The sequence below is a fragment of the Triturus cristatus genome, chromosome 3_1, assembly GCF_964204655.1.
Source record: "Triturus cristatus chromosome 3_1, aTriCri1.1, whole genome shotgun sequence".
Lineage (NCBI taxonomy): Eukaryota > Metazoa > Chordata > Amphibia > Caudata > Salamandridae > Triturus > Triturus cristatus.
Window position 1 is genome coordinate 958031634 of NC_140583.1, and position 288358 is coordinate 958319991.

Consider the following 288358-nt stretch of genomic DNA (forward strand, 5'->3'; position numbering starts at 1 on the left):
TGTGATCATACTTTCCAATATCAGATAGCATCCTGGTCAAAGAGTGAAGAACAGCTTTCATTGGTGCTAAGGAGGTGCACAGCAGGCCTTATTGAATGAAGTTATCAATGTCTAGCAAAGGAAGTACAATGGCCTGTATGGGAGTCTTTGGGTGCAATACTGGTTTGAGATTGTTTGATGACCGATTTGGTGCTTTGCAGAGTGGTCAGTATGATCAATTGTGCAATTCAATGATAAATAATTAACAAATCAAAGACTAAAACTTATAGGTTCAGGGTGGAACCAGCACCATAAGACAAAGATGAGACATTTTTGCTTTAGAGATCTCTAACATTAAGGGAATATGCACACATTCATGCTTCATTGCAAAACTGCAATTTCCTCTACTAACCCTAATAAGTGTATGATGCAGGAATATAATTGATTGCAACCAGTCCAAGTTAGTGCCACAATCATCGCAGCTAGTAGAGATAATTAACACTTTCCAGTTAAACATTACTGACCCAGATAATCGTTATTCTCAAAATAGTTACACTCAGTGACATGATCTTTGATTTAGCAAGATTGGCCTTTAGGACCCCCATATCCATAATTTCAGCATATTTAGAGACCAGTCTTTCCCAAGCCAATTATGGTGTGGGATATGAGAATGGGATTGCCTTCATTAAGGAAAGACAGAAAAGTTAGTGTCCCAACCATTGAAAGGTGCCATAAACAAGCACCACTTTCAGTCTGTTAAAATTCAAAGTGAATAAAAAGTGATCAAGGATACACCCTTGCTGTACATCACTTTCTTAGCTAAAAGGTTAGCTACACTCTCTGTTGCCACAAACATTACTGTGTCCTGAAGATGCATGCATGCCTATTACAGCAGAAGAACCATATCAAAATCTGCAACCATATACATGATCTTCCATAACTTGGACCTGTTCATTTTACAGAAAAAGAGGAAAAGTCCATAAAATCCAAATGAAAGGTTAAATTTGTGCATGTCCTACATTTTCTTATGCAATGACAGTGGTTGGTTCAGACACTGCTTGCTAGTATGTAATCCTTCTTGAATACTTAGTCACACCTCAGAACTATATTTTCCTCCTGGGCCCTTTCTCTAAATTTGCACAGTACCACCCTTCTAGAAGTTGAACAGAAGATTTCAGCAAGAAGAATGGCCTGTAGCAAATTGGGTCGTTCCGATCACCCTTTTTAAAGTGTGGATATTATTATAGTGAGCCAACAGAAAAAAAAAACATTTTAAAGCTTAGTTAAATAGGGAGCCCAGAATTCTAAATTAACCTTTCATAAACCAATTGCAATTCTTACTAGCTGGAAACTCAGCATTTGTATTTATTTTGGTATCTTGATATAGCTAATGACTCACTCCTAGAGGAGTATCTCTGTGCTTTGCTGTTTACGGCAAACAAGGACATTCTAAAACAGCTTAAATTTTAGAGTTCTCCGCAAGATAAAATACTATACTACCAAGCCCTATCAGGTGCTCAGAGAATTGACGCCTCTTAAAGGTACGTGAACCACATAATGCAGGAAAGTAGTCAACCCACTTATGTTCAGGAATTATCACATCTAATGCAGAATCCACAGAACTATTGTGGCCTCGGCTTGAAACCAGGCGTCTTTAAAACTAGATTGTGCTGGTCTTTGACTATCAAAATAGCCTCTACAACTATAAAATCCAAAGATGGATGAAAAATTCAAGAGACATTAATCCTGTTTACCCTCATCGGAATTTAAAATGATGGCTTCAGTTATAGGTGGATTATTTTACTCCATATCACAGTCAAGAATTCAACACTCAATACATTTTGTCCTCCTTCACGACATTGGACCAGAATTCCCTGCCAGTATCCCATGCAGGATATAACCTAGGAACATAGATAAATGGAGAAAGTAACTTGAATTTCCATTAACAAAATAAATATGTAATAGCTGATCAGAAGCATACAGGTACCAGCATTCACTGTAAAAGTGCAACCAAAATATTCCAGAATGTATTGCTACAGAAACCACACAGCAGGGGACCAGTGGCCCTAGTTTCTTGTAAACATATTATGTGGTGTGAGGAAATAAATGAAAGACAATCATGGAGAGATAATTTTGCAGTTATTCTAGCCAAGCTGAGGATAAAAAAGAGAGCTTGCAAAGAGGATCACTTGTAAATGGAAACAGAGCTCTGATATCTGTGTCTAATAGATGGAGAGTTTAATTTATTACAGAAACAAAGTACAAGAAGTGCAGGGGCTAGAATTGTTCTTAGGAGCTCAACATAAGTTTTACTAAATGTTGGTTTGCCAAGTACTAAGGCTGCCTAGTTTTGATTCCAACTCATGCCTCTTTCTTCCTTCCCCTAAACTTCCTTTTTTTCTCACTTCTGCATGTTCTTTTTCTTCACTGCTTGCTCCTTTGTTACCTGTTGTTTTCCTCTTCCATTCCTCATTTCACTCTTGTACTGGGTCAAAGTTGAATATGTCTCTTTGCATCGCAGATGTTACTCCGCGATGCAAACACGGTCGTTTCAACGACTGTGTTGTCACAACGCACTACCATTACAACGTAAGTCGTTACAACGACTTGCGCTAGATGGCACGCTGGATTTAGGAATAGTATGATTTACTATTCCAACTCCAGTGTGTGCAACACTAGGGAAAATGTTGGTATAGTAAATCATACTATTGCTTATCCTAGAGCACCATCTAGTGCACGTCGTTGTAACGACTTGCGTAGTAATGGCACTGCATAGTAAAAACGCGGTCGTTGTAACAACTGCGTTGTGTTTGCACGTGGTGTAAAACCCGCTTTGTAAATGTTGTTTCTCGTCAAAGTTTGATGACGAAAATTAAGTTTCAGTCCCCAAAAGTGAATGCTAGTGCCCACTTCCTGCACATGCCAGCACAAATTACTAGATATCAAGAAACATCTAGAGCGTGTAAATCATGTTAGATGCTGAGCACTGCAGAAACACTTGGAAACAAAATGTGAAAAGGACTATATATAGGAAATATGTGCAAGTTCAATCAGCTTGAAGCAAAGTTCAATGAAATTTCAAGCAGTAATACAAAAAATGAGAAACCTCACCAACTGTGTTTGGTATTGAACAACATACATTTTTGGTAAGAGCAAAACACACCAATTCAAACATCTATTGGGTTTGCTTCTGCTTCTCTGTTAAGCCCTCAGACTCCACAGAGTTGCAGTGAACTTCATTCTTAGAGAGGGCTAACAGAGAAATATTGCTGCTATGAAAGATGGTGAAGGGGGCCCAGTGTATTCAAGTGGTAGGGTCCAACACTGATACTGCAAGAGTAAGCGTCTGAACCCATGTCTTGGGATACTCGCAGTGGCAGCTGGCGCTAAGCAGCTAGAGAGAGGTGAAAAGGGAAAGGTTGCCCATCCAGCAGTCTCTGGGACAGACTTATCAAGACGTTGCACCACTGAAAAGTCATCCAAAGTGATGAAAGGGTATTTATTTTCTATTTCCAAACTTTTTTACACAGTGTCAGTGCATTTTTTCAGCACTAGGCACTACTTTGCTCCACCTTTCTCATCAAGCAGGAGTTGCGTGGCTGGTATTTGGGCATTAAAGAGCAAGCACCCATGTTCTTTGACAGACTAGGCCTTGCATTCAGAAGTACAGCCTCCTTCCAGTACCAAACCTATGGTAGCCAGAATGCACATATCTTTGTACCATGGTGCAAAGGTGTGTGCATGGCACTAAGCAGCCTATTTGTGTGCCAGCCCAGAGGTAAAAAGCAGCAGCAGTCCATATTTATTAAGTGTGACTCTGGGCTGCTCTCCCTCTCTTGCACAAAGCAGCAACTTTGGTTGCTGTGCTGCATTGTGCTATATTTCAGTAAATCTGTCCCCCCATTTCTAAGTTACTCAAGCAAGCTTCTGCTGAATCACCGTGTGCTTTGAGCTACAAGAAACTAATGGGGTCTATTCACAAAGGTAAATGGGGTTGTAAATACATGCCAGGAATTTACAAAGAGATTCTTGGCAGACACAAACCCATTTGTCTGTGCAGAGCTCTCGACCATAATTATCCATATTTGTAAAGTGTGGACATATCACCCCTAAAGGTTTCAAGGTGCTTGGGGTAATCGGGGAGATTAAGTGAGCTATAGCCCAGAGTCACATGGTGCTGAGCTGAGCTGCCGCCCGGGATCGAATAAAGAGACCTGCGTTTGGGAGTCAGCCGCTCTGGCCGCTGAGCAACACCTCTCCCACCATCAATGTAGAGTTCTCTGCGCTCATAAATCCTGCTCAAGGTTTGGGAAAGTGGGCATTTGAATGCATGGTTAGCCTTGAAAATTTGTGAAACCTGGCTGTTTTAGACTCTACTGCCTATTTGGTGTCCCTCTCTCAGGCGTCGAGAGATCCCTCTGGGGATGACTCGCTGCACCATACAAATGAGTTAAATAAATAAATAAAAGTTCACGAACGTGTCTATTTTTGAGCATTCAGAAACTCCTCTCCTTGCCCTTTACAAGGTGGGAAGGGGAACTGCTCACCAGAGACGTTTTAAGGCATGGGCAAAGTGGGCTCTGGCCCAGGGCCCCAGCCTTTCAGGGGGACCCTGATAGAGCCAGCCCTGTTCAGCATTGAGTCTTGCTCTGATGACCTTGACTGACTAATTTTTAAACAGATTTTTTTATCATTGATTTTTAAGGTGTGAGAGTCTCTTAAAGACATTTTTCAGACAAAATGTGTTAATGATTCATGCAACATCTATATGAAAAGTTTCTTAAAGATCTATACAACACCTAACGTATGGGAAATGGGAGGGTGCATTAATACTGGTGAGCTGCTGATGTTACAATATTGAAAACACACATCACTATCCCTGAATATTAGATGTAAGCACACTTAGAATATGACCAAAGAGGGCATAAAAGAGCTGAAACTGGGGCATGAAATCAAAGCTGTTGCGAACAGGGTCCCCCAAAATACATCTGGCCCAGGGCCCCCAAAATCCTTAAAACGTCTCTGCTGCTCACCCCCAGATATACTGGAGGCGTAGGGGAAGGTTTTTTTTGTCCTTTTCTCCAAGGAGAAAAAAAAAGTGTGTTTGCACAGGGATTTTACTACCCCTCTATGGAATTTTTCACAACACAATCTACTTTTTTTATCCCGTTCATTAAGTTCATGGAGCTAGAAGAGTTTTAAAAGACCTTTGTGAAGTAGGATTAGACAATGTTTTGCAATTTCCCTTAACCTTACCTGCTTCACATCAAACGAAAAATGGCAGATTGCTGTCTGCCGGGAGCGCTCTTCTCTCCTTTGTTCCCCTCCTCGTTTACATTTAAAGGAATGTACATTTATTTGTCAGTCAAGGAGGGTAAAGGCACCCTTCCTTCAGTCTCAGACCCTGCATGGTGTTGTGGTCCATATAAAAGTACCATCTTTACAATGTGCACTAAGAATTATCCTGTTGATTTTTTAGGGTTTTAGTTCTCTGACATGAACTTTACAGGGAAAGGTTCTGATATGCAGATGTTCCTGTTCAGTCAAAAGAAGACTGTCCACTGATTTACAATAACAACGTTTTTAAATAATAACAAATTTAGTTCAAGGGAGGAGTTTCAGAAATGTACACAGCCTTTTGACTTTTCAGATCTGTAGTGTTTGCCATCATGTTATGTTATGTTATGTTACTGGGCACTTATAAAGCGCGCAGCTACTCCACAGAGTGTCCCGCGCTCGAGATGTGACCTTCTAGTTGTGTTCCAATATAGAGTTAAGGGCACAAGACATGTAGGCTAGGGTGACCAACCGTCCGTAAATTTCACAGACTGCCCAATATTTGGGCCCCTTGTCTGTTGTCCGTGAGCATTTCTTTCATGGACGTCTGTTGTCCGTAATTTTAAAGATGGCAGCAAGCTGTGCTGTTCCCCTGTGACAATCGGAGCCAACTCACACTTCTCTGAGTCTGCAGCAGCCCCTCCCCGACCTCGCTCAGTCTTTGTACAGACCCATTGTCATTCTGCTGTGGCTGATTATCACCTAAAGAATGGCAATGGACCATAGGTGTAGGGAAGCATGGGGGGAGGGGTGGGGTCAGATAAGTGTTTCATGACCCTTCCTAACTCGCAGATCAGCACAGGACAAAATAACTAACAAATAAATAAAGCAAGAATAATCACTGTGATGCAGCTGTGTTTGTGTGGGGGGGGGGTGCAAAGGGGCAGAGGGTGCTGAAGTAGCCAAAAGCACAGACAGAAAGAGAAATTATGATAATGGTAAATCAAAAAGAAGCAGAAGGCAAATGGAGTGAGTAAGCGGAGGAAGAATAGAATACAAATAATGAAAGAAAGCTGGAAATATAGAGAAAGATTTAGATTTAACAATGGAAGGAAGGACAAGAGGATGATCAAATGGAAAAAAGGAACACAAAATAAATGTTAATGTGGAATATGGAAATATGAAAAGAAAATGAAATATGAATTTAAAGAATAGAGAGAGAATGAGAGACGGAATGAAAGGATGCACAGACAGAAAGATGGAAAGAAAAATAAATGGAGGATGTAAAGAAGAAAGTAAAGAACAAAGGTGGATAGAAAGATGGACATAAGGAAAGAAAGAAGATGAGAAGACGGAAAGAATAAAAGACAACCGTCAATATAGGTAAATGCAGTTTTTGACCAAGTTTCTTTCCTGCTGTCAAAAGCATAATTGTGCATTATTTCTGCAAATTTTCATCAAGGGAACAATTTTCACAGACTTCAAAAGGAAAGACCAGGATAGCTCACTTTGCTACTTTATTTAGTGCCATATAAAGTGGGGTATTTATTTTTCTGGCTACTCCCTTGCAATGGGCCCTTGTGTAGTTACAGCATGTGGCATGCCATCCTCTGCATGGGCCTAGGGCACAGCATGCTGCTTTTGTGGAGTAGCCGTGCTGGAGGACTAAGTTACATTTTGAAATATCTGACAGGATGAAAGGCAAAGACTTTTGAGTGCTTTGGGCGCCTGCAATTTTCGGGCCATAACAAAAATGTCTATTTAACTCTGCTGATTAATGTATCTCTTTAAGAGATCTGAGGTTTTCACTAAACCCGGTTTTGACTCATCATAAAGAAGGTGAGAGGCATCATTTGCCTCTTGTAAAGCACAAAGTGTAACATGCAGACCAAAGTATTCATTTGTATAATAATTGTAAAGACAACCCCAACCACTATGTTGGGGAAGAGGCCAGGGTCGCTCACTCCGTAACACGGGGCTCATGGTTCGATCCCCGGTGCTGGTGGCAGGTTAGGCTAGCACCTTCTGACTCTGGGCAATAGCTTGCTTAATCTTCCCGACGGCAGCCAGTCCCGGGGCACCTCTCCAGAGGTACCTGTGCGCACAAATGCTGGTATTTCATATGTTATGTGTTATATCCTTAGTTTGTATTTCGGGGTCACTGGAATTATGCGATTCTGCGGCTTCAACAGTTGTTGCATGATTATGGATTTGCTGCATGTGCCACATAATGCATCATTAGCTGAAAATATCTGAAGATTCTAATTTAAAAACAGTTTTTACCTCAAATGGTTAAAATAATAACTAAAAAGGCAGTGACGTGTTGCACAGGTCCTTTGTAATGGTTGACTGGTCACCTTCCTTTGCATATTACTATATTTGGGTGTTATACGGGAACTAATGAGGTGCAACCTATGACCAGAAGTGTTAAAATGTACAAACATGAGAAAATAATATGGTAATATGACAACATTTGCAGCATTACGCTTCATAAACTTCTCTTTTCTTGCCAAATAATTTAGTCAACCCTGCACCATAGTTTGGCCCTCCCTTCTGCATAATTCCAGTGGCCCTGCATGTAGTACCTACCAAGTATGTATGCCATGTGACTCCTACACCTTGTAGCCCTCCTTGTCTTAAGTAACATTTCCTATATATTGATTTACATACTAATATGAGTCATTGTCTCTGAACAATAAGTGTGTGAGCTAAAGCGCTCAACACCCTACATTGGGCTGAGCAGCACTGTAAAATAAATGCCATACACATGAGCGAGGGTCTATATAGATATGAGGGGCACCATGGAGGTTGATAGTGAGGGAATCTGTGCAGTGGGAGGTCTTTGGTGAAGGGGTGTAATGAAGGCTGAAGGCCTCTGCATCCCCTGCAGTGCAGTTAGGACAACACTTCAAAGGAACCCCAAACTGTAAACAAAATATCATATGAAATACCACAAAAAGGCCTGCAAGGTTGCTCAAAGCTGTGCACATACTAAAACGGTGAGGTGCACGATTGTCTCAACTTAATATTAACTTATTTTGACGTGTACTTATGTCGGTTGTCTCTTTACTTACTAATACACTATTGTACGACCTCCTCTGATGTGTCTGAAAACGTACCTTTTGTCCCAAATTTCTGTCATGAATTTTGACCTTCTGTCCTGAATTTTTGTCCTGAATTTTGACCCTTTGTCCTAAATTTTTACCCCAACTGTCCTGAATTTGCACCTATGCCAGTTGGTCACCCTAATGTAGGCATCTGTGTGGCTGTGTGCTGAAAGGCCAAGTAAAGCTGTGGAACAATAACAGAGACATGTATGGATTTTTTTCTTGTATAAGTACACTCTGCTACTGCTTTTAATCTTTCAAAAAAACATACATTATTTCAATGGCCGTTTTCGATAGGGGAAAAAAATCGGCTAAGCAGAATAAAGCACAATGGGGCAGATTTATGTTGCACTTGCGCCACTTTTGCGCCGCCGTTGCGTCACTTTTGTGACGCAGCAGCGGCGCAAATCCTGCGCCATGGTGCGGGGTATTTACAACGTGACGCATCTGGGAGATGCGTCACGTTGTAAAGCCCTGCGCCACATGTAGTCGTTCCAGGGCAGGTGGGGGCTTTCCGGCGCAGGAACGCCTCCTAAAAGTGGCTGAGTGAAATCTACAAGATTTCACTCAGTCACTTTGAGGCCCATGCTGCGTCAAAACCCTGCGCCTGCTTGAAGCAGGCGTAAGGATTGACGCAGCATTGTACAGATAGGGCCCCCCAGAACATTGCTGGAGCTGCGTCGCGCTTGCGCCGCAACTCCAGCAATGCGCCACTTTTACGGCACAGATGCGTCACGCATCTGTGCCGTTTTTGCCCCATGGTGCGCCGCATTATAAATGCGGCGCATCCATGGTGGCGCAGCTGTGGCGCATAATAATTGCCGCATCCCTGCTGATATGCAGGGATGCGCCAGTTAACATAAATCTGCCCCAATGGGGCAGATTTATAAGCCCCGTGCGCCACTTTTGCGCCGCCGTTGCGTCACTTTTGTGATGCAGCGGCGGCGCAAAGCCAGCGTCATGCTGCGGGCTATTTACAACGTGACGCATCTAGGGAGATGCGTCACGTTGTAAAGCTTGCGCCACATGTGGGCGTACCTGTGCAGGGGGGGCGTTCCGGCACAGGAACGCCTCCGAAAAGTGGCTGAGTGAAATCTACAAGATTTCACTCAGTCACTTTTGAGCCCATGCTGCATCAAAAAAACCCTGCGCCTGCTTGAAGCAGGCGTAAGGATTGACGCAGCATTGTGACGATAGGGCACCCCCGAGCCTTGCTGGAGCTGCGTGGCGCTTGCGACGCAACTCCAGCAATGCGCCGCCTTACGCCTTCAGATGCGTCACGCATCTGTTTATCCTTGCGCCACGATGCGCTGCATTGTAAATGCAGCGCATCTGTGGTTGCGCAAGGGTAAACTTGCGTGACGCATATTTCCTGGCGCATCCATGCTGATTTGCAGGGATGCGCCAGGGAACATAAATCTGCCCCAATGTGTCTAATTCTAGAAACGCTTTAAATGTGTTAGCCCTTTAAGAGAGGAAAACAGCGCACTGAAAGAAAAAGTAGTTATGTCCTTGTCTACACAGTCGCTCCTCCTTAAGTCTAGTGCTTCAAACAGTTCGCTCTCTGTCTTCTTTATTCCGTGACAGTACTTAAAATGGAACAGCTTTTCCATTCAGAGTTACTGAAGCGCAACATTGCGCCAGAGCTTACATTGTCATTTTTGTTTTATTTTGCAGTAGTCGTTCTTGGCCATAATCGAAATTTGTTCTAGCAATCCTAGCAGCAAAAAAAAAGAACCTATGATAAAACCAGAGCCTTTTCTTTGTCTTGCAGTGTTCGTGGCTCAGTCTTTGGCTCTTTGTGAACGAAGAATACATAAGTCCAGGAATGTTTGCATTCACTCTGACACAGCTCTAATGTCAGATTTCAGTTTTCCAAGAAGACACGGGTAACACAGGGCCCTGCAGCCTTTGCGATATAGGAGGTGAGGGATGGGTGGAATGCAGGGTAGGGGTGTTCAAGGGTTCATGTATACACCCATCAGGGCTCCCCCTTTCAGCCAAAGGACTATCTATTCGACATGTGAGTGGCTGGGACTCCTCTTCACATTGTGCATGGTGAACACATCATTTTGCATTATTTTTTTGCCAGAAGTGGAAGTCAATTACCCCTAAATATTTTAGAAATGAATATGCATATTAAAAATGACAGAACAGGTGTTGGGCATACCATGTCAAGTAGGAAATCAATGTCACAAAGCATCTCTGAAAACCACTTGGGCAGTTTCCATATTTCTACTTGAGAATAATAGATTTTCGCTCTCTACTACGATAATATGACATCTAGATGCTAAAATAGCTCAGCGAGTTGAGTACTTGCTGTTGGCGTCTATGTTTGAGCAACCAATTTCAGGGCCAAATTACAGCAAGACCAACTCAGCATTCCATCATGTGCTGTGAGAAATATGTGATGTGAGCATGGATGTCAGGCGCAAAACACATTTAAGGCCAGAATACGAGTTTTGCAGTTCAGCGCTGGGTCCAGGCCGCCGATGCACTGCCAAACCCGTGGCCGGGCCACCCACTAGATCACAAATGTCTCTAGTGTGTGGTGGGCTTTTTCTCTATGTTCCCACAGTGGTGCCTCTGAAAATGGGCACCGCAATGGGAATGCCAAAAAGAGTTCCTACATGGCATGGACTGTAAAGTCCTTGCAGTGCAGAAACGGGTGTACATACACATGTGCCCCCCCCCCCCTGTGTGCAGCCACATGGCATGTGGCACCAGTGGGCTCTGTATGACCCCCTTTGTTTCCTCTCCACCACAGTTTTCATGGTGGGTGGTGGAACCGCCATTTAAACCGTGGGGGAGAGGAAACTTGTAATATGCTTGCTGGGACCGCGGCGGTCCCGCCAAGCATATCACTGTCTCTACACCACTGCACCACTGCCAGTAAACTGCGGTTCCCTGGTGGCTGCGGCAGGCCAATGGGGTCCTGCCCACCCTAATTATAATAGGGGAGTCAGGAGACAGCCACCACCACGCCCCCGCTAGTCTGGGATTCCGTGGACCACCAGACTTGGAATCAAGCCCTTAGTCGAAAGAATCTGACTTTTTTTCAGACTGATAATTTGTGTTTTTTGTTTTAATCACAAATTCCAGTGAAATACAGGGAACGTTTTACCATTTCAAACTTTGATGATAATTAAAAAAATACAACAATATATTATCATCCTCCCATGCTTTTGTGTTTGGTTTCCAGGAGAAGCCTGAGGCATGATGTAGTTTTAATAACAGGTTCAGAAATATTTTCCGCTGGGCATTCCTGACCTCGTGTCTATCTTTATTTTTATATTTTCCAACTTTTGTAATGACAATTCTTTAGAAATAAAATATTTTGAAATGTGTACTGTATTTGCAAATACAATACATTTCAATTACAATGGCACATAAAAAAGGTATGTAAAAGGATGTAAGAATGGACGAGTGCTGAAGAAGACAACACACAATAATGTGCTTTGCTTATGTAGCTGCAGCACACCCAGATCAAACCTTCTGTTCTCATCACATCATTCTTAAGATTTGTAACTGCATGCCAACAGCACAGTTACTAAAGCATCATCCTGGTGTAGAGATAGGGGCCTGAAGTTGTATAATGGTTGCCATATAATAACTTACGGGCTGATTCAAAAAGAGTAAACTAAAATGTCAGTTATGTGTTACCATAGGATTTCTCTAATGTTTAGAGAAATTTTTGTCTTTTTTGGAATGTGCTAATAATTTCAGGAGTACTTCAGTAAACTTATACCAGTACTAATTTTCCAGAACTCCTTCTCTGTGTGACACCTGCATATGCAGACTGTGAGCCAGGTGTAGAATTCCGATTGCAGAAATGGCACGCAAATGTACATTTACACATTGCAATCCTTTTTATGTCAAGCCTATCAAACTGCAAACTGTCTGGTTGCAAAGGACCTATTGTGGGCTTATCTAAAACGGGGGATTACAGTCACCCATTACTTACAATTTATTAGCTCTTTTGTCACTCTCATTTGCTTGCTTCTTATTTGATGACTTTTCTTGCCCATCTTGTCCCTCCCATGGAGCAGAGCCTATTTATCCAGCCACTTATTAAGTTTAGATAAACAAGAATAGAGAGCTCAGTGTAACATCCATATACAACACCACAGTACTGTACCAGACAAAAATTAGCAGTGTATGAAATTGTTCCCCCATAGAAGTCTTCCACTGTCTTTTTGGTTAATTACTTTATCAGTGTTCAAGCATTGTTTAGCTCTCTCCCTCTTGTGTTTCTCTACCCTCCAAAACACTTGTCCCCTGTGCTCTGTGTTTGATCTCTCTCTCTTTCATGGCTGCTTGCTCTCTCTATCCCATGTACTTCTCCTCATCCACCCCAGCATACTCCACGTTGCCGTCTTCCTTGCATACTGCTTCTCTCGCCCCTGAATTGTTGACACTCTTGCACGTGTCTCCCCAATATCCATGGTAATCTCTCCCTTGTGTGGCCCACCTACTTCCCACTGCACTCTTACCTCCATTGTACTTATTTTTTAAATATATTTTGTTTTACATTTTTTGGAGGGCCATGCAGCAAATGGCTGCTGGTCTGCCACAAAATCACTTTGTGCTCAAGTGTGGACTCACAGTAACTCTCACGAGAGTAATATCACAAACTTCAAGTAAAATGTGAAATTTCTTATAAATGACATACAAGAATTAATATGGCTGACAAGTGTTACTGCCCATCCAGGACTTACTAGGCCTGTGAAGTGAAATACTGGTAATGAGTGGCTGTATCAGTGACTGCGTGGCTGGCTCTATGGATGGGTGAATGGGTGTGTGAGTGGCTATATGGTTTGTTGAGTGGGTGTATGAGTGGCTGGATGGATGAGTGAGTGGGCATTTGTGTGGCTGGTTAAGTGAGTTGGTGTGTGAGGGTTGTTTTGGAGAGTGAGTGTATGTGTGAGTCACTGTATCAATCAATCAATCAATCAATCAGGGAATTGTAGCACACTACTCACCAGTAAGGGTCTCAAAGTGCTGGGGGAAGGGGGTCCGCAGATCCGTTAACCGAAAAGCCAAGTCTTGAGGGCCTTCCTAAAGGTGTCCAGGGAGGGGGCGCGTCTGATGTCCTCTGGTAGTTCATTTCAGGTTTTGGCTGCAATGTGAGAGAAGGATTGTCCACCTGCTCTGGCTCTGTGGATGCGCCGGGATTTAGCCAGCGCAAGGTTGGAGGATCGGAGGTTTCTTTTGGGTATGTGGAAGTTGATTCTGTCGTTGAGGTATTTGGGTCCGCTGTATGGGTGAGTGAGTGAGTGTGTGAGTGGTTGTATGAGTCTATGAATGGGTATGTTAACGGTTGGGTGTGTGAGTGGGTGTGTGAGTAATTGTATGGGGTGTGAGTGGGTGTGTGCATGGTTCTGTGGATGATGTCATCATTGATGTTATTTGAGATGTTGTCAGTGCTGTCATCAGTGATGTCACTGACCATGCCATGAGTGATGTACTATAACTGCTGAATGGTTTTGTACGAGTGAAATCTGAGCCTAGCTATAACATGTGTTTTTTTTCAGTGAATTTGTAAGGTTTTTATAATTCTATTTCCAAACTATAACCTCCCTGTAACCTTTGTTTTTTGCAGTGAATTTCTAAGGATTTTCAAATTCTATTTCTAAAGGAGTATGTCCCTGTAATGTTTAGTTTTTTTTAGTTAATTTGTAGGATTTGCCTCTGACTGACATCTCTGAGTTTGCGGAACTGACCGACCTATGGTCGGCTGTCCCGAAACCGCAATTACGATGCGACCGCACAAGGTCAGAAACCAGCCACAGCACAAGCTCCCATAGAGAAAATGGAGTTTCTGTAAATCCTTCACTGTGCCTGCCACATGGTGTAGAGATTGACAGGGGGGCACCATAGGTGCAGGCCCACAACTGTAGGGCTGTAGGAGAAAGGGGCCCTGCTGGGGCCCTTAAAATCGCTTTCTGACAGGCTTTCCATGTCGGAAAATCTGACATGGAAAGCCTCTCGGAAACCAACTTCATTTTCCCGACAGTGAAGAAAACATCCGTTAGGCATTATGTGTGGCTTCCGACCAGCAGACAGTCTCCTTGAGCCCATCAGAAGTCAGTCGGGTTAACCAGCCGGTTTAAACTCTGTCCGCAGTCTTTGGAATGAGACGTTCAGAGTTTAAACCTTGGATGTCGGTCGGGAAGCCTCCGACCAACATCCAAATCATGCCCTTAGTGTACTGAAATTTATTCAGATTTTAATGTCGTTCTTTTTAACTGCAGACATTCTTTTTTTTATAAACATACTTTATACATGTTTAAAAGCATAAAAATCACATATGTACTTAATGTAAATTATAGTAAGTTTTTATTAATGTAATGAAACAATTAAAAAATATATATATTTTTTGTGTATGGCGGTGTTTTTGCAGGTCCAAAAACATAGACGGGACTACTACTCTATGGTTTTTAATACCGATCATGTGAGTCTGATTTGCTGAAAATGTACAAATTATTTTAAATATGTACACCCCTCCATTGTCATTAATAACATCAGTGTGAACATATTAACAAGTATATATAAGCCAACCTTATATCTGTTATTCAAAAAGGTTACCAAATTTACGAGTTTCATGAATCCACAAAACTATGCACCAGATTTGCGAATTTGCTTGAAACCACATCCCAGCCTTGACTTTTGATTGAATATATGAGGATGCCACCCATGTACATGGAAAACCACACCCAAAAACAGTTAGTTCTCCAGTAAAGTCTAAAAGAGATTGAGAACAAGAGGTGCTCTACTTTTACAGAATGGCTATAGCTATTTCTTCTTTGCAGAATGAATATCCACAACCTGATGAGAAGGAAGATACACCTCCTCGAAGAAAAGAAAGTGAAGTCTGGAAGCATTTTACAAACATTCTGAGGAAAAGAAGGTAACAGCAAAATATGTGCAGTGCCCTATTTGCAGCAAGCAGTTATCCAGAGGCACTGCCAAGAAGGATTTACATTGGACAAGTTCCATGTGGAAGCACTTAAAAACAATTCATGAAAGGGTCTAAAACCAGATGATGTGGGAGAAAGCAGGTGCAGCAGGACAGTCCACCTCTACAGCACCCTTGGGAGAACCATCATCACCTGCAGTGATTCCAATACCAGCTGCCTGAGAATAATTGAGCCAGATGGTTACTCACTGTGTGAAGTGCTACGTGCTTGTTGCTGTAAAAATATCCTTTGTCGCTGCATACTTGAATACAGTGAAGAAGCATCACTGTTAGTTTTCTTTGTGATTCCAGTCACCACGTAATGGTTTTTGAAGACTGAAGCAAGTTTCTTGTTAGAACCACAATCTGGTCAAACAAAGAGTTAACTCTGTGTTTTTAATGTGACAGTGACTGTATCGCTGTGAGAGTAGGTGTGTCAGTGTGGGCAATTATGTGTGCCTGGGTGTATCAGTGTCTACTTTGGTGTGTGCTTGGGTGTGTCAGTCTCTGCACTGGTGTATGCCTAAGTGTATCAGTGTATGCATCAGTGTATGCGTCAATGTGTGCCTAAGTGTGTTATTTGATGCATCAGTGTTTGGCTGGATGTGTCAGTGTCTCCTTTGGTGTATGTCTGGCTGTGTTAGTGTCTGCACTGATGTATGCCTGGGTGTATCAGTGTATGCATTAGTATGTCCCTGGGTGTGTCAGTGTGTGCCTGGGAGTGGTACTGGATGTATTAGAGTCAGGTTAAGTGTGCTAGTGTCTGCTTTGCTGTATGCCTAGGTATGTCAATGTTTGGTTGTTTGGTCTGTGCCTCAGTGTGTCAGTGTATGCATCAGTGTGTGCCTATGTATGTAATTAGATGCATGATTATTTGTCTGGGTGTGTCAGCGTCTGCATTGGTATGTCCATGGGTGTGTCAGTGTATGCATCAGTGTGTGTTATTGGATGCATTAGTGTTAAGCTGGGTGTGTCAGTGTCTGCACTGCTGTATGCCTGGGTGTGTCAGTGTCTGCACTGGTATGTCCCTGGGTGTGTTAGTGTGTGTTTGTGTGTGCCTGGGTGTGTTGTTGGTTGCATTAGTGTTTGGTTGGGTGTGTAAGTGTCTTCTTTGTTGTATGCCTGAGTGTGTCAGTGAATAAACTGGTATGTCGCTGGGAGTGTCAGTGTTAGCATCAGTGTGTGTTTTTGGATGCATTAGTGTTTGCTGGGTGTGTCAATGTCTTCATTTCTGTATGCCTAGGTGTGTCAGTGTTTTCAGTAGTATGTCCCAGGTTGTGTCAGTGTGTGTGTCCGTGTGTTCCTGGATGTGTTATTGGTTGCATTAGTGTTTGGCTGGGTGTGTCAGTGTCTGCTCTGCTGTATGCCTTGGTGTGTCAGTCTATACATTGGTGTATGCCTGGGTGTCAGTTTCTGCATTGGTATGTCCCTGGGTGTGTCAGTGTGTGCGTCAGTATTTGCCTACGAGTGTTATTGGTTGCATTAGTGTTTGGCTGTGTCTGTCAGTGTCTGCTTTGGTGTATGCCTGGCTGTTTCAGTGTCTGCATCACTGTATGCCTGAGTGTGTCTGTGTATGCATCAGTGTGTACCTGGGTGTATTATTTGATACATTAGTGTTTGAGTGATTGTATCAGTGTCTGCCTTGCTGTATGGCTCTGCGTGTCAGTCTATGCATTGGTGTATGCCTGGGTGTGCCAGTGTGTGCATCAGGGCATGCCTGGGTGTGTATTGAATGCATTAGTGCTTGGCTGGATTTGTCAGTGTCTGCTTTTGTGTATGCCTGGCCGTGTCAGTGTCTGATTTGGTATATGCCTTGGTGTGTCAGTGTATACAGTAGAATGTCCCTGGGTGTGTCCGTGTATGCGTCAGTGTGTGCCTGGATGTGTTATTAGATGCAATAGAGTTTAGTTAGGTGTATCAGTGTCTGAATTGCTGTATGCCTGGGTATGTCAATATCTGGTGTGTCCTCATTGTATGTGTCAGTGTATGTCTGGGTGTGTTATTGGATGCATTAGTGTTTGGCTGGATGTATCACTGTCTGCCAGGGTTTGTCAGTCTATGCACCGGTGTATGCCTGGGTTTGTCAGTCTGTGCATCAATCAGTGTGTGCATGAGTGTCTTATTCGATGCATTAATGTTTGGCTGGGTGTGTATGTTTCTGTATTAGTGTGTGGTTGGGTATATCACTGGCTGTATCAGAATATGTCTAGGTGTTTGAGTGGCTGTCTCAGTGTTTGGCTGAATGTCTAAAGGACTGTATTGATATATGACTGGGAGTGTCATTGTCTGTATAGTTATGTGCTTGGATGTGTAATTTTCTGTATAGGAGTGTGGCTGTGTGATCAGTAGTAGGCCTGGGTGGAGTTCGCAGAGTTTCTGCTACACAGAACTCCACAAAGTTGGTATGTTGCCCTGTTCGCAATGATTTTTAGCGCTAGGAGTTTGTCCCATGCTGTAAAATCAGCGTGAACGGTACAACACACAGTGCAAGAGGGCACAGCATCTTCTTGCCCTCGAGGAGATGTTCTACTTGAGTAGCAACTTCCTTAACATTGAGAAATCTCACCGGGAGGTGCTCTAGCATTTGATTTTTCTCGCTCATTCTTGCCAACCTAATGTTGGTGAGCTGAGGGATAGGAAAAACGTGACTTCGCTTAGTTTTCGGAACTCCGTGGACAAAACTCTGCGAACTCCACCAGGAGAGCGGAGTCATCACCCACCCCTAATCAGTAGTTGTATCAATGTGTGTCTCGGTATGCCAGTGGCTGTATCAGTGTGTCCCCAGATGAATCAGAGGTTGTATCAGTGTGAGCCCGGGTCTCTTAGTGGCTGTATCAGTGAGCGCCTGTGCGTGTCAGTAGCTGCATTGGTCTGTGCATGGATGTGACACTCTGTGTGTGATTTTATCAGTGTATGACTGAATATGGGAGTAGTTGTGTTGGCGTATGTGTTTGGGTGTGTGAGTGGGTGTATCAGTGTATAACTGGGTGTATGAGTCACTTATCAGTATGTAGCTTGGTGTGTAAGTGACTTTATGAGTATGTGAGTGGGTGTGTGAAAGGCTGTATGGGTAGATGAGTCTATCTAAGTAGCAGCTTGCATGTGTAAGTGGGTGTGTGATTGACTGCATTGGATTTTAAATGACTGTATGAGTGTATGTATGAGAGTCTCAGTGCCTGTGAAAATAGCTCTATAGATGTGCGATTTCAAAAAAGGTCACAGATAAATATCTGTATTGTAATACTTGCAGCAAGCAGTTATCTAGGAGCACTACAAAAAATTATTTACAATTCTAAAATGGGGCCACAACTAAATGATGCAGCTGGATAGTCCACATGTACAGCACCCTTGGGAGAACCACCATCAGCTGCAGTCATTTTAACCCCACCTACATTCAAAGATTTAAATGAAATGCTTATTCACTATGCAAAATTCCGCAGGCTTGTCACCATAAAAATATGGGTGCATTTTCCCTTTCTTTCTGTTCACGAGTTCTGCACTCATGCACCAAAAGTGATGTAGTGCTGTAAGAATCATCAGTGAACAGCGGGGAAAAAACAATCATAAAAAGTGTACAGAAACTCCCCAAAACTTGGTTGTTAACTCTGAACGGTGCAGAATATATATGGGATAATTTACATAACTGTTTCACACAAACAGTAACATTAAAGACATCAAATTCAAGATACCAGGATAACTTTGCTGTGGCATCTGTCAAATGTTTGCAGGTACTTTAAGCATAGATTTGAATTTATACTGTCATTTATATGTAACCCAAAGAATCCACTTGGAAAAGTTACTGATTTCTTTTCACAAAAAGAGTGACAAGCAAGGGGTGCTTGTCATATTCATATGCTTTTCTTGGTAAAACATGCACCTACATTTGGAACAGACACAGATGAGTCTGTACTTTCTTTCATGGAACAGTATATTACATGTAGCATTACAAAAGACACTTTGGAAAAAAGGATAAAGCAGCAATCACTGTGCTTTCAGTCACATAGATGTGGAAAGTACTGTCAGCAGAAATATTTAATTATTTTCTTTCCTTCTAGCCTTCCTGTTTTTCAAAGTCTGAAACCAGTTTGTTCTTCCCAGTTCTCTTTGAAAAAAATAAGAAAAAGTATAAGACTTTTAGAAAAACCTTTTTGAAAAACAACAGTACTTTTAACAAACATTTCAAAAAACACCCCACAAATTTCTCTGAGGACTGGTGACGTAGCTTCTGACTGCCCCTGTATTTGAACCTGCTCTCCTCTGTGGTGAATTCATACTTACTGACAAGGGCCTCCTTCATGATGGGACACCTCAACCTCTTTCCCTTCCCCAGGGCCAGTAGGGCATCACTTCCATCCTCAGGAATATGACTACAATGGCCAGCTCCCCAACCCTCCGCAGAGATCCTCTGTACCTTTAGAGCTACTTCATATGCCTCGAAACAGCCTGTCTATATCACCCCCTCCTTACATTCAGGCATCAAGTCTCTGGACTCTCTGTTTTGCCCTGGACACAGTAGTTTTGCTCCTACCATTTTTGCCAGAATCTAACAGCTATTTGGCCTTCAGGTCCACCTTCTTGACAGCCAGGCCACGTGCCAACAAGAGCCTTTTTGTCCTTCAAGGCTGTCTCATGCTAAGCTTTTCTCTCCTATGCAGCCAGGTGGGCAAGCTGCAGCCTCAGGTGCCTCTCAGCCTGTCTGACCTTGAACTCTTCAGGGGATTGGGTTTGGGAGGAGACACCACTTCATATATCAAATCCAATAGAGCACCCTCTCTCTTTGGGGGATCCCCTCTCTCCTCTCGAGCCATTTCCCAGTCATTTCTCTGCTCTTTTCCCTCCTTTTCCAAGCTACTACCATTAGGGGCCCTGATTCTAAGGTATTCTACATTAGGATTCTCCCTTCTCAAGAGTGCTGAAGTAGTCCTTTTTAAACTCTTCCTGTGGTGCAGATTGCACTCTGCAGATTTCCTCCCAGGGCTATAAGGCCAATCTAGTACTCAAACATGGACGTACAGGTGAGTAAATGGGTGTGTAAATAGTTTTATGGGTGTGTGACTGCGTGTTGCAGTCACTGTCTGAATTTATGACTGATGGGCATGTAAGTGCTTTTGTGGGATTTTAGCTTGGTGTGTAAGTGCCTGCCTCACTGTGTGAAAATTGCATACTATTAAATCACTTACTATAAACAAGCATCCACATCTATTTATTAACACATTCATTGATATTAGCATAATAAAATTAACATACATTAACTTTACCAATTCCTCTTTCTCTTTTCCTATTTACTGTATTTTTAGTTAATATTATCATCTAAGCACCCTTCTAATTTTCCCTTCTAGTACAGTGGCAGTCGCCAGTAGGTAGTTATAGTTAGGACCTATTTTCCATAGGAAATCCGCAACATTCTATTTGGAATAACGGTGGCGCCGAATGACGAATCTTCGTGAAATTTTCCAAACTTTTGGCCAGCTCCCGTCCGCTCCTATCCTGAAAATTTCACGGTAATTCATCAAGCGGGGCCGAGAAAAAAGGGGGGTCCCAAAACGCGTTTTCCCCATGCATTTTCCCATAGGACCTGCATAGGCCCGAACTGCTGAACGGAATTACACCAAATTTGGCAAAGAGGTAGTCCTCAGTTCAGACTCGTGCCTTTTGCTTAAATGGTGTAAATCCGTTCAGTAGTTCCTGAGAAAGTTAGAGTTAAAAAGATAGATATATCTGGGCGGAGCCTAACCACACATCTCATCGTGAGATCTGATTGGCTGTCAGTACTTCATCCAAGAAGTGTTAGCAGCCATCTTGGGACCAATATACATGATAGCACCTCATTAAAAAGCATTGCAGTTAATAGAAGGTTTTAAGACTTTAGTTACATTATAAATCATTTGTTGATGGTACCATACTCATTTTAGGAATTGTGGTGTGTTCTAAGGTGATTTTACCATGTGAAAAAGCCTTCTGCTGTGATATCATGAATCATGTTTGAGAGAAAACTATTTTCCCATGCTTTTCCCACAGAGGTTTGGAAGGTGATCTATAAGCTAAACTGAGAGCATATTTTCTGTAAATTCACATTATCTTTCTCAGTCATGTGAGAATGAAGTCTGACATTCTCAGTGAAACATGTACATCCAACAAGGGCAGAGACTGTCAGTTGATTCCTTTGTGTTCTACTGCAGCTTCCCAGAGCGTTCTAAAGAACAACTAGAGCGCTAACAGTCCTACTTATGACAAACGTATTGCACACCTGAAGCCATCTTGATTGGAATAAAGTGATAACTTTTAAAACATCTAATTTAAAAAGGAACAAAATGAGGGGGTTCATTTTGCCATAGAAAGTATGATTAGTGCTGCAGAAAGAAAAATTAGGGCACATTTTGAGTGACTTCTCAAATCATCTTCTATTTCATTAAAAAATTCTGACATGCAGACTGAAACATGCACTTTCAATACCAGCAGCAGACTTCCCTGGTGTGCAGTAGCTTTACTACAGTGATCTAATGAACAACTAGAGTGCTAACATTCTGAACTCATGGCAAATGTGTGACACATCTGAATGCCTTCTTGATGGAATCAAAGTAAAAAACTGAAAGTATTTCCTACTGAGGAGACTGTAGTAAATGAGGAAATTAGGAAACTTCATAACAAATAAGTCTCCCAAAATGGCCACCAGAGACAAAAGAGCCCAAATGTAGCACAAATATCACCCAGATGTTGCCCAAGTATAGCCCAATGACAGAATGTCCCAGAGTGTTCTAACGAACAACTAGAGCGCTAACAGTCTTACTTATGACAAAAGTATGGCACACCTGAATCCATCTTGATTGGAATAAAGTGGTAACACTTAAAACATTTAATTTACAATGGAACAAAATGAGGGGGTTCATTTTGCCATAGAAATTATGATTAGTGCTGCAGAAAGAAAAATTAGGGCACATTTTGACTTCTCAAATCCTCTTCTATTTCATAAAAATATTCTGACATGCAGACTGAAACATGCACTTTGAATACCAGCAGCAGACTTCCCTGGTGAGCAGTAGCTTTACTACAGTGATCTAATGAGCAACTAGAGTGCTAACATTCTGAATTCATGGCAAATGTGTGACACATCTGAATGCCTTCTTGATGGAATCAAAGTAAAAAACTGAAAGTATTTCCTACTGAGGAGACTGTAGTAAGTGAGGAAATTAGGAAACTTCACAACAAATAAGTCTCCCAAAATGGCCACCAGAGACAAAAGAGCCCAAATGTAGCACAAATATCACCCAGATGTAGCCCAAGTATAGCCCAATGACAGAATGTCCCAGAGTGTTCTAACGAACAACTAGAGCGCTAACAGTCTTACTTATGACAAAAGTATGGCACACCTGAAGCCATCTTGATTGGAATAAAGTGGTAACACTTAAAACATTTAATTTACAAAGGAACAAAATGAGGGGGTTCATTTTGCCATAGAAATTATTATTAGTGCTGCAGAAAGAAAAATTAGGACACATTTTGACTTCTCAAATCCTCTTCTATTTCATAAAAGTATTCTGACATGCAGACTGAAATATGCACTTTTAATACCAGCAGCAGACTTCCCTGGTGAGCAGTAGCTTTACTACAGTGATCTAATGAGCAACTAGAGTGCTAACATTTAGAATTTATGGCAAATGTGTGACACATCTGAATGCCTTCTTGATGGAACCAAAGTAAAAAACTGAAAGTATTTCCTAGTGAGGAGACTGCAGTAAATGAGGAAATTAGGAAACTTCATAACAAATAAATCTCCCAAGATGGCCACCAAAGACAAAAGAGCCCAAATGCAGCACAAATATCACCCAGATGTAGCCCACATGTAGCCCAATGACAGAAGTGTGCAAAACACTTATTTTTTGTGTATTTGCAGTTTTATATAGTGCAGACTTGTCAGGTATTGGAGTGCTTTACATGAGCATTAGTTACATCACACAAGATCAAATTCATTTTGGTTGTAGTCATGGGAGATTAAGTGATTTGACCAGAATCACAGGATGTTGAGCTGAAGCAGAAACTCCAACCTGGTTCCCCAGTTGCAAAGTCTGCAGCTCTGGAAGTAACACCACATCCTCTCCCCTAAGTGCAACATTTAATCAAGTGGTCAACTGGATAAAAAAACATAAAGATTACAAATAATTTAAAAGTTCTTTGTCGCTATTTGAAAACTCAGAAAATATGTCCTCATTTTAGTTTTTTAGAGCACTAACCATAATTTTGATGCAAATAAGACCCTCTCATATATGTAATTTCTAAAGGAAATACTCTAGGTATTACAGTTTTGATTACATCAAGATGACGTCAGGCGTTCCACACTTTTGTAATAAATATAGAATGTTAGCAATCTAGTTGTTCATTGGGATACTGTTGAGAGGCAGAGGCCAGGGGCACGGACTCTGAAAATTTAAGGCAGGTAGGAGAGTGCAGAGGAAACAATTTGACCACACTGGGCAGGCAGGAAGGGCAGTGGCAGCACAACAGACTATGGAGGGCAGTGGAAAGGGGGGCAGGGGCAACAAACCAACAATACAGGACTGGCAAGAGAGGCTGTGGCAATATAATAGACCATTGTGGGCAGAAGAAAGAGGCAGTGGTAGTACAACCATACATGCCAACAGACCCGTTTCAGCCAGGATTCGTCCAATGTTTTTAAGCTCAAATGGGCTTTATTTGATCTGTCTCCTATCTACAATCTCCTCTTTTTCAATGTAACTCAAAGGGGAAAATCAATACCCCAGTTCTTTTTCAAGTTCAAAATGTTCGCAAGTATGGTACATTGGATCATGGTAGGCAGGAGGAATTGGGGTAGGGACATGGACTTGGCTAACAGAGGACAGGAGGGACATGGAAAGGTGCACCAAACAGACCCTACAGGGCAGGCATCAGGGTTTGCAGCGGCACAATACACCACACAGGGCATGCGGGAAGGGAGTGCAGCACAACAATCCATAGAAAGCAATCAGGAGGGGACAGGACCATGCACATGGACAACAGAGAACAGAGGGGAAAGAGGCAATGGTAGCTAGCTGACCATAATGGACAGACAGGAGAGAAAGCTGCAGCATAACAGACCATAAAGGGCAGGAGGGATGGATCAGGGGCATTACAATGGAAAAGACAAGCCAGAAGGGAGGGAATAGGGGTCTGCACATGGAAACAGAGGGCTGGGGGCAAGGGGGCAGGAGCAGCAAGATGACCATGGAGGTCAGGCAGGATGGGCACTAGAAAGAAGACACACCATGGAGAGCAACAGTGAGACTATGATGGCATACACACAGACCATGGAGGGAAGGTGGGAGGGGGTCAGGGGCAGCTAGCTGACCACACAGGGAAGGTGGGAGGGGCCATGGCAGCACAGAGGACCATGCATGGCAAGCGGGAGGCTTAGTGGCAGCACAATGGCTATGATGGGCAAGAAGGAGGGTGCAGGGGCATGCACAAAGGACCATGGAGGATAGAAGGGAGGGTCAGGACCTGGGCACAGAAAAGAGAGTTCAGGGGAAGGGGCCTCACAACAGACCGCGCGGGGCAGGCAGAAGGAGCAGTTGCAGCACAACAGACCAGGGAGGGCAGAATGGTGTGGCAGTAAAATGGACCATGGAGGATAGGAGGAAGGGTATAGGGGCATGGCATGTGAACAGGCAGGGTGGATGTGGCAGGGACAGGTTACCGTCATCTGACAATGCTAGGCAGGTGGGAGGGGAGTGGCAGCTCAACAGAACACTCAGAGTAGATAGGAGTGGCAGGTCCATTGAACATGGTGGGCAAAAAGGATGGAGCAGGGGCATGCACAAAGACATCGGAGGGCAGGGGGAAGGAGAATAGGGGAAGCAAGCTAAGCACAGAGGCTAAGCAGGAGGTCAATGATGGGCCATAGAATTGGGCAATGGAGGGCAGGAGGAGTGGACTGGTACATCATGCTAAATGGAGGGCAGTGGCAGCACATCAGACCATGCATGGCAGGAGGGAGGAGGCTAGTCCATGGATTCAGACAACAGAGGATAGGGAGGAGGTGGATGGGGCAGCAAGCTAACTGTTCAGAGAAGGTGGGTATTAGGAACTTTATTGTTTTTAAAATGTGTGTCTGTGCGAACTACTTAAAATATGAACAAGTATGCAGCATAATCTCATTTTTATTCAGGAAGAAGAGGACGTTTGGGACTGTGACTCTGGGCTCACTTGGCAGAAACACCCCCTGACCCTCCAACCCCCATCGCAAAATGTAATGTCCGTGAAAAGGGTAGGTGGATGCAGTGTTATATAGAACTTAGTCCTGAGAGCACGATTGAAACTGAAAACTAGATATAGTATATGGTAGAAACTATGCACCAAAAAGTGTGATATAAGATGAACTGGGGCGTGAAATATAATATGCAATACATTGTGCGCAATGACAGATTCATTGGAGAGCGTGAGATAGCACAGGCACTAGCGCGTGCTATGCGATATGCGCCTTGGAGTGTAATATGCACAGGGCAGTGTTGTGTAACCTAACTAGTCTCTAAAGTTGTAATATAAAATATGTGCTGGGGAGTGTAACGTTGCATATGCACTGTGACAAAGCTATGGATCCCAGATTGTAATATGTATGGGATAGCGCTGCATGTTATAACATATGCATCGAGGAAGGCACGTTAGAGGGGGCAATATAACCCGTGCGAAGGCAAGTGTGGCATGACATATTCACGGGGTGGTGTTACAGTGCACATGGGCTAGAGAGTGTCATAGCATACGCACTACCTGGTGGAATACAACACAGAGGTGTGTGGCACTCGGCGGGCACTGGTGGGTGTAACACAGCATTGGGCTCAGCCAGGAGCATGCTGTGACTCTCAAGTGAGGTTCGTCTCCTTTCCAGAGAGTAAAATAAAAAGTATTACACATCCGGCGGTGGATGTGTGTTTTATTAACCGTGAGGGGGGTTTCTTGCATAGTTTGGTCGAATTTTTGCCGAATCCCCTTTGAATGGCTTGGTGTGCGTGTGTATTATATGTGCCCTTCAATAGCTACCCATGTTTGTATAAATAAATGACAAGGGTGTCTACTTGGGGAGTACCCACCGGCGGGGGCGCCGGGATTAGGCACGGTAGGGCGTCAGACACGTCAGAGCTTCACTAGCAGTGTAAATACATTCCACGTGGATTCATTGTATGCATAGTAGCCTTTTAATGAATATCACGCAAATCGTCATGATGATAGGTACATACGGTTTGTCCAGCATGTCCTAGGTGTTTCTATAAATATATATATTTTTAAAATAATAAAAAACAAAGGCCGGCCCCGGGGGATGGGGTCCCCGGGCCATAAGTGGCCTGAAGAGGGGGGCAACCCAGCCCCCCTCCTAAAGAATTTTTAAAAAAAGGCCATGACCCAGGGGTTGGGGTCCCTGTAGCCGATTAAGGCCTTGGGAGGGGGGCAACGCGGCCCCCTTCCAAATTTATTTTTTTCAACAAAAAAAATTAGGGTGCAGGCCCTGGGGGATGGGGTCCCCAGGCCTAATAAATTAGAAAAAGAAGGGGGGCCACACAGCCCTCCTTCTTAAAAAAATGAAAAAAATAAAAGACCGGCATCGCGCCAGAGGCCACGCCCCCTCCTTGCAGCACTCTGCAAACGTGCCCCCTGGCCAGTTGTAAGTTGGGGAATTAATTCCCCTTCAATACTGAGGGTCCCTGAGGGCCAACTAGCCCAACGGGTATCTCCAGTATGTGCCAGGGAGCTGCTTTGCGACAGGTGTTCTGAGGCCACACCCCTTTTTACACCTCTATGCAACGCAGCTCTGTGGCGCTTACTGGAAGTACTTAGTGGGCTAGTTTGACCCTAGGGACCCTTAGGATTCACAGTGGTGAAGGGAGGGGACGGGGCCTGAGGTGACGTGTGCAAACATGCCCTGTGTTGCGTTTTAAGTTGGGGAAATAATTCCCTTTCAATCCTTAAGGACCCTGGGGGCCAACTAGCCCACCAGGTGCTTCCAGTAAGCGCCACTGCTCTGCGTTGCAGAGAGGTGGTGCAGGCCGTTCCCCTTTTTACACCTCTCTGCAATGGCACTTACTGGACGTACCTAGTGGGCTATTTTGCCCCTAGGGACCCTCAGGATTCAAGGGGACTTAATCTCCCAACTTAAAACGGCCACAGAGCGTGTGTACACAGTGGGGAAGGGAGGGGACGCAGCCTGAGGTGACGTGTGCATACACGCCCTCTGGCACGTTTTAAGTTGGCCAAATAATTCCCCTTCAATCCTGAGGGCCCCTGGGGGCTAACTAGCCCACCAGGTGCTTCCAGTAAGCGCCACTGAGCTGCGTTGCAGAGAGGTGGTCCAGGCCGTGCCACTTTTTACCCCTCTCTGCAATGCAGCTCTGTGGCGCTTACTGGAGGAACCTAGTGGTCTAGTTGGACCCTAGGGACCCTCAGGATTCAAGGGGACTTAATCTCCCAACTTAAAATGGCCACAGAGCGTGTTTACACAGTGGGGAAGGGAGGGGACGGGGCCTGAGGTGACGTGTGCAAACACGCCCTGTGGCGTGTTTTAAGAGGTAGTTTTAATCCCCTGCCCTATTATATACTAGGGGCTTACAGAGGAGGTCATGCTAATCACAGGGGGACCCCAACGCATAGTGTTCCCTAGTGTATGTCGGTGTTTTCACTGTATTCTGAGTGTCTTTTAACATAGCACTGACTCTAGGACTGGTTAGTCAGACTCAGTTACCACCAGTATCCGTCTTAAAAAGTTGAGGGTACAGGATGATTTTGCAACAAGGCTTCTTTCTGCTTTTCTGTTTGTTCTTTCTGCACGTGACGTTATCCTTCTTCCTGCACTTTTCTTCGTCTTTGAGGACTTCTGTTGCTTCTTTCTGCATTTCTTTTTTTTCTTTCTGTGCGTTGTTTCTTCTTTCTTCACATGTCCTATCTCTGTAGGCATAGTTAGAAATTAGCATTTAAAAAACCTTTTCAATTCACGTAAAAAAACATAGGTTTCAGGCACGTTATAGTTAGGAATTAGCATTTAAAAAACCTTAGAAATTCACTGAAAAAACCATAGGTTTCAGGGGCGTTATAGTTAGCTGGACTTTTCACTCGTACAAAACCATTGAAATTCCCCCGTTATAATTAGTTCAGCTAACTATAACACGCGCGTCAGCAATGCACTGCTGATGACGTCACATATTACATCACTCATGACATGGTCAGTGACATCACTCATGACATCACTCATGACATCTCAAATGAGTTATAGTTAGCTGAACTAACTATAACGGGGGAATTTTAATGGTTTTTATGAGTGAAAAGTCCAGCTAATTATAACGCCCCTGAAACCTATGTTTTTTTCAGTGAATTTCTAAGGTTTTTTAAATGCTAATTCCTAACTATAACGTGCCTGAAACCTATGGTTTTTTAAGTGAATATATATATACATACATATATATATATTGTTTTTTTTTTTAATTCACGCCGGGTCCATGGATCTGTTGCAGGGTTACACGAGGGGCCGCACTGAGTCTCGCTGTGGGGCCATGGATCTTGCACATGTCAAAAAAAAGTTTGTAGTCACCTTTTTGCCACTCATACCTACTTCTAACATCTATGTAACACAAACTTGGGGTCAGGGAACCTCTACCCTGAACCCTTCATATAAATTGGTGCCTACATTTCAGCCCCAATGACCGTTTCCCAATAAACAAAATGGCGGATCCGCAGAGGGTTCGCAACACTAGATATACAAATTTGTTTTTCCTTTAATACCTCAAATTTACACCAAAGACCAAAAAGGGATCTTTCTGGACCAATAGATACCTTTCTGCCAAACTTGGTGTAATTCCGTCCAGCGGTTCGGGCTGTAGTCGTGTTCAGAATCCCTATTGGAAATTACATGGGGAAAAAGCTTTTTGGAATCTCCCTTTTTCTCAGCCCCCGCTTCGTGAATCACCCCGAAACTTTCAACACAGCAGCTGAACTGAATGGCGTACTAATTTTGAAAATTTTGTGACGAGTCATCAAATGGCGCCAAAGTTAATGGCAAAACAAAAAAAGCTTTTCCTGAAGCAACTAGGCCCTAACTATAACTACCAACAGGCGTCCACTATCATCACTAGGTAGTTATCATTGAGTCTGCTTTTCCATAGAAAGAGTATTTGTGGGTTTGCTAATAACTTTGGCCCTGTTTGACCAATCTTCACAAAACTGTCCCCCAAAAAATGTTTATCAACCCCATCTCCTTCCTGGAAAGTTTTGGGGGTTATCCTTCAAGCAGGGGTCAAGAAAAATGGGGGGCTCCCAAAATGCAAAATCTGCATGCATTTTCCATAACCTTCTTTACACAAGGCTACAGCAAAAAGTGCTGACCAGAATTACACCAGATTCAGCAGAAAGCTAGATCTTGGTCCGTAGATTGGGCTTTTTTTGTGATTTGATGTAAATCCATTCAGTAGTTTTTGAGAAATTTAGGGTCAAAAATAATTTTATATTTTGGCCGTTGGGTCTGCAAGAGTCTTGAGAGACTTCTTGCTGGAGCTCCAATTGAAAACAGAGCATTATGACTGGTGCAGGGAGCTTTAGTTCCCCTGGGCCTTCTCAGTCACACAGGAGTCAGACTTCCGCAGGTGCTCTGATTGGCTGCCAGCAACATGAGAAAGATGTTGCTGGCAGCGATTACAAGACTCAGAGACTTAATCCCCTGTTCAGAAGTTATAAAAAAATAAAGATATATGGGGTCAGGGTAGGGATACCCTAATCAATTAGGCCTCAAGGGGAAGGACCCAGAGGGATCCCCCTGGGTCTAAAAAAGAAAATAAATGTAGCAATCCTGTGAAACTCTCACAGGATCAAAAGGAATGGTGGCATGGTTGCATTTATAAACTATAAGCCTCGGGGAGCCTACACCTGGGGCTATATTCATAATGAGGAACGCCCTGCATGGCCTCCTCCCTAAACCTCTAGAGGCCCCTGGGAGCCTACCTCTGTGGCAGAAAAAATTGGTTATTGAGAGGGGGATGCCGACCCCCTTACCTGGGATTACAGAGGCCCTGGCGAGCACACCCCTGGGGCTGTACATATTCTGTGTGGGAGAGGAAATATGAGGTCCCCCTCCCCAAGGCTCAGGAGGCCCTGGGAACCCACCCCCGGGGCTGAAATCATTAAACAAGGGAAGGAGCACCAATGCAGCCCTCTCTCCAAGCCCCCAAAAGACCACGGGGAGCCCACCCCCAGGGTTATATGTTGTAACACCGAATTCCTCAACAACGACTACCTTAACAATGCGGTCTCTGCTATGACCACGTCTCAACCATGAATTGTTTTACCACGCATTCCTTTACCACAAATTTTTGTGGTAAAGGCATGCATGGTAAATAGCCTTCTAACCCAAACCCCTCACTCCCCCTAAAAACTACCCCAAACCACCCACCCCCTAAACACTAACCTGAATCCCCCTACCCCTAAAAACTAACCCAAATCCCTCCCACCCCCTTAAACCTAAATCGAACCCCTCCCACCCACTAAAAACGAAACCAAACCCCTTCTACCCCCTAAAAACTACCCTGTACCTCCACCCCTAAAAACTAACCTGAATTCCTTAAAACGACCCCAAAACCTCCACCCCCTAAAAACTATTCCATACCAATCCCAGCCCCTAAAAACGACCCAAACCACCCCCTAAAAACTACCCTGTACCCCTCTCACCACCTAAAAACATCCCCCTAAAACCTACACCAAACCCCTCTTCTCTTCCTGTCCGACGCTCCTCTCTTCCCGCCCATCCCGAACACTAAAACGACTAGACTAAGAAGTTGTTGGGGCAAGTCATTGTTTGGTTTGCGTGACTTCAGAACTCGTTGTTCCGGAGTCGTTGTTTCGGATGTTTCCCCAACCCCAGCACCAAAATTTTGTCTCTAATGACCCCGGGAAGCCCACCCCTGAGGGCGATTACTTGAAGGGAATGGGGGCATGCGACCCCACTCCCTGAGTCATTAATAGTCTTAGGACCCCATCCCCTGGAGGAAGCTCAGATGCTATGTCCAGGGGAGCCCACCTAGGGACATAGTGGTGTCCCTGCCTGTAGCAGTGCAGGCCGGGAATCCTGTGTGCTCTTGCTTGGCTGGAGCATTTTCTAAACTCCCGCCAAGTGGGAGCAAACACCAAGTCTGCTTCCAGTGGGCTGGAGCTTCAAAGTTGCTCCTGCCCACTGGAAGCAGATTTTTTATATTTTTCCCTGCCGGCAGTGATGCGGGCAGAGAAATGCATCAAAATATTGTTCCTGCACACCCACAGGGAGCAGCATTAGTAGCTGCTCACGGCGAGCTGGAGCAATGCCAGCTTCTGCTGTATGCAGGGAAACAGTTGGGGCTGCAGGATTGTTGGGGCTCCCCCTGCAGCCTCCAATGAGACTATGGTGAGTGCCCTGGGTGGGCACCAAGGTGCACACCTTTAATTGGTGGGGCCCCGAGAATGGGGTCCTCGAAGCCAATATGGGCCTGGGGGGCTAGTTGTTTCCTCTTCGTAAAAATAACACAAGGCCATGGGGGATGGGTCTCCAGGGCCAAAATCAGCCCGGGGACAGAGCCACGCAAGCCCCCTCCCCCTCATGATAACACTACACTCTGAGGTTGGGTCCCTGGGACTGAAATCGGCCCAGGAATCGGTCCACACACACCTCCTCCCCTCAAAATAACACCCGACCCGGGGGGAGGGGGGGTTCATGGGGCTGAAATCAACCCAGGGTGGGGGCCACATTCACTTCTCAAGCAAAAGAATAACACCCGGCCATGGAGATGGAGATGGGGTCCCCATGACCAATTTCAACCCACAGTGGGGGGGCCTTACACACCACCTTCCAATTAATATAACTCACCCACCTCCATACACAGTCTTGACATCACAATCTCCAGACTACATGAAATATGACTCACCTCTTCTCCATGAACTACCTATACCCTTGCATATTAGATAAGCTATAGCATGTGAAATCTTTGGGTTAAGAAGAACACGTATGACATTTGAAATGACCTGATCTGCCAGAATACAGTGCATGGTATAGTGGTGAATTATTGTTAAGGTAGTGTGAAGAGTGAGGTGACAAGACTTTGTATGAAGGTGGGCAAGTTATATTAATTGGAAGGTGGTGCCTAAATATAAATGTGAGTCATAAGTATCAATTATAGTAATTTGAAAGTGGTGCGTAAGTGATAAATTTAACACATAACTATAATGTTAGAATTTCTAATGTTTGTTTAGTTTTTTTTGGGTTTGTGACAAATAAGAAATAAATAAGTGTGGAAGTGGTGCATAAATCATAAATGCAGGTGATAACTTTCAAATGTCTAATGTTTGTGTCGTTTCAGTTGGATATCTGTACCAAACATAAATAAAGTTTTCCGAACTGTAACTTATCTTTAACCTTTGTTTTGTATTTAAATTTCATTTGTTTTTATAATGTTAATAAAAATGTGTGGCATCAAAATCCTGTGATTCTGGGCATTTCAATTAATCTCCCCATTCCTCCAATTCAGCGCCTTGAGACACTCTCTGTGATTTGTCGCACTTTCCAATTCATGTATTTATTTATTTTACAGTGGAGTGAAGTGTAGTACAGTATAGTATTGGAAAGTCAAATAGCGCACAGTGGAATGGCGGTGATTAGAATGACGTGCAGTGGAGTTCAGCACAGCGGAGTAGTGTACACTGCAGTGGAGAAGAGTTTAATAGGGTACAGTGAAGTGGCATATAGTGAACAAGCATACAGTGGACTGGCATACAGTGCAGTAGCATGTAGTGGAGTAGTGTTGAGTCGAATAACATTCAATGTAGTGGCGTTAAGTCTTAGGATGGACATTGCACTGACATATAGTGGAGTAGCATAAAGTCGAGTATCGTAAAGTAGAGTATCATACAGTGGAATTGGGGTAATTGGAGAAGCATAGAGTGTACTAATGTACAGTGGAGTGTGATGGTGTTTAGTGGAGTGGGTCACAATGTAGTGTTGTAAAGTGTGATACCTTACAATGGATTGTGATAGAGTGCACTGGTGTATATTACAGTTTAGTACAATGGAGGGCTGTAGAGTGTAGTGGAATACAGTGAAATAGCTTAAAGTGGAGCTACTTACAGTGGAACAATATTGATTAGATTGTCGTACAGTTTAGTGGCGTACATTGGAGCGGCATATATTGCAGTTTTGTAAAGTGTAGTGGCATAAACTTAAATATTGTATACTGGAATAGCGTACAGTGCAGTCACATCCAGTGGAGATTGGTACACTGGAGTTGCGTAAACTTAAATAGCGTAGACTGAAGTGGCATAGAATGGAATGGCATACAGCAAAGTGGCGTACAGTTGAGTGGTGTATAGTGTACTTGTGTTGAGTGGAGTGAGGTACAGTGTGGGGGTTAAAGTGAAATACCATGTAGTGTAGTGGCATACAGTGGAGTGCCACACAGCAGAATAGCATACACTAGAGGTGATTAGACTGTAATACTGTATAGTGCAATAGCATACAATAGAGTGGTTTACAGTGGAGTAGCGTATACTGTAGTACTGTTGAGTAGACTAAAGTTCAGTTTGGTGGTGTTAAATGTAGTGACGTTCAGTGGAGTGGCATATAGTGGAGAAGCATAGAGTACAGTGTTGTAAAGTGGAATAGGGTTAACAGTAGAAGTATACAGTGCAGTGATGTACAGTGGAGTGGTGTTTACTGTAGTCGCATGGAATTTACTGCTGTAAAGTGTAATATCATACAGTGGATTGTGGTCGAGTGGAGTGACGTTTCCTCCATCACAGTACAATGGAGAGGTGTATAGTGGAGTGACGTACAGTGGAATAGCGTAGACTACAGTGGTGTACCATAAAGTGTGGCAGAGTTCAACAGCGTAGAGTACAGTAGCGTACCATGGAGTTGTATACAGTGCAACAATGTACAGTTGTACACTGTACAGTGTATGGGGGTAAAGTAAAGTAGCATACACTGGAGGGTAATACAGTAAAGTGGTGAAGAGTATAATAGCGTAGACTAGAGTGGTGTAGAGTTTAGTGACATATAGTGGAATGGGGTGAAGTGACATACAGTGGATTAGCATACAGTGTAGTGGCATATACTGGAGTGTCATGAAGTGAAGTGGTATACAGTAAATAGTGTAGAGTGGAGTGGCATAAAGTAGAGTGTGTAAATGCAATTAAATATACCGTTAAATTATGTTAAAGTATGTCAATCCTATGTAGACAAAATATGTATTGTAATAAGCAAATGTTACTTTTTGGTAGTATATGTGAATAGTGTAAATAATGTTTAAGTTATACGTTGCAAAAAATGATATATTGTGTCACGATATACCACGATACATAAGGGTGAAAAGTGATTATGTGATTAGTTAATGGCTCCATTTACCATGTAGTTTTTATAACAATTTTGCATTGTTCTGTGGTGTGCGATTTGCTGCATTCTGTGTTAGTGTGTTATATAGTGGTAAGTATTTGGTATTTGGTATTAATAATGTTCGCTACCTATTACCACTTGTTTAAAGTGGTAATAGGTTAAAATTGTTGTTTAGAATAGTCTGTGGTGAACTGCGTTTTGCGTTTTGCTTGTAAGAATCACAGTAATTTTTACTAATAAACCCACTGCTGCATACACTTTTTGTGCATACTTAAATATATAAAAAATAGAAAATACACTTTAGCATACTATATTTATAAAATATAATGTCTTACGGTGCAGTTTCAATTTTCATTAAAAAAGCGTTTACCTTTTTTTTTTAGGTACCTTGGTAGTATTGTGGTACTCTGCATTTAAAAATATATATATAGAATCTTACAAATACCAGAAGTAGTGGCTGCACTCCATCCAGTAATTAGTTACCAAATCCAAGATCGATCGGTCAAAGTAGATTTTATTGTAATGCATATAGCCAGAAAAAAACACCCTACGCGTTTCGGTGGAAACCGCCTTGCTCATGGGTAATTTGTTATGAATGCACCAACACATATAAACACACGTAAAACAGTTACGTGCAACGTAGCGTACATAGACACAAACAATGGACTAGCTTTTAAAAAGTGAAAAAGCGGCGGCCATGTTCATACGGTTTTAAACAGTCAATAAAGTTACACAAACACAAATGAAAAACCCATAAGTTCACATAAAATGATAGTGCAGATAGAGCATACTGTGCATGCGTTACTCAATTTCTACAGGTTACACAGTGGCTATCTCTACAAAACGAGTTCTATTCACTCGATTATATCTGTGTTGCCGCAGTATTACAATTCTTAGAGCAATGTCAACAAATCAAAATTGAATCGGTCCGCGCCATGATACGATTGGACCTCAATGTCGTAAATCAATCACGCAATGAATATCACATCTTTTACCAGAATGTTTACATATTATCTCATGTTCACAGAAATCATTACTGACATTACATAAAAAGTTCTCAATAAAGCTGGCATTGTCATCACAACTTGTCACATTGTAACTTCTTCACAATGCCACTGTAGTAAGATCTAAATAATCCCAAGTGGGTTAATACATCGTAGCCCCTATGTTGCATATATCTCACTGTCTATAATCAATTATAAAATATATTTAAATTTATACAAAAAATCTCAAAAATAACCATGTTCTTTTCTTCAAAAATTATGAACACTAACCGAGTTCAATACGTAATTACACCCAAGTGGGCGACATGAATTTCATCTTCCATACACCTCCAATCATCAATATGATCTCTATGACTTCTCCATTTCTGACATCGCCTACAAAGTAAATGAATACAAAGGAGATAAAAAAATGAAAAAATAAGAAAAAGAAAAGAAAAAGAGATGATAGAAAAATTAACAATGTATCAAATAAGGCCTGCCAGACTATTCACAAAATAAGCTACGTTCATATATCAGTGAATTAAAATCAAATAGATACTACAAAGAGTCACATAAGTAGACATTTCAGAAAATCAGTGCCAATTTAAAAAGGGAAAACCCACACATTTCACTAGGTTACATGATGCACAAATAGGCTTCCAAACATAACAAAATAACTCAAGTAACTGCAGGAATCAAACATACTAGGGATTGGCTAATCCCCCAAATGCCACGACATTTCTTCTTCAGAATTCAGACCTCCTGGAACCTTTGTATTGAGGTCTAGAATGTATCTAGATTCCAGTTGACGCAAACTGCGAATCCTGTCTCCACCTCTACTTGTGGATGCCACCCTGTCAATATCAAAAAATCGCAATAAATTGTGATTACTTTTGTGAAATTCTTCAAAGTGTCTTCCAATAGGTGACAGTTTATCTCTGTTTTGAATAGCTCTCATGTGCTCAAGAACACGTTTCTTAGCTGTAAACATCGTGCTTCCTACATATTTTTTAGCACATGGGCAAACCAACACATAGACACAATAGTCTGACAAGCAAGTGAGATGTTTGCCTATCCGTCTCTCTGTTTGACTAATAGGATAATAGACATTTTTGACATTTGTGCTGAATTTACACGCTTTGCATTGCATACAAGTAAAAAATCCTTGTATTTCTATATTAGAACTTTTAGTGCGTGTCACCTCATTGTTACAGAGTCTATCTTTGAGAGAGTCTGCCTTCCTATAGGTGATATTGGGTGAAGCTCCCACAATTTCTTTCAATGTGGGTTCTATTGATAAACTTTTCCAATGTCTGTTGAGGCATTTACGTACCTTCCAAGAGTTTGAATGATAAGTAGTTACAAATCTTATAGCTTTATCACTTTCATCTTCCTCTGTCTTCTCTTTAGGTACCAACAGCTCACTATATTTAAGCTTGCTTGCCTTCAAAAATACTTCCTTGACAATCTTAGGGTTGTAGCCCCTCTCCAAAAATCTTTCTGTCATGCAATCACTTTCAAAAATGAAATCTGATTCAGTGCTACAGTTTCTCCGAGCACGGAGAAACTCCCCATAGGGTATGCTCCGGATCAGTGTCTGGGGATGCCCACTGTCTGCATGTAGCAGAGTGTTACCCGCAGTGGGTTTTCGAGAAAGTTTAGAAGCAAGTTTATTATCAACCACCTCTATACATAAATCCAAAAATTCAATACTTTGGTCACTCATCTTACCCTCAAATCTTAAATTCAGTTCATTGTCATTCAAAATAGAAATAAAATCTCTAGCTTGTCCTTGAGATCCTTCCCAGATGACAAAAAGGTCATCTATATACCGAAGCCATAATTTCACATGGCCGCGGTATAGTTCTTGTGTCCTGGACACCTGATGCTCCCAGCAGCCCATAAAAAGATTGGCAAAGCGATAATGGCTTATTGGTTTTTATGAGTCAGTGTTTATATATTTAACTTATAAACTATAAATAAACTATTATTGAAAATGAAACTGAATATTTCTGGTATTTGCTATTGGAAGCCAAAGTTCAAGTGAACCTGTTCACTTAACTGACCCTTATGCAAAGTTGTGTAAAATATAGAAATGCAAGGCCGAATGTTTGGCGTCACATTTACAGTCAATCAAACATTCAAGGACGATGGATGTTTGGCGTAAAAAATGGGACGAATACAGACATGAATTATTAAATGCTCATTATGGTGAAGTTGGGAACAAAAGCAATGCATATAAAGCATAAATGAAAGATTCCCTTAGTTAATATGTTCAAGGAGGTAAACAAACATTGAATGCATGTTTTAAACACTACAGGCCTCATTTTGGGTTTGGCGATACGGGAGCAGGGTGGTTCACCACCGCCCCACTCCCACACCGCCAAACCTGAACGCTGCCCACCTGCCCGATTACGATACAAATTGCTGTCTGGCGGGCAGGCAGCATGGCAGTCCCGCGGTGGTGCAGTAAAAAGGCTGAATGAGCCTTTAGTGCTGCCCAGCCATGGGACTGCAACAATGCATTCCAGCACGGCATGGACAGTAAAGGCCATGCCGTGCTGGAACTGTGGGGGGGTGCTTGCACACCGGTGGCACAACATTTTCCCCCTTGCATGCACCTACCTGTGTGGGGCAAGGAGGCCCTGTAGGGCCCCCTTTGTTTCCCAACCGTTACATGGCGATGCTGACCACCATGCAAGGCTGGCTGTCAGAAAACTCAAAATATGCATGGTGGTGCCACAGCAGCACTGCCAGCATATTCTAAGCCCCTGACCACCGCGCCACAACCAGAGAATGTGGTTCCCTGGCGGTTGCAGCAGTCAAATGGCGGTCTGACTGCCAAACGTGAAAATTCCTTAAGACTGAAATGAAATGAATTTGGATCACGCATGAAAAATAGCAATGTTCTCCATGCTCAACCAGATTGTTTCAAAATAACTACTCAAAAAAGGTTTCCAAATAACATCTTATTAGAACTAAGCATCGGCATTATTTGCTCATCAAGTAAAAGAGAAGTACAAAGAACTATAATTACAAATGTCTGGATTAAAACAAAGCTGTGTCTTGTAAACTTGCGATATTTTATAAATGAAATGTTTAGCTGTTTATTTATGGAGAGCATATCTCGGGGAATGTTAAAAAAGAGTTTTGCAAGGATGCTTTGTCACAGTGTTTTTCTGAACAATTACACTGTTCAGCGAAATCACAATCAAAACATTAATCCCAGTTATAATAAAACGCCTTTACCGGACATATTCCCCCTCAAATTGCTAAAATGTTATTTGTTCTTTGTTGATGTTTGCGTTCCAGCAATATGAAAATAATTATCATGCTTTTATGTGTTCATTATGCTTGGTATGCTTTTAAAGATCGTATTTTAAGTTATTTGTGCTCTTGTTGCTCTTTGACTGAATTGCTTTTGACTCATAATAATTGGTGTATATTTTTTCTCTCAAAAGGTCACAGAACAGAGTTTGTGCTTTGCATAGATTTCGGGAATCTCCTGCACGTGCACTCTGGGAGTTGAGCCCCCTGGACTGTTAACACTTCTCCACATGCAGCCCCACTGCGGACTGTTCTATCTACTCGTCCTCCTACTGATATGCACAGGTGGGAGAATTGGTACCTCACAAGTCCTCTTACCAGTGGCCTGAGACATGGGATGCATTTTCCTCACTCCTGGATTTACAATTCCAGGGGTGCGGGTAATTCGGGAGGTGGGGAAAATGGGGCGCATTATGAGTTAGACCCAGGGGCCCATTAAAAAACATGAGGAAATGCCAGGGGAATCAGTAATCCCATGTCTCATTCCCATGGTAATTCCTTTTTTTTCCTGCAGATTTAGGCACAGAGATTTTGCCTGTTTTCTGCAGTTGAATAGCATTTCTGATTGTGAAAATGTTATAATTTTGATAGAGCAGTAAACTCTTAAAAGCCCCCTCAGAATTAAGAGTCCATTAGCCAATTTGGGCCAACTGTGTTTGAGGCCTTCAGCAGCAACATGCCTTCTCTAGGCTGGCACGTCACAAGACGCCATGATCTTCGAAAAAGTCCAAGCACATCAGGACCACCACATATTGAAACTTGACTAAAATGGACTGCAAAAGAGAGGGGCTAGAAGTGATGGTCCATCGTATATGGTGACTGCTATGCCACTGCAGGGATCCGCGTCAGTATTCCTAACCAAGCCTTGCAGTGTGCTTCTGTTTGGGTTTGATGTTATTTCCTGGGGCACAACCAATGCTGCATTTCTGAGAAGGGAATCTGTTTTAGAAATCTGCCTCCTCCAAAACAGTGATTCCTGTGTTTCATTCTAGATTCTCGTCTGGATGTCATTTGTGTGTCCTCACCAAATTCCAGAGATTTTATTTAAAAAAAAGAAAAAATATATATATATAACACAAACTTTACCCGAAGGTATCAGAGCGCTTTATATGAGCGCCAGTTGGGTTACAGACTGACACATTCATTTTTGTTAGCCTCTATCAGCCGTGTTCCTTCTGGAAGTTGGCACTGTTAATTCTGCTCATGATACTGCTGAAATTCAATGATAGGAATAGAATTTGGACCCGGATACTATATGGCATCAGACGAGAGAATACATCTGTGATTGCTGTTTGCAAAACAACTGCTTGCTCTTGTTATATGACTGCCTTGGCTAAGATTCACCAGACTTGGCTAGCTTTTTTTACTCCCCAGAGGATCTGCTTGTAAGTTGTTTACCAGATTTGTCTATAATCCATAGAGAGATGCTGATAAATCACAAAACAATGCCTGAAAGATGTAATCCGAATTGAATCCGAATTGAATCTCCAGATATACCATGGTGATCAGAAAGACATGTTGGATGCAGATTAGCAGTTCAGTGTTTTTGGCTCTGCAGTGCCAGAATAGGAAAAGCAGATACTATTTTTATGGGTGGGGCATTCTCACGGGCAGCTTTGATGTTCCCTTTCAGAGCTAGGGTTTGCTTCTTCAGCTCACTTATATCCCATATTTAATTTAGCACCAAATCCCTGAGTATCCATCTCCTCACAAAATTGCAGCTGTGATGAACTTTTAGGCCAAACTCAACAGCCATCTGGTAAGACATTATGTCTACACAACACACAACAGACACAACAAGCAGAAAGGGTCTTTAGGTGAGCCCTCATCAGCCATTCATTTGCATGGGTGATCTCACTTAAGCCATTTGCTGGAAGGGCTGTCAGCCAAGTTTGTGGATGTGTACATTTTCTTTCTAGTTTAAACTGCTGTTGGGGTAAAGGTAATCCATGCTTTCGTTTTGTTTTGCAGCTGCACTGGGAGGCTCAGTTTCTGTATCACTTCTGGCCCAGCCCATCCCTTGCCCAACCTCTACTTCAATTTGGATCATCTAGCAGCTTTTCTGCTGCTTGGTCAGCAACCCATTATCATGCAAAGTGCCCAGCATCCCTTATAGATGCCATTGGAATACTCGATCCTCACTGTCCCAGTGCTGCCTTGCACAGTTCTTTACTACAGCAGGCATTGGACAGTAACTAGCCCAGGGCAACAGGGCCTGGGTGATATGCAGTTCCTTGCTCATGACGTCGTTCTCTCCTCCATATCTCCCCCACCCTTCACCTTCTGCTTAGCCGGTTGCAAATAATCTCAAATTTCTCTGCACAAGAATGTTCAGCTTAGAATATAGGTTGTCAAGGGCATATATTCAATTGAAGAATGATAGCTATGGGGCTGAAGGCACATGACATTCAGCTCCTGTTTCAGTGCCCAGCTTCCAGCACAGGATGAGCACTACTCTACTACACAGCATACAAGTGCTGAAGGAGCTTTTCCTCTACTGTGGTGGCTCAAGCAGCATCTTGCTGGTTATTGCACTGCAGATAGTGGTTGTTAGACCTGGCACCATTGGCGTGGGTCTCCCTTCCATTTTTTGCTGTTGCCTCCTGTGTTTTTGCTATATGTTTTGCTGGTCTAGATGCTTTGGGCACTGTGCCACTGCTATTCAGTACCTCCGTGCCAGTGCTCCCTATTGTAAAGTGTTGTATTGGATTAGTGACTCCATGATTGGTTTATTTGATTTACTTGTCAGACCCTAGTACAGTGCACCATGTGTGCCCAGGGCATGTAAATCAAATGCTTATGGTGGGATTGCAGCACTGGTTGTGCCACCCACAGAAAAGCTTGTAAAGTCCTCAGGCCTGCCATGGCAGAGCCTGTGTGCAGTCTGTGACTGCCATGTATACTTGGCAAGTGCACCCATTTGCCAGTCCCTCAACCTTTCCTTTTCTACATATTAGTCACCCCTAAGGTAGGCCCATGGGCAGGGTGCATTGTACGTAAAAGGTAGGACATGCCCTGATGTGTGTGACATGTCCTGATAGTGAATTACAGCTAATTTAGTTTTTCACTATCGCAAGGCTACCTGTTCCCATAAACCAGAATGGGCAGTTTGATTATAACATCTTATAATCCTAACAGACTCAGGGAACTAGGAAGAAATTTGAGTTTAGTATGCCTGAACTCAAAATGATAAAATACATATTTTAGTGAAGTTGGTTTTAACATTCTGTGTTTGAAAATACCACTTTTAGAAAGTAGGTATTTTTCTTACCTAACCATCCAGCCTGACTCTGCTAGCTTGTGTATTGTGTGTCTGGTTTGTGAGTGACAGGGGCTGGGGGATTCCAGGAGACAGGGTGAGTCAGCACAGGGCTGAATAGACCTATCTGCATGTAGAGTGGTGGGAGGAGTTGCACCTGGGTCTGAATAGGGCTGTGCCTGCCTTCCGCAATGCTGGCTCCACCTCCTGTGGTTCGTCTGATGTCCCTGGCCCACACTGTCAAAGGAAAGAAGGAGTCCTGTAAACAAAGTGCTCCAGGACTGCACAGAACTGGTTTGGACTAGGTACAGGCCCCTCTGCCTTCAGAGGACAAAGGATTTAGTAGTATAAATATGGGGACCCAGACCCCAAGATTTCAGATCACTTTTGGGAATCAAGACGACCCTTTGCCAAGGAGAAGAACCAAGGAAGCTGAAGGAGGAGACTACCCCTGTGCTGTGCTTTTGGGGTTGGCCTGCAGTGGTTACTTTCTTGCCAAGGAAAGGAGAAAAGGAACATTGTGTGTACTTTTGCAATCTTGAAGAAGAATCTCCAAGGGCTTGAACTGAGCTTGCCTCCTGCCTGAAGTCTCAGCTATACAAGATTTCACCACCAGCTCCCCTGAATTCCCTTGCTGTGGAATTCTGCCCGCAGAGAGGTGCATACTGTTGTTTGGGCCCTCTGAGAAGACTGAGAGTTGCTGGGAGCTGGAAGCGCCACGCAACAAGGAGAAGTGTGTCCCCGCCGCAGCAGTTGCTGTTGCATCGCCAAAGAAGCGTGCCACCGCTGCAGCTGTTCGCCGTTGCATCATCGACGAAGTGTGTTGCATCAGCGGAGAAGCGTGTCGCCGCCGCAGAGGTCACCAGCACATCACCGGAGAAGCCTGTTGCAGGGCCTGTCACGGCTCAGAAGTTACAGAGTTCCCCGCACGGCTGTCGGGCGTGCACGCATCACATCCATCGTTGTCGCATCGCATCAAGACGTCATTGTCTCGCATCACACCGGATCGTCGCATCGCATCGAGGCGCCATCTTGTTGCATCACACCGGATCACAGTAAGAAACCGACGTATCACCTCCTCTCCGGTAAGGAACCAATGCATCATCTCCCCTGCGCTGCAGTAAGGAACCGACGCATCACCTCTCCCGAATCAAGGAACCGATGCATCACCTTCCCTTTTATTGTATTGCGTGACTCATCCAAGGTACTTTATTTATTTATTTATAACGTTTTATATAGCGCAAACGTGACCCACGAGGGTATCAGAGCGCTTTACAGTATAAGAACAAAAGTGTTTGAGGTAGTATACATACATTCAAAAGTGTCAATTCGTACAAAAGGAATAGAAGATATATGATTAACAAACATAGAGGACCATGATACTGTAGGACGTAGTACAATATCCATTTAAAGAACCTTAGATGAGTGTGCTAGCAAACATACATATTATAACCATGATCGGATCCCAATGGATAAGAAGTGATAAACCCAAGAGAGGCCCACCACTAGCTAAGCTTTACACTACATACAGTAATTGAACAGTAAGGGTAGTGAAATTCGTCATACAAAATGAGGACTCAACCATTCCACTTGAGGTCGGCAAAAGTATTCCGATCATAAAGATGACTCAGTGACATCATAGAAATCAGACTAATGGTATGTATTTGTTCATTAGTAGTGTTTTTACTTCTTTTTTGAAGGCAGTAAGGGAAGTGATTCCACAAACTGTTGGAGGTAGGGAGTTCCAGGTCCTTGGTGCAATTCCTGAGAAAGCCAGTTCTCTTCCTATGGAAGGATTGGGGTTTCAGAAGGAGGGTGCTCGCACTTCGAAATCGTCTGCAGCCTCCAGACCTTTCCAACTGTAAAGCCAGATAACTAGGTGTATTGTTGTGAATTGCTTTGTGTGACATGCAGGCCACTTTAAGGTGTATTCTTGCCTCGTAGGGCAGCCAATTCAAGGCTTTCAAGGTTGGAGAGATGTGACATTTTCTCTTGGTTCCAGATACCAGTCTAGCAGCAGAATTCAATGCTGCTCTTAGCGGAGCCAGCTTGTATTTAGGAAGACCACAGAGGGTGGTGCTTTCGTAATCTTATCTGGGTAGCACAAGAGCTTATACTGCCATTTTTAGATCAGCCTGAGGGAGGAAGGGTTTGAGTTTCCTTAATATACTCAGCTTGTAATTAGCTCCCTTGGAGGCATTAGAGATATGCGACTGCATATTCAGATGTTTGTCTAAGGTGATTCCTAGTGATTTTGCTGAGTCAAAGATGAGGGGGACGCAGTCAAAGGAGGTTAGGTGTTTTAACCATAAGTCTAGCTTTGGTATGTGGCTCAGTGGCGAGATGAGGATGAATTCTTGAATCTTTGAGTTCTGTTATTCAAGAAAGAGGAGAACCATTGCAGCACTGTGCCCGAGAGGCCCATCCTTCGTTCCAGTAGGGACAGAAGTTTGTCATGCTTGACCGTATCGAAGGCAGAGGACAGATCAAGAAGAATCAGTAGGCATGATTCATTGCAGTCAAGTATTTAAAGGATGTCATCCATAATATGGGTGAGTGCAGATTCTGTGCTGTGCCCTTGGCGGAAGCCCGATTGGTGAATATCTAGGAGGTTCTAGTGTTCAATGTGATTGCATAATTGAATTTGTACACATTTCTCCAATAGTTTTGCCAAAGTAGGGATGTTGGTTATGGGCCGGTAGTTGTTTAGATCAGATGGAGTGGTGTCAGCTTTCTTAAGTATAGGTGTGACCTGCCCTATTTTAAGTCAGTCCGGAATGACACCTTGACTTAGGGAGGCATTTACAATTATAGCCCATAATGGTAGGATAGATGCTTTTAAAAGTTTGAACAAGGCTGGGTGCAGGGGGTCAGAGAAATGATTGGAGGGGTTGATTGCTTGACGAGTGTTGTCTATAATTTGTTGAGAGATTGGTGAGATGGTGTGCCAAGAGGCATTGTTTTTTGTGACTTCCCCTGGATTATCAAAATGTACTTTGAATAAATCGCTACAGTTGGAATCTTTACCCTTAGTTTGCGTAGCGCCAACTTGGATTGTATATCAAGTTTGATGGACTTAGCCTTTTCGCAGAAGAAATTGGCAAGCACATCACAGGTAGGTATGGCCAGGTTGTTTGATTCCATAGAGTTAGTTGTATTGCATGGTTGTTGCTTGACGATTTCAAAGAGTTTTTTTGGCCGGTTGCTAGCTTGGTTCAGCTGAGTTCTGAAAAAGTCTGCCTTTGCCTTAAGAATCTTCCTATTGTAAGAGTTCCTTCATCCTCTCAGGTGTTCAAGATTATCAGTGGTAGGAGCTGATTTCAATAGACGCTCTGCAACTCTTAGGTGTCTACGCTCCGCGTTCAGACTCTCGTTGAACCATGGTTTGGAAATCTTAGGGGATACGTTTTTTTCCTGGAGGGGAGCTGTGGAGTCCAGTATTTCAAGCAACGAGTCATTGTAGAAGGTTGTGAGGTCATGTACATCAGTAATGTCCATCCTGGAGGTCAGGGCGGAGTTACAACGGTTTAACAGGGTGATGGGGTTGATATTTTGTAAGTTCCTTTTCCATTGCCTTGTTTTGGTGGTTGGCCCCTTTTTTGAGTAACTTCGCTAATGATGGAGAAGAGAATGCAATAATGATCAGTCCAATCGCATGATGGATTCTAGTAAGACGATGTTTGGTTTTGCAATGATGAGGTCCAATGTCTCTCCCTTGCTATGAGTCGGGCTGTCACAGAATTGAGATAGCTCCTGTACTGACAGAAACTCTTTAAGACAACCTACAATAGGATTGTTTGCGTTGTTCCAATGGAGGTTAAAGTCACCCAAGAAGATATGATGAACTTGTGAGTTGACATTAGAAGCCATGATCTCCATTATCTCATCAATACAAGTCAAGTTATCCCCAGGTGGGTGGTAGAATATGTGTAGCTTGCTGGCGATGCGCTTAGTATATGAAATATTAATGCAAAGATAATCACAGGAAGATAACCCAATAGAGTCTGCTTGCTTGACTGATATTGAGTTACGATAAATGCAGGCTACCCCTCCCCCTAGTTTCCCAATTCTATCTAATCGTATCAGGTCGTGGGAAGGAGGAACAAGTAAGTCGAGGATGGGTGAGGAGGAACTATTTAACCAGGTTTCTGTGAGGACCATAATATCAAAATCATTTTCTAGAATGAGATTGAATATCTCCGTAGCATGTTTGCTAGCAGATCTGCAATTAATGAGCCCACACTTTAACTTATTAATATAATGTTTTAGGGTAGTCTGTTCTAGGTTGATATTTGTGAGGTTGTCTCTATTTATAGATCTGTTGTTGAGCGTCGGTTCTCTGAGGGGATTGGTTACAATGGTTTGGATGGTGTCACATTGGGACTTACTGGTATAAGAATCTCGGGCATAGGATGAGAGCAGGTCGTCAATGTCACTATCAGATAGTTCATCGGATGACCTCCTAGGACACATAGCTGAGGGTAAACTACCCGGATTAGTATTCTTGGGGAGTGTGACCTTGGGTATGTATCTAGTGTGTTGGATGTTGATTTGGTTATACTGACTACTGTTCTCTGAATGATCCTTCATGGGGGTGGGGTTTCTCATTTGGAGACTGATTTTGTTCACGGTGTAATTGGTGGCTCTGTGTAGGATAAGCAGTTTTTTAGTGATAGTAGAAAGGTTATGCCTTTCATCCATGAGATGGGATAGACCAGTGGCTAGCTCGCTAAGTTGTGTGCTCCAGACTGAATTGGGAAAGTAGGTAGTAGGTGAGGACGTCTGATCAGTTATAGAGGATGAGTGCTCGTAGAGTCATAATGCATGGTCTTCAAATGCTTGTGGCTATCTACATTAGGTCTGGGTGTAAGGCCCGTTATGGAAGGCGAACTTCCAATGTGTTCTGATTGCAAAGACATTTTCTCCATTTGGATTGGGATAGCTTCATTGGATGTCAATGCAGGAGGTTGAGCCAGGATGTTTAATGTGCAATCCACGTCCATGAGTGGAGTGGTATAAAGGCTAGACAACCGGGAGGGAGCATCCACCTGAAAGGTCACTGTATTCAGTAAATGGATGGGCGAGGTGATTGTATCAGGAGAAAGAGTTCCCTCATGTAACGAGGAGGACAGTGGGAGGGAGGAGTCCAAGCAATCTGTTTTGAATGAAGGATCCACATCCCTGGGTGGAGTGTAATAATGGTTAGACAGCCGGGAGGGGGATTCCTCCTGAAATTGGGGAAAGGTCACTGTGTTCAGTGAAAGGATGGGCGGGGTGATAGTGTCGGGTGTAAGAATTCCCTCAAGTAGCGAAGAGGACAGTGGGAACGGGGGGTCTAAGCGATCAGCTAAGAGTGAAGGGGGGAGTGGCGTGCCGTGTTAGTGGCATCTCGTTTGGTGCCATCCCGCGAGAAAGGCAGGGCTAACAATTGTTGCATTTACCATCTACATTGAATTAAGCTATTTTCTACCATTTTAGAGACTATTTTTGATTACAGTATTGTAGATTTTTGTCGTTTGGTCCTGTGTTAAGTCTAGCAAAGATTCCTTATTTTTCTAAACTGGTGTGGTGTCCATTTGTAGTGTTTTCACTGTATTACTGTATGTGTTCACAAATGCATTACACACTGCCTCTGAGATAAGCCTGTCTGCTCGTGCCAAGCTACCAAGGGGGTGAGCAGGGGTTGTTTTATGAGGGTGCCCCCTTACCCTGACTAGAAGCAAGGGTCCCTATTCGGTCAAAGGTACCTACCTCTGCCAACTAGAGACCCCCAGTTTTAACAGTGGTACTCCTATTAAGGATTAATGAGCAGTGGTACAAATCCAAAAATACACTAATTCTTACTGACTGAAGAGGCAATTTCTTGTTTTGTTTTTTCATTGTTTATGCAAAACTTTATTGTTTGGTATATGCCAGGCTCTCATCAGTCTAAAAAAACATTTGCTACAGGCTAAAAAAAAACACATACCTTAACATAGTTCTCCCTGGCACTGAATGAAGCTACTTTGTGTGTGGATATATTCCTTTTGAAAGGGCGGCATGCCCTAGCTCATAGTGAAGTCAGCAAAAGGCTAAAGTGTTCTGATACATTGTCCCTTAATGTATGCAGGAGTGTATGGATGCAAAATATGAATGACACAAAACACAGACTAATGGATGATGTCTGACTGAAACCCCTATAAGTATTGTTATACACATACTCTTAGTAAAATCCAAAAGGTCTTGACTATCACAGACCTAAAAAAGTAAATCAGTCTGGCATTGGCTGCCAGCCTCTTGCCTTCGAGAAAGAAAGAAAGAAAGAAAGAAAGAAAGAAAGAAAGAAAGAGAGAGAGAGAGAGAAAGAAAGAGAGGGAGAAAGAAAGAAAGAAAGAAAGAAAGAAAGAAAGAAAGAAAGAAAGAAAGAAAGAAAGAAAGAAAGAAAGAAAGAAAGAAAAGAAAGAAAAATGATAGGGAGAGAAAGAAAAAATGATAACTCAATACTGAAAAGTTTCAAATGGACACACTCTGATCTAGTGTACTGTGAAATAGCAGCTCTCTGAAAAGCAAAACACTTCAAAAGAAATTTACAACAGAATTGGCTGGAGATGGCATCTAATACAGATGGAATGTGCATCAGAAGCATTCTGCTATCACATCAGGCTCCAAATGCAAAGGCAAAACTAAAGTAATTAAAAAGTAAAAACAAAATACTAGCACTGACTGGAACTAAGTTTGTGTGTGGATGATCACCTTGTGAGAGAACAAAATACAGTCACTCAAAGTGAAGTTAACCAGTGCCTTAAGTGGGTAGACCCCCAACCCATGCTGTATGCTGTGCTGGGCAGAAGCAAATTGTGAATGACACAATAACAGACCAATGGAGGTATAGAGGTGGCTGAAAGCCCCTTTATGTAAGTATATTACAAATATTTTAGTAACAGCAAAAAGTCTTGGCTAACGCCAGACCGAAAAATTCACATTCGACTAAAAATGAAAACTACTAAGGGGCCTATTTATGAAAATATCACTGGGTACAGTGCAGCAAGGTGATAGGGAAAGGGATAAGGATAGGGATAGGGAATGCACCGTATTTGAGGCAATACTGTGCATTCCTGCCTTTTTCCATGAGCTGTCCCCCTTTTGGCAGCCTAGCACCAACGCAGGCACCCTTACACAGAATATGCGATGTTACATCGCATGCGATACATCACATACCATAACAACGCAAGTTGCTACAATGACTTCCTGTAGGGGGCGCTGGATGTTGGAATAGTATAATTTACTATTCCAACATCCGTCTGTGCAACAGTAGGAAATACGTTGGAGTTTAAATCCAACACCTTCTGCCCCCTACAGCAAGTCGTTGTAACAACTTGCGTTGTAATGGTGTGCGATGTAACCACGCGGTCGTTGTAACGACCGTGTTGTAATGGCATATGATGTATCACATGTGATGTAAAGGATGTCTCCCCCTTATACAGGTAGTATTGCATGCAGGATTGGTGTTGTTCAGGAATGGACGCCTTTATGCACACAAACAATCCTGAGACTCACATTCCTCTTTCTATGGGTACTGCAGAATGCAGTACACATAGAGGAAATAACAAGGAGAAATAAAGATATTTCTCCTCATTACGCCTCATTTAAGAAGGTGTATCTTTTTGATGCATTCCCTGGTCTACCAGTTCTGGTAAATCTGGGAATGTGTCAAAATGCCTTCCCAGGGCAGAGTAAGGCAAAGCAGTGATTTGTGCTGTGTTGCCTTACTCTAGATTTATGGAGCCACTCAAGGCCACGCAAAGTGGCCTTAGAACTCGCATGTAAGGTTTGCGTTGTTTTTGCACCACGGTGCATGATGCAAGAGCAACGGAAACCGGGTCATAGATAGGCCCCTAAATATAATTCGCACCAGATAATGCTATCCCCTCTTGATCGATCTGCACAAAATCTGAAATTAAGTCACTAAGGGGCATATCAGCAACAACCAGCGATCATTATCGCTAAGCACACTTAGCGCTAGGATAATTATCGCCAGCTAACGTGGATTTGTATCGCTGAGATAGCGTGCTATTAGCAACCCTTATCTCAAAAGCGATAAAAATCCTAGCGCTAACTGCCAAACGTGAGATTATCGCTGGAAACCCAGCGATAATCTCACGAAGTTTGGCATTAGCTTGATGATAGGGCCTCACGTACTTAGCCATGATATCCACCCTCCATAGGATATCATGGCTAAGTCAGTCCTGAAGCAGGTGTAAGGAAAGTAGCGATAACAGGGGTTATCGCTACTTTTCTTGCCGCTATGCTTCATAGCGTGGGGCTTGATGATAGGAGAAATGTTGCTTAGCGACATTTCTCCAGTCATGTCAGGTCAGGAACGCGCACTTTGCATCTCATTAGAGATGCAAAGCCGGGCGTTAAGAATATGGGCGCTAATGCAAGGTTTCACGCGATAGCGTGACCTTGCTAATTAGGCGATAAAATTATCGCTGCTTTTCGCCCGAAAACAGACGCAAAAGCAGCGATAATTTTATATCGCCTCATTGCTGATATGCCCCCTAATTTGGATGTTCTAATCAACTGTCAAATGTGCACATTAGCCCAAACGCACCGAAGAAATTAGCAAATCAAAAAAGATATGTCTCATGGAAAGTGCATCTTAAACATACCTACATATAAACTTTTAATATCTGTGTAAACACTTGCTGCTAGATTTCTTATTACATTCTAGATGTGACATCAAGGCTCAATTGTTACAAGAAAATGAAGTAGCTATTCTATTGTAACAGCTCAAAACAGATGACTTCTGTCGTTGCAATGCCTGATGCCAATGCCAACATAAAAGTGTGCAGGAATATCGCACATGGATTTTGCAGGTGCTATTACACTATGAGGTATTATTCCAAAACAATAAATCAGTGTATTTAATATACCAGAAAAATATTAAAGGAAACACACAGTTTAGGAGCAATGCTAAACTCTAATTAGGGTTACAGCTGTCCCACTCAGCATAGTGTAGACGGTTTGTGGTATTTTTCGTAAAACGCTGTTAGAAAACCTTTACTCTTCTCTAGTATTATTTTAACTTCGAATATTTGAGGCATCACTTATCTGTACCTTCCGAGAGAAACGTGATATATATCCTCTTGCGCAGAAAATTCATCTGCAGCTCTTGTGAGCGATCTTTGCTAAAACCTGTCAAAAGTCGTATTCAATAGGGCAAAATATTTAGCAGTAGATCAGTGTTGTGTTTATCATAGCGCGCAGCGCAAGTGCAGTATGTTTTTAAATGTAAACTTGTTTGGGCACGGACCCTGGTTAGACTCTATAGATGTTCTAGAGTCTGGTATAATAGAAAGGTTTAATAGAGTACTTAAAGCTGCTATTCAAATGGTTGGTGTTAGTGACAGCAAGTGGGAGTATCAAGTAATGAAGACTATGTGGAAGTAAAGGATTACCCCAAACGACATGACTCAGTGTACTCCATTTGAGATCATGAGAGGTAGACTACCTAGAACTAAGGTCAATCCTGCTTGGCTTATTTCATCCACTAAATGCTGCATTGATCTTGATAAAGTGACAAGGAGGTTGGAAAAATCCCATATTGTAAATAAGCACAGCTTTAACTTTAAGGAAAGAACAAATCCACACTCCAACATAAATGTAGGAACGTTAGTGAAAGTTAAAAAACCATGGAAAGCTTCCAAAGGTGAAAGTCGATTTATGGATCCCTTTGAGGTTAGTGAAGTTTTGAAGAATGCTGTTAGACTTTCTAATGGTAAAGTGTGAAATTTGTACAAAATTGCGGTGCTTAAAGGTGACATGAAATTATATAAGGAGGTTCATTCTTCTCCTACGAGAAGTCAAGTTTTGGAAGACATCTCTGAGGAGATTTCTGGAGTAGATAATTGCATCAATAGCAATATGGATTGCAACCATGATTTATGCCAAAATAATGGTAATGAAGTTGTGTTACCCTGTAACCCTGTCAATTCTAGTGCATGCCAAAAAGATGCAAATTGTCAAGAGACCAAACGTTTGCGTAAAAAACCTGTATGGTTGTCAGATTTTGTAACTCTTATCCAAAAGAAGTTGCATCCATAATTTATTTATCTTTTTTTTTTGTGGGTGTTTTGTTGTTTTGATTTTTTGTTTTTTTTATGTTTTATTGTTTAAGGGAGGAAGATGTGTTGTGTTTATCATAGCGCGCAGAGCAAGTGCAGTATGTTTTTAAATGTAAACTTGTTTGGGCATGGACCCTGGGTAGACTCTATAGATGTTCTAGAGTCTGGGTCCGTGCCGGGGAGAGTTCTTGGGACACAGTTACGAACCTGGCTCCAGTCGTTGGTGGACGTGTTTTCTTGTGGTGCTGTTTCTACAATAAATCTTCGAGTCATACGTCTTGAATGCGAGCTTCATTCATAACAATCAGGCATTAGCACACACGAAGCAACATTATTATCTCCATATTTGGATAATATATCGGTAAATATCATTTCGTATAGTATTATTGAAATAATCTACATTTCTGTGTACAATGCACCACTTTTCTATTGTTTTCTTACATTTGTTTGCTATCCTTTTTGTACAAATGCAAATATTAATGTCTCTGGTGCAGTGAAGGATTTTATCCTTAGTCGGAAAGTATTGCCTCTTATGCTGGCATGTGCACCGGCACATCTTCTTACAAGGCAGCCGTATGACACGTTTTCTCATTCTCCATACTCTTGCGGGTGCTCGAGGCACTTCCTGTCAATCATGCAGGTCAAGGTTCATCACAAACGCAGGACATGTGAACATACGGCAGACACCCGGACTGTTGGCAGGTTATAAATTACTTTGAAGGAAAAAAGCAAATTTAGCCAAAGAGTGTTCCAAGAGGTTTTATTCAGGAGTGAGTGGCAAACATACCGAGACCAGCAATCGGCATGAAAGGGCATACAAAAAGCAGAACGTGACATGCTGAATACTGGTGACAATAGGCAAGAATAGCTCTGTTGTCTATTAAAAACGACAGCCTTGATTGTGTCGGGAGCACATGCACAAATGACAGTATAGCACAATCTTGTCTTTCTTAAGAGGTTAAATCTAGATTTTCCTAGTATTACAAAGGAAAGTCTTACATTTATTAAAGACAAAGAGGTGAGTATTATGCCTTCTTGACTTGCTTTATTTTCAACAGCAGCAGTGAAGAAAAAGATTTTTTTTTTATTACCAGCCCCAAGAGGCTTAGGGACAACAGCCAATAGGGATACAACTGCAGTCCAACATGCCCACCAATCAGGACACAACATAGCCTTTAACACCTATCTTGACTGCTAACAGTCCTCTTTTCTTATGCGAGAATTCATGCAGAAGAATGGAATAACAGAAAAATATAAAAATCAATCAACAAGACAGCCAACACAAGGGTAAACATTACCTGAGTAAAGTCTAAAATCCAGATCTATGTGGGTGAGCTTATGTAGGAATAAGACCATGCCAGGAAAGACTTGGAAAGGAACCAACTGGAAGCATGGAGTCTGAAGGTATAAGAGGCAATTTATGTAGCTGTAGATGTTGAAGCACCAGTAACTGTAGAGTAGGAGAAACTTTGTTAATGAAATGGTGCAGTGGAATAATACTCGCCTCCATGTCTTCTTTAAAAATAAGACTTTCCTTCATAAAACTAGGAACATCTGAATTTTATGGCAAGTCACAGAGGCTCCTATTATGCTTGTTTAAAGCATACTTATCACCAGAGAAGAAACTGTATGTATAGGTTTGCAATAAAAGGTAGAAATAGGCTTATCATTTGACCAATTGGCCGTTCTCATAATGTCCTCCAGACGTGAACCAGTCCCAAAGGCTTTGAATGCCATGGCCCCCCATAGAGGAGTGGGCTCCAAATATGGAGATATCAATCCTGGCTAAGGACATCACCCACTGAACCCAAGGAGCCAGAGTTGGGGTAGAAACCGATCTATGTTTTGTTTTACAGAAATGAGGTGCTGAGTATCGGAGAACATTCTGAGATGATTGATTTGTTGTTCATACACTTATGAACAATTGCCCACACATATTTGAGGGTGGTCAGGAAAGAAAAGATAAAACACAAAAGTTGAACTGGTCTTTGTGCATTTTTATATAATGAAAAGGCCCCCCATAGGATTAAAGTGACAAGAAGAAATGTCTAGAGTTTCACATCAGAAATATGTTTGATAGAAATGAGACATAGCAACACAGCTAGTTTAGCATACAGCATTTTGATCGAGAGAGAAAGATTATCTAGCCAATTTGTAAGCAATTGTACAATCAAATTATCATCCATAACTGACTGCATTTAGGAAGTGGGGTATTACAAAAGTATACTTCCTTTAACACCATTGGATGCTCTTCGATAGGTTTTCCATCAATTCGAGGATGATTGGCTGAGATTGCGGATCTGTACAAATTGACTGTACGATAAGTTTTTCCTCCGCAACCCAAGGAGCCCAAAAAATGTACTACATAGGTGACATCCACTGAAAAGAGATTGACAGATTTTCCCATACACCAGCTTGTCCATGCAGACCAGGCTGACTTATAAGCCTTTATGGTGTCAGGATCCCACGATTTGCCAACATACTCTGCAGTTTCTGCCAAATTGCCTGGATGGGGTTGGACTGTCCTGCTACTTTACAAGCGGACAGTAAGAAGGTATTATGGAGAATGAGAGAATGCCTGGATCTGTTGGGATATAACAGGAGATCTGGAAAGACTGGAAGAAGCATGGGATAATTTATTTACAACTCTAGGAGGCTCGTTAACCAAACCTGAGATTGCCAAAAGGGGACCACTAAAACTAGAATAGCTGCCTGACGTCAGACCTGAGCCAGAACTCTGCTGATCATAATGAAAGGAGGAAAGGCGTAGTTGGTGTTCTGGGACCAATCCTGGAGAAAGGCATCTGTCACCAGCGCTAACAGTTCCAGCCTTCAGCTCAAGAACTGAGGAAGATGTGAGTTGAGTCTGGATGCACACAGGTCTGTCTGTGTGAAGGGGACCCCATTTGTGGTAAAGAGAATGGAAAGTGGAAGGATGTAATTGCCAGTTTCTGGAACCGTGAAGAAAATGTGAGTGCCAGTCTTCGAGGGTTTTGAGAGTACCTGGGAAGTTTTTGCACTTGAACATATTGCGCAGGAGACAAAATTCCCCAAAACATTTTGATAGTTCTGCCAAATGTTTGGACCGACTGCCACCAAGATGATTGATATACTGCACCACAGGAAGATTATCCATTCTTAGAAGGTAGGAATACTTAATTTTGTTTTTGGTGAAGCACAGGGTTGCAAACAACTTATGTGCAGTTTTGACTGCATCAATGACCATGTGCCTCCATTCAAGGTCTGCCCACACCGGGTGCCCCAACCTGTCAAGCTTGTATCATATTTTAATAGAAAATCTGAGGCTCAGGCAAAGATCGTCCTACCGTTTCAAGCTTCTCAATGGTCTCTACCATCCTTGTTGAAGGTGACAGATCTTGGGTCTTTGGAACGCTCGATAATGAAGGGGCCCTGAAAAGATGGCCTGAATTGACGAGGATCGAAGACCTACAATTCTGGCAAGCATCTTGTGAGATATGGAAGGAGTGAGTAAAGTGTGTGAAAATTAAGCTTTGATCTCTCTGATCATGGATGTGGGTAAATGTAGGGTTGCCGACTCAAACTTGACTAGAAACCCCAAGAACTCCATCTGTCGGGAGGGAGCAAGAATCGATTGTTCTAAATTGATTAGAAAGCCTAGCTCTTGCAACAGAGAACAAGTGATTTGAAGCTGGAATTATAAGGGTGACAGACACTGACTCATCAGACAGATGATTAAACTGACCACCTGTACCTGAGAAGGGCTATGACTCGTTTCAGGATCTTTGTAAAGTACCAAGGTGCTGAAGAGAGACCAAAGGAGAGGGAGGTAAACTGATAAGTCTTTCCCTGCCATTGGAATTTAAGATATTTTCTGGAAGAATGAATAGGAACAGTTAAATATCCAATCTTTTTGCAACAAAGAATCTCATAGATGTATGATGGTTTCCATCTTGAAATGTAGATAGACTACAAATTGATTGAACTGTTTGAGCTTGTTGACTGGTCTCATCTTTTTGTTCTTCTTTTGACTCAAAAAGACAGAACTTAGAAATCCCTTTGGATGAAGAATCGACACCTGAATAGCCCTCTTCTGAAGAAGAGAAGAAAACTCTTGTGTTACTAACACAGCCAATTCTAGTGAAAAATGCAGAGGTTCCAGGATCTGTAATTGAAAAGGTTTGGAAAAGAGCTCTATTGAATTGCCCTGGATAGTGTCTTACACCGAGGATTCTGCAATGATGGACTGCCTTTTGAGTAAAAAGAATCTTAGTCGACCCCCCATAGAAATAGGAACAGAAGGAGGACCTACCTGAAGTGTTTGCTGTGCGGATGCTCCTTTTGCACTTTGTTTCGGAATTCCCTATTCCTCGGGAGATAGAAGTGGGGCTGAACTTTTTAGAGTTGTAGTTGTTGAAGCCTCTGAAGTATTGACCTGTGAAGACATGGCTGGCAAGCGGCTTCTTCCTCGGCCGACCCTGGCAAAAACCCGTTGGGCAAAAACATTTTTCAAAGATTGTTGGGCCGTGTCTATGGAGGCAAATGTGGTCACATATTTGCTCAATTATTTTATGAATGAATCGCCGAACAGAAGTACGTCAGCTTTGACTCCAAGATCAAATGATGCCAGATTAGCCAATTTATGATTCAGTTTTAAAAGGAGACCCTTCCTTCTCTCATGTGTGATGAAGGAGTTAGGGTACCTAAGAGACAAATTGCTCCCTGAATCTACATGGATAACTACTGGACATCAATTGCCGAATTGTACAGTGTTGCCGTTACTGCCAGGTCGAAAATACACGATAATGGACTGACTACATCCACCAATTTATATTGACATGTAGACCAAGCCTTCTAGACTCCCTCCCTGGGGTCCTTCCCGAATACAGAGAAAAAGTTTACATATTTCAGTCTATAACTGGGGTAGCATTAATGTTAAGGGGCAAGGCTGGTCTAGGGCATTCAGATTTCAGTTTTGCTCTGTTCTGTTTATCCACAGGCAAGCATAATCTGCCACAAACATACTCTCTCACGTGCTCTGCCGGGAAACATTCGGTGGAATTTGGATGGTGATTAAACTTGGGAACAAATATGGGAACTGCCTCAGAATTTAGTATTGATTTGGAAACAAGAAGATTATATTTAGGGAATTAAACCTTCCTTTTGTTTGTTTAGGCCCCAGCCAAAACTCTGCGTCATCACCTTTATCATCATCCTCATCTGTATTAGGATTAAAGGAATCATCATCCATGCCTTGAATACTTGAAATAAAAGGAGGCCTTTAAGGAACATCATCCTGGACCGCATGTGAGGAAGCCTCACCAACCATAGAAGCACTAATTGGTTTCGTGCAGGACCTTGTTTTCCCTTTGTAAATGGAAACTTTAGGAATTGTAGAAATTTTTGTAGAAATAAATTTGTGTTTTCTGCTTTACCCCACAGTTTGGGCCAGCACACACTTTTACATTAAATTAATTACTGTGCTCTCAATGTTTTTTGTAATTTTTGACATAGAGGAATCCACCACCATTTATACTGATGACTGGATGAAGTCATCTAAATTTTGGCGAAAAAGCTCAGCTTTGCCATTGTCTTGGGCATAAAAAATGGAATCCTCTTGTTCAATTTTAGAAGCTAATGAAAAAGAAATGGAAAAATGAAGAGAAATCACCAGCAGACTGCCAAAAGGTTAACAATGCTGGGAGTATACCAGCTTCAAATCCTCCCAACTGAGAGTGGCCTGCCGTGAGGAGAAAATGGAAGGGGAGTGTCAAAAATGCAGGCCACGCCCTGGGACGCTGAGGGAAACAAGTCGAGGGTATCAACCTTAACGCTCCCAGTGCCAGGAAGACAACCCAGGGAAAAAGGCAGGAAGCCTACAACCAGCCTTCGGTAAAGACCCCTCAAACGCTGGCACAGAAGCAGGAAAAGCACGAGAAACAACTGCTCACGAACATGGCCGTTGGACCGAACCAACACCCGTGAACAGGTGAGTTTGAAGGCGCAAACTCACTCAAATAGAAAAATGCAATAATGTAAAGATAAATTATGCTGAATAACATGCTGGCAACATTGTAACATGAAACCTGCAAATGGCGCAATAAAGAAAAACGATATGGAGATACTTATCTTGTCTGCAAGCAGCAAGAAAAGAGGACTTTTCCCAGTCAAGTTAGGTGTTATAGGCTTTGTTGTGTCCTGATAAGTGGTCATGCTGTACTACAGATTTGTTCCTATTGTCTGATGTCCCTAAACCTCTTGGGACTGGTACTTTTTAAAAATCATTTTCTTGACTGCTGCTGTTGAAAATAAAGCAAGTTCAGAGGGCATAATAGAAGCCTTGGTGACTTGCTATAAAATTCAGCAAAAACTTATACACACTCGTTTTGCAGATTGCAGGAAGAGTAATGCGGGCTTCCAAAGGTCATCGAACATTAGTATTTCATCTAAAATTATTAGATGACATTCTCTCTATAAGGTTTGCATAGGTGTAATCACCCATGGATCACTTGTCAACATTTTCTATTTGCTTATCACTAATAATTTTTTGTGGTAGATATATATTGTAAAAGTTATTTTAGCACTCTACCCCTACCTCTCCAACATATTTGTTAAATGCAGCAAAGGCATGAGCAGGTAAAAAAAAAAATCATGCCATTCCCAACTGGAATTTCAAATACATTGTTACAATAATCACCAAACTTGATTCAGTATCTAGTCCAGTGGACTATGGAAGACATTCAAGCCCATGGAAATGGCAATTAGGTAGGGGTCATGGATACTTTGTGGCATCAGAATAAAACTTGCCTGCATTGAGAGTGTTATACAAAAACTAGAGGCCCAGAGAGCAGGTAGGAAAGATACTGGATATCTTGTGGAGATAAAGACTATCATGGGTAGATATTGAGTCTACTTGTCTGTGAAGTTGCCTTCTTGGATAAATATTCCTTGGCAAGACAATATGAAGAGGGGCAACGAGATGGTAGTTTTTTCCACTAAAAAGGGACAGTGTAGTTTGAATACTTTGAATATACAGTAGTAGTGGCTCATGACTGATAGCAAAAATATATTAGCTGAGTTCTGCAAGTGTTACACTGACCTAAACCTAACAGTAGGATATATCTCCTTCCCAAATTAAACAGTATCCCAATGAAGTAACCATGGGATAGATTGAGAATCACCATCGTCAGATTTTGGGTGAACCTATTTAAACCAAAGGAACTGTTCTACAGAGCATGGATTAAGAAGGGGGACCTGGGGATGGACAGCCTAACTGCAGAATTCTAGAAAACCTGTAACATCTATTGGCCCCATGACTTCTAAAGCTACGTAATAAGGTCCTAGAGGAAATGAACTACCACAGATGCTTCCTGAGACCTTTATAACAGTAATCTCGAAACCGGTGAAAGAACCCACCAAATGTGAGTTTTATAGCCCCTTACACCTTTTATATGTAAACAATATGATCCTTGCAAAAGTAACAGCATACTGACTAACTCCACTGATGATGGGGATGAAGGATGGTGAATTTTGCCCTCACTAAACCTACACAGTCACTAAGTGATTGCACAGCACAGCTGGCTAAACTTAGAGCTCTAATTCTGGTACTTGAGAATACGGATCCCAGATTCCCCACACTTATTGTACATGATTCGTATTATTGTGTCCAATCTTACAACAATTACTTACACTATTGGATCGAGAGCGGATTCAGAGATTGCAAAGGGTATACCATTAAGCACAAGCTGCTTTGGGGACAGGTGGAAAAACTCAAAGAGTGTTTGCCACAGACTCAAAACATACACACACTGAGTCATCAGCGTGTAGGAATAAATATTGTAGGGAACTCAATGGCTGACGAAGTCAAAAAAGCAACAGTGCAAACTGCTGCAGTTGCTGCAATTACTCATTCTAGCATGAGGATAGATGTAGACACCATGGTTAGAGGCCAACACTGCACGCAAGGGCTCCCACCTGCCGAAAGGCTTTGCAACAAAATACTCCTACTGCACAAAACATTCCGTTTCCTCAGATTCCTGGGATAGGGGATCGAGTAATACCTAATTCAGATCGCAGGTTAAGTTTAATCCTAGCAGCACATGAGGGCCTAGCATCTGCTCAAGCAGCGGTGGCAGCTACAATTTCATGTTTGCAGCTACGCCATTGGTGGCCAGATCCAAACAAACAGACCAAGAACTTTGTCCTTCAATACAACATCTACCAGCAGATGAAGGGTCCGACCATAGCGCATCCACCACAGACTCCTCTATTGATCTCAGAAAAGACTCTTGCTTGTGTTTACCTGGACTACCCTGACCCTTTACAATCTGATGGGGCTTACAAATACATCTTGGTAGCAGTGGATTCCTGCTCTGGAGTCCTATGGGTTTGGCCACAGCGATTAACTGATGCTCGAACTGTTATAAAAGATCTGCAAGCCTTTATCAGGACATACACAGTAGCCACATTCCATTTCAACAAGGGTCCGGCATTTGCCTCCAGGACTTACACAGACAACATAGGAAAATTGGGTGTGACTGTGCGGTACTCCTTCCCCTACCATCCCGAGGGAAACGCGGTAGTGGAAAGGAAGAATCGGGACTTAACGCAGTCTTTATCATCGAGGATATCAGGTTCAGGTAGTAGTTGAGTTCATCTCCTGTGCGGGGTCCAGAGAACCCTAAACAATCTGCCTAGAAAATCTTTGGGTGGTCGTACCCCCTAAAAGATCCTATTTGGGGTGAAGATGTGGGTCCCAGACCTCAACAGACCCAGTGCAGTGGTAGCTGAAACACCATTTGACATTAATGAATGTTTGGCTGTTTTACAGGCCCTGAATGACATCCGGGACACTCACAGTAAAGTCCAGCTGGAACATACCACCACTGGAGAATGGAAGGAAGCACCAGCAACTCCTAGTTGGATTCCCTAGATCGATGATCTAGTCTGGGAAAAGGGTATGGACAAGAAGAAATTCGGGCCATGTTACAGATCGCCTGTACCTGTCCTGGCCTTTGACGGTACGAGAACTGTACTTCTACCAAATCTTGCTGGTTACAAAAACAAGAGATGTGCCTCAATAGATCTCATCAAACCACATTATGTGGCCGGTTCTACACAGTAGGCAAAGAGGGTTCCTAGGTAGTTACCTACCTCCTATCACTATCGTACAGGAAGTCTCTATGGAAGCTTTGATCAGTGATGAAGCTTCTTCACCCCTACAGGGGACAGCTAACACTGAAGTATCACTTCTTTTTGTTACATCAACAAATTCCTTATAAACATTATGCAAAGAAGCACAGGTTTCAATTGAGCAAAAAGACAAAAATAATGTCTACCACAGCGTACCACTATTGGAGTCAACTGCCAGCTCTACACAGTCTACAGAGCTGCCAAAGATAGATCGAACAGCCTCCGGCTACTTCATGACTTAGGTGACTTCTCTTCGGATTCATCTGACCCACCACCACTACCGCCCGAGGTAGACTGTGTGTATTCTATATTTGGCTGAAAAAGATATACTTTATCCCTCCATGGAGATACATTTGGATTACAATTTTTTTACTTTTCCTCTTCATTTGGATTGGTTTTGTGACAATCTTTTTCCTGATTTTGAATGGACACTATCTCCCAGGACGCTCTGGTGTTGAACTGGTGAATTTGGTTTTCACACCCCATTCTTCATCACACAAAGTGTGAAGAGACCTTACCCTGATAAACATTTTTGCTGTTCTGGTTTCTGATGGGTTCATTTGGGATTAGGTATCCTATGATATGTTTGGACCCACTGAATTAATTCAAATACTATATATATTCAAAATGTCTTTGCATGATATTATCACTCCTAGTACTGTCTCTGTTGATTGGGACGCTGATATAGTGCATGAAATGTTAGTTGATCTACAGCATTAAACAGTTTTTAACAATGATAAAATGTATGATGGCACAGCTAATTATAATGAAATGTTTGGTTTTCACCATTATGGTCACCATTTCCTGCAAAAAGCAAGTGCTCCATGTGCAGTATTTAATTACACACAATGGGAACACAGCCCTACACCACCAAGGGGCAGCTCAAAAGCATTTGCACAGAAGTTTGAATAATTTTCTGGTCACAATACAGCAGACTCAGAGTCACACCCTCATGGGATACCAAAACCATGCTCACTGACACTGTCTGTACAAGGGTTTGACTTTTGTAAAGATAATGTTGATTTGAAATCCATTTGGGGAACTGAAGATCGTCAGGTTCAGGGAAAAAAGGCTTTGTTTAGAGCATGAATACTGGCAAACATTTTTACAGGGGTCACAATGTATGGTTAGTGATGTGTCCGAGGGCCGCACTGATGCCTGCAGGGTGGTGATTGGGGATGGGGGGGGGGGGTCTGGCAGTAAGTTGGGTATAGGGGAAGCAAAGCATATACATCTGGCTGAACTGCACAACTTAAAACCAGAAAACCTGGGATTAATCCCAGCTTTCCCACTTAACCAAATTGTGTGGTCCTAGGCAATTGTTTTATTTCACTTTTCCTCCTCTTTCTTCATAATCTCATGTAAGAGAACCTTGAAATACATGACTTCAAGATGTGTTCTGTATAAAGGTTTCCCCAGTGTTTCATTTAATAAACTATTATGTATATGTATGTAAAATATTTAATGTATAATAGGAACACAGGCCACCCAAAGAGTGCACTTACAACTGATTTACCTCTTAGTTCACTTTTGGCATTGTTGTCAGGGTTGGATGGAGTGGAAAAATGAATGTTACCACTTTATCAAACTTTTGCACTTATGCTGCTAGAGGTCTTTAAAAATATTGGTGTTTCTAAAGTTACACGGTGCAGGACGCCACAGTTACTTCCTTTCTTTAACTTTAATAATCTTCAAATACAGGTTTGCCTATTTATTGAACATCTTTTTAATGTCACTGCTGCGTTGAGTTAACAGCTGCTGTTGATCAGGGGGGGGTGGGACTGGTTAAAGTTAAGGAGGGGGTGCATGTGGCCCCCGGGCTGTCTTTTGAGTATCACTGCTTTAGAGCATGCATTTATATCTTTAGAGCAAGATATAAATGCACCAAACATTCCAACATTTGCACGGTTTGCGAACTGGCAACAATTCAAAATTACATGGAGGAAACATTAGACATCATGCTTCGCAGTGGCTCATACAATTATTCAAGTCCCATTCAAGAGGGATGGTTAGTGTGGCTTTTAAACACTAACAGATGTTAGGCACATTTTCTTGACAAAACCAAAGGGTTTAGGATCAATAGGCCTGACCCACGTTGCGTATAGACACAACACTCAGAGGTGGTAATAAGTTGCAGTGTCATGAAGCTGCACCTTGCATGGCTTAAAAAATCCACACTGTCTCTGGTGAAACAACACTTGTCCCTTCTTTATGATGACATAGGATTGAAGGTCTTTTTGCTAGGTCCTAGAGAACAATGTCAAAAGCACTTTCTGTATGCAATATACAATGAAGTGTGGAAAATTTCATGGCAGGAAGGTACTGAGGAACTGCGTGAAATTGACAGTGCAAATTTAGGCAGGGCTCTGGCAGTGGTAGATAATGGTAGGACTACTCTATCCACCAGGAATTTCTCACTGCGTAACATTGTGTCATCTGCAATCGACATCATACAAAGTGATATGTCTTCTTTACAACATGAGCAGTCGCAGCTTAGGGCTATATTGTTTCAACTATATAATTCACAAAACAACAAACCACCATGGCAAAAAGGACACAGCATATACCATGTTATATAACGAGAAATTAGAGAAACTACCATTCACTGTTGCAGAAACACTTTCCTCAGACTGGATAATTCACTGATTTATTTCCCTGCCACTTTCAACATTTCACTTTCAATACTGCTTACAACACCATCTAGTGAGCAGATATGAGGTCCTAGTAGAGAGGTATGTACACGAGTCATGGATCTTACCTTTCAATTTACGATGTTGGAATAGCGAAACAGAGGTTTTTCTTAGTGGGACTGACTGCCTGAGTACCTTGGGACATGCCTTAGTGTGCAGGGAAGTTTTGTTTACATGGTGCATGTAATGCATCTAAGGCAAACTTATCATGTTATTTGAAGGGTTCTCTGGCTGCTGTGATCCGTCCAGCATTCAGTATACTTTCGAATGAAAGTTACTTGATGCTGAATGATTAAGGCTGCTGTGAGATTTAACCCACATCTCTTGACTGGGGGTGAGTGTTTGATTTATTCAGCTTTCCGTCCATCATTTGTGGTGCAGCAATTTTTGCCCTAAGTGGAATGGGTATGCCCAGACATGGGTCCCTTGCTTGCTGTGCCACTGGATTCAAAGTAGCCTGGCTGGTAAGGGGTGATACCCTGAAACCGGTCCAGGGATGCTTGTTTCGGGTCAAGGGAGTACGCGGCTTGGCAGTTCAGGCTGGACTGTTCCCATGAGGAGCAGGGTCAAGACTGATTTGCATATGGCTGGGTTCAAACTGGATTGGCATAGTGAGCAAAGTAACAATGGATTTAACCAAGATTTCTTAACTGGAGGAGAGTTTTTGATTTATTCAGCATTCTGTCCATCATTTGTTGCAGCAGCAAGTGGAATGAGACCAGGCCTTGCCTATCTGGTTATGTGGTTGTGACCTGTTATACCCAAGTACTGTTTCCACCTTCCCTCATAGTTAGGGATGCAACGCTTTGGCCATCAATAAGGCTTACAAATGTGCGCTTTGATGGTTTAAGCAGACTGAAAGCCTTATTGTTCCAGAAAGAGGTGGCCTTCACATCTGCAAGGGAGACGTTCGATCTTCAAGTTGCACAGTCCTCTTCTGAGATACGGTTGCTACTCTGCACTCATTTTCCACATCACTTTGGAGAGCTTGTGAACCTAATTTTTAACATGTCTACTACTGCAGGGGTAGCGCACATTTTGAAGACAATTGGCTCCGGGGTGATTAGCACCTTCAAGATGGTCTGTGGATTTATTCATTTCTTCATAGGCTGCATGCTTGAAAACATTTTTTAAGGCTTACTGCTTATCCTGTTCCTAGTTGGAACTGTGCTTTTATTTTTTCTGCTCCGCAATCCAATTTCCCTCATGAGGCCACATGGGTATAGCACTAAAACACGTGCTGCTGAGTCGTGAACCCATGATAGAGTGCTTTGGCGCACTCTTACTTCATGACCTAATGACTATTGGTTATTGTCTTTTTGGCCTGACTGGCCATACTGTGTGCAGCCTTTTTTCGCTTCCTGCTGTGCATTTTTGATTGTGATCTGGACATATGCTTGGGAAGACAACTGCTTCAATCTCCGGACATTGTCCTACTGGTGGGTCCCCTAGCTGCTCAATTGTACCATTGTCCTTTGTGCTTGTCATTGCTCCTAAATGTATAGTATGAGTCCTCCTGGGATGCTTCAGCTCCTGGTGATCTTGATCCTGGCTCATCTTCTGCGGAATCAGCACTGGCTGTTCCTCCCATGACAGACGCTAAGGGGGAAGGATTGTTCTATGGACTTGATGTGTTCTGTGCCTCTGGGGACATAGTCTGTGGTTCCTGGGAACAGCAATGTTTCATCTACTGCTCTAAACACATAAACAATCTATCAGTTTCGATTTGTGGGAATGGTTAATTTGTACATGTTTTTAACTTCCACATTTTTTTTAATTGCACCGCTTTCAACCTACTTTTAACTTTACTTCTATATTTTTTGAATTTTTGACTTTATGAATTCTTTTCCTACAAAATAGCATAGTGCCTTTGTATTTTTTTTTTTAGGTTTATGCTTTTACATATATGGCTAGCATTCTTTTAAGATGTTTTTTTTTAGACATCTCACGTCCAAGGAGTGGGTGTCATGTAGTTACATTTGGCCCAGATAGAAACGCCATTTTACATGCTCACATTCTTATGTTGCCTTCTCTTCCTAAACACAATGACATTTGACACACATTCATGTGTGTGCACATACAGGATAATATTCCTTGAACTCAGGGGTACTTAGGCTACCACTTCATAGGCACACTATCCACCACCTTAAAGATTTTGTACAAGGGCTACGTTCATCACGCACAATGTTGTTATTTGTTTTGGCCTCTCAGCAACAGAACTACCACAATACAATAAACAATACCAGCCTGACTGGGGTTTCAGCACTTATTTCTCCTGAGGCACAGCCGGGAGCAACGATCTCTTGCTAATTTTTAAAATTGTACCTGTTTGTGTTTTTAAAATTGCTCACCTACCTATCCTTGGCGCATCTAATCTTCCTCGGCCATAGACACCCCCGCACAGCGGATTCAGCGCTGCAGCGGGTGAGGTGTTTGGTGTTATCTTTGCCGCCATTTCCGCGTTCAGCAGGAGACGCCCACCTGCGTTGGCCACGCCCCCTTCCAACCCCCTCCTCTACCTGTATATAGTATGTGTCCCCACCGGAAGCGCAGCGGACGAGCGCAGCGGGCGCGACGATTGCACGCCGAAGGCGCGCCTAAGGCAAGCCCGTCTGCGCCCGTCCGCGGCCGGCCGGGGCCTGGGGCCCGTCACCCTGCCCAATATACATCTTTTGCCCCTAGGGACTTGATCGCTCTACACACATTCTGGCCGCTGGAATCCACTAGCTACTTAAAATTACAACAACTAGGCATTTTCCAAGCCCGCAGTACTTTTCCAGAGTTCCGGACCCTCCCGTCCTCCCTTATCCCCGAGCACACAGTCACCCCCCCTCCTTCTAAACTCCTGTCCGCTCAGGCACCTGCTAATATGGAACTAGCAATCACATACCTTAACACCCGGTCGTTAGTCAGCCACCAACTTGACATATGCCACCTCCTGGATTCAGACCGACCCGACATTCTACTCTTAACGGAGACTTGGCTGAATGAGGATTCCCCCCTGACATTTTGGCAGCCATTCCACCTGGGTATTATATTCTCCAAGCCAACCGGCCAGCTGGGAAACCTGGTGGTGGCGTTGCCGCCATTATCAAACTCTCCCTCAGGTTCACTTCCCTCTCCCTACTCACCATTCCACAGGTTGATTGCCTAGCAATCAGATTCGAATCCTCGGTGTCCCCCCTCACCTGTGTCCTGGTATACCGTCCTCCCCAACCCATGCCCATCTTCCCCTCGCTCTTTGGCGACCTACTCTCTCAGCTCGCAATCAATAACTCCAAACTCCTGGTCTTGGGAGACTTTAACTATTGGCCGTCAGACGAACACGAAAGCTCCCACTCCTTGGCTTTTACCGACCTATTAAGCGGGCTCAATGGCCTTCAACACATCCATACGGCCACTCATTCCAAGGGCCACATCCTAGACCAGGTTTGGACCTACAATCTTGAAATCAAGTCCCTTGCGATCTCACCTTGCCACTGGTCGGACCACTTCTTAATCTCCTTTCTTCTCCTGGTCCCTCCATCGCCCCCCCCCGTAACCGAGGCCCTAGCCTCCTGGCCCGTAACTGGAACAAAGCAGACCTCGATCTATTTCTCACCTCTTTAACTTCTTCGATTCTGCCCAGCCACGGTTCCATAGACTCCCAGGAAGCTGCACTTGTCAAATGGCTAGAGTCCGCTAGCGACAAGGTCGCCCCCCTTAAGTTAATCAGAACTAAGCGTCCCCATGACGTACACCGATGGTTTTCAGATAGCCTTAAATCTTTAAAACTGGGACTCCGCCAAGCCGAGCGTCGCTGGCGTAGAAACTATGACCCCTCAGAAAAATTACAATTCTTAAAACTATCTGGAGAATACAAACAGGCAATCTCAGTCGCCAAAACTGCTTACTTCTCTACAAAAATTCTTAATTCTGCGCAAAAATCTAAAGAAATCTTTGCCATTGTGGAGGAGCTCTCACACCCGGACAGGGTGACCATCAAACCCCTCCCATCTCAGGCACTATGTGATTCCCTTAACCAATTCTTCACAGATAAAATCAGCAAAATCAAAAACAGTATTTCCTCTGGATCCCCTGTGACGTTACTCACAGAGGTTACTCCCTTTTTTAACCTCCACTCCCTGACCCAGCTTCCCCCCATACTAGAAGGAGATTTTCTCTCTTTGCTTAATAAAGTCTCATCTGGCTCCCCCACGGATTGTTGCCCTCCTGTGATTCTCCGTGCTGCCTTTTCGGCTTGCCCTGCCCCTCCGCTGGCCCTCCTGAACAATTCCCTCCTGCTCGGTGAGGTCCCCAGCCAGTTTAAGAACGCTGAGGTGGTTCCCATACTAAAAAAACCCAACGCTGACCCCGCGGTTATGGGTAACTTCCGTCCCATCTCCCTTCTCCCTTACCTGAGTAAGGTACTTGAAACACATGTAACCAGCGTCCTCAGTTCTTTTATTGAAGATTCCAACTTCCTAGACTCCCAGCAAGCAGGGTTTAGACCTGCCCATTCTACGGAGGCGGTCATCCTCTCTGTCATGGAGGAACTCCGTAGAGGTGCCGACTCCAATATTAGTCAAGCCCTGATCCTCCTGGATCTATCGGCGGCCTTTGACACGGTCGACCACACCATCTTAGTCGACCGTGTCAAGGAGGCGGGCATCAGTGGTACGGCCCTTAGCTGGGTCTGCTCCTTCCTGATGAACCGCCACCAATCTGTCCGACTCTCCCAGTTCTCGGCTGACAGGATGAAGCTCACCTGCGGCGTCCCGCAGGGTTCGTCCTTGTCACCACTCCTATTCAACTTGTACCTCACCCCCCTGATCCGCTCCCTCCGGGGAAGGAATGTCACTGCATTTAACTATGCAGATGACATTCAGCTTGTCTTCAACCTCGATTCCTCGGACGAAGCGGCCCAAGACTTTCAGTCTACCATTTGCCACATCAGTAATTGGATGGGTGCTCACCATCTTAAACTTAACCACGACAAGACTGAGCTTGTTCTTGTCGGAGGCCCATCCAACCCCTGGAACTCCACCTTCTGGCCCCTTTCCCTTGGCCCCCCTCCCTGCCCCGCGGACAAGGTGAAAAGCTTCGGAGTTTACATCTCCCATGATCTCTCAATGAAGCATCAGGTCAGTGCCACTGTGTCCTCCTGTTTTTTCCAGCTAAGGAAGATCCGGAAAATAGCTCATTTCCTGACCACCGAAGCCCTCACTTTGGCACTGCTGGCATTAGTCATCTCCCGGATTGACTATGCCAACTCCCTGTATGCAGGCATTCCACAATATCAAATCAAAAGACTACAGCTGGTACAGAACCAGGCAGCCCGCCTGATCTATCATCAACCCAAACACCACCACGTCCGCCCCCTGCTTAAAGCCCTTCACTGGCTCCCTGTATCGGAGCGCTGCAAGTTCAAACTAGGCTGTTTGACCCACAAATCTCTGGCCGGCATCGGCCCTTCCTTCATCTCCTCTCTTCTGCATCCTTACGTCCCCTCCAGGCACCTCCGATCCTCTCACCATGCGCTCCTCCAGACGCCTAGGTTTCGCCGCAAAAAAAACGGAGGTCTCAGATTTTCTTTCCTGGCTCCCTCATTCTGGAACTCACTCCCGTTGGAACTCAGACTCTCTCTCTCCTACCCTCACTTTAGGTCCCTCCTCAAAACTCACCTCTTCCGCAGCATCTACACATAAGCACTCATCACCTTCCCTTTATGCCATCTTCCCCAAATAAGTGAACAGCGCCAAGAAACCGTCCGGTGTAAGCTGCGCTTTACAAGAATTTTTTACATTACATTACATTACATATGGATAATGTTATTATATATACAACATTAGCCCTTTCTTTAGATGGAGGGGCATTTCAATAGCATTGAGAGGTTGACCCATGCCCTAATTACAGCCCAGCTGATTCCTGTTAACCTCATGCGAGGGATGCTGTCCAGCTCTCCACCAAGATGGGCAGCTTGATGACACTTACCCACAGGTAACGGGGAGTTAGATCACCCTTCAGGGATTTGATATATTCACTCACCCTTGACATGATAGGTTAGGATGCACTAGGTAGGAGTACAATATATTACAGTACTTGTATGCAAGCAAATATTCTCTCTAATAAACAAAACGGTTGAACTGTTTATCTTTTTCACTATTTTAGTAATGCTAATCACATTATTCTCTTTCTATCTATTGATCATTGCATCACAGGTATTTTACACAAGAATCACAATGCTTCAATAAATATTGAAATGCTTTACAGTTTATTTCTAGTGTATCTCTTTATGGTATGCATAGGTAACTAAGCGAAAGGGTTCTAGATCTGTTATCACGATTTCCTTGGGGAGTAAGATTGTCATGTTCTGAGGTTGCACACCTGTATGATTAGGGGGACTAATGGTGCCCCGTGAGCAAGCTGAGCTTAGCCCAACATTTCCAGATAGTGTGTTTGGAGTCAGTCTCACACAGTTCTGAAGGTTATGTTGTCCAATAAATGCACAATTTTTCTTTGGAAACTATGTGCTGTATGACAGAATAACATGCAGGAATCGGCATAGAAACTCTGATACCCTGCATGTCGTTCCCCATTTTACTTGCAATATTTGTTATGGACTGACACGGGCAGAAATACCATATGTTAACGGTTATACCATACTCTTTATTGTCATGCCCCAAGTCTGGTTGCAGGAATTTTCATCTGGATGGGCCAAGGGTATGTTCAGGTGGAGCAATATGGGCCCAATATTTTTCAATTCTGGAGGTAGCCTACTAGCCCAGGATTTATATTATATCTTCTTCCAAAGAGGCATAGTGTGATCTAGAGAGTTATTTGAGAGTAAAAGCTGATGTCTATACTCAACACGCCCAATCCTTATATTTTCAAGCAGGCCAGGGTTCACCACAAGCACCTGGATTGCAAACAGATTGTAATCATATTTCAAGGTTAAGGAGGTCCCTTTTACCACACCTAAGCCTTGACAGTTCGCACTAGAAAGACTGGCTACCTACTCCTTGCAATTTTCTCAACACCAATTTCTATGCATACAATGAACTTTGTGACTGTTTTTTTCATGTCATTCTTTTGTGGAATACTTTCATTGATATGAAAGTTTAAAAACCAGCAAAACACATTTGGAAAAAAAGAAAGCAGTATTGTTGACAACAAAGAGCAGTTGTTATGCTTGACAAGTGTAAAACCAGTAATTGCAGTCAAACAGATAACCTTCTGTGGCCGTATTACAAAGAATGCCCGGTTACAGAAGGGGCTGTAGATGCTTGTGCAGCCCCTTCTGTAATACTGATAGCACTGACAAGCATGTATAACCAGTGCTATATTCAGAGGACATCCACTCATTTGCATTGGGCATGACCCCCATGAAAACGAGGGAATCATTTTGCCTCCTAGCCCCCCATATTATAGATGTGGGTGCAGAGACAAAAAGGCACACAACATGGGAAACAAAAGCAATCATCCAGACTAACAGAATACTCCAGCATGGCTGAGTTTTGTACCAGTCTGAACTGAACGCTCTATAAAGTGCATTTGCTTCTCTCGGGTCATATCATGTAATATGATGTTGGTATGTAGAGTGCACTCACACCTAGGAGGGTACCCTGTCTCTGAACAGGCGTGAGATTAGCTTATCCTAGAATATAATGTGGTTACTCAAAATGCCAAGTCTTCAGCTTCTTGTGGAATACAATAAGTAAGGGGAGGCCTGGATGTCTAACAGCACCTCATTTCAAGTAGGAGTAGACTCAACTGCCGGATCTGGTTTTCCATATGCAAAGGGTGTGTGCAAATAGGAGTCATACCAAGCTGAGGTGCCTGGAAGGTTTGTGAAAGTAATATGGTATTGTTGAGGTATGGTGTGCTAGAGTGCAATGACAGTTTGGGTGAGGAGTTTGAAATGTGCTCATTTGGTTCTGGATAGCAAGTGTGGCTACTTGAGGTGAAGTGAGATGTGCGAGTGTTGTCACAGGTTAGGATTGATTCTGGCTGACGAGTTCTGGATGTTCTGCATTCCCTGATAAGACGCTTGTTTGTCCTGGCACAAAGGGTGTTATTATAGTTTAGGATACTGGTGGCAAGAGTGTGGGTGATGATTTTCCACGTATTGACTTGGAGCCATTGAAAATCTTCCTCAGCATCTTTAGAATATAGAAGCATAAGGCAATGATGGCATTGACTTGGGCTGTGATGTTGAGTTTTGCAGTCAAGGATGTTCAGAAAGTTCTTGGCTTGGGTTATTTACTTCTGAGGTAAGTCTAGATAACTAGCATTAATGTCACAGTGTGTACATCCTCCCACACTGCATAACCCATGGCAGCCCTTTATTGAACTGAATTATGACCAGCCCATTGCGAGTAGATTGTCATTAGACAAAGAGTATCACCAGGGCCACTGAATTTATGCAGTAGGGTAGGGCCAAATTATGCGTCAGTAGTGACTAAATTAGGCAGCAAGAAAAGGCATAATGTGGTGTAATGTGGCACCAAGGGTCTTCAACTGTGTTGCAACATGTATTGCAGTATTTGTTAGTACCTTTTGATCCTTTTGTGGTAGAATATTTTTCAGTTATGCAGATTATGCAGCCGATGATAGACTATGTGGCAAGCGCATCAAATCCATAATTTTATGGAAAACACCGCAGCGATAAAATTGTATAATTCCAGTGTTGCTGACTATAACCTGGGAATGTGTAATGTACTGTAACACGATATCAGAAAAAAAAAGCTCACATTTGTAACTGGTATACTTGTGAGAACAAATCCAACCCAACACAATATCCTACCTGAGATAAAAAAAATTGTTTTTAATTTGTTTATCAAGTTTTTACAATAGTACACAGTCAGTATCATGGTATAGAGACTGTAAAAAGCAAGAATATCTGTGTTTCGAGCGTGTGAATATAATAAATGTGATACAGAAATACAGAACAAAAAGAATAAACCTTAACAAAAACAGACAGGAGGCATTATATATATCATACAGTATGTAGATAATCACATAAGACAACGGGCTAGTTCGCCAGTAAACTGCAGCATAGCAATACCATTTGCAGGAATAATTAACGGTGGGTCCACCTTGGGAGGGCATCCAATGTCATATCAAAACAACGGCCCAAGAAAGTCAGAACAAGGAGGGCATGTGTGTAGCTATGTTTCCGATGACTGTGAATCATGATCAGCAGCACAGTTAGGGGGAACGGAGTTATCCTCCTGAAGTGTTTGTAACCAATCTAAAAAGGGGGCCCATATATCCTTCGGTCTTGAGGCTGTGGGCATTCACTCCCAATAAGTTGATAATTGTAAGTGAGTGAAAGTCACATCCTCGATCCAGGCCCTGGTTGTGGGTGCTTTCTTATCACCCCAATGAATGGACAGTTTTCGCTTGGCAAGCAAGAAGAGCAATGCATGTAGTTTGCGGATTTCGGCCTTAGTGTACTTCACATACCCCAGCAAACCTATAAGTTCGTTCGGTACCCCTAGTATAACATTAATTTTGTTAAAGATGTCAGTCCAAAAGGCAGCTATAGGTGGACAAAGCCAGGACATGTGTAGTAACATGGCAGGAGACAACCCACACCTCCAGCATTTCTCGTCAGGCCGTACTCCCATGCGATGTAGTTGAGAGGGGGTTCTGTAGAACCTATGTAAGTATTTAAAATTAATTAGCCTTAGTCTGTAATTAGGTGAAATCAACTGAAGTTGGCCACAACAAAAGGTCCATACTTCATCAGTCACCTGCCCGCCAAGGTCCGCATTCCAACCGTGTTGGGCCTTGGGTGTAGTCAGTGGTGCTGCATTTTGCATGGAACAATATCATCTTGTTATTAACCTGTGGGGGACGGCAGTGGCTATCATCTGCTCGAGTGCTGATAGCTGAGGAGGGGGGCCAGGAAAAGTAGAGTGTAGTTTTCTGCTTGTGGCCCCAATCTTAAAATATAGAAAAAGCTTGGAGAAGTACCTTGAACCCCCAGCCATGGGTGCTGGTGGGGCACAGAAGGTATCCTCCGGGTAGAGATCCGTGAAGGATTCCAGACCCATCGCCGCAGCTAGGTTCACATTCCCGCCATCAGCTAAAGCTGGGATCTGTGGGTTCCATGGTAAAGGAATAGAGGGGGAATATACAATTTCCAGGTGGGCTCTGGTGCGTAGTCGATCCCAAGCCCATCCAAGGGTCTCAACTGTATCTATCCTGTCTCTTGGCTTTTGGTATTTTTGGTATATGGCCACTTGAAGTGAAATTGGAGCTGCTATGTCTGTCTCGACAGCAACATAGGGCTGGGGTGGGATGCATCCAAAAATGCAAAAATTGAGCATGTGCGCAATACGCATTTAAGGACATGCCTGGGGCCCCCAGCCCGACCTGAGTGAGAGGAATTGTGAGCAATTCCCAGGCTACACGTACCTGCCGCTCCGCCCAGACTAGGGAAATCATGAGAGATCAGAGAGTTTTGAAGAAAGCTTGAGTGAGAGGAATCGGAATGTTAACAAATAAATATCAAAATTTAGACAGTACGACCATTTTAGCAACGGCGATTCTGCCAGCGTGAGAGATCAGAAATTTGGCCCAGATCTTGATCTTCTCTTCCAGCCAATATATAGCACAACCGTAGTTGAGATTCCATAGCCCGGCTTAACCAAAGTATTTTACCGGGCCTTCTGCCCACTTCAGCGGGTGTTCTAGGTCAAAAAGCTTAGTGGCAGCAGTAAGGGGGAATAAGGTGGATTTGGACCAATTTATAAAAATGCCTGACAAACCGCCAAATCTCGTGAGCTCCCTAAGTAAAGAGCTTAAATTCACCTCTGGATCAGTGATATATAACGTCATATCGTCAGCATACAACAAAATTAGGAGCCCTCTGGTGCTAAATCCTAGCCCTCTTGTCGCGTGGTGCTGGGGAATTCTGGCTTCTATCGGTTCCATCGATATGGCGAACAAGAGAGGGGAAAGGAGTCAACACTGTCTGGTTCCACCGGATATAGCAAATGGGTCTGAGATAATGCCATTCATGTGCAATCGTGCCGAGGGAGCTGTGTACAGCAATTTGATTTGTGCAATAAACTGCGGGCTAAAGCAGAGCGTCCCCAGTATGGCAAACAAATATGGCCATTCCAGTGCATCAAACGCTTTGGTAGCATCAAGAAATGCTACGAGTGCCTTCACATCTGGGTTCAAATAATGTATCACTGTGAAAAAGGTATGAAGATTACGAGTTGTGGATCTTCCGGGGATAAATCCGGACTGGTCGGGCCTCTCTATCAAGGGGAGAAGAGGCTGCTACCTATTGGCTAGCAATTTGGCATAGATTTTTGCATCTATATTTATTAAAGAGAGTGGCCGATACAAATCCATCTCCTGGCTTGGTTTTCCAGGTTTTAAAAGCATATGAACAAGCGCCTCATGCATTGATATACCAGTAGTCTGGCCCTCTTCAAAAACTTCTAGTAATCTGGGCGCCAGCAGGTCAGCATAGGCCTTGTAAAAAGCAGTTGTTAGCTCATCAGAGCCTGGCGCTTTGTTTGTCGGTAGACTGCTAATGACCTGCAGGACATCATGGGATGTGAAGGGCACATCCAGGTATTCTCTGTGCACCCTCCCCAGCCACAGTAGTTCGATATAATCCAAAAAGGGTTGGAGATCCTCTGGCTCTACTCGATGCGTCGCCGTGTAACGCTTGGAGCAAAAAGTGGCAAAAAGCTCCCCTCTAATTCCAGCGCCTGGATGGCACGCCGCTTATCTTGGGGCAGTAACGGGATGGTCTCAGTTGCAGGTCATTGGGGGGAGAATAGGGGTTTGAGTTGGCAGGCATCAGAGGCAGGGTGGGTCCCTGCAGCACACTGGAGATGGTCCCCTGGGTTGCACCCCTCACCAGGCAAGATCAGCAGGCAGGCAGAGTCCCTCATCTAACTCGGGTACAGCAGGGCCTAGACTCAGTCAGTCCCAGTAGTGTAGGTTTCTTCCCTAGGCCCAACCGCCTACGCTCTGGCAGAGGTTCCCCCAGGTCCAGTGGTGCCCCAACTAACTAGTCAGGTTTCCCTCCTTTCCTCTTATACCCCCAGGTCAGGTGACCCTCCTGCAAAGGCGGCAAAGCATAATCCCTCCCAGGGCTGGAAGGTTCCAGGAGCTTCCACATAATAGTCTATGGGACAAAAAGGCGGGATGGGAAAAGATACTGTATCAGAATGTCCCAGCCTGCTCCTAGCCACTAGTATGTGTGTGCAATGGCCACTCCGCAGTAGCAGGGGCCTGTGGCAGCCATGTTGGTAGGAGAGAGCACCTGCACCTCAGCACTGTTTAGCAGTGGTAAGGTGCCCAGATACCTAGGGCCAACAAAAAGATGGCAGAAAAAATGAGGCAACAAGGGCAAAAAAACGGGTAGACCACCCTAGGGCTGACAGGTCTAACACATGCCCACCAGATGGTTATGTCCATGGTGAATTTGAGTGGCTTGAATAAAGGCAAGAATGTGATAAGTGTTGCGCGTGGTGCCCTTTGGAGATTAACCCTACCTCGCAGCACCCAGCTAAGGTTTATTGGCACGCAGCAGTAGTCGTCAGTGCATAAATGGATACTCGTTGCTCCCCTGTCTAACTCCCCAACTACAATATCTCCTCCCCACCCCCACCCACACCAATCCCCCCCAATTAGGTTGTGCAGAACTACCTCCCTTGCAAAACAAACTCAACAACATGCCCCAGGCCAGGGCCTGGTAGCAGAATTTGGGAGCTCTCCCCAGAGGCATGGGGCCATAGGCATACAGCCCTGCCCGGAGGCGGGGTGGCCGAGAAGGAAGCAGTGTACCAACTAGGAATAAATTACATGAAACATTCAGTTCCCATGAACTACGTGAGATAGATAAAACTAGAACTTTGGCAAATGTCTAAGCACTGTATGTCTCTGAATCAACATAAATTCGATGGCATTCAGCTTTAGAGAACACAGAGATCAGCAGCGGCTTTTGGCAATCATTCATTGTCACTAAGGTTGTTGTCGGGACTTAGGTTATCTTTAGATTTAGCAGTTCGTCTTCTTCTGCCCACATGTTTGGCAAATTTCATCACTGACTTTGCATCGGTAAAAAAGTGAATGGTGCCGTTGTGCGTGACTTTCAATTTGACAGGATACAATAGAGAGTACGGCACTTCTGCAGATAGGAGTAGATGTTTGACTGGCACAAATAAACGCTGCGCAGCCTGAACAGCGGGAGTAAAATCTGGAAAAAATGAGATGGTATTACCTTTATGCTGAATGGACCCACGTTCCCTGGCCAGGCACAGGACAGCATCCCAGTCCCGGTAATTCAGCAGCTGGGCTAGGATTGGGCAAGGCGTGGATCCCACTGGTGGCCTATGCCCTAACGTGCGATGTGCTCGCTCAACAATGAAAGTCGCCGATAGGTCAGGCCCAAACAGATCTCTCAAGAAGTCCTCCACATAAGTTTCCTTTTTAGAAATGGCAGTCGTTTCCGGAATGCCCATTATACGAATGTTATTGCGCCGTGATCTGGTTTCCAAATCATCATTTTTAGCCCTTATCAGAGTTAAGACTTTGTCCATTTGCAATAGCTGTTCTTTGGTCTCTACCTGGAAGTCTTGCGCATCCGAGGAACAATTTTCAAGTTGCTACAGCCTTGTTTCATGTGTATCCACCTGTTTCCTAACCTGGTCGAGCTGAGAGGTAAGTTTGTCTAGCTTGTTATCAAAGGTCTTGAGCCTGGACCTCATTTCCAGCAAGAGGGCGCAGAGGTCCTCTCCTCCATCATCCAGGGGGCCGTGGAGGGATTGTCACCCTCCCCCTCAGTTTCAGAGTCCGTCTGCCTTGTGAGCCTTTTATTTTCAAATGATAATTTAGATTGTTTAGTATCGGTTTTACCCATGTCTGTAGATGCCTGTGGCGCTTGTCAATATCTGGATTGTGCGGCTTGGAGCATAGGGCGCAATACTGTCAATAGACCCAACCTAAACAGTTCATACAACAGTAACAGTAAGCCTCCCCTCTGGGTGGAAAGACACTCCTACTGGAATGTGGCACCAGGTGCCCAGGATAACAGAGGCAGCTAATAGCAAGGGGGGTTGATAGGCACAATAGGGATTCAGCCACCAGGCAGATGATCAGGGAACCTTGTCTTTGCCAGCAGATGTACACAGTAGTGATGGCAGCTACTTCCACTTTCACTAGCTAGAACAGTTCAAGGAATCCTCTTGCAGCCAGTGCTAACATGCAGATCTTCCAAGTGACAATGAGGGCAAGGACTGCTATTACAAAACAGGTTGCCAAGCACGTGGGATTCACAGGAGTGTAACAATCACCACTGTCCTGCGCCCGGCGTTTGCCCCCCGCCCGGGGCTCCAGTGATCTCGCAGTTGCCTCAAGGGCCCAAATTGGTGCAGGACATAGAGAGCCAAGTGCGCACTTCAAATGCCTCATCGGCAGCTATCACATACCATGCTGCCTGGGTCAGCCCGGGGGAGAGGTCTGAGCCTGCCATGGATTACACTGCCGGCGCATCCTGAACCTCCCGACCTTCCCCCGTACCTTCTCGCAGCGTGAAGTCCCGATCCCGGGCGGAGATGCACCGGCTGCTGCAGGCAGTATAACTGCCAGATCATCAACCGCTTCACTGCTGGCCGGCCCAACTTCTGACGCACTGCCTCTCATGCGACAGCACACAACTCGTCGCAGCAATGTTCTGGCCGGATACCCAACGCGGCTTGGAGGAATCAAAGTGAATGCATCGCTTACGGTCTTTACAGATTGGGTTAAGATATGGTAGTTATGTCGACATTGGGTTGAGGACTAGCACCCATTCCCATATTGAACATACTCGTTTAATATGGCGGCTGTATTACGGTCGGTGCCGCGGCACCCTCAGAAAGAAAGTGAAATCATCACGCATTGACGTTGCGTGCTGACGTATGTAAATAGGAGCCCGTTAGGGGAGCTCCATTCACTCGGAAATATGGAGACTTGACAGATGCTACCTCATACTGCGATTTCAAGTGAGTTTGGTGATTGGTTACGGATCGGCGGACCTTTGATATGTATGATAATGCCCTTTAAGATTAACGGAGCGTTCATTGAGATACGGGGAGCTTCTCTCCCCTCTTTTTATTTCATAGACGAGTCATTACTATATCGGGGAAAAGGGGAGGGACAATGTGTAAATATTGTTGGCTGGAAGGTTCGCGTGGGATGGCTTCTCGATGGCATTAATTTTTATTCACTGAGTTGGGTCGGGTGCACGTGCTGACCCGTGAATGGGCTATCCGTATCGATGTACTATGCTTGTACACTGACCGTTTGAATGGTTCAATGTTATACAAATATATAAGGGTGTCAATAGTATTATGGATATACCTATAGAAATACCGCTGGTTTGAATATCGTACGACATTAGGTCGATGTTTAAGGCTAGTATGCATGCATGATTTTTTTTGGTATTCTCAACCCCCTCTTCTATTCTCCATATAGGGATATCAAATTGGGTGGATAATTCCCATCCACACGTGTTTGCCAATATTTGAACTCACACATTGGCCACTGTTCTGTGGTCACCATACCGGACCACTCTGGGATCTATACATACCGGCCCATTGGCAAAATCGGAATTAAACTGGCTAGAAGATTTAAGAGGACCTAATAAGAGGCATTGGATGAGGTAGGCATTCTCCCTTATTGGTGTTTATATTGGCTCATCCATGTGCATGAGCACTGTGACTTATTGAATGGGTCTCTTGGCTCTATTTTCAGAAACCGGTTGACAATTTTTACCGACGAATTGATTTACAACTTATTCGCATCCTGAGATCGCGGGCGCTATGTGGAATCAGTTTTGATATGTCTCATTGTTTTCCCTTACCTTGGGGGATGACACACTTGGGAGGAAATCTATATTTTCCGTTTCCAATGTCTCATGTTGGTACAGGATTTTAAGTAGCCTTCTTTTCTTTTTCTTCTCGCTTCTCTCTTTTAAAAAAAATGCTAATTTTACATCAGCTACTTTGGTTCTTCTTTTTTTTATCTGCTCTTCCTTTCTTCTGGATTCCGATAAAAGAAAAAAACGTTTTGGTGATGGAAATTGCATCAGGAATTATTTTTGTGGCAGTTGCATGGCAATTAGGGTATGATTGTTGAAGTGAATTCTTTGTATTATATTTATATATTTATATGATACTGTGTATGTGTTTTTTCTTTTAAATGTATTATGTAGGTATATGTTTGTCAATATTTAAACATTGCTGTGTATGTATTGAGTCTTGTAAAGGTTTTGTACATGTTTTTAAATTTTCAGCCCTGAAAAAGTCCTACTCAAATAGGACGAAACGCGTTGGCTGATGGCTTTCTATATATGGATTGAAAATAAAGAGAATATCCACACCTGACAGGATAATGAACTCTTTTCATACAATTTGATCCTAGTGGATGTTATGGACACCGCTGGTTATCTGCATGCACGGATCATGAAAGGATTAAATCTCGACCAGCAGTGCGCACTCAAAGAGCAGCCATCTTGCTGCTCGGCGAGACCACGCCCTACTTGAGATAACACATTGATTTACTTCACCACGGCATCTGACAGAAAACAGCCTGGCATCCTTCGTTCCTGATTCACAAAGGTAAACCCACACTTTTGTGTAAGTTTACTATTTTTTTTGGTATTCATACACTACAAGTTTATTTTTGCGAAAAGTAATTTTATGAATGTGGAGACTCTGCACTTGCTGTTACACTTCTCTGTTGCACTTACTGTTAGTAAAAATAAGCTCATAGTTAATGAATACTCCATTCAGCATTGTAATACCACATTAATTATTTGGGGACGTTCATGATTTCCTCACCCTGATAGCTGCTCAGCCAATGGGGCATGCACTGCTACTATCTGAATAGAATGCATACCCCATCTTACAGTATATTACTGCGTGCATCTTACACAAACTAAAATGCATAACCACTCTCAGAATCTCCACACATACCATAATTGAAGCGCAGAGGGCCGTTCAGAGGCCTAGGCTCTGGTGTCACTGTATCTGTTGCATCATTGGCAGGTACATCTTTGTCCACACTCTCCCAACTAGAAATGGGGGAGTCACTGAAAGCTCAATTTGGGCTTGAGCCTCAAGCCTGACTCTGTCTCAGATTGCGCTCCTGTCGGAACTTTAAGTCCGTAACGAGCCAAACTTCTATGTACCTTCTTCCTTCCACACTCAATCTAGCCAGGATACGGCATTTTGGCGAAAGCCTCCAACTTTAGAGCTGCTCAAGCTAGGTTTCAGTCTTGGTGTTGGCTCAACATCCGGTAATTCTGGGCAAATCTTCAATGCCTAAAAAAAATGAATGGGACCTTGTTTTTTTATGTGTTTTTTTATACCTACCCAAAAGTGTCAGAGCACTTTACATTAGAACCAGTTACATTACATAAGGACTTCAGAGTACATGAATTACATAAAACATACAAGCAGATAAACTCTAAATTCACATAAGAATTGTAGTACGTACAGAAGTCTACTACAGATATTAGTGGTTAGAGTTACATATATACAAGTTGCAAATTCACTCAAGGTTACATTTTAAGAAAAGTTAAAGCAATTAGGGTTGAACATATGTAACTTACATATTTACACAGCATGATCTTCTTGGCATTGCTGGGGTTCTTGCTTTTAGCCCGGTCTTCAGGGTGTTGTTGCATTCATGGGCGGTGATCATGGGCCTGAGTGATCACCTAGCTGGTGATGGCCAGATGTCCTCCACACATACATAGGGGGAGCAAGCCAGGCTATAGTTAATGTGTCCGAGGCGGGACAACCTTCCCGGTTGCTCCCGGCATTGCACCAGGCATTGTTGTCGCAGGCTGGGCCAAACTGAATCGCTGAGGTGAGGAGCGACGGTCTCCTCACCTCCAATATGGCCACCATACTATATACTAAAAGCATCAGGGGATCGCCGCTGCAGTCACCTGCACAGGACGGGCCCTCCAGGTGCATTTAAGGGACAGGACGGGATCCATAGCAGGGGAGTTAAAGTAGAGGGAGCCAGTCCAGATGAGCGAGGCAAGTTGTGGGACACCTTTAATGTGAGGGATCAGCTGGCTCGCCGCAGAGAGTGCTGTTGACACACCCCTCTACACTCCGTTCACTGCTCGCCTGCGACTAGTGCTGCGAGGAAGGAGTGAGGGAGTCTGTGGGACATCTGAGAGCAAGGGTTTTAGGACTCCATACAGGGAAGACTGCCACCTCTTTCTTCCCTGCCACAGTGGTAAACCAGTCTGACGTGCCACTCAGCGCTGGTGCTGCGGGGCGTGGTTGAGCAACATCGGCCACGGGGTAGTCGGGAGTGAGGAGGCAGTGAGACACCTCGCAACCAGTAACCCCCAGATTGAAAGCTTGGCTCACCTGGTCGTGGTAGTCCCTGGGTCCCAGGCGTCACCTGCCTGTAATGGATCGTGGGGTGCTCTGCAGCTTTGGTGCCCTGGGTCGCTGCTGATGGGCAGGGGTCTAGAAGGGGGGGTCCCCTCGTGGGATTTACGCCATATGGAGATCCCTAGCCCGGGAGCTCCCCGGCTGGAGCTCCTAACAGTCGACCATCTTATCTAGTACTGTCTAATGTAATGTACATGGTGTTCATGTAAAGCAATTCAATACCTTCAGGTCGAGTTCACACTCTATAAAAACTGAAGAAAAGTGCACAGAGGTAAAAACAAAGCTTCAACATAAAAAAGAGAGACAAATAGATAGCCATTTAGTGGCTGATTTGTACAAAGTGAAAACAAAACCTGGAGAAATTGCAGCTTCCCTACATAAATTGTATGATCTTGGGCAAATATTTTTGTTCACCACAACTTGTTTTTGTTCATATTTGCACATGATGGCATGTTCAAATACATGAATCAGAAAACTAACTATGCAAAAACCTATTGTTTATTTAACAGACTAATGCTGCTCTATAATAATCTGGTACTGTGGGGAGCGCAGTGACGCTCCACTCCCAGATGCACTGCTGAAATGGATACAAGATCCTGCTAGTGATTCTACTTAATCCTTTCTCCATAAGAATCCATGATAGTCCACGACATTTATTCAAGAATTGTGATGCTTTCCTTTTAAAATCCACATGTATGGCGTCTTGCATTTTAGTTACTTCCCATATTCAAGTGGGCCCATCCGAACCTCTTCAAAAACACGGAAAAAATGCAAAGAATCGTTCGAAGCAGCATTTCTTTTATTCAGCCCAATGCATTTTGGGCTTTTCCGAGCCCTTCATCAGGGGTAACCGTAAGTTAACACATCAAGAAAAACACCGTAACTACGTTTTCCTCTGCATAGCATAACAAATGCAGCTTGTTAAAACATTGTTTCTCCTATAAACTTATACATTCTTGTGCATATAATTCCAGACAACCTTCCCTTATCCACATTCGCCTCACTGGTATGAATATAGGAAGTTGTGAATGCATGGACGAGAGCGGTGAGGTGTTGTTGTGAATATAGGAAGTTGTGAGGGAGCCAAAATCTACGAGTGAATAGTGTTGCGGACGGGCATTTGTGAATGTGGTGAGCACGAGAGGCAGATAGACTGTTTGAGTAAGAGTGGGGTGAATGTGGATAAGGGAAGGTTGGCTGAAAGGGAGGAGTTATATAATTGTTGGAAATGGGGAAAGACACATTGTTTGTTAATCACGGCACAATTTTTTTGGGTTGGTAGGGATAATGGTTTGTTAAGTGGGGGAGCATGTTATTTTTAGTAAGAGTTTTGTTGGGGAATCATATGCACAGGAATTTATAAGTTTATAGGAGAAACAATGTTTTAACAAGCTGAATTTTTTATGCTATGCAGAGGAAAACGTAGTTATGGTGTTTCTCTTGATGTGTTAACTTACAGTTACCCCTGATGAAGGGCTCGTATAAGCCCGAAATGCATTGGGTTGAATAAAATAAATGCTGCTTCGAATGATTCTTTGCGTTTTTGTCCTTTTTTTGAAGAGTTCCGATGGGCACACTTGAATATGTGAAGTAACTAAAATGAAAGACGCCTACATGCAGATTATAAAATGAAAGCATCACAATTCTTGAATAAATATCATGAACTATCATGGATTCATATGGAGAAAGGATTAAGTTGAATCACTAGCAGGATCTTGTATCCATTTCAGCAGTGCGTCTGGGAGTGGAGCGTCACCGCGCTCCCCACTGTATCAGTTTATCATGAGGTGCCATAGGCAAGGCATACGCCCAGTTCCGCACGCAACTTGGCATAGTTTGGAAATATGGAGTAATTTAGAGAAATAACGGTGTGCACCCCTTTCACTATAATAATCTGGGACACATACATGGTGCACGTCACAACTGCCTTGCATGTTTGTTCACTAATGGCACTGTCACCGGTGTGAGGGTATGGGCAGGAATAACACCAAGACCATGTTTAAAAACTATCACTTTTAATAAGTACTTCTCAGTGCAGTGCTATATTGTTACACATTAATGTCAAAGCTTCCATGTGTTAAAGAAATACACTTTTTTCAATGTTGAACAGACTTTATCGTATTTTATATGATGTTTGTTCTATGTTTTACATAGTAAACATGCTCAGTGCGTGACAAAAGTCAAGCCAGACCCTTACCTCGGCTGTGGCTTTGCTCTCTCTGTTAATTTGTTGGCTCACCTACCACTACCCTCAACACACACCACACAAATGCAGTTTAAAAGACAGCAAAAAAAAAAGATTATAACGTTCCGACCTTGAGATGGAGGAAACACTTCACAGGTGCCTTCTCCATGGGCTCTTCTTCTGTGACTGGGTTGGCCAAAGGTCATGTTTGGGTGGGATCTGGCCCACCTACTTGAACCGGGCCTGCGCGGCCCTCTGTAGCATGCCACTCTTAGGGGCAGATTTATGTTCCCTGGCGCATCCCTGCAAATCAGCATGGATGCGCCAGGGAAGATGCATCACGCAAGTTCGCCCTTGCGCCACCGCAGATGCGCCGCATTTACAATGCGGTGCATCATGGCGCAAGGACAAGCAGATAAGGGAGGCATCTGCCTGCGTAAGGTTGGCGCAGTGCTGAAGTTGCATCGCAAGTGCGACGCAACTCCAGCACTGTTCCAACCTTTCCTATCCCTAACATGGTGCGTCAAGCCTTACGCCTGCTTCAAGCAGGCGCAGGGTTGTGACGCATCAGCGTTGGGAAAGTGACTCAGTGAAATCTTATAGATTTCACTGAGTCACTTTTCAGGGGCGTTCCTGCGACGGAACGCCCCCCCCTGAGTAGAAACGCCCACATGAAACCTGGCGCAGGGCTTTACACCGTGACGCATCTCCATAGATGCGTCACGATGTAAATGGGGCGCAACATGGCGCAGGGTTTACGCCGCCACTGCGTCACAAAAGTGACGCAACGGCGGCGTAAAAGTGGCGCAAGTCTGATATAAATCTGCCCCTTAGTCCCTCTCGTAGCCTCTAATTCTTCAACGTCTAAGTGCTGGCTGCACTTCCTCTTGAGGGTAGTTTGTCATGGCTGGGTTTGCTGATCGCTGAAGTCACCTTGAGGACAATTTGCCGCATCAATCAATATGATCACCCTGCTTGGTCGAGCACTCCTTTTTTGGTAATTGGTGGTGTTTGAAAACGTGTGGAAACTACCGATGGGTTTTATGGGATCTACCCGTGTAGAATCTTCTCCAAAAAATCTCAAGTTAAAAAGAATAGGCGTGCCTGCTTGTGGCAGAAAATGTTGTGCAACAGCAATGCGTCATGCTCATCCAGCTTGCTTAAATTGAATGGTTGCATGTGCCTTCCTTTTGTTTCCGTTCTGATTCATTCATTTCAAAAAATTGTTTTGTGTTCCTTTGTCGCTTCCTGGAAACTGACCTAAAATATCTGCACAAGCATTAGCTCATTGATGAAAGAATTGCTTCTGATGTATGGTGCACTTTTATTTGTAATGGTGTACGTGAGTCACTCCACCAGAGAGGTCTGCAGAACACGTGCATTGTGAAAAAACATTTTAAGCAAAAACGATTTTCTAGAGGAGAAAAAAATATGAACTTCAAGGTTTTTTCCCCAGGTTTAATTAAATAGCCTTAATTGCCAAATCCACGCTGAATGGCTGCATCTACATCTCTCGTTAAAAAACTGTAAACGTGTACGTTACAATTGTGAAATAAGCTTTGTGTTTTTAGTTGCTAAACATTTTGCTGAGATAGAAAAAAGGGATAATTGTTCTAGCAGAGAGGCTAACAGGAACAGCACATATAGCCTTAGGTGCCAACATCATTCGTGTGCAGAATGGACACTGGATGGAACATGTTATCTTCAAATTGTAAAGACTTTCTCAGACAGTACTTTTCACACAGTTTTCTGAACACTTCAAGACTGGCTATTAACTCTGCGTTGTTAGCTCACATCTGTTCTTTGCTAGCAAGAAATCATGTTTAATAACAAGCAAATTTACTTCCCCCGAATCCCTGATGGTGAGAGTCAGCCTGAACAAAGGGCCCCACTCCTACTGATTTCCATAACAGATGTAGTATCCGAAGCATGACAGATAGCAGTGTTGTGCTTCAGCCTATTCCCTGCACATCCTGCTAAAGCAGCAGGAAACGCTTATTTTATTTTGTCAATTGTGTTGCAAAACTACATGTTGTTGTGTTAAGGAATTTCAGAATTGTATGGATCGCTGATTGGAAATATTAGCATGTTCCCCTTTTCATAAACACGTAACTAAAAGCCAAGGGACAGATGTAAAAAGCATTTTTAAGGTCCCACAAAATCAGGCATCAGGCTGTTTGCGACCAGGAAAATGTTTTTTCATACGACAAAATGTCAAATGTGATTCACTAACTTGTTACCGAATCAAATTTTGCATGTACTATTCTGTATTTTTAAGGGGCGTGTTAAGTGCGTCCCTTCCAAATACTTAATCGGTATGGTATGTATGACTGTTTTGAAACCAAAGTCCAGTTGCAAAACTGTAAATCTTCACCACCAGTTTAAATCTGGTGGTGACCCATTCACAAATGGAAAGGGTTCCGAAGAGCTATTTATTTAATAGAATTAAAACGTATTTGGAGAATGTGATAAGCTGTAGCCAAAAACAGCTTACCACCAAGAGGGTGATACACTAAAGAGGAAAGAATAAGATAATGTGTTTTTGCACAAGATTTAGAAAATCATGTGGTGTCTATCAAGTGTCAGTGTTGTGTTAGTATGACTGTTTCCTGCACAACGCTTTTCACCACTGATACTCAGCGTGGTTGAGAATTCAAAGAACTGGATTTAGAATCTGTTTAAAGAAAACAAAAATAGTGGAATGTAGGAAATAGTATGAAGATAGCAAAATCTAGAAGAAGCTCATCACAAAAGAGGCGCAAGCAGCTAGCCACTGCCAGTGCGATACATGGGCTTGGTAGGAGTGAATAGATTTGTAAAGAAGAAAGAGCGCCCTCCTTCAGGCTTATGACCTGTCAATCAGATAAAGTAAGCATATGTCACATTGGAATAAAGATATGGCTTCTTACAAAGCATTCCTGAATGAGGCCTGAATGACATTCTAATGGGGGAAGTTTGAAAAGAAGTGTTGTATGTTAAATGTGGAAGGCTGCATAGTTATTCCCATCGGAACGGAACCTTATTCAAGTTTCTGACTTATTTTCAAAGCAGTAAATGGTCTATCTCCACAATACCTCTATGAGATCTTAGCCAGATGCACATTTACCCTATTTTATAATCCTCTAACCACAATCTCCTGGTGACTCTGAAAACCCTGTGCACTGTCTTCCACCTTACGTCTTTGTCCCTTGTATGCCTTCTGTACAGGGATTTCCGCAGTAACAAAATTGGAGTCACTCCCTCTTTTAAGAGTGCAAAACAACTGAGATGTAATTTTTTGCAACCTTTTTGCAAGGGGGATTACTACTCTATACCAACATAAATATTAGGTCAGGGCGGAAAACTCTGCTGTACTTGCGGAGATTTTGGAATTCAGGCAGGGCATACAGTTCTTCGATTCTGTTTTCTGTTGCAAAGTGGAGTTTCTGTTTCCATTTGCGCTCGAGATTTGGTCTTGGGGCTCACTTGCGTCATGATTTTCTCGGGCCATTAGCTAACGAGTACCAGATTTCATGCCTGCTTGCACGTCTTCCTACCACGACGGTGCCAATACAGTGCTGGTTGCGAACACACCTCGAATAGCTTTTCTGCTTGAAAAATTGATTAAAAAAGAGGTTCTCGAGTAAATTTTCTGCTCCAACAGACAGGACCATTCAAGTTGTTTTTAGTGCGAGAAGACTTTTCTTTTTTTTAAACTTTTTTTTTGCCAACAGGAAGGAAGTGTCGGAGGGGTATCAACATTCTGTTCCTGTCCAGCAGGCCCCTCTCAGTGCTTTGTCCATCTCCTGGTCACTTTTTATTTGGATTTGCAGCTAGAAGGAACACTCTCATTGTCTGCTGCATACATACCATTGGATCGAAGGACTTCAAAAACTCTTGTATAAGGGTGTTGTTTGTTTGATAGAGGCCATGCACCAGTATCTATTTATAGTTTTATTTGATTTTTCACATTTATTGTGGCAGGTGGTCTGCATTTTCAGCAGGGGTAAAGTCCAGTGTAAGATGCAAAGGCAGAAGAGGCTGAGCAAGTGGCAGCACGAATTACCATTCAGAGGATGTTCCAGGAGTATCTGGATGACCCAAAAAGAGGTCTATGTAGATCAAAATCCATTGATGCATTGCTATGAGAAGATCCAAAAAATGGCCAGAGATCGGCAGGCTGGCAATAAAGTATCTGGCTTATCTTATAGCCAGGGCGTCTGCTGAGTGTGTGTGCAGTGCAGTTGGTGCAGTTGTTACAGTGAAAAGGACCAGTCTCTTACCTCAAAACGTGGACAGACTGACCATGATAAAAATGAACCAACATTTCATACCACATGATTACACCGTTTCTGAAACAGCACACGTGGAGGAGGAGGATGATTGGTCAGAATCAAGTGTGTTAGCTGACCAACTTCTGGGTGAACCACCTGAGTCTGAGGACGAACTCTACTTCCCAGAGTGAGTATGCCAGTGTTAGCATAGAACTTTTTAATTATTTCTCATTAAACTTCTTATTTTTTTTTTTTAAAAAGTAGCTAGTGGAACATTGTTTGTGTCAGATTTATGCTGCCCTACCAATTTTCAGTCACATATATGGTCAGATTGGACTTGGACCGGTGTGCAGTGAAGAAGGTTCTACACTTCCTTTATGACATTGGAAACAATGCCTGCCTCCCTCGCATGCCTATCCTTGTTTTCCATGACTTATAGCAAGGCTGCCCCAGAAGGTTACTCATTTACAAGAGTGCCAATATCAAATTCCAATGCGTTGCCTGCATCAAAGATGAAATTGTGTACCTACTATCTAACCTATCCGTGCTTTGATTGGAAGAGGTAACTATAACTAACTAATGCAACACTGAGTGAGTGATTGTGAGTGATGATTGATTATTCATGCGGTGGGAGAGAATGAAGGAGGGTTTTAAATTATTAGTAAACTTGATTTTGTTGAATTGCAATATTTGGTGCCTGATGGGTGATCATTTTTCCTTAAGGTGATTGGCCTTTACAAACGTATTCAGAAAATATTTACCTGTACAGTCCACTCATTTTTTTGGGTTCTTCAGAGACCACCATACCAGTCACTTTAGTTAACCAACACAAATCTATACAAAATTATGTTACTCTACTTGTTCTTCAACAGCAGTGTACAACACGTCTATCTTGCTGGGGTCGGGACTGCGACGGAGTTACTCAGATTCAGGAGAAGGATGGAAGGACTACCTCATCAATAGTTAGAAGAAGGGAGTTATCGACTTCAAAGGTAAACTATGAATCTGAGGCCAGTACTCAGCTACATTGAATGGAAAGAGGTGAGTTGATTTTGGAAATGCGGCTGAGTGTGTTGCACTGGCAGCAAAAGTCTGTGAAACTCCAAGTCCTCTTGTGTTTTGATTTGCCTCTGATTTCTAGGTACACTCCTCATGAAGCTTGCCTTCCTTCTGTCCTTTTCCTTGACTCTGCAATACAGTTTCTGTTTAACAATCCACATGCCTTCTCCTCTCCTCTAAGAATGAAAGGCGAAAGCTGAGCTCACAACACCTGCTTACCTACCTGACCACATCAGACAGGCACCCAAATGTGACAGACATTCCCAAGGACAATGCAGATGCGCCTCCCAATTTGGCAATGCAGTATCATTTTTCTTTTAACAATCATATTTTTAGAACTGGGTGGGTTCAATTCACTCTTCCATAATTTGATTTTTTTCAAATCTAGAAGACAGAACATTAAGATATCGAATGACATGGGTCTCTGGGGCAGAAGGACTGTTTGCAATACATTTAACTAAACTGTGTCATACTCATTCCTTTGTTTCCTTCCATAACAAGTTGATGATGATGATGATGTGCCGCTCAACACTCTGATGGATAGTGTTCTTGTGTTGTGTTTGTCTTTGTCACACCTTTATCTAAATCCCCTTTTCCATCCATGCATCAAACCCCTAACCCTCATCCCCTGGGCTGTATGATTGTTTTTGGGAGGTGTCTTAATTTACACCCAATAGATCACACACTTGGTGGGGCAGCTATGGTTAAATGCAACAACCCCAACTCACTGCAGGATCTTCTATTACCTAAGCAGTAACCCACACCAGCTCCAATTACCCAACCGCGCATAAGTAAGAACGTCATTCCTCAACGTCAACAGCATCATTCAGGACTTTATTATGTGTAAAATAAAACTATTAACTTTGTCGACTACAGAGTACAGACTTTGAGTATATTTTTCGTGACTTGAGGATTTCATAACTTTGGTTTTCAAATTCCATGCTCACCATTGGCTATGATAATTTACTATTGCTAATTTTTGTTATAATATGCAGTAGTATTTGATGTGTCATGGAGGTAGTCGTCTGTCCTCAGTCTTTCTGGAGCTATAATAGAAATGTATATGTATAAGCTACTAACTATTGTTTTTTATTTCAATTTAGTTGCCTGTGATCCTTTTGATTAATCCTACAGTTGGAGATCACCTAGGTGGAAGTGGTACCTCACTGTGATGCCTTCCCTGTTAGAGCACTACCACAACCATAAAGAAGGCATCTTGTGAAACCCTCCAGTAAGGTGTTGAAAGATTGACAGAGGGAGCAACCACCAGCCATCACTTTATCTATTTTGATAAAATAACTATTGTTGGACTTGGCCCTTTTTGCAGGGTCATCCCTGAAATGTTTGCCTTCCTCCTAGCCTTTTTTATGACATGGTGTTTTTGGTTTTAGGACTCTGGGCACTTTAGCACTGCTGTCCAGTGTAAAGTGCATGTGCTCTCTGTGATAAACATGGTAAGATTGGCCTACACCTGTTTGGCATATTTAATTTACCAGTAAGTCCCTTGTAAAATGGTATCTCAGATGCCAAGGGCCAGTAAATTAAATGCTACTGTCGGGCTTGCAGCTCTGATTGCACCACCCACCAAAATAGCCCTTCAAACCTGTCTCAGGCCTCTGCCATTGCAGGGCCTGTGTGCACAGTGGTATGCTCCTCTGAGCGGGAGCCCACCCCGCATTAGTATTTATTATACGGCGGGAGCCCAACCCGCACTTGGCCACGAAACAGAGAAGCCGACGCTGAGAGCGCACAAGCAGGAAGCCAGGCACCCGTGCCTGACTGTGGGCGGGGCCTGCTCAGTTGGCCGAGAGGTGCCTTGCAGGCTCCCTTTCCATCTTCCCCCCTGCCGCGGACCGGAGTGGGGAAAGGCAGCCGGTGCAGAGAGGAAGCCAGGCGTGACGGTGCCTACCTGTGGCAGGAGCACCCTGCTGTAGCCGGTTTAAAGAAGCAGAGAACGGAGAGGCGGGCCGTGTCCCGGCCACGAAGAAAGCGCTGCCCCCCCCAGGTGAGAGGTCATGGGAGAGGTGGGGGTAGTGAAGCTCCATTCCCCCGCAGTAGCAGCTGCCCCGGATAGTAGTGGACAGCTGCCTTGAGTAATTCCACAACACCATGATGCCGAGTTGGTGCCAATTGCTACAGCTGCACCGCGAGAGAGAGCGGGCAGCTACAACGTGGGGCACATCAGTTTTAGGGTCCCAGTGGGGGCTCAGGAGGCACAGTGGTGCCAGGTATAATTGCTACAGCTGCACCACGAGAGAGAGCGGGCAGCTGCAACTTGGGGCATTTTTCCTTTCTAATAATGAAGGCGTGAGATACACTCCTCTGCCCCAGCGCATTCCGCACCTTGGCTTTGCTGCTTTGGCAGCCGGAGGGCTACTTGAGAAGCCCTATCTGTGTGCCCTGACATTCTGGACACAGGGCTTCTTTGAGCCCCAGAGAGAAGGCCAGTTGGCCTGGGGTCAGTTTTATGTTGGTAGGGCGCAAGGCCCTTATATGATGCCTAATGTCTATGCTTATGATGCCTATTGCATAATGTGTTTATGCCTATGATTTTGATGCCTAATGTGATGCAGACATAATGCGTTTATGCTGTAGGTGCTACTGCTAAGTACCGTATTTTACCAGTAGTTACTGGCTGTGTTTCATTTGCGTTACTAGTGCTTTGTAAAAGTTCTGACAGTGGCCCAATTGGCCCAGTCCTGTGTATATAATACCCTGTAAATATTGCCTAGTGCCAGTTGGCACAGTGTTTATGCATGATTATGATTCTAATGTGTTTTGGATAATACAAAGGCTATTTTTTATCTAACCTTGTGTGGGGTTTCTTTTGTAGTGTGCCTAGGGTGTTGCTGCTGTGTGTGTGTTGCGCAAGCGCTTTACACATTGCCTCTGGGAAAAGCCTGACTGCTTGTGCCAAGCTACCAAGGGGGTGAGCAGGGTTTATCTTCAGCATGTATATCCCTTTCCCTGACTAGAGTGGTGGTTTCTGCCTGGCTTAGGCGCGAGCCCTAGCCAACCAGAAATTCCATTTCTAACATTGGTTGTCAGCGGTGAGGGTAGGACTTGCGTTTGTGCAGTACCACAGCGACCACTGATTGCACTACAAACTCTGCATTTGGAGAATCACAAGTTTGGGGATTATTTTTCCTGAGTTTTATTTCTCCTTAAAAGTGTCAATTTGGAATTGTTTACCTGTGTATTTGGTGCCTTGCCAAAATGGAACCCGCCTTTATTATAACAGATCTGTGCAGATACAGTATGTTGGTGTTGAGGGGGTTCTGTGAGGAGAGAGACATAGCAGTGAGTGGGTGGAGATCCCAGCTAGACCTCCAGGAAACCCTACTTTAGCACTTATTTGCACCACATTCTGTGTATTTTTCAGTGCACCATGTGCAAACAAGTATCAGCACCACTTAAATCTTTTGTCAGATTTTGAGCCTGAATGAGTATAATGATATTTGTTTTAAATATATATAAAAACTCTTGTTTTGCACACAGGTGCTGCTCAACAATTTCCAGTATCTATTAACTAGATTCTGAACCATTTATTATGTTGGTAATAATTGTATTTATTTTATTCATCGACAATCAAATCCAAGTGAGCTGCTGTTTCTTTTTCAGAAATCTATGCAACAGAGTTTTCCTTCAGGAATACAGGGCAAATCCGAAATATTTTTTACATGCCACTTCTTTAAAAGAAGTTTGCATCCAAAGAAACAATCAATGGGGAACTAGTTACTATTGGTACATCTCACGCAGTGGCATCGGGGCACAGTGTTCTGAGGGCCCATTGAATCCTGAGAGTACTGTATTCTACTACCCCAACAGCTGTCAAAGGGGGCATTTTCCCTGCTCACGCCAGGGCCCATGGCGTCCCTACTAAACTAAATAAACTCATGATCTGTGTAGAGCAATATGCTTCTCATCATTATAAAGTTACATTTAAACAGAACACAGTAAGGTAATGGGAATAAAAAGAATTTAGGGGCATATTAACAAGGAATGGGGCAAATTAACGCTAAGGGTGCTTAGCGTTAATTTTTTTAACGCCCGCTAACGCTGGATAATATCGCCTGGTTATCGCGTTATTAACAACGCTAACCGCCTAGGTGATAAAAAATCCAGCGATAGCGGCATTTTGGAAGGTTATCACTGGCAATGCAGCGATAAAACTACAAGGATAGGGATATCCTTGTTGATAGCCCATGGTGGATTTAACCATGTAATCCACCTCCCATTGGATTACATGGCTAAATCTGAAAATTAGCAGACGTAAAAAAGCAGCGTTAACCATGGTTAGCGCTGCTTTTTTTGTCTCTAACAGGGTTAGCGTGAAGCTTGATAATAGGAGAAATGATGCTTAGTGACATTTCTCCTATTATTTTGCTCTGGAACGCCCACTTTGCATCTCATTAGAGATGCAAAGGGAAGCGTAGTGAAAAAGGGTGCTAATATGCGATTTTGCATGTTAGCACCCTGTTGTTGATAGGGCGATATTTTTATCTCCGCTTCTTTGGCTTTTAAAGCCAAAAAAGCGGAGATAAAGCCCTTGTTAATATGCCCCCAAATAATGATCTACACCAAAAAATGTTTCGCAATTTTTAGATTAGCAAATGTTTTGGGGTGTACAGTAATGTGCAGTGCCTCCTTTTTTTGATTATGTTTGCTTCAGTGCTTTTTTTCTCTCGCACTTTACTTGTCATTGTAAGATCACAAGAACTGGCAATTTGCATTGTGAAATAAAATCCTCAAAAGCTATGTCTTTTATTATAAATCTGAAATCCTTCATTTGTCTGAAGGGAATGATAGATTATAAGATACTAGCATCTCGCATGCCCAGGCTAGTATTTATACAAAATACATTCTGACATGTGTGGCGCTTTAATGTCAAGCAGCCTCCCGCCCTTGAGCTCTTATTGTGTCATTCAAAGGCCATTATACCCAGCCAGGAAGTCCTGGATGCGTTTAGTGTAAACATAGTTTGAAACCAGCGAAAGTGTTAAATGACTGGGAACTCAAAGGCTGTATGCCCGCCACAAAGACGTGCTTGATGAGAAAAAATGCTATTCATTCTTTCTCAAAAACTGTTACGCTCCTATTTTTCAGTCTAACAAAGGGGATCTGTGCTGACAATGAGTCAACATCAGGCAGATTCAAGGTTTCTTCTGTTGAGTACAGGAGACCAAAAATCGACTGTATAATGGAAAGGCTTATTTTGAATTCTTTGCCAGGGTAAAAGGAAATTGCGGTTCCTCCCCCGACGCACAAAGAACGGAGCGCGAGACTCAGGGAAGAAAAATGGACCCTGCAAATGATAGATTCGCACTGCTCTAACAAATCCTACATGAATAGCAATGGATTTTTTTTTGCAACTTCACCCGAGCAAGTGATTTCAGCTCCTCTTCGCCGAATGCCAATTCAAGAATTGTATTAAAGAAAATTCAAAGCCTGTCTGTCTGTTTGCATATCTGTCTGGAGCGTTAGATTACCTGTTTGCATGCAAATAGCACTGGCTGCAAGTGAAGAGTGACATTGAACTTCACACATGACCTGGAACCATTGCGCCTGTATTCAAGGGTCCTAATATTGCAATGTTTTTTATTTAGCAGGGTTGGTGAGGGAGGATCCAGAGTAGGCTGGCATCAGTAGTTTGAAATCATAGGGGTCCCAAGCAGAATATTTCCTATACAGCAGCTTGTTAGGGACATCAATGATTTTCTTTAACATGTCAGTAGTAATATACTATTTGAAGTCATAAGCAGAGCATGACAGGGGCACAAGTTATAAAGTAAACTATAACTGGTAAATGTCAGTGTTTTTTAGTTTAAAATTGTTCTTTTTTAATTTCCATCTAACTATAACCTCATTCTTTATCCTTTACATTTTTTAGTTCATTTTAATCATAAAGTAAGATATTGTTACCGGAAACTAACTACAACTTCACTTGATCCTTTGTTTTTCCAGTGAATTTCTAGTTTTTTTCGCATACAGTAAAACATTACTAACATACCTAGCTGTACATAGTAGGCCCTTCTCTTTATAAAGAGGCTTGAGTACGTGGAAGGAGTGAGCTCTTCGTTAAGAACTACACAGAGGGACAGCTCTTTCTAGTAGTGGCTTGCCCTCCTAATTTGCCTTGAGTGTTTGGAGGGAGTTGGTTCTCCATGAAGAGTGCATGCTATGTGTAGTATGAGCTTGTCCTAAGGGGACTTGGGTGCCAGGAGGGAGCAAGTTCTATGTATAGTCTGTTCACTGAGCACAGACTCTGCATAGTAGGGGCTTCCCACCTAATGTGGCTTGGATCCCTAAAACGAGTGGGCTCTATGTAACTCTGCACATCAAGTCCAATCTGTGAGTAGAATGTAAAAAATGTAAATGTGTGTGTACTTGTAAAGCGCACTATCACTCCTGTCGGAGTATCCTGGCGCTGAAGACCGCTGGGGAAGCCGTCCTGGTTTTCCCTGTGAGATGGTCCCTTATTGGGTATCTCCAAGGTGAAACCAGGCATCCCCGGCGTCTGTGGGGGGCCGTTGTAGAGATGAGGCAAGCTTAATGCCCAGAGTTGCCAAGTGTGTTCCTGGTTAGAGTAGGTACCGAGGCGAGAATTATCAAGTCTGTTTTGACCCTGGTCCACGACCCTGCCGCGTCAGGAATTGAACCCTGGTCCCTGGCCGATTCTCTGCTTACGGGTCTGCCGCCTCTAACCAGTGAGCCACACCTCTCCACAAGGGGCTTCCTCAAACAATGGGGCTTGGGTCTCTGGAGGGAGTGTGCTCTCCACACAATCTGCATACTGAGCACAGGCTGTGCGTAGAAGGAGCTTGCCCACCTAATGGAACTTGTGTGTTTTTTTAAGAGAATGTGCTATATGCACAATCTGCGAACTGAGCGCAGACTGTATGTAATAGGGGCTTGCCACAAAACAAACAGAGCAGCCCCTCTGAACCAAGGGGACAGGGTGTTAATTGACACTAAACCAAGATGGTTCACGTTAGATGGTTCCCCCATGCATGCGCGGGGCGCACCCTAGCATTTGACTTCCCTTAAATTCAGCTCTGCCTAAGGGTCTTCTTTTATAGCATGCTGCCAGTTCATCTGTGGTTTCCTGGTATCTTTGCCGGACTGATAATATTTTCCAGTGGGCTGCTCGAACACATGAACGATTGTCGATGAGTTCTGACCCCTTCTCACCATGCCTCGCGCCACGGCAACTATTTTGCCATACCCACTGATTTTAAATACGGTATTCATATCCTTGGTTTATTTGCAGTTACATTGGTCATCTACTCATATTTCCATTACTACCCTGGGTATAGGAGCCCTTCGAGATGCAGTGGCAACAACTATCCGTTACACCCGGTGAGTTCTATGAATGTTCCCGCACAATTTGGCTAGCAGACACCATGTCATACTTCCTTTAATAATCATGTATATTTGCTATTTAAAGCCCTCTCCAGAGTACCACATCGGCCCTTAGTCAATCTACGGACCATGCGATATTTCTGAATGTAATACAGAACACGTTTTAAAATGTAGGTAGTCAGACTAGAGTATCTATACCTACACTATGCACCAATCCCATGTTTTTTATGACTGAATATTTATACTGTCTATTCCCTATGCTTTAGAATGGTGGTACACTGCATACCTCAAATTCAACTGCTGACTTACCTGTTACCCCTAACATATGATTTTCTTTTAAAACATATACCAAAACGCAGGTTGGTTTAATCTTGTTGTCCTCCATTTAGATCAATCTCGGTTATTAGTCACTATTCATAGACATTTTGAATCTGGAGCACTATTCATTGACTTTTCTATAGGTTTCACACAATGTGGTTCTTTTTTTCTGTCTTGGCGTTCCTTTCTGTCTTATGGCACTAAGTATGAATTAAGACTCTTCACTGAATTGTGTATCTTTTCGCTGTGGTCCCTTTCAAAGTGATGGTTCAAGGTCAGTGGTTACAAATCATGCTATTAATTCCACTTTTTAGTTATGCTTTTGGTTGTTTTTTGTTGAGGGCAATATTTTTTGTGATATGTATGTGCAGTAACCTTTGATTGTTATTAGCACATAGCTATCCTGAAGAAGGCAGTATGCTTAAAAGGCGTGTAGATAATTGAATACAAGCCACAGGAACATTTGCCCCAAAAAAATTTACTGAGTGAAATATTGATTGCCCAATCAACTAATTATGAAACAAAATATCATTCTCTGTATGACATTTCACTGCTATATATAGCTCCTATGTACTCTTTTATGTGTGGGTGGTTTCTGAATGAATGCAGAGGCAAAACTAGTATATGTGCCCAGTAAACATCTTTGGTTTTATCAAGTATATATTACCTTAAAAGTCTTTTTATGTTAGTATTCCTGGTATATTGATTTATGAAAAATTGTATGTCAAATAATAATATATTTGGTGTTACATACCCTTTCTAAAATGTTCTTTTTGCACTCTTGGATCTTTTTCCTCATCAATAATAGATTGCAAATATTGTAGTTGACTAAGGTTTCTGTACATTGATGTTATTTTCCCTGCCTTAGGAACTTGAAGTATTAGATGAGGGTCCCCCTTTTCCTTACATCATCCACAAGAACACCATCAGTTGCTCCACATCCATGGACACATCATCCTCCAACATAGAACACCTGTAGGTCAAGCTCCATGTCACAGCCACCTTCACTCTTATTATCTACAGACCACCAGGACCATGCACCAACTTCACTGACATCAGCACAGACTTCGTCACACCACTTACTCTTGATCTCAGCAATTATATCCTATTTAAAGACATGAACTTCCACTTCGAAAACTGCACCAACACCAACTCAAGAACACTCATTCAAGATCTTGGATAGCTGTGCCTCACCCAAAGAGTAAAGGGACCTACCAACTTCACCGGATACCTCCTGGACCCTATTTGTATCAACTTCAGCATCATCTGAGTTGATGAACCCACACCAGTCCTCACTGACAAGGACTGGACGCCTCTGAACACCCATTGACCCAAACACAGCAGCAGCCGCCCCAAATTCATTAAGAATTTCAACGATTGGATCACCTCATGCACTAACTCCCTAGCTTCTCTAAAACACAGCAATACAACAAGATCCAGAGTCCAGGCCAATAGTTACATGGAGCAACTCAGCACTGCAAGCACTAAAGCAGCACTGCAAACAACTGGAGAATGAGCCTAGACAATGCAGACAGGAGCATGTTCAAATCTTCCCCAAGTTGCTACCACCAAATGATCCGGACCACCAAACGGGCTCATCTTGCAGGCCGCATTGATGCCAGCACCAACAGAAGCAAAGAAATCTTTGCCATTGTGAAAGATTTCACCTCACCATTGGCTGTCTCCAGCTATATCACCCCCTTGCAGGATGTCTGCAATAATCATTCTCAATTCTTAAGCAATAAAATCACTGCCATTTACAGCAACTTCAACCCACTACTGAACCTGACAGACCTCTCCAAACACATACCAAAAACCAAAGCTAACCACTTTGCCCATCATCACCTCAGAATAAAACGTTGCCACCATGAAGTCCATCCACACAGGAGCCCTATCAGACCCTTGCCCCACCACATCTACTCCAGAAGACTGCAACCCATCAATGCCATACTCATACCCATTCTAAATGCCTCCATATCTTCCACAACCTTCTCGGATTCTTGGAAACATGCAACTGTCCTCCCATTGCTGAAGAAACCCTTCAACGGTCTCCAAGGACAGACCGATCTCCATTCTACCATTCCCAGATGAGGTCTTTGAGAAAATCACCAACAGACACTTTATCGAATACCACAGTGACCACTAACTACGTGAATCCAGTCAGTCTGATTTCATATCCAACCACAGCATGGAAATCGCCCTCATTGTTTCCATGGATGACATACTCCTGACTCTGGGCAGAAGAGACACGGCGACACTCATCCTCCTGGACTTCACCACACATTTGACACAGTCTCCCACCCCATTCTCATCCAATGCCTACATGACATTGGAATCCAAGGAAAAACACTCCGTTGGATTTACTCCTTCCTGACTGATAGCACCCTTTCAATAAGTCTGGCACCGTACACTTTGGATGTCTGTGACCTTGTCTGCTGAATTCCGCAAGGATTCTCCTTGAGTCCCACTCACTTCAGCGCCTATATGATCCCTAAATCCAACATCATCCGCTCTCGCAATATCAACATCCTCTCCTATGATGACGAAACTCAACTAATTCTCTCTCTCATGGACAAAACACCCAGTACACAGGTCAATGTCAATGCCTCCATGACTGAAATCATCCATTGGATGAAAAACACCTGTCTAAAGCTGAACACCAACAAGACCTTCTTTGGGAAGAGCACATGTCCATGGGACTGCAAATGGTGGCCAATAGGATTAGAACTGACACCCACCCCAACACCCATGCCATGATCCGCAGGATCATTATCGACAACAAACTTGGAATGCCCCCCAAGTCCATGCCATCACTGCTTCATGCTTCCATTAGCCTGAGATGATGAGGAAGATTTTGAAAAGGCCCCCAATCATCACCTTGAATACTGTTACACAAGCCCTGGTCATAAGCAAGCTGGACTATGGGAACACCCTCTATGCCAAGAATAACAAGAAACTCAATGGAAGGCTGCAGACCATTTAGATCTCAGTACCCAGAATCACTCTCAACCTCCCACAACATGCTCATATCACAACACACTTGAAGGAGCTCCATCGGCTCCCTATTCACAAATGAACACAATTCAAACTCCTCACCTACACTTTCAAAGCTCTACATAATGCTGGCCCTGGATACCCCAGCAATCACATCTCCTTTCACAAACCTTCCAGTCACCTCTGCTCGACTGGACTCCTACTTGCGCAAATCCTATGCATATAGAAAACCAAATCTGGAGGTCGAGCCTTCTTCTACATCACTCAGAAAGCATTAGATGATCTGCCTTTACACATAAGAGCTCCTCCTCACTTCTTGAATTCCACAAGAAGCTGAAAACATGGCTTTTCAAGTAGTGCCATTATGTTCTAGATGTGCCTAGACTCACACCGGTTCAATGCCAGGATACCCTCCTGGGTGATAGAGCCCTCTACAAATCTGCAGAACATAATCTAACAAGTGTAGTAAAGTGCCCTTTTTGACATGGTCACCCCACCTTCTGCTCACTGGTACTGATGTTGTTGATTGGTAAGTGTACTGGAACCCTGCTAACAAGGCCCAGTGCCAGATCTCTTTCCCTAAAAACAAGACACATGTTCAATTGTAGCCCAATTGGCAAAGACTTTAGCACCCTGGTAAGTCCCTGGTAAATGGTACCTACGGTTCTCAGCACAGGGGTACTAATGAATTTATCTTAACAGCATTTATTGGGCACTGGCCACTATGACTTACCCGGCTACATGACGGCTTTCCTGAAACCTATGATGTTTAATATCAAACATCTTGTCTTGATAAATCCGTACTGATGCTAGTATCAGATTTATGAAGACATGCACCCAGAGGGCACCTTAGAGGTACCCCATGAATCCTACTAGGCTTCTAGTGTGCTTGCTGACTGGTACCATCCAGCCTGCCATCCCAGATGAGTTTATGAACCCTTTGAGGTGAGAGCCCACTCTCTCAGAGGCTAGAAACAATGCCTGCCCTAGAAAAATGGTTCACACTTCCTCCAGCAGGATGGCTAGTGATTTAATATATCTATCAAAAAGAAGGAGGGGCTAGGAGCTAGATGAAGGTCCAGAATCCATGCTCCTTTCAAACTGGTACTTGAATACAAAGAAGAGGTATCTGTTCATATAGAAGGAAGAGGAGATGTTTACTGTGACGTATAGGTGTAGATTGGACAGCTAAGGGGATAGTCTTCCTAAATGGAAGATAGAGCCCTCACATACCCAGATGGGTGTCATACTTTATCATAGGGCTTTGTCTCCTCATGGGGCAGGCACTGCAATGCCCCGTGGGCCCCGCTAGAAGGCTCTTTGGCTGAGATCTTCTCTTTTAGCTGTAAGGGTGAGTGACGGGCTGAGATTAAAGGGTAGAGTGGGTGTGGCAAGGATGGTGGGTAAAACTACCTAAGGAGTGCCAAAACACAGTTTTAATCTGTGACCTTGGCAGGGTTAAAAGATGTGAAATGGGAAGAGGCTGTCACTGGTGTATAATGGACCGTGACAGTTTTCACATGTGAAGTGTACTTAAAAGGTCGACATGTTTCAAACCTTTTGGTCCAGAAGGGATCCGTGGTATTTCTTTAGGACGGAAAAAACAATATATAATTACTTCTATTGTGCTTAAGTGTGGGCATATATAATGACAAGCATTTTTCAATGCAATAGGTCTTGCATTTTGTTGCGTTAGAGCTGTTGTCGTTGTAAATGGTAATGTTTTATATGTGAGTGTTTTGTTTTTTAGTGTAGTGTCTGTATGTGTTGTGTAGTGGAAATATGTTTTTTATTTGTTAGTAGTGTATTTGTGTGTGGTATGGACTGTATTTGTGTAATGTAATTATGTGGTAGGTTATTTATTGGAAAAGGGTTATGGTATTAGGAGATAGTGGTAGTTAAAGAAAGTATGAATGGCTAAAGTAAAGTGAGACTGAACTTAAGGAATGTGTAGTTAGATCATTGAAGCTTGTGGAAGAGTTGTGTTACATGGAGTGTTGTGCAGCACCATGGAGAGTAGCGGCATTGCATGAGTGATGTTGTATGGAGTGGAGTAATGCTGCATAGAGTGGCGTTGCGTGGAGCAGAGTGGCATGAAGTGGTGTGAAATGGAGTGCCATTGCGTGGAGTGTTTGTGCTTGGAGTGGGTTGCGTTGAGTGGTGCTGTGTAGAGTGGCATTGCATGGAGTGGGGTGTGGTGTGCAGTTGTGTGTAGTACAGCGGCATGGAGTGTTGTTGCATGGAGTGGCGTTGTGTGGAATGGTGCTGTGTAGAGTGCCTTTGTGTGGAGTGGAGGTGCATTGTGTGGAATCGCGTTGCTAGGAGTGGCGCTGTGTAGAATGGTGTTGAACTGAGAGCCACTGGGTGGCGGTATGTGGAAAGGCATTGCATGGAGTGGCGTTGCATGGAGTGGAGCTGCATGGAGTGGCGCTGCATGGAGTGGTGATGCTTGGAGTGGGGTTACATTGAGTGGTGCTGTGTAGAGTGGTGTTGCATGTAATTGGGTGTGGTTGTATGGAATGGCGTTGCATGGAGTGGCACTGCATAGATTGGCATCGCCATGAGTGCCATGAGTGTCACTGCTTGGAGTAGCATTACATGGGGTGGCACTGTGTACAGTGGTGCTGCGTAGAGTGGCACTGTGTAGAGTCGTGTTGCTGTGAGTGCCACTGCTTGGAGTGGCACTGCGTGGAGTGGCGCTGTGTAGAGTGGCATTGAGTGGAGTGGCATGTGGCCGGCAGGTGTGTGGAGTGCCGCAGCTTGGCATTGCTTGGAGTGGAATTGCATGGAGTGACATTGCGTAGAGTACACTGGCAACACGTGGTGTGGCATTTCGTGCAGCGGAGTGGCACTGCGTAAAGGGGCATTGCATGGAGTGGAATTGCATTGTGAGGAGTGAGGTTGGGTGGAGCAGAGTGGCACTGCATAGGGTGGCATTGCCTTGAGTGTCATTGCGTGGCGCTGCATAGAATGGAGTGATTTGGGCAGAGTGAAGTGCAGTTGTATGGAGTACATTTGATTGAGTGAATTAGATTTGTGTGGAGTGGCACTGCATAAAATAGAGTGGCGCTGCATAGAGCAGAGTGGCGTTGCATAGAGCGGGGTGGCGTGGCATTGTCTGAAGTGGCATTGTACTGAGTAGCGGTGACTTGAGTGTCACTGCCTGGAGTGGCATTACATGGGGTGGCACTGTGTATAGTGGTTCTGCGTAGAGTGGCACTGTGTAGCGTGGTGTTGCTGTGAGTGCCACTGCTTGGAGTGGCATTGTGTGGAGTGGCATGTGGTGTACAGTTGTGTGGAGTGCAGTGGCGTGGAGTGGCATTCCCTGTAGTGGTGTTGCCTGAAGTGGCATTGTGTAGAGTACATTGGCGACGTGCAGAGTGGCATTCTGTGGATAGGAGTGGCGATGCGTAGAGTGGCATTTCATGGAGTGGAGTGGCATTGTGTGGAGTGGTGTTGTGTAGAGTGGCATTGTGTAGAGCAGGGCAGCATTGTGTAGAGCGGGTGGCGTGTGGCTTTGCATGGAGTGACATTGTAATGCGTGGCATTGCCTTGAGTGTCTCTCCTTGAAGTGGCATTGTGTGAAGTTGAGTGGCACTGCGTAGAGTGGCGTTGCATGGAGCAGGGTGTGGTGTGCAGTTGTGTGGAGTGCAGCAGGGTGGAGTGGCATTGCATGGAGTTGAGTGGCACTACATAGAGTAGCATAGTGTGGAGTGGTGTGAAGTAGCATTGCTTGGAGTTGCGTTGTGTGGATCAGAGGGGTTCTGCATAGAGTGGTGCTGTCTTTAGTGTCACTGTTTGGGGTGGTGTTGTGTGGAGTGGTGCTGCATAGAGCTGCATAGTGTGGAGTGGCGTTGAATGAAGTTGTGTGCAGTGGAGTGGCGTTGTATCGAGCAGAGTGGTGTTGCATGGAGCAGAGTGGAGCAGTGTAGAGTGGCGGTACCTTGAGTGTTGCTACTTGGAGTGGTGCTGTGTAGTGTGGCATTGCCTTGAGTGTTACTGCTTCTAATGGCGTTGTGTAGAGCGGAGTGGTGCTGCATGGAGTAAAGTGTTGTTGTGTGGAGTGGCACTGCATGAAGTGGCGTGCAGTGTGCAGTTGTGTGGAGTGCAGTGGCATTGCGTGGAGTTATGTGTAGAGCAGAGTGGTGCTGCGTAGAATGGCGCTGCATAGAGTGGAGTGACATTGCGTGAAGTGGTGCTGCTGGCGTTGCATGGAGTGGCATGCAGCATGCAGTTGTGTGGAGTAGCGTAGTGTAGAGTGATGACAGGTGGTGTGACGTTGCGTGCAGTGGCGTGGCACTGCGTAGAGTGTCAGTGCATGGAGTGGAGTGTCGTTGAAAGGAATGGGGTTGTGAAGAGCATCATGGCGTCGAGCGGTATGGCACTGCTTGGAGTGGAGCTGCATAGAGTGGAGTGGGTTGAGTAGAGTGAAGTGCAGTTGTATGGTGTACAGTTGGGTAGAGTGAATTAGGTTTGAGTGGCGCTGCATAAAATGGAGTGACATTGCATAGAGCAGGGTGACGTTGCATGGAGTCGAGTGACATGGTGTTGTCTGGAGTGACATTGCACTGAGTGGCTTTGCCTTAAGAGTCACTGCTTTGAGTGGCGTTGTGTGTAGTGGCACTGTGTAGAGTGGCACTGCGTAGAGTGGCATTGCCATAAATGCCCCTGCTTGGAGTGGCATTGCATTGCTTGGCGCTGTGTAGAGTGGCGTGGAGTGGCGTGCGACGTGCAGTTGTGTGGAGTGCAGCAGCATGGGGTGGCATTGCATGTACTGGCATTGCCTGGAGTGGTATTGCTTAGAGAACTTGGAAATGCTTGGAGTGGTGTTGCATGGGGTGGTGTTGTGTGGAGTGAACTGGTATTGTGTGGAGTGGTGTGGAGATGCATAAAGTGGCATTGCATGGAGCGGAGTGGCATTGTGTGGAGCGGTGTTCTGTAGAGCGGCATTGTGTGGAGCAGAGTGGCACTGTGTAGAGTGGTGTTGCCTTGAGTGTCACTGCTCGGAGTGGCACTGCATAGAGTGCAGTGGGTTGGGTAGAATGAAGTGCAGTTGTATGGAATAGATTTGCGTAGAGTGAATTTGTGTTGCATTGTGTGGTGTTGTGTTAAATAGAGTGGTGTTGCATAGAGTGGGGTGGTGTTGTTTAGAGCGGATGGGCGTGGTGTTCTATGGAGTCACATTGTACTGCATGGCATTGCCTTGAGTGTCACTCCTTGGAGCGGGGTTACATAGAGCGGATTGGTACTGCATAGAGTGGCGTTGCATGGAGTGGGGTGCAGAGTGCAGTTGTGTGAAGTGCAGCAGGGTGGAGAGGTGTTGCGTGGAGCAGCCCAGCACTGTGTGGAGTAGTGTTGTGTTGAGTGGAGTGGCGAGAAGTGGCATTGCGTGGAGTGGTGCTGCATAGGGTGGTGTTGCCTTTAGTGTCACTATTTAAAGTGGCGTCGCATGGAGTGGCGCTGCATACAGTTGTGTTGTGTGGAGTGGCATTGCGTGGAGTGATGTGCAGTGGAGTGGCATTGCATGGAGCAGAGTGGTGCTGCATAGAGTGGCATTACCTTGAGTGTCTCTGCTTGGAGTGGTGCTGTGTAGAGTGGCGTTGCCTTGAGTGTCACTGCTTTCAATGGCATTGCATAGAGGGAAGTGGTGCTGCATGGAGTGGAGTGGTGTTGCATGGAGTGGCACTGTGTGGAGTGACATGTGGTGTGCAGTTGTGTGGAGTGCAGTGGAGCAGAGTGGAGTTGTGTGGCATTGAGTTGCATGAAATGACGCTGTGTAGAGTCGCGTTGCCATGAGTGTCACTATTTAAAGTGGTGTTGCACGGAGTGGCGCTGCATAGAGTTGAGTTGTGTGGAGTGGTGTTGCATGGAGTGATGTGCAGTGGAGTGGCATTGAGTGGAGCGGAGTGGCGCTGTGTAGAGTGGCACTACCTTGAGTGTCTATGCTTGAAGTGGTGCTGTGTAGAGTGGTGTTGCCTTGAGTGTCACTGCTTTCAATGGTGTTGCATAGAGCGGAGTGGTGCTGCATGGAGTGGAGTGGTGTTGCATGGAGTGGCGCTGCGTGGAGTGGCTCTGCGTGGAGTGGCATGTGGTGTGCAGTTATGTGGAGTGCAGGGGAGTGAAGTAGAGTTGTGTGGCATTGCATTGCACGGAGTGGCACTGTGTAGAGTCGTGTTGCCTTAAGCATAGCTGTTTGGAGTGGTGCTGCATGGAGTGGTGCTGCATGGAGTAGGGTGGTGCTGCATAGAGTGGCATTGCCTTGAGTGTCACTGTTTGGCATAGCATTGTGTGGAATGGTGTTGCATGAAGTGGTGCTACATGGAGAAGCGTTGTTGAGTGGCGTTGCATGGAGTGGTGTGAAGTTTAGTTGCATTGTGTGGCATAGAGTGGCATTGCATGGAATGGATTTTTGCTGCATAGAGTGGAGTTGCACTGCGTAGAGTGGCATTACCTTGAGTGTCAATGCTTCGAGTGGTGTTGCCTTGAGTGTCACTGCAACCAGTGGCGTTACATAGAGCAGTGTGGTGCTGCATTGAGTGGTGTTGTGTGGACTTTCTCTGCATGGAGTGGCGATGTGCACTTGTAAGATGAATAACAATGGGGGTTATCAAAGAAGAAGGACGGCGAGGATGAGGACGAGGAAGGAGAGTGGCAATGGCAAGGAGTAGGCAGCCACGGCAGGTCAATGCCTTTTTTCTCACTTTATAATAACTTTGGAAGGGTGGAGGGGCCGGCTAACTATGCTCTGCCACAGAGTCGTAATTTTGCCTAAGCTCCACGTTCACAATGGAACACAGAGTATGCAAAACTACATAAACTCCGCTGGTGGTGCGTAGTTACCCACCAAAGCTTAGTTCTTCACTCACACATATCAGATACAGCATGCCTCATAGAGCAGCGCATGTGTGCTGTGCTAGGTTCGACCTGAAAAAGGAAGAGCCCTGGAAAAGGGTATTCCTTATGTATCTTAGAGGACCATTCTTGGTCATCTCTACCTAATAGTGTGGTCCCTATTGGGGATGCAAAGTTCAAACCAATAGTAGGTTTTTCCAGACCCCATGGATAGGTACAGAGTGCTGCATCTTCGCTGAAGTAAAATAATAATCTGACGTGGGATCCGCGTTCAGGACCTACACCTCTCTGTCTGTCCGAAGGTTTTTTAATATATCAGAGCCAGAGTCTTTAAAGCCACTGCTGCCTTTGATATGTGACTCTGGCTACCCCAGTCCTGGGGAACGCCACACCCTGTCCTGAGGCCCATTTGGCATCAGAGCGCATGGAAAAATGAGCTAATCAGAAGGAGAGTCACACTTACAAGCTGGGAACACCCCTAAGGTGGGCCCCATGAAATGGACAGTTGAGGAAGGGTTTTATCGTGTTTTTGTGAAACTAGGAACTCTGGGTCAGGATTATTCTCACTCTCCTCAGGAAGTGATTACATGGGGGGGTGTTGTCTCCCCGACGTAAGGAACCCACTGGCTACTACCCTACACTCCCAGACTTACTGGTGTAGTTGGATTTTACATTTATATTTAGAAATGTCACTTTTAGAAAGTGCAAAAAGAGCAATTAATGGAAGTAACGCTAAACAACTTCAAAACTTCACCCACAGTTCAGAGATATGGGCCTAAATCTATTGTTTTTTTGCTCACCGCATCATTCCAGTTTGAACTTGGCCATATGGAAATCAGTCTTGACCCTGCTCCCCATGGGAACAGTCCAGCCAGAACTGCAAGGCCAGGTCCTCCCTGGACCAGAAACAAGCATCCTGGGACTGGTTCCTGGGTATCACCCTTCACCAGCCAGGCTAGCTTGACTCCAGTGGCACGGGACCCACGTCTGGGCATAATCGTCCCTCTCAAGGACCAAGGACTTTTGGTCTCAGTTAAACTTAAGACCAAAACCTAAATTTGACTGAGACAAAAGTCTAACTTTTCTACTCGTAAATGCCCTTTGTAATATCGAGAGCCGTAAAATTAGACTTTCGTCTCAGTTTACCTTTGTGAATCGGGCCCTTCATGTCCAAGCACTCAACCGTAATACATACATCATAATCATAATCAAATACAGGCAAATGCCATTTCCAGTCAACTAGAGAATAGCACCAAATTTCCAACTAAGGTACAGCACTGGTGCATTGCTGGAGATATTATGCAGCATTTAACACAGTGAACTGATTGTGGCTTCTTGTTTTTCAGTGTATCAAATGGGAGCCATCTCCAATCATGGCACGTACCAAGGTCACACTTCTGTACTACTTGCATACACTTCTGAGAAGGATTTTTAAGGGTACCAAAAAGTTTTAATTTAATAAACAGCATGCAAAATGTAAAGAAAAGTTTAACCTCTTCCATGCTCATTATGTCTCCAGGCCGTCATGAGTCACAATGGGCGTGTGCGGACGACGGCCGGGAGACGTCATGACCGCGCCCGTGATTGGAATGTCCAGCATTGCGGTGGAATTTGCGCCGCAGTGAAGAGGTTAAACTTTAAACTCAATAATACCAAACTCAAAATCGACACTCATATCAGTCACTTTAACTTCATCCACACACCAAACCCACCCAAACAGGGTGAACACTCTATTACATACTTAAATTAATGACCCACTCCTAAATCATCTTCTTCGTCTCTAATGACCTAACAACTGCTTAACTATTTCATCATCATACTTGGAGGCCAAAATATTACGTATTACATTATCTCTGTTACATGGAGAAATAGATCTGGTATGGGAATCAATGGAAGCCTGGAAAAGTAAACTGTTTCTTAATGAATTGACACGAAACAACTGCCAATACGACAAATGTGTTTTTTTGACCCATGAGACTTCATAGTTCATGATGTGACAGCTCACTTCACTGTGATGATGGAAGTGCATAACCAATCAACCATAATTCAATATCATGGTGGAACGTAGTCAAAAAGACCATACCATTGACTGGTTGGAAACTGTCACCCTGTATCTTGTAAAACTAACATATTTGTGTCATTAGCAGTGGTTCTACCTTTATTCACTGGGTACCACATTTATGTACATGTTGCGTCACTTATACACCTCGCAATGGAGTGCATGTAAGACTCAAACCTTAAATGAAATTTATCAAGCCACAAAAGGCCCCCTTGTGTTGCCTTGAGTGGCTTGATAAATTCAGAGTAATGAAACGTAGCACAAATAACTATGTTGTATTACTCTGCCCCAGATAGGCGTTCCATGGGTGGTGCCTGGGTCTTCGCAAGCAACACCAATGGATTTTGATGCATTACCTGGCTGGACTGTTCCCATGAGGCACAGGGTCAAGACTGATTTGCATATAACTGTGTCTGAACTGGGGTGGTGAAGTGAGCTAAAGAACGATGATAAATTCAACCCAGATCTGTGACTGGGGGTGAGTGTCTGAAAAGTTTCAGCGCTTCATCCATCATCTCCTTGTGTTTGCTTTGCTCGCCCTAAGTTGTCAGGTTATGCCAAGACGTGGGTCCCTTGCTCACTTTGCCACTGGATTCAAGCTAGCCTCGCTAAGGAGGGCTGTTAGCCTGAAACCGGTCCCAGGATGCTTGTGTCCGGTCCAGAGAAGACATGGCTTGGTGGTTCGGGCTGGACTGTTCCCATTAGGCACAGGGTCAAGACTAATTTGCATACAGCTGTGTCTCAACTGGGGTGGCGAAGTGAGCTAAAGAAGGATGATGGATTCAACCCAGATCTGTGACTGGGGGTGAGTTTGAGTGTCTGAAAAGTTTTAGCTCTCCGTCCATCATCTCCTTGTCTTTGCTTTGTTCACCCTAAGTTGGCAGGGTATGCCTAGACATGGGTCCCTTGCTCACTTTGCCACTGGATTCAAGCTAGCCTGGCTGATGATGGCTGATTAGCCTGAAACCGGTCCCAGGATGCTTGTTTCCGGTCCAGGGAAGACATGGCTTGGAGGTTCGGGCTGGACTATTTCCATGAGGCACAGGGTCAAGACTGATTTGCATATAGCTGTGTCTGAACTGGTGTGGCGAAGCGAGCTGAAGTACGATGATCGATTCATCCCAGATCTGTGACTGGGGGTGAGTGTCTGAAAAGTTTCAGCGCTCCGTCCATCATCTCCTTGTGTTTGCTTTGTTTGCCCTAAGTTGGCACGGTATGACCTGACGTGGGTCTCTTGCTCACTTTGCCACTGGATTCAAACTAACCTGGCAGATGAGGGCTGTTAGCCTGAAACTGGTCCCAGGATGCTTGCTCCCGGTTCAGGGAAGCCATGGCTTGGTGGATCGGGCTGGACTGTTCCCATGAGGCACAGGGTCAAGACTGATTTGCGTATAGCTGTGTCTGAACTTGGGTGGCGAAGTGAGCTAAAGAACGATGATGGATTCAACCCAGATCTGTGACTGGGGGTGAGTGTCTGAAAAGTTTTAGCGCTCCGTCCACCATCACCGGTAGACGTTGGAATGTGTCAACATGCTACACCTTCGTAGGGGAGGCATAATGAAGGGAAATGTTTGTTTCTCCTCTTTTTTTTCTCGCCCTATATGTGCTGGATTCTGCAGCACACATATAAAGAGGACATAGCCTCAGGTGATTGTTTTTGTGCTGGAAGGTGTCCCTTCCTGCACAAAAACAATCCTGCTTACAACCCAGGCACCCTTGCACCATGGTGCAAGAGTGCCTGAGTTGGCTCTAGGCAGCACGCTGTGCGCCAGTGGTTGGAAAAGGCAGGAAAGCACCGTATATTTTTAAATACCATGCATTCTTGCCCTTTCTCTGTCATGCAGTGCACTGTAGCAAGGTGACTTGCTGCGCTGCATGACATATTGATAAATATGTCCCTAAGAAAACATTTTTCTTCCTGGCTGAGTTTGATTCTCAACCTTGATTAACCAAACTTGTTTCACAAGGCATTTTCTGTGAGCAGTTGGATCTTACACCAGACTTAGGTGTGACATACTTATGTATATTTTCTTTCAGCAAGTAAATAAAATTGTGACACACATATAATCCTCAAGTAGGACATAAATACTCACAGAAAAGGTTTTGTGAATATTGTCCTATCCAGTCTTTCCATATGCCATGTATAAAGCACAGTTTATATATGAAATAAGATTTACTACAAACTATTGTCAGTTTGGAACAATAAAATTACAAAATGAAATATTTTTGTAGAAATAATTATTAATGCATTGACTCTTTCTAGTTGTACCTAAGAGTTTGTCGTTCACACTCAACAAAATGGTGAAAATGTCTTTGGCCTGTGTTAGTGCCTAATAGGATTGACCAAATGGTATTTAAGACTAAACACCCCAACTTATAGATTTACCTGTTTGGAAATCCAGGTGGCGCTTAATAGGTCAGATGAACCTTTTCCACCGTGATACGAATGAACTGGAACAAAACACAAGTCATGCTTATATCATCAACTTGCAGATCCTTAATGTTCAGTCAATGATGATATGTTGAAGAAGTTTTCAAAACCTTTATTTATCTTAATGGATTAGTATGGTTTTGCCATCTTTATTCAGGTTAATTCAGTTTACATAATTATAGAATAAAAGGTTCATTAGTGACAGCATAAATCAATACAGTGTGTTCCATAGAGAAAATTGTCACTGAACTAGCTAAAAGACCTGATCTACCCTACATAGAGAAACCCATGAAGAGTTCCTTCCAGACAAAAGCAAGATTTCGGAGCATAGTTAGCGACTAGGATTCCCCATTAAGAGTTGTTCTGGAAACTCTACTCTACAATGGCAACTGTTAAAATATCAGTGATAAAAGAATGACCGTTGCCATAGAATTGATCAGAGAAATCTGAATATAGAATAAAGTCACCTTTAGCAATACCTGTCGGTAACAAAGGGCCAGGATAGAAAGGGACTCTCCTGTAGCAGTTAGTCCCATAGGTCAGAAAGCAAGAACTCTCCTAACTCGCTGGGAGCACTCATTAATATAAAATCATACAATAATGTAACGAAAATTAGTAGGAGTCCAATTCTCTCGTGCAATAGAAATGGCTCATTCGATGGTTTTGTCAAAATCTATTGCTTCTCCGCCCACTTCCCATGGTAAACATTCACACTAGTACATAGTTAAACACTGTAGCCATTGCTAGAAACATGGAGTAAAGTTCTCACGGGAACCTTCTTACCTAAGCTAAAGCTGTGTTCAGTGTCCATTGTGAATACTAAGGCTACTCAGATGCGCTGAAAGAAATATATCAATGATGTTCTAGTTAAGCCGAAATAAAGTATATCTAAATTATTGTTCATTCTAGCAGTCTATTCATTATGAATTCACAGCAAGGTTCATTGTTATGTGAAAATCATATATTATATGGTATGATGAAGCTAAAGAAACATAATCTTGAATTCAGCACATTCTTTAGCATGATGCTGGTGCTAGGCAAAATGTCCTAAATAAATGTCTATTTAGGTATGAGCAAGAGTCGAAAGAAAAGGTTTGGGCCTAAGAGAAGGGGCACGTTCAAACATGATAGTCTAGTACACAATATTTTTCTTCACATTCTCTCTCCGGAGCCGAAACGCGCAATGGCTGGTTTACCGAGGGGTGTATAAACCGATTCTATGCACCAAAGTTGTGGTCCGTGCTCCATTCTTCACCATTTGAAGCGCCAGCAGCAGCAGTGGAGTTTTTGAAATATATATATATATATATTTTCACTGAAAAAAACATAGGTTTTACAGACGTGATAGTTAGGAATTAGCATTTAAAAAACCTTTGAAATTCACTGAAAAACCATAGGTTTCAGGGACGTTATAGTTAGTTGGACATTTGACTCATATAAAACCATAGAAATTCCCCTGTTATAGTTAGTTGAGCTAACCATAACTCGCGCGCCCACAATGCACTGCTGATGATGTCACATATTACAGCACTCATGACATGGTCAGTGACATCACTGATGACATCCCTGATGACATCTCAAATGACTCACTGCTGATCCTCCCTCCATCCAAGCACATTCACATGTGTGCACTTCGTGATAGCAACACTTTCAATAATACCACACACCATTGACATGCGTGTCTGCGCATATCCACAAGCTTGACAACGACAAGTGATGTTGGCCATTCAATGTTTTCGGACAGCATCTCATTACCGATAGTTGCCGCCCTCCCGGTACATGCTACATTAATGTAAATTGCGGATTGTTCGACGTCAAAACTGCAACAGGGACAGTACACTTCCTGGCCAGGCAGGAACTGAACAACGCCCAGGTCCCCGGAATAATTATTCACACCCCTACGCTGGCCTGGCGTACGCAAGCCCAGCCCACTTTGCGTATGTATAAATAGGATAACGACGACGCCACATGTCCCAGTTCTTACACTGCCTCAGGTGATATGGCCACATCCACCTCGCATATCACAATGCGCAATAAAAAAAAGGCATCCATGAGGTGTACACCATCCTTGCAATCAAAACTCCATTTGAATTGTGAACCCTGCTGGCCGTCGTGTTTGGACACACAATGACAGCAGGTGAGCAGTGGGGCCTGGGTGCACAGGGCCTGCAATTGAGCGCGGTGCTGCAGGAGGGGTGGGGTGCATCAGCCTGGGTGCGCAGGTGCGAACAAGCGGTGTTGCCATGCGTAATGATGTGATCTCTGACCTCATTCAGTCACATCTCTGTCTCATTTTAAGGACCTGCTGGACCGTACTGTAGGCCTGAGCCAGCGGGCTGCGCTGCCCTACAGACAGATGGTGTTGGCTTTTGGGGCACTGTAATGAGCTGATTACTAAGTGTGCATGCACACAGGCTTGCGCCACTGCATTACATGCGCACATTATGCTTCTAGCATGCGCTCTGTTCCTTTGTATGTGAACATTGGCATAACATATTATGATTTAACCTTGTGTATTCTCGTACACTCCAACTCCTCTTTAAACCACAATTACCACTAACAGTTGGTAGATCGTACTTCAAGAAGGATGGATGCACTCAACTGGTGTTCTCTATTAAGATTGAAATAAACCTTCATTTACCTCAAGACGTTTTCAGCATTATATTATTTCTCCCTTTTCAGACAGTGAGTTAGTTGCACCAAAATGCGCGCAGGTGGTGCTCAGCCCGTGATGATGCCCTGGGCATTCTGACACCTTCCATTGTGGTATCAAAACACCTTCCCAGACGGGAGACCTGCTGTGCCACCCTGAGAGAGGCAACCCGGAGTCGGAGCTCGCACCGGCACGTCGTTGGACACACCGGTGGTGGCAGGTGAGCAGTGAAGCCTCAGTGCGCAGGAGCTGCAATTGAGCACAGTGTGGGGGAAGGGGCTGGGGTGCAGCAGCCTGGGTGCACAGGTGCAGGCAAGCGATGTTGCCGTAGATAATAATGTATTCTCTGGCCTAATTCATTTCATTTTAAGGACTTGCTGGACCGCACTCTTTCTCGCGGACCCCAGCGTCCCAGATACACGGGTGCCAGGAGGTGAACAGTGAGGGCTCGGTGCAGTAGGCCAACGCTCTGTCTCCTCCTCTCTCTGTTCTTTTGACTCTCCCTCCCCTTCTCCCTTCCACCCAATGCTCTCTGTCCCATTCTCACTTTCTTCCTTTCTTTCTGACTACCTTTCTTTTTCTCTTGGACATGGCACACATACTTATGTTTCTTTTTTGTATTGCAGGTTTTGTACGCTGCTTCCGGAGGAGTCCCACCCACTTATTTCATGTTATACTGTTGTTTCTTCGAATAAAGTTGCGTTTCCATTTATTTGTCTTGTTTTAATAAAGGTTATTTTTTTTTACCAATAAATAAGTGAGTGTATGGGTCTTCTTTTTCTGACAACACTTGTCTGTAGTTTATTGTGAAAATCGGCGGTTGATAGGAGGTTATGAGGGAAAACATTTGTAATTTTCCGGTGCACCTACCAAATATAAACCAGCAGACTATTACATAAATGAAGCCTGGGTAATTCTACAACTGCAAGGGTTCTATGAGTGTATCACTTTATAACACCATGAGTACTGCCCGTGTGATCACAGAACCAATAAGGCACTGCCTAGGGCCATCGAGGCTTCAGGGACTGCCGAGGCCCACTCTGCATATTTAAGTAAATCCCCGGAGGTTGCCGATCCCCGGACTTGAGTTGGCCTCGAAGCCCCCTGAACCATTAGTTAACAATACCCGGGGAGGTGGCGATCACCCAGGCTGCGAAACGTCTCTGTGCTTTCCTGCGCCTAATTTACATGTGAGAATAAGGTCAGCAGTGCTGCAGAGACCCCGCAATATAATAATAGGATTGGCCCCGGCACATTACCCACCAGGGGGCTCATTTAAATGAATGGGTGAGACCCCACTTCATTTTTTTTCCTCCATTTTTACCATCCGCTTTATTGAAGCGATAAGAGGTTTTCCTCCTCTTGCTTTAACGAGGCAAACAAGGATTTGCTATCACAGGGTGGAAGCCAAGCTCCCGCCTTGTAATAGCAAACATAAATGTCCCGCGGATGCACACCCCGGGACATTGTATGAGCTGCGCCTGGGAGGTGGCGCTCCATAGGGCCATGATGCATTGGTTACTGCATAACTACAGAATTAGTATAAACGCATACTAACGCTACTTGCACACGTGTAGTACAGCAACCAGAGTGTAGTGAAGAGGCAGAGGAAGCCCAAAATCTAAAAATATAAATCCTACCAGAGGTAGGATCACATAGTTCGATGAGCCGACGACTCTGGGATGAGTAGAAACAGCTTCATGAAGAAAACGGGTCTTCAGCAGAACACAAGTATGCTCGAAATATTGGTGAGTGCTGCCTTCTTTTTATCTTCTCCCGCTCCTCGCCAAATTTATGTAGTGAAGAGGCAGACAGCAGTGGATCCTATAAGTATATTCATTACAGGAAAAGAAGACAGCTTAAACAGCCACCAACAGGAGCAGATAGCAAGGCAACCGTCTTCTCCAGCACTGTGTACAAACTCCCCAAGATTCCCCTCATGACAGCCCTACATTCTAACATTACATACTTACATTCTAGTAGCATTACATACTAACATTCTACTATGACTTACATTGGAATACTACACAGAGAACATGGCTTTACAGCAATGAGCTTATGGTTTCATCCATGAGTCTTGAGACTGGTAGGGGTGAGTAGTTCGCTTCCCACTCCCTGCATTGTATAAATGAAAACTAACACTACTTCCACAGGTATGCTACAGCGCCCAGAGCGCATCACTTTACAGCAATGAGCTCATGGTTTAGGCTCACGGTTTAATCCCCGAGTCTTCAGACCAGTAGGGGTGAGTAGTTTGCTTCCCACTCCCTGTATAGTATAAACGCATACTAACACTACTTACACAGTTATAGTACAGTGGCCAGTATGCTACAGTGCCCAGAGCACATCCCTTTTCAGCAATCAGCTCGGTTTGATCCCCGAGTCTTCACACCGGTAGGCGTGAGTACTTCGCTTCCCACTTCCGGTATAGTATAAACGCATGGTAGGGTTCAGTAGTTCGCTTCCCACTCCCTGTGTGGTATAAACGCCTACTAACACTACTTGCACAGGTCTGCTACAAAGACCAGAGCACATCACTTTACAGCAATGAGCTCACGGTTTAGGCTCTTGGTTTCATACCCAAGTGTAGCAGCATCTCATCTCAGCACCATGTCACTCTGAGCAACACCGCACTATCAGACCGGTAGGAGTGAGTACTTCACTTCGCACTTCCCCACAGAGGTTACAGTGCTTCTATCCTCCTGTTTCCTACTCTTTTCGCCCTTTTTTCCCCTTACTCATTTCAACAGAATCACAAAATGGCTGCCAACACTTCCTAGTTGCAGCAGCTCGCAGCCAATAAGCAGCAAGCTCGTGCTCGTAACGCCTCAGCCAATCAGATGGCAGAATTCCCAAATATCGATATCTGTAAATTTCGATATTTCTCCAAAACTACTGAACGGATTTACACCGAATAAAAAAAGTGTGCTTTCTAGACCAAGACCCTTCTCCCTGCCAAATTTAGGATAATTCTGTTCACCCGTTCAACCTGTAGCCTTGTCTAAAGTTTCCTCTGGAAATTGCATGGAGAAAACATGTTTTGGGACCCCCCTTTTTTCTCAGCCCCCCCTTGACGAATCACCCCCAAACTTTCAACATAGGAGATGATTTGAACAAAGAATTAGTTTGGAAAATTTCATGAAGATTCATCAAACGACTCCAACGTTATAAGCAAAACAAAAAAGGCTCTTCCTATGGAAATTGGTCCTAACTATAACTACCTATTGGCGACTGCCAGTAGGTAATATATATATATATATATATATATATATATATATGCTACACACGTTTCTCCTGAACAGTCAAAACAGACCCAGATGTCAGTGCAAGTATTTTTGTTTATTTGTCACCCAGCACTGTCTCCATTACGCGTTTCGGCATTCCAGAGGCCTTGATCACATGGCAAGCACATTTTCCTTACGTGTGATTTACTACGTTTTCCTTAAGCGGAATAACGTTTAAAGCACACACATTTTTCCCACGTGTTATTTTTCTATGTGAAAACCTTTAAAGCATATTCTAAAGTGCAAGTCTAACATTGTCTGTAAGTCAAAATTTGTTTTTTAAAGTTCATACCTTATATGTGTTAGTAAGGCTTCATAATGAGCAGTGGACTAAGTGGAGTGAAATCTAACAATTATTTTATGTAATCCATTTTATGAAAATTGGAGATCAGTAGCAGTGATACATTCTGAATACCTTCGCATGATCAGTTTGTATCACCTGGACACTTGATGATTGAAGGGCAGATTTGCCTTTTTGGATATTTTCTGTTTATTTGTTGTATGTTGTGTTAACTGTATCTGCTGCTTAGCTATAACGGAGCTGTTGAAATTCAGCTAAATAAATTCAAGGTGAGATTGTGGCATTGTGAGGACACATTAGCACAATAATCTGTTGTATATGTTTTATATTTTGTTAAATAAATGAAACTACATAAGATCCATCTTTGTATTTATAGCAACGCAAGATTAGAATTAGTAAAGAAACAGTGGATTTTATTAGAATAATTTGGTTAGGTATAACCTTTGTTTCAGGTAATATAAAAGCAAAATACTAATCCTAAGAATCTCATTTCCTTTCTTTAATGCTAATCTGACAAATTAACTCTAACTTTCCTGATAACCTCTTCAAAATACCCAATATGCAGTCAAATAGTTTAAAATCAAAATCTATTTTAGGTACTGTTTTATGAGCCTACACAAAACCACAAACACTTTTGCCCTTATAAAGCAGTAGGATTTAAACAAGTTAATTTTCTGATTGAGTACAAGGAGCATTACTGGATCCTGATTAACCAAATGCCAACCATAAATCAGTATATTAAGTTTGAGTCTAACGAGTCCTAATTAAACTCTGAACTAATAGGATCTATTTAGTAGTATAGTGAAACAATCCAAATTTCAATTTATTTTAGTATTTTATTTTATTACTTCTAAGTTTGGTTACTTTTTTTATTTAATTCAGTTCTCGTCCTTTTTTACACGATTGTGGAATACATTTAAACACATCTAATTGTATTTATTGCACTGGACAATCTCTGTTGGAACCATTCTGACAGTTCTCTTCTGAAATTTCTACTTGAAATCTTTTCTTGGCTACATAAACCACTTTCTAAACCTTCGGCCCACTCCTTTGCACACACAAAAGCGACCTTCGAATATTTTTTGTATTTTTTGTTCAAGGCTTTGAATGATACCTACTATTAAACCACAGTTTATATATAAATCGCCTTTGAACAACGGCGTGCCAGAGATGTGTGTTAAACTGAATGCTCGACTCTAAAGGGCAGCTTTGTCATCATATAGAATGTATTACCTTTTTTTTCACCATTTGTGAAACTTTCTCTCCAGCCATATCTTTTGCTTTGAGAGAATGTTTGCTAAAGCTGACCGTGTGATGTTTAAAGAGCTCAGGTGTTACCTCAGCAGTTAAACGCTTCTGCCAACATTAATAGCGCCCATCATTTGGTCGCACAGATAACATCATCGCACGGTCCCTCAGAGCAGCGCTTTAATAGTCTATTGATTTTCCAGGGGAAAGTCCGGGCTCGCGATGTGTTTTGGCATGTCCTGATTTTATTCCTTCAGCATTGAGGCCTAAGAAAAATAATGAAATCAAGCCTGTTTAAATTGCAAGGGAGCACAATGAGCCTTTCAGCATTCCGTAGCAGACACATAATGCGGATTGATTTGAAAAAAACAAGGCCCCAGTTCTGCTATCTGAGCATCTCTCGGGACACATCCCTCCCGTACCACGAGCCGCTCGCGCTCGGCCTGAGCGCGGCCACTAATCTTTTGTCAGAGTGAAGACCAGAGATAAGTGAAGTCGTTCCTCATTAAATCACTGGGCAGTAAATGCCATCAGTCATTGTACACTGAGAGACATTAGATTGGTGCGTTGCAAGAGACTATTCGTATTGCTTTCCCTTGTCCATTATTTAATCAGTATTATGTTGTTTCTGTATATTGGTATTGAAAACGGACGAGTATCTTTCACTACATTACCCACAGTCTTAAGATGGCGGATCTGTTACATTAGCCCTGTACTATTGGGGGAAAAAGTTATATAAACAGACAGACAGACAGAGACACATAGACAGTATTTTTTGCATAATTGCAGTGCCAAAGCTATATAAACAAATCTCACTAGATTTTTTTTGTTTCTGTAAGTTTAATTGTCATTTTAACATTCCAAAGCAACAATGATAGACAACTTTTCTCGATTAACTAGCATGGCCATTAAACAAATGTTTCCCCACACCATGCCTCTCCACTAATTAAAAAAAAAAAAAATACTATTCAATCTACATTTCTTTAATGAGTGTCTCATTTAACCTTCGCTGTATTTATTGTTATTATTAGTTTGTTTTCTGAAATGTTATAGTTGTATGGTTTTAATCAACCAAATTAACTTGCATTTAAAATATAAGGGGCATATTTATAATAACTGACGCATCCCTGCATATCAGCAGGGATGCGCCAGTTATTTTGCGCCCCAGCTCCGCCATCATGGATGCGCCGCATTTATAATGCGGCACACCATGGGGCAAAAACGGCACAGATGCGTCACGCATCTGTGCCGTAAAAGTGGCGCATTGCTGGAGTTGCGTCGCAAGCGCGACGCAGCTTCAGCAATGCTCTGGGGGGCCCTATCTGCACAATGCTGCGTCAATCCTTACGCCTGCTTCAAGCAGGCGCAGAGTTTTGGAGCAGCATGGGCTCAAAAGTGACTGAGTGAAATCTTGTAGATTTCACTCAGCCACTTTTAGGAGGCGTTCCTGCGCCGGAACGCCCCCACCTGCCCTGGAACGCCTACATGTGGCGCAGGGCTTTACAACGTGACGCATCTCCCAGATGCGTCACGTTGTAAATACCCCGCACCATGGCGCAGGATTTGCGCCGCTGCTGCGTCACAAAAGTGACGCAACGGCGGCGTAAATGAGGCGCAAGTCAAACATAAATCTGCCCCAAGGTTTTTGAAAACTACGAAAGTGCGCTTTCCATCTTAAATATCTGCCGTACTGCTATTCCTGAGGAAACTCTTTTGAACAAAAGAGAGTGAGTGAACGCACAACACGATTTTGTATTCAAACCCTTATACAACACCTCCCCCGCCCCACCAGGGGTCTCAGACAGCGTGATAGCAAGTGAACAGAAAATGGACATAGAAAATGTTCTGATCCATGAGGCTTGTTCCTCCCTTCCTCTCTTCACTGTCATAAAGTTTCTTCCTCATCCGGTGGGTATTGGTTTTCAGAAAGCACAGTAACGCTTTCTTTATGCTAATGTTTGGAATGGATAATAAATCTGTTTTACAGTATTGCATAAAATGCCCTGTGGTGCACTGGCCATGGATGCCTGCTTTCTTCCTAAATGGGGCACTTTGATATTGCAAAAGGGGCTGCAGAGTCGGGCGTTGCCCCTATTATAACACAGATCATGTTGGCTGTCTCACATACAGTGCTGACACCATACCCCCATTTGCATATGTTCCATGCAAATGAAGGAAACATTTAGCTTCTGCACCTGAGCTCTATAATGGGTCTAGGCGCTGAGTTAAAGAGTCCCGCAGAAGATGCACTTAGTGCACCACAAAGAGGTTGTGCATAGTCAATATGTCCCCCTGGACGCTCCCTAAAAGGAGATCCCATGCAGCCCCCAGACATCCCTGGTTAGATGGGTACAGGGACTCACTGCACCCACGTACAGGGCGGATCTCACTCTCTACTTGAAAAGCAGCCCCCATGCCCCATGAACTGTGAAAGAGGGAGGGGCTGCTTCACACAGCCTTGCCGCCTTAATGCTCTGCCCCCAGGATAGCCGCAAGTTCACATCTGACCTAGAGACAGTACGTTACCTCTGATAGGGGGCACTGTTCCTGGTTATGCCGGATGCACCCACTTAAAGGTGCACCATGGTACAAACAGGGACATTGCACCCCATACATAAAGCCCCTAAAGACCCCAACCAGAAACAACTGTGAAAATAATGCATCGCAAACATCATGTCCAGTAGATGGGCAGTGTTAAAAACACGTGGGGGATCTGGTGAGCAGAGGCATGCCACAAATACAAGCTAAAATGATACAGTATTCTCTGTGACTACTCATACGAGCTTACGGATGTGACCTTACTTTTTGCAATGCATGTTCATGCAAAGAATACCGCATACTTCAATTTAAATCGGACATTTCACGTGGTTTGTAAGATTTAGCATCATTAGACTACTTTCCTTAACTCGAAATCGCAAGGTGCAAGGCACTAGGAATACTCAGACAGGAATTGCCATTTTTTTGCTGGAACTCCTGCACCCATCCAATGGAAATCAGAGTTTGGATGGCCAGAATTTGCTCATTAATTGAAATGTGAAATTACCATGTGCTTTTCCACTTGCTTATTACCGGATCCTAAGTGTTTTCATTCACATTCCTCTTACTTTGAACAGGAGCCAATTCTGTACAGAAACAGAGAGACACCAGGTGTGAGTCTGCACACATTTACGGGGCATATTCACACGGACTTGCACATCCCTGCATATTAGCAGGGATGCGCCAGTACTGTTGCGACACACTATTCTACCCTTGCGCCACCACGGATGCGTCGCATTTACAATGTGGCGCACTGTGGCGCATGAATAGACAGATGTGTATCGCATCTGATGGCGTAAGGGCGGCGCATTGCTGGAGTCGTGTCGCAAGCGTGACGCAACTCCAGCAATGTTCAGGTACCGCCCATCCCTAACTTGCTGCACCACTCCTTACGCCTGCTTCAAGCAGGCGTAAGGTTTCGTCACAACAGCCTCTGAAAAGTGACTCAGTGAAATCTTGTAGATTTCACAATGTCACTTTTACAAGGCTTTTTCCGACGGAACGCCCACCCTGCATACATGAAACCTGACAAAGGTTTAATGTGGCGCAGGGCTTTACAACGTAACACATCTCCGTAGATGCGTCACATTGTAAATAAGTTGCAACGTGGCGCATGGTTTACGCCGCCGCTGCGTCACAGAAGTGACGCAACGGTGGCGTAAATGTGTCGCAAGGGGCTTGTAAATCTGCCCCATAGTTCCGAAGTCGGTGGGACAATATCTCCTACAGAGATATGACTCCACCTGACTCAGATTAACAAGAGCATTGTACAAGATAAAAAATGCAATTATCTTCATTTTGTTTGTACAAAGCATTTTTAATCTTTACTTCTGTCAAAGTAACAATTTCTTTTCAAAATATACATTGGGGTACCTCTATATGTCTGAAGGATTTCATGTAGTACATAGTCATTCAACAGTGACCATATAGTTCAGGTCAAATATAACAATCATGCAAAATGCAATTTCCGATATGCAACTATTACCAAAATATGATACATGTTGCAAATAATGTAGGCCATACTGATTGTGTATCTTAAATGTGGTATATGTGTTCACTGTAGAACTGAACAAGGGAAAGAACTTTTCGAACATCCAATCATCTAAACGAAACCAAACACCTCTTTGGAGCAAATTGCACAATTTTAAATTAAATACATAAATATGCAAACCTTATCTCCTATTTGCAAATATATGTATATAAAATGGGTGGTACAAAAAGTTTTTAACGATCATCGAACAATCCACATTCCTCACATGATAAGAGTTGTCCAACATTATCAGAGAAAGACAAGAGAAGGACTCCACCCTCTATATTGAGAAGGTGACAAAAGATAGAACTTCCTTACAGACCTTAGGAAATCCCAAAACTACAATACCACCCGACAAATAGCTAAGATCATGTGGTCCTCCTTCAAAGAAAGTCACCCTGATAAAATAGTATAATAGAAAATACCATGTTTACACATTCTTAACATTTCACTTTACTTTTTCCTGGCAATTTCTTTCTCTTAAATCATTTAAAATTCAAATCTCCCATTCCCCTATTGTATTTTTGTTATCATCATCATCAAACTTTATTTCAAAGTACAGACTTGACATTTAAAACATACATATGAAGACCAAGATCCATAAAAAAGTTTTCAATTACAAATTACTAAAATGCAAATTCCTTAATAGTATGCTAATTCATATGTAACCATTTTATCCCATAACTTCATCCCCATTTGATTTTCCCTACTAATAGTAAACCATGTATACACATCATTATATCGAATACAACTTCAAGAGCGCCAAATAACCTATTTTTATAAGTCAATAATGCAACATTGAGAATTAGTGAATAAACACTCACAGTGCGACAGCTAGCATTAAACTAACTTTTCATCTCAAATACCCACATCGCAGCTCTGATATAACAGCCTACGTTTTAGAGAAGCCCACAGAAATGTTGCTAATGCAAAGCACACCAATGGGTCCTCAGGCTGTTGGATATATAATAGTGCTGGCCGACATTGAGTAAAACTGAATTTGCACAAAAGAGGGATTATGAAGCTTTTCTGTTGGGAGGAATAAAGTGTACAGAAAAATAAAATATGCAAATTTGACTGAGTGGATGTATCATCACAAGGACAAGGGGACAACTCATTCATAGAGTGGGAGTTAGCGAGAAAACCCAATATGAATGGAATGCAATTTAAACAAAACCATGTCAAGATAAAACGATGCTGGGGATTTTGTACAGAGCCGGATACGACTGCACACCGTGCTTTACAGGGGGAAGCATATGAATAAAGCAACAGTACTTTTATTTTTATTCTGCTCCCACCTATTCGCAGCAGCCTTTCTTAGAAAAATCTCTTTGATGCTAGCATTGGGAAAACTAAGGCACTTGGATGGAGAGTTGAATAAGACTCGTAGACCCACAGCTGTCAAAGTGGATTTTACATACATTCAGCCATTGATTCCTATTAGCATGATCCCATTTTAAACAGTCCCTTGACAACATTTTGTTCAATTTTGCACTCTCCCTTTTCCACATTGAGTGCCATAATAGTAATGGATCCAGTCGAATCGTATCACCAATATACGGCAGACATAGCTCACTCTGACAAACATAGTTTGCACAGTTACACGGCAATGAAAGCACTCTTTTACCAAAGCGTCCTCCGTATGTTGCAGTGGTTCTATCTCTGACATGCCCCAAACTGCTGCCCTATATGTGGCAATAGCCTTAGCCTTGGCTCCATAAATATTTAAAATGTATATAATTTATACCCTTGTTTCCCAATTTCTTTGAGGAAATGGATATTGCTGCAATACTTCTTTCTAAGAGGATGGCTCTATTTGAAATCATATCTTTCCCCAAAAATTTCCATCCAATAAGATCCCAAGGTATGAGAATGCATCTACCACCTCTATCCTCCAATGAGCTATGTGGAATACAGGGAGTTCCTTTGGGCATGTCCCTGCAATGAGAACATACGATTTTGCTTACTTCACATGTAAATCTAGACCATCCATGAACTTAGTATATTCCTCTATGAGTGTCTATATTCCTCTGGGGAGTCTGCGCAAGAATCACTGCATTGTCTGCATAGAGGAGTATTGGTAAAGGGACATCCTCAATATCGGGAACATCCTTGACACTCCCCGCCAAGACTGTGTCCACCCTATTGGTATAAAGGGAAAACATAAATGGTGTGAGGATGCACCCCTGCCTCATGCCCCTCTCAATGTCAAAAGGTCTTGTACACTCCACCTCTCTGTCGTAATGAACACAAGTAGTCACCCCTCAGTAAAGCTGTCCTATAAATGTAATGATAAGTGGGTCAACTCCCATGCTTTCCATAATTGCCAATAGTTTACTGTGGACCACGCAGTCGAATACAGCACAGAGGCCCATAAAGGCCATTAAAAGTAGGCCTTTCTAATCCACTTGGTAATCTCAATACTCAAATTGAGGCACTGGTTAATGGTCCCTTTACTCTTTCTAAAACCATACTGTACTTTGGTTAGCACTTTCTTGTCCCCTAACCATTCCTCCAGTCTATTTAAGAATTACGGTCCCATCAACTTAGCCGCACTGTCCATTAGAGAGATTGGCCTATAAGTTTTTCGGGTTTGCCTTATCTCCCTTTCTGTAATGGGACTGATTATTGAGTGCTTCAATGTTTTCAATGGGCTTGTTGTGGCGATAGAATTAAAAACAATTAGTCAATAATGGAACCCATAAGTCCTTAGTCTGCAGGGAACTAGAATGAGTTATTGCGCACTCTATTTCTTTCACCTCAAAGACTAAATAGACCTTATTTCTCCCCTCACAATGATTTAGTCTATGACTTGTGTTCCCTTTGGTGTTTTTGATATTTTTTTTTAAATAAGCCACCCAGCCATCTTCCTCAATATCTACATCTAATGAAGGATCCTCAGCCTCTTTTTAAAATGGAGCATTCACCACCTTCCAAAACCCTCTACCATCTTTCATTTTAGTTGCTTGTCTGAGGTTCGCCCAAGCTTCCTCCCTTGAAGTATTCCTCCTCATCCTTCTCACCTCCCTGTAGCTAGTGCACAAACCTCGTACAAGGGAAGCATCTCCGGAAGCCATGCGCAATGCATGGTACAAATTTGATAAAGCCTTAGTACAATCTGAATCAAACCATCGCTCGGGAGGGCACTTTATGGTCGCAAATGGAGGAGTCAACTATACTCTGATCTCACTCTGTATCTCCTCAAATGCAGTGGTTATCTGTTCAGGAATAGCACAAGCGTCCAAGCAAGTCATAATCTTGAGATATTTACTTGCAAGCACCATTGGCAAAAGATTTGCTTTATCCTCTTTATCCCATTTTGATACATATCTGTTGTTTCTGGCTAAAACTGGTTTAGGAATTTCCCCCACATTCTTTTTAAAATAACCCTCTCATTTCAATTCATAGGCTAGTTAAGTGTGGTCACTAAAGCCAGAGAAGCTTACATGCATATTAAGTAGGCTATCATTCAGAGTTTCTGAAGCTATTATATTAACAATTGTGGGGCCTTTGTCTCTGCTTTCAAGGGTCCCATCCATGGACTCTGTAAGTGGCTTTATCCTGTTTAATATCAACAGGTCCCATGCAATCAACAATCTGTTTAGAGCATTCCCATAATTACTATGGTGAAAGTTGGTAATGGGACCCTCTCCGCAATCCATTATCCCACAAACTGGTTTCTCTACTTTTTTGCAACTTCTGGCATTAAAATCTCCCATCCGGACAAACCTTAGGGACTCGGGATGATGGGTGTTCATATCATTAATCACCTTCTCCAATTCGCCTGCCACTTGTGACATATTGCCATCAAAGTTGTTATTATAATAATTTATGATTGTCAGGTCCCAGTCTCTTGGCCCCTCACACATCAAATAATAAAAGCAGGGTGATGCCTTAAAGAACTTGAGAATTCTGATGTTGAGAGTATTGCCTATTAACCTCAGCATTTCCGCTTTTGCTCTAACAGCCCTGGATGGTATTGCCAGGGTTTGGTAGGAGCAGAAGCCATCCAGGAAAATTGGACCTACTTCTCATGTTTCCCGGAGGGATATAATGTTGTGTTTTATTATCTCTCCTATCCAATCCCTGTCATCCTTCTTTCTTCTAAACCCACTATATTCCAGGTTAATGTCTAAATTATTTCTGATTCCTGATATTAACCAGTCAATCACATTCCTCTCATTTCTCCAATAGGGTGAACCTATTTCTGGTTAAGATCCCAGCACTTCACGTAAAAGGATTACTGCAAGAACTGGCGGGGAACTACACTATTGAATCTCCCTCCCTATATCCTGAGAATATCTTGAAGTTTATAAAAGAAACCAAAAGGGAGTGCATATATCTGAGAGCCTAAAGTCTGAGTACACCACACCACACATCAATGCCTGTGGTCCAGTAGACTTGACACATAATCATGACTATACCAGTAAATGTAAGTGATAAAATGTGGGCAGGACATTTCCTGGGCCATGCAGCATGCAGTCCTACATTGTTCTCCTGATTGAAATAACAAACAAAAAACCCTAAAGCTAGCATGCAGTGTTGGCAAGAGAAGCTCCTAAATATACACAGAAAGAGAGAGATTACACAAAAACAACATCTGCATGTGTATCTCATTTAAGGGTATAAAAAATGTACTTAAATCACAACTATAAAGCTACCCTATACTCCAAATAGTGAGACAATTGTAAAGACACCTCACAGGAATGCTAGGAGTGAGGAGCTGAGAAACAGTTTTGAGTGCCTCTTTGGCTTTTCACCATCGGCGATTCCAGCACTGGCAAGGGGCAAGAAAGGGGGCTTTTTTAATGTTAGCTCCTGCCATTGTCCATACCTATAAAAAGGTAGTGTGTAGCCTAATACTCTTACTGCTGTCTAACATTCCCATGCATTCCATCTTTCCTTGAATTTACTGTGTCCAGGGCAACCGCAAACACAGGCATAGGGAACACAGGCATGGGGAGAACATAATTTGCCTATGTTCCAACTCGCTATGGAACTGGCTACAAGATTCCAATTATATTAAGAATCATAAAAAATCTTTGTTAATTTTGGAGTGTCTGAGAATAAATTATTGATAGTGAAATATGTCAATGCTCACATATAAGGTAACACAAGTGAAAATCAATTTTAATAGTGCCGGCACTTGTGAAACAAAATCATGTGGTGCAGATGGACCCCTTGTTAGTTTTGAATATAATACCCTTTTTCACTCATTCAGTGACACTCCTCGCAATGCATAGGAATGTTAGACAGCAGTAGGCTGGTTGTATAATGTCCATTCTATGGCCTGCTTCCTTGCCACTCCTGGTAAGATTCTTCAGAGTTATAGCATGGCTGAATAGCTGTATGTTGATTTCTATGGTTTACTCCTCTGCTGCTCCTGAATTAACTACTCAGAACACATATCATGCCTCTTTACATAATATCCATGGTTGAATGATGAAATGACACCAACAAAATAATATTGGCGACAAATATGCTGCCAAAACAATATAGTGGGACGCAAATATCAACTTAACATATTCTGTATGTAAAGTTAAAATATCAATTACAAAAACAAAGCCCACAATTTCGTCAAAAAAATAGGTATGTATATCAAAGTGTAACTATTGTACATTATATTAACATTAAAAATTAAAATATATATTCACTTTAAAAAAGATTACACTTAAAAACACAGTAAACTCTGGCATACTGCCAACCGGAGTTGAGTACATGAATAAATAAATAAAACAAATGACATTGCATGTGCTGCAACCGCCAAATCGGCGATGCAGGGCGCAATGTAATTCGTTTTATTTATTTATTTATGTACTCAACTCCGGTCGGCAGTATGCCGGAGTTTACTACCCCCACCCCCCCCCCCCCCGAGCCTCGGGGTCGCGTCCACATCCTGCGATTTTGTGCAAATCACTTTATCTTCCCGTGCCTGAATGTGTAATGTAAATACGGGGCTCGTGTAAAGCGCTCCAATACCTTCCGGTCGAGTTCGCGCTATAAAAAAAATGCAACATAAAAAAATAAAAATGGCAAGACAACTTTGTTCATTGTGCGCTTTGTGGGCTGTGCAAAGCTGTTTCACCACCGTCATGCCACTCTTGTGGTGTCAGCACTTTTAAATATTTGGATGCTATTCACAGCCCAACATCTCAGCTTACTTCCTCCTTCCGGTGCTTCCGCTTTCCCTTTTGCCTAGTTCAGTGTGTGCCAGTAACACACATGACAGGGAGAACTTCAGTTCAAAGGAAGCTCAGGATGGGTCACTCATGGCCACAATGCAGACACTGCATACAATAAATGTGCACAGGTCCTTATGAAATGCTGCAATGTAACAAGGCCACACTAGGGACATTTCTGCCTCAGACAAGAGGCTGTCAGGCAGAGCCCTGAAACCAGATCGGTTGAGGCATCACAGAATGGCCCCACTGGCGGTTTCAGTTCACACCAGAATACACATGGAATTGTCGTATTTGATTTAAATGTCAAAATAACAAATCACAACATATAGATTAAAAAAAAACGCAGCCTGTATTATTGGCCTACCCAATAATTTATTTTATCATCACTTTGCTTTTCCCTGCCTGTTTTCAGTCGCTGATGCTCTGAATGCAGCTGGAGCAGAGCTTACTTTGGGTCAGTGTTAGCCAGGGGCCAGCCCTGGCACCTGTTTCACAGACCAGGGGGGCCAGGACCCTGTATGGCCCTTGCAATAAAGTGACTGACGAATTTGTCAGACAATACTGTCTGTGCACCACTCAAGACAGTTTGTTACCCCGGATTCTATAAGCACTAGTCCCAGGCTGAGGGATGCTGTGTGTTGCATCAGGTACCACTGTAGTGTCAGGTAACACAGATCATCATTATGTCCTGGTGAGGTCATGTCACATGAATCGAATGATGTCATCCGCATTGGGTGGTGACAGCATGCCCCTAAGGCAGGCGAAAGGGTCAGAGTCTCCCTCCTCATTCCACTGCTGCAGCGACCTGCCCTATCCACACCCATCGAATTGGCTGATTTGAGTTATTGTGTTTAGCATGGGTGGGCAGCTTGGTTCTGACAAGGGTGGTGTACAGATTTCTCTCTACTATTCCTGCCAAGTCCTGCCCAGGATGCTGCCCACTTGCAGAAGTGTGATGTCCACGTCAGTCTCCCACCTGAGCCTGGTGCCCCCAAAGTCGAGAGCTGAAGCATCTGCCTGTCTCCTGCCCACACCATGCCCAGCAGGCACTAGCACGGGGATGGGGGAGGGCACAGCTGCAGTGATGGTTCAGTGAATTGGAGGCACACGCGATGGCAGCGCCATCTGATTCTCTAACGCTGCAGGTGGCAGCTGACTGTGATCCCAAAGCTATTAGTAGTCCAGGAACTCTTTGTGGCTGAGGAGCAAACAACTGTAGGTGGTGCCTCATTGTGACCAGCCACCTAGAGACCTTACCCAACAATCCATCCAATGTATGGCTGGCTTGCCCAATATGGAGAAAACACATTCTTGGAACTGTTTTTTATGATTTTTGATGAACCTGTGGAGGTGATCGACTACAGTGGACAAAGCAGCATCATTCTTCATTTAAAGACCTTCACTTCTGTATTATTGCACACGATGAGCATTAACTGCTGGCACTGTCCCTGCAATGTCTGAGGAGGGAAATTAGGAGTTGCAAAAATATGTACTGATAATAAGTAGATGGCAGAGGGAGTGGACACTGCACTCCTAAAAAGAAATTGGACCCAAGAACTCATGTTTTGTTTTTACCAGTAAAGCACCTGCAAGGCCTCTTGTAAATGTTTTTGTCGTGGGTTCCCGGCAGAACCAGAGGACTGTGTAACCACAGTGCATTCAGCAACTTTTCTGCCTCTTTCAGACCAGGTCCTTACGGGAAACTCCAGCTACAAAAATAGCCCACATCAAAGGGAGATTTCAGATCTCCGGGTTAGTGGGTTTCTATCCAGTCATGCTGAGATTTACGGATACAAATCTGTTTCACAAGGGTCTCAGGAATGCTGTAAGCAAAGACACTATGGGGCATATTATCAAGACAGGCGATAAAAGTATCGCCGCTTTAGCGGCAGAAAACTGCCGCTAAAGCGGCGATAACGGGCTTGATAATATAATCTATGGAATTCTAATTGAAGCCCATGTTAGATGTCCTTCACATCTAACATGGGCTTCAATTTTATCGCCTGTCTTGATAATATGCCCCTATTTTTGTAAAATTTTCTCTGTGCATGCCTGTGCTAACCTAGACTGCAACTGCTGATATTCTACACTGTGGAAATTCAGCATTTGCACTTTTGTGAAATATTACAATTTATTTCGATTTCATTTGGTTGTTCAGTAAGCTCTCTGAGTGCATTTTTGACAAGGTGTTGCGTGTAATTTAAGCTATCTGGGGCCACATTGCACTTAAAGCTTTCATTATTTGCGCCAGCATAAACAATGAAAAGTGCCCTATTATGATGAATGTGCTAACCCCAGGGCAGCAGCGAACTTGATTGCCCTGGGGGCAGCGCGTTCAGGTGAAAAATGGAGCGGCTGCTTTACAGTTGCTCCGTGTTTTTACAGTGTAGGTGGCAACCCGCCAGCACTTTTGAAGGGTATTAGAGATCCTCTGCACCTGCCTGCAAGGGGATGTCTGGGGGTCCACTGTCAGTGCGCCTCCTGAGGGTTTCTTTTCTTCTGCATCCACGTCTGTAATATGAAGTGATGCAGAGGCACACAGATTCCCTCATCTGCATGGGGCACGGCCCCTTGAAGACAGCGCTGGCACTTTATATGCGACAGCGCTGTTGGTATTACAGCAGGGGATGCGTAAGCATCCGCGGCCCCTTCTGTAATACTAAAGTGCCCAGGGGAGCGCAAAGCGGGCGCAAGCACCTATTGCACCCCCAGGGCACTTTATGTAATTCGGCCCATGGTGGTTGTGTGACTAGGCAGTGAATTTCAAAAATGTGTGAAAAGATCTGTCGGAGACCGATCATATAGGTAAGAGATTTATTTCAGCATAAGTGAACTGGGAGGGAGACTTTCACCAACTCCCAACTGTCACGTTCTCGGCTGGTGTCTTTTCGTGGTAACCTTTTTGTGCACGAGAGCACCACTCATGGCATTCTAGTGCACAAGAACACCACAATGTGCTTCAAAAATGTTGCAGCAAACAACACAGCATATAAGCAGAAGGTGTTGCAGAGATTCAGAAAATAGAAGCTGTCACAGGTACCTAACATTCTAGGAGCGGTCACTACTCTAAGGGGGATATACTCAAAACCTGTGATAACCATCGCAAATTTAGCTCAACCCAACTCTGCATTTCGTAGTCCATCACGAGAAAATAACACCGTCTTAATTTCCAATTCCCAACCCGGCAGCACCATGCGATAACAGCACGACATCGCGCCAAATGACCACATAAAAACCAACGTTACAAACCAAAAATGCGAAACAGGAATGCCCAAAAAGTTGCAATGCCCCAAAGCGCGATACCAAAATCAGCGAAAACCAGCGACAGGCCTGCAATTCCCACGCATCATGCGTGAAAATGCACTATAAAAGCTAAAAATAAAAACACCAAAACCAATTCGAACTGCATAGCACCATGGATGCACCCGGAACGAGTGCAGAGGACAACCCGAACTCCACAAGCCCCACGGAGGACCAGCCCTTCCCCGTGTTCGGGGAAGGGCAAGGAGAAGAGGAAGAGAAAGACGGGATTCAGTCCTCAGGAAGACCGGATCATTGTCACGGAGGTGATAGAACACCATCAACAATTGTTCGTCACCTCCACTGCGGCACTGGCAACCCAAACGGAAATATGGCAGTCCATCGTCACCAACGTCAATGCAGTCGGAGTGTCGAGTAGGTCAATGGAGGAGGTCAAGAGGCGCTGGCATGAAGTGCACAGCCAAACCAAGGAGAAGCTCACCGCCAACAGGAAGGCAGCAATGGCGACTGGAGGTAGGAGTCCTGCGCCGCTGGATGAGCTGGAGGAAATGGTGGCCACAGTCATCAGCGTGGAGAGGGTAGCAGGAGTTGGGGCCATCGACACAGCTCGATATGACCTGACCCAACAGCAACAGGGTGAGTAACGACCAGGGACTGGGGGGACGGGGGAGATGGGCACAATGGCACACATGTACAATCATGTGTAGCACACTGCACACGCACAGTGACTGTGGAACATGTCCCTCATCCCCGTGGCACACTGCAGCACAAACACATAGCAATAACAGCACATCCGACGACAATGTGGTACAAAGTGCAACACCTACACTGCAGAACAGAGGACACAACAGGTTCCACTTGTGCGTAGTAACTGTCCACTCACATCTGGCATTGCCTGACACTGTGTGATGATAATGTACGGGTACTACCACACATCCATCATGTAGTCGAAAATTCCACTGTTTGCCATCAAATAGCCAGCTCTACCAAAACAGTCACAATGTGCCTTGTCATGCAGTCTGTATGTAAACATCTGCTAAGCGTCAACATACATGGGAATCTCTGTTAACCTGCATCTCCCGTTAACATTCCAGACAGACAATCAACACTTACTGCAGAGCAGACCACAAACCCCATCATTGATGATGAAGAGGACAACCTGCAATATGTCAAGACACCCTCCAACAGATAATGGACACCCCAAGGAGCAGGGCAGGCCAGCTGCCTCGAGGTGACCCCCACCTGCACAGACCCCAAAGCAGGAAACACACACCACCACGGCTGTCTCCCAGGTGCTCCCTGAACAATACATGGAAATCCAATGCCGTGTGTTGGATTGCCAGGCGGAGTTGGCAGACCAGCTGCGGGTGGGTTTCGAGCTCGTGGCAGCCAAACTCGATGCCATATGTGGGTGTCTGAGTCCCATCAGGGACCACGTACAGTCCCTAACGGACACCCCCTGTCCGCACCATGCTCACCGACAATCCTTGGCTGACCTTGCTGGGGACATTACTTGGATACAGGAACTGTCTAGTCAGACAGGCACCAGCGATGACAGCACCGAGTTGGCACAGATACGGAGTGCAATGGAGACCATGGAGCAGTTGCAGGCTGGAAGTACGGCTGCCACGGCTGAACACCAGAATGTACGAGATGTACCTGGAATCTTCCATGCCCTGCAGTTCATCATCTTGCCATTGCTGCCACTGAGCCAGTCCCAGATAACTGCAGCGGGAACTTCGACACTCATATCTCCGACTCCTGATGTGTCAGTGGCACACAGTGATGCAGCCCCATCACCCTCGCACCCTGCTGTGTCAGGAGCACACAGTGATGCAGCCATCACACCGCCACACACACCGGACACACCGGACACAGAAGAAGTATCAGAGGAGCAAGACGTGGATGGTAATTGCTGTGTGAGGAAGGAGGTAGTAGCATCCATCAACGCCAGATGGCCTGTCCCCGTATGGTTCTGCCCTATGCATCATGCCCTGGAACAACACCTTGCACTGTCCGCCGGAACACTCTGCGACATCCACCTGGACCCCGACATGGACTGCCATAGCTTCACTGCTTGACAATTACACAGCGATCCTGCTGCCGACTACACTCTCCCTCTTCCAAATCACCTTTCAATCCCCAAAGGACTCTGGTTGGCCCACCACTGGGCTTCCATGTTATGTGGGCTTGGATGGCTATGTACTGCTCCAGCTCCGTCATTCACCAGAATGTGAATAAAACATTCGAAATCACACAGATGTGTCATTACTATGTTCACTCACGTATGAAAGTATGGCTGGATGTAGGGACAATTATTGCACAAGAAGGTACGCCCTGGTGAATGACATCAATGCGCATATTTATCCCTGAGACACATGGCCAATTGGATGACTGTGAAGGTGAGTGCTAGCTGTGTCCCCATTGCACATTAACAACAATCTCACAATCCCCCAACATAGGCACACGTCCATGAATTGAATAGGGCTGTGTGTAGGAATGACCAAATCGGTATCAGGCCAGGAGTCGTGTCCTACATCACATGTGACAACGGAACTTCACGTCGCATACCTACTCACATACTTCTGTGTCGAAACATTCTGTCATGATTTATGACATTGCTCCACATGGTCAGAGGTTGGACACCACTGTAAGATAAGGTACCCTCTATTTAATTGTGTGTTGTAGAGGAGGGGGAAGAAACTAAAACTGTGAAAAGGCCTCTAAACTAACCCATTTCATTTAGCTACTGGCTAGAAACTCTTAAAAGAAGACATTTCCCCAAAGCGGAAAGTACATACCTACAAACTGGTTAATTCATTCAAAGGCATTTTATTATTTATTACAAGACAATTTAAACAGACCTCTTTACACACAAAGGAATCCTATCAGAGACATAAAACGACAAAACAATTGGATGGAACACGATTACAGAAAGAAACCAATTCTACTGTCTCTGTCAAAAGGAAATAGGATCCAATATATGTGCTAAAATTTCTTTTTTTTTCTGTGTGATATTGTTCATGTTGTGTGAATGGCAGTGTGACTATAATATTTATGAGAGGTGTGAATGCAGTTTGATGGGTGTTTTTGTGGGGTCACAAACAACTGTTTAAATTGTCTTTTAAGTCAATGTTAACACTTACATTTTTAATATACGTATTTTTATTTAAAAGTGTGATAACACAAACATATATGTGAAAAAAGTCATATGTATATAAAAAAAGATAAAGAAACAAAAGAAATATGTATTTTTATAGATAATAAAATACCTTTTTATGAATTAACCAGTTTGTAGGTATGTACTTTCCGCTTTGGGGAAATGTCTTCTTATGAGAGTTTCTAGCCAGTAGCTAAATGAAGTGGGTTAGTTTAGAGGTCTTTTCACAGAGGTTGGACATCATACTCAAATTGTTGAAGACACTTAAGTGCACATGTCTACCAGCAACTATCCCAAAACAATGTTTGGCTCACAGAGGTGGAGCTGTCAAAAGGGACCCAACCCCATTGTACATGCGTCAGTCAAACCCTCCCTGTGTAGGGACGATGCTCATTGTGGCACACAAGTGGTCAATCTAATCAACACTCATCACAGTTAGACACCAGTGAAGTTGTGTAGACTTTATTGGTATGTGCGTGTCAGTACGGACAAGGCAACGGCCACAACGTGAAGGGACATGCTTAAGACACTTACACGCAGCATGGGAACGTGTCTAGGTGCAGGAAATAGGGAGGCAGATTTGAACACCAATCATTAGGGATGACAACGGTCTCAGCCCACCTTGCCTTGCTGGACGAGTCATGTGTTGTTTGGTGTCTGCCCATTGCCCCGTGTGAGGGGGCATGACTCACAGCCCATCGGGTCTGCATAGAGCTCTGCCACAGAACTGCGCCAACTGTCTGCTCTGCTGACAGTGATCAGGTGAAAGGGTCCGACAAGGTCACATGTCGTGTTACGTTGCCATGTGTGTGCTCTCCCCCAGCAGTGTGTCCGAATTGGTAATGTTGCCAAACGAAGCTGTGCTGCGCCGGCCACAGAACTGCATCACCTTGCACAGGTGTGTGTACACACGCGTAACTCCACGCACATACGTTCAGAGTCCAGACGAAGGCAGACATGTCCTCTGTTGTGGTGGGATATGTGAGCATTCCCCACGATGCAACAAGGTGTTGGGACCTTTGCTGTGGGTGACAATCCGATGTGGCTGCAGGAACGTAGTTACTCGTCCATGCATGCCAGCGCAGCTTCATGTACAATGTGTTCCAATAGTACATCGTTCTCGGGTTCTAGGAACACCAGGGTGAGCCAATCCATTAACTGGTCCAGGCAGATGTGCTCAGTCCACGTCGTTTCCCCAATCCGCAACACAGCCCAATTCGGGGAGCACCTCAATGTGGTCACTGCACACAAGGAGTTGTGCAATCTCCCATGTGCAACAGTCAGCACACACGCCAAAGATCAGTGCATCCCATGCACGGCTATCCCGGTGACACTCCTGTTCGTGGGCCAACAGGGGGTGCACTGTCAGGTCATAATGCAATTCAGTTATCATTGCCTTGGATAGGCAGACCTCCATGGGCCACTCGAATGTGCATGATCAACAGTGGAACCAGGGCTGGACGCAGGTGACGTAGGCAAGACGGAAACTGAGATGGAAACTGATTCGCAACACTGCCAGTGGCAGTGATCCCAACAGATGCAGCATTCATGCACGGTACAGTTCCACGTGACAGGGGTTGTGCATGTGCCCGGGAATGCCTGCCATTGCGTTTGTTGAGCTCGTGGCACCGGCACTCCTCAGACCGGCAGAAGCTCAGTGGACGATATGTCACAGCTCTGGGCAATGAGTCATATGTGTGTGCAACGTTTGGCCGTATGGGTAGTATATAGCTAATGTGTCAAGGGCATCCCTTGCAGGTGTAGGTCGTGCAGGGACAAGTGTGTGGAGTGTTGGCACATTGGTGTTTTATTAGCGCAGTCCGTGGTGTGGGAGTCATCGGAGGCTGGTATGGTATCTCACGCAGGGTCTGCCAGCCGCATTCAGGACCAAGGTCGGGGGTTCGGTTGGCCTTCAGCCTTGTGTGTTGAGACAAAGGGGCTTTCATTCCTGATTTCAGTTGGCTACTGCTTGCATTTCCTAAATGTGATGTGGACTTTGCGCTGACTTTTATGCCAGGCCTGTGATTTGGGGTGCACAGATTTCGAGACACACGCAGCTGCTGACATGTTTGCATAGGCCAAGGGCCCGATTGGCCTTGCGCTCCTTGTTCAGTCTCTCTCTTTCTCTCTCTCCCTGTCCTTTGATGAGTGCCTGACACACCTTCTTATCTTGGATATTGTCTTGCAGGCTGTGAGTCACAGATTGTCCAGGGTTGCCCCGCCATGACTCTTCAAAATAGTTGTTTGGTGACAAATTAGGATGTGACATTTGGTTTGGTCTTTCAATGATGAATATGTGAATCAGGGTTTAAGTGCTCACATGTATGTTGATTGTTGCAATTGTGCGACATCAGGCGGGTGCTTTTGTTCATGTTTTCATGCCGTTGATGTGCAGTGTCTTGGTCCGGATGAGTTGAGGGGTGCCCGGGGTGGTGCCTGGGGGGTGTGGTCCCGGGGGTGGTGGCGGTGGGTGTTGTGGCCTTCTTGGGTGTCCGGCATGCATGTTCAGTATCTTCATGGCATCTGTTGTTCTTCAGGTGTGGCTCTGGGCTGGACTCCCTTTTGTGGTGCGAGCTGCCGTCCGACTTTGTACCAGGTCACAGCAGGTGTTAATTTTCTGCAGCTAACGTGCCTTATTGCATGTTTTGTGATCTTATTGACGATCTGGCTGGTCGTTGAGAATGTTGCAGAGTGGTGTTGTCGCTGCTTTTTGCACGGGAACGCCTACTCTGCATCTCATTAGCAATAGTTGCCGGGGTCATCTGTGGCGATGTTTTTTGCGGCTGCTATCGCAGGTAAACTGGTGTTATGGGTTGTTAGCACCAGCTTGTGAATAGGATGTTAAATGTATCGTGACTTTGGCTGCGATAAAGTGACGCTAACTCGGCAATTGATCCTTGGAAATATGCCCCTAAATTTAATAAATTAACAATCTTGGACATACTATTCTATAAAACAAGAGATAATATGGCCTGGGTTAATAATTTGTATATATTAGCCACGCAATAAATCAACTAACAAGTCATGATTATAAATCAAATCTTAGGTGGGTTTGATTCCTGCCATGGTGATCAATGATATGACTATTTTGAAAGTCAGAGCAATATAATAGTTTCAGAAATCAGGGGGTTATATACAAGCCCCTTGCACTTCCTTGTAGCTCTTGACTCTCAAAGGGTAGCGTTGCAGAGCAGTCTTAGGCTTACTCAAGGGAGGTGGTGTGTGCTAGTAATCGCCATTTACAGGTACACAGAAATAACACTCAAAAATGTACTGTCCAGTCTGTATTTTTCTTCATGAAAAGGGAGAGTACATTTACTACACACACACAACTCAATACTTTGCATTAATTTACAAATATACATAAGGTGATGGAACTACTGCCTGACATTGAGTAAACATTCCCACCCCTCCCGCAGGAGGGGGGGTCTAGTACCACCACTCACATGTATGAACATCATCTTGCCCCCAAATGCAATGGGTTAACCATAACCTAGAGTGAGAGCCCTTCCCACTTGCACCAACCCAGTGGCGGCCCACCCCATTATTTCAACAAGCATTTATAATGGGAACACCTGCCATAGTGACCCATAACCCGGACTGAGAGCACCTCATACTGACCATACAGTATAGACACTTAAATCACAGTGGCTGACAGTCTGGGTATTCAACTAACCCAGTTGCAAAAATACATGTCTGAGCATCACTTGGAATGATGGGTTCTTATCATATCCGTTAGACATGAACAATGCAAGTCAATCACAGCCCCTAAAAGGCATCACATTTATAATCACATGGCTATGCAATTACAACCAGGCACCCTGGTTAGAATGCTGGCTACATATTTCCATTTCACTTCTAACATCACATAATACATGTGACTTCCAGTCCCCCAAAGAAATAACATCACATAGATGCACCTCTTCTGCAATTACACCGACTCACCCCTAGGGGATGTCTCCACAAAGACAATACATATTTAGTCTCTCACAAATCAGTGTAGTCTTAAACATCAGCTCCCTGCTGAAGAACGAAAGTTCCAGCATTAGGTAGGCTTGAAAACATGGATGAACCCTTAAGGGGTTATTTCCTTTAAGTCACCAGAGATTTAGGATGGGGACTTTCCACTTTTGTGCTGGGGAAGTCTGCCCTGCTTCTGCAGATTCCCCTGAACCTTGGCATTCAAATGGTGGTGACCCCATCTTCCTGGGGTCACCCTACGCTGAAAACAAGCTGTTTTTCTTAGCAGCATAACCATGCCCTGCAGGGATTTATGGGACACTTTCCCCTGCACGCGTATATCTGAGCAGCGGCTCTCCCGCTGCTCCGGGGAGAGCCACACTGCCTGTGATTGCGGCCTCATGCCTTTCAACACTTCTTTGGGGGCCCGGTCCCACCCAGGCCGCCCACAGGCATGTATGTTGGAGAGCAGCTTAGGGAGCTCACCCACGGCTGCTCTCTCTGGCTCCCCGCCTGGCCAGCACCATCGTGTGCTGTTGCAGGAGACGGCCTTTCATTCAGGTCGACCTGCTCCTGCGGGCAGACACAGACTTAACAGCCAGCTGGGCTGGGCCTTGGGGGAGTGCGATGGCACTCCCACCTCCTTTTTCCCTCTGCAGGGGAGTGCGACGGCACTCCCCCCTCTGTTTTCTGGCCCCCAGGGCCCAGGAATGAGGTCCTGGGGCCCCACCCACCTTCACAGGAAGTGCGACGGCGCTCCCCGACTTCCTCTTCAGCGAGGCCCGCAGGTGGGATCCCCGGCCCCTGAAACCTCTTCATGGGGGTGCAACAGCACTCCGCAGCTTCCCCTTTGGAAGGGCCCGAAAATGGGGTCCTGGGCCCCTGAGATCTCTTCACGGGGCGCACAACAGCACTCCCTGTCTTCATTATTTGTCAGGCCCAGGGTGGACTCCTAGGCCCCTGGGGGTCATTTTACGGGGGTAGCAACGGTGCTCCCTGACTTTACTTTGCGGGGCCAGAGTTGGGAACCTGGGTCCCGTAGGCACCTTCACAGGGGGTGCAATGGCGCTCCCTGACATCCCCTTCTTCTGGGGGCAGCCCCTGGGACATGACCCACCCCGGAGGCACATCTGTGACTGGCAGCGGAGCCCCACGTGCTTTGTCGTCAATCACATTAGAGGTCAAAGGTCACCTACATTCTTGAGGGGCATATCTTGGCCCCCTTGGGGCCTATTTCGACAATATTTGCATCTTTCTGCTCCTGGTGGCCAGCCCTAGCCATCTGGAGCCGTTTTCGCTGCCTCCAGGCCTCTAAGAGGGTGCACTAAACAAGGAGCTGTTTTCACTGGCTCCCTGCACCATAGATTCACCTGTCTCTCCTTCTGGGCACCCCTTCTCCTTGCGGAAAAGCACAGACTTCCTCTCACTGGCTCTGGACTCCCTCAAAGGCACAGTCCAGAGTCCTGGGGTAGTCAGGGGGTTCCTCCTTCCAACTGCCCATGGCGCCAGTCTCCAGCACCAGTCTTTCTCAGCAAGACCACACCCCAGAGAGTGCTCCTCTTCCTGTGCAAGACCTTTTAAGAAAAATTGGAGTGGTTTGGCAGGAAGGCACTTTTGCCCTATCCTGCAATGACACATCACCTCTCTGTCCCTGATCCCTCCGTCCTGTACAGGCCTCTGGGATACTTCAAGAGGGCGTCGTCCAGGGGTCTCATGCCACATGGTCTCTGAAAATCCCCCTTCCCCCACTGGCTGAGTTCATGGCCCGGGCCGGAGCAAGCCTGGTGCCTGGCACTGGGTGACAGCTGCTGATTTATGCCCTGCAGCTTTACCTCATCTCTCTCTCTTGGAGAGAAGACCTTCACCCTTGGGAATCCTTGCAGTGAAGGACTCGGCCTCTGATGCTACAGCTTGGGGAGGAAGGTAATTCATCCAGCCTGGCAGGTTCACATCCGGCCGAGCTCTGGTTCAGAGCTGAGTCAGAGGAATATGACATTTCTGGATAACCCATAAGCAGTACAGATATGGCTTTGGACATAACAGAATGGTTCTTTTCACACAACTTACAGTGTACCGTGGTGCGTGTCTGGAGTTTGTAGGCCTTAGGTAACTGAAACTACCCCATGTGGAGAATAATGTAGTGTTCCTACAGTAAAACATTAAAGCACACTGACCATCCCTTAGATATTTCTCTCCACATTATAAGGCCTATTCCATGTTACTACCCAACTCTGCATAGTCCCTTCCACACTATTCTATCTGTACCCTGCTCCTGGGCTGCTTTCAACAGGGATCTCCCCCGCCCACATGGGTGCACACATGTGAGTGCACATGTCAACATGTAATCAGTCCGGTGCCCCTTACATTGATTGCCGCGCAGCGGCCTTATCTCACAAGGTGGACACCGGTTGAACCCACATGCAGTCCATTTTATCATGAGTTTACCGTGGGTGAGTCCCAGCATACGAGGCTCTCCCACAGTAAAAGCTCCAAAATCAGGTGTTCAAAAAGTGAAAAATCCAGGTGGCTCAGATGGTCAGAGCCACCTTCTCACAAGAGTGAACAAAAGTATGACAATTACCATACGAGAAAAATAATCACTTTTTTAAACAAACGTCATCGTTTCTGCATAGGAAGTAATGTAGGAGAAAAAGAAGAATCATAATCTACATTTCAACCTATTCTTCATTATATTATAAAACTAAATTGTATTTATTTAAAAAGATAAAATATACTTCTGAAAAGAACGATATTGTATTTTTGTGATAGACTGTCTTTGATGTCTACTGACATGATGTTGAAAATCTTCTGGTAACCACTACATGGTCCAGCGTTTGGTGGGCATTTTGAAAGCACTATTTAAAGTGACTCAAGATAGCTCTAAAACTATTATAGAGAGCCCATTACGAGGTCACACCATACTAAGATCGAGTTGCTGGTAAATCCTAAATAGAGAATGCTAAAAATAGATAATTTCTATGGGGCCGATTCACCTAACTAATCTGAGACAAAGTCCTAAACTTACTACTTTTGGTATTAACAGAAGGCATTTAGTAGTAGCAAAGTTAGGATTTTGTCTTAAGTTTGACTTAAGTTTGACTTAAGACAGATTTAAGACAAACTTAAGGCAGACTCAGGACAGACTTAAGACAGACTTAAGACAGACTTAAGACAAAATCCTAACTTTACTACTACTAAATGCCTTCTGTGAATATCAAAAGTAGTAAGTTTAGGATTTTGTCTCGGATTACTTATGTGAATCGGGCCCTATATTAAGGTATATGTTCAGAACTGAAAACTTGAGTTTAAACATTTGGAATATCCAGCATGTCTTAAAATATTTAGAAACATATTGAAGGCCACATGTGCTTTATTTCAGATGCCATTATTGGGGTGACTAAAATAATCTATTAAAATTGCAAATCATTATCGTATTCTAAAAATTGAAAGGCATTTAAGTTATTGATTTTATATAAAGATGAAGTTTGATTAAAAACCATGAGGAAGTAATAAATAATATCGCTGTTAGACCTGGCATATTTGCCGTGGTTTCCCCTGACTTTTTTCCTCTACCTCCTGTATTTTTGATGCTATGTTGGATTTCATTATTGCTGGCTTAGATGCTTTGGGTACTTTGCCACTTCTGATCAGTGTCAAAGTGCAAGTGCTCCCTGTGTAAATTGTTATTAACATTGGGTCTCCCTGATTGGCATATTTGATTTTCTAGTAGGTCCCTAGTAAAGTGCACTAAGTGTAAATCAAATGCTACTCGTGGGCCTGCAGCACTGATTTTGCAACTCACATGAGTAGCCCTGAGAAGATGTCTCAGGCCTGCCACTGCGGTGCCTGCATGCAGTTTGTTAACTGCCATGCCGACTTGGCAAGTGCACCCACTTGCCAGGCCCTAAACCTTCCCTTTTCATACAGATCAGTCACCCCTAAGGTAGACCTAAGGTACCCCTGTAGGGAGGGTTTAGTGTATGCGAAAGGTAGGACATGCCCTGGTGTGTGTGGCATGTCCTGATAGTGAAACACTGCCAAATTCGTTTTACCCTATTGCAAGGCTATCTGTTCTTATAGGATAGAATGGCGAGTTTGCTTAAAACATTTTATAAACATAACTAGCCCTGGGAACAAGATAGCAAAATAAAGTTTGATATGCATGCACTCAGAATGTTAAGATGCATCTTTTAGTGGGGGTGATTTTCACATTCTGTGAAATGTCTTGAAAATACCACTTTTAGAAAGTAGGTATATTCTTGCTTAGCCATCAAGTGTGCCTCTGGTAGGATGTGTATTGTCTGTCTGGCTTTAGGGTGACAGGGGCTGGGGAGGTGCAGTGGCTCCAGAGAGACTTAATGAGTCAGGGCTGGGCTGAATAGATCTAGGCTGCATTTAGAGTAGGGAGAGGAGATTTCCTTTCATCTGAATGGGCCTGGTCTGCCTTCCACAACGCTGTCTCCACCCCCTGCCAGGAATCTGCACAAGAGAGGACAGACCTGATTTTGACTGAGCACAGGGCTTCTCTGCCACCAGAGAACAAAGGATTTTGTAGTATAAATATTGGGGCCCTGACCCCTGAACTTTAGAATTCAAGTGAATCCTTTGCCATGGAGAAGAGCTGGAGAGACTGAGTAGAAGTACTGCCCCTTTGCTGTGTGCTGTGTGGGGTTGAACTGCAGTTGCTGTTTCTTCTGAGGAAAGGAGAAGGACTTTGCTGTGTGCTGTGTCCCCTGCTTGAAGGAGATCTCCAAGGGTCTGTGTGTGCTGGCCTCCTGTTCTGAAGTCTCAGGAACACAAAGACTTCACCCCCAGCTCCCCCAGCTCCCCTAAACTCTGCTGCTGTGAGTTTTGACCTGCCAGGAAGTGCCTGTGCCAGTGTTGGACCTCTGGAGGCTGTTGCTGCTGTTTGGGAGCTGGAAGAGAGAAGGAACTTGAAGAACTACAAAAACGACGCATCGCTCTTCTTGCAGCTGTTTTTCTGATGCATCTCCACGGTGCAAGAAGAATTTCCACGCATCGCCGTGCCACTAGGAAAACCGACGCAGCGCCTCTCGCTGCTGCAAGAATCGACGTATCACGGCTGAAGAAAATCACCACTGCATTGTTTACCGGCGCGTCCCGGATTTCCACGCATCGCACCTGTGCGGCAAGTGCATCACCCACAGACCGGAACCGTCACGAAGAATCGATGCATCACTTCCCCCTACAGATCGGATTTGACGCATCACTTCTCCTGTGTGCAGCAGAATTGTTGCATCGCCTCCCCAGGGTCTCAGGAACTGACGCATCTCTGTTTTCAATGCTTCTTCACTCTGCGGCTGTTTAGCCTTATGAATTTTGACGCAACCTCAGGAAACTTGTGTAAAAGTCATGCATCCATAGTTTTCTCTTGTACAAGTTCTTGAAACCTTTTGAAAGTCATATTTTTAACTGTGTATGTTGGATTTTTGTTGTTTTGGTCTTGTTTAGTTTAGATAAAGCTATTTTATTTTTGTAAATTGGCGTGGTGTCCATTTGTTGTGTTTTCACTGTGTTACTGTGAGTGTTCCTACAAATACCTTACACGTTGTCTTTGGGATAAGCTTGTCTGCTCGTGCCAAGCTACTAAGGGTGTGAGCAGGGATTATCTAAATTGTGTATACCCCTTACCCTGACAAGGGCCCCTATTTGGACAAAGGTACCTACCTCTGCCAACTAGAGACCCCCATTTCTAACAATCGTCTATGAGCATATGAGACCATAGTGTGTTGATATGATAATATGACAATCATATATAAAAAAATTGGTGAATGTGTATACAAGATTTATTGGGAATTATATTTAGAGCTGGTAAACTGAAAATAGGATTGAGGATAACAAATAAATATATGAGGTAAAGAAGGTATAAGGATGAAATACATGAAATTTATTTAAACTGCATTAGAGTTTTTGGACAAATGTGTGGAATCAGAATATCTGAGCTTTGAAAAAGTTCATAAATCATGAAGATATATAGAAAGAGATCAGTATGTTGCATGAAAATATATGCACATACAGTATCACCAGTGGGATCAAATGTGTAAAAACAAGATATGTAAAATCTAGAAGTAATAGCCTTATGGAGTATATAAATTGATCATATTGAGAGAAAGTGTGTCTGTTAATTTCTCACCTCTCTACATTTCTTTCCTTCGTTTTTTCTCTATTTTCATTTTTCTTTCTGTCTTTTTTCTTTCTATCTGGTTTTGTTGGGAACCATGCAAAAGCTAAATATGGGAATCTTTATGGTCAGTTCAATGAGGGAATGAGAAACAGTGAACATCAAGATACGCACTTATTTTTTATAATTAACTGTAAGATGGAATGAAGTAGGGAAATAATATACAGTATGATGTAAATCATAAAGTGAGAACTTCAATTAGATTTTAATGTAGATGCTGTATTTTATTATATTGTATATTCCAGTGTATTACTTGAAGCCTTCAGAGAGGGTTTTTTCCTTTCAAACAAGTGTTGTCTGTGTTCATTTGATGTCATTCGAAAAAAGGATTTTTGTATTGAATAAAACTACATAGACTGCTGTGGTCTTACAAGGACAAAAATTAAAACAGCACTAAGAGAAGAGGTAATTAATACAATCCACGAATAGGTGGACCTCCTATTCAAATACTGCAAAACTCTAAAGTATCCTGCCATAGATTGTGTGTAGATTAGGCTCATTCATGTTTCTTGCCCTGAACTGCGCCCTGAGGGCAGCAGTGGGTGTGGTAGACACTGGAAGGTCAACATTACTATTCTATTTCCAGTAGTAGAATATTTGGGGAAAGAGCAACTTTCTCCAAAATATTGCAGGAGGCTTATTTACTATTCCAACTCCAGTCCTGGAATAATTTGGGGAAAGATATAAATTTCCCGAGTATTTTTAGGAATGCTTGAAAAGTAATAAATAGAATCCACCGGAGTATATGCTGCATTGTGTCCACCAAATGGTGACAGAGGCCTTACCCCATAACAGTACTCTTAAGCACCCGAATTATATTTCCGTCTGAGCTACAACTACCAGTGAGAGAGGCCAACGCCCCTGAAGATACTGTACAACAGTTAGGTTGTATAAAAGGGGTGGTTCACAAGTCACAGAGCACAAACACCACCTTTAGAAATTGTTAAGGGGCCAGACTGTAAACCAAAAGGAGGCCAACACCTTGGAAGCAATTTAAGGTAGACAGGCTATATTTCATGTGGGGTCCACAGAGACTGAAAAAGATACAACATGCCTGGAAGCATTAATTGTTAAGCGCCTAAGGTACATATGTGTACCATATGGGTTATATACCTATCTAAGAGAACCTGTGATGTAGCCGACATGGACAGGTGTTACAAGGAAACCAACATTAGTCTTTCTCCATTAGCGAACCTGTAGGAAGGATGTGGCTAGATAGAGAGGCTAAGGTTGGAAGTGCCCGTGGTGCAATGCAGACGTTGTGGTGGAGCAACCCAATGAAATAATAAAATCAAAATAAAAGTCGCATATGGATCCATCTAGAATTGGTGATGGTGTAACCTAAGAAAGCCAGTATACAACAAAGTAAGTGGTCTGTGAGGTTTGCCTAGAAGTTACGGTGGTATAACAGACACCACATTGTAGTAGGCCTGTGGAGCTTACACTGAAACAGTGATGTCATCACTCAAGGAAGTCAAAGTCACCATAGAAGTATGTCAGCTGGCTACACGAAGAGGTAACCCAGAAGCAGTGACAGTGTATCTCAGAAGTGGAGACAGCACAATCCAACAGAATTAAGACACCAAGTAGTTTATGGGATCCAATAAGATCCAATAAGAAGCAGCAACACCACAACCGATGGGAAGAAAAAATATCACTGAAGTAGGACTGTCAGGTTTACCAAGAGGCATAAATGGCATAACCCAGAAGCTGCAATGGAAAAATCTATGAGCAATACTTTCATATCACAGGGAATTAGATACAATCATATTACCATACCGATGGAGTTCAACCAGAGCAAGGGATGGTATAACCTAGGAGCAGTGGCATTGCAACCCAAATTTGGTGATAGTGCAATTCAAGGGAATTAGGACACTACAGTAGCAGATCTATGAGATTCACACAGAGACAGGGTTAGCATAACTCAGAAGCAGTGATGGAGGAACCCAGAGGCATTGTTTGCACATCCCAAGGAACTCACAGGCTAACATTGTAGTATATTTATGGGGTATAGCCATGGGTAAGAATGTTGTAACACAGAAGAGGCAACAACTTTGTCCAAAGAACACCATAATAACAAGACAATGGTGTCCACCTGGAACCAGTCATGGAGCAGCTCACAAATGGGTGCACCTAGGGAACAGCATGAAGAAGTGATGAATAGTAGTCCTGTGAGTTCTGAGGTGAGGCAACAGAACAGGTAAGGGGACAAAAAAAAACATAAGGGGAGCAGGGCTTCTGGTCATAAGCTTTTACAGAACCGTCCTACAATGCCCAAAAAAGGACCTTCCAGGTCCTTCCCTTGACAGCCACTTATGATGCCACATACCATATCTATCCTTTACCTAGACAGCCCAGGCTGGACAACCTGGGAGGATTTAAATAGGGATTTACTGAAAAGTGAAGTGGTTTGCTGTCTGAGGTCATGTGATAAGAGGGCAAGTGGGAAAGTGAGAACTGCCTTATAGTGAAAGGGATAGATTCAATGTGCTGCGTTGGGTGCACAAGAGTAGAGCCACAAAAGTAGAAGGCAGGTGTACCAGGAATGGCAACAAATAGGTATCATGACAGAACACAAATACAAATAGACACATTTACAGACTAGTCATCACATAAATAGAATGGTTAATGTCCCCGGTTTTTCTTTTCACTGATCGTTACAAATAAATACAGAAAGAAAGCTAATTTTCTGTCTGCATTTACTTTTACGTATGGTAGTATGGTAATAAAAACACGAAAATAGATATTCTTTTCTGTAGTTCTTGCCTCTGTAAATCACGACTGCCAGGTGAGTAGCTGCGCAGACTGACAGATAGGAGAGTTGAAAAAGGAAAAGGTTTCCTATTGAAGCCTATGTGGCTGCAGATGTACAACTATTCAAGTTGTTATACGATAGTAATATTTTCAGATAATGAGTTAGATTTTATATGGCTAAACAATGAGTTGGGTTTTATATGGCTAAAACCAGCTAAGCATTCAAGCGTGGGTGCACAATTATTGGCTAAATAAATGCAGAAATATAGTCATTGCAGTTCAATGTTGTTCACATAATAAAAAAATAGTTTAATGGAGATAAAATGAGTTTAAAGTAAATATGGATAAACAGAGACAGAAATGTCAAAAAAGGAAGTACCTTAAAACTTGGAGCTCTCATTGTAGCGGGTCCTCTTTCCATAATCTCGTTTGTACAAGATTCATAAATGTTCCCTTTTAAATTCAGAGCTATATAACCAAGCTGAATTAAAACAACTATTATGTTACAAATGTTTGTCTTCCTTTATTCCTATTTTGATAAATAGTCTGACTCACTCTGTTCAATCTCAAAAACATGTTGTTTAATTTACACTGCAGAATAAATCGCTGAGTCATCACCTGAAAAATGGCGTACCTGCTTTTAGAACTAAAAGATCAACACCTAACAGATTGAATCCTTGTTTAAAATTCTTCAAACATGACATCGCCTCGGAGGACAGCAGTGTACTGGAGAAAGGTCTGCGCAATTAGGGACCGTCCAATGTTTATTCTGAGAACTGTTAGGGAAAAGAATGATTGTTGCCTGGCTAGTTTTTTTTTTCTTTTGTACAGTAGTTATGTTAAATAGTGCTGTAAGCCTGCAATAAATATTTATAAAGAATCTTGCACGAATGCTGAATGATTCATCCAGCATAAGTCTACATAACAAATTTAGATTTCTTGATGTTAAATGTTTGAACATGGACATACATGGAAGCCATATGCACACTTGAGTGCACATTTTTTAATTCTCTGAAACTTTGTCAATTTCTGGGATAGATTGTGTGCTCAGTAATTGTCATACACATAATCCAGCGCTTAATTTGTGAAGGTGGTTTGAGGCGATGGGCACCGGCACTCATTTAAGGAGACCAAAACTTAATTTTTATCATCAGGCTTTGATACAGAAAAGCGAGAGAAGGTAAGAAAAGAGAAAAAGAAGAAGAGAGAGAATGATAGTAAAACAGTTGCAAAGGAAAAGACGAGGATGAGTTATAGTTACTTTAGGGCATGAGTTATAGTAAAGTGAGATCACTATCACTGGGTAATTTCTGTGGTTTTTTTAGTTTAAAATGATATGTTGTCACTGAAAGTTTCCCCTAACTACAACGTTACTGTAACCTTTAGGAGACATTCTTTATTAGACGGGGATGGAGGACAAATTGAAGTCTATCTAATCAAGAAGGGAGAGGAGAAAGGAGCTGTGATCCATTCAGCTTCCTGTTGTAATCCAACATATCAATGGGGAATGGATCACTTGTACCAGAGTCACCAGGGTTCAATGTTCTTGACGTCTTTCATAAAAAACCCTCAGTCACGTATTCAGGCCCTGGGCTGTATATCTTGATGATCCACCTTATTAAAAAATGTGACAGCATCATCATAGCGTTTCTTTTTTGTATATGCTGTCCGCCGCCAGGAGGAGAAACCACTCGTTATTGCAGTAGTGATCTGATATGAAAAAGTGCTCAAGTGCCGTGAATATTTGGCACAAGCAACCCCAAATTAACCTGCCCTCCGCCCCTCAGTACCTTGGCACAGGGCAGTCACGCTTAACTTAGAGGCAATGTCTAAAGTATTTATGCAACACTTTAAACAGTAAAACAGTGACAACACCACACAATAGTATCCCACACCAGGTTAGAAAGATAGAGCTTAATTTAATAAATAAAACAAGACCAAAACGACAAAATCCCAATTAGTAAAACCAGAGATATTGGATTTTAATTTTTTTAGAGAAAATAGCACCAACTGTGGATATTTGGTCGCACTGGACCAGGACAAAATCTCAAGTTCAGGCATGCCACAATGGAGGTTCGCAATTAGGCCCTCCGAACAAAAGAACTTTAAATTCTGGGTTGCAGAGCATTGCATGGATCCACCTCGAAGATGCGCTGTACAGCCAAAGTGAAGCATTGGTTCTGAGATGTGACAAGGCTGCGGTGTGAGGGCCTGGATCGTCATCGAGGATCCAATCAACTGGGCCTGCGATGCAATGTCCGGCATTGAGGATGCAGCACGCAGTCAGGGGGATGCATTAGTTCTAAAGAGCTGTGATGCTGCGATGCAGAGCCTGGCGTTGTCATTGAGGCTGCCATCGACGAGAGTTGCAAGGGCCTATGCCGAGAACGTGATGCATTCTGATGGCATCTCCAGTTGCGGCAGTGATGCGGGTCTTTGCGCAGGGTCCAATTAATGCAGCAGCAGAGATGTGCCAGTTCTGCTTGGGGTTGCGCCATGCAGCAGAGGAGATTCATTGGTTCTGTTGCATCCACAGAAGCTGGTAAAGCACCTAAAGCCCACTTTCAAGGGACCAGAAATGAGGTGGCACCACTTGGGAGGGTAGACTCACAGATGGCAGAATACAGGTACAAGGTTGTTGGAAGCCTGTTATGGCCCTGAGGCTACGGATGAGGAGGCCAGCCACTGGGTTCAAGAGATGCAGGTTCAGACCTTCTCACCCATGCAAGGGAACAGCTCAGCACAGCAAAGCAGGTGTCGAGCAGAGTGCAGTCGAGTAGTGTGCCGGTCCTTCAGCAGCATGGCAGTTATGTTATGTTATGTTATTGTTAGACTTGGCTCTTTTATCGGGTTCACCCCCAGATGTTTTGGATTTTGGCCTCCTGTTTTTTACCTCGTGTTTTGTTGGTTTTAGGACTCTGGGCACTTTGACCCTTGCTATTCAGGGCTAAAGTGCATATGCTGTCCAGGTATAATTGTGCTACTGATTGGTAGATCCATGATCTGTGTATTTGGTTTACTGATAAGTCCCTAGTAATGTCCACAGGTGTGCCCACAGCCTGTAAATCAAATGCTACTAGTGGGCCTGCAGCACTGATTGTGCCACCCGCAGAAGTAGCCTGTCAAAGGTGTCTCAGACCTGCCACTACAGTGTCTGTGCGCAGTTTTTACTGCCATGTTTACCTGGCAAGTGCACCCATTTTCCAGGCCCAAACCTTCCCTTTTCGTACATGTAAGGCACCCCTCAGGTAGGCCCAAGGTACCACCCTGGGCAGGGTTAGAGCATGTGAAAGGTAGCACATGTACTGGTGTGTTTTACATGTCCTGTTAGTGAAAGACTGTCAATTTAGATTTTCACTATTGAAAGGCTTTGAGTCGCATCGGTGAACATGGGAGTTGCCTTGTAACATTTTCAAAAGTTAAACTTTCCATTGGGATAAGATAGAGACATGGAGTTTAGTATGCCTTAACTCAGAATGTAAAGATATCACTTTTAGTAAAGATGATTTTTACATTGTGGATTTGAAAATGACACTTTTCGAAAGTGGGTATTTTCTTTCTTAACCATCCAGTATGCATCTGCCTTCGGTGTATTCCCTGTATGGGTTTAGAGTGACAGGAGCATTGGATGTGTATTCACACTAAACAGACAAAACGGGGGTTGAGATGTGTCCTGCCTTTCCTGGGTGACTCATAGCCAGGCTGAATAGACCTGGCTGCATTTAGAGTAGTGGGGCGAGTTGTTGCTTGCACCTGAATGGACTGTGGCTGCTGCTCACAAAGATGTCTCCACCTCCTGGAGTGAATCTGGCCTGGGCCAGGTGAAACTGGTTTATGTATGCTAGGGGAACTTGGTTGGCACCAACCTCAAAGGGAAATGGAGTATAAATATTGGGCAATGACCCCACAACTTTAGATAACGGCTAGAATAAGGAACCTACCAGTAGGAGCTGGAAGAGCTGTGAGGAGAGACTGCCACTTTGCTGTGTGCTTTGCTGGGTTGACCTTCAGATGCTGCTTCAGTCTTGGGCAGGGAAAGCACTGGGCTATGCTTTCTACATTCTAAGTATCTCCAAGGGCTTGATTTAGATCTCGCCACCTGTTGGAAGTCTCATGGAAATCAAGGACTTTAACATCTTCTGGGTACTAGCTTCTAGAACTGGATGTTCAGTTGCCAGAGAGGAGAAAAGGTAACCCGACACCATCAACGATGCTGCTACTGGCTTCATGACCTGAAGGCACCACAGAGGGCACCGCTGCACTTCACACCGCAACCCTGATCTCACTGACGATGACATCCCACGTGGGCACCGAGCCGGTGCTTGCACCCTGACCTGTGGTCACAGCTCCTGGAGAACACAGAACACTGTCCAACTTTTCACCGTACCCTGGTCTCACTGACAACCCCACTCAAAGCTAACATCGACGCTGCTGCCTGCACTGTGGTTCTGGGGCACTGCTCGTTGGTTACTCAACAAAGCGCCCCTTCCCACTTCGCAGCCTTGGCCCACTGACACCAGCGCCATGGACTCCAGATCATAAACTGATGCTGCTGTATGTGGGCCCCGCACCCTGCATTACACCATCTCGCACCACAGCCTTGGGTCTACCGACGACAGGGCTTCAGCAACAATGACTCCGCTGCCTCCACCATGACCTGTCAGCACCACAACGAGCAATGCCTGGCTTCACACTGCAGCCCTGGTCTTACCGCTGCAGTAGGACAACCCTCACTGAGCCGATGCATGCAATGCAACCTGAGGGCACCACATTTTGCACTGCTCCCCTTCAAACCGTAGCCCCAATGCCTTTTGACGCGCTGCTCATGACTTCAAACTTACGGAGTCGGACCAGCAATGCGTGTGACTTCTAGGGCCAGCCGACTCTTGCACCAACATCTGGAACTGACACCTGCTGACGCTGCTCCTCCGGAGCATGCAAGGTCTGACGCCCTTCATCTCCAAAGGTACTAAAGCTGGTCCTCGACCCAGCAGTTGACCAGATCAGATGGATTTGTTTGCTCATTATGCCATGATAGCCTGGACGGAGCTATCGACTTCAAGGAACTGTATATAAAGTATATTTTTTCTTTATTGGTTTTGTAGATTACTATATCCTGGATTTTTATCGCTTTGTTATTGTTTTACACAGATAAATATTGGATATTTTTCTAAAACTGGTGTGGTGTCCTTTTGTAGTGTTTTCACTGTATTAATGTTTGTTATGTGCAAATGCTTTGCACATTGACTCTGCGATAAGCCTGACTGTTCGTGCAAAGCTCCCAAGGGGGTGAGCAGGGGATACTTCAGAAGTGTAATCCCCTTCTCCTGACTAGAGTGGTGGATTCTGCTTGGCTTAGGTGCAAACCCTAGCCAATCAGAAAACCCAGTTCTAACACTTATGTTATTTTCTACTTGGTATAGCACAACAAATCATACTTGGAGGTATATCTTGGCACAGATAAAGCACAGAAACACCACAACATCTGGAAGATTTTTTAAACTTCGTAAAGTCCAAGCAACAATGCAGATGGAACGGAAGTTGGTTCCAGGCCGAAGGGGCAAGAAAAGAAAAAGCTCTACCATACACCACCCAGTCTGGTGGCACAAAAGCAGGGAACAGTCAGGAGTGCCTTATCACTTGATCTGAGCATTCTTGCAGGATACTAGTAGCCCAGTTTGTCCTTAAGAGAGGAGGGGGCTTCCCCCATCAAAGCCTTATGAATAATGCAGCAGATCTTGAAATTAATGTGCTTTTGGACCGGAAGCCAATGCAAAGATTTCAAAGTAGGTGCTGATGGGGAACCTGTTGGCAGATTGAAGACCTGGCAAGCGACTATATTCTGGAACCAGCCTGAAGTTTGGCCAATAATGTTTCATTAATGGCCCTAAGCGAGGCTTTACCATAGTCAAGACAACTTATAACCAGGGCCTGAGCCAGAGTTTTTCTTGAAATGGATGGTAGCCAGGGGAAGACTTTTTTGCAGTAGTCGCATGTTAGAAAAGCGGGTGCCACAGATTGCAGAGACATGATCTTTCATGGACAGTGCCTGGTCTAATCTGACTCCTACATTTTTCACTGTCAGCTTGGGAGAAGGGGCTGTCCTATGTTCAGGAGGCCACTACTCAGAGGACCAAAAACTCTGGGCTTTTCCAAATAGCAGTATATATCTGTCATATCACTATTCAGTTGCAGACAGTCTGCTGACATCCATGCTGCAATTTTTCTTATACGGTCCAGAAGAAGAGGTTAACTCCATCATACCTCCATCATAATCTTGTCCAAACAAGATAACCAGCTGGGTGTCATCTGTGTATGAGATGACATCAAAGCCACAGGATTTAACAATCTGGGTAAGGGGGGCTACGTAAATGTTGAACAAAGTCGGGCTCGGGGATGAGCCCTAAGGCAACCACCAATCCTAAGTATTCACAGGTCAAGAAGTGTACTGAAGAGTTGGTGTCTGAGGCCCTTCCTTTATTTTCTGGTGACCTGGTTCTGGAAGGTAGGAAGGTAGTGGAAGTTCCTAGAGAGTGGCTTTGAAGTGCCCAGGCATCCTGCCTTCTCTGTCATGGCTCCAGACTAACTACAGGGGGTATGCAGACCTTTGTGTGGAGGCCCATTTAAGTGTAAGTAGGACTGTGTGTAGCTCCTCCCTAACATCCTTCCAGTGATGACCCACCCAGGCCCACCTAAGATCTATATTGTGTATGGCTGTCCTTGAGGAATACACACCCAGTCATGTGACCAGAGATAGGCTATTAATACTAAATGGCTAAGGCAGGAAAATGGCAACCTTCTAAAATAGCATTTTCAGAATTGCAATTTAAAATCCTACTTCCCCATAAGTTGGGATTTTAAATTCTGATTCCAGAGACACCAAACATGAGCTGGTCATCTTTCCCATTTGGAAATTACACTTATAAAATGTAATAAGGCAACTACAATGTTATCCTTGGGGAGAGACAGGCCTTGCAGTATTTTCTCACTACCAGGACATGTAAAATGACAAGTACATGTCCTACTTTTTAAATGCATTGCACCCTGCCCTCTGGGTTGGCCAGGGCCTACCCCAGTGGTGACTTATATGCATTAAAAAGGAAGGTTTGGGCCTGGCAAAACACTACATTTAGTACCACTTTACTAGGAACTTATAAGTAAATTCAATATGCCAACTGGGGATAAGCCAATATTACTGAGTTTAGAGGAGAGCACAAGCACTTTAGCACTAGTTAGCAATGGTAAAGGGCACAGAGTCCTTAGGCCATCAAAATGAGATCAGCTCACAAATGGAGGAGGAAGGCAAAAGGTTGGGGCAAATACCACACTAAGGCTGACAGAAGGCAGTTTGTTCATGTCTAGATTTAATTCCTCAGGGATCTAAACACTGACAAGAATGTATCTCACTGATTTTATGAGTGCCACAGAGACTCTAAGGATGAAAGCTAGTCTAAAATGTAGAAAATGTTATATCCCGGTATGTAAAAGTTCATAAGAGAAAATCTTAAATTGGTACCATCGCCTGACCAATCTGACAGATGTTCTTGATATAAATTAGTGCATTTGAAACATCTAACTTCATGGCCAAATGCCTTTTCCAATGCTATGATATTGGTGTTGGTAATTACGTTGAATTCATGCACACTTGTTGTGTATCTACATGTGGCAAACTACAAAAATGGGATTCCAGTGCCACTTTGTTCTTTTGGTTTCCTGTATACTCAGAAAAAAGGGAAACTGGTCAGCGTATGCGTTTCAAGCCAAATCTATATTAGAATCAATTAAGGTGAGACAAACAGTAACTGAAAAAACAGATCCATCATTTTCATACACATCAATCTGATTCATTGGTAGCTCCTTGCCTTTCTTCTCCAAAGCTTAAAAACCACGGGGCATATTAACAAGGCGGCAATAAAAAAGTATCACCGCTTTTGCACCCGTTTTCAGCCAAAAAGAGGCGATAATTTTATCGCTATATCAGCAAGGTCACGCTATCGCTTGAATCCTTGCCTTAGTGCCCTTTCCCGTAACGCCCACCTTTGCATCTCTTATGAGATGCAAAGTGGGCGTTCCAGCTCAAAATAACTGGAGAAATGTCGCCAACCGACATTTCTCCAATTATCAATGGGCACGCTAACAAGCATAGCGATAAGAAAAGTAGCGCTAACCTTGGTTATCGCTACTTTCCTTACGCCTGCTTTTAGTTTGACTTAGCTATGATATCCAATGGAAGGTGGATGTCATGGCTGAGTCTGCCCTGCCCTATCAGCAAGGTATCACCAAACGTTGTGCGAATATCGCTGTATTCCCAGCGATAATCACACAATTGGCAGCTTGCGCCTTGAATTTTATCGCTTTTGAGATAAGCGTTGCTAAAAGCACGCTAACTCAGCGATAAAATTCGGCGATAGCCGGCGATAATTATCCTAGCGCTAAGTGCGCTTAGCGATAATTATCGCCGGTTGTTGCTGATATGCCCCCACTACAGCTATCAAGGGGCCACTATGATGGCAAGTTCAATGGCCTTAGATAGAGAAAAAAAGGGGCTTACCCACAGCAGACAATAAGAAAAGCAATTGATCTTGTGGACAGCTTTTGCCTCCAACAGGAAGATGATTTGTGTTTTGTTAAACGAATATGTTTAATAGAAGACCAGAGCAAATTAGATTTAATCTTAGAGACATAGGGTTTTAAATATGTGTTACTTAAAACTCACATTGGACCATTCCTGATGACTAGAACAACATGCAGCCTTACCTTACTAAACACACCACAAAGATATGGGATCTGCTTCACAACCACGCTCCAGACCTTCTCTCCCTCATGGAAACAGTGCTAACCCAATTTCAGCACAGGGCATCGCTACAACCATCCCTGTTTGCTACAAGATTGCTGGGCAAGACTGTCAGCACAAGCCCGGAGGTGGAATCACCATCATATTCAAAGATACCATCAGCTGCACCACTTACACAGACACCCCCAGCAGCTACATGGAACATCTCATGTTCAAGGTAAGCACCACAACCAACTTCTCCCTGCATGAAACCCTCATATACAAACCACCAGGAACCCACACCAGTTTCTCCAGTGACATCACAAACGTTATCATACTCTTCATCATTAACGTCAGTACCTCCACCCTCCTCTGAGACTTAACTTCTACCTGTAAGTCTGCATTGACCCAAACTCTACAGCCCTTCTAGAAAACCTCACAACCCTTAGCCTCACCCAGCATGTTAACAAACCCAACCATAACGCCGGACACCTATTGAACCTGATTTTCTCCTCAATCAGCAACATCACAGTTGAAACCCTGAAAGAATGGCCCAGACAGACTTTCCCTTGTCAGCAAACCAGCAACTTGCTAAGTGCCATCAAGAACCTCATTAGCTGGATCACCTCATGAGCCATCATCTTGGCTGTCCTCAAACACAACTCAACAGCAAGAGCCTGATCAGAAATCAGTTGACACACAGATAAATAGTGACTGACAAAACGCCACTGCAAGCAACTGGAGCACAAAATGGAGAACAAGTCAAAGACACCATAGATAAAGACATCTTCAAATCTGTCCTAAGACACTTCCATCAGCAGATATGAAACACCAAGCGCACAGCTCTTGCGGATCACATCAAAGCCACACTAACAGCAGCAAATACATTTTCACCATCATCCATTTCACTGCACCTCCTCTCTCCTCCATCAGTGCCAACCCTTCACAAGACTTTGCAATAAGCTCTTGGAAGAACAAATCCTGACCGCATGACCCTTTATCACCACCATCAAAATATCTGCTACCATAAAAACCATCCACTTGAGGCCCCATCAGACCCTTGACCCAACTTTGCCTTCACCAAAGCAATCCTATCACTAAGCAAAGCACTAACACCCATCCTTAACGCCTCCATGGACTCACCCACCTTCCTGACACCTGAAAACATGCCATCTTCATGCCACTGCATAAGAAGCCATCCAATGACCCAGCCACGCTTTCCAACTAGAGACCCATCTTTCTCCTTCCATGGCCGGCAAATCTCTCACCTATCACCTTAGCACCCACCAACTACACAATGCCACGCAGTCTGAAATTCAAGCCCAATCACAATACAGACATAGCACTCATCACCACCAAAGATGACATTTTCTTGATCCTTGACATGGTAGCCCTCATTCTCCTGGACCTCTCAGCAGCATGTGACATGGTCTCACACCCCATCCTCATCATGCCTACGAGCGATTGACATCCAAGGGCCCACTCTCTACTGGATCTGCTTCTTCGTCATGGATAAAACACAAACTGTCACTTTCACAACTAGCATGCCTGAAGTCACTAATTGAATGAAAGCCAACTGTCTCAAACTCAACACCAACAAGACAGAAGTAATGATCTTCCGCAAGAAGACCACACCATGGGTCTCCACTGGTAGTAGGCCAAACTTGGGCCAACACCCATGACCAGCACCCACTCCAGGAACCTCAGAATAATAATCAACAGCAAACTGGACATGACTTCACAAGCCAGAGCTATCACTACATCCTGCAGATCCTGAGGAAGATCCTTAAATGACTCAATAGAAACTCAAGAAAAACTGTGACTTATGCCCTAGTCAACAGCATATTGGACTACAGTAACACCCTTAAAGCCAAAATCACCAAGCAACTCACTAGAAGACTACAAACCATCCAGAACTCTGCAGCCAGACTCATCCTTAACCTTCCACACAGAACTTACATCACATCAAACCTTAGGGAGATCCGCTGTCTCCCAATACACAAACATGTTAATTTCAAACTCCTCACACACACATTCAAGGCACTACACAACTTAAGTCCCACCAACCTGAACAGCTGCTTCTCCTTCCACCAACCAACCAGAAACCTGGGCTCTGCAGGATTCCTACTCATCCCATGCATGCACAGAATCAGGTCAGAGGGATACGCATTCTCTTATATTGCTCCTAAAGCAAGGAATGGCCTCCCACTTCACATCAGAGCCTCCTCCAATCTTCTTAAATTCCTCAAGAAGCTGTAGAGCTGGCCTTTCCATCAACCAACCTGCCGTATGAAGGGCTAGGCACACACACCTGCTCAGCACAAGCATAACCTTGCAGGTGATAGTGCGCTTTACAAATACACATAACATAATCTGCCTTTGACTCTCTTCATTTCTCCTTTTGTTTACTAAATATGTGATCATAGAAACAAAACAATGAGCTAGCGTAGACTCTGAGATTGTTCAGAGGACCCCTTTCATTAATATAATGTGATTCCTCACTAACATTATACAGTTGTGTCATTAAAACACAGGTCCATAGCTGACATAACTGCTACCATTACGTTAAAGGGCCTAATTTATGGAAGTAAATATTTTCACTCATGTACATATTCCTCTGCACATGTGTAAATGTTTAATATTGTGGAATTCACAAACTTTTTGAGTAGTTCACCTGGAAAGTTGATCAGCCAGAGCTTTCAAAGCGCTCTAACAAGAGTGTCATGTGACATCTGCTGTTAACCCAAGCAGGGTCAAACACAGTCTACAAGCTTGCACTGGGCAACAGTAGCTTGATGTGCAAATGCAATTTTTCCATTTCTCCTTTTTTTCTCCTTAAAGAAAATATTTTATTCTGTGGAAAATCCCCTGTCCCGTACACCGTCATGAAGATTGAAGACGTTCATTCCCTTTCCAGCCATCTAAGGGGGGTTATTCCAAACCTTTGTTTGAGTAAACCTCCGACCATTTCCAAGATGAGAAAGAGTTAGATAGGAGCTTGTGAATGCCAACTAACTCCCAAATTTAGTGTTGCTCATAAAGTCTCAAAGTAAATCACACCTTGGTCCACCCATTTCCCATCCTGTGCATGGGCTTTACTACTGCATAACTGTATATGGTAATTTCATACATTCAGGCAGTTGTTACATCATTTACTTTTGCCAGGTATCATGTTATATTAATGGGGCAATTGCGTTGTCAATCTGGCCATGTGTCATCACTTACAATATCAGGTCATGTAATTTTACACGAGAAGTTAAAACATAAAAAGCAAATCGATCTTTAAAAGCCTTTCATTTTAAAGCCTGAATCTCAAATATAAATGCAACACTGCTAACCCAAAAAATGAATGGTAATGTTGATCAATAGACACCATGTGGTCAGAATCCTAATATTAAATGGGTGCAGTACAATTATGCTCCTTGTGCACAGATCAGTTGTTGAAAATGCCAGTGCAAAGTGGCGCTATGGTGGTGTCAATGTATGGCGGGCGTATAGCCCTTGCCTTCAGTGTGCATAATTGGTAGTTCACAAACACAATCGACCAAAATGAGCTGTTAAGTAAAGATAACAACCGGTTTGTAGCTCCATATACTCCTGTTTACCTGCATTATGAAAGGATTGCATTATTTGAAAAGGTATCACTGTTTGCATATCTATGGTCTACATAAGTATTACAGATGTATTTCACATTTTCTATTCTCTCAGCCCTTCCTCCAGACGGAAGGTCATTCTCAATTACTGAGTAATCAACCAAGTCATGCACATAGTCCAGGGTTAACCGAGCATGAACCATTCCAACTTCCTGATAAAATGAAGACAATTTTCAGATGAATAAAGATAATTTAATTCCATTTAACAGCACGGGTGCACATTAAGCTTTATTCAGCAAGATCCAAATCTCTCTCAAACACACTAACTGTATAATATACTTTACTCTGTCAAATACTTTTGTATAGATAAATGATAGTATCATATATTTATGCTGCTATCGTCATGTGCTTTACTAGCAACACAGATGTCCCAAGCTAGCCATAGGCCTGAACTCAGTCTGGCGGTGATCGTTCATATTATGCAGCGCAACGAAAGTGCGTGAGCACTCACCCGTTTACAACTTCTCTGATTCTCACCTACATCATTAGTGCTAATGCCTCCTTTGCTCTCTATACAGCATCTTGCATGCTAAGCAGTGCATTGTTCTCTTTAGCACCCACCCTACATATATATATATCTATAAATATATACATATGTACAAATGTGTACATATATATGTATATTATCTACTGGCGGTCGCCAGTAGATAGTTATAGTTAGGATCGTGTTTCCATAGGAAATCCGCAACATTTAATTGGAATAACTTTGGCGCCGATTGACAAATTCTCGCAAAATTTTCAAAATAGGTGGGGCGCTCCGCTCCGCTCCTTCCCTGAAAGTCTCGGGGGGATTCGTCAAGCGGGGGCTGAGAAAAAGGGGGGGTCCCAAAACGCGTTTTCCTCATGCATTTTTCCATAGGACCTTTAGTCCAAGCTACAGCCCGAACGGCTGAACAGAATTACTTAAAATTTGGCAGAGAGGTAGTCCTCAGGTCAGGGTTGTGCCTTTTGCAGGTCTGGTGTAAATCTGTTCAGTATTTCCTGAGAAAATAGCATTTAAAAGCATATATATATATCTATAAGCGCGCACCGTGCGCGTACGGTAAAACTTACCGTACGCGCACGCTGCCGTGCGCGAGCGCGTTTCTGATTGGTTATTAGATCTTAGTAAACATTCGAATCGGTCGAAACCAGGAAGTGTCGGCCGCCATTTTGTCTCTCGCAGTCTGAGGGGGTGAAAAACAAAGGTGGAGAACATGAAAAGGGGGCAGGGTGGACAATTCCTGACCCCCTAGCCTTTGCCAGGGGGTCCCAGAAGGACCCCCAAGGGCCAAAATTTCTTTTAATTTTGTTACGAAAATTCGCGGAGTGCGCGTTGCGTGCGCGTACGGTAGAAACGGAAAAATTCCGCGAACTGCGTAACGTGGGCGTGCGGTGCGCTAAGCGCACTGCGCGCCCTCAGCGCGCGCATGGTGCGCGAAGCGCCCCGTGCGCGTACGGTACGCGCACGGTGAAAAACCTTAAAAAAAATAAATAAATACATAACTTAGCATTTAAAGAACCGTACAAATTCACTGAAAACACCATATGTTTCACACACGTTATAGTTAGGAATTAGCATTTAAAAAACCTTGCAAATTCACTTAAAAAACCATAGGTTTCACACATGTTATAGTTAGCTGGACATTTCACTCGTGAAAAACCATTGATGACTGATGACATATGTGTCTTTCTGCAAAAAAAATATTTGTAATATATGTATAGCTAAAAATTAATGGAAGAAGACATGGGTAAATAAGTGTCTAAATACAGTGATGTAATATCTGACGTCATCAGCAGAGGATTGCGGTCGCGTGAGTTATAGTTGCCTGCACTAACTATAACGGGGGAATTTCAATGGTTTTTCATGAGTGAAATGTCCAGCTAACTATAACATGTGTAAAACCTATGGTTTTTTAAGTGAATATATATATATGTATATATATATATACATATATATATATATATATATATATATATATATATGTGTGTGTGTGTATATATATATGTGTATAGGTAGGTATAGTTAGGACCTATTATCCATAGGAAATCTGCAACATTCTATTTGGAATAACTTTGGCGCCGGTTGACGAATCTTCGTAACATTTTCAAAACTGGTGAGGCGCTCCGGTCCGCTCTTATCCTGAAAGTCTCGAGGTGATTCGTCAAGCGGGGGCCGAGACAAAAGGGGGTCCCAAAACGTGTTTTCCCCATGCAATTTTCCATAGAAATCGTTAATCGCAGCTGCAGCCCAAACTGCTGAACGGAATTACACGAAATTTGACAAAGAGGTAGCCCTTGGTTCACACTTGTGCCTTTTGGTTAAATGGTGTAAAATCCGTTCAGTAGTTGCTGAGAAAATCAGAAGTATAATCATAGATATATCTGGGCGGAGCCTAACCACACATCTCATCGTGAGATCTGATTGGCTGTCAGTACTTCATCCAGGAAGTGTTGGCAGCCATCTTGGGACCAATATACATGATAGCACCTCATTAAAAAGCATTGCAGTTAATAGAAGGTTTTAAGACTTTAGTTACATTATAAATCATTTGTTGATGGTACCATACTCATTTTAGGAATTGTGGTATGTTCTAAGGTGATTTTACCATGTGAAAAAGCCTTCTGCTGGGATATCATGAATCATGTTTGAGAGAAAACTATGTTCTCATGCTTTTCCCACAGAGGTTTGGAAGGTGATCTATAAGCTAAACTGAGAGTATATTTTCTATAAATTCACATTATCTTTCTCAGTCATGTGAGAATGAAGTCTGACATTCTCAGTAAAACATGTACATCCAACAAGGGCAGAGACTGTCAGTTGATTCCTTTGTGTTCTACTGCAGCTTCCCAGAGTGTTCTACAGAACAACTAGAGCGCTAACAGTCCTACTTATGACAAACGTATGGCACACCTGAAGCCATCTTGATTGGAATAAAGTAATAACTCTTAAAACATTTAATTTGAAAAGGAACAAAATGAGGGGGTTCATTTTGCCATAGAAAGTATGATTAGTGCTGCAGAAAGAAAAATTAGGGCACATTTTGAGTGACTTCTCAAATCCTCTTCTATTTCATTAAAAAACTCTGACATGCAGACTGAAACATGCACTTTCAATACCAGCAGCATACTTCCCTGGTGAGCAGTAGCTTTACTACAGTGATCTAATGAGCAACTAGAGTGCAAACATTCTGAATTTATGGCAAATGTGTGACACATCTGAATGCCTTCTTGATGGAATCAAAGTAAAAAACTGAAAGTATTTCCTACTGAGGAGACTGTAGTAAATGAGGAAATAAGGAACCTTCATATAACAAACAAGTCTCCCAAGATGGCCACCAGAGACAAAAGAGCCCAAATGTAGCACAAATATCACCCAGTTGTAGCCCAAGTTTAGCCCAATGACAGAATGTCCCAGAGTGTTCTAAAGAACAACTAGAGCGCTAACAGTCTTACTTATGACAAAAGTGTGGCACACCTGAAGCCATCTTGATTGGAATAAAGTGGTAACACTTAAAACATTTAATTTGCAAAGGAACAAAATGAGGGGGTTAATTTTGCCCTAGAAATTATGATTAGTGCTGCAGAAAGAAAAATTAGGGCACATTTTGACTTCTCAAATCCTCTTCTATTTCATTAAAAAATTCTGACATGCAGACTGAAACATGCCCTTTCAATACCAGCAGCAGACTTCCCTGGTGAGCAGTAGCTTTACTACAGTGATCTAATGAGCAACTAGAGTGCTAACATTCTGAATTCATGGCAAATGTGTGACACATCTGAATGCCTTCTTGATGGAACCACAGTAAACAAGCATTGAAAATTCAATAGGTCTCGCCCTCGTTTAAGTTAAAGCAATTCTGTTTGTAATTAGGTGGCTTTTTAGCTTTGCTTGTATTAGTGTTTTTCAAACTTTCATGTACATAACATGCATATGTATGGATATATGTATATGTATATGTATGCATGCATTTATATTTGTATTTATATAGATTTGCAGATTATACATGTTTATATATGTATGTATATATATAAATACACATACATATATATAAATGCATATGCATATATATACATATATATATATATATATATATATGTGTGCATATGTGTGCGTGTAGAGAGAGGTAGAGAGGTAGCGGTGTAGAGGTGTAGAGGTAGAGAGGTAGAGGTAGAGAGGTAGAGGTAGAGAGGTAGAGGTGTAGAGAGGTAGAGGTGTAGAGAGGTAGAGAGTAGTAGAGAGAGGTAGAGAGGTAGAGAGTAGAGAGTGAGTAGTAGAGAGTAGTAGAGTAGTAGAGAGAGTAGCAGAGAGTGAGTAGTAGAGAGTAGTAGAGTGAGTAGTAGAGAGTGAGTAGTAGAGAGTAGTTGAGAGTGTGTAGTAGAGAGTAGTAGAGAGTGAGTAGTAGAGAGTGAGGAGCAGAGAGAGAGTTGTGGAGAGTAGTAGAGAGTGAATAGTAGAGTGAGTAGTAGAGAGTAGTAGAGAGAGAGTAGTAGAGAGTAGGAGAGAGTGAGTAGTACAGAGTGAGTAGTAGTGTGAGTAGTAGAGAGTGAGTAGTAGAGAGTAGTGGAGAGAGAGTAGTAGAGAGTGAGTAGTAGAGAGTAGTAGAGAGTGAGTAGTAGAGAGTTGTAGAGAGTGAGTTGTAGAGAGTGAGTAGTAGAGAGAGAATAGTAGAGAGTGAGTAGTAGAGAGTAGTAGAGAGTGAGTAGTAGGGAGTGAGTAGTAGAGAGTGAGTAGTAGAGAGTGAGTAGTAGAGAGAGAGTAGTAGAGAGTAGTAGAGTAGTAGAGAATGAGTAGTAGAGAGTGAGTAGTAGAGAAATGTGGAGTAGTAGAGAGTGAGTAGTAGAGAGTAATAGAGAGCAAGTAGTAGAGAGTGAGTAGTAGAGAGTGAGTTGTAGAGAGTGAGTAGTAGAGAGTGAGTAGTAGAGAGAAGTAGGGAGAGAGTAGTAGAGAAAGAGTAGTAGAGAGTGAGTAGTAGAGAGTAGTAGAGTGAGTAGTAGACAGTGAGTAGTAGAGAGAGAGTAGCAGAGACTGAGTAGTAGAGTAGTAGTACGTGAGTAGTGGAGAGTGAGTAGTAGAGAGTAGTAGAGAGCAAGTAGTAGAGAGGAGAGTGAGTAGTAGAGAGTGAGTAGTAGAGAGTAGTAGAGTGAGCAGTTGAGAGTGAGTAGAGAGTGAGTAGTAGAGAGTAGTAGAGAGAGAGTAGTAGAGAGAGAGTAGTAGAGAGTGAGTAGTAGAGAGTAGTAGAGAGTGAGTAGTAGAGAGTTGTAGAGAGTGAGTTGTAGAGAGTGAGTAGTAGAGAGGGAATAGTTGAGAGTGAGCAGTAGAGAGTAGTAGACAGTGAGTAGTAGAGAGTAGGAGAGAGTGAGTAGTAAAGAGTGAGTAGTAGAGAGAGAGTAGTAGAGAGTAGTAGAGTAGTAGAGAGTGAGTAGTAGAGAGTGAGTAGTAGAGAGTAGTGGAGTAGTAGAGAGTGAGTAGTAGAGAGTAGTAGAGAGTGAGTAGTAGAGTAAGTAGTAGAGAGTAGTAGAGATCGAGTAGTAAAGAGCAAGTAGTAGAGAGTGTGTAGTAGAGAGTGAGTAGTAGAGAGTAGTAGAGAGTGAGAAGTAGAGAGAGTAGTAGAGTGTAGTAGAGTAGTAAAGAGTGAGTAGTAGAGTGAGTAGTAGAGAGTAGTTGAGAGTGAGTAGTAGAGAGTGAGTAGTGGAGAGTGAGTAGTAGAGAGTAGTAGAGAGCAAGTAGTAGAGAGTGAGTGGTAGAGAGTGAGTAGTAGAGAGAAGTAGAGAGAGAGTAGTAGAGAAAGAGTAGTAGAGAGTGAGTAGTAGAGAGTGAGTAGTAGAGAGAGAGTAGTAGAGAATGAGTAGTAGAGTAGTAGAAAGTGAGTAGTGGAGAGTGAGTAGTAGAGAGTAGTAGAACGCGAGTAGTAGAGAGTGAGTAGTAGAGAGTGAGTAGTAGAGAGTGAATAGTAGAGAGTGAGTAGTAGAGAGAGAGTAGTAGAGAAGTAGTAGAGTGAGTAGTAGAGAGTGAGTAGTAGAAAGAGAGTAGTAGAAAGTAGTAGAGAGTGAGTAGTAGAGAGTAGAAGCGAGTGAGTAGTAGAGAGTGAGTAGTAGAGAGGAGTAGTAGAGAGTAGTAGTAGAGAGTAGTAGAGAGTGAGTAGTAGAGAGTAGAAGCGAGTGAGTAGTAGAGAGTGAGTAGTAGAGAGAGAGTAGTGGAGAGTAGTAGAGAGTGAGTAGTAGAGAGTGAATAGTAGAGCGTAGTAGAGAGTGAGTAGTAGAGAGTAGTAGAGTAGTAGAGAGTGAGTAGTGGAGAGTAGTAGAGAGTGAGTAGTAGAGAGAGAGTAGTAGAGAGTAGTAGAGAGTGAGTAGTAGAGTAGTAGAGTAGTCAGTCAGTGTCAGTCAGTCAGTCAGTGTCAGTCAGTCAGTGTCAGTGTCAGTCAGTCAGTGTCAGTCAGCCAGTCAGTGTCAGTCAATCAGTGTCATACAGTGTCAGTCAGTCAGTCAGTGTCAGTCAATCAGTGTCAGTCAGTCAGTGTCAGTCAGTCAGTGTCAGCCAGAGCAGCTCTGCTGTCCTGGTTCTCTGGCTCTAAAGCAGCTCTGCTGACCTGGTTCTCTCCCTCTAAAGCAGCTCTGCTGACCTGGTTTCTCTGGCTCTACAGCAGCTCTGCTGACCTGGAGAGTAGTAGAGAATGAGTAGTAGAGAGTGAGTAGTAGAGAGAGAGTAGTAGAGAGTAGTAGAGAGTGAGTAGTAGAGTAGTAGAGGAGTCAGTCAGTGTCAGTCAGTGTCAGTCAGTCAGTCAGTGTCAGTCAGTCAGTGTCAGTGTCAGTCAGTCAGTGTCAGTCAGCCAGTCAGTGTCTGTCAATCAGTGTCAGTCAGTCAGTGTCAGTCAATCAGTGTCAGTCAGTGTCAGTCAGTCAGTCAGTGTCAGTCAATCAGTGTCAGTCAGTCAGTGTCAGTCAGTCAGTGTCAGCCAGAGCAGCTCTGCTGGCCTGGTTCTCTGGCTCTAAAGCAGCTCTACTGACCTGGTTCTCTCCCTCTAAAGCAGCTCTGCTGACCTGGTTTCTCTGGCTCTACAGCAGCTCTGCTGACCTGGTTCTCTGGCTCTAGAGTAAGCCTGGGCAAAGCACTACGCTATGCTTGCGTAGTTTGCGAAGTTTGCGCTACTTCGCACTACGCAAATTGCACGTAGCACAGTGCAAACATGCGTAGCGTAGCGTTGCGTAGTGCAGTGGTCATTTTTTGCTTGTTCGCGGTCCTCAACATCAAGTTGGTGACCGCGAGCAAGCAAAATGACATCCCGGCGAGACTTTTTCCTTGTTCGCAATCAGCAACATCGATTTGCCGATCGCGAGCGTGAAAAATAAACATCCCGGCAAGATTCTCAACGCGAGGAGGTCATTTCTCTCATTGCGAGTGGTCGCGTATGCTCGCGACCGCTCGCGATGAGAAACTACCAGTCCACGTTGAGAAAGCTGCCGCTCGAGTAAAAATCTACTTGAGGGGCAGAAAACTACAGCTCGCACTGTGCAAGATGCCGTTTTCAATGATTGCACAGTGCCGGATGCTTGTCCACACTGTGCAATCATTGAAAACGGCATCTTGCACAGTGCGAATAGGGTACTACACAGTTCGCGAAGTGCTACGCGTAGTGCGAAGTGCACTTTGCGTAGCTTCGCGTAGTGCTACTTCATGAACTACGCCCAGGGTTACTCTAGAGCAGCTCTGCTGACCTAGTTCTAAGGCTCTAGAGCAGCTCTGCTGACCTGTTTCTAAGGCTCTGGAGCAGCTCTGCTGACCTGGTTCTCTGGCTCTACAACAGCTCTGCTGACCTGGTTCTCTGGCTCTAAAGCAGCTCTGCTGACCCGGTTTTATGGCTCTGATGCAGTTCTGCTGACCTGGTTCCCTGGCTCTAGAGCAGCTCTGCTGACCTGGTCCCTTGGCTCTAAAGCAGCTCTGCTGACCTGGTTCTCTCGCTCTAAAGCAGCTCTACTGACCTGGTTTCTATGGCTCTACAGCAGCTCTGCTGACCTGGTTCTCTGGCTCTAAAGCAGCTCTGCTGACCTAGTTCTCTCCCTCTAAAGCAGCTCTACTGACCTGGTTCTCTCGCTCTATAGCAGCTCTACTGACCTGGTTTCTATGGCTCTACAGCAGCTCTGCTGACCTGGTTCTCTGGCTCTAAAGCAGCTCTGTGACCTGGTTCTTATATTGCTCCTAAAGCAAGGAATGGCCTCCCACTTCACATCAGAGCCTCCTCCTCTCTTCTTAAATTCCTCAAGAAGCTGTAGAGCTGGCCTTTCCATCAACCAACCTGCCGTATGAAGGGCTAGGCACACACACCTGCTCAGCACAAGCATAACCTTGCAGGTGATAGTGCGCTTTACAAATACACATAACATAATCTGCCTTTGACTCTCTTCATTTCTCCTTTTGTTTACTAAATATGTGATTATAGAAACAAAACAATGGGCTGTGTAGACTCTGAGATTGTTGAGAGGACCCCTTTCATTAATATAATGTGATTCCTCACTAGCATTATTCAGTTGTGTCATTAAAACACAGGTCCATAGCTGACATAACTGCTACCATTATGTTAAAGGGCCTAATTTATGAAAATAAATGTCTGATATTTTCACTAATGTACATATTCCTATGCACATGTGTAAATGTTTAATATTAGAGAATTCAAAAACATTTTGAGTAGTTCACCTGGAAAGTTGATCAGCCAGAGCTTTCATGTGACATCTGCTGTTTACCCAAGCAGGGTCAAACACAGTCTACAAGCTTGCACTGGGCAACAGTAGCTTGATGTGCAAATGCAATTTTTTCATTTCTCCTTTTTTTTTCCTTGAAGAAAATATTTTATTCTGTGGAAAATCCCCTGTCCCGTACACCGTCATGAAGAATGAAGACGTTCATTCCCTTTCCAGCCCTCTAAGGGGGTTATTCCAAACCTTTGTTTGAGTAAACCTCCGACCATTTCCAAGAAGAGTTAGAAAGGAGCTTGTGAATGCCAACTAACTCTCAAATTTAGTGTTGCTCATAAAGTCTCAAAGCAAATCACACCTTGGTCCACCCATTTCCCATCCTGTGCATGGGCTTTACTACTGCATAACTGTATATGGTAATTTCATACATTCAGGCAGTAGTTACATCATTTACTTTTGCCAGGTATCATGTTATATTAATGGGGCAATTGCCTTGTCAATCTGGCCATGTGCCATCACTTACAATATCAGGTGATGTAATTTTAAACGAGAAGTTAAAACAAAAAAACAAATCGGTCTTTAAAAGCCTTTCCTTTCAAAGCCTGAATCTCAAATATAAATGAAACACTGTTAACCCAAAAAATGAATGTTAATGTTGGTCAATAGACACCATGTGGCCAGATTCCTAATATTAAATGGGTGCAGTACAATTATGCCCCTTGTGCACAGGTCAGTTGTTGAAAATGCCAGTGCAAAGTGGCACTATGGTGGTGTCAATGTATGGCGAGCGTATAGCCCTTGTCTTCAGTGTGCATAATTGGTAGTTCACAAACACAACCGACCGAAATGAGCTGTTAAGTAAAGATAGTAGAGTAGTAGAGAAAGAGTAGTAGAGAGTGAGTAGTAGAGAGTAGTAGAGTGAGTAGTAGAGAGTAGTAGAGTGAGTAGTAGAGAGTGAGTAGTAGAGAGAGAGTAGTAGAGAGTGAGTGGTAGAGTAGTATAAAGTGAGTAGTGGAGAGTGAGTAGTAGAGAGTAGTAGAGAGCGAGTAGTAGAGAGTGAGTAGTAGAGAGTGAATAGTAGAGAGTGAGTAGTAGAGAGAGAGTAGTAGAAAGTATTAGCGAGTGAGTGGTAGAGAGTAGTAGAGTGAGTAGTAGAGAGTGAGGACTAGAGAGTGAGTAGTAGAGAGTAGTAGTAGAGAGTAGTAGAGAGTGGGTAGTAGAGAGTGAGTAGTAGAGAGTAGTAGCGATTGAATAGTAGAGAGTGAGTAGTAGAGACTAGTAGAGAGTGAGTAGTAGAGAGTGAATAGCAGAGAGTAGTAGAGAGTGAGTAGTAGAGAGTGAGTAGAGAGTGAGTAGTAGAGAGTGAGTAGTAGAGAGTGAGTAGTAGAGAGTGAATAGCAGAGAGTAGTAGAGAATGATTAGTAGAGAGTGAGTAGTAGAGAGTGAGTAGTAGAGAGTGAGTAGAGTAGTAGAGAGTGAGTAGTAGAGAGTAGTAGAGAGTGAGTAGTAGAGAGTGAGTAGTAGAGAGTAGTAGAGAGTAGTAGAGTGAGTAGTAGCGAGAGAGTAGTAGAGAGAGAGAGTAGTAGAGAGTGAGTCATTGAGAGTGAATAGTAGAGAGTAGTAGAGAGCAGTAGATACTAGTAGAGAGTGAGTAGCAGAGAGTAGTAGAGAGTGAGTAGTAGAGAGTGAGTAGTAGAGAGTAGTAGAGTAGTAGAGAGTGAGTAGTAGAGAGTAGTAGAGAGTGAGTAGTAGAGAGTAGTCAGTCAGTGTCAGTCAGTCAGTCAGTGTCAGTGTCAGTCAGTCAGTGTCAGTCAGTCAGTCAGTCAGTGTCAGTCAATCAGTGTCAGTTAGTGTCAGTCAATCAGTGTCAGTCAGTCAGTGTCAGTCAATCAGTGTCAGTCAGTCAGTCAGTGTCAGTCAGTCAGTGTCAGTCAATCAGTGCCAGTCAGTGTCAGTCAATCAGTGTCAGTCAGTGTCAATCAGTCAGTGTCAGTCAGTCAGTGTCAGTCAGTCAGTGTCAGCTAGAGCAGCTCTGCTGGCCTGGTTCTCTGGTTCTAAAGCAGCTCTGCTGACCTGATTCTCTCCCTCTAAAGTGTGGAAATATGGATTTTTCTGATCAGTTATGTCCCCTATCTTGGACCCCAACGGTTTCATGTATGAATCACAAGTACATGTATGCTCCCTCCAGTTCCAGTCATGAAGACGCAAACACATGTGCGTCCACCGTCAACATGTCCTCTTTTAGATCCGCCATGAATAGGCCGGATATTCCATTCCTAAGTATGAAAGGCCACCGGCTTTATATGGTTCACTTATGCCATTTTACAGTCCAGGCAAGTAGGCCCTGATTCTGTCATCAAGCTCTTCTTGCTTTCTGCCTCTGAAGCTCCAGTCTGAGCCTGCATCTGTGACCATGAACTTTGTCTCATTCCCTGCGCGGCTCACGAAGCCTGACATCAGCCTGTTGCCTGCCAAGAAACTGTATTTTACCTTCGAAATTATCTGCTCCGTTCCCTATCCAATGCATTCCTGTCTAGTAGTTTCAGTAAACATTCTTCCAGCTACCGAGCAAAGGCCCGGCTTCTCTGTTTTTATACAAGTAATTCATAGCCCTATTACTATGGAAGATTTCCACCCTCGCATCTAGTGTAGACACTTAGACGCTTGTACACGCACTAACAGTCAGTATAGTCAGTATAGAATAAGATTCTACTCTAAGAAGACCTCTCTTTTGGATAACATGGTTCTTTAAACATAGGATGTTAGATATGATTTGGGGATTAGGTTGACTTGACCCTCCAGACTTCTGTCGCCACATGTAGAGCTAAATGTCAAGTCCCCTTCACCCCCTAGTCGCACGTCAACCATACGTCATGCTGCTGCGCGCGCATCTCTGCCAAGTATTTCTGCTGACATTGCGAAATTATTTTATAGGTCCACCCATATGTGACATCATAACCAATGACGTTTTCCTTGTTACACCCAATTACGCCTCCTTCAGCTACGCATGTGAAATGTTATCTTTGCTACCAATTGTTACGCCTCTTGCATTGGCCTCACTGTAATGCCTATTGTATAAAAGTGAATAATTATCAACAATGTATGTACTTCACTTCCTGAACCTTCGAGGTGATGGAACCTGGAGCAACCGATTATAATCGACCATTGGAATAAAGCCCATTCCGAACCTCTAATACCACGGATTCTGCCTCTTATTTACTGAGCTATTTTATTATGTTTCTGTATCAAATTAAGTCCCGGTAATTAAATTATTTACCACATGAATGGCGCCCGAACAGGGACACTTTCTCATCTCACGCGCCGGTGGTGCGTTGCAGGCCCGGTCTCCTGCCACAGCTGGATGGACAACAACGCGTACCAGCAGGATTTCCTGTATCTCCCTCCGGTCAAGCGGGGGCGACTGAGGCTGCGATCAACACCCAGACGAGGCGGTGAGAAGTGCGAAGTATCCCGACCAGAGCCTAGCTGAGAGAGCAAGATCCGAGGTATACAGAGGCCCACCAGTTTCCGAAGTCCTGAGTCGAGTCCAGTTTCCGAAGTGTTCGAGTCGAGTCCAGTCCGGTTCAAGTTCAGTTCAGTTTCCGAGGCCTTCCGTTCCGAGCTACCCGGTGAGTACCATTACTGGGGAGGCGTTCTGGCGTGCACATAAGTTGTGCCGGTCCAGACGGGTTTGGGTACACAAATCCGGTCTGCACTGTTTCAGCAGTGTATCTGTACTGTTTAGCAGTATATCTAGTATATCTAGTATATAAATTCAGAATAACTCAGTTAATGCCGAGTATTATGTTCAGTGATTAAGTTTTCCTTAGATCGTTATCATCATTGTTTGCTCATTTAAATGTTAAATGTTAAATGTGTTAATACGTTCTGCATATTGTGGTATGAATGACTGTTCATTATCGTGTTTATTGTATTAAGTTTGTTCAAAATCAAGTATCAGATCAGTTCTCAAAATGCCGCTCTTTTCGAAATTAAGACAGATCACAACTAGAAAAGGGGTACTCGAAGAAGCTGTTCCTATTCCTCCTAGGGACACTCCAGGGTACTTCATGTATCATAAACACGGCTTAGACGCTATATTATTTCTTGATTTATGGGTAGACTACACTAAGGAATTACCAGAAAGTCAGAGGTGGCCCGCGGCTGGGACCTGGGATGCAGAGTGCATCGTGAAAGTAGAGGAAGAATTATGGAAAAAGAAAGCTAGACAATCACAGAAAGACGCCATTGAATTATGGCGTAAAGAATCGTATAGACGTACAGAAAAAGCACGTAGACAGGAAGAGAAGAGTAAAGAGAATTCAAATGAAGTCCGAGAAAATCTATTAATTGAAGAAGGTGCACGAGTGAAATCAGAACAAGTAGACAGACAAAGACATGCCCTTATGAAGGGTATGTATCCCCTTCTGGCCGAGGGATTACCTAAGGCTACTGCGGGGATACCAAAAGACTTGCCACCCCCATTATTTCCAATAAAGGTACATCCCAAGGGGCATCCTAGAACCGCAGAAGATGTTTTTCTTTCCTCATATTTAGATGACGCAGCTCCCGAGTACGCTAATTCCGCCCCACATAGACCACCTGCCAGGGAGGTTCAACATCGAGATCCAGTATCTGTATCTCTACAGCAACAAATTCCGACACAAGTTCCGGCAAGCACATCTGTTTCCACATCTGTTCCTACAGCTACTTCTATAGCTGTGTCCACACCTATAGTTGCTGTATCGCGTTCAACGAATCCTTTCACGCCCGATACCCCAGATGGGGCTACGGGAGGTGCTACCAACATTTTTTCTACGCCACCCAGAATAAATAAACTTACCTTTCAAGAATCTGCACATTCACGTACCCCCAAACTCATAAATGCCCGTACGCTTAAGGAACTTCTTATAGATTGTAGATATGACCCTGTGCCCGGAAAAGAGGACGAAATGACCCTGGCATCATTACGTATCAGACGAGCTGCGGTGTATTTAGGGAAGTTACCAGGAATGACTATGCATCTAGATAATATATACCATTTTGTCCAAACAGGGCGAGATTCTGAATGTATTAACAGAGCTATGGAATACCAGAAAGTGGAAATACAGGGGGAACTGTTACGTTTCCTCATAAATTGTGTGATCAGAAATCAAGACCGACCGGGGGTAGACCCGGAAGCAATGCAAATTCTTACCAGATGGAGCCAGAACATATCAGAAGGGAGACATGATAAGCAAAACTGTATAATAGCCATGTGCCGAAAGATCCGTAAAGAAATAGAACGCCTACACGAAGAGAGATTAGCGGTAGACCAGTTTGAACAAAATGAGGAGGAGGAAGGATCAGGACTGCCCACAGGACAGTCAGAAACCATAGCCTATGTAGGTAGAGGAAGATCTTGTAATAGTACTAGATGTTTTACTGACCCGATACGTCTAGAAAATAACAGGAATTTTCAAACACCTATAATAAATATAAGGTCCCCCGAGCATTCGTTCCAAGCCGCTGACAAATTACTGCGAGAACGAAGGGGTTATCATTTTCTCGATTCTATGGATGAACAAGAATTAGCCAGGTCAGCCGTTCATTGGGTTGACAGTCCCGGAAAGTATGATGATGATACAGTAGCACACACATTTTTGAATCTCACCCCAGATGAACAGCGTTTAGCTGGGATTTATATGATTCAACAACTTCTTATACTATATAAAAGCCAACATTCAGATCCTGGTCCCTTACCTGATATATTGACTGAATTACTCACGAATAGATGGAGAGGTTCAGGTACTAAGCTAATTAAAGAAATACTAGAATCAAGAAAGCAGTACATTCTTTTCGTATGTCCAGAACATGTCTCACTGCCCATCAAGGAAAGACCGATGTATTACATGGACAGACAGAATCCCTTACGAGAAGTACACCCAATAAAAGGCGAGGACAATGAGTTTAAACGTGTATTTGTATATACGCCCATATCGAAAATAGAATTGTTAGAAATGAAGAAAGTGGTACCCAGTCATGACAAAGACCCAGCGGGTTTCCACCGAGAAATTAAAGACATGTTACTCATGGGAGAGTATACCTATCCCGACATTATGACGATATTAAAGGTATTAATGCCTGCTGGCATTTATGAAAAACTCAAGGAGAAAGAGTGGGAGGTGGGAGACCAAAAGATAGACTGGACAGCATTAGAAAATGAAGAAAAGGCCCGAGGTCCAGGTTCGGGGCTTGGGGACAAAACTAAAGCACTACCAGGTTTACTAGTACAGGTACTGCCACGTTTATTAACCACGAAAAAGGAAGACTGGGGTGCAATTTCAGCCTGTAAACAAAAGCAAGACGAAGACACTAGTGATTTCTATGCACGATTTGAAAAATGTTTTGGTATAAATAGTGGCATAAAAGCAAGTAGCGAATCATACCCACATCTGTTTGTGACAAAATTAGTTGAAAATTCCTTGCCCCAAGTGAAGAATAGAGTATTAAAATTCGAGAGTACCTGGCAAGGTAACACCCCATCACAAATGTTACAAATGTTACAGTATCATCACAATAGAATTAGAGAGGAACAAGATCATGAACAAAGACGCATGAAAGACACGAAAATGAAAATGCTAGTCTCCCAGACAGTTCCAGCTGAAGGACATAAAAAGGGTACAGCACATTCCGGTGATTCAGCAGGACCTGTAAAAGGGACATGCAACTATTGTAAACAACCAGGTCATTATGTGCACGATTGTCCAGTCCTGAAGCGTAATATCGCCACAGGTATTACAAAAGAAAGACCACGGCCATTTAGACAGGATCAGAATGAACAAGGAGCCTCGCAGCATGCACAGTCCATGCCAGCTCCACAACAGTCTATACAGTTTGTGCCAGCTGCACCTGCGCTGCCTGTTGCTGCCACACAAACCACGACACGACAGCTGTACCAGACCGCACAGTATGACTATCCTGATTATCAACGATATGCATGAAACAGCCTAGAGAGGGAAGTTGACTTACCCCTTATCGAGATCCCTGTAGACCAAGAAGGACCTTATGTACATAGTGAATTATTAGGTCAAGACAGAACATTTTTACTCGATACAGGGGCAAGTCGAACAACCATAAAACGTAGTGAAGTTCCAGGGGCACCCCTCTCAGGCTCACAGAATATTTCCCTTGGTTTTTCAGGAAAACCTATTGTTAATGAAGTATCACAGCCTCTTCCACTTACGATAGGACCTTTGACCCGAACTACAGATTTATTGCTTACTAAATCATGTCCAGAAAACTTGTTAGGTATAAAAACACTGAAAGCTCTAGGAGCTATAATATGTTGTTCTCCGGAAGGAGTAAGATTGTTTTTGCGTGATTTCAAGGGTCACTATGTGTCTAGAGACATGGATCCCCGACTACAGACTTTACCTACACATCTATGGGCACAAGGCCCTACTGATGTTGGTTGCATGAATATTACACCATATCGAGTTACACTAAAGGCAGGAGTGGTACTACCACGAATGCGGCAATACAAGTTACCACCAGATGCTGTAGTGGCTTTACTACAAATCATTGACGAGCTCATTGCCCAAGGAGTGGTTGTAGAAACAGACTCCAATGTATGTAATTCACCGGTAATTCCGATTCTTAAACGAACAGATCCTAAGGCCCCGCCAGTATATCGATTGGTTATTGATTTGCGCGAATTGAACAAATGCATTGTGCCACAATTTCCTGTGGTCCCAGATATCTCGTCATTACTGACAGCTATTGATTCCGAAGCAACATTCTTTACTGTAATTGATCTCAAAAATGCCTTTTTCAGCGTCCCAATAGATCCGGAAAGCCAATATTTGTTCGGATTTAGTTTAAATGGACGTAGCTTCAAATTCTCACGCGCACCTCAAGGATTTACAGAAAGCCCCAGCATCTATAGCCAAGCACTGAAACGAGAACTCGACAGTATCCACATGCCAGTTAACACTGCCTTGCTTCAATATGTCGATGATCTGCTGATCACCGCCAGAAGCGAACCTGAATGTGAGAAAGCATCACTGACAGTTTTACAATTTCTAGCCGAAAAGGGGCACAAGGTGTCCCCTTCTAAGCTGCAATTCTGTGTCCAGCGAGTTGTTTATCTTGGACACTCGCTGTCCAAGGAGGGAAGGCAGCTTACACCCGACCGCATTCAGTTAATAGCTAACATGCCAATACCCAAGACACAAAAGGAGGTACGGGCTTTCATAGGCCTCACTTCATATTGTAGACAATGGATCCCTCAGTATGCATTTCTAGCAAAACCACTCATTCAGTTGACAACACAGGAGGCAGCCACATCGACTGTTCTCCCTTGGACTCAGGAACATACACAAGCTTTTGAAAGCTTAAAGAAAGCTTTATGTCAAGCACCGGTTTTAGCAACACCATGTTACAATAAACAGTTTACACTTTTTGTTACAGAACGCGAAGGTACTGCCTTGTCAGTACTCACACAGGAACAAGCAGGAGCACACAAACCATGTGCTTATTTTTCTAGTACATTAGATCCAGTAGCTCAGGCTTTGCCTGCATGCCTAAAATCAGTGACAGCAACCGCTTTAGCAATCAGACAAAGCGATGCTATAGTGTTAGGACACCCATTGACAGTTCAAGTACCACATGCAGTAGAGGTTCTTGTGAATCGAACGCAAACACAACATTTGACTATAGCACGACTTACAGGGTATGAACTAACATTGTTTCAGCCACATATAGAAATCAGACGTTGTAACACATTGAATCCTGCCACACTTTTACCTGTAATCGGAACAGACCCACTAGCCCATGACTGTATTGAAGTTATTACAATCACGACGAAACCCAGACAAGACTTAACCGATGTCCCATTGTCAGACCCAGACCTGACGTTGTATGTAGATGGTTCATGTATGAGAAAAGGTACAGGAGAACTAGTGGCCGCTTACGCAGTCACAACAGACACTGAAATCATTGAAACAAATTGCATAAATACCTTGTCCGCTCAAGCAGCAGAGCTCGTCGCTCTGACACAAGCCTGTATTCAAGCCACAAATAAAAAAGTCAACATATACACTGATTCACGTTATGCATTCGGAGTTGTACATGACTTCGGCGTGCTGTGGCGAGAGAGAGGTTATTTAACTTCTCACGGTGCCCACATTCAGCACGGACCCCTCATTCATGCTTTATTAGATGCAATACATCTACCCACTGCAATATCAATTATGAAATGTAAAGCTCATACGAAAGTTACTGATATCATTTCTCAAGGCAATGATTTAGCTGACAGAACAGCTAAACAGACTGCTCAAACTCAAACATCCGACATGACAAAGACAATAGTCCCGACGCCAACACATTGTATGACGGTTAAAGATCCTACTCTTGACGTAATTGATATACAGACACATGCTACACCAGACGAAATAAAGAAATGGATTGAATTAGGAGGGATCCAAACGGATCAAGGATGGTTGATGAAGGAAAAGTCTGTGTGGTTCCTTCCTGATTCAATGGTCCAGGTTATAATTAACACTGTACATAGTCCAGCACATCTAGGAGAAAAAGCTATGCTAGACAGCATTCAACACATTTGGTTCAATAAACATTTACGAGCTGCAGCCAAACAAAAAGTTCGTACCTGTATGATCTGTTGTCAGTTCAACCCAGGAAAAAGCGTTCCCGTAGAACAGGGTGGATTTCAGCCTCCTGATCACCCTTTTGAAGTCCTCCAGATGGATTATATCCAGATGGAACGATGTCGAGGATTCAAATATGTTCTCGTAGTTGTTTGTGCTCTTTCCCGTTGGACGGAGGCATACCCGGTTTCAGATTACACGGCCCCGACTACTGCCAAACAGTTGGTTCGAGAATTCTTCCCACGATACGGTTTACCACGTGTTGTTCACTCAGATAACGGCCAGCCGTTCTCATCCGAATTAATGAAACACGTTTCACTTTTGTTAGGCTATCAGTGGAAATTCCACTGTGTCCGACACCCCGAAGCAGCAGGTCTTGTAGAAAGACATAATCAGACCCTGAAAATTAGATTGTCCAAAATATGCAGACAGAAAGGTGTCGACTGGGTAGTAGCGTTACCAGTTGCACTCTTTTACACAAGAATGGTAGCACACTCTCGAACAGGGCTATCCCCGTATGAAGTGATCTTCGGCAGACCACCAAATATGTGGGGGACGCCTATACCTCGCAAAATAACTGATGTTGACTGTAATATGCTGACAGATTATTTGGCTTCCTTGATGTCTGCACTACAATCTTGTCGTTCACAGGTAGCTGCAGCCTTTCCCGACAACACTGAGGTGAAACCCCATGACGTAATTCCGGGGGATCTCGTTTTAGTGAGGAACTTTGATCGAAAGACTCAGCTGGATCCTAGGTGGAAGTCACCGAAATTGGTCTTGCTCACCACAAGGACAGCCGTGAAGATCGAGGGCAGAAAAGGCTGGATACATTCAAGTCATATCAAGAAATTTCATGGACTACCATCGGACGTAAACACCACACCTTGTGTGTCTTCACCCATTGACTCAAAACTTCCTTTTGTTGAAAGGAGTAATTCCGAACTTTATAAACTAAAACTCAGGTCCAATCAGTCAAGCAATTTGATTGTTTAAGTCCTCTCCGAGGTGAAGCGGTTGAATTGTCTCTGACATGTATCCCTTGGACCTGAATAGAGAATACACCCGAAAAATGTTGAAACGACAGGCGTACTGTAAATCACTGCGTAGTCATTGTACAGTGACGTTATTAATTTTGTTTTCCTTAAGTCTTTTAATAATTACTGCAAGTATATTGTTGCATATATATTATCCTATTTTTAGACACGTTTATAATGTTACTGCTGAACATTCTTTTTGTGAATTACCTCCGCTTGAGTTGTCTTATAGATTTGCGCTGCGCAATAACACGTTTATTAGTATGTTACATCATTCCCATCAGGTTAGCAATGCTACAAATTGTTGGATATGTGGCCGACTCCCTCCCTATCAGAATTATAAAGAAATTCTACCTCTCTTTCCATACCCGTTCACACACAACGGTTCCTGTGGAGCATGGTTTAGCTTAATCAATTCCCTAGATTCAAATTCTGCAGTTTATCAAGATAACTGGGTATGGGGAAATTTGAATTTAGTTTTATTTAAGGTCTGCCATCCTAACAAGGAGGGATTTCCCCAGAGAACAGGAACTGATCTAGAAAATGAAGTGTATGGATTAGGTAATTTTACGCTTAATCTTATGATCCTAAATGTCGAATCCGAAGCTACTCCAATTTTGCCCTCTATGTCAATATTTCCAGTCAAAGGTGAATTATGTGTAAGAAAGAATGGTTCCATACATATGGGCCATAGTAGATGCACCACTGTAGTAGAATTTAGTGATCAAGGCAAGTCTACATTTAGAGCTTTCCGCCATTCCTATTTCATATGGGGTCAGACGGCATATGTACGTTTGCCTCTAGATTGGGATGGTACTTGCTACATTGGATTTCTTTTGCCGCCTGTTTTTCTAGCTCCTCCTGATTATCACAGAAATACTCATTTAGTATATACTAGAGTAAGGAGAGATCTCCCGATAGTCGATTACACTGAAACAGCATGGGAAAAATACACAGATTTCAATAAAGGTCTCTTTCCCTATATAGGTACAGTTACTAATAGTAAGCTGATACGTAGATTAACCAGAACCCTTGAAGCAGTAGTGAACGAAACTATTTCCGCCTTAGGCAATTTAACAGAAGAGCAGTCTGCTATGCGGATTGTTGTGCTTCAAAATCGTCTTGTCCTTGACGTCATCCTGGCCGATAGGGGCGGAGCTTGTAGGGTCATCGGATCAAGTTGTTGCATTTTCATACCAGAAAATTCGCCCTCTGTATATAAAGCCATAACTCGCCTTCATAAGATTGTAAGCCAGATACACCAGAATCCAGGCACCTGGACTTGGTCCGGTTGGTTTTGGAATGTATTATCTACCTTTGGATGGAAGGTCCTATCCTTCCTAGGTATTGGCTTTCTCATACTATTCAGTTGCTGTCTATGCCTACAATGTGGACCAGCGATTTGTGGTCTGTGTGCCACATCGTGTGTCCCATCACCAAGATTTCATTCGTCCCAGAAGAAAAAAGAAGAACAAATGATGCTATATGAACAGATCAATGGATTGATGAAGATTGATATCTCTTGACGGGCAAGTAGGGGACAAGGAGGGAATGTGGAAATATGGATTTTTCTGATCAGTTATGTCCCCTATCTTGGACCCCAACGGTTTCATGTATGAATCACAAGTACATGTATGCTCCCTCCAGTTCCAGTCATGAAGACGCAAACACATGTGCGTCCACCGTCAACATGTCCTCTTTTAGATCCGCCATGAATAGGCCGGATATTCCATTCCTAAGTATGAAAGGCCACCGGCTTTATATGGTTCACTTATGCCATTTTACAGTCCAGGCAAGTAGGCCCTGATTCTGTCATCAAGCTCTTCTTGCTTTCTGCCTCTGAAGCTCCAGTCTGAGCCTGCATCTGTGACCATGAACTTTGTCTCATTCCCTGCGCGGCTCACGAAGCCTGACATCAGCCTGTTGCCTGCCAAGAAACTGTATTTTACCTTCGAAATTATCTGCTCCGTTCCCTATCCAATGCATTCCTGTCTAGTAGTTTCAGTAAACATTCTTCCAGCTACCGAGCAAAGGCCCGGCTTCTCTGTTTTTATACAAGTAATTCATAGCCCTATTACTATGGAAGATTTCCACCCTCGCATCTAGTGTAGACACTTAGACGCTTGTACACGCACTAACAGTCAGTATAGTCAGTATAGAATAAGATTCTACTCTAAGAAGACCTCTCTTTTGGATAACATGGTTCTTTAAACATAGGATGTTAGATATGATTTGGGGATTAGGTTGACTTGACCCTCCAGACTTCTGTCGCCACATGTAGAGCTAAATGTCAAGTCCCCTTCACCCCCTAGTCGCACGTCAACCATACGTCATGCTGCTGCGCGCGCATCTCTGCCAAGTATTTCTGCTGACATTGCGAAATTATTTTATAGGTCCACCCATATGTGACATCATAACCAATGACGTTTTCCTTGTTACACCCAATTACGCCTCCTTCAGCTACGCATGTGAAATGTTATCTTTGCTACCAATTGTTACGCCTCTTGCATTGGCCTCACTGTAATGCCTATTGTATAAAAGTGAATAATTATCAACAATGTATGTACTTCACTTCCTGAACCTTCGAGGTGATGGAACCTGGAGCAACCGATTATAATCGACCATTGGAATAAAGCCCATTCCGAACCTCTAATACCACGGATTCTGCCTCTTATTTACTGAGCTATTTTATTATGTTTCTGTATCAAATTAAGTCCCGGTAATTAAATTATTTACCACAAAAGCAGCTCTGCTGACCTGGTTCTCTGGCTCTAGAGCAGCTCTGCTGACCTAGTTCTAAGGCTCTAGAGCAGCTCAGCTGACCTGGTTCTCTGGCTCTACAACAGCTCTGCAGACCTGGTTCTCTGGCTCTAATGCAGCTTACTGACCCGGTTCTATGGCTCTAAAGCAGTTCTGCTGACCTGGTTCTCTGGCTCTAGAGCAGCTCTGCCGACCTGGTCCCTTGGCTCTAAAGCAGCTCTGCTGACCTGGTTCTCTCCCTCTAAAGCAGCTCTGCTGACCTAGTTCTCTCGCTCTAAAGCAGCTCTACTGACCTGGTTTATCTGGCTCTACAGAAGCTCTGCCGACCTGGTTCTCTGGCTCTACAGCAGCTCTGCTGACCTGGTTCTTAGGCTCTAGAGCAGCTCTGCTGACCTTTTTCTCTGGCTCTAACGCAGCTCTACTGACCTGGTTCTATGGCTCTAAAGCAGCTCTGCCGACCTGGTTTCTATGGCTCTACAGCAGCTCTGCTGACCTGGTTCTCTGGCTCTAAAGCAGCTCTGCTGACCTGGTTCTCTCCCTCTAAAGCAGCTCTGCTGACCTGGTTCTCTGCCTCTAGAGCAGCTCAGCTGACCTGGTTCTCTGGCTCTAAAGTAGCTCTGCTGACCTGCTTCTATGGCTCTAAAGCAGCTCTGCTGACCTGATTCTCTGGCTCTAGAGCAGCTCTGCTGGCCTGGTTCTCTGGCTCTAAAGCAGCTCTGCTCACCTGGTTCTCTTCCTCTAAAGAGCTCTGCTCACCTGGTTCTCTGGCTCTAAAGCAGTTCTGCTGAACTGGTTCTCTGCCTCTAGAGCAGCTCTGCTGACCTGGTTCTATTGCTCTAAAGCAGCTCTGCTGACCTGGTTCTCTGGCTCTACAGCAGCTCTGCTGACCTGGTTCTCTGAGCTCATGATGCACCCACCCGAGTTCGCGAAAATATATTTAAAAATAATATAAGTTTACTATAAGTACAAATATATTATTTTTATGTATATCTTAGATAAACTCTTGCCCTAATATGTATAATAAAGACACATACATATAATTTTGGAACATACATTTTTTGTGGGAGTCGCGCACCCAGCGCGCCCCAGCATGTATATGATGTCACGCGGGACCTGCCACTGCGCAAGCATCTTGTACCGTAATGCACATGTGTCGTGAATGCATGGGAGCAGGAGTCACAGACTGGTCGCATACCAATCGTGCACATCATGTAATATTAAATGTATATTATGTAACTGAAAAACACTCAGCCATCGCACACCGTACGCGGATCCTTCACAACTTTTTCAAAATGGCGGCAAGAATCCGCGCACCCACCGTGATGTGTACGCTTTGAGTGTGCGACTCCGAAAAAAAATATTTAATTTTTCTTTTAAAGAAAATAATATAAATATATTAAAATAAAATATGAAATCCAAAACATTAATCAATATTTCAGTTTGAATGTTTTTAAAAAATGTTGTTTTTGCAATTTTCAGAAAAATATATAATGTTATTTAATGAATAAAATATTTATAAATAAACGGTTAAAAAACTGTAGAAAATCAGTACAAAATAATAGGTATAACTACTATCACACTTAAAAATTAGCATTTAAAAAACCTTTGAAATTCACTGAAAAAAAACATAGGTTTCAGAGACGTTATAGTTAGAAATTAGCATTTAAAATAGCTTTGAATTTCACTGAAAAAACCATAGGTTTCAGAGACGATATAGTTAGAAATTAGCATTTAAAAAATCTTAGAAATTCACAGAAAAAAACATAGGTTTCAGGGGTGTTATAGTTAGCTGGCCATTTCACTCATACAAAACCATAGAAATTCCTCTGTTATAGTTAGTTCTGCTAACTTTAACTTGTGCGCCCGCAATGCACTGCTGATGATGTCACATATTGCATCATTCATGACATGTACGAGTGAAATGGCCAGCTAACTATAACACCCCTAAAACCTATGTTTTTTTCTGTGAATTTCTAAGGTTTTTTAAATGCTTATTTCTAACTATAACGTCTCTGAAACCTATGTTTTTTTTCAGTGAATTTCAAAGCTTTTTTAAATGCTAATTTCTAACTATAACGTCTCTGAAACCTATGTTTTTTTCAGTGAAGATATATTAATACGAACTGTATGAATCTACACTTCACATCGCACATTAGCTATTCTAAAGTAGAATTTTTAGATGTAAACGTGTTCATTAATGAAGGAAAACTAGTCACTACTGCCTATAGAAAACCAACGGCAGGGAACACAATATTACACGCAACCAGCTCGCATCCAAAGCACCTTATTAGTAATATCCCCTATGGGGAACTCTTAAGACTAAAACGTATTTGCAGTACACCAGCTGATTATGAAAGCTGCAAAGAAGAAACTTTAACTCGTTTAAGAAAAAGAGGATACAATAATAAAATATTGACAGAAGCTGTGAATAAAGCTGAAAATCGATCAAGAGAATCACTGCTTCCACAGAATAACGAGAATGACATTACTCCTGCAGATACAACCAATGACACACCTAGACTTATAACAGCATATAGTCGACAAGAGAGGAGAATAAGATCAATAATTAATAAAAATTGGCCCATAATCCTCACTGACAGTATTTTAAGTTCGAGACTTCCGAATAAACCAGTGATTACTTTCAGAAAGACACAATCCATGGGATCAAAATTATCCAAAAATAGTCCAGAATTGAACATCAACAAATCCTGGTTAAAACCTAGACAGGGCTTTTTCAAGTGCACATCGTGCAGAGCCTGTAAATTCGGAGTAAATACAACACAATATAAAACGCCCTTTAGAGAAAATGAAGTAATCATAAAGGGCAGCTACAATTGCCGTACTGATCACGCAATATATGTTCTCACGTGCACTTGTGGGCTTAGGTACGTGAGAAGTACGAAGCTCCAAGTGCACGTGAGAATATTGCAACATTTGCGAGCAATCATCAATAGTGATCCGGCATATCCCGTTGCCCGCCATTTTAAGGAAGCACACAATAATGATGTTAAATGTTTATCCTATTTTGTGACAGATTCCATTCCAGCCCTACGTAGGGGAGGAAACCGGGAAAAATTACTATGACAGCGGGTAACGAAAACCATTTTAGAACTTGATAGTAAATTCCCGAATGGATTAAACAATACGGAGGACCTACATACTTTTTTATAATTGGGTTCCTGTACCTCGTATGTGCTTCCTTATAAATAGGTTTCCATAAAAATGATGATATACTTTTTAAGTTACATCTTATTAAAGGGCATCAAATAATGTAAATAAGTGTAGTTGTTTTACATTACCCATGGTAACTTTCGATGGCAGTGACAAATATGATGAAGTCTCCTAAATCTACTAGCGTTCACTCTATTTAGATATCGAACATTTAAACATCATCTATGAACACTTCTCGCTCTTTTAAAGAAACACTAAAAATCAACTGAATTTTATATGGTTTATGATTATATTTTTCCCTGGTGTTATTTATTTTTATATTTAATTGATATGCATGAAGCACTTTAGAAATTTTAAATAACACTTAGGAATTATTTGCACAGAATTGCACGAGGCACTTTCTTTTCTTGTGTAAATACGTGCTTTGAAAATTAGTATTATGCTGATATTAACAAAATCAAATTGGAAGAATAAAACGCATTTAAGCAGTTATATGTTTCCAAAAGCAGACGTTTGCACACGATTTCGCTATTTTTACATTTGTTGGAGTGTGATAATGTGTATATTTTAAATTATTTATACATGTTTTATTTAATTTTGAAACTCTATTGTTTTTCTAAATATTTAATATCTCTTAAAATATTTATTGAAAATACGCGCCACAACAAATGCGAATGGTAATGTTCATCAGGTGTGCGATCAAATGATTTGAGGTCTGTCTTTCTGCTATTTGAGGCATTTTGCAATGATTTGTAGCATGTAACAAAAGGAAGTGTTTCTTCACTGTTTATGATTATAGAGGTGTGTTCCTTTTCACAAAGCATATATAAAAAAGATGGCGTACTGAAAGCTCCTTATGTGATCAAGGGCACTTGATGCCCGAAACGCGTCATAAGATGAGGAAGAAAGAGCAATAAAAGAACCTTGCCATTGACTTGTCCTGGTGGTCCGTTTCTGTCAGTTCGCCGGAAGGAAGTACTGAGAGTGGTCTGAGTGCATGTATATATATATCTATATTCACTGAAAAAACCATAGGTTTCAGACATGTTATAGTTAGCGGAAATTTTACTGATAAAAAACCAATGAAATTCCCCCGTTATAGTTAGTGCAGGCAACTATAACTCACGCGACCGCAATCCTCTGCTGATGCTAATACTGTATTTAGACACTTATTTGCCCATGTCTTCTTCCATAAATTTTTAGCTATACATATATTAGAAATATTTTTTTTTCATAAAGACACATATGTCATCAGCAGAAGATTGCGGTCGCGTGAGTTATAGTTGCCTGCACTAACTATAACGGGGGAATTTCATTGGTTTTTTATCAGTAAAATTTCCGCTAACTATAACATGTCTGAAACCTATGGTTTTTTCAGTGAATTTGCAAGGTTTTTTAAATGCTAATTCCTAACTATAACGTGTGTGAAACCTATGGTTTTTTCAGTGAATTTGTACGGTTTTTTAAATGCTAAGTTACTTTACGCCATTCGTGGCGTGCACGCCCACTTAACGCAGTTCGTTCCGTGCGCGCACGGTGAGCACGCGGTGCGCTTCGCGCACCGCGCGCCCACTTTACGCAGTTAGTGCCGTACACGCAAGGTGGGCACGCAGTGCGCTACGCGCACCGCGTGCCCACGTTACGCACCGTGCGCACATGGAGGACATATTATGCGCTTCCTTGTGATAGGTAATCTGTTAAATTTAATTTGTAAGTGATGACAATAATATGCCATGCACAGAGAGTTTTTTTTTTTTTATTAAAATTTTTAGCGTAAGCGCACCGTACGCGTACGGTAAGCGTAATCGGCGAAATTTTCAAAAAATAAAAATTTACCGTTTTTGGCCTTTGAGGACTCAACTAACATGGCTATGTGCATGGGCGCTGTCTAAACAGCCCCTTTATATGTTTTTTGCCTTTATTTACAGCCCCCCCTCAGAGTGCGAGAGAGAAAATGGCGGCCGCCGCTTCCTGGTTTCGGCCGATTCAAATGTTTACTTAGATGTAACAGCCAATCAGAATCGCGCTCGCGCACGCCACCGTACGCGTACGGTAAGCGTACCGTAAGCGTACCGTAAGCGTACCGTAAGCTGGCTCAGATATATATATTGATTTAAAGGCTATTTTCTCAGAATCTACTGAACAGATTTACACCAAACCTACAAAAGGCACTTCCTTGACCTGAGGACTACCTCTCTGCCAAATTTCTAGTAATTCTGTTCAGCCGTTCGGGCTGTAGCCCTGTCTAAAGGTCCTATGGAAAAATGCATGGGAAAAACGCGTTTTGGGACCCCCCTTTTATCTCAGCCCCCGCTTGACGAATCCCCCCGAGACTTTCAGGGTAGGAGCGGAGCGTAGCGCCCCACCTATTTTGAGAAATTTGCGAGGATTCGTCGACCGGCGCCAAAGTTATTCAAAATAGAATGTTGCGGATTTCCTATGGAAAAGGGGTCCTAACTATAACTACCTACTGGCAACCGCCAGTAGGTAATATCTATATATATATATTTATATATATATATATATATATATATATATATATATATATATATATATATATATATATATATATGTGTGTGTGTGTATATATATTTAAGGCATAGAGTGACGCATAAATTATGCAAAAAAAGAAGCCGAGAACTCTGGGTAGTTTTCAAGTTTAGGTGGAAAGCAGTTCCAGTATAGAGCACTCTCAACACCAGCGACACTCTAAATGTTCTCACCTCAAATGTCTGCTTTTGCATCAAAGTCTTTAAGCGTAGGATAAGCGCAGTGACATCCACGCTGAGGTAGAAAAGGACAAAGGGCCAGATTCACAGAAGTAATCTGAGACAAAATCCTAAACATACTACTTTTGGTATTCACAGAAGGCATTTAGTAGTAGTAAAGTGAGGATTTTGTCTCAAGTCTGTCTAAACTCTGTCTTCTGTGAATACCAAAAGTAGTAAGTTTAGGATTTTGTCTCAGATTAGTTCTGTGAATCGGCCCCATTGTATTTTACCACTTTCACAGCAAAGTCTTTAAGCATAGGATTAGCACAGTGCTATCCATGCCGAGCTGTGAAATGGCCAAAGCCTTTTACCACTGCAGGCACAGTATTACAGCTTGGGATTGGCAAAATACCATCCAAGCCAACCTGCAACGAATAAAAGCAACTCCTGACATGTGTATCGCACTCATTAGAGCTCTTCAGAGAGCTATAGCTTTGTCCAGACACAAGGGAGCACCCTGTATAAGTAAAAAAAATACCCTTTAAGGCATAGAGAGACACATTATTTACACAAAAAAAGAAGCAGAGAACTCTGAGTAGTTTTATTTTTAAGTTTGCTATTCGGTAGCATTTGTGACAGCGATTGTACGGCGGAATGCATTATTGTATAACAGAGTGTATGTATAGATATGTAAATATTTAATTGTATATGTTATTGAATTTGTTTTAATATTTTTTTTTGTAATTTAGTTGAATAGTTTAAGTGTTTCAGTAATAAGTTTAGATGTTTTAAAGGAACATTGTATTGTTGGTTGTGTACAGTTTAAAAAAAAATACGGTTCGCATACCGGGCACAAAATCCCTGCGTACAGTGCACAACTCCAGTGTAGTGTAGCTATTAAAATTATATATGTATAATAACGTTTTCAAATTAGTTTTAAGTGAGACGATTATTAATATAGTAAATGCTAACATATAGGATGCAACAAGTATTAAAGTTTTGACGTTTATCCCCAATTTTGAAACGTCGCAATTGTGTTGCATACCATTTTTGGGAAACATGTTGGGTACGCGATTCCAACAAAGTTTTGACAATATTAATACAGATATACATATGTATTTATGTTCTTCATTTTTAGCGATTTTTTAAAAGTATTAATACGTATTTTTAATGATGTTTTTAGTTTACAATAAACTAGGAGATATACTTTTAAGAATTTAGAATGGTGTATTTTTTAAAGAAAAGTACATTAAATGTAATACGTTTTTACAGATTTGCTTAGAGGTGCGAGGGGGGTGTGCATCCCATATGACATTAAATTAAAAGATTTTCATTGGTTAAAGAGCTTTCCATCATATATAGAGAGGGAAATCCCAACCATTTTCTTTTTCATTTGGGTGTGGTACTGAACAGTATCATTTGTAAAGAAAGCAACCATTTTGAATGTTCTTTGGTGTTTTTGTCTTGTGTTTAAGAGAAGATGGCATCCACTTTTGATTTGCAGCATGAGGAGGAAGATAACATGAAGGAAGAAGAAGAGGAACCACCAAAGAAAAGGAAAGAAAATGTGGTATGGGAATTTTTTACAATTCCTGAAGGGGAGAAAAAGGTGAACGTTTGCAAGGTAACTTGCAATATCTGCAGCAAAGTACTGTCTCGTAGATCTGAGAGGAAGTACTCTTGTGGTACTTCCTTTATATAAACATTTCAAGACCATGCACAGTGCTCAGCTGGCTAGAGCAGAACTATGCATTGTGAAAGAGCAGGAAGCAGAACAACGTGCTGAAAGTGTTCTGGCTGGCCCATCATCTGCACAAGGCCAAGTTTTAACGATGCCAGTTACTTTGCCTGAGTTTGCCAATGCTACACTTTTCTGCCTTAAGTGCTCAACTGTGCTTAGCCTCAGATAGCAAATAGTTTCCAAGATGCTTGAAACAATAAAAAATCATTGTTGTTAATTTGTTTCCCCCTGCTGAAGCACACCTTTTTTTGTACCTTTTTTTGTTAATTTTGAACAAAAATAATAAACACCCAAAAAACAAATGGTTAAAAAGGAAAAGGGTAGAGGGGATGGAAGGAGTGAAAATAGATCCCAAGCTGAAGAGTCAGTGCTCTGTGCCTAAAAAACCCAGAAAAGAGCCTGTAATGGGAAGTGCCAACAGGGCAAGAGGTGGCCTGAGGAGGGTAGCTACGCTAGAGCCACTGGATATTTTCTCCCTTACCAAAATAAATCAAATTATAGTAGAGGCCCTGAAGCCTATCTATGAAAGTTTGAGTCACATAGAAGATCAGCTTTGTTGTTTGGTGAGGAACTTTAAAAATGAAAAAATTAAACATCTAACAGCCAGGCAAGGGTGTCGACAACTCACAATGATAACCATGACCCCGCAACCACTGAGAGAGGCGTCCCCTTGACTACCACATATGACCCCACTTTGAATGCAGCTGATGCTAATAAGCCTACCTTCCTGACTAACCATGACCCCTGGGTAACAGTCCCACCTAGGAGAACACAGGAGGTGTGTTAAGGGGGTGGCACTTCTGGTCAGACTGGGCGAACAAATAGGGAATTGTATTGTGCAAACAAAAATTGCCTATCACTTCCTCCCACTGACAGGGGTAGGGAAGGTTTGCAAGATATTTTAAATCTACCGCCTGACTGTACACCCTACACTTTGGTACTAGCGGGTGTCCCACCATTGCAATCTGGGTCATATGAAGATTGTCAAAACCTTATAAACAAATCGGCCCATTGGTGGTGCATAAAAATAAACTGCCAGTCTAAGCTGCTAGATAGTATCATTATGGCACGAGGGGTGGGTTGAGTAGGCTATACATCAAATCTATGGGGGGAGATTGTGTGGTCCTTACCTTCAGGGACCCAATATGTATGCTTTTTGTGTTGCAGCGCATTAAGGATGTGTTGGTGGAGAATGGACCTATAAGGGTATACCCATTAGGATTCTTTTATCTGCCCCAAAGTGGCTTATACATGCGAGCTAGGCAAAACCATTCCAGACCTAATCAAGGCAATTTTGGTAACTCCCAGCCTACTTCCAATGCTAAATTGCTATGAAGTGTTATCTGATATAACAGGTATCGATTGACTGCAGGATTTGTCCTGTCAACCAGTCGATTTGGGATGTTTGGCTAGCTGAGTTAAAAATCTGCAGCGCTGACACATGAGGAGGCATATGTCTTTTTAGAAGAGGCTACTCCAGTTGATGATACGTTTGAGGTCCCTACCAGATCACACCAGAGTCATGCTCAGCAAGTAGTTGCAACCCTGGGAAACTTTAAAACATTATCATGGAACATAGCAGGCATTCGCTCCAAACTGGGGTATGGGGATTGGGTGGATTTTATTAAGGGTTTTGTCTGCAAGAAACTTGGTGCCTAGATGATATCTTTATTGATGGCTATCGCTCCTACTGTGTTCCCTCAACTCAATGCTCATTAGGGAGAGCTAAGGGTGGCATTATGGTACTCATTGCGGTCAAATATGGGTCTATAGTAGCCAAATGTATAAGTGTTTCCCCTTGGTTCCAACTGATAATTATTTCGGGACGGTGGTTAAAATATTATTGGTAAATTGGTACCATGATATTTTTGATAAAAGAAACTGCCAAGCCATAGACTTTTTGCAAGTAGAAATTATGAAAGCAACCCTGAAATGGCAAAAATTATGTCTTTTATGGGTGGGGGATTTACATTGCACAATTTGCTAGTTAGTTCTCAGGGTGTGTATGGGCTAGAAGACATGGAGGGGCAGCCCCGACTCATTTTACTCATTCTACCCTGGGCAATGCATTAAATTATTTTCTTATGGCCAATGATCTAAGTTTCTTAAATAACCATGGTTCCAAGCCTTCTTTGGTTCAACCACCTTTCATTGGTGGAGGAAGGGCTAGTTCGATTGACTTTATGTTATTGTCAAAGTACTTCACCAATTCTGCCCACGATTTTAACATTGAGCCAAATTGTGCGAGTTACCATTACCCTATTATTGCTTCCTTTGATTTACAACTAAAAAGAGGATGTAGCGATAATTGGCCAATATATTTTAACCCTAACAAAGGTTGTAGGCTAAACTGGGGACACTAAACCTGGTAAAATTTGAGGAAGATACCGTCAGAACTAATTTTAACTTAATAGATAGATGTCTACAGTTTGATTCTTCCCCGGCAGAAGAGGTTAAGTAGTTTGAGATGTTTTGCTTTAATGTAGCTCAGAGGTTGACTAGGAAGGTTACCCAAAAGCAACCTGTTGGTTTAATACAGAATGCTCCAAAGGTCAAGAGGAACTTAGAAATGCTTTACGCAATACCCCCTTGACAGGGAGCAAATCAAAGCCACAATGAATACATACAAAAGGGTGATTGAAGATAGGAAAAGGAAATTAAGGAAGATGGCATGGGAGGACCTGGAACAGCCTGGCTCATTTAAAGATTAAAAAAAAAATTGGGAAATCATGAACCACCCATTGTTTACTCAAGAGGTGATTCATTGATCCTACAAGAAACATGGTAATCCCATTTCACAGGCATTTTTAATCCATTACAAAAGAGGCTAGAGGATAAAATAGAAGAAATAGCTACTGATCTCACTTTAGCCACAGAATTAAGTTTATCCATTACTGTGGACGACATGGAGGTTGCACTATCACAGGGTATTTGTTTGAAGGCCCCCCTCCCTAATGGGATGCCCCCTGATCTCTTTAAAAATAATCCTAGGCCCTGGGCTCCTCTGTTTATGATCATCTTTAAAGCAGCCATAACTGGCCCTTTGCCTGAATCATGGAAGGAAGCAATAGCGGTCCCAGTCTTCAAGAAAGGTGCAAGAAGAGATACAGCATGTTATCGGCCTATTTCATTGATAAATGCAACTGCCAAAGTTCTGGGCAGGGTTCTCCTCATACGCTTGGAAAATTGGGCATTCAGAAAATGGGATTATGGGTAATACCCAATATGGCTTTAGGAGAGGGTGGGGCACAACTGAACAATGTCTTAATTTATCCCTAATTATCAATAAGTACGTAAGGTCCATGTCGAGCTCTAGCAATCTGGCCTTCATGCACCTATCTGGTGCTTGTGACACTGTCAATCAAGATAAATTATGGGCTATGATTGAAGGCACGGGTGTGGAACAAGCATTAGTCACCCTATTGCGCAGGCTCCACTCTGGTACTTCAGTCAAAATACGGTATGGCACTAAAGGGAAAAAACACGCTCCGTTATGTTGACGGAAGGAGTTAGGCAAGGACACATCCATGCCCCCTTCATGTTTTTAATTTATAATTAATTTTATTAAATCATATGCAATGATATGCAGACCCAAAACCACTAAAACAAACATTTTTACTGTGCAGGAAAAGAGGGTTGAAAAGGTTAATAACTTCTCATATTTGGGCAATCTCCTGGACAGCCAGTTGAGATGAGACCCACTCACAACTCTAAGAGCACAGCAGACAAGCAGAACAATGGACACTTTATTCCGCTTTGCATGTAAATTGGGGCACAAGCCCGTGAAGGAACTAATTACCCTTTATAGAGACAAATGCCTTTCTATTGCCACATATGGAGCTGGGGTTTGGGGCTACGCCAAAAGCCAACAGCTTGTTTTAATCAAAAATAAATTCATGAAGAGATTACTGATGCTCCCGACAAGTGCTTCTACCCTTTTCTGCCACACTGAACATGGTCTAGAATTTATAGAGGATCGCACAGGCAGTGCTCCTTTGCTCTTATGGGCTAAGACATGGACCTCTGAGAACATAATGTTCTCATGTGAAGTGATGAAAGACTGCATAAATTTGGACAATGTTTTAAAGATTCCATGGTTTCAATATGTTAGGAGGAAGCTCAATGAGACTGGCTTGGAACACTTTTTTGAAAACCCTCAAGGAATTCCTCTGAATGCCAAAAGTATAATTTGAAGAAGGCGTACTGTGCTAGGGGAAATGGCTTACTATGGACAAATACAATGATATGTGACAACCCCTTTTGCTTCCACCTCCTGCAGAATTGAATCTTTCTTTTTCCATTAAGTCTCAGTTTCAGTTTTATCGAACTTAGTTCCGTTTACGTACTGTGCACTTTCTGCTGGTATTCCTCCACCAAGGAGGCTGGTCAAACAAGCTTACGCAGTGTCTATCTGATAATGCCCCTGTTCAAAGCACTATGCACTTTACATTATTTTGCACACTGTATAAATCGAAGAGAACTAGATTTCTGCTTCCATTATTAAGGAATATTCGCCCGTGTTTGTATATTGATGGTTTTAACTTTTTACAGTCCCATGCTATGGCTGAAATCAGTATTGCAGTAGCTAACTACATAAGAGGCTCTCTTGTGATTAAAACGTCTTATGAGTAAAATCTGAATAGAGTTTTAGCCTTCTATTGTGAATCATGTATGTATTGTATTTTAAATTTTTTGACCTGTAAACCTTGTTATGGCTCCCTGAGTTGAAATAAAGTTATTGTTGAGTTGACTTGAGTGAGAGGCATATTTACAAGGGCATTGCACCACAGAAACTTCACTTTTAATGATATTCTTGTGTTGCAATGTCCTGCTCCAAATTTTCAAGGTAGCTTTAAGCTAGTTAATGTGGCTTAATGCCACCTTGTAAATATGATCTTTACTACATGATCCTGCTGTGGCTAAGGGGCAGGCAATGGGTGTTGCTGTTGTAGTGCAACACCCATTGCTTTTTGGCATTCTCCCTATTTGCAAGGTTGGTGTAGATATGGGGCAATGCCAAAAATAAGACCAGGAAAAACCAGAGGCCTCATTTATGACCACTTTTGCACCACAGGAAAGTCAATTTGTTCACATTCCAGTGGTGCAATGTGCCACGGCATATTTACAAGGCCACGCAAAGCAACTTTATGTGACTTTTCATGGCCTCGTAAAAATGTGCCCTTTTCACAGAGAACAGTTTGTGAAAGGGGCATTCCATCAATGTTGCTGTGGGTGTTCTCACCCAACACCGATGGAATCTGAAGCATTTACAGATTTCCAAGAAATTATAAACCTGGGAATGAGTCAGTATCTAATGCCACCCAAGGGGTGGCATTAGGGAGGCACAACAAAGGTGGGCAGGGGAGGGTAGAGGAGGCACGGACAATGGAAGTGCAAGGGGGTGAAGGTAAGGGCAGTAAGAGAACCTCATTAAAGAAAATAGTGCTCACAATCTAAATAACACATACCGTGCAACACTCAAAGTAAAGGGGCCAGTAGCAATGGAAGGATTAAAATGATGACATGGCCGTAACATAAGGAGGGACTAACAAGCCTATAAACCAATTGGAAGGCAGCATTTAGGAAGGACAAAGACACAAGCCAATGAAAAAAATGTGGGCGGCGGAGTGGGCGGGGCTTCCCTAATGTACTGAACTACCCCAGATCTTCCCTAGAGCAGCGCTTGCGTGCTGACTCTAGACCCGACCTAAAAAGGGAATTGCCTGAATTCATTGATTTCATGCAGGAATGTGTCCTTTCCTGCACAAAATCAATCACCCTGCAACGCAGGCACTCTTGCACTATGGTTTAACCTCTTCGATGCCGATGACGGAACGGTTCCGTCATGCACGCCGGTTGGGCTGTGCTTATGACGGAACCGTTCCGTCATGGCCCCGCCCGCGCTCAGATCTTTCAGCACTGCGCGGGAATCCGCGCAGCGCTGAAGAGGTTAAGGATGCCAGCATTCGCACATGGCAGCTCATTGTGCGCCAGTGCAGGGGAAACAACAGGAATGCACCGTATCTCATAGATGTAGTGTATTTTTGCTCTTTTGTTTTGAAGTAGGGCAGCACTGCAAGATTCCTTGCGGTGCTGCCCTATGTCAAAATCTCATAAATTAGACCTTTGGTGTTAAATAGGTGCAACAAAGAGAAATTATTCATTTCTTCTTGTTTTTGCTGTATCTGTGTGGGCTGCATTTTGCAATATATAAAGAAACAGCAAATTGCCATTAGTGACTGTTCAGGTGGTGAATTGGATTTTTCCCTGGACATCAACAATCATTCCATGCAATGCATGCACCCTTGTACTATGTTGCAAAGGTGTCTGTATTCTCACTAGGCAGCTAGATTTAGCACCAGCGCTAAGGGGAAGAGATAAGATAGAGCAGGTAAAGTAGCCTCTAGGTAGTAGACTACCTCTGTTTCTGAAAATATGCTCTGTAAATGTGTGTAAAAGAAGCTGCATGGTTAACTTTCTGATTATTATTAAGCCTGGGCGGACAGCTACGCTACCCTCGCGTAGTTTGTGCTACTTCGCACTTAGCGTAGTTGGCATTTTTTGCTCGCTCGCGGTCCTACATCAAGTTGGCGACCGCGAGTGAGCAAAATGACATCCCGGCGAGACTTTTTCCTTGCTCACCATCAGCAACATCAAGGTGCCGATCGCGAGCGTGGAAAATAAATCTCCCAGTTTCTCATTGCGAGTGGTCGCGTATGCTCGCGACCGCTCGCGATGAGAAACTACAAGTCCGCGTTGAGAAAGCTGCCGCTCGAGTAAAAATCTACTCGAGCGCCAGAAAATGACAGCTCGCACTGTGCAAGATGCCGTTTTCAATGATTGCACAGTGCAGACAAGCATCCGGCACTGTGAAATCATCGCGAACAGCGCACTACGCAGTTTGCATAGTGCTACGCGTATCTCGCATAGTGCAAAGTGCACTTTGCGTAGCTACACGTAGCGCTACTACGCGAACTATGCCCAGGGTTAATTAATATATGGGGCAGCAGGGTATGAAGCTGTGTGTTCAAGTGCTTCCATGAGGCCTGCGTAGCAAACAGATCTGTGTTTCTAGGACTAAAAGGTGAAATAGTTCTCACAATATTTGTCCAAGGGTATGATAGAACGTATAGTTTTTAAGTTAGGGTCAGCAGCTGCACCATGCATGTCAGACTGCATGTAGATATTCAAAATTGACAGCATACGCTACCAGTTTCAAGCACACACATCATTATCTATGTCCTATTTGCAGTGTACCTTTGCAGAGAATTATATGGACTAGGATAGAGTTTAATACGATTTGCATCATATTTTAAATCCCACATTACTCTACCCCTTTCTTTAAAGCGAGATGCCAGTGTGCCAGGTCTACCGTAAAATTAAAGGGCAAGTCCTGTCATGTCACTCATATTACTGTCAGCATCTTCCTTGAGACTTCAATGAGAGTGTCTGTGCCTTTTATAGGTAAGATGACACATGTAAAGTAGGGTATATGCACTAGACCACCTTTGTTTCACGTCACATGCTCTGTAAATGTGTGTGGAAGAACCTGCATGGATCATGTTCTACTTATTAGACAGGGCAGCTGGGTTTGAAGCTCAGTGTTCCAGTGCTTCCATGAGTCCTGCCTAGCAAACAGATCTGTGCTTGTGGGACTGAAACAAGAAGAATTTTAATGTATCACAAAACACATGCAATATTTACACCTGAGTATGCTTTCACAAGCTGTTTACCAGCTCGGCATGCTGAAAAAACAAAGAGGCCTTTTGCTCAGGTGCAGCACATTTGAACACTGTGGGTTTTAAAGGTACATCATGTTCGTATCACTCGTCAAATATCTCAAAAGGCACCAATGTTCAAAAATGCAACAAATGTTTTTAGGTCTAGTGTTAGCCAAGACTTTTTATTTTACAAAATTAATATGCATAAATTACTCACTTGTAGGGTTTTCCAGACACTGCATCTGTCACTGGTCTGTTGTTGTATCATTTATATTTTTGTTCTGCCTATGACAGCATCCAACATAGGGCAATCTGCTCATTCACAAAGAGCACGTCCACACACAAAGTACTTCCCTCCAGTGCAAGGGACTGCTATGGCAATGCGTGCATTTTCATGCCAAAGATATATTTTGAGGTTTTAGTAATTGCCCCATCAATATTACCGTGATAAAACAAGAGCATTGACAAAGCCAAACGGCTAAGCACCAATTCAAGAGCTAGTGGGCTTGTCAACGTGTGCTTCATTACTACTTTAAGTTTAAATCATTGACGTGTTTGTACCATTGCTTTTGTTGCTGATTGCAATTGACACTCTTGCCTGGTCCACAGCACGCTACACACAACAGAAGGAACATGCTTTGGTGTGGGGCACATTAGCACTTCATGGAAGTGCCCCTTCCACAATGAGCACAAAATACACACTTCAGACATGGTTTAGTCACTCTGTGCGTGTGTGGATACATTCTGCAACTGGGTCAAAAATTCAAGCATACATTTTAGTGAGTGCTTGCAATGTTCAACACTCCGTCCATCATTCCCTTTGGTATTGCTTTGTTCGCCATAAGTTGGCAGGGTATGCTCGGACGTGAGTCCCTTGCTCACTTTGCCACTGGATTCAAGCAAGCCTGGCTGAAGACGGCTGAAATGCCAGAAACCGGTCCTAGGAAGCTTGTTTCCGGTCCAGGGAAGACATGGCTTGGCAGTTCGGGCTGGACTGTTCCCATGAGGCACAGGGTCAGACTGATTTGCATATGGCCATGTCTGAACTGGGGTGGCAGAGTGGGCTAAAGAACGGTGATGGATTAAACCCAGATCAGTTGACTGGGGGTGACTGCTTGCAATGTTCAACACTCTGTCTATCATTCCCTTTGGTAGTGCTTTGTTCGCCATAAGTTGGCAGGGTATGCTAAGACGTGAATCCCTTGCTCACTTTGCCACTGGATTCAAGCAAGCCTGGCTGAAGACGGCTGAAATGCCAGAAACCGGTCCTAGGAAGCTTGTTTCTGGTCCAGGGAAGACATGGCTTGGCAGTTCGGGCTGGACTGTTCCCATGAGGCACAGGGTCAGACTGATTTGCATATGGCCATGTCTGAACTGGGGTGGCAGAGTGGGCTAAAGAACAGTGATGGATTAAACCCAGATCAGTTGACTGGGGGTGAGTGCTTGCAATGTTAAGCACTCCGTCCATCATTCCCTTTGGTATTGCTTTGTTCGCCATAAGTTGGCAGGGTATGCTCAGACGTGAGTCCCTTGCTCACTTTGCCACTGGATTCAAGCAAGCCTGGCTGAAGACGGCTGAAATGCCAGAAACCGGTCCTAGGAAGCTTGTTTCCGGTCCAGGGAAGACATGGCTTGGCAGTTTGGGCTGGACTGTTCCCATGAGGCACAGGGTCAGACTGATTTGCATATGGCCATGTCTGAACTGGGGTGGCAGAGTGGGCTAAAGAACGGTGATGGATTAAACCCAGATCAGTTGACTGGGTGTGAGTGCTTGCAATGTTCAACACTCCGTCCATCATTCCCTTTGGTATTGCTATACATTTTAGGCACAGCACACTGCACACAACAAAAGGAACAGGCTTCGGTGTGGGGTACATTAGCAAATCATTCACAATCCATCACCAGTGTGGTTTACTGCACACAACAAGTCACTTTGGCACTCTTTGCAGCTAGCTGTCGTAGTTGTGCACCTATATAACCCCTACCAGATTCCTCAATTACATTTTCCATTACTAATTCAAAGGTAGTTTTTGAGATAGCAGGGTAACATCCCTAAACAAACCTTGTGTTTTTTGTGCAGACATAATTAAACAACAAACCACAGAATTGTACTCAACAGCACAATTACATAATACACCACATACATTCTATCCACACCACATAATTCAACATCATACCTAAAATTCAACAGCACATCACATAATTAATCTCTACTACATAACATTCCACAACACAAAATAACCATTCCACATATTTGCACTCCATGGTGCACAATCCCACTCCACATAATTACAATACAATCAATACCACATATTTGCTATCCAAATAATTCCACAGAAAACCATACCACATAATTCCACTGCACAAATCCACTCCACACCACAAAATTCCACACCTAACCATTCCAAACCAATACGCATTATTCTACTACACATCATCATCATCATCAGTCATGCAACCATACCACATAATTCAACATCACACCACAAAATCACAACAGCACACCACATAATTAAACTCCAATACATAACGGTGGACAGCACAAAAAACTCTCCATAAACACAATCCCATTCCACAGAATTCCTATACACTAAATACAACATTTCTATCCACATAATTCAACTGCTCAACATACCACATAATTATATTACACACCAAATGCATCCACTTCACTCGAAAACACACAAAGAAAAACAATTACATTTACAACGCCAATAGCTCCAACTATTGCAAATGAGAGACCTATTGCATTGCAAATGCTTGTTTAAGTAGTAGTCACATTTACAGAGTGGTGGAGAAAGAAGGACTAGGCCTCCAACCAGCTCTTAGGAATCCCGCTGTGTAGGACTTACGGGAGGTACCAGGAGGGTGTCTTGATACTCAAGGTACCTCAGGAGTAAAGTGGCCTTCATCCCTCAACCAGTAGTGCACCATGAGCCACGATTGCAGAGTGGTGGAGAAAGGGATGTGGTCTCCGAAGACCTCTTAGCAATCCTGCTGTGTGGGACTTATTGGGGATAACAGGTGGGGTAGTTGGCCTCCAAGGACATTCTGATAGCAGGCCACACCTTCTTTCTCCACCACTCTGCAAATTAGCCTCCTGGCACACTACTAGTAGGGGGATAAAGTCCCCTTGCCATTGAGGGTCTTGGGGGCCAACCACCTCTCCTGTCAGTGGGCTTGCTGAGAGGTTTTCAGGGCCATACCCCCTTTCTCCTCCACTCTGCAACTACAGCTCCTGGCACACTACTAGTTGGGGGATGAAGTCCCCTTGGCTTTTGAGGGTCCTTGAGGGCCAACTAGCCCTCCTGTTACCTCCAGTAAGGCCCACTCAGATGGATTGCTGAGAAGCAGTCAGAGGCCACGTCCCATTTCTCAACCACTCTGCAAATGGATCTCCTGGTGCACTGCTGGTGGTGGAATGAATTCCTCTTTATTCCTGAGACCCTTAGGCTAAATTATATGCAGAGACTCAGATCAGCGGCAAAATAAAAAATAAAATGCTTTTTTATCCCCAACAGGGTCCCTCAGGGATCCCCCCAACATATATTCATACCCTTCCCCCTTTTCTTTTTTTAAACTTTTTATCTGGGACTTGGGTTGAAGATGACTGCTGAGATCGCTGCCAACACTTCCTGGTTGAAGTTTTGGCAGCCAATCAAACTTTAGTAGGATTCGCGAGTCCACTGCAAGGACTCGCGTCCCAATTTTCTATATTTTTTAAAGATAGATATCTGAAAAGCTACTGAACGGATTTACACCAAATCACAGAAAACACACTTTCTGGACCGACATCTAGTTTTCTGCCAAATTTGGTGTAATTCCGTTCTGCAGTCCGGGCTGTATTCGTGTTCAAGAAATGAAAAATCCTCATAAACTTAACATTGGAAAAATGCGTTTTGGGACCACCCTTTTTTCTCAGCCCCTGCTTGACAGATCACCAAGAAACTTTCAACACAGTGGCTGGACCAAAAAGAAGAAGGTTTGGGAAAATGTCATGGAGATTCGTCAGGCAGCGCCAAAGTTATTGGCAAAACAAAAAATGCTTTTCCTATGTAAAGTGTGGTCCTAACTATAACTACCTACTGGCAACTGCCTATACTCTTTCAAGCATAGAGTGCTGCATAAATTAATAAATTATTTTAAAAAGAAGCGGAGAACTCTGGGTAGTTCCCAAATTTAGGTAGAAGGCAGCTCTGGTGTGGAACATCCTACAACACTAGCAGCAATCTAAATTTGGTCCTCTCAAATGTCTGCTTTTCTATTAGACATTTGAGGTATTTCCCATAAAAGTGTCAAAGTAGGTTTCTTTGTGTCATGGGAAGTTTGGGGGTGATCCGTGCAGTGAGGACTGAGAAATAGGCATGCAAAAAAAGGGAGAGGTTGTAATGTTCATTTCCATAGGAACACGTTGTCGAACCTACAGCTCGAAGCTCTAGATAGAATTACACCAAATTTGGCAGAAAGGTAGATGTTGTTACACAGGTTGTGCTTTTTGTTATTTGGTCCAAATCCGTCCATTAGTTTTTGAGAACTGTAAGCCAAAAATGATAGCTGTGTCTCTGGCTGCAGATATTTCACAGTGGTTTATGGATTAATCGTGAATGTGTGCGCCAACAAGAATACTCTGATTGGCTGGACGCAACCGGAATAAAAAGTTGCAGCCACCATTTTATCCTCCGGGAATGGTTTCCAGGGCTGAATATTTGTGTGAAAGCTAACATAAGGGGTCAGGTGGATATACTCTGAATTCATGTTTGAGAAATGAGTGTATTAATGACACAAGTTATATGTACAAATAGATTTTTTTAATCAGGCGTGATATTCTTAACGACGCTATGATCGCCAGCTCGGGCCCCCATGCACTGTCATAGGGATATCACGACTTTGTGAATATTGGTAAAAATATAAAAAAATATATCAGTGACATGGAGATTCTGATAAATGATTTCATAGAGATATTTAGATAGTGATTTATCTAGTGTGATGGTTAGAATTAATTATATAGTTCTAATTTTTTTATGTGGTAGTGGCTATTGAATTCCTGCTTTAGATTTCTGCTTTCATGCCGTATCCACAGGGATTGTGATTACCGACATCACTGTGATCTCTGGCCTCACCGCGAAAATGGAAAAGAGGTTTTAGAGATGCACTAGAAAAACATGAGTTTGAAGTGTACAGTAGAAAACCCCTAGTGTGTAAACCAGTGTTATATGTGTGCAGTTATGTCTTTTTCACTTTATGTAAAAGGAGGGCTCGTCGTGTTTAAGGGCGTCTACCTGAGTATCCGCGGAACCGGAAGATAGGTCTTAAAGATGGATTTGAAAGAAACTGAGTACAGAAACATGAGTTTAAACATTTGTTTAAAGAAGCATGTACATAGTAATATGTGTAGCGCAATGTTTAGAATAGATTTTTTTACTTATTATTTTTGGATATGCAGGTGGCCGTTGAATGTCTGCTTTTGTTTTCAGTTTTCACAATGTATTTCTTACCATAGCAAAGTCATCGCGAAGATACCCCAAAAAAAAAAAAAAGATCTTTTTTCAAGAAAATTTACAATATGCCAGATACTAGGGTGGCTTTGACAAGAGCCTTTGTGTTGATTGTGTGTATATGACAGCTACACATAAGACCAGATGCAGAGTTTCAGGTTGCTTAGAAACACCCTGTTGCCTGTGTCTGTAAAGTGCACTCCATCAATTATAGAAATTCCATGAACATCAAACGCAGATTGTTGTTATAGATACAGCCCATGCAATGGTCTCTGAGGAATGCAGAAACAGTTTTATTAACATGTTTCCTGGCTTTGTCAGTCTGTGGACAGAATTGGTTTGACCACTTCCATTTCTGTCTTTGGCATCTATTAGAGTACACCAAGACAGAGTGAGGGAAATGCAACATCAGTTCTGCAAATGTATCTTTCATTAAGATTTCCAGCCCTACCCCAGTCAATATGCCTAGTTTATTGCCACCACAGTGCACTCTCATGAGGTGAGGAGCTCGGCAAACCACAATGGATTTAACCAAAGCCAGCAAATGATGAAACTTTCACCTTCTCTGGCCGAACCAAGTAATCTCCACATTTGGCAAACCCAAGTCACTGTCAATACCTCTGTTTTTTGCAGCCTCTTTAGCCTAATAGACATAGCTATGGCCCACAATCCGCACTCTAAGCATCCTGAAGTGAAGGAGCAATAGCAGTCGGGATAAGGCTTGAGCTGAATGAGCTATTTTTCCAAATGAAAAGCAGTTAAAATGGAGGTGTTTTAAAAAAAGATATTTTTCATTTGATGCTGTCAGCATGGAAATTAATCAAATTAGGTAGCGTGTTGGATGCCTTAGCAACAATTTCTATTATTGGATGTTATTTAAAAAAGAAATGTAATACAGACATAGATATGCTTTTGAATCTGTGGAGTGAACCACACCTGCTGTATCTTATTTGGAAGTAGCATGTTCCTTCTAAAATGTGCTGTGAACTTGTAACCTACTGGTCAACTGGGTTGCTAGGTACACTGAGCTAAGAGTGTATTGGGGTAAAGGGAGTTAAAAAGACAGAACTTTTTTTTTTTAAGTTGAGGAGTTATAATAGAACTTAAGTAATGGCAACCGTTAATTTCCAACTCAGGACTATGTAATAAGCTCTTGTTCAGTATTTAAATTTAAAATAACTGAAGCTAAATATAGGTTTGGACACCCATTTACTATCACGATTATTCTGTGATAATCATGAAAACATCGTGAATTCGGGGCAGCAGGAACCTAGTTTTGAAAGAGACTGAAAGGGTTAACAGATGCTAGCCATTTGCAAGTGGAGATACAGTAGTCTAAAATGAAAGACATGATTTTATTTGGAGCCTTTTTCATGATCATAGAGTGGAAAGTTGAAGAGGTTGCCATTTTATAGTTGCTTTCTATGAGAGTGGTGTACTATTCTTGTGCTTAGTATGTTCAACTCTTAACATTGTAAAATCTATCCAGAAAGAGCTAAAACAACAATATAATATGCGAACTCAATTCACTGATATGTATATAACTTTTTCATTATTTAAAAAATATACATTAGAAATGAAGATGCTCAGAGCAAGATGGCGGTCGGCATGTCGGCTGAATGAGCAAGCTCCAGTACTTCCCCGAGTAACACCCCCCCTCTCTATGTTCCTTTGCGGTACGAGGTGATGAGAGAAGTAAAATACCTGGACTCTTGTGGACTCTTGTGGGCATGATTTGGCGCTCGTTGCTGTGGCATCTCGAGTTACCTGCACCTTCGTGCCTGGCTCCACTGAATCCTTTATTTCGGGCAGTCGTGCAGGTGTCCTGGCTTCATCAAATTATTCCGATGGCTCCGAAGGCAACCGGGAAGGGAGCCAAGCCCCAGGGCAGTCCCGCAAAGTCAGCAGAAGACTCGGAAAAAACCCGAGTGGCATCTGGTAAAGCAAGCACCCGGCTGGGAGATGGCGGAGCAGCAGATAGGGCGAGCGGAGGTGAAGTATCTGCTCGCTCCAGGTAGACAGTTTCTTCAATGTTTAAAGCTCAGCACCAGAAATAAAAAAATACAGAAGATGCTAAATTGATGGCCAATTCCTCGGGGATAACTATGGCACCCACAGCATTGTTTACAACGAATGAAAACTACAAAGCTCCGGAGGTGGAGACGCAAGGTACCGTATCCACAGTGGTAGACCCTGGTGTGAGTAGCAATGGTCTAATACAATACATACCGGTTGGTGATATAGAGCCTGCTTGCCCTGATGCTAGATATAATGCGCTCATAACTCTTGTTGAGGGCGTGTCCGGTGGGATTACTGAAGCCATTGGACCACAGGAACAATGCCCTATGGGTAATGTAGTCTGTTTAAACATTACATAGAATGACTAACCTGGAATATTAAATTCAAATTCAAATGTAAAGGCTATACAACATCATATTCAGCCTCCTATTGGCTCACAAGACTCAGAGTCGGGTGCTTTTTGTGCTGGAATAGATGGAGACGCCATGGATAAATTTTATTCAATGTCTGACCCATCTATTTCCCCAGGGGATGAGAGCCCTGGGGGGGTGGGGGGAAGATGAAAGTGATTTTAGCAGCCCCGGCCTGGATCATGAAGAGGCGGAGCTTGCCTCTCAATTGGGGGCAACAGTTCGAAAGAAAAAACATGGCCTTTACTCTCTGGATAAAGTTTCTGACCAAGGCGGATCAATGGTCTGGGACTACTCCTTTACTCCAAACCTGAGTGAAAGCAGAGTGGCAGTACTAGGAGATCAAAATCAAAGCCAAAGTCAAAGTATACCTGGCGAAATAACTCTTGCCACTATCCACCAAAGCATTTTAGCTCACAGGGAGGAAACCCAGGACGAGAGCGCACAAATCCAGGGAGGTTATCGAAAAGTGCAACAACGCAATTCGAAGGGTGGCCAAGACATGCTCAGACTTCGCCATTAGAATGGGAGAAGTAGAAACGAGAATATCTGCAGTAGAGGATGAATTAGTTGTACAAAAGGCCCGCACTCAATCCCTAGAAGCCCAAAGGTTGGATACAACATGGAAACTGATGGATTTGGAGAACCGGGCAAGGAGAAATAACTTACGAATGCTGGGCATTCCGGAAGGCAAGGAAGGCAAAGATGCTTATCAGTTTGTTGTGGAATTGTTCAACAAGGCATTCCTGGATTTGAAACAATGGGATTGGAAAGTGGAGCTCCAGAGGGTCCACCGTTTCCCCTTCAATCAGCACAAGAAAAACAGTCAAGCTGAGGAAAAGCCCCGTGCCATCCTGATCTGCCTCAATAACTTCTTAGATCGAGAAGCCTTATCCGATCTTGCACGGCTGGATAGGAAACGGAAGGGAAAAGGGTGCGATTTCTTTGTAAGACCTGATTACTGTCAAGGAACAGTAGAGAAAAGATGGCAGCTCCGCCAATTAATTCCATCTTTTCAAGAGAAAGGGGCTCACGTGTTTTTGCTTAATCCAGCATAGTTGAACGTGGTTGTTAATGGGGCGGCTAAATTCTTTACATCAGAAGTACAGGCAAAAGAATTTCTGCTCACATTGAAGGGAAGCTAGTAATATAGCTATGGTTAGCTGTGCTGATGCTCTGCTGGTTTATTTGTTTTTTTCTTTCTTGGTTTTCTTCCCTCTGTGGAAAAAGGGAGGGGGCTTACTTGGGGGAGTGGGAGGGGGTGTAGCTTGCTCTCCATCACTGAGGGCCAATTGTCCTTAGGCTTCATGAGGTGGGTGGAAGGGGAGGGTTTGGTTGGGGGGTAGGGGTGCTGGCATGTTTGGGGGGAGAAGAGGGGGGAGGGCTTTGTTTTGTTTTCTTCGACATATTTTATAGGGCTGGAATACGGATTTGGGAAGGTGAAGCATTTCTCTTTGACATGGATAAAGCTTTTTGTTTTCTGTGTGATATGGATTGCTGAGACTTTTGATTACAAGGATGACGGGTAGGTTACGAATTTGCTCAGTCAACATCTGTGGTCTCAATGATAGAAGAAAACGGGGAATGTTGGCAAAACAACTTTGGTTTATGCATATAGATGTGTTATACCTTCAGGAGACACATATACAGTGGAATAATTATAGATGGCTGGGGGATTTTGGCTTCGAGGTGCTAACTTGTACCCGGCAAAGTATAAATATTAGTGGGGTGGCTATATTAGCTAGGAATGGAATATGCTCATGCAAACGGAGCAAGGCAGACAATATGGGTCGCTGGGCGATTGCAGAAATTACAGTAAATAATTTACCCCAGACTTTGTGTTCCATCTACGGGGCTAATTTAGATGATCCGAAGGTATTGAATTTTTTAAGTGTAGAACTTGCCTTATGGCCATGCCCCTTAATATTGTGTGGGGATTTTAATATCCATTTAGATAGCCAATATGATCTACATGATTCCTCCATATACCAAGGCAAGAAAGTCAGAGTTTTTAGAACCCCTCAAGGGCTGGAAATTGAACATGGACTATCTGACATTTGGAATAAACTTAAATCACCTGATCCAGGATTTACTTTTTACTCTGCCCCACATAATAAACATGTCCGGCTAGATTTTTTTTTCTTTCAAGTCAACTAGTAGGCACAAGCAATATCGAGATATTCCCCAGAGTGATATCTGATCATAACCCACTAAAAATCAAGATCCCTATGCAGGGGGTTGGTAAGGTACGGAGGCCCTGGACTTTTGAAAGGAAACTCCTGCTGGACGAGGCATATTGCTCTCACATGGCCAAATGGATTGTGGAGTTTTTTTCTGTCAATTAGAACACAGCATCAGTCTGCACAGTGTGGGATGCATTCAAGGCAGCTGTTCGAGGTGAAACCATGAGCTTTTCTATTGCACGCCAAAAGAAATTACAGGGGGAGATAAAAAATTGGGTGGAACTATTAAGGAAAGAAGAATGTGAATTAATGAGTAAAATTCTGCAGGGCGCTAGTATCGAGGATTGCCAGCAACAGATTGCTATATTAAAATCCAAAATCCATGGGCATATCAGCATGGAGATTGCAGCTAGATATACTCAGCAGAAGGCAAAGGCATATGAGCTGGGTGAAAACACTGGTAGAGTCTTGGCCAAGCGAATCCAACAACGGGAGGTCGCCAATTGAATTCTTAAAATCCACGAACATGAAGGGCAGGTTCAGGATACCCCAGCAGGAATTTTAAGGGTTTTTCAAAATTTCTATAGGCAACTATATGCACAGGACTCCGCCGCGACCGGAGAGTGACTCCCCGCAAGAATTCTTAAGTGAGATAGAAACATTAAAAGTGACTCAGGATCAAAAGGAGTTATTGGAAACTCAATTTACATGGGAAGAAATTGAGCTGGCTCTGGCATCTCTAGCTTCAGGGAAAGCGGTAGGTCCTGATGGCATCGCGCTGGAATTTTATAGAGTATTTCGGCAAGAGCTTAAGCATGACATCACATATCTACTCGAACAGGCACGCAACAACTATCATACTCCCGACTCTTGGCGGAAGACCACCATTATTGTTTTTAAGAAAAAGGGGAAATCTGAGTTAAACCCTGCCTCTTATAGGCCAATAACGCTTATTAATAGTGACAGTAAAATCTATTCGAAATTACTGGCAACTAGGTTAGGAAGAGTAATAACCCCTTTGGTCTACCAATACCAAGACGGATTTATTCCAGGAAGGGGCACGAAGGATCATGTCCGCCGGGTAATTGCCCTTCTCAATTGGGCTTATGCCACGAGGTCTCTGCTGGGAGATCTTCTCTTGGACGCCGAAAAAGCATTCGACAGGGTCTCCTGGCAGTTCCTCTGGTCTGTTTTAAGCTGGAAGGGGTATAGGTTTCGTATAAGTGGTTAAGGTGATGTATACATACCCCGAAGCGGTGATCCGGATTGCAGGACAGGAATCAGCAACATTTATCATTAATAAAGGCACAAGACAGGGGTGCCCCTGCTCACCCCTTCTTTTTGCCCTATATATTGACCCCTTTTTAAGGAAACTAGAGATTAACACTTACATTAAAGCAATTGAGACTGGGTAGGCAAAATATAGAGCACTGGCATATGCCGATGACATTGTGGTCCTCATGAGCGATGCTGCTTCTGCCTTCCCAGCCGTAAAAGATTTAGCAGATCAGTTTGGTGTCTTTTCAGGGTACAAATTAAACGTTGACAAAACCCAAATTTTATGTTCAGGCATGATATGCCCTCCCGATTTCCCAGTTGTGACAGAGGCTATCTATTTGGGTATCACAATTACCGCGCGGATAGATAAAATTCCTGATTTGAACTTGTGCCCATTAATTGACTCTACTAATAAGAAACTGGAGAGGTTGGATCATCTACACTTATCCCTGACTGAGCAGAGTAACGTTTTAAAGATGCTGATATTACCAAAGTTTTTATATCTATTTAGGACTATACCACTTGAGTTTTCTTCTTTTTTTTGAAAATAGAAAGGGTATGCTCTAGGTTCCTATGGGGATATCGTAGGTCTACAAGAGCGGCCAAATGGCTGATTCTTCCCAAACAATGTGGGGGCTTGGCCATTCCGAATTTCTTACTCTATTACTGGGCTGCAATTCTCCAACATATGGCTATATTACTTGTTGGTTCCAAAGCTGATATACCAATGGCGTGCCGCCCATCTATTTATGAATTTGGATTGGGGAATCAAGCTAAGTGGTGCTTTGTGTGAATTTTCGAACCCAGCTATTATAAAAAGACAAGATTTAAAAGTGTGAAAGCAGCATTTAAGGTGTGGAGACATGTCCAACGAAAACTAAAGATCTTGAACCTTAATGCTTATACCCCATTGGTGACTACACCGTTCTTACCACAAATTTTTCGGGATCAGGTTACATCTGAGTGGGGCAGCAAGGGTATTCATACATTGGGAGATCTTTATCGTGATGGACAAATGGCATCTTTTGCAATTCTACAGGAAGAGTATGGGTTCAGTAGGGGTGATTTTGTTTAATATTTGCAAATCCGGAGCTTTTTGGGGAAAGGATCCCATCGAGAGGCTTCTAATTTTGAAAAAATACCCCTGGCCAAACTGGTGCGAAAAAGGGCCCGGCTTGGAAAGCTATATATCACATTGCTTGATTCCTTCCCAGATGATTTACTGATCCAAACAGAAAAGTGGGCCAATAAGTTGGGGGAGGAAGAAATGAATATCAAAGACTCCATGTCCTTAGCAAACCAGATTTTGACTACGGGAAGTGTAAGGAGCCAACATTTTATGTCAATATTTGATTTATTTTATACTCCCGCGAAGATTGCTAAATGGGGGGGACAAGGGGTGGAAAGTGTAATAGATGTAATCTCCAGGCAGCAGACGCTGTTCACATGTTTTACTCATGCCCAAAATTCAAATTATTTATATACGGCATGGAAACCTTCCTATCTATGACCTTGGGGATTTTAGTACTAATCAATCCTGCTCTTCTCATCTCTGGAATTAGCAATAATGTAACAGGCTGCTGGGCAAGACCAAAGACAGAGTTATTGTTTATTGCTATGGCTATTGCCCGCTTGTGTATAACCTCTCAATGGATTAGTGCTGATCCCCCGACCTTCTCCAATTGGCGAGCCCATTTATTTGCGGCATATAATATCGAGTTATCAATCTATAAACTAAAAGGACGTAAGAAGAGAGAGAGGGGGCTACGAATTTTGGCACCAATCGCAAATCTTGTCAATAAAATAACGGGGAATTTCACTGTCTTTCTCTTATGCAATGAAGTTTTTTCCTATTATCTAGTCTCTCCGTTGTAATGTACTAAATTGAATAGTGTTTAATTTCAACTCCTCCCCTTTAGTATTTTTTTAAGTATGGGTTGAAAGAATATTATTTGCCTGGATTTTCCAAAATGCTTTGAAGATATGTATGTTTGCAAAATGTTTTATTCATAAATCGGAGAAAATGCTTAATCAGTCAAGCTGGGGAGACTTTAAGCTGCTTTGATTTTTTTTGTTGTTTATCAATTTTTGTCGAAGAATAATACAAATATTAAAATACAAAAAAAGAAAAAAGAAATGAAGATGCATATTTGAGTTTGATTAAAAGGAGTATCATAATGATATGAAAAAAAAATATCAGATAAACTGTATCTGGTAGAGGGTATGTGTTTAAGATGTTAGTACTGTTTAAAATTACCACGAGCAATGCCTTTAAAAATGACAATGTTTTAAATGTCTAAGTATCATGTGTAGAACACAGATATCAACGTTATTTACATTCTGGGAACTGCAGTACTTCTAGTCATATTATTCAATAGAAAATGTGCTGTTCCTGTATATAAATTATAAAGTAGTAATACATGTTAGGTATGTATTAGGAAGTGTTTGTCAATGTGCTTTTTAACTTATATGACCTGTTGGCATATGTTTAGATGGTGAGATATGTTTTTTTGGTTGCAGATAGTTATATGTACGATGAGACTCTTGAGTTTACTTAAAGATGCAGAAAACTATATATTTTGCAAAGATGGCCTGAAGGTGTATATCTTTTATGAAATCACATATATGTTTACATCATGATCTATGTTCTTGAAGTCTTTTGTGTATATGGTGATGGTGATGTATTTCTTTAAACATGCTATGTTTAAATTGAGGAGGGATAATAGTACTGACTGTCTCTTGAGAGTTCTTGTGCTAGCTTCACTTGGTGTGTAACATTTGTTTGAGAAATGCTGAATATATGTTTTAAAGACAAGAAATATTTGTGAAATGATATAGGTATTCTATTAAGAAATGGTTTTGTGCTTTGAAAAAGTGAGAATTGTTGTTTTCAGTTTTAGAAACCTACTGATGCATGTGCACGTTGTCTAACAGAGCAATATATGCTCTTAGATAGCCATGTATGCAATTATATATCAAGTGTGATATATAGACTTATTCAATCACTTAGGCACTACAGATGCACTCTTCCAATCACACAGGCACTAATTATGTATTAATTGAACTACGCAGACACCCATGCATTCATTAAATCACCCAGATAGTAGCAATATAGTCATGTGAATACGCAGGCCCTAACTATGCAGATATGGAAACGCCAATGTAGTTCCTACATACTCAGAGAATCATTCAGGCACTACTTATATTCTGAGGGAATCACCTATGCACTATCTATGCACTCATTCAATTATCCAGGGAGCAGTCAGGAATGTGTACTCTTTTAGGACCATCTGTGAATCATATATGTAACCTTTCACACGCTGTTTGCATGCACTCAGAAAAATGAGTGAGCTATATGCTGAGACAGATTAGTGTGCAGATTTTTGGTATGCAGTGTTTCTCAAAATTTAAATCTGACACATCTAAGTAGAAAAGTATTGAAACACTAAATGTACCAGTGGCACAGTGGAAGAGAGGCACAGAAATAGCTCTTATGTTATGTTTTTGGATTTACATTATTGAGACACTGTATGTACTTTTATTCTTTGGTTGATGTATATTTTAAAATTGAGAACATAAGCGATAAAGTGGTCTTTTACTGTGTATCAGTGAGAACTGAGATATGATGCAGCTGTGTTGTAGAAGAGGGCGCCATGATATTAAAAGAGATTAATAATTTAAGTCTTGTGTTTGGTTTGGGTTTGGTACATTGAAGTAAGTGCTTGTAGTTATGTAAGTATGTTGATTTATAGATTTGAAACTTCAACATAACATAAAAACTGTTTTTGTATCAGCCAGTATTAAAGTACTTGGTACATTGGCTATAAAAACTATTCAAATATAGATTTTTTTTTGACAGAACAATATCTGCATAATTACAGACAGATTGCCTACAGAAGCTTGGAGGAAAAAAAGAACAGAAGCAACTACAGTATCTATGCAGAAGTGAGACTCAAAAGAAGCAAAATGAAGAAAAAGTGGTGAACGAAAAAAGAGCTAGTGGAAAAAGGGCAGTCATTTCTGAAAAATATATCTGGACATTTTCAAAGATTACGACATAATGAAAATAAAATTCAAACTATGATAAAGATTAACATTAGACAAAATCTATCTAACAAGAACAGGAAAGAATGTAACAAAGACGGATACACCTTAACCGGGAGGTAGAAGCAGTTTAAGGAAATCAGAGCCAGGATGTTTCGTAGTAGAGTAGTTATAAATCTACTGAGAAATATAAAGAAGGATAGAAGAAGGAGATTTGCAGTGAAACAGAAAGAATGAGCTGAGAGAGTAGTTGATAAGGCCTTTAGCTTTGAAAGTGAATCTTTTTATTTTGATTATAAATAGAATGAACCTCTGGACAAAATAGTATTTTGGATGAGGAGACAAAACAAAAAAAGAATAGTGAATAGAAGTAACTTTTGTACAGTTTTTAGTGGAGTACAGTCTTTCTTTAATGAAGAAAGCTATATCCAAGATAATAGATTAGTTCATGCTATTGATTACAGAGGACAATGTTATTAAATGAAGAATGGCACTCTTATAGCGAAAGAGGTGATGGTACCTACAAATGTAGAACAATTTATGACAGAACAGGTTCAAGGAAGGCGGAGTCAGGCACCTGTATAGAAATGGAATTGTAGTAGTGTTTGTAGTATTCATCAGTAATCCATTAATATGTTAAGGACATTTCTACATATCTTTCCAAGGCGAAGGTTTTAACAGTAAATAAGTATTTTACAGGGATTAAATACTTGCAAGATTAGAAAACATACAAATTTGCTGGGACACTCACTAGCTTGTTTATTAAACAAAGTGTGCCAAAGCACTTTTCAGGATGTTAGTTGTACACCCCTCAACAATGCGAACTTTAGTTAGGAGGGTGCACTATGTGAAAACTCCTGCTTTATATTTAAGAGTAATGAATATAGTTCTTTTGCATGGTACTGTGGCAGAGGTAGAAAACGTTTGTGGTGATGTGCAGTTTCATTTCTCTGGTCCTGAGCAGGATTCTAGGGAAAATGAAGAGTTGTTAAGAGGAAATGTTACAGAACAGGACACAAATATTAAAGTTGATAGTTTTGAAGAAGAGATTACAAAAGTTAACACAGTGTGGTCTAAAAAACAGATTATGTTTGCATATTTTGTCAATGCACACACTAGAAGATTTAAACACAGACTGTTGACTTATATTATAAAAGTTTAAAAGTAAATAATGATAACTGGCAAGAGTTAGTTGGATATTAATTTGTAGAGGAACGCTTTGATTTGTCCTTACGGCAAGTTATATTTAAGTAGTATTACAATATATTAGAAGATAATAAAATGAACAACACATGTATATTAGATACCTGTTTTGTTAAATAAATAAAATGCCTGCTAATGTAGAAAAACTATGAAGGGGCATTTTTTTATAAAAGTGTATGATTACAGCATTGCGAAGGGCCATTATGGACTATTCTCCAGTAATCACTACAACTCCACAATCCATGCAATATGATGCCATTGCAGAAAACTGTGAGCCAAATCTTGAAGTTGAGATTGAGCCTCTGAAGGGACTCTCTGCCCCGGTGCTATTGTGGCTTCTATTGAAGTTGAGAGTCATTCAGCCTTGCCTTGCCTTCTTGCTGCTTTTACACTATTGCTTTGGTATGTTTTTAGATGGTAAAGCATGGATGTAGGCCTGCAAGAATATTATTTATTTGTATGCCTTGACAATGTTTTGTGACATAGTGTGTATTGTGCTAATCTGCTCACTATGAACTCCTATTAAAGTATGTTCAAAATAGATAAATGGGTGTGTTCATCTTATTGTTTTAGTTGAAAAGTGAATTATCCAATGATATTCCTTTATTTCCTGGTAACATGATTTTCTGTTTTGTTTTTGATTTTTTTTGTTTTTTAGTGGTTTTGTCCAGTTGTAAAATTGTTTCGTTCTTTTTTATGGTAACACAAATGGGAACGGGGACAGGAGAAATTCAGAAAATGTGCACAAAAAATGTGCAAAAAATGTAAAAGGGTATTAAAAACGTAGCATGTATGCTTTTTTACAACATTGTGAGTAGCTGTAATACACTGCTCATCAAAAGTTATAACAACACTACAGGCCACGCTATACATGGCCATTCATGAAATTTCTGGAACCATATCTGTTGTAGTAGTCTGCACCTCTGAGGGACATTCTGGCTGAGAATTGTTGTTGCTGCCACTGATGTAGATGGCCCTCCAGCTTCCCTCTGCTTGATTGCCAGTTAGAAATATTTTCTATGTTGGTTTTTAAGATGATAGAACATGGAAGTCTTCCCACATGAATATTTTTTGTTCGTCCCTCTAGAAAGGGTCTTGTCACAGATTGTGCATTGCACTAGTTTTGCAGCAGTTTTTGATTCCCATGAGTTTGGGTAACAAATTAACAATGGGTAGTTTGATGGGTGTTTGGTATTTATGTTCTATTCGTGAGTTCAGATTTTGAAAGTCATTTTTTGAAATTGTTGTTTTTGTCAAATGTGTTCTTACAATAATCTTAAACAATTATGTTACTAAACAGCGAGACTCAAACTTGATGTAAAATATGTTTATATATCAGTTTTACACTTTGCCATTTGTATTCATAACTACCGATGTCATTGCAATCTCCAGTGTTGCTGTGAAGAAGGAAAATGCATTTTTGATGTAGTTATTTCGACAAATGAATACAAAAGGGAAAATTAAATTGGTATCTTACTAAATAGCTACACTGAACCTTTGGTAAAATATGTCTATATATGTGTTTTATACTTTGTCAAAAATACCCATATTCGCAGTGTGTCCTTGGCAATTGCACTCATAGAATCACGCAGGCACTACCTGTACAATCACCAAGGACGTCATTCCTCCACCACTCTCCAAATGCACATCCTGGCACACTACTAGTTGAGGGTTGAGCTCCCCTTGGCTATTGAGGGTTGTTGGGGGCCAACTAGTCTCTCCTGTTACCTCCTGCAAGTCCAACATGTGAGTTTGCTAAGAGGTCTTCAAGCGGCCATGCCCCATTTCTCCACCACTCTGCAAACTTGTCTCCTGGCCAGGGAATGAAGTTCTCTTGGATGCTAAGGGACCTTGGGGACTAAGAAGCCCTGCTGGAACGTTCTGTAAGTCCTACACAGCAGGATTCCTGAGATCTGGTCAGAAGCCCTGCTTCTTTACCCACCACTCAGCAAACACCATTGTTACTTAAAAAACATACAATTCACTCAAACATACCAAAGGTTACTGGGCTGTTATAGTTTGGAAATATAATTTAAAAAGCCTTAGAACGTCACTGAAAAAAACCAAAGGTTACAGGGCCGTTATAGTTAGGAAATATAATTTAAAAAAGCTTAGAAATCCACAAAAAAAACAAAGGTTAAAGGGATGTTATATTTAGACTGACCGCACTGCTCCCGCCATGCCATAGCAAACTCTGCTTTGCTTCAGGGAAGAGAGAGCAAGAAAAATGCCAGATCCCTCTGCCCAAAAGCAATGCTGGCTCCCGCAGGAGGTGGGGAGCCAGCAGGGACCATGGGTGCCTTTCAGCTCCCCCTGCAGTCCTAAAGAACGTGGCCATGCCCCAGGGGATGGGGTCCCCGGGGCCACCAATTTTTATTTTTGTAAATAAATAATGGATGATGTCATTTGATATATCATCAGTGATGTCATCAGTAATGTCACTGACCATGTCATGAGTAATGTAATATGTGACGTCATCAGCAGTGCATTGCTGGGGTGCGAGTTATTGTTAGTTCAGTAAAAATTACATTAGTTACCTATAACTTATGCCCCGCAATGCACTGCTTACAACCTCACATATTACATCACTCATGACATGGTCAGTGACATCACTCAAGACATCACTGATAACATCTCAAATGACATCACTTATGACATCATCCACAGAACCACTCACACACCCACTCAAACTCCCATACAATCTCTTGTATGTCCACTCACATACCCACACAGTGACTCTGAAACCCATTCATAAACCCATACCAGTTCTCACAAACCCACCCACTCCTTCATACAGCTACTCACACAACCATTCACTCACCCATACAGCCCCTCATACTACCAGTCACTCACCCATGTAGTCAGTCACATCGCTACACACTCACCCTACAGCTACTCACACAACCACTTATTTACCTGCACAGTCATTCACACACCCACTTGCTTACCCATACAGCCTCTCAACATAATAGGATATGGGGAGCCAGCAGCCAAAGCAAACTGCAATGTCCTAGGGTGGGCACCTAGGGAAATTACAACAGCCTGCCCTGGGAGGTGGTGGTTCCCAGGGCCCTTATTGGCCCCCCTCCATTGTTTGATTAAGCCTCATGGAGGTGGTGATCACCGGGGCTATGGGGGGGGGGGTGTGTGACCCCCAGCATTCTTTATGGGTAAAGTTCCGGGGAGGTGGCAGTCCCTTGGCCTGCGTGGTGCTCTGCACGGCCACCACATTATTTAAATGTAAATCCCCCTGGAAGTGCCGGCCCCTGTGGCTGTGGGATGGTCCACACGGCACCCCTGCTTACTTGGCACATAAAGCCCCGGGGAGGTGGTGGTCCGCAGGGCTGAAGGGCCCAAGAGGACCCCATTTATAAAAATAGAAGCCCCAGAAGGAGATGGTGCTCCACGGGGCTGTGGGGGATGTCATACGGGCTCCCTGCATGAATGATTAAAAAAGCCCTGGGGCGGTGGTGTTCCCCAGGGCATAATAAGCCCCAGATAGGCGGGCCTGTGCACCCCCTCCTGTTTTTGCATAATGCCCACGAGACCTACCCCACCAGGGGGCAATAATTCATGAATCGATTTAAAAAAATAATAATAATTGTTGGGATTGTGGATCCATCCAATTCGTTTTTTTAAATGCTTTTCAGGGCCTGAGGGGCTCTGTGGGGCCAACCCAAAGAGGCCTAGGAGGGTCAGGGTGTTTCTAACCGGGCCGCTTTTCTTTTTTTAGTTTTTTTTTCTTGCAACTCAGTTTAACTGAATCACAAGATGGCTGCCAACACTTCCTGGTTGGCAGCCAATCAAATTTTAGTAGGGTTCTTGTAGGCTCCCAGATATCTATATTTATTAAACTTAAATACCTCTAGAACTACTGAATGGATTTACACCAAATCACAAACATTACGCTTTCTGGACCAACATCCAGTTTTGTGCCAAATTCGGTGTCATTCTGTTTAACAATTTGGCTGTGGTCATGTTCAAAAAATTAAAAATCCAAATTGACATAACATGGGGAAAACGCGTTTTGGGGCCACCCTTTTTTCTCAGCCCCTGCGTCTTGGGTGACGCCGAAACTTTTAACACAGTAATATTTGTGAAGATTCGTAAAGGTATTATATACATGTAGATACATATAAGGGGTTTCACTTACCTGATATATATTTGCATTTTCTTTGTGACGGCATGTATTTTACTAGCCATCATGATCATGTCAACACTATTCAGGCTGCACTCATTAATGCTCGTTCCCTGGTAAAACATGCCCCATATATATACGATTTGCTTTCGGATTCTGGCCTGGATCTTTTATTCATCACCGAGACTTGGCTGAATGAGTCGTGTGCCCCTACGATCAAACTTTCTATCCCGCCTGGGTTTAAAATTGCCAGACTCGATAGATCGTCTGGGAGAGGAGGTGGTATCGCCGTAGTCCTCAGAGACATCTGGTCATTTTCCTGTGAAGCCTCGGCTGGGCTTGTAGACGCAGAGGCCCTTGATTTTTCCATTGCCTTGTCCCCCCATTTCACCTTGGGTGGTACCTTGGTCTATCGGCCCCCGGGCTCGCCTGGTGGCTTTCTCAAGGCCTTGGATAATGTAATTATCCCGCGTGCCTTGCGTTTCCCAAGGTTTCTTCTCCTTGGGGATTTCAATATACATCTCGATTGCCCTGATGCGCCAGGTTCCATGGAGCTAAATGATCTGTGTGTCTTGGCTCATTTGACTCAATGGATTAAATCTCCGACCCACCATGGGGGGCATCTGATCGATTTGATCTTCTCCAATTTTGACATTTCTACTCTGGACCCTCTTCCGGTCTCATGGTCGGACCACTATTTGGTCCATTTTTCATGGTCTATTGGTAAATTCCTGCCCAGTGCCCGCCCTGTCCATTATTTACAGCCCCGCAGGATCGATATTCCGGCTCTTGCAAAGATTTTGGCTCGGTCGGAACCCTCACCTTCTTGCATTTTGGAGAATGAGTGTGCTGACCTCACTTCATGGATCGCCCACAGCGTGAAATCTGTGTCCAAAGCCCCACGCGTGTGCAGGCCTAGGGCCATTCCTCCTAAACCTTGGTACTCGCCCCCGCTTAGAGCTCTTAAACTGTCTTGCAAATCGCTGGAGCGCATCTGGCACCGGGACTACTGTCCTCTTGCCAAGGCTACTTTGCGGAAGGCCCAACACGATTACTACACAGCCATTAGCGCAGCCAAGAGTAGCTTCTTTGTTGCCCGTATTGCTAATGCCAAAAACAACAGCAAAGAGATCTTCTCGATAGTTAAAAGTTTCCTATCCCCTGCCGCGGAACAAATTCCCTTTCCAGCCTCTTTAGAGCGTTGTGAGGAACTGTCCTCTTTTTTTATCGAAAAAATTTAATTGATCCAAGATAGCCTTGTTTGTGATTCTTTCCCCCTGACTGACCCCTCCTCTCTGCCGACCTCCCAGACCTGCTCCTCTTCTTTTTCCATGTTCTCGCATGTTGAGGAATGTGATACATTGGCTATTCTAAAATCTCTCAAATCAGGGTCTCTGTCCGACCCCGCTCCGGCAAGAGTGCTGGCTGGTATTGCTGAGGTGATCTCTCTGAAGGTCAACAGAATTATTAATCTTTCTCTGCAGACTTCTACGGTCCCTATCAGTTGGAAGCAGGCCAAACTCCTTGCTCTCCTAAAAAAACCCTCACTCGACCCTGCACTTCCTACTAGCTTTCGCCCTATTTCTCTTCTCCCCGCCATGGCCAAAATCTGTGAGAAGGTTGTTTTTCGTCAACTGGAAGTCTTCGTGGAATCCTCCAACCTACTACACCCAGCACAGTCTGGTTTTCGGTCCGCCTACAGTACCGAAACTGCACTGGTGGAGGTTGCAGGAGCCATTCGGGGGTGCCTTGATGCGGGCGGCAGAGCAGCTTTGGTGCTTCTTGATCTCTCTGCCGCCTTCGATACGGTCCCCCATCAGCTCCTCCTCTCTCGCCTGGCTAATATTGGTGTTGGTGGCCACGTGTGGAATTGGCTAAAATCTTTTCTAGAGGATCGGACTCAGTAGGTGTGGACGCCACCTTTCTCCTCGACAGTGAGGAAGGTGGCTACTGGCGTCCCACAGGGATCCACCCTGAGCCCCTTGCTTTTCAATATTTATCTTACTCCTTTGATTTTGGTGCAAAAATAATGGCCTACGCGGATGATACCCAACTTCTTTTTACTTGGAAGGATTCTGATTTGTCTACCGCGTCCGCCCAGAACTGCCTTTCGGCTGTTTTTCAGTGGCTGGCCGCTGCACATTTAAAATGTAATGAGGACAAGTCTGAAGTTCTCCTGTATGGACATTTTCCTCCTGACTTTAGATCATCTCTATGGCCCTCTAATCTCCCATGCCCACACTCTGTGGGCTCTCCAGCAAAAAAATCTTGGGATCTGGTTCTCGGAGGACTTACGGTTCACCTATCAAATCAACAAACTGGTTGGCCAGTGTTTTGGCACTCTTAAGGTATTGAGAAGATTTCTCCCGCTGTTACCTCAGTCTGCCAAGGAAGCTGTTATTCGTGCCCTTATTCTTTCTCGGCTCGACAACGCCAACGCTCTGTATTTGGGTATCCCAAGATACCTAATTAACAAACTACAGACTATACAGAATGCCGCGGCTAGACTCCTGTTTAACATCTCAGGACGGTCTAGCGTCAAAAAACATCTCTGCGACTTACACTGGCTGCCAGTCCTCCAAAGAGTGCAATTCAAATCCCTGATTTTGGCCCATCGGGCTCTGCATCAGACTGGCCCTCTCTACATCCAAAAGCGGTTCGCCTTCTATACTCCTAACAGACTGCTGCGCTCCGCCACCTTGCGCCTAGTGACGGTATCACGCTTCCATAGGGCCCGTCTGGGTGGCCAATCTTTTTCAGTGAAAACAGCCATGGCCTGGAATGCCTTACCTTTGAAACTGCGCGTCATCCAAGATCTTAGGCTCTTTAAAAAACGACTGAAAACTTTTCTTTTCTCTGGGGCACTCTAATGTCTTCTCCTCAAGGTTCCGCATGCAGCATTCGCGCCAGGACACTTTTTAAGTATTTGTGCGCGTTAGAAGTACTATATAACATAACATAAAGGCGCATTAGTGGTACAGATTTGTGTGGTAAAGGGCACATGGCAAAGGCATATGTGGTAAAGGCATGTATTGTAATGACATACATCTATGAAAACTGACCACCAAAAGCTCCCAAGGTGAAGAGGTCAGTGCTTTTTTCATTTAAAAAACTAAAATTGATGAAACTTTCAATGCATTTACAGGAACCTCGATGACAGGGGTACTTGTCAGTATAAGTGAAGTCCGCTGGCCCGGCGGGTTAGTCTCACTATGACAGAAGTAAAGCCATGGAGATGGTACATAATCTTTCCGCCAAACTCTAAATTAGGCTCTAAATTTTGATTCAGCAATTCGAGCAGTGCTTTTACCTTTGTTAAGTGGAATAAATATCATATGATGCTATTACCAGTCTAATAACACTCAATTTACTATCCAGCCATATGCAAATCAGCCTTGATCCTGTTCCAGTAGGAACTGATAGCCCTACCTGCCTAACCAGCTCCTGTCTGAACTGGAATACAAGAAACCCAAGACCAGTTTTGTTCTGGTCGGCTCTCTTCAGTCAGGTGCACCTTGGTTCTAGTGGCACAGTGAGCACGGGACTCACATCTGGGCATACCCTTGGTCACTTAGTCACGGGTGATTGTCAGTAGTTAAATTAATTGCAAACAATCCTATTGTTATTGTTTGTGTATTTGGCACATGTATGAATCTCATGCACCTCACCAAACATCCTCGCATAGAGGTCATAATACATTAATACATTAAGGCCTCTAAAACGTTGCCGTCCGACAGGACACACAGAAACCTGATGCAAGAAATCTAATGCCGGTCAAAGCATTCAGTGACCTCATCAGGAACATGAATTTCTTTGTAAATGCCATAATGAATGCATAACAATATGATACAACAAATGGGTGCCAACTAAAAACTTAATGTTTTACATATGATAACTACCAACCAGTAAGACCTGGGTGAAATTTTATATATGACGGTGTAATTGTGTCATTTTACAATCCCTTGTTGCATCAAGTTCCTGAATTGACACCATAACACCATGACATGTAATTACGTACCATTTGCAGAAAATATTGACTGCAAACGCACATGAGAAATGGAACACAAATGTTTGCTGTTCGCGATTCCTTTATTTTTGCACAATAACTCAAATTGTGGTCTTGTATAAAAATTTGATATGAGGACGCATTTCACACTAAAACATAATGCTAATTAACAGATTTGCATTTTACATATTTACTGTAATTTCTTGTAATTTTGCTGATATTTCACAGAATTCGCTCTGACAGTACCTCTGATCTTAGTAATCACTCATGGCCATCTATGTCATACCTATAGTTGACCACCTCTATATCCTGTCCTTTATGAGATCCCATCTTACAGACATCTTTAGCTGTCAGTTGTCTAGCTCAGTTTCCAACTCTAATTCGATGTATCCTTATTTCTGTGTTTGACCCTGTCAGCAGCATTTCAGTCACACAGTGTCTTGACTGGCTGAGTTCAATTCAATTCAATTCAATTCAAAATAAACTTTATTCGATTATTGAGATAATCATAAAAGCACAAAGCAAAAAAAAATTTCATTAGATAATAAAAAGGAACACAGTTCAGAATTTGAGAGAGAAAAAGTTAATCAGCCAACGAACATGAAAATTAAAAAAACATACTTTTTCTAGCAACAATAGATTTTAAAATAAATGTAGCAGTAAAAAAGCATAAATCCATCTCATTTAAAGTGAACAACAGGCTCAAAGCAGATTTCAAAGTTCGACACCCGTATTTAAAAAAAAGAGGTTTTAGATAGACAATGCGCAAATACATATATAAATCACATGTAAGGAGAAAATATGCGGCACTCTGTTTGGTAACTCCATCACATGGACAAGGAGCAGTAGGGTATTTATTTATAGATGGAAAAGCCACCAAATGGTGGACAATACCTAATCTCAATCGAGTCAATACGAACCGATGTGAGGGTCTGGTAACCTTAGATAGGTATTGTTGAAACCCTACAATGAACTCCTGAGAATAATAAAAAGCTACGGTTGCTAGCTGCTTATTCTTTGGATGGCGACGTTGGGTTTTTTCCCTTAAAAAAATATGTTTAAATTCTGACTTTGGGAGATTGGTTGCATAATTCGGGTTATCCAGGATATTCACCTGGAAAACATTCATAAAAGTGGAAACCACATATTTTAACCATGGGATTCGTAGGCAATTGTCCAGGCAGAGGCAATCCTTTATAATGCTTCTATTAAACTTGGTCTCTTTCTTCATCCAGATCGATCTCCATATCATCAAGGGTCTCAGCCCTATCAGATTGGTTAAATAGGTCAGCCCCACCTCGTTGTGAATTAAAACAGTAGGGGCGGATGGAGGTAAGCATAGTAATGTTTTTAAGGAAAGCATTCTCCTCAACCTGGAGCTCAACATGAGGGGAATAACCCCAAACCCCTGCTCCATAGAGCGCCACCGAGACACATTTATTTCTATAAATGTGTAACATATCAGATATGCGACGGTCCCCCAACTTTATAGCAAATTTAAAAATGCCGTAGGCACATTTTGCCATTTTGGCCTTAACATTAAGAATCTCATCATGCCACATGCCGTTACTCGAGAACATGATGCCAAGATAGCAAAGCTTATCAACCAAGAGAATTTTCTGGTTCTCAATATGGAAGGATCTCAAATTCCTGATTTTACGTCTGCATGGTAAAATAAAGGTTTTGGAGTTGTTAAGTTTTAATTTCCTTTCTTTTATAAAATCAGAGAACCGATTCATAAGTTTTTGCAAGCCGATAGGGGTTTTCGAAAGGAGAACTGTATCATCGGCATAAAGCAGTACAGGTACATCCTGTCCCTCAATTTGTGGGGCATCACATATAACCTTTTTAAGATCGGCATCTAAAGCATTAATAAAAAGAGAGAAAAGTAAGGGTGCCAACACACAGCCTTGTCTAATGCCAAGATTCACAGTAATTTGGCTGGTACATTCTCCTGCTTGGCCATAACATATTCTAGCAGATAACTTGGCATAAAGTCGTGCCAGAAAATAGATTATTGCCTGGGGCGCACCTAAATCCAATAGAGTTCTCCATAGTAGACCATGATCTACCAGGTCAAACGCGCTACTAAGATCAGCAAAGCAGAGGAAAAGAGATCCCTACTTAGCGCGTGTATACTTCCCAATGAGGAGATCTAAATTAATGCATTGTTCCAGGGTCCCTAGCCCTTTCCTGAACCCATATTGGGATTGGGCCAGAATCCCGTTATCCTCTACCCATTCTTCTAGTCTGAACAGTAGGACCCGACTCATAATTTTCAATGAGGAGTCCAAAAGGGATATAGGGCGATAATTTTTAGCTTCGGATCTAAGGCACTTTTTATATATTGGTATTATTATAGATTGCCCCCAGGTCGATGGAATCATTTCCTCAACTGCCGCGTTAAAAACATTAGATAAGACATGGGCCCATAACGTAGTATCAGCTTTATAAAGGTCGATTGGCACGCCATCTGGGCCAGGAGCTTTTCCACCTTTGCTACATCTTAGGGCTATTGCTACAAAGGTGGCTTAATACTAAGGGGAATAATAGACCACATAACAATGGGTGGACTAAACACACGATTGGCAACACTACAGTCAAAGATGGAAGAGAAGTGAAGAACCCAGCTTTCCTTGCTAACTTGACAGGTGATAGTAGGTACATCATCGTTCCTTAAAAACGACTATTGACAGTGTCCCAGAAGAGCTTAGTATTAGATAGCTCAACTGCAGCTGTCAATTTATCCCACGCTTCAACCTGAAGTTCACGTTTCCTACGTTTTAACTGTTCCTTGTAGGCTGTTCTCAGATTGATGATAGTGGACCTGTCCCGAGGATTACATAAAAGAGCTTTCTTTAGCTGTTGTAAAGCCTTGGTACAGGCTATATCGAACCATCCGCAGTTCTGTTTATGTCGCTTTATGTTGGAGGAGGTCAAAACTTTATTAACATTTTCATTAATTTTGTTAAAACATTGTAAGATGCATAAGTGACCAACAGTGGCATCCAGACACGTATTAATCTCAGGTAAACAGAGAGTGACAATTCTGTTCAAGTACCAAGTACGAGTCTGAGTTAGTAACAGTCCACTTGATCCTATGACCATTGGGTCTACTTAAAACAACGTCATTGACAATATTTTCGTTCACCTGCTTCTAAGAAACCCATAAGGACAAACAAAACATGATACAATTATGATCACTAACGGATAGGTCCACGGTCTCTGGGGTTCCACAAAAGACATGAATACTTGCCGAAATAATCAAGTGATCAATTACAGTCATGGCGCCCCTCCCGGTAAAAGTAGGGAGAATGTTACCACAATCATCTTTTACACTCTGTAGAACTTTTAAATCAAATTTAGCCATAGCAGAGTTCAGTGACTCTACATAGGAGTTATGTGGAAAGTGCACCTCGGCATCGGTGCTACCTATAGTGTGCCCACAGGCCTCAGTAAGGGATAAAGGGCAAAGAGGGGTATTAAAATCGCCCAACCAAATAAAATCAAAATTAATAGGGTTGTCGGAACACAGTTTGTCAAGAGCACCCATTAATTCCATGACCGCAAGTGAACGCGTCTGGTTAAATAGATTGTTATAATAATTAATAATCAAAACATTGCGGCCATTCTCATGCTGTAACCACAACACTTGGGCGTGGTGACCAATAGTTTCGTAGACTGGCTGAGTTGTAATCTTCTACTGATGATGTTTCTTATATTTAGAGAATTACTTTTTTCTTTTTCTGTCAGCATTCCATGGGAGCACATGTAGTTTTTGCTCTCTCCAGTGTGCTGCTTCCCACTCACATAAGCATCCTGCCCTTGCTCTCTCCCTGTTGCTTACCACCAGCTTGTCCATTGCTTCCCTTCCACCTCCCATATCACTTGGCTTTTTTTTAATAGACCCCCATCTCTTGTTGTTGCTTCCACATCCTTCCCTTCTTGTTGGTGGCTGATACACATCGACTGTCAAAGAGTAACCAGCATTAAAAGGTGCATCTGATAGCTATGAATAGGTAGACAACATGTCACTTTGCCTTTTTATGCTTATGTATGGCTTAGCTCAATTTAGGATGGAACCAGAGACCTGTAAAGATGGACTCATCACAGACCACATCACTTTAATGGCACCATAGTTATACCGTTGAGTTCATAGCCTGATAAGTCATTTCTCCATATTTGCATGTGTGGTTGAACTCTGAAGCTGGAGGTGTGCCGACAGATAGGAGGTACTTGGAGCTACTTTAAGTGGATGGACGAAGAAAACGGATAACTCTTTGTGTGTGGAAATCTGAGAAGTTGAGCTAAGAGACTTCTCCCTATTTCTATGTCTGCTGCTGGTAGCAAGGGAGAGGGGCTCTCACTGCAGTGAAGCTGTAAGTTTTTTGTCATAGAGCTGCCACTTCCATGCCTTCATGCCCACATGAACCACAACAACCAAGTATCTCAAACATCTGGAGGAGAAACTACTGATAGGTAAAGGGGAAAAGGGTACCCCGTATACCTCTGTGAACAGCATTACAGGACCATGATACATAGGATGTACATGGTGTTGTTCAGAAGTATTGAAGGTAGAGTGTTGGGACTGCTAGGCACACTCTATGCTTGCTATGAAGAGGTGTGCAAGGCAGGTGATAAAATAGGAGTCACAAATGGACAATTGAGCTGTTGGGAGGATGTAGATGAATGGGTTGCACTTGCCTCTATGAGCCACCACATGTAAAACATGATATGGATAACACCGTATGTCACACATTATCAGATCCCTACACATGATCAACCAGTTAAGAGCCAATATCAGACCATGGCGGGACAGGCAAGTTGTAAACCCTTCCACTGACTGCACAATCTCCATTAAGGGATGTGAAAGCACACTAGGACATTGGCAGCAGCCACATAACGCTATTTATTTTGAAGGGGGAGTGTGATGAGGTAGGGTACAGTAGTGTCTTCTCTGCGTGAGCCCCGCCTCCTCCTCACACTGTGAATTGTTTGGAAGTTGCCAGGTCTGAGGCGCAGATTTAAACTCTGTAACCCAGCTAAATTGGGGTAGCACAAAGTCAAAACACACAAGTAATTGCATGTTAATGTGTCTTGTTGACAAGTTCCCACCCTCAGTATGGAATGTGATTAGGAATATCTGATGCAGGGCAAAGATAAATATTGGCATTGTACTGTTTAAAACAATGTTAATATGCAGAAGGGTTATAATGGGTGTACATAAAGCTCCCTAAAAGTACTTCTGTGCCACTATAAAACTACAAAGAGCTGCTATAATGCGTTTCTCTTCTGCTCTAAACATACAGTGCTATACTGGTACAGGAAAATTCAAAGGCACTTTGCAACATACCCTTTTCAATGTGCAATATGAGATTGCATTCCTGTTCTGTTACACAAGAAGAGCTTTCAAGGGGAGATATGGCCAGCTGGCGAGGAAGATGGCCATGCACTAAGGGAGCTCCAGCAGCCACCTCAGAAAACCCACAAAATCTATCCAAAAGATCCGATACAGTGGTACCAAAAATGCGACATGTGGTGCCTGACACTCACCTGTGACCTCCAGCATGGCAGAGGGGGCCGGGGAGACCTATGGAGCGAGAGACGCAGAGCATGGTGCAGCCGGAGACTAAATTTAACAGAGCCCATCCCATTGAGCATCCAAAACTGCTGCCTTGATGGAACCGAGTATGGGCCTCGCCACAGAGTGACGAGCACGGAATCCGGCCAATCCCTGTAGGGGACCTAGGTCATGACCAGCGGCGGCAACAGTTCCGCAAAGACCCGTGAAGAGTGGGGAGGTCACAGCTTTGGCTGGAGCACCGGTGATGATGTGCTGCTGCTACCACCGGTGAGGGCTGGGGCAAGCTGGGAGTGTCTCCGAGAAAGTAAAGGAGGGCAGGTGGAATAGTCAGGATCCGAGAGGCCCAGGATGGTGAGGCCTGAAGAAGGGATACAGGCACGCAGACTGGAATACCAGAGGCCTGTGATGTGAGTGTGTGCGTGCAGGCCCCCGAACACATTGCAGCATGGCTCTGTCTGCTGAGGGGGCTTTCTCCCTTCTCCCTCCACCCGCTCCCCTTACATGCCCTCAACACAGTGGCAACTCACGGCTTCGGTGCTAAGCGGACTAAACCACAGTACTTCAAGGCACCCAGGGAGATAACTGAGGCACCTGCAGAGCTCTGGCACAAGTAATAGGAAGAACCCAATGAACAATGCGAAGTGACCTGGGTGACACAGGAGTTTGGGCTCAGTTACACTGCACCGCCAAAAAAGACCCATAGGGAAGACATAGGCCAAAGTGGTCATTCCAGGTGGCATTTCATAGTGTACTTCAGGCAACAAGAAAATCCACCAATGCAACAGACCACGTCATCAGGGTGAAGACAATCTGCTTGTGGCCCTGCACAGGAGGATAAGTACAAAGATAGTCTGATTTAACTGGGGGAACACTGACAGGCCGCATGGGGTGTTGGAGTGCCTGCAGGCAGGCGTTGGTGAAATAACCCAGTGAATAGACCACCCCAGGCGACTCGCCTGAACATTACTTTTGCCCACTGCACACCATGATGGGAGGAAAAGGTGTACGCAATTCCCGTCAAACCAAACTGGATCCATTTTCATGGCAAAAGAGTCAAGAGGCAACAGGGAGTTCTCAGGATTTACTACAATTGCTCACGCAGCTAATACCTGCAAATGAGGACCGCACACTTTGTGATATAATGCCTGCTATCAACGGAGTACATAACTCCTTGGAAATGGGAATAGTCATGGTTACAGCAGAAGTCTCCCTCATCAGGGCAGACCTTCGCAATATGAGTGTGAGAGTCAAGGAGTAGAGGAGAAGACGGTAACTCTACAGTCAGACACAGCAGCACTCAAAAGGCAAGCCAATTAACTTCAGATAACAAGTAAGCTCCTAGAGGCCAAGCTTGGCGACTATGAGGGAAGGTCTTGAAGCAACAACGTCAGCATTATTGGCGTGCCAGAGCACGCAGAGGGACCTGCAGCTGATCTCTTTGTAGAGATCTTTGTAATTGATCCTTAATCACCTGCAACCTCAAGGACTCTCTAAATACTTCTCTGTACAGAGGGTGCACCGGGTACCTGGTGACAGACCAAAACCTGTAGCCCCTCCAAGACCTATCCTGGCTCACATTTTCACCTTTCAGGATAGAGAAATCCTACTGCAAACTGCCCGCAGAGCCTCATTGGTGGAGTATGAAAATAGTACAATCACTTTTTTTCCAGACTTCACCATCAAAGGCCAGAGACGAGGGAGAAGTTTCGTAGAAGTTAAAAAAGGCGATGCAGGAAAAGGAAGTGAAGTTCGCCACTCTTTTCCCAGCAAAGCTGTGGGTGGAAGCAGAAGGAAATACCCCGTTTTTCTGCCACCCTAACGAGGCATGGGACTAGCTGGATGGATGGTGACGAGTGGGGAACTTTAGTCCGAATACAAATAGATAAATGAGCGAGAAAACCGCCAAAACACCGACATGGCTGCATGGGGAGAAGACCAGGCTGGGAGTGAGTTGCTGGGGGGTAGTAATGAGCCTCAGAGATACATCAAGGATGGCTGAGAAGGAACCCCAATTAGAGCAGAGAAATGGAGTCACAGTGGCATATGACACCTCACTGTGACTGGTTAGTCGTCCATCAGAATAGACTGCTGAGCTTCGGTCCCATCAGGGGTGAAGAATGATATGCATCCTAGCCCTAAAGGGCACTGCTGGGACTGATCGGCTGAGGCCACCAACAAGCTCCCACAGACTTGGTACCACTCACAATATTGCATTGGGGCGGAATGGGGGGTCAAACAGCTAGGTCATAGTCCTCTACGTTTAGGGTGGGTGGGGGCAACAGGCACTCTGCAGTGTTGGGGATGCTGGTAGTTCTGAGTCTGTCTTGCAGGGAGGCAGGGTGGGGGTGGGGCTTTTTCACATTTTATTAATAAGGTGCTTTATTTGATTCAGAAAAGAGCACAGGAGACAGAAGATGGCGATGACCCCTCTCAGGCTCCGCCTTCCACATCGGATACCGCATCGGACAGACTCATATTCTGTACCGAACATAATGACAAATCAGTAAACAACCTTGAGCACATTCCCGTAGTTGACTCATATCCCTCCATGGAGGGAAAAGGGGAGGGTTGGAAATATCCCTCCACCAACCCATGGCTGCTGTAATACACATTCCTACACTCGGGTTGTTGTCATGGAATGTAAATGGCCTATGGGATAAAATAAAGCATGGTATAGTGTTACAATACATTAAACACCATTAACCTGACGTGGTCCTGCTACAGGAAAATTAACTAGTATGCAACACGTTTAGAGCCCTTGACAGGTGGGAATATAAACCAATATCAAACGTGGGTTTCCCCTCGGGATCACGAGGTGCAGGAATACTCTTAAGGAAAAACTCCCCTTCACGGTGGGACGAACCTGGGCTGATGCACAGGGCAGATTTACTGCAGTATCTGGCACATGGGAAGGGAAACCTGTTATAGTGTAACTGTATATACCACCATCACTACATGGCATAGTATTGCCAAAGTTGAGTAAATTGCTACTGGACTTACAAGATGGAGAGCTTCTCATTGTGGGAGACTTTAATGCAACGTTGTGTGATGTAGTGGACCGCAATTCCTCTAGATGCTCACTGCACTGCCCTTCTCGATTATCGGGCTTTCTGACAGCCTTGGGATTGATCGATGTCGGGAGGACACACAACCCATTAACAAAATAATACACGTTCTATTCAGGAGCACACAATAGCCATTCATGAAAAGATTTCATCTTTACACTGGATGACAAAGCACTCAACTTCAGAGAGGTGCGACACCTAGCACGAGGCATCTCCGACCACGCACCACTGTGTGTGACCTATGTAATGGGCACAGCATGCACCAAAAAAACCAATCTCACTACACCCCTTGTATTTGAAAATTCTGCATGTTAGAGCAGGGCTGGTGCAGGTGATGAACAGTTATTTCAAAGATAACAAATCCTCGGTTGACTTCCCACAGACTCTTTGGGAAGCCTTTAAAACAGTGATTAAGGGACAGGCGCTCGCGCTCTTGGTGGGTCACACAAGAGATAAAAGGACAGCAATAGAAACACTGAAAAGTGAAATATTAGGCCTGGAAACTAAACGGGTAGAACACAACATTGAGGCCACGATAACCTTAGATCTTAAGAGGCACGAGTATCGCAATCTAGTCAGTGGTGCAGTGAAAATCAGACACTCGGCTATGCAATAAAAAATCAATGAATTAGGAGACAAACCCACACAATTGCTGGCCTGGTTTGACAGACGCGATCGAGTGAGCCGCTGGGTCACCGCCATTAATAATGAGACAGGGGAGACGTTGAGGGACCCTCAAGATATTGCTGAGGCCTTTGTGGCATATTACCGACACCTGTGCTCTCCCAAGATCACGGCCACAACTGCTCAGATTAGGGATCTATTGGCTGAACTCCCCTCCCCAGGATTCTTTCTGAGGTCTTGGGGTTGTTGGAGAGTGAACTCACAGAAGAGGAGGTGGTAAATGCAGTTCATAGCATCAAATCAGGAAATGCAATGGGGCTGAATGGCTTCCCGATAGATTTCTATAAACTAAATGCCTCCCGCAAAGTGCCCTATCTCCTTCAGATGTAGCTAGAGAGCAGACAGAAGGCTATATTACCCACAGACCAGTGGCTCGCCTCCTTAGTGGTGATCTACAAGGAAGGGAAACCGGCAGAGCAATGCACCTCCTACCGCCCTATTTCACTGCTGAACACTGAAGTCAAGATCCTAGCTAATTTCTAGTGTCGGTTAGTTCAAACTATACCCAAACTTGTCCACCCAGACTAATGCAGCTTTAAGCTGGGATGAAATACTGTGTTTATTCTATGCTGGTTGCATGGGGTACTTGCCAGGGTAGATACGATATGGGAAGATGCGGCAGTACTGTCTCTGGATGCCTGCATGGCCTGTGACAGCATAAAATGGCTATATCTATTTGCGGTCCTGGATGTCCTAATTTCCTGGCGTGGCTTTGACTGCTATATGCAGACCCACTGGCGCAACTGATGGTAAATGGACTGGCTTCACAATCATTCCTTCTCCATCAAGGTACGAGGTAAGGCTGCTCCTGTCACCAATAATCTTCGCATTAATCCTCAAACCACTGGCGACATGGGTTAGAGGAGACCTGTTGTTTCAGGGACTCCGGTGGACTGCTGACTGGGAGGACAGAATATCTCTGTATGCTGACAACGTGTTATTATATGTTGTAGGACCTCGTTCCTCCATTCACAGAATTATTAATATTTTCACAAACTTTGATAATTACTCCAGTTATTAGATCAACTGGTCCAAATCCACAGTTTACATACTGCAAGGTTCGACCCCAGTTCTGCCATCAGAATTTTAGGCAGCGGTAGTGACGGAGGGTTTTAAATACCTCGGCATACATGTAACTGCTAACCCGGATCTCTTCCACAAACATAATCTTCTGGACCCCTTGCAGTGACTTCAAAGAGACGTGATTCATTGGAGATCATTGCCACTCTTTTTGTTGGGACAAGCAAAGAGCAAATCTTGGCAACTATGGGGATGATGGTCGCTAAACGTAACATAGCCTGGAGATGGGGGAGGGGGCATTGACAGCACCAACACGAATAGAATGGAAGAAAGGCATGGACAGGTGCATGGTGGCTGAGAAAGTTATCTATGAAGGCGTATGATGGTGTAAGAAATGGGAGAATATCTGGGGACAATGGAACACTTACTGGGGAAACATACGCATCCCCATCCACCATCCTAGGTGGTGTTGCTCCAAGACTGGCCGACCATGAGGAACTGGATAGTTAGACCTAAAAAGGGTTGTGATGTTAAGGGAAGGACAATCGCAATGCTTGGTCGTGAAACTTTATGTGTGAATGGCTGCTCAGATATGCTTTCTGCTGTACGCTCTGTTGTTTGTTTTTTCAAAAATTAGAAATCAAAATTCGGAGCCTCAAGTGAGCAAGTCAGGTTTGCAGGATGGGAGTAGACTTGACGAAGGTTTGACTGCAGCCGTCAACTCCTCGAAGGACTCATGAGGGCAGTGAAGTTCTCCAATCATGATTTCTGAGATTTAAAACAGACTAATTAGGTGCTGTATACATTTTGATTTCTAATTTTAGTTTACCACTTTAATTAAGTTGAATAGAATATTAGGAGGGGGAGCATTAGTTCTCCTTTGAGGTCCTGAAGAAAAGCCTTGTGGTAGGGCTTGAAACTAGTCGACCAACCAGGGAAACAGCAGGTAATTACACCTCGAGCATTTACCGTCTTGTCACCAGATTTTAGCATATCAACTAGGGGAAGAAAATTATGTGTTTTTGTCCCACTATCTTGATATTTTTAATGTTCCTTCCACATAGTTTAAAACCCACTCCATCTCTTAAACCCACATAGGTGTATAGGTGTACAGGAACACTCCTATTTTCTTTAAGTGCTCCCGCGACTCCATAGGTAGCAGCTAGCCCCTGTCCATAGAGGGCAGGGATGGACCATATGATGAAGCATGCCACCAAGGGGACACCCGGGTGGGTGAGGGTTATTTGAAAGGAAAAGCTTTTCTTTCCTTTCAGTCCTAGCAAGAGGTTTGTTTTTTCCTTCTTTGTTAGAAGGGACACTCTTTTTGGTTATTTGATAATGTTTTACCCACCAGCATGCATTTGGTAGCTCTCCTCACCATCCTTTCAACCAGAATAATTTCCCCACACTCTGTTTAGTCGTGAACATACTTTAAACACTATCATCCAACTGTTACACAATTCTATCATTCAGCACCTTAGTAGGAACAATTCTATCACTCCTACATATCATGTTATTAATCATTGTTAATTTGTTGTTGTTGAATAACTTTTTTGGTTATTTTCTTAAAACCATCAAAGTATACAAATACAAGTACAAGCAAGACTTAAGTTTTAAGACAATTGAACAAGATTAAAAGTCATCAGACATAACTAAAACAGATAAAAAAAGGGCATAGATAAAATTCTAAAAGCAGTTGTCAACTAATAACATGTAAATCGGCATGCATTTAAGAAGCATGAAACTAAGGTAACAATGATAAAAAGTGTTTTTTTACAGCGTACAATTCATTTGTGCCGATAAATCAATTTTCGGAATCACAAGGGTTTAATTTTGATATTAACGATCGGCTCCAGCTATGTGCAGGAGCTTTTCTCATTTGATCCAGAATGAGAATAGGAAACGACTGACTGCATAAACTATTGGTCCTGTGTAATCAATTTTCAGGATTCTGTAGGCAACATCTGTGTTGCCTGGCTCCAATGTTTAAGCAAGTCGGTAGTATCCATCTCCTACGGATCTTTTGCTATTTTATGCAGAAGAAGAAGATGTGCTCTTCTGTCTCCAAAGTTTTGGCACATGCGGGACAAAGTTCTAGAGATAGTCCTGCGGTCCGGTTGCTAGGAAACCATAGTAGGAGGTTACCATACCTAAATCTAATGTATAAACATTTTGCAAGTGGTGACGTGATTTGATCCAGGAAGGGTTCAAAGGAAGGGCATGGCTTAGCACATGAAATTGTGAAGTTAGTTGGCCATTTGCTGACATAGTTGCATAACGTTCTTCCACGACTGCCCAATACCTAATCTTCAACTTTGGACAATCTTCTCTATTTGCCTTCTATGGGTGTTCCCATGATTCTGGCATACCGAGAGTTGTAAACCAACTCGCAACATGCTTAAACCAAGGGAAGCTTTTAGCACCACTAATCTTCAAAACCTCCTTTAGGGAGTTGCAATAATCAGAAAGCTGTGTGTTGTCCACAGTCACAGCCAGTACAGTAAAGATTTCAGTGACGCTATATCACCGATTCTTTTCTTCCCAAAGTTGAAAAACAGTGGAATTAGTGGAGTGGTAATAGGTACTGAGATGAGTGTCCTAGCAAAGATATTTTCAGATGTCATCAGTTTGTTTGTGTTGATATACCCCCATATCTAGCTCCATACAAAGCACTACTCTGAGCTTTTGCTCAATACTCTTCAAGGGCTGGAGTCAGTGATCTAGACCTTCTAGTCCCCCCAGACTACAACATCATTAGACTAGACAGAACTCACAAAATAGGCAGAGGCTTAGTCTGCATACATCGCTCTGACATCACCATCATGAAGTTTCACGCGGAACTCCTGGACTCTTGTGAAATAATTTCTGTTAAATCATCTAGCATCCACTCCCACAAACTACATATACTCTACCATCCTCTAGGTTCGAACACGGAGTTCACAGGACATCTTATGGAAATCATTACTTCTAACTCTTCCCCTCACTCCAATGACATATTCCTTGGCGATTGCAATCTCCATTGGAAAAACCCCTTGGACAGCAGGTTAACGCCCTCAAAACCTTCCTAGCAGACCACTCCCTGATCCAAGCCATCTCAAAGCCGACCCACACAAAGGGTGTTACTCTGGACTGGATCATTTCTAAACAAAACACGATTGATTCGCTCTCGGTTACCTCATGTGACTGGTCAGACCACCACATTATCACCTTCCAAATTGCCTCAACTAACAAGAAAACTTTCGCGAAACAAGTCAAGGCAAAACAATGGATAAGAGACACAAAAAACATCGATTGGAACGACCTAGCCTCCCACTGTGAGAATGTTCTCACTCCCCCTAATAACATGTCAGACGTCAATGACCTCACAGCTCACTATAACTCCTCGATGACCAAAGTCTTCGACCAAGCCTCGCCACCAAAACTAAAAATAATTCCGGACAAAGACAAAAACCCATGGTTCAGAGGAGCCTTGAACGAAGAGAGACGCAAACTTAGATCAACGGAACGGAAATGGAGGCAACATCCTTTCCCCCACCATCTTAAACTTCTCCGGAAATCTAGAAACTCCTACAATAAAAACATTCTACAATCAAAAAAATACTTTTTCAGATCAGAACTATACAAGGCTAAAAATAGACCAAAGAGACTCTTTGCAATTCTGAAACAACAATCTAACAAATTCGCCAAATCCTCACTCCTAACATCGAAATCACAGCTGAGCAGTGAAGAATTTTCCTCATTTGTCACAACTAAAATGAACTCCCTCCAACTCGAGCTTTATGCCGGGGCAAGTAACTCAGTCACCCCAAAGAGCATGCAAGACGATAACTCTGCACTACATGAGCTACCACTGCCCAAGCATAACTCTCACTTGTCTACTTTCAAACTATACGATCATAATGACATCACCAATATTCTAGCAACTACCAAACTCAACAACCACTTCAATAACCCTGTCCCCTCAAATTGCCTACCCCACCTCTACCATACCATCGCACCTCTCTGGACCAAAATCATCAATGCCTCGCTAGCACAAGGTCACATCCCGGATTGCCTGAAGACAGGACAAGTCACCCCTATCCTAAAATAACCTACAGCTGAAACACACCCGACCCCAGCAACTTCCGACCAATAACCCCATGCTAGCTAAAGTCTTAGTAAAATGTGTTCAACAACAACTGAACCAACACATCTCGAACTTCAATCTACTGAACATCCACCAATCGTGTTTCAGACCTGATCATAGCACAGAAACAGCCATCCTGCACATAGTAAATGACGCCCTTCAAGCTCTTGACCACAACGAAACCTGCCTGCTAGTCCTACTCGACCTCTCATCAGCCTTTGATACGGTCAATCACAACAAACTTCTAAGAAGACTAGAATACAGGATTGGTTTATCTGGGAAAGTCATTCAATGGTTCAAATTCTTCCTGGAAAACAGAACACAATCGTACATGGTCAACAAAAATCTTTCCGCTGTCTCACCTAACCTACTAGGAGTTCCACAAGGCTCTAGCCTATCCCGCACACTATTCAACCTTTATGTCGAACCACCTACCGATCTACTACAGCAGGCGAACATCTCCTTCCACATTTGCGCAGACGACACCCAACTGTACATCAAGATCTCCTCTATCGAAGAGATAAAGACAATGAATCTAGCTCTCGAAAAGACCGTCCAATGGCTAACAACCAACTTCATCAAGCTAAACTCACAAAAAACAGAATTTCTTCTCATCTCCCGAGCTAATGACTCCACGGTAACAAATGAGTGAGCCAAAAGGATGACTGCTCTGAACTGCAAGCCGACTCTGGTGAACTCCACCATATCACTAGGAATTACACTGGATAAGAACCTTAACATGCAAAGTCATTTCAACTTGTTGGCTAAAAACGCCTGCTTCCACCTCAGCTACCTCAGAAAAATGAAACCATTCGTCGAGATCTCGGACCTCAAAACTGCAGTTCAGTCCTTAGTTATCTCGAGGCTGGAATACGGATGTACCACCCTCTCAGGACTTGCCAAAATATCAACCGCCCCTCTAAAAGTCTGTCTCAATGCTGCAGCAAGACTCATAACAGGATCCAGGAAATACAACCACATATCACCACACCTGAAGGTACTCAACTGGCTACCCTATGAAGCTAGAATCCACCTAAAGATGGCCTGTATCACTTACAAGGCGCCACACCACAACACCCCCCCAGTACCTATCCCAAAAACGTACCTTATCGGGAGGAAACAGACACTGTAGGAGCGCAGACAATCTAATTCTGAAACCCTCACGTTTCAACAAGACCAAAACCTCCAACAGAGCTTTCTCCGGAACAGCGCCAAGAATATGGAACTCGCTTCCGCCATACATCAGAATAATCTCCTCTACACCTCTCTTCAAAATGGAAGCAAAATCATTCTTGATGAGCAAATTCCTACCTTAAATCTGCACAATCACACCCCAGCTATACAACCTCCTAAATACCTCTACACTCAATGAGACCGCGAAGCTAAGACCTACATGAACTCGAACTTTCTTTTATTGCTCAGAACAATGCTCAATGCTGCTATCCACCCGAACCCTTTTACTGTATGCTGTTACTTTTATGCTTTGTTTTGGTATACAATGTGTTTTGACTAATTGTTTTCACGTTGCTCTGTATGTAAAGCGCTCTGATACCCTACCCTGGGTTTGGTTTGCGCTATAGAAAACTCCAAAAAGAAAAAAAAAAGAAAAGTGATCGAGTATAAGACTGCCTATAGTGTCTCAGTATTGATTTTGACCTATGAACAAGAGTTAAATGGCTCTTTTCCAATTGTTGCTCCCAGCCTCGTGTATCGCTCAATCTTATCCCCAAATAGTCAAAGCTTTTCACCCGATCTAAAGGTTCCAGTGCGATCCTAACTTCTCTTGATTTACCCTTGGTTTTCTCGAACACCATAAATTTGGTTTTGGCAACGTTTAATTAGTTCTTTACATCACAAAATAGCCACACATGTACCTCAAGCATATACTTCTTTGACCAGCTACACTGCGTGATTTCCATCATCTTTTGTAACATAGAATCCTCTCCATATTCAGACATCTATGACACATCTTTAATTGCAGGAATACCATTGTTATGCACTAAACATATTTGATATTCTTGCAACAAAGCTATATGATAGTCCTCCCACTCATTGTGCATACACTCTTTCATTTTCGTAGACATTGTTAACAGGAAACCCGTGACAATTTGTTTCATGGTTCATCAATCCCATTGTCATAAAAATCCTCTAACTGCCTTGACATCATTGTGATTCTTGCAGTTACATTCATAATTCCTTTCATTGACAAATGTTTAATCAAGTGTTTAAGGTCTCATCGTATTATGAACTGTTTTTTCCAAACAAAATATTCAAGTGTTCAAAAGACTATTCATAAGCCAGAGTGTTTTTCTTCATTTGGAGAAAGCGATCTTGATGCGTAACCTATCATTACCTTCTTAGCATCATTTTCAATTTGGGTCAAAACTGCACCTAACTCTTTATTGCTTGCATCTGTACTTACAATTCTCTCCATACTAGGGTGAAAACCTTGCAAAGCGGAGAGTTTAGGATAGAATTTGTTAGCAAAGTAAAACCACTTTGACATTCCCCAAACCATCAACACTTAACCTTATTCTTTAAAATCAGTTTAGTGTGGAAGAATAAAATTCTGACAAGCATATAAATGACTGATCTTCAGCCTTACACCATGGTAAGGGTGCATTCTTAATTGCATCTGCTAAACCAAAATTTGGTCTCATATCCCAGTTATAAATATAGTATGCTGTGCCTTCAAGCTTTTCTTTTCCAATATTCACAAAACTTTTTCCAATATCGCAACATATTCTTTTTCATTCTTACCCAAAATCAATATTTCATCTGGAAAAATGTAATACTCTTTATCTTCCCAAATCATGAAATAGTGATCTCTGTCAAATAGCAGCAGAGGATGCGAATCCAAACAGCTTAAATTATAAGCAACCATCTGACGCAATACAAGTTCTAAACCTTTTGCTCTCCATCTAGAAAGGAATTTGGTGATATGCATATGAAAATTCTACAGTAGAAAAACATTTTGCATCTTTAACCATAGCCAGCATTTCCAATATTTTAGCATTACAATAGTCTCTCTAATATAACCTACTGGATTAATATTCGTCCACACATCTTCTTCAAAAATAGTGTAGGTTGGCCCCAAATCAAGGAAAACTTCAATACTATTCCCTCCAAAATTTACATGAAATAAGTTTTTTTCCCATTCTCACCACCAAGGTTCAAAACACCGTTTTATCTTAAACTCATAACAATTTACCTAGAATATTGCTCTTCTTTTCCAGAAGAGGGATCTTCATCTTCTTCTATACACTTAACTTTTTCACCTTCCTTCAAGATGCCTTTTGCAAACTGTCCAACAAACCTACAAGAACTTCAATTTTGTTTGACAGTATCGCAGAATTTACTGTAAGGAAGATGGTTGCTGCTGACACACATGTATCACGCTGGACCTTTCCCACTCCTATAGTTCCCTTGTTTGTTCCACATACTCCTTTTAGAACTTTTCTATCCAACCCCTGCTTATTATTTATTTTTTCTACAACATCGCCCTCAGTGATACCTGAAGCAGTTTTAATAACCTTAGCAGGTCTCCAAGACATCTCAGCTTACATACAAAGTCCAAAATATCTTTCTGATCCAAATCTTCATTAAAGACTAACAGTTCTTGCATAGAGGGATTACATGTACTGCTTGATCTCTAATTAATGCTTTATGTACTATTTGATTTCTAATTAATTAATTGTGGACTGTTCAAAATTATCAATGGTAATTTTTTTCAAAGAAGACACACAGGGGCATTTTAATGCCGTCATAGCAATGTTTGATGCTATGTCGGCTTTTTTATCGCATATTTACAAGTTAGCAGCATTTTCCAGCGTAAGCGTGAATTTTCAACAGTGCCGCTTCTGTTACCGTGACTTACCAAAAATTTGATGCAAGGTAGGTGTTCTTGCGTAACAACTCCAGAAAAACACACAACTTGATATTTACAAGGATTTCCTTGTACGTAAAAAAAAAAGGGCTGCTAAATCCCATTAGTGGCAGTTTTTTAACAACAGAAATTGCCTGGTCTTAAAAATGATGCAAACACTTAGGGCCTCATTTAAGAGTTATTGGTGCAGGAAGCGCCACAAGGAATCTTGCTGCGCTGCCCTGCGTAACAACAAAAGGGCAGGAATGCACAGTATCAATGAGATATGATGCATTCCTGTCTTTTTCCCCAACGTTTGCGCACAATGGCTGCCATGCACCAACACAGGCACCCTTGCACAATGGGTAAACCTTCCAGCACAAAAATAATCTAGAAAGGGCAATTGTCTCGTCCATGTGTGCTGCAGTATGCAGCACACATGTTTTTGTTTGTTTAAATTACTTTATGGTATTTTTCGCAAAACATAATTGCCATACAGTTACAAGCATCATTTCAGCTCAGGCACGGGGGTGCATACATCACAGGTAATAATAATTCAGTCAATAGATCAGTGTATGGCCTGGAGCGTAGGCTGCTGCAACTAACACGTGGTCACTCGCCAATATGCATTACAGGGCATACGGGATTGAACGCTGCATCTTATGCCACTAATAAGACAAGTACAGCACTTTAATGGGAGGGGAGAGCAACCACAGTCTACGGAAAACCAGTATTAACTAATGCCCAACTCAGGTCTCTGCTACCACTCCTCTCTCCCACACCGCCTGCACAACCCACACAACCTTAGGATCAATGGGCGTATATCTAGTTGCATCCCTGGAAGATGATGAGGGAGGGGGGAATGTACAATGGGGATGCAGGGGAAGAGGGGCTGGACAGGGTACCAGCGAGTCCATGGAGCATCCCTGCCTTACATGCTACTCTGTCGCTAACACCACTACGTCTGTGCATGTTACGGGTCCCGGGGCTCGCCCTCTGACTGCCAACTGCGTTGAAAGTCCTGTAATATAACATCCCAGTCGGCTGCCTTTGGAACTTTATGTAACCCCAATGTGTCTTTGTGAGGTAAGGTGATACTTTCAGCTTGCACCCACACTGTTCGTGAGCGGTACCACAATTTAGTGCATAGGCCCATCTGGCCACCAACTGCAATTGCACCGCCAGGTAGTAGTGCTCCATATTAGGTACTGCGAGACTGCCCTGACCAACTGGTAAGTATAGCTTGGACAGTGCAACCTTGCACCACGATCCGTTCCATATGAACACACGCATGATGCATTCGAAGGAGCAGAAGAAAGGAGGCTGAATATACACTGGCAAGTTAGTGAAGAAATACAGTAACCGGGGCAGCAACACTATTTTAAGTAGCACTATGCTGCACATGACGGTCAGGGGCAGACTACGCCAGAATACCATTTGCGACTTGATTGCTGCTATCGTCCGTGAGATTTTCCCCTCTAGTAGGTCCACTAACTGATGATATAAACGTACTCCAAGGTAACGAAAGACAGTGGGCTGCCACTTCACAGGTATATTGTTAATGACCAGTGTGGGGTCAGGGCAAGCCTGGTTGAATGGTTACAAGCAAGATTTCGCCCAATTCACTCGGAGACCAGAGAGGGACGCAAAATCATTTAGGATTCATGCCAAGTCAACAGGCATTCCCCTTATGTCCCGGATATACAGGATCAGGTCATCTGCATACAGGGAGATTGCATGTGTCCCATCATCCAAGGGGATACCCCATTCCGCCCCACTTCCACAAATGGCTTCCACAAGTGGATCTATGGTAAGCAAGAAGAGCTGAGTTGACAGCGGGCATCCTTGCCTGGTACCATGACTGAAGAGTACATGATGCAACACAACGGTGCCCGTTTTGACTCTAGCGGAAGGAGAGGTGTATAACAGCTGTATTAGGCATAGAAAATGAGCCCAGAGTCCGTAGTCGGATAAGGTGGCAAATAGAAACTCCCATTCCATGGTATCAAATGCCTTCTCCAAGTCAAGCACCAGACACCCGGAGTGAGGCCAACGTGAGGCTTGAATAGCTGGCCACCTGGAAAAATTGACATAGGTTAAGGCACGCGTTCTGGAAAGGCACAAATCTGTTCTGGTCAGCATGCACCAGATTAGGCACCAGAGGGGCCACTGGATCCACCTGTATTTTTGCCAGAATTTTAGACAGTGTTTAAAAGTGACAGTGGTTGGTACGAGCCCAAGAAAGTTGGGTCTCTATCCAGCTTAGGCAAAGAAACAAGCAGAGCTTCACAGAGAGAGCCCAGGAGGATGGAGGCTTCAAACGAATCCTCGTACAGGGTGAGCAGACGAAGGGCCAACACAGGAGCATATGCCCTATAATATTCTGCTGCAAGCCATTTGGCCTGGGCGTCTTGCCAGCAGTTAGAGCTCTGACTTGCCTACCTGACTTCAAATAGTGTGATCAGCTTCTCCAGTTCCGCCAGCTGTTCAGGTGTTATGCTGGGCAAGTGAGTGGATGCAAAGAAGCCCGCTAGATCACCCAGATGAATGCTGGCAGCAGACACATACAGAGCTGTGTAGTGTCTGGTGAGCTCCTTATGTACAACAGCTGTTCCAAAAGGGAATGCAGCAAAAGGATAGGGCGCCATATCTGCTCCTGATGGATCAGCCATGCAAGCAACAGCCCCGCTTGATCTACAGCTGCATGAGTTTGGGTGGAATGTGGAGAATAGTTCAGGCATCACAATTACTCCAGTAGGTCCGCATGCTCATGTCGCGCATCCGTCAAACACTGAGTACCACTCAAGTATGTTATTGAAGCAGACTCCAAATTCAGGAGGGAGTGCTCAATACCCATGAGATCACCATCATTTGTTTGCGAGCACCCCAGCAGAGTGCCATGCAGTGACCACTGAGCATGACTTTGAACTTTTCCCATTCCACGCCTCTGGTGGCAGCAGAGCCGGCATTTGTTTCAAAGAAGTCCGCTGTGGCAGTGCTCAGCGATGTCCGAAAATTAGGATCCTCCATCGCCGCAGGTTGGAGGACCCAGATATGCACAGCCATTTGGTGTCTTCCCATTCCAGCTGGAGAAGCTGGGGGTTGTGATCCGAATGTGTTTGCCCCAGGTAGTCTACATGCCAACAAACTGGGAGCTGCTCCGACGAGTTCACAACGTGATCAATGCGGAAGTGGAGGTCATGCAGCGAGGAATAAAAAAAAAAGGCACACACATCCGGGTTCAACGCTCTCCAGACTTCAGCTAAGCTTCAAGTGCTGCAGCCAATCTCCTGGTGCCTAGGCATTAGACATGGCGACTGTACAGGAAAGCAGTGGAAAAGACCTGTCTAATGCCAGATCAGTGACAGCGTTTAAATCCCCCCTATGAGCCAGGGGATGGTGCTCCAGCGGGCTAGTTTACTGGAGATGTGTGTAAAAAGGCCATCTGGTCCGTGTTAGGTGCATACACATTCCCGAGTAAGAAACGCCCCCATCCAACCTCCCCAGTACAGATATGTAGCAGCTGTCCCCGTCCATGTCCATCTCCTCCACCACAAAGGGGACGCCCGGCAGCAGCCAGATAAGCATCCCCCTCGCATATGCGGTGTAATCTGTTGCAAATACCCAACCATGTCACCGGCGCTGGAGCTTGCGGTCTTCAGGCAGCATGATATGTGTTTCCTGCAATAATGCAATGCGGGCTGACCTGCATTTAAGGTACATAGCATAGCGGCATGATGGCGTGTGCACACCCCTCACATTCCAAGGGATTATATTAGTAACCGCATGCACAGGCATGTAGAGGTACACTGGAAATGCAGCAGGAGGGAGGGAGCAGAGTATCCAGTCAAAAGCCTGCAGAAGTGGGCAGCACCTGCAGGACAACATTGCCTGTAATATGCGCATGTAAAACAATAAGGTGAGGGGGAGAACGGGAGTAATACAACATTAAACGGCATAAGAGCCGAGGGACAACATGTATCCGCCTAAACTGGCAATAACGCCTCGTGGTAACTGCCGGCAAGTATCGCCAGCAAACAGAGCTTAAGGTTCTAGGGGGTTGAGAGTCGAGCACACCAGTGCCCCACATGTCCACAGGAAAGAGTGCTCAATGTCATTTGTATCAGTCTTCAGTCCAGCTCTGAGTGCAGGCACCGAGCTTCCCAGACTTTCCATCTCTCCGTCAATGGCACCATCCCAGCCGGTGCACCAGATGCCCATGATGAATACATCAGATATCACAGCACCACATGTTCCATTTGGTAGTCAACACCTTAAATGTGGTCATCTGCCATCTGAGGAGTCACATCCGGGGGCCACCCGGACCCCGCACCGGATGGCTACATCACAGTGGAGCCATCATCCCTGGAGGAGCGTTCAGGGGAAGTGTTGGGATCCTGTCTCTGACTGCGGTCACGCATTATCGCCGCTGCATGTAGAGCCTTCCGCCTCTCTTGTATAACCTGCTCCAGATTGGGGGTGGCTTGCAGTTGTGGTGGAGGACGCCTGCTGCTCCTACACCTCCCACTACAACTGGCTCCGTGAATGACAGCTGGTTGAGCAGACACGTCACTATCTGTCTGCAGCGCCTGGTGGGCAGTATATTCCAGCCAGGTCCAGACCTGTTCAGCTGTGTCAAAGAATCATGTGTTATCATATGAGACCACTTGCAGCCTTGCTGGGAAGAGGAGGTAGTATTTGATGCCCAATTCTCTGAGGCATTACTTAACCACTAGAAACTACCCCCTCTGCCTCTGCACCCCCGTGGCGTAGTCAGGGAAGAAAAGTACTGCGGCATTATCCACCTCCTCCAGATTGCATACCTCCCTCAGACCAACATCACGATCCCTGTTGGGGGTGGAAGAGAAAGGGTCTAGGACCTGTCCCCAGTGGTGGATGGCCTGCCGGCACTTAATGGGCCCACTCCACAACAAAGAATGGGGAGAGTGCACCTGCTGACAGTAGGTCACGCAGCCATGTCTCATTATATGTGACTGCATCAACTTCTTCTGCTTCCTTGGGCAGACCCACCATCTGCTCGCTGTTCTGCCAGGAGCGGCCCTCCGCATCCTCCCCTCTTCTTTCTAGTGACTTCACACGTGCCATTAGCTCCTGTACCACCAAAACTTTGGTCCGGGTAATAGGGTGGACTTTTGCCAGTTCTTGCTCAATGACACATACCTTGTCAGTCAGCTTGCAAAGATCAGTGTACTCCAGGGTGAAGTCGACTGTGATTTTGTCGATGCAGCCCTCAAAGGAAGTGCGCGTTTGTTTGAGAGAGGTACCTATTTTCTTCACAGCTGTGAGTACAGAGTCCATCTTGGAGTCCAGGGTGTTCACTGTCACCTGCCCTGCTTGGTCCACTGACACAGAGGATCGGGCAGGTATTGACACTGCCCCCATGCACAGGCAGCCCATCGCTGTGCCGGACGCCCAGGCACTATGTGTGACATGCAGTGCAGTGCAGTGAGGCCTGCTGGACCCTCTCCTCCAGTCAGGTGTATGCTAGCCATAAATCTTTGTTAGAGCTGCACCTATTAAAATCCCCCGTACACCCAAGAGTGCACTAACAGAGGGTGAGGAAAGTTAGTGCCACCCGGTCACCTCCTCCGATCTAACAGTGGCAACTGGATTCCATGCTCCCCAGTGCCCTAGCGAGTAACGGCAGATCAATCTGCGTACTCAAGGGCAGTAGCGGCCCGTGGAGGGAGTTCCGTGGGGTGGTGAGGCGGGGCGGAGGAGGGGCAGGGTGGGGGGTAGTAAACACCGGAATATGGATGAACGGAGGGAAGTAAACAATTAAATAAATAAATTGAATTTCGCTGCGCGCGCTGCATCGCAAAATGCAATGCAGCGCGCGCAACGAAATACGTTTTATTTATTTAATTGTTTACTTACCTCCGTTCATCCATATTCCGGTGTTTACTACCCCCGCCCTGCCCCTCCCCCACCCCGCCTCACCGCCCCACAGAACTCCCTCCACGGGCCACTACTGCTCAAGGGCCTGGGCCCAAACCAACCCCCATGCCCCTGGCACCCGCTGCCATCAACGGCTGATATCAGTGACTACAGCCAGTTAGTGGAGTCCCCCACCAGTCTTGTGCAGTGCCCTCTGCGATGTGGGTCCGCCACAGTGCAGGGTTTGATCTGGGTATGGTGTGCACCACCCACAGGCATTAGACCTGGGCCCAACATGACCCCCGGGCCTCCTCCGCTCCCCGTCTCACCTGGAAATCGACAACGGGGCTCAAACCACTGTGCTCTCCGAATCTGTGACTCAGCCAGCAGGAGCCTCAGCCAGGCCGGATTTCACAAGCCTGGGTACAGCAGCCTCTGGTGAGTCCGCTTGGGAACCTCCTGATGCAGGTGATGCAACAGGGCCCTCTTAGGCGTGAAGTCACGGTACTCCCGCCACACAAGTTAGGCGCAGCTCAGAGGCTTCACCCTCTGCAATGTCCGGGCAGCGCCACCTCCTCCGGCCTGTGCTGCAGAGAGGTGCGGCTCACCATCTAAAATCTCCTCCAGGCATCCCAGTGCAGTGGTGCCTTGTGTTATGCAATGCAGACCTTCCTACGTTGGTGCACAGGAGTGCCTCTAAGGATCACAGCTCCAAGGGGTGAAAGGCAGACTTCTCACACAGGTCAGCAATGTGTCTCCATGCAACCTGCCAGCCTCTGCTACCAGGTAAGGGTGATCAGTGATGCCTCAATGTCTACCGCAGTGGCCCACAGGCTCGGGCCTGACGTAGCCCACCTCCACCGTCAGGTCGCAGCGGCTCCACAGCACCAGCGCCTCCCACTCCGGGTCTCAGGCGCAGGCCCAGCGAGGCCTCCAGGCCCCTGGGGCTGTCCACGCTTCGCAGGCATCATCCGCCATGGTGTTGCAAGGATGAACCAATGAAAAGTGCTGCATCACTGGTTTTCGCCAATGATGCACCACTTTTAATAAATGAGTCCCTGATTCTGCATTTTCTCTTTCGCTGGGACTCTGGCTGGTCATCCTGGCTGTTGAGGTACTTGGGGGGGTTGCTGACCTGTGATGAACTTAGTCCTGGCTGCTCCATGCATTCCAGTGTTTTTTTTTTCCTTAGAGGTGTATTTGTAAATTCTTTTTGCCTCTAGATCCTGAAAAGTGACGTTGGGCTGACAAACGTGATTGTTTTTTGCCACTAATTGGGCTGCCGTCACTTTTTTAATGCTAAAGTGTATTTTTCTAGCACCTTGATGCTAGTGTTATCGACAATTTTCCTGCCCAATTGCTGATTCTAACACCATGTGGCGACATCTTGTAAATACACTGCAAACATAGCGCTGGAATTTGACAATCTGCAGTGGTAAAAAAATTGCTGCTAAGCAACTTCAAAACTGCTTAGTGGCAGTTCTTGTAAAAATACCCTACAGTTCTCTAATTAATCATGTTGCTCCTGCTTCTTCTGAAAACATCTTTTGTGTTAGGCCTGTGTATGTTTTTGGAACCAAACAGCTGTAAGATCATTAATGGCATTAAATACATCTCAATCTCCAGCTCCTCCCTCTTTTGGCATTTGTCAATAGACTCTCATCACTTCAGGGCCCAAGCAATGCAAAATAATTATTTTCTTTTGTTCTGAAGATGTAGTATTCCTTCATCAATAGTTAAATTACAATTTAAAAAATATTCTTTCTACTCTGACCAATTCATTCTTAATTCACCTGTCATTGGCCAAAATGCCTCGGTGTGAAGTAAAATTATGTGTGCTCATGTCTGCTAAACAATACAGGCTAATCAGAGGGCATATTATAAAGCACTGCGTTAAAATTATCGCCGCTTTAGCGGCAGAAAACTGGCGCTAAAGCGGCGATAATGGGCTTGATAATATGCCGCAGAGAATTCCCATAGAAGCCCATGTTGACACCAGAACATGGGCTTCTATTGAAATTCTCAAGGGCATATTATCAAGCCCAGTGTTGCTGCTTTAGCGCCAGTTTTCTGCCGCCAAAGCGGCGATAATTTTAACGTCGTTTCTTGATAATATGCCCCTCAGTATCTACACATGACTGCTAAATTATCGGCTGGTATAATGTCTTTTCTTCGCCACACTGTTTGCCAGTGGTTCACTCATCTAATACTATCAATTTAGAATTCAAAACTGAGTAGGAAAACAAATTCAAGGTTTTTTTCCTCAATATCCACTCACCTCATCACACTCTTGCAATGTATTATTTTTATCCATTGCTGGTGTAGACACTTGAAACCTCACACTTCACCAACTGAAAAGGCGTGCTTGCATACTGTGAATGCTCACTAGCAGTGCTTGATAACCCAACAAACAATATAGCTGCCACATTGGTTCAAGCTGGTTTGACCCCTCCTCCGGTGCAATGACGCACATCCTGCACACCGCGTGCCTGGATTGACAATGCGTAGAGGTACTTCAGGATCAAACACGTGCTGAGCATAATTCATGTGTGAAGGCTCATGCATAATGGAACTTCACTTTGCAGGACCAAATCAGTCCTTTTCATAAAGAATTTTACTTTGCTGACCTTTTCTTTGCAGGTAAGTGTATTTTAAAATCTAAGAATTAATATTATCTAATATAAAATAATTAAATAATGAAAACTATATATATATAAAATACACACATAATTAAACACTAAGTTATATGTATTACATAGATTGAATTTTACTATAAATAATATTTAAAAATATTAACAGTAAATTTTATCTGCGAAGTAAAGCGGTGCATTTGTAAGGACATGTGAAGAATAAGTATTCTGGATGTATTGACATGCGATGTAAAGGCACTTTCAATGCAACAACTCCAGAAGTAAAGGACTGTGAAGTAGCACCTAAAATTTGTTAACAGTGCTGACTGATGACAATTACTCATTGGATTCTGCACCGTGAAAGAATCTGAAGTCTATAGACACTGGGTGCAAGGGTGGACTGGACATTAACATCAATTAAAGTCAAATGTCCTGTCAGCCAGCTGTGTCAACATGTCCAGTGCAGGTCTGTTATTAATGTACATTTTTCTTCAGCGTCATGAAGTTCTCCAAGTATCAGCATGTGGCCACTGTCATTCCACTCTCTCTCCAGAAAAAGCCAAGACATCAAAGCACGCCAATGCTTTATTACTTATGCGTGACATGTTCTGTGCTGCAACACCTTTGTTCAACAGTTTGGAATATCAGTCAAAACATGTATGTCAAGACTGACACTCTCCTCATCTACACCTGATTTGCAATTGACTTCTCCAGCACATGGACACCGCTGTGGTGGGCTATGGTATGTATTGATGTGACCACTTGCATTTTGAGATGGTCACCTTGGCCTAAATGGGCAGAGTGTGAGGGACGAATAGAAAGATACAATAGTAAAGATCAATTTGACTTTATCCTTGAACCATGTATATTTCTGGTACACGCACCATCCTTTGTAAGAAAAACATAGTTCCCTGGCATCACCACCACTCTGAAAAAGTATTTCCCCTACTATCATCCACTCCCTTGTCTCTTTAGTACACTCCACTCCCTTCCATCTCTACTCACCTTCAGCCTCCCAATTAGTGGTGAGTTTAACATTTGTCTGCGCATGTACACCAAAAGGCGACTTGGCACTAAGTTCACTAAAGAAAAAAACAGGCACAGGAGAGGAGAGAAAGCCTGGTAATAAAAGAAACAGGTTTCATGATTTTTAAATCTGACAACTATCAAAAGGAAGTGGATTCCAGATCTGTCGAACAAGAACAAAGACAGCCCAGTTACTGCATCAAGAACACTTGAAGCATGGGGCAGCGGGCTGAAGTTCAGAATCCAAATGAAGGGAACATGATTGGGCTTTTTGGTGGAGTTTAGGTCCCCAGCAATGAAAGGCTTTATGAATTAACTTAACTTAACTTTATCTTAATACTCATAGCAAAAGAAAACCAGTTCCCCATACTGGAGAGTCTCAAAGACCTAATTAATTCCTCATAGGTTGCAAATTAGTCCAATCACAATATTCTACATGCACTGCAGTTTCTGAATGGTTCTAGTAAGAAGATATTGATAATACATAGTGGCTTAGTCATTTCTTGACAGAATCCATTTCAACCATAGGTACCCTCAAGGAAAAAATTGAACTATTTTCATAATGAACCTCATCTGATAGTAAGAGGAGATAGTGGATCTAGCCTTCTCCTTCAACCCTATCACCTAATCAAAGAAAAAGTGGTAATATCTGTGTTTTGCTACGCTTTTGTTTCTAAATAATTAAATAACACATCTTTAACTTTCACTAGTCTACAATAGCTGATCAGATTACAAACTAGCAGCAAGTAATCAGTTTTCAAGTGACCAACACTGGCCAAGAAAGAGCCTAGGCCTTGATGTATCAATGGGCTTTACCTAATCTATGTGTATGGGGAAAAGTGTTGATACTTAAAGGCCCTAGATCTCCCAATAACTGCATGGCATCTAGCACGCTTGCTTATACAGATGGAAAGCCACAGCTTGCAATGTTAATTCTCCTGACCTAGGAGGCCATTATAGATGATGTTGAGTGAAATGTGCAGCACAGACCTCATGAATGAGCTACTAAACTCACAAATATCAATACAAATGGGTTTTCCCCAGTGTAACATACTATGGGGCATATTTGCAAGCCCCTATCGCTACCATGTGTCACTTTTTGTGACGCTCCGGTAGCATATTGGCATTTTCCATATTTACAAGGTGGCTCTAAGCTTAACGCCACCTTGCAAATATGCCTCTTTCCACCGAAGTCCTCAGCGACAAAGGGGCGTGCACTGGGTGTTACAGTGGGTGTTCCACCGCAACACTCATTGCTTTTTGTCACTGCCCCAGATTCAGATTTACAAGGCTGGGGCAAAGCCAAAAACTAAGGTCATGGAATACCTGGTTTTAGGATGACAATACGAGGAGAAATTGTTTATTTCTTCTTGTTTTTTTGCCGTTTCTTTGTGTGCTGCAGACTGCAGCACACACAGAAAGAGCAAATCTCCATTATTGATTGCTTATGTGCATGAAGGTGCCCCTTCCTGCACATAAACAATCACCCCTGCAGTGCAGGCACCTTTGCAACATCACGATAGGGTGCCTGCGCTGGCGCCAGGCAACATTTTTTGCACCAGCATTAGGGCAAACACAGGGGTGCACCGTATTCTTGTGAATATGGCGCATCCCTGCATTTTAAAAATGTCAGAGCGCGGTGTTGCCAAATTTGGCGAAGAACCGCACTATGACATTATTTTTCTAATATGCCCCTATGACATGATGTTTTATAATTGATTGTGGCAGGTTGGATTGATACAAAGGAAAATGCTCCATTAAGCCACACTAATAGTGAATAGAGTATAAATTAGTTTGAAGGACAAAGATAACAATGACCAGATTTCGGCGGTCAGACGAACGAAAACAATCCTTCTTACTTCCAAAGTTCCCAAATGAAAAGATGCTTTTTATCAGCAGCAAAGTTATATTACTTTAAATGCAGTCGAGTCTTCAGCAATTTCCTGGCCTCTCTGCACTTTAGATTCCGTTGCAAAATACTGTGATTGTGAGTTTAAGGATTATCAAATGGCAGTGTAGATAGTGTGCATGGGGGTACGGGTGAGGTAATTTGTAGTGTGAGGGTTTTTCCCACAGCGATACTCCCATGGTGGGGAGGACTTTTTTGCAACTTTTCAACATAATATGTGTGTCATGGGTTATCTCTATGGGGTGCTTTGAAAAGTGAGGTTTGGTCTTGTGGCCCTCCACCATAGCTAGAGTGAGCTATGGCAGTGGTGGTCATGGTTAGGTCTGCAAACAACTTTAGCTGACTGTGGTCACAATCATATTGTCTACTATAAAATATATAAAGTGGACTTTGACTAGCCTCAAGTATGGCTGTCTTGTCTATGTCTGTTTGATGCTCCTCATTCAATGGGTTTCCTCCCAATTCTTGGATTTGTCCTATCTCTGAAGCCTAGCGCCTTTACCAATATTTTGATTGGACAAATTGTATACATTTTACATTTGTCATGTTAGACCTGGCACCTTGGTGTGGGTCTCCCTTCAATTTTTTGCTGTTGCCTCATGTGTTTTTGCTGGTGTTAGATGCTTTGGGCACTGTGCCACTGCTGTCCAGTGCCACAGTGCAAGTGCTCCCTATTGTAAATTGATGTATGAATTAGTGATTCCATGATTGGTTGGTTTGGTTTCCCTGTCAGACCCTAGTACAGTGCACCAGGAGTGCCCAGGGCTGGTAATCTAAATACTGCTGGTGGGCTTGCAACACTGGTTTTGCCACCCACAGAAGCAGCCTGTACAAGTGTGTCTAAGGCCTGCCATTGCAGAGACAGCGTACAGTTTGATACTGTCATGCTGACTGGGCAAGTGCACCCACTTGCCAGTCCCTAAACCTTCCCTTTTCTTCATATCAGACACCCCTATGGTAGGCCCAAGGGCAGGGTGCATTGTAAGGATAAGGTAGGACGTGCCCTGGTGTGTGCGGCATGTTCTAATAGTGAATTACAGCCATTTTCGTTTTTCACTATTGCAAGGCTACCTTTTCTCCATAGGCCAGAATGGGCAGTTTGATTATTACATCTTATAATCCCAACTGGCTCAGGGAACATGGTGGAAGTTCGAATTTAGTATGCCTGAACTCAGAATGATAAAATACATCTTTTAGTGAAGTTGGTTTTAACATTCTGTGTTTGAAAATACCACTTTTAGAAAGTAGGTATTTTCTTGTCTAACCATTCAAACCTGCCTCTGCTAGGCTGTGTATTCCTTTTCTGGAGTTTGAGTGACAGGGCTGGGGGATTCAAGGAGACAGGGTGAGCCAGTCCAGTGGTGAATAGAGAGATCTGCATCTAGATGGGAGGGAGGAGTTGCACCTGGGACCTGAATAGGGCTGTGCTTTCCATCCACAATGCTGGCTCCACCTCCTGTGGTGTGTCTGATGACTCTGTCCTGCTCTCTGAAAGGAAAGAAGGAGTCATGTAAACAAAGTGCTCCAGGACGGACCAGAACTGGTTTGGACTAGGCAAAGGCCTCTCTGCCTTCAGAGAACAAAGAGAAACTTGGTATACATATTGGGACCCAAACCCAAGAACTTTAGATCACTTTGGGAACAAGAAGAAACCTTTGCTGAGGAGTGGAACCAGAAGAAACTGAGGAAAGACTATCCCTAAGCTGAAGTGCTGCTTGGGGGATTGGCCTGCAGTGGTTGCCTGACTGCCAAAGAAAGGAGAAAGGACTTTGTGTGCATTTTCATTCAACTTGTGAAGGATCTTCAAGGGCTTGGAAACGAGCTTACCTCCTGCTGAAGTCTCAGGGACAACAGACTTCAACAACCAGCTCCCCAAGAGTTCTTTGGAAGTGCCTGTAGCTGCTGTATTTGGGCCTTCTGAGGCAAAGAGCTGGAAGTGCGACTCAAGAAGAAGAAGCGTGTCCCCGTCACAGCTGCTGCCTTTGCATCACTGAAACAGTGTGTCGCCGCTGTAGCTGTCGCATTACACCGCATCACGAGAAGCGTCCGCAATACGAGAAGCGTCCCGCAACACCGAAGAAGCGCGTTGCCGTCGCCGCATCACGGATGTCGCCGCTGCAGCTGTCGCATTGCACCGCATCACGAGAAGAAGAAGCGTGTCGCCGTCGCAGCTGCTGTCGTTGCATCCCAGAACAAGGTTGTCGCCGCTGTAGCTGTCACATTGTACCGCAGAAGCGCCTCGCATCCACAGAGAAGCATGCCACCGTCGGAGCCGCTGTCATCGCATCACTGAACAAGGGTGTCGCCGCTGCAGCTGTCGCATCGAGTGGAAGCTTCTTGCATCGTTGGAGAAGTGTGTCGCCACCAAAGCCGCTATCGTCGCATCATGGAACAAGGGTGTCGCCGCTGCAGCTGACGCATCGTGCCAAGACTTCTCGCAACATTGGAGAAGCGTGTCGCATCAAGAAGAAGACAACATCTTTATTTCTTTGCACCAAACTTTCATCGCATCACCATCGTTGCAACACTTTCGTTGCCCTGAGTGTAGCATTTAAGGTACATTGACTCAAAGTGTCGCATTTAAGATCTAAAGAGAACTAAGCCAATTCTACCATTTTAAAGTAACAGTATTGTGTATTTTTGTCGTTTATGGTCTTGTGTTAAATCTATATAAAAATACGTGTTTTTGATATAAAACTTGTGTGGTGTCCATCTGTAGTGTTGTCACTTAATTACTGAATGTGTTCACAAATGCTTTACACACGGCCTCTGAGATAAGCCTGTCTGCTCGTGCCAAGCTACCAAGGGGGAGAGCAGGGGTTATTTTATGAGTGTACCCCTTTCCCTAACTAAAGGCAAGGGTCCCTATTTGTCACAAGTACCTACCTGTGCCAGCTAGATACCCCCAAATCTAACATGTCATTTCTGTTTTAGCGCTCTATGGCAATGCATGGCTTTCTGTGCTCTCTCTCCACAGTCCACTCTCTTCCGCTTCCCACCATCCCACTTCCAGGCTGTCTGGTACTTTCATTTCTGCCACAAACATCATTTTTTGGTTTTTTATAGCTGTCTTTAAAACAAATTGCAAGGCCACAGCAGCCGCACACTGCTATGGAGCTGCTTGATTCCCTACCCATCTCATACTCCTTTTCATACTTTCGAATACTTTTGTTAGGCCCGGAAGCTGTGCACTACTAAATGGGCTTGCTTCTGTCTATTTGCTTAGCATGCTTTTTTAAAATTTCTTAATATACTGCTCCAAATGTACTATTGGCCATCTTGGAACGATTAATAATAATAAAGTACAGTATAAAATATCATTCTAACATGGCTACCATCCTTGAGCATGCATGCACTGACAGCCAACTTGAATGAATAAATGATAAATCTGAAGAGCGCTTCTCTATCCAAACAGGAACTCAAGGAGCTAAGACCATTGCTCATCAACTCAGAATAGGAAGGTTAATCAGCACTGAAGAACCAGGGGGCATATTTACAAGGGAAGTGGCAGAGTGAGGCTTTAGCCTTCCTGGCTTAACCCCTCACTCCACCACTTCAGAATCGCAGGGCTGCACCTTATTCACAAGAATATGGTGCAGCCCTGCATTTCTCTCTGCGCTGGCGCTACACTTAGCAGCCTAGCGCCAACACAGGCACACTTGCACCAAAGTGCAAGGGTGTCTGTGCGCAGGGGAAGGTTGTTTATGTACAGGAAGGACCCCCTTCCTGCACATAAACAATCTTGAAATGCAGATTCGGAACTTTTATGTGTGCTGCTTAATGCAAAACGGTATTTCTTAAAAAAGATTGTTTATGTGCAGTAAGGGTGACCTTCCTGTACAAAAAATAAGAATTGGCCTTTTGCTGCTTTCATGTGTGCTGCACAATGCAGCACACATGAAAACAGCAAAAAAAAGAAGCAATGAAATATTTCTTCTCGTTGCGCCAGAGTTTTCCCTGGTCTTAATTCTGGTGCTCCTTCCTATTTATGCTTCCTTTGTAAATAGGAGCAGCATCAGAATCAATGGGTGTTGCAGTAGAACGCCCATTGCAACACCCATTGCCCTCCCATTTCACACGAAGCATAGTGTATAAGGGGGCCTTATTTACAATGCAGTGTTAAGACACGTGAAGTAAATAAGGCGAAGTCCCTATGGCCACAGGAACGTCGTAAAACGTGATGTCCCGTGGCGATAGGGGCTTGTAAATATGCCCCCAGGTTTTTACCTTTTTTCAAAACATGCTTTCTGAATGTCAGCATCCGAATGTCAGGTGGGAGAACATTCCAATGCTTTGCCTCCAGCTAGACAAAGGAACAGCAACCCATCTGGGCACGGAGAATGTTTGGTACCTTGAGGAACAAGTCCCAATGATCTGAGGGTGCATGTTGCATTATACAATCAAAAGAGATTTTGAAGATAGATGGGATCCTAGCACGACATGGCTATGAATGTTATGCTAAAAGCTTTAACACAATCCTTTTGTGGATGGGGAGCCATGAAACATCTTTACAATGGTCAGGGTAGTCCTTGGTGTTCCGAACGATATGTAGTTTATGAAGCTGGTATTCCTATGTTTGGGGAGTTCCCAAGCCTAGAAGTGATCTATGCATGAATAACTATTTTGTGTATGGCACTGGGAATACTCTGTATTTTCTCGAGACATCTTAGCAATGAACAACAGATTGCTGAGCTTATAGCAATTCGAGAGGAGAAGAACATGTTCTGATCCTCTCTGAACTCCACTTTGTAGTACATTTTGTTATGCTACAAAATATACTACAAAATGTATGTTTTGTCTATACTGACATGTGTGGAGTTCTCTGACCAACTTCAGAGTCTCTGCACATGTAAGTGTATATTTTAGGAGTAAATTTGAGAGGGACACAGGGGAGTATGTAGGAAAAGGGGAAGAGTTACTTCTAAAGGGGATGGGATTAGGGAGGAGTAAGAGAGGTTTAGGGAGAGTCAGGGAAGATCACCGAAAGGGACATCACCTACCTCACAGAAGAGAAAACCAAATCCATTACTCTGGGGGTGGAGACATGTAGCTCTAGTGTAATCACTGATATATTACATTTAAATGTGAGTACTGAAAGTCGTAAACTCACTACAGAGAGTAAACATACTCAAAAGTGTTTATTTAATATCTAGTTGGCCCCTTTAGCTAAGCTGGTCCAGTCCTTTAGACTCAATATCATCTCGTACACGAATGGCATTCAGCTTGTTATTTACATTACAAATAACACTGTATTGACACAATACAACTTCAATGCATGTCTTTCCTCATTAGCAACTTGGATGCAGAATACAGGTCTCAAGGTTGTTGCTGAAGCTATCATCTTTGGATACCTAGTTCAGTTCGATTACATGCTTTGTGGCCAGCTGCCTGTTCCTTCGAAATTTGCAACATATATATATTTATATATATGTAGATGTAAACAAACTTTAAAGTAACATAATAGGTTTTAACATGTGTTTTAAACTAAAAAACACAGAAATTAACCAGTTATAGTTATCTGTAATTACTATAATCGTGCCCTAAAGTAAATATAACTCATGCCCCCTCCATGCACAGTGTTGTCATCTATGATGTCAGTTCTTTTGTCCTCATTAATGCTATTAATGATGTCATAGATTGTGTCATAAGTGATGTAATATGTGGGGTAATTATCAGTGCACGTGAGGATGTGTGCTATGGTTACTTTAGGAAGTGAGTCATAGTTACTAGAAATAACTATAACTGGTGAAGGTTTTTTTTTGTTTAAAATGTTGCATTGTCACTGAAACTATCACCTAACTTTAACATTACATTAATCTTGTTTTTTTCAGTGAATTTGTAGAGGGCTTTTAATTGAAAGTAAAATATAATTACAATTCCTATTAAAACATCACTTCAGCCTTTGTGTTTTCAGTGAATTTCTAGGGATATTGTAATGTAAAGTAATACTTTATTACCATACGTAAAGCCACCTCCCCAATTGCGGTCTTTGGCCTTGTGTGGTTGGCCTAAGGGCCTAACCTATGTACAGGCCCTACGTCCAACCCCCACAGACAGCCCACACCCCTGACATGCATTGCGGTTGTGGCGTGGAGTTGGCCACATGGCTGCCGCCTGTCAGGCCAGGCTGTACATCTGACCCCTCGAAGGCAAGCTACCCCAGGCCACGCACAATTTTCTGGCATGCACAACATTTGGTTGGTCCCACAGGTCCGGGCCACTCTCCGGCAGACCTACTGACTTTGTCAAGGTGCCACAACACCAAAATATACCTAGTGGGCCTATTGGCTTTATCAAACAGTGAGCATATCAATATATATAAACCAGATCTATCATTGTTCTCCAAAAATCATCAATATTTGTAATCAAATATTTCAGTAATTCACTCAATTAAATGTTTAATAACAGTGATCATTTAAAAAAAAAAAAAACATTTCTCTGAGTTTTTTTTAAATCATTTTTCAGCCCACAAAGTTAAATCAGAAAAGCAACCACAAGAGGGCATAATAATCAAGCTGAAGAGCATGGAGTTCCAGCTAGGAGTGCTTTCAAAAATGTGGTATGTTCTCCTGGGGTCATGGATTCAGTGAGCCCGGAGACTTACTGTTTAATTGTGTTAATATTGCTGGGGGGCTGCTTCACTCCCTTCAGTCCCCCATAACATGTTTGGTGGTGCCCATGTGCCTTCTAGGAGCACCACCAATCTGAAAGAAATATGTTTAAAAAGCCCTTACAGAGCATTATGGGGCATTTCTGGCATGAATCAGTGAATAAAAAATGAGTAGCTTACTTTTTTCTTATTTATTATGTTTGTGGGTCTCATTTTGCCCACCTGGGCCACTCTTTTTTACAATTACTGGGGATGGGGGTGTGCATCCTCCCTCCCCAAGCCTGTACAGGCCCTGGGAACTCCATCCCCAGAGCTGTTGTCTGTTTTTTATGGAGAGGGGTGAGTGAAGCCTCCTTCCCTGATCCTTTGCAGGTCCCAGAGATCTGGTGCCCGGGTGCTGTATTATTTTTAAGGGGAGGGGCCCTTCCCACGTCTTCAGGGTTCCAGGCATTACATTCCCCATGGTCCTTAATTGTTTAAGCGGAGGGAGCATGCGGCCCCCCCCCCTTAGCTTTTAAGGCCCTGGGGAACCCATTCCGGGGCCTAATGTGGGTGCCCGATTGCCTTCCCAGAGCACCCACAAAACATAATGTTAGGCGACTCCAGGGCCCCCATGCCCCTACCAGCTTCTCTCATGCACCCTTCCTAGAGCTTCTGGGCCCTGGCAAACCCATCCTGTGGAGCAAATTTCTAAGGGGATGAGTCATATAGCCCCCTCCCCAAGACTTATTAGATCCTGGGGGCCCAAATGCTCCAGGGCCTAATATTATACAAAAGGCCCTGCCTCGAGCCCTAATAGGGCCTGTAGGAATTTAACACAACAGGGGGCATTTTTAGTTTAAAAGGGGTAGAGGCTGCATGGACTCCCTCGCCAAGCCTCCTTGGCCCAGGGGACCCCCACCTGTGAGGCGAGTGGTGTGTATCCAAGTGCCCACTGGCGGCACCCACAGAGCACACATTGGGAGCCATGTGGGGAGCCCTAGGGCATGGTGTGGGAGTCATCATTGCCCCTGCCCGGATTGAGCAGCTATTTATGCTTTCTCCCCCAGGGCATGAGCGATATAGATTCTGTTTCCCAGGTAGCAACAGTGTGGACAGGGAAAAAGAACACAAGTCCGCTCCCAGCCAACAGGAGCATCTTTAAATTTCCAGGCAGCTGGGAGTAGGCATCAGCAGTGCAAGGGGCTTATAATTAAGCCCCTTAGTGTTTGCTTCCATTTGGCAGGAGATTTAGAAATGCTCCTGTCAGACAGGAGCAAACACATTTGACTGCTCTTGGTAGTGCCGCCATGGAAACTACTGTGTCCCATGGATGGGTTCCTGGTAACATAGTAAGTGAGCCGGCCCAGGTGGTTGGTGCCCGGGGCCTATAAAGGCTCTCGGAGTGGGGCTGCATGGTCTCCTCCCCTTTTATTTGCATTTCAGCCCCAGGTGCATGAGTTCCCCAGAACCTAAGGAGTCTGAGTCCCACTGGAGCAGGTTGGCCCAAAGGAAGAAAGCTCTCTGACCCAATCAGAACACTATGTTTTTAACTGAGGCTCCCATGAGAGTCTTGAGGTAGTCTTTCGGACACAATCATTGAGATGAACAAATATTTTTAAGCCCTAATTTCTCAAAAAAACGGAACGATTTACACTAAATTACAAAAGCACAATCTGCAAACCAAGATCTAGGCTCCAGCCACATTTGGTGTAATTCCTTTCAGCAGTATTTGTGGAAACACTTCTGACAAAAGTCTATGGAAAATGCATGGTGATTTTTGCATGGCCCCCGCCTAATGGATCACCCTTAAATGTTTCATGTACAAACTTGGCAAAAATGAGCACTTTATTTGAAAGTTTTGTGAAGATTCGTTTAACGGTTCCAAAGTTAAAAGCAAAACAAAAAGGCATTTCCTATTGAAACGCTGACCTAACTACAACTACCCAGTGGCTTAAATTCCCAGAGTCTTAACGTGTACAGGAAAATGCAGAATTAGAAGCAGGAAAACAACATCTGGCAAAATACAAATTGTATCACATGGGATTACTTACTAATCCAATTACAAAATATGTGCTTCTTTCTTAACTTCTAAAATAGACATAGTTTCTTAGTGAGACAATGATGCAGGGCTTTGCAATAAGCCTTGAGACCAAATGAGGAGGATTGTTTTCTTCCTTTTCTCACCAGTAAGCTTAGATAATTTTACCTTTTATCGCCTGAAGTTGCAAGCTGAAAAAATGCAATCGGCCATGGTCCACAGTATGAGCACGTTTGAAAACCGCTCTAGGAGCGTTGCCAATCATATCAGTAATAACCAATTGGATGTATATAGCACACAACTACATAGAATATAAGAAGTGTTTTGATTTAAAAAACCTGGGCATATCATCAATGCCTAATACGTGCAACAAAACAGTATTTGATAAAAGTACCATCGCCCTGTAAGGAAGCAGAGACAATACTTCATATATTAATAATTGACAATCATAACAAAAATAAATTAAAAAATACGCTTTAACTTTCGTAAGAAGAGGTGGATAGATGTTAAGCTGTGGCATTTGAAATGCATAGGGTGAATCACAAAACCATACACAGCAATGTTGTCATCATTTTAGAACCTATTCTATTACATTGTGACTCAAATTATATAGTGTTTTTCATCCCTGCGGAGGTGCTGAAGTTCTTTGTCAAGAATAGCACAGCAACAGTGAAAAGAGATAGGTTACAAAGAGAATATCCAGAAGTATCTAAAATGAAACCTCTTGATCGTGAAGATGGCGATAAGTGAACTGGCCTATCTATACCAGCACATTAGCACTGTGCTGCTGTATACTCCGCCACTGTGCCAGTAACCACTGACACAGCTGATATAAGATGAGATTCAGAGTTAATGAACACAATAAATCATTCAACATCACGAGGATGTGGGCCACTGCAACACTTCTGCAGCCCCCTGCAAAAGGCCACAGGATTTTGAAGGGACATGTCTGAACCTACTCAGTGATGCCTATTGGGTCTCAACTCTCATTGCCAGAGTAGGAGAGAGGATGTGGACCTCTCTCTTCCTTTGTTACTTTGTCTGGTAGTCACCATGCACTTGAGTGGTCTTTTGTTTACGTGTTCCTGTTCTCAGGTCACAGGCTGATGTGCTGAAAATGGCTAAATCAAGGGAAAGACTTTTTCCTACTTCATTGAGGTTTTATGTGTATTCAGAATCAGACACAATGCCTGGTTGGTAGTTGGTGCTGGGGAAGGGTATTGACAATAGTAAAAGGGGATATGCAGGGTAGGGGAAACAGCTACTTTTGAGGACTACAGCTATCACTATGCAACACCCTTCAAATTTTGAGCTGCATACTTAGAGGGAATCCCCACACAGAAGAACCTCACAATTCATGCACACAAGAACTCCTAGTACAAATCTGTTCCATTCGTGAAATGAGGTGGCTCTATACAGATTTACCAGTAGGAGCCACTATTTAACATCCCCAACTAGAACTGCAGGTAAGGAAGCCTGGTCTCAACTTTCACCAAAACAATCAACTTTCACCAAGCTTTAGTCATATCATTGGCTGATCATAGGGACAGTAATTATTCATGCTCAGAAGAGCTCCACTTTGGGTAGACATCTGTTTTCCAACAAAATCTACCTCTCTAATGGGGTGCAAAACCAGAAACTGGTTATGCACCTACCACAAATCTGTACCATGAATCATCTGCACAAAAAATCATATTGGATGCATTCGAAAGTTGACAGGATAGGCAGAGTGTTACTGCACAAAGGACCTTTGACAAAAAATAAGACATCAGCATATAAAAGTGCGTTCCTTGGCGCAATAACGGCTTGAACCAAATTAGTTATCATATTAGATCGTTAGGAAGTGGGAAATCTGTTGGAGCTTAGTGAGCAAGATTCTTAAAGAAAATACCTTGTCATAGAATAAAAAGATGGACTAGCAAGACCCAATTTATAGCTTCATTATAGGACTACCTGTTTTCACCAAATGTAATGTTTATTAGAGCATGGATTTAAAATATTATTACCTACAAGATTTAATCGACACTGTTAATCAAGAAGTGATGCAATTTGGCTCCCGAAATGTTTGATGATGGTAATGACTAAGTTTATCATGAGGATTGATGCAATTGATGGGTCATTGAGAAGCATTTTTGACATCCCAGCACCACAAGGAAATCAGGAATTTGGTACCAACACAATTTCTATAATATTAAACTTGAACAGGTATTAACAGAATGGTTGGAGAATTTTCTAAAGCAGCGAGGAGCCTGCTCCATACTTATGAGGCAGCGCTAAGCCACGTTTTTGGCTTAATGCTGCCTCATAAATATTGTTTCCTTTAAACCATGTTTACGCATTAAAGGGGCGCGTAATGGGGGTTGCTGGGGGCGTATCCAGCAACATCCATGGCTTTTTGACACTGCCCCAGATTTACGAGAAATCATAACTCTGAGGCAGCGTCAACAACTTACGCCTCCCCAGGGAAGGCGTAAGGGAGGCACGACGAGGATAAAAATCTTCATTTTTTAATCTATGTGTGTTACATTAGGCAGCACACAAAGAAAGAGGAAAAAACCTCTTGTGATTGCTTTTTTCAGGAAGGCTTCCCATCATGCACATAAATAGTAATTGCTCCAACGTAGGAACCCTTGCACCATGTTGCAAAGGTGCCTGAGTTGGCGCACAGCAGTCCATTGTGCACAGGCACAGGGGAAAATGGCTGGAATGCGCTGTATCTGGTAGATAGGGTGCATTCCTGTCCTTTTCTTTTGCCGTAGGGCAGCGCAGCAAGAAGGCCTGCGGCGCTGCCCTATGGTAAAACATCATAAATGAGACCCTTAGGGTGATAAAGTGGAAATTGGGCCTCTGTGTAGGATGCTAATATTTTTCTACCTTGTCGCTAGTGTTTTGGGAAGACAGGTAGCTTGCCTGACAAGCAGACTGCCCCATTGGCATCATGCAAAAATATACTGACTAACAATATGAAGAAAGTAACTTCCCCTAATGTACAAAAATGACAAGGTGAACAAGAGGAATCACCAGGTTGGACCATGCAATATTATTAAATCAGTGGCTTTTAAAACACCATGCTTCCTGGAACTCAAATACCAGACATGAACAATTTACATTATATTTTATAGACCGTGACTAAGCTAAAAAGGTTAGGCCTCAGTGCCCACAAAATATGCCCTCAGATTTGGATGTAGATCATAGTCACATGTCCATCAGGTACTAGGAACAATCTAAGCAATAATAGCTAGGAAGTTAAATACAAGTCCAGCTAGATGATGTGTGAGTGAAGGGTGGAACACATAAAATCTAGGAAATAGGTCTCTGTTTCATACATGATTTTCTCAGCTATCTGTGTACCATGCTTGATTGTACTCTATTCCTTAAAACAATTGTTACCACCAGCTAATTAATGAGTTTAGCAGACATCCCTAATGGAAGACTCCGGTGGTGCATTTTCTCCATCCTAGAGGGGCCATATAATGATACCTTTTGTGTTGAGTGCAGACGCATAGCGTCTGGGCTTTTACTTTTACCTAAACTACCCTTTCTCGAGAGCATACATTAACTTTCGAAGTTTATGGCAGAGCTATCAACAGAACAGCTCAGAAACACAGTGGTGATTGCTTCTCTGTGTTTCTGAACTGTGCTGTCTGGAGCCCATACTCGAACTCAAAGATTTTCTTGGTTAAAGTACGTACTGTACCCTGGACAATTTGGGAAACAGCCAAATAGGCTACATTTGCATCAGTGCTCCACACTGAATGGCATTCTGAACCAGCCCTGGATGCTGGAGAATTTTTCCATGAATAAAGAAACAAGTGATGACAAGCTAATGATCTCTTCATACTCCTAATGGATGGTGCTTACAAGTGCATACCATGGTAAACTCTAATGTCTCTTGTTTCTTGTAAGTATGACAATGTTCAGGATGGCAATGTTTTGCAATATATTGGCACCGCCCCTTAGGTCATTCCAAGCAGGATGTTTGGAGCATCCCAAAAAGGTACACTTTCAACTGGCACATTGTCTGAGGGACTGAGGGGCATATTCACAATAAAGTGGCAAAGCGTGTCCTTAAGCCAAGAAGGCTAACGACACACTTCAGCACTTTAGAAATGCAGGGCTGCACCATATTTACTAGAACATGGTGCAGCTCTGTGTTTTCCCCTGTGTTGGTACTAACTTTAGCTGCCTGGCGCCAATGCAGGCACCCTCGCACCATAGTGCAAGGGTGCCTGTGTTGAGGAGAAGATTGTTTATATACAGGATGCACATAAACAACCTTTAAATGCTGTTTTGTAACTTCTATGTTTGCTGCTTGATTAGAAAGGTTGTTTATGTGCAGGAAGGGTCACCTTCCTGCACAAAAACAATCATCAGTAATTTGCTGTTTCTATGTGTGCTGAGCAAACCAAAATGGGGAGGGTGAGGTAAGGTACAAGGTGTACTCAGCTGTCAGACGTATATAAACAAAAAGAGTCCACTTGTAACTGTCCTATCGATGGAATAGTCAGTGCTATCAGAGAAAACAATGTGTTTTTTAACCCCTTCGCTGCCAGGCCTTTTCCCCCTCCTGTGCCAGGCCTTTTTTTGGCTATTTGGGGTAGTGCGCGCTTAGGCCCCTGTAACTTTTTGACCGCATTAGGTAGCCACGCCAAATTTGCGTCCTTTTCTTCCAACATCATGGGGATTCTAAAGGTACCCAGGGTTTGTGGATTCCCCTGGAGGGGTCACAGAAAAGAGCCAAAATACAGCAAAATTTTGGGGTTTTTTGGAAAAATTGGAAAAACGGGCTGCAAATGAAAGCATCTGGGTTTTTCCCTGCAAATGTTATCAAAAAAGGGTTTGTGGGGTTGAAATCACCATTTTCCCAGCTTTTTGGGGATACTTGACTTTTGACAGAAACCCAACAGTTTTACACAGTTTTGGCATTTTTCTGGGACATAGCCTATTTTTGCAATTTTTTGTGCTTTTGACCTCCTTCCAGTTAGTGGCTGAAATGGGTACAAAAGCAATAGTGGATCCTGGAAAGCTATACATTTTCGAAAAGAAGACAACATTCTGAATTCAGCAAGGGGTCATTTGTGTAGATCCATCAAGGTTTTTTTATAGAAATAAACAGTTAAATGTAGGATAAATTGAAATTCAGTTGAAACAAACAGCCTTTTGTGTCAACGTTTTCACCTGTAACTTCTTCTAATTATGACAGCTCTTTGAAAGCAATTTACCGTTGCATCCGCTGGACATTACTGGTTGTGGGGATATATAGGACTTGTAGGTTCACCAAGAACCCGACGAACCCAGAGCCAAAAACTGAGTAGTAACTTGCAATGGTTTTTTATTATGTACCGGGTATATAGTAATTATTCTGTAAAAAAGTGTACATGGAAAAATCGGTATGAAAGACACCTATGTATTTCTGAAATGGGAACAAAATATAGAGTTTAGAAACAGTAGATATTTGCACATTTCTGAAATTGGGAATACTCATACTAGCATGAGAATTTTCAGTCATTTTTTAGAATGACTTCTTTTTTACACAATATCTTTCATTTGGAAAGCAGAAATGCATGGAAAGTCAATAGATAATAACAGTTCCTTTACAAATCTGAATTACCCTAAGTCTCCCGATAAAAATGGTACCTCACTTGTGTGGGTAGGCATAGTGCCCACGACAGGAAACGGCGCAAAACGCAACGTGGTCACACCACATTTTCACAATGCAAAATTACCCTTTTTTTGCAAAGTGCCTAGCTCTAGTTTTTGAACCCTAGCTCTGCGGGAACCTTGGGAAACCTAGCAAACCTATACATTTTTGAAAACTAGACAACCAGGGGAATCCAGGATGGGGTGACTTGACTGCCTCCCACCAGGGTCTGTTACCCAGAATCCCTTGCAAACCTAAAAAATTGTCAAAAAAACCACATTTTCTACACATTTCTGTCGTGGAAAGTTCCGGAATCTGCGTGGAACCACAAATTTCCACCCACCCCGCGTTCCCCAAAGTCTTACGAGAAAAACGGTACCTCACTTGTGTGGATCGGCCTAGTGCCCGCGACAGGAAACGGCGCAAAACGCAACCTGGTCACACCTCAATTTCGCAGTGAAAAATGACCCTTTTTTGGAAAAATTACTAGCTGTAGTTTTTGAACCCTAGCTCTGCGGGCACCTTGGTAAACCTAGCAAACCTATACATTTTTGAAAACTAGACACCCAGGGGAATCCAGGATGGGGTGACTTGACTGCCTCCCACCAGGGTCTGTTACCCAGAATCCCTTGCAAACCTAAACAAATGGCAAAAAAACCACATTTTCCCCACATTTCTGTCGTGGAAAGTTCCGGAATCTGCGTGGATCCACAAATTTCCACCCACCCCGTGTTCCCCAAAGTCTTACGAGAAAAACGTTACCTCACTTGTGTGGGTCGGCCTAGTGCCCGCGACAGGAAACGGCGCAAAACGCAACCTGGTCACACTTCAATTTCGCAGTGAAAAATGACCCTTTTTTGGAAAAATGACTAGCTGTAGTTTTTGAACCCTAGCTCTGCGGGCACCTTGGGAAACCTAGCAAACCTATACATTTTTGAAAACTAGACACCCAGGGGAATCCAGGATGGGGTGACTTGACTGCCTCCCACCAGGGTCTGTTACCCAGAAACCCTTGCAAACCTAAAAAATTGGCAAAAAAAACACATTTTCTCCACATTTCTGTCGTGGAAAGTTCCGGAATCTGCGTGGATCCACAAATTTCCACCCACCCCGCGTTCCCCAAAGTCTTTCGAGAAAAACGGTACCTCACTTGTGTGGGTCAGCCTAGTGCCCGCGACAGGAAACGGCGCAAAACGCAACCTGGTCACACCTCAATTTCGCAGTGAAAAATGACCCTTTTTTGGAAAAATGACTAGCTGTAGTTTTTGAACCCTAGCTCTGCGGGCACCTGGGGAAATCTAGCAAACCTATACATTTTTGAAAACTAGACACCCAGGGGAATCCAGGATGGGGTGACTTGACTGCCTCCCACCAGGGTCTGTTACCCTGAATCCCTTGCAAACCTAAAAAATTGGCAACAAAACCACATTTTCCCCACATTTCTGTCGTGGAAAGTTCCGGAATCTGCGTGGATCCACAAATTTCCACCCACCCCGCGTTCCCCAAAGTCTTACGAGAAAAACGGTACCTCACTTGTGTGGATCGGCCTAGTGACCGCGACAGGAAACGGCGCAAAACGCAACCTGGTCACACCTCAATTTCGCAGTGAAAAATGACCCTTTTTTGGAAAAATGACAAGCTGTAGTTTTTGAACCCTAGCTCTGCGGGCACCTGGGGAAACCTAGCAAACCTATACATTTTTGAAAACTAGACACCCAGGGGAATCCAGGATGGGGTGACTTGACTGCCTCCCACCAGGGTCTGTTACCCAGAATCCCTTGCAAACCTAAAAAATTGGCAAAAAAAACACATTTTCCCCACATTTCTGTCGTGGAAAGTTCCGGAATCTGCGTGGATCCACAAATTTCCACCCACCCCGCGTTCCCCAAAGTCTTACAAGAAAAACGGTACCTCACTTGTGTGGGTCGGCCTAGTGCCCGCAACAGAAAACGGCGCAAAACGCAACCTGGTCACACCTCAATTTCGCAGTGAAAAAAGACCCTTTTTTGGAAAAATGACTAGCTGTAGTTTTTGAACCCTAGCTCTGCGGGCACCTTGGGAAACCTAGCAAACCTATACATTTTTGAAAACTAGACACCCAGGGGAATCCAGGATGGGGTGACTTGACTGCCTCCCACCAGGGTCTGTTACCCAGAAACCCTTGCAAACCTAAAAAATTGGCAAAAAAAACACATTTTCCCCACATTTCTGTCGTGGAAAGTTCCGGAATCTGCGTGGATCCACAAATTTCCACCCACCCCGCGTTCCCCAAAGTCTTACGAGAAAAACGGTACCTCACTTGTGTGGGTCGGCCTAGTGCCCGCGACAGGAAACGGCGCAAAACATAGTGAGGTGACATCAAAATTGCCTATCTCAAAACCACCTGGTTTTGCAAGGGGGGTCTCTTGGCTTTTTGGCCCGGGGCACGGCGGCCATCTAGGGAAACCTACCAAATCCATACATTTCTGAAAACTAGACACCCGGGGGCTTCCAGGGAGGTATGGCTTGCGTGGATCCCCCAACGTTTCCTTACCCAGAATCCCCTGCAAACCTCAATTTTTGCTGAAAAAATCACTATTCTCACACATTTTGGGGTGGGAAAGTAGTGGCATCACCGGGCTCACACAAATTTACCACCACCCAGCATTCCCCCAGGTCTCCCGGTAAAAATGGTGCCTCACTTGTGTGGGAGGCCCAAGTACCCGCGGCAGGCAAGGGCCCAAAACGCAGTGAGGCGACATCAAAATGGCCTGTCGCAAAACCACCTGGTTTTGCAAGGGGGGTCACTTGGGTTTTTGGCCCGGTGCTCGGCGGCCATCTAGGGAAACCTACCAAACCCACGCATTTCTGAAAACTAGACACCCGGCGGCTTCCAGGGAGGTATGGCTTGCGTGGATCCCCCAACGTTTCCTTACCCAGAATCCCCTGCAAACCTCAATTTTTGCTGAAAAAATCACTTTTTTCACACATTTTGGGGTGGGAAAGTAGTGGCATCACCGGGCTCACACAAATTTACCACCACCCAGCGTTCCCCCAGGTCTCCCGGTAAAAATGGTGCCTCACTTGTGTGGGAGGCCCAAGTACCCGCGGCAGGCAAGGGCCCAAAACGCAGTGAGGTGACATCAAAATGGCCTGTCGCAAAACCACCTGGTTTTGCAAGGGGGGTCACTTGGGTTTTTGGCCCGGTGCTCGGCGGCCATCTAGGGAAACCTACCAAACCCATGCATTTCTGAAAACTAGACACCCGGCGGCTTCCAGGGAGGTATGGCTTGCGTGGATCCCCCAACGTTTCCTTACCCAGAATCCCCTGCAAACCTCAATTTTTGCTGAAAAAATCACTTTTTTCACACATTTTGGGGTGGGAAAGTAGTGGCATCACTGGGCTCACACAAATTTACCACCACCCAGCGTTCCCCCAGGTCTCTCGGTAAAAATGGTGCCTCACTTGTGTGGGAGGCCCAAGTACCCGCGGCAGGCAAGGGCCCAAAACGCAGTGAGGCGACATCAAAATGGCCTGTCGCAAAACCACCTGGTTTTGCAAGGGGGGTCACTTGGGTTTTTGGCCCGGTGCTCGGCGGCCATCTAGGGAAACCTACCAAACCCATGCATTTCTGAAAACTAGACACCCGGCGGCTTCCAGGGAGGTATAGCTTGCGTGGATCCCCCAACGTTTCCTTACCCAGAATCCCCTGCAAACCTCAATTTTTGCTGAAAAAATCACTTTTTTCACACATTTTGGGGTGGGAAAGTAGTGGCATCACCGGGCTCACACAAATTTACCACCACCCAGCGTTCCCCCAGGTCTCCCGGTAAAAATGGTGCCTCACTTGTGTGGGAGGCCCAAGTACCCGCGGCAGGCAAGGGCTCAAAACGCAGTGAGGCGACATCAAAATGGCCTGTCGCAAACCCACCTGGTTTTGCAAGGGGGGTCACTTGGGTTTTTGGCCCGGTGCTCGGTGGCCATCTAGGGAAACCTACCAAACCCACGCATTTCTGTAAACTAGACACCCGGAGGCTTCCAGGTAGGTATGGCTTGCGTGGATCCCCCAACGTTTCCTTACCCAGAATCCCCTGCAAACCTCAATTTTTGCTGAAAAAATCACTTTTTTCACACATTTTGGGGTGGGAAAGTAGTGGCATCACCGGGCTCACACAAATTTACCACCACCCAGCGTTCCCCCAGGTCTCCCGGTAAAAATGGTGCCTCACTTGTGTGGGAGGCCCAAGTACCCGCGACAGGCAAGGGCACAAAACGTAGTGATGCGACATCAACATTGCCTATCCCAAATGTTGCATCACTACGTTTTGTGCCCTTGCCTGTCGCGGGTACTTGGGCCTCCCACACAAGTGAGGCACAGTTTTTACCGGGAGACCTGGGGGAACGCTGGGTGGTGGTAAATTTGTGTGAGCCCGGTGATGCCACTACTTTCCCACCCCAAAATGTGTGAAAAAAGTGATTTTTTCAGCAAAAATTGAGGTTTGCAGGGGATTCTGGGTAAGGAAACGTTGGGGGATCCACTCAAGCCATACCTCCCTGGAAGCCGCCGGGTGTCTAGTTTTCAGAAATGCATGGGTTTGGTAGGTTTCCCTAGATGGCCGCCGAGCACCGGGCCAAAAACCTAAGTGACCCCCCTCGCAAAACCAGGTGGTTTTGCGATAGGCCATTTTGATGTCGCCTCACTGCGTTTTGGGCCCTTGCCTGCCGCGGGTACTTGGGCCTCCCACACAAGAGAGGCACCATTTTTACCGGGAGACCTGGGGGAACGCTGGGTGGTGGTAAATTTGTGTGAGCCCGGTGATGCCACTACTTTCCCACCCCAAAATGTGTGAAAAAAGTGATTTTTTCAGCAAAAATTGAGGTTTGCAGGGGATTCTGGGTAAGGAAACGTTGGGGGATCCACGCAAGCCATACCTCCCTGGAAGCCGCCGGGTGTCTAGTTTTCAGAAATGCATGGGTTTGGTCGGTTTCCCTAGATGGCCGCCGAGCACCGGGCCAAAAACCCAAGTGACCCCCCTTGCAAAACCAGGTGGTTTTGCGACAGGCCATTTTGATGTCGCCTCACTGCGTTTTGGGCCCTGGCCTGCCGCGGGTACTTGGGCCTCCCACACAAGTGAGGCACCATTTTTACCGGGAGACCTGGGGGAACGCTGGGTGGTGGTAAATTTGTGTGAGCCCGGTGATGCCACTACTTTCCCACCCCAAAATGTGTGAAAAAAGTGATTTTTTCAGCAAAAATTGAGGTTTGCAGGGGATTCTGGGTAAGGAAACGTTGGGGGATCCACGCAAGCCATACCTCCCTGGAAGCCGCCGGGTGTCTAGTTTTCAGAAATGTGTGGGTTTGGTAGGTTTCCCTAGATGGCCGCCGAGCACCGGGCCAAAAACCTAAGTGACCCCCCTTGCAAAACCAGGTGGTTTTGCGACAGGCCATTTTGATGTCGCCTCACTGCGTTTTGGGCCCTTGCCTGCTGCGGGTACTTGGGCCTCCCACACAAGTGAGGCACCATTTTTACCGGGAGACCTGGGGGAACGCTGGGTGGTGGTAAATTTGTGTGAGCCCGGTGATGCCACTACTTTCCCACCCCAAAATGTGTGAAAAAAGTGATTTTTTCAGCAAAAATTGAGGTTTGCAGGGGATTCTGGGTAAGGAAACGTTGGGGGATCCACGCAAGCCATACCTCCCTGGAAGCCGCCGGGTGTCTAGTTTTCAGAAATGCGTGGGTTTGGTAGGTTTCCCTAGATGGCCGCCGAGCACCGGGCCAAAAACCTAAGTGACCTCCCTTGCAAAACCAGGTGGTTTTGCGACAGGCCATTTTGATGTCGCCTCACTGCGTTTTGGGCCCTTGCCTGCCGCGGGTACTTGGGCCTCCCACACAAGTGAGGCACCATTTTTACCGGGAGACCTGGGGGAACGCTGGGTGGTGGTAAATTTGTGTGAGCCCGGTGATGCCACTACTTTCCCACCCCAAAATGTGTGAAAAAAGTGATTTTTTCAGCAAAAATTGAGGTTTGCAGGGGATTCTGGGTAAGGAAACGTTGGGGGATCCACACAAGCCATACCTCCCTGGAAGCCGCCGGGTGTCTAGTTTTCAGAAATGCATGGGTTTGGTAGGTTTCCCTAGATGGCCACCGAACACCGGGCCAAAAACCTAAGTGACCCCCCTTGCAAAACCAGGTGGTTTTGCGACAGGCCATTTTGATGTCGCCTCACTGCGTTTTGGGCCCTTGCCTGCCGCGGGTACTTGGGCCTCCCACACAAGTGAGGCACCATTTTTACCGGGAGACCTGGGGGAACGCTGGGTGGTGGTAAATTTGTGTGAACCCGGTGATGCCACTACTTTCCCACCCCAAAATGTGTGAAAAAAGTGATTTTTTCAGCAAAAATTGAGGTTTGCAGGGGATTCTGGGTAAGGAAACGTTGGGGGATCCACGCAAGCCATACCTCCCTAGAAGCCGCCGGGTGTCTAGTTTTCAGAAATGGTGGGTTTGGTAGGTTTCCCTAGATGGCCGCCGAGCACGGGCCAAAAAGACAGTTGACCCCCTTGCAAAACCAGAACGTTTCGACATTGTTTCTACAACGTGAGAATTTTGGAACAATATTGCATGGACAATGTGATCGATATTTTGAGGTTTGCAGGACATTGAGGATAAAAAACCTTTTTGAAATTCACAAGAGAGACATCACCATGAACTCCCATGGGTTTACGACAATATCTACAGTCGGTGGGTTATTTTTACATGGAACATACACTTTGGCAGAGAAACTAAAAAGACAAAGAATCCTGCACAGCCACCTATTCCTCAAACACACACACATACTGGTTGGATTTGGCACGAGGGCGAGTGATGGTTCAGTATATTAAATTTTATTAACAAGAGATTTCACAAAAATGAAATGCACTGTCAATAATTCAATGGAGAAAAAACTGAACCAATGACTCGCAGCTCGTGAGCTGTAAAGCCACGGCAAGGCACCAACCGCTTTACAGGCCATTCACACATCTTTCATACGTGATACACACAAGACCATTCACACCACCAGGCACAAAAACAACACATTACAAAATTCACAAAAGGGACAAGGTACACCCTGCTTCAGAAAGGCAAATATTACTGCACAGCCATCTAATCCTCAAGCACACACACATACTGGTTGGATTTGGCACGAGAGTGAGTGATGGTTCAGAATATACAATTGTATTAGCAAGTGATTTCACAAAAATGAAATGCACTGTTAATAATTGAAAGGGCGAGAAACTGAACCATTGACTCACAGCTCGTGAGCTGTAAAGCCACGACAAGGCACCAACCTCTTTACAGGCCGTTCATACACCTTTCATACGCGTGAGACATACAAAACCATTCATACCGCCAGCCGCGGGCCCATCACATAACAAAACTCCCACCAGCACACAGCGCCATTCAAGGGCCCATCACTTTCACACGCCCACATTCCTGACACAGCAACTACACAAGCAGATGGATTGCGTGGAGTGGCACTCAGCTAGCAGTGTGTGTAGTGACCAGCAGCAAGTCACTACTCACACAGCCAGCCGAGCGCCAGTCCACGCACACCGCTAGCCGAGCACCAGTTCACGCACACCGCTAGCTAAACACTAGTCCACGCACACCGCTAGCCAAGCACCAGTCCACACACACTGCCAGCCAAGCACCAGTCCACGCACACCGCCAGCCAAGCACCAGTCCACGCACACCGCCAGCCAAGCACCAGTCCACACGCACACCGCCAGCCAAGCACCAGTCCACGCACACCGCCAGCCAAGCACCAGTCCACGCACACCGCCAGCCAAGCACCAGTCCACGCACACCGCCAGCCAAGCACCAGTCCACGCACACCGCCAGCCAAGCACCAGTCCACGCACACCGCCAGCCAAGCACCAGTCCACGCACACCGCCAGCCAAGCACCAGTCCACACACACCGCCAGCCAAGCACCAGGCCACGCACGCCAACAGCCAAGCACCAGTCCATGCACACCGCCAGCCAAGCACCATTCCACGTACACCGCCAAAGAAGTGCCAGTCCACACACACTGCCAACACATTTAGGATTTTTTTAGACAAAAAATAAAAACACAAACAAATCACAAATAGATAAAAATCTACAAACACAAAATCAGAAACTAAACACATTGCACTAAAGCCAACCTTGAAACAGAATCACATTTTTCAAAGAAAACAAACCAATCAGTTAACTTTACCACTCATGATTGCTCCCAAAACTTCTTTTGGGTATGGTACGCTCTAAAACAAGCAGGGACACACAGCCCAGGTTTAGATGGACAGTCGGAGCAGTACATACGAGTCTCCTTCCGCTTATCTCTTCGCCAACAGACTCTACATCTCCTAGTGGGAAAATCTTTTGCCGGTGTGGGAGGGATGAAATCAGGAAAGTGGCGATCTTTCAATCGAACCACATCCTCCACCACTCCAAATCTAGGAACACTTGCCTGTTCCACAACAACAAGGCTAGCTATCACAGAGTGCTGAAACTGAATAAATGTCAACTTTGATGCAGGAGAACACTCCTTGAACACAATAAAAGCATTGAACATTGCTAATTCGAAGAAATGGATGGCCAACTTCTTATACCAAACATAAGCCTTCCGAATAGCAGAGTAAGGTTCCAACCTCTGATCTACTCTGTCAACACCACCCATGTGCTTATTGTAGTCTAGAATGCACACAGGTTTGCGCACTTCAGCAACCTGACCCCAAACAGCCACAGGTGAAGTACTCTCATCATGGATGGTAGTCAGCATGTACACATCCCTCCTGTCCACAAATTTCACAGCTAGTAGTTCATCACTACGCAAGGAACTGCACTGCCCCCTCTGAAGTTTTTTGCAAACAAGCTCTTTCGGATAAGCTTTACGGTTAGAGCGGATTGTGCCACATGCAAAAGTGTCCACTTTATACAATTCCTTAAATAATTGCACAGCAGTATAGAAGTTATCAAGGTACAAATGGTGGCCTCTGTTAAACAGTCTCCTAGCAAGATCCCACACAATTTTCTCTGCAACTCCAAAAGTGGACGGACATCCTGGGGGGTCAATAGCAGAATCTCTACCAGTGTACACACGAAAATTAAATACATATCCTGTCCTACTCTCAGACAACATATACAGCTTAATTCCATAGCGTGCCCTCTTGCTAGGGATGTACTGCCTAAAAACCAAACGGCCCTTGAACAAGACCAAAGACTCATCAATAGATATTTCTTTCCCTGGAGTATAGATCTCAGAAAATCGATCCACAAAGTGATCAAGAACGGGCCGAATCTTAAAAAGACGGTCACAGTCAGGGTGATCTCGTGGCAACGCCATTGAATTATCGACAAAATGCAGCATACGTAGCAAAAGTAAATACCGATTACGAGTCATAACTGCAGGAAATATGGCAGTTGCCAACAAGGGGCTAGTAGACCAATATGAAGCCAAGATTGGCTTCCTTACCACACCCATCAATAAAGTCAAACCCAAAAACTTCTTAATCTCTTCCAGATATGTGGGAGTCCACCGGGTAGCTCTAGACTGGGGCCTAAGTTTGTCGCTGTTGTTCCTCAAAAACTGTTCAGCATACAAATTCGTCTGCTCAACAATCTCACCCAAAAATACATCATCCATAAACAACTGAAAAAACTGTATAGGCAAAAAGTTTTCACAATTCACTGTACACCCTGCAACACCGCTAAAGGCAGGCAACACCGGCTGCACCATGTTTGGATCAACCCAAAGTCCAGCACTTCCAGTAGGAAGCCTAGCAGCCTCAGACTGCAATCCAGATGCCTCTTGCACCATCGGCCCAGCAGTTTCCTCCTCTCAGACAGGCACTTCATCCGCACTGAGAGTTGCTTCATCCACACCAAGAGTACCTTCATCTGCACTGAGAGTACCTTCATCATCCGATGATTCCATGTTGAGTGAAAACTCACTGCCAGAATCTTCCCCTCCCTCCTCTCCCTCAGACGCACTGTCAGTCTCATAATCATGATCAGAGGAAGATTCAAGAAGCATACCGACCACCTGTTGAGCAGTCATTCTACGGCTAGCCATATTGCTTACTAACAAATGTAACTTGTCAACAACAACAAACTCTTTGTAAAATAAGTAATAAGCAAAAAGCACCTTTATCAAAAACTCAAATATACTCCAAAACAATACCACTCACTTGCCAGAGGCAGCAAAACTACTCACCACCACCAACTCTGTACAGACACAGTATGGATCAACAATATCCCACTAAAAAAGAAAGAGAAAAGCAATTACACATAAGACTATGCAAAACACATCGCAAAGAATTTCATGCTCAAACCACTAACTAAATATGCCGCCATTATGACATCACTTACAAAAAAATTCATTCGGACATTATATTATTACTCATTTGGTGTAAATACAACAACAAAAAATTTCTTACCAACACAATGCAACTACACAAAACTGCAGAACAGCCACCGTTGAAAAGCTTTAGACTAGAAAAAAAAGAGGAAAAAAAACTTTATTGTAACATATGCATATAATGCTCTAGACCACCACGTACTGCGCAAAATGTATTGTTTGACCCTCCCACTTTCAAAAAGGAAAGATTGATGGCCCAATCCTTTACAAGCAACGCGGCGAGAATCTGGAACTGAGCCTCAGCTCCGGACCACCCCCTCCCTCTTCCCAGTCCTTCAAAACTAACCTCAAATTTCTCCTCCTGCAAAGACACTTCCAAACTTAATTCACACCCTCTCTATTGTGTGAAGGAAGTCTTTACATTATAGGAAATTCTGTTCTCCATGCCCGTAGAAGTGCCTACCCAGTGTGTTCCTGTGTTTTGTGTGTCTGCCATTTAGTGCAGTATTATACCTCTACTTGTACTTTGTTCTTTTTTTGTAAGTTGACACCACTACAGTACACCTGCTTGTGCTAAGACATCAAGCCTTCTAAGGTCCAGTGGGGCCTTCTACGGTGTAGCATGGGAATGTGCTCCCTCAGTACAGTGGTGTGGTGGACTGGTCATGAATGCTGAACCCGGTTCCCCATTTCCAAATTCAACAGCTCCGGCCATAGTGCCAAATCCCCACTGAACGCCATACTTGCCCACTGAGAGAAACTCGCACTGCCTTCAGCTATAACCTAATTGTGCCCGCTATAAACACTTGGATGTGGCTCAATTCAAATTATGCACTTGATAAGAGTAATACGCTGACAAAAAAAAAAACTCCTAGGGAATGCCAAGCATGTGAAATGTAAGCAGAAACAACATGGTTACCTAAACGATCTCTCACTAACTATTCAGAAATCAGCGAGTGGTTTCACCGGAAAAGTTATGGACATGACTAGAGGGCCCTGAAGGGAAACGTTTCACTGTCCATTGCTTACATCCTTACAAAACATAAGCAGTATGGTAGACCACATCCATAAACACAGAACCATGGTGCACATTGTGTTTTCCAATTCACCCATCAACCAGGTATTGCAGTACCTACAGAAATGGTAAACTCTCCCACCCTAGAAACAACAATGCTGTTCAAAGGAAGACGAGAAAACAAAAGTAGCAATACACTGGCAAACTCTGACGCTGGTGTACTTGGATGCAAATGAAATCAATCTGGCCACTTTGCAACCCCTCTGTCTTACATTATTTCGCCCCCCCTGGAAACAACAATGCTGTTCAAAGTTAGATGAGAAAACGAAAGTAGCAATACACTGGCAAACTCTGAAGCTGGTGTACTTGGATGCAAATAAAAACAATCTGGCCACTTGGCAACCCCTCTGTCTTACTTTATTTCGCCCCCCCTGGGAACAACAATACTGTTCAAAGTTAGACGAGAAAACGAAAGTCGCACTGCACTGGCAAACTCTGATGCTGGTGTACTTGGATGCAAATGAAATCAATCTGGCCACTTTGCAATCCCTCTGTCTAACTTTATTTTGCCCCCGGGGAACAACAATGCTGTTCAAAGGAAGACCAGAAAACGAAAGTAGCACTTCACTGGAAAACTATGAGATGCTGGTGTACTTGGATGCACATAAAATCAATCTGGCCACTTTGCAACCCCTATGGCTTACTTTATTTCGCCCCCCCCTGGGAACAACAACACTGTTCAAAGGAAGACAAAAAAACGAAAGAAGCACATCACTGGCAAACTCTGATGCTGGTGTACTTGGAAGCAAATAAAATCAATCTGGCCACTTGGCAAACCCCTCTGTCTTACTTTCTTTCAACCCCCTTGGTACAACAATGCTGTTCAAAGTTACACGAGAAAACGAAAGTCACACTGCACTGGCAAACTCTGATGCTGGTGTATTTGGATGCAAATAAAATCAATCTGGCCACTTTGCAACCCCTCTGTCTTACTTTATTTCGCCCCCCCTGGGAACAATGCTGTTCAAAGTTAGATGAGAAAACGAAAGTAGCAATACACTGGCAAACTCTGATGCTGGTGTACTTGGATGCAAATAAAAACAATCTGGCCACTTGGCAACCCCTCTGTCTTACTTTATTTCGCCCCCCCTGGGAACAACAATACTGTTCAAAGTTAGGCGAGAAAACTAAAGACGCACTGCACTGGCAAACTCTGATGCTGGTGTGCTTGGATGCAAATAAAATCAATCTGGCCACTTTGCAATCCCTCTGTCTAACTTTATTTCGCCCCCCCTGGGAACAACAATACTGTTCAAAGTTAGGCGAGAAAACTAAAGACGCACTGCACTGGCAAACTCTGATGCTGGTGTGCTTGGATGCAAATAAAATCAATCTGGCCACTTTGCAATCCCTCTGTCTAACTTTATTTTGCCCCCGGGGAACAACAATGCTGTTCAAAGGAAGACCAGAAAACAAAACAAGCAATTCACTGGAAAACTATGTGATGCTGGTGTACTTGGATGCACATAAAATCAATCTGGCCACTTTGCAACCCCTATGGCTTACTTTACTTCGCCCCCCCTGGGAACAACAACACTGTTCAAAGGAAGACAAAAATCGAAAGAAGCACATCACTGGCAAACTCTGATGCTGGTGTACTTGGATGCAAATAAAATCAATCTGGCCACTTTGCAACCCCTCTGTCTTACTTTATTTCACCCCCCCCTGGGAACAACAATGCTGTTCAAAGTTAGATGAGAAAACTAAAGTAGCAATACACTGACAAACTCTGATGCTGGTGTACTTGGATCCAAATAAAAACAATCTGGCCACTTTGCAACCCCTGTCTAACTTTCTTTCGCCCCCCCTTGGTACAACAATGCTGTTCAAAGTTACACGAGAAAATGAAAGTCACACTGCACTGGCAAACTCTGATGCTGGTGTATTTGGATGCAAATAAAATCAATCTGGCCACTTGGCAAACCCCTCTGTCTTACTTTCTTTCAACCCCCTTGGTACAACAATGCTGTTCAAAGTTACACGAGAAAACGAAAGTTACACTGCACTGGCAAACTCTGATGCTGGTGTACTTGGATGCAAATAAAAACAATCTGGCCACTTGGCAACCCCTCTGTCTTACTTTATTTCGCCCCCCCTGGGAACAACAATACTGTTCAAAGTTAGGCGAGAAAACTAAAGACGCACTGCACTGGCAAACTCTGATGCTGGTGTGCTTGGATGCAAATAAAATCAATCTGGCCACTTTGCAATCCCTCTGTCTAACTTTATTTTGCCCCCGGGGAACAACAATGCTGTTCAAAGGAAGACCAGAAAACAAAACAAGCAATTCACTGGAAAACTATGTGATGCTGGTGTACTTGGATGCACATAAAATCAATCTGGCCACTTTGCAACCCCTATGGCTTACTTTACTTCGCCCCCCCTGGGAACAACAACACTGTTCAAAGGAAGACAAAAAAACGAAAGAAGCACATCACTGGCAAACTCTGATGCTGGTGTACTTGGGTGCAAATAAAATCAATCTGGCCACTTTGCAACCCCTCTGTCTTACTTTATTTCACCCCCCCTGGGAACAACAATGCTGTTCAAAGTTAGATGAGAAAACGAAAGTAGCAATACACTGACAAACTCTGATGCTGGTGTACTTGGATCCAAATAAAAACAATCTGGCCACTTTGCAACCCCTGTCTAACTTTCTTTCGCCCCCCCTTGGTACAACAATGCTGTTCAAAGTTACACGAGAAAACGAAAGTCACACTGCACTGGCAAACTCTGATGCTGGTGTATTTGGATGCAAATAAAATCAATCTGGCCACTTGGCAAACCCCTCTGTCTTACTTTATTTCAACCCCCTTGGTACAACAATGCTGTTCAAAGTTACACGAGAAAACGAAAGTCACACTGCACTGGCAAACTCTGATGCTGGTGTATTTGGATGCAAATAAAATCAATCTGGCCACTTGGCAAACCCCTCTGTCTTACTTTCTTTCAACCCCCTTGGTACAACAATGCTGTTCAAAGTTACACGAGAAAACGAAAGTCACACTGCACTGGCAAACTCTGATGCTGGTGTACTTGGATGCAAATAAAAACAATCTGGCCACTTGGCAACCCCTCTGTCTTACTTTATTTCGCCCCCCCTGGGAACAACAATACTGTTCAAAGTTAGGCGAGAAAACTAAAGACGCACTGCACTGGCAAACTCTGATGCTGGTGTGCTTGGATGCAAATAAAATCAATCTGGCCACTTTGCAATCCCTCTGTCTAACTTTATTTTGCCCCCGGGGAACAACAATGCTGTTCAAAGGAAGACCAGAAAACAAAACAAGCAATTCACTGGAAAACTATGTGATGCTGGTGTACTTGGATGCACATAAAATCAATCTGGCCACTTTGCAACCCCTATGGCTTACTTTACTTCGCCCCCCCTGGGAACAACAACACTGTTCAAAGGAAGACAAAAAAACGAAAGAAGCACATCACTGGCAAACTCTGATGCTGGTGTACTTGGGTGCAAATAAAATCAATCTGGCCACTTTGCAACCCCTCTGTCTTACTTTATTTCACCCCCCCTGGGAACAACAATGCTGTTCAAAGTTAGATGAGAAAACGAAAGTAGCAATACACTGACAAACTCTGATGCTGGTGTACTTGGATCCAAATAAAAACAATCTGGCCACTTTGCAACCCCTGTCTAACTTTCTTTCGCCCCCCCTTGGTACAACAATGCTGTTCAAAGTTACACGAGAAAACGAAAGTCACACTGCACTGGCAAACTCTGATGCTGGTGTATTTGGATGCAAATAAAATCAATCTGGCCACTTGGCAAACCCCTCTGTCTTACTTTATTTCAACCCCCTTGGTACAACAATGCTGTTCAAAGTTACACGAGAAAACGAAAGTCACACTGCACTGGCAAACTCTGATGCTGGTGTATTTGGATGCAAATAAAATCAATCTGGCCACTTTGCAACCCCTCTGTCTTACTTTATTTCGCCCCCCCTGGGAACAACAACACTGTTCAAAGGAAGACAAAAAAACGAAAGAAGCACATCACTGGCAAACTCTGATGCTGGTGTACTTGGATGCAAATAAAAACAATCTGGCCACTTGGCAACCCCTCTGTCTTACTTTATTTCGCCCCCCCTGGGAACAACAATACTGTTCAAAGTTAGGCGAGAAAACTAAAGACGCACTGCACTGGCAAACTCTGATGCTGGTGTGCTTGGATGCAAATAAAATCAATCTGGCCACTTTGCAATCCCTCTGTCTAACTTTATTTTGCCCCCGGGGAACAACAATGCTGTTCAAAGGAAGACCAGAAAACAAAACAAGCAATTCACTGGAAAACTATGTGATGCTGGTGTACTTGGATGCACATAAAATCAATCTGGCCACTTTGCAACCCCTATAGCTTACTTTACTTCGCCCCCCCTGGGAACAACAACACTGTTCAAAGGAAGACAAAAAAACGAAAGAAGCACATCACTGGCAAACTCTGATGCTGGTGTACTTGGATGCAAATAAAATCAATCTGGCTACTTTGCAACCCCTCTGTCTTACTTTATTTCACCCCCCCTATAGCTTACTTTACTTCGCCCCCCCTGGGAACAACAACACTGTTCAAAGGAAGACAAAAAAACGAAAGAAGCACATCACTGGCAAACTCTGATGCTGGTGTACTTGGATGCAAATAAAATCAATCTGGCTACTTTGCAACCCCTCTGTCTTACTTTATTTCACCCCCCCTGGGAACAACAATGCTGTTCAAAGTTAGATGAGAAAACGAAAGTAGCAATACACTGACAAACTCTGATGCTGGTGTACTTGGATCCAAATAAAAACAATCTGGCCACTTGGCAACCCCTCTGTCTTACTTTATTTCGCCCCCCCTGGGAACAACAATACTGTTCAAAGTTAGGCGAGAAAACGAAAGTCGCACTGCACTGGCAAACTCTGATACTGGTGTGCTTGGATGCAAATGAAATCAATCTGGCCACTTTGCAATCCCTCTGTCTAACTTTAGTTTGCCCCCTGGGAACAACAATACAGTTCAAAGGAAGACAAAAAAACGAAAAAAGCACATCACTGGCAAACTCTGATGCTGGTGTACTTGGAAGCAAATAAAATCAATCTGGCCACTTTGCAACCCCTCTGTCTTACTTTCTTTCGCCCCCCCTTGGTACAACAATGCAGTTCAAAGTTACACGAGAAAACGAAAGTCACACTGCACTGGCAAACTCTGATGCTGGTGTTTTTGTAAGCAAATAAAATCAATCTGGCCACTTTGGAACCCCTAGGACTGACTTTATTTCGCCCCCCACCCCCATCCCACGCTAGCAGCACCCCCAAAGTGAAAAACGACAAAGAAACGAAAACGAGCGTTTTTTTTTTTTGTACAATTCACATAAAATCACCTGCGCTTGGACGATCCAAGCGCAGGAACAAAGCAGAGTGTTCAAAAACACATTTCCACCCCCCCCAACATTGTGCCCCCACCCTACCTACCGCACAGATGCACTAATACCCCCTCCCCAGCCCCAAAACTGACCTTTACTCTCCGACGCACAGGAAGCAAATGGCTTCCTGCGCCTCAGAGAGCAAAGGGGAAGCCTCCGGTGACGTCAGCGCGGCTCGCGCGCTGACGTCATTGATGACGCGAGCGGGGGGGGTGGGGGGAGGAAGGGGAAGGTCTTCCCCAGCCTCCCCAGTAAAAAATACATCAATCGCCGAATCACGGGGGGAGCGCCAGCGCTTCCCCCAAGGGTGGGTCCCATGACGAGCTGGACTCGTCATGGGCACAGCGCGACTGTGCTCCATGATGAGTCCAGCTCGTCATGGGCACTGAAGGGGTTAAAAATAACCCTCACCCACCAAAATGTCCCGTGGTGGCATGCCTCATCTTGGGTTCTTCCCACCCCGCTGTGGAACCGGGCATTCTACGACCGATGAAGACGTGGGAGCACTTTGTTGGGTGTTGACTATTTGGGGTTGTAAGTGGAAGGGTCAAAAAAAGGATGTGTTGTTAAAAAGTACCTGGCTGGTTGGATGATAATATTTATTAAGCCCTTTAGCTGGTACTACTAAAACTGGGGTCGTGGAAATTTACATTATGATGGGTGTTATTGTCTCCAGGTCAACATGTTTCAAGCCTAACCCCATAGGCTTTTCGTCAGGACCAGAAGTGTTGATCTCAAATACCACTCCTAGTATGACTAGTAGTAAAATTCACTGTATTGGTGAAGTGCTAAATTCATGTATTGATAGTACCTACTCGGTATGTCTATTCAGCTTAGACCTACTTGGTATGCTGATTCTATTTAGACACGATTGGTCATTATTTCGTGCCACGTGAGCTCTTCACGAGAAGGAAGGGGTGCTGCTTGTAGTCAAACAGTCCACAAAGCAATGCCCTTGCTCGGCATAGCTCCGGAGACAATGCACAAGGCAGCACACATGGAAACAGCAAAAACGAGGAGAAATAAATAATTTCTCCTCCTTTCGCCTGTTTAAGACCAGGTTTTCCCTGGTCCTAATTTTGGTGCTGCCTCCTATTTACACTGCCATTGTAGATAGAAGGCACCATCAAAATCAGTGGGTGTTTTGGTGGAACGCACACCACAACACCCATTGCCTGCCCCTTTCCCGCTAAATACAGCGTGAAAGGGTGCCTTATTTACAAGGCAGCGTTAAGCCACGTTAAGTGGCTTAATGCTGCCTTGTAAATAAGGCAAGGCCCCTATCGCCATCACAACGTCACCAAAAGTGATGTTGTGGTGGCGAGAGGGGCTTCCAGAAAAGCCCCCGAGTGTCTATAGTTCAGTTTAATTTGAAGGCTGCTTTGACCACCTTAGAGGGATAATCAATTTCCACCTTCTGATACATTTGACAGCGGCAATTGAAGCTTGTTTTGAAATTGTAAATTATATCTTTTTGGGATTCTAGTGTTACCCTTCTTTAAGTGACCTGATTGGTGGAGCCAACATGTTTCACAATATTGCTTTTCTGAGGAAGTCCCCGCCCATTTTTTAAAACTGGTGGCAAAACACCATCCTATATTTTAGTTGGTAAATACTATTTTGAAAATAATTTAAATGCAAAGGTAACTAAAATGATTGGCAATTATTTCTTTTTTGCATTTTTGTTATTCGTATAAACACTTTTCACTGAATACTCTGCACATTGTTTGTTTTGCAACCTATCTAATGCATATATCTATTATACGAACATACTGAGAACATACCTGTTCACATCCCGGGCTTTTTTTGATGTACATTTTTGTTTTATTTTTTTCTGGATAAAATTGTAAGGATTGAGTAATAATTGCTTAGAAAAGTAGGTGTGCACTTTCCATAAAAACAGACCTAAATGGTTTCCTTCTAAAAAAATCTTGTCAAATTGTGTTTTTTTCATTGCTATCATCAACTATGTGGATGTGATCAGAAGTGTAAATGCTAAATTGAATGCTAAATCTGGTTTAGAAATATTTGCCTCCGTCCTGGAAAGAACTTGTTCCCCTCATGCCCTTCCACAAGAGCTCCCATTTGTGAATATGGGATCTCCATGTTGTGCAGGCTGGAATGTGAGTCTGATGAGTAATTTACTAATTATAGAAGCTACCCATAGTTTTGTAATAAAATAAAAGTAGGTCATGTCGTGTTCCCAAACGTTTTCGTTTCATGTTTTTTAAGGGCATGCAGTGGTCCCTGGGACCACTGCCTGCCCTTAAAAAATATTTGCGCATGCATTTGCATAGGAGAAGAGGTCCCCTGAGGACCCCTTCCCATTTGCGAATGTATTACCACCTATTTGAAGTAGGTGGTAATTGCGAGTGTTTTGCGACCGCAATTGCGGTTGCAAAACATTAGTACATGGTTTTGAGACTCGCTATTTGTAAGGGAACGCCCCTTCCAAATAGCGAGTCGCAAAACCTATTTAGCAAGTCGCAAATAAATTGCAACTCGCTAAATAGGCTTTGTACATGGCCCATGATGTTTTTGCATGCGCAAACGGGTTCGCAAACCCGTTTGCGCATGCAAAAACAGGTCGTACATCTGGCCCATAGTCACTGGGAGGGTAAGTAAGCTGTTTTCTTCCAAATCTCTTCACAGATCTGTTTGGCATGATAGAAGCCAATCATTTCGGAAATTAACCCTTTAAAGTAGCCCCACCTTAAGAAATCATGGAAAAACCAAACTATATAACCCCTAAGTAGTAAAAGTGAATAGAATCTGCCAAGGAATTCAGGAGCAAATCTTTTGCAAAAATATAAAGGCCATTGTGGCCTACTTTTTAGGATCTATCCCACATAGCATGTGAGGCATGCTTTATTTCGCCCCTCTCACTCTCCTAGCGCTAAAATGCCCTCTTGGGGTAAGGTTCCGTTTCATAAATCATTAATTAATTCATTATTTCATTCATTTAACAAATGACACTTTAAAGACGAGTTTTGCGAATTGAATACACTTCCTGTATCTACACGCTGATTGTATCGTCTACCAAATAGAAGAGCCGTCCCCGTTTCCCGACAGAGAAGAAGTCTAAAATGTGATGATTTATATTGCCTCGTGTTCAGTGCAATTTTGGATGCATTCCCTTAATTATTCCTCCGCGGCAATCGAGCGGGCTCTCTCGGATAAAAACCTTCATGTCTGCTATCGTTGTAGGGCGCGTGTATAATTTGCCCTTTGTAATTAGCTTAGATTTAAAACCTCACTTTCGCAGTCAGTCTCGTTCCCGTCAGATCATTTTTAATCTGCGCTGTGCTCAGCTGCGGATGGGTGATAAGCACTCGGAAAATCTCGGTACACGGGCAACAGGACGCTTAATCTCCTGTTTCTGTTTCTCGCGCCCTCCTTACACGTATTCATTAACAACACAAGGCATTAATATTCTCCATTAAGGCTATAGTACGAGTTTCTTTTCTATATTTCGGAATATCTAGTTTTATTCTGCAGATAGAACAACATGGCGGACATGTTTGCAAAGCTTTACC